The sequence below is a fragment of the Stegostoma tigrinum genome, chromosome 2 (genome assembly GCF_030684315.1).
Source record: "Stegostoma tigrinum isolate sSteTig4 chromosome 2, sSteTig4.hap1, whole genome shotgun sequence".
Classification (NCBI taxonomy): domain Eukaryota; kingdom Metazoa; phylum Chordata; class Chondrichthyes; order Orectolobiformes; family Stegostomatidae; genus Stegostoma; species Stegostoma tigrinum.
Window position 1 is genome coordinate 81,336,946 of NC_081355.1, and position 243,793 is coordinate 81,580,738.

A 243,793-nucleotide genomic window follows, 5' to 3' on the forward strand; every position below is an offset into this window, starting at 1 on the left:
AACCTCCTATGTGGCACCTTGTTAAATAACTTCTAGAAATCCAAATTAGCCATATCCACTGGCTCCCCTTTGTTTAACTTGCTCATTACCTCCTCAAAGAATTCTAACTTACTTGTCAGACATGACTGCCCCTTGATGAAGCTGTGCAGACTCAGCCGCATTTTACCATGCACTTCTAAGTACTCCACAATCTTACCCTTAATAATAGATTCTAAAGTCTTATCAATGACTAATTAACCAGCTCAGAGTTTCTTGTCTTCTGCCTCCCTTCCTTCTTAAACAGGTGTGTTACATTCGCCATTTTCCAGCTCTCTGGGACCCTGCCTGACTCCCTGAAAGATCATCACTAGTGCTTCTAAGATCTCCTCAGCTGTCTCCTTTGGAATTCTGGCCTGTAGTCTGTCTGGTCTGGATGATTTATCCACCTGCAAACCTTTCAGCTTTCTCAGCACCTTCTCCTTGGTGATGGCCACAGTACGTATCACTGCTCCATGACTCTCTTGAAGTCCTATTATGCTGTTAGTGTCTTCCACTGTGAAAACCCGTGCAAAATACCTATTTAGTCCCTCAACCATTTCTTTGTTCCCAAAACTATCTCTTCAACCTCATTTGCCACTAGTCCAATATCCACCCTTGCCTATCTCTTAAATTTAAGAGCCTATAAAATCTCTTACAATCTTCTTTTATATTACTAGCTATTTTACTGTCACATTTTATCTTCTGCCTTCATTTTTTTTAGTTATCCTTTGCTAGTTTTCAAAGGCTACATTATCCTCGGGGCTTCCCATTAATTTTCCACCACATTGTATCCTTTATCTTTTGTCCTGTCCCTGACCTCCCTTGTCTGCCATGGTTACCTTATCCTCCTCTTGGTGTGCTTCTCCTTGAGATAAATTTCTCCAGTGCATCCCAAATTAACCCAGACATTCCTGCCATTGCAGCCCCACATCTTCCCTGCTCGGCTACCTTTCTAATCAACTCTAACCAGCTCCTCCATCATGTATTGTGTTACCTTTACTCAACTGTGATATCACCACATCTGACTCCAGCTTCTCTAGCTCTAAATCTGCCAGACAAATTCCATCATATTATAGTCATTGCCTCCTCAGAATTTCTTCATCCTAAAATCCCCAATCAAGTCTACCTCATTACACATCACCAAATCCTGAATTACCTGTTCCGTTGTGGGGTTTCTCACAAGCTACTCAAAAATTCCATCTCATAGACATTCCACAAATTTGTTTTTCTTGAGATCCACTATCAAACTTATTTTTCTAGACTACCTGCATATTCAAGTCCCCATGATGACTGTAATAAAGCCTTTCTTACATGTCTTTTCTGTCTCATGATTTATTTTCTTCTCCACATCCTAACTACTGCTAGGACAACTGTACATTACTTCCATCAGGGTCTTTTTTTTTTCCTTTGTAGCTCCACAACTCTGCCAACAGAGTTTCTATGCCTTCCAACTGTATATCAATTCTCACTATCAATTCAATTCTAATTTCTTACAGACAAGGCACTCTGTAATCCTGCCCATCTGCCTGCACTTTCAATGGCATGTGTATCCTTGCCAGCCTCTTGTAGCCACATCTTTGTGATACCCACATCATAGCCACCAATTTCAGCTTATTTACCTTGTTTTGTAAACTGAATGCAATTAAGTACAACACACTCAGTCCTGCATGGACTGCACCCTGCTTTTCTCATATCTGTCCCCTTATCTGCTGTCCCTGAGGTTAGATTCCTGTCCCTTTCCATTTTCTCTGTCCTATTACTTGTTCTGAAACTTTAATAACTATTGCTCAGCCTTCCCAGTTTAATTTTTCCATTATTTTCTATACAACTGAACCTCTCCCCTTATTTTAGTCACTCAGCAGAAGCTCTTTCCTTGCTCTACCTATTACATTGGTACTTATGTGGACCATGGCCATGGATGGCACAGTGGCTCACTGGATAGCACTGCTGCCTCATAGCACCAGGGACCTCAGTTTGATTCCAATCTCAGGTGATTTTCTGCATGGAGTTGGTACATTCTCCCTGCGGCTTTCCTCTCATAGTCTAAGGATGTGCAATGGGTGGATTGGCCATGCTCAATTGCCCGTGGTGTCCAAGGATGAGCAGGTCAGGAGGAAAGGGTCAGATGGGAAATACAAGAATAATGTAGGGAGTGGGATGCTCTTCAGAGGGTCATTGTGGACTTGATGGGCCAATTGTCCTACCTCCACATTATAAGGATTCTCTAATCAAGTGGCTCTTCCCCTTCCCACTCCAAGTTCCTCTACAGTCCAGATGAGATAACCTGAACACAGACACCAGTGCAGAGGGGATGAGGTACTATTTGAATGCTTTTTTTGGCTCATAGATTGTAAGATTTCTTTTCTGAATAAATTGGAGACCAGGATGATCCTGGCAATAAAAAAAATCTATTCCCCTGACCATGCTCTCCTCAAATATACCTACATTTCTCTTTTCTTCCCCCCACTGCTTGAATGGCTATGGTCAATTTGCTTACCCTCCCTACAGCTGCCACTCTCAACCACACAGGGAGCACAAATCTCAAACCCATTAGACAAGATCAAAGCCTGAGGTTCCTTTGGCATTACCTCCTGGATCATTCTCTCGGCCTTGCTTATAGTCACAGCCTTCTGTCCCTAACTACTGACCAAATTCGAGGTAGTTAATCTAACGGTTGTGACTGCTTCCTGAAACACAGCATCCAGGTAACACTTCCTCTCGCTGATGTGTTGCAGAGTTCAAAACTCAGCCTCCAGCTCAACAACTCTGATCCAGAGTTCGTCAAACAACTAACAAATGCTACAAGTGTGGTCACTATGAATCACAATGGGATTCACCAACTTCCAAATCATTAAGGTACATCGCCTGGCCCTATATCTCCATTTTAATTACTTAGTTCTTAACTTGGTTTATTTTTTAAAAATTGTAACAGTCTTTTAGTTTGTAACCTGAAAATATCTCCCCAATTTAGCTTCAATCTTAAGGTTACCTATGATAATAGATAGTCAAATTAGCTACCATCAACCAATTAACTTACGGTTTGCCTGTGATGTCACTTTTGTGTGCTTGGCCCATGATCCTGGACTCCAATTTATTCAGAAAAGAAATCTTACAACCTATGAGCCAAAAAAAGCATTCAAATAGCACCTCATCCCCTCTGCACTGAACTCCCACAATGTCTCTAATTTCCCCAAGATATATTCTTAGTCTGGCTGTGTCTCACTCTGGATGTGATCTCTCCTTCCTGTCTGTGCGAAGCTTACTAAGGAAGGAGCTGCACTCTCTTACAATATTATTGTCTTATAGCATAGAAACATACTGACAGTTGTAAATATATAGAATGTATGCATGATACAAATCTATTGTAGAGATTCCTATAATATCTCCAATGACTCTACTTAAGAGTATTGTCCATCAGTACAGTTCCAGGTTTTTGAAATATAATCCACTATCACATCTTTCAGACTGTCCTAAACCAATAAATAATTATTAAGGCTGGTTACATAATAAATGTCATTTTAGGTCACAAAGAAGCTATACATTTTACAGAATCTGTCAGGAAAGATTATATTTTTCAGATTATACAACCCATTTAATAATTCCTTGCTTGCAAGAGGAATAAAATATTGCTAAAGATGTGTGTAGCAAACTGTGTGTAAGAAACATTTTAATTCAAATTTGATCAATACAGACATATCAAACCAGAACAAAGACTTGGGTTTGAAAGATTATTTCTTTTTGAATTCAAGGTTAAAAATGTCTTCTCACTTAAAATAAGAGGTTATCAGAAGTGTGGTAATCCAATGTAATCCACAAACTACTGTATATATTTGAAGTTAGTAGAGAGTTGCATCATGCATGTGTCGCATGTCAATATGATTACAAAGTTGTATTGTTCATGAATTCAATGTTAGATACAATCGTGTCTGTCCTTTCACAGATAAAGCTAACATTAGACTGGAGTGCAGGTGGTTCATAGAAAAAAGAGCTAATAAAAAAGCTCAAAGGTTCCTCACAAGTGATTTAATTTTATTTTCAGGGGTAAGTACAAATCCTTCCTATTAACAAGACAATTCTCAGTTGTAGTTGTCTTTGTTACTGGTATAACTTATCAGAATAGCATGAAGAACTACTTATGTATCAAAATCTTTTCAACAAACATTTATTGATGTATATTTTAGATGTGTGCAGTTGTTAATCTCCAATTGAAACATTTTCATTTAATTCCATTCCTCGTACAGTACTGAGCAGCAACATAAACCCACTCAGCCATACTCACGCGGCCTCGGGGAATGTCACTTTGCTGTCTTTGGAGTCTTCCTCATCTGCGGTTACAAAGAATTAATTAATTGATGCTCTGACTAGCGTCATCTTGACAAAAACATATGATGTTCAAATGTTAAACATGGAAGGAGAGATGAAACTGTCAGAGAAAGGTTGAAAGCAGTTATTAATACGGTTTTTGATAAATATCTATGCAGGCTCACACTGTGTCTCATCTGGCTGCATATCTGAAAGTAGTTAATCTGATTGATGAAGATCCCATTTCAGATTATCTCCCCTGCTGAGTTTAATAACAGCACTTTTGCAAAATTCCCCATCACAATGCACTGAACTTCAATCAGTCATGTGTTCCAGTCACGTGGGCACTAAGCCCCTGCAGATACTCACAGCACTGTCTGTCCCACTGTGATAGCAACTGCAATTCGCACCATAAGGGTGTGTGGGAAGTCATTTCCATCTCCTTCTTATGTACTCTACAACAGCAGACTTAACCACAAAAGTGTTTTGATAAGTATTGTTCATGCCGAAATCAATCCTTGAAATTCCCAGACTCTTTTTTCAACCGTGAAAAGGATATCGTCTCCTATATAAATGTGTTTGATAAACAGGATTATTACAAAGCAGCAATTATGTCCGTGCACTGCATTGTTAAGCTTTCCAAAACTTGGAAAATAATTTCTCATTGATTCAGCACAACAATAATATCTGTCCAAATCACAGCCATCCTTATTGAATGAACATGGGGAATTCTATTCAATTACATCATGGCTGATTGCTGCCTTGACTCCAGTTGGGATGACCGTTCTTGAACTAGGAAGGAAACTTTTACTTTCTTGGGACAATGCAGTTTATGAAGTGAGGTGTGAAATATGAGATGATCAGCAGATTGACAGCATTGTTACTGAATAATCCAGATCATAGGACAAAGTTGGTCAGATGTTTTAGATGTTAGAGGGACTACCACCCCAGACAGCATTGAAAAGTAAGGTATGGATTCATATACTAGTGCACTTTTTCCAGACTGCTTTCGATGCCAGTGTATACTTCCTTTGTTAAAGGGCCCAAAACTGTTCACAGTATTCTAAGTATGATCTAAGTATAGCCTCAAAAATGTTTAGCAAGATTTTCCTACTTTAATACTCAATTTCCTTTGATGATGAAAACTTGCACCTTATCTCTGTCTTTAATGGGCTCTCCTTGTTCTGAAATATGCGATCAGACCCTAGACTCTCCCACAAGGGGAAGCAATCTTTCAGCGTCTACTCTGTCTCACTCCTTAACAATCATATATGTTTCTATAAAGTCACCTCTCATTGTTAAGAATTCCAATGAGAACAAGCCCAACCTACTTAGCATCTCTTCACGAGAAAGATCCTTGCAAACTGAGAATCAACCTAATGTACTTTCTCCAGACAGCCTCTGATGCCAGTAAATGCTTCCTTGGATAAATGGACCAAAACTCTTCACAATATTCCAGGTGCATTCTAACTGTAGCCTCGTAAAGCTTAACATCTGTCATAGGCAAAATGTTAAAATCTATTTTAATACCCAATTCCCCTTGAAATCAAAGCAAAAATTCAATTTGCCTTTGTTCTTACCTGCTGAACCTGCATGCTAACATCTTGTATTTCATGCACAAGGATCCGAAATCCCTTTTTACATCAGATTTCTGCAACATTTTTCCATTTAATTAAACTTCAGTTTTCTATTCTTTTTGCCAAATTACATAATCTCACATTTTTTTCACATCATATTCTATTTGCCATTTTTTTTTGTCTATATCTCACTATAGACTCATTGTATAATCCTCATAACTTGCCATCCAACCTATTTTGTGTCTTTCATAATTTTGGTGATGGTATATTAAACTGCCTCATCTGAATTGTTAACAAACACATAACTAATTGTGAGCTCCAACACTGATCCCTGTGGCACGCTTCTAGTTACAGGTTGCCAAGTTGAAAATGACCGCTTATCCCAACACTCTATCTTCTAATAGTTAGCCAACCGTCTATGTTAGTATACTACCTCCAACATATAGCCACTTATTTTATTAAGCAGCCTTACATGTGGCATCAAATGTTTTTTGAAAATTAAAATATATTACATCTCCTTTTTTATCTACATTTTTTGCTACCACCTCAAAAGAATTCTAATGAATTTGTCAGGAATGCTTTCCCCTTCAAGAAGCCATATTGACCCATTTGATTATTTTATACGTTTCTAAATGCTCTATAACATCCTCTAAAATAGACTATAACATTTTCCCAATGACAGATGTTAAGCTATTTTTTTTCTCTCTCCCTTTTGTATGCATTTGTTACATTGGCAATTATCCAATTCTCCAGGGTTTCTCCAAAATCAAAGATCCTTATAATGTTACTACTTTGTTAAAAATCCTAGGATGCAATCCAAACGGTACATGGGTCTAATTGGCCTTTAGCCCCATTAGTTTTCCCATTACATTTCCTCTCGCTCCCCCACCCCAATTTAACCACTTTAACCCTTGATTATTTTGTATTTCTAGAGCACTGTAAGTGTCTGCAACAATGAACACTGGTGCACCATTTATCAACAGCCTAAAAGCTAATGAGCTGGCACAGTGGCACTGTGGTTAGCACTGCTGCCTCACAGTGCCAGGAGACCTGGGTTTAGTTACACCATCAGGCGATTGTCCATGTGGAGCTTGTACATTCTTCCTGCGTCTGCATGGATTTCTACCAGGTGGCCTGGTTTCCTCCCACAGTCCAAAGATATGCAAGTTAGGTGGATTGTCCATGCTAAATTGCCCATAGTATTCAGGGATGTACAGGTTAGGTGCATTAGCCATGGGAAATGTAGAGTTACAGGGAAAGGGTAAGGAGATGGGTCTGGGTGGGAAGCTTTTTGGAGGTCAGTGTGGACCTGTTGGGCTGAATGGCCTGTTTCCACACTGTAGGGATTCTGTAATTTATAGTCAACCCTTCTGCCATTTCCTGATTCCTCAATATTATTTTCCTAGTTTTATTTTTGAAGTGATCTCTGTTCATTTTGACTACTCTTTCTTTTCACAGTATCATAAAATACTGTACCATTTGTCTTTTCCGAATACTCAATAGTTCATCTCAGTTTATTTTTGTTTTCTTTATTTAGTCAACACCATACCTGTTTCACTCTGCACTGCCACCAAGGAGTTCCAAGGTAAATCAAATTCAGTAGCTGACCAAATTATGCAAAATATTGGAGTGAGAATCTTTCATCTTCGACATGTTTTTCTTCTTCAAACTGTGATGCCAGAATACCACTATCCACCTTTAATGTTGGTGCAAACTAATGACTTTCCACCGATGCTAAAGTTGATGGATGTAAGAAACAAGAAAAACACACTGTTAATGGAAACATCTCAGACAACAATCCACCTTCTGGTGAATGCAACAAATTGGTCAGTTTTATCTAGCATTTAACACTCATTCGCAGGATGAGGGCATCGCTGGCTAGGCAGCATTTATTGCCTGTCCCTAATTGCCGTTGAGAATGTGATGGTAAACTGCCTTTTTGAAGGGCTACAGTTCATGCATTGGAGGTAGATTTACCATGCATTTGGGAAGGGATTTCCAGAATTTTGATCCAGCAACACTGAAGGAATGGTGATAAGTTTCCAAGTCAGGATGGTGAGAGGTTTGGAGAGGAACTTGTAGGTGATGGTTTTCCTATCTATCTGCTGCCCTTAGCCTTCTAAATGTAAGTTGGCAGGGATGTATAAAGTGCTGCCTAAGATGATATGGTGAATTTCTGCAGTGCGTCTTGTAAATGGTGAATACTGCTGCTACTGATCTTCACTAGTAGAGGGAGTGAATGTTTGTGGACATGGAGACAATCAAGCAAGCTGCTTTATCTTGAACAGTGTCAAGATTCTTGAGTGTTATTAGAGCTGCACCCATCCATGCAAGTGGGAAGTATTCATAACACAGCTGATTTGTGCCTTATGGGTGACAAACAGGCTTTGGGGAGTTATTCACCCCAACATTCCAAGCCTCTGACCATCCCTTGTAGCTGCAGTGTAATAAAATGTGAGGCTGGATGAACACAGCAGGCCAAGCAGCATCTCAGGAGCACAAAAGCTGACATTTCGGGCCTAGACCCTTCATCAGACCCTGAGATGCTGCTTGGCCTGCTGTGTTCATCCAGCCTCACATTTTATTATCTTGGATTCTCCAGCATCTGCAGTTCCCATTATCTCTGATACCCTTGTAGCTGCAGTGTTCACTCGGCTAGTCTAGTTCAATTTCTAATCAAAGGTACTTCCCCGCCACCACCCAGAATGTTAATAGTGGAGAATTCAGTGATTGTAATACCACTGAATGTCAAGGTGTTATGGTTAGATTTTTTACTGTTGGATATGGGCATTGCCTGGAACTTATATGATGTAACTGCTACTTGTGACTTGTCAACCCGAACCTGAATATAGTCTAAGTCTCACTGCATTTGGACATGGCTGGTTTTAGCATCTGAGGAGTTATGAGTGATACTGAGCACTGTGCACTTGTTGGAGAACATCCTCGTTTCTGATCTTGTGATTTAGAGGAAGGCCATTGTTAAAGCAAATAAAGATATTTGGGCCTTAGATACCAGCCTACAAGCAACCTGTGTTAAGCACCAAAGCTGCTGGGTAACAGGGAGAAGGGCTTGACAGCCAATGAGCTGTATTTCATACGATCCCAATTTGTACTCAGTCATGTGTAAAATGATCTAAAAGGTAAACTATTGCACAATGGCTAAACTGCTTTGGATCTTCCACCTGTGCCTCATACAAACATTTGTTGGAAGGATCATGTGAAACCTAAATGATAAATGTTGACAGCCTCACAAATTCATTTCAAGTAAAACTACAACATTGTATGAAATTCAGACCCTAAATTTGAGTTACAAATTAAGCAAAAGCAAATATCAACGCTTCTTTAATACTTAATAACTTAATGATACGGACATTATATGATGGAATATCAGCACTTGTATAAGCTATTTGGTCAGGAACAAAGAAAAGGTCAAAAGGAAAAAGGCCAGTCAAGAACATCGAGAAAGACAGAAGCAGCACAGAGTGCCTTAGTTTTTTATAATTCATTCATGGGATGTGAGTGTCGCTGGCAGGCCGGCATTTATTGCCTGTCCCTAGTTGCCCTTGAGAAGGTAGTGGTGAGTGGCCTTCTTGAACCACTGCAGTTCACCACAGTGCCGTTAGGGAGGGAATTCCAGGATTTGGAACAAGTGACAGTAAAGGAGTGGCAATATACTTCCACATCAGGATAATGAATGGTTTGGAGGGGAACTTGTTCCCATATGTCTACTGATGATGTCCTTCTAGATGGAAGTGGTCATGGTTTGGAAAGTGCTGTCTGAGGATCTTTGGTGAACTTCTGCAATGCATCTTGTAGATAGTACACAGAGCTGCTATTGAGCATTGGTGATGGAGGGAGTGGATGCTTGTGGATGTGATGTCAATCAAGCTGGCTGCTTTGTCCTGGATGGTATCAAGCTTCTTGAATGTTGTTGAGGCTGCACTTAACCAGGTAAGTGGGGAGTATTCCATCACACTCCTGACTTGTGTGTTGTAATGGTGGACAGGCTTTGAGGAGTCAGTGGATGAGTTTCTTACTCCAGCATTTCTAGCTTCGGGCATGCTCTCATAGCCACTGTGTTAATCTGGTGAGTCCAGTTGAGTTTCTGGTCAATGATTTGCCCCAGGTTGTTGATAATGGGGGATTCAGTGATGGTAACATCATTGAATGTCAAGGGATGGTGGTTAGATTGTCTCTTATTGTCAATATTCATAGCCAGGCATTTGTGTGGCACGAATGTCACTTGCTACTTGTCAGCCCAAGCCTGGATGTTGTCCAGATCTTGTTGTATTTGAACATGGACTACTTCAGTATCTGAGGAATCACAAATGGTGCTGAACATTGTGCAATCATTCGTGAACATCTCCATTTCTGACCCTATGATAGAGAGAAGGTCATTAATGAAGCAGCTGAAGATGGTTGGGCCTAGGGCACTATCCTGAGGAACTCCTGCAGAGATGTCCTTGAGCTGAGATGACTGACCTTCAACAACCATAACCATCTTCCTATGTGTCAGGCCAGGAGCTAAGTGGCCCTGGCGGAACTCAAACTGGGCGTCACTGAGCAGGTTATTGCTGAGCAGGTGCTGCTTGATAGCACTGTGGATGACACCTTCCATCACTTTACTGGTGATTGAGAGTAGACTGATAGGTTAGTAATTGGTCGGGTTGGTATTGGTCAGGTTGGATTGGTCCTACTTTTTCATGTACAGGACATGCCTGGGCAATTTTCCACATTGCTGGGTAGATGCCAGTGTTGTAAATGTACTGGAACAGCTTGTACAGGGGAACAGCAAGTTCTGGAGCACAAGTCTTCAGTAATATTGCCAGAATGTTATCAGCGCCCCTAGTCTTTGCAGTATCCAGTGCCTCCAGCTATTTCTTGATATCACATGGAGTGAATCGAATTGGCTGAAGACTAGTGTCTGTAATGCTGGGGACCACGGAGGAGGCCGAGACAGATCATCTGCTCAGCACTTTTGGCTGAAGATTGCTGCGAATGCTTCAGCCCTATCTTTTGCACTGATGTGCTGGGCTCTTCCATCATTGAGAATGGAGATAGTTGTGGAGCCTCCTCCTTCAGTGAGTTGTTTAATTATCCACCGCCATTCACAACTCGATACAGAACATAGAACATAGAACATAGAACAATATAGCACAGAACAGGCCCTTCGGCCCTCAATGTTGCGCCAACCTGTGAACTAATCTAAGCCCCTCCCCCTACACTATCCCATCATTATCCATATGCTTATCCAAGGACTGTTTAAATGCCCATAATGTGACTGAGTTAACTACATTGGCAGGCAGGGCACTCCACGCCCTTACCACTCTCTGAGTAAAGAACCTGCCTCTGACATCTGTCTTTAAGCTATCACCCCTCAATTTGTAGCTATGCCCCCTTGTACAAGCTGACATCATCAGCCTCGGAAAAAGACTCCCACTGGCCACCCGATATAATCCTCTGATCATCTTGTGTGTCTCTATTAAATCCCCTCTTCGCCTCCTTCTCTCCAATGAGAACAGACCCAAGTCCCTCAGTCTTTCTTCATAGGGCCTGCGCTCCAAACCAGGCAACATCCTGGCAAATTTCCTCTGTACCTTTTCCAATGCTTCCACAACCTTCCTGTAATGGGGCGACCAGAACTGCACGCAATATTCCGAGCGAGGCCGCACTAGCGTTTTGTACAGTTGCATCATGACATCACAGCTTCGGAACTCAATCCCTCTACCAATAAAACCTAACACACCGTAAGCCTTCTTAACAGCACTATCAAACTGGTGGCAACTTTCAGGGATCTATGGACACCAAGATCCCTCTGCACATCTACAAGAATCTACCAAGAATCTTTCCATTGACCCGGTATTCTGCCTTCCTTTTATTCCTTCCAAAGTGAATCACCTCACATTTTTCTGCATTGAGCTCCATTTGTCAACTTTCGGCCCAATTCTGCAGTTTATCCAAGTCTCTCTGTAACCTGCAACATTCTTCTAAACTGTCCACCACTCCACCGACTTTAGTATCATCTGCAAACTTACTAACCCATCCACCAATGCCTGCGTCCAAGTGATTTATAAAAATGACAAACAGCAGTGGTCCCAAAACAGATCCTTGAGGCACACCACTAGTAACCAGACTCCAGGCTGAATATTTTCCATTAACCACCACTCATTGCCTTCTCACAGAAAGCCAGTTCCTAATCCAAACTGCTAAATCTCCCTCAATCCCGTACCTCTGTATTTTTTCCAATAGCCTACCCTGTGGAACCTTATCAAAGGCTTTACTGAAGTCCATGTACACCACGTCAACTGCCCTACCTTCATCCACATGCTTGGTCACCTTCTCAAAAAACTCAATGAGGTTTGCGAGACACAACCTACCCTTGACGAATCCATGCTGACTATCTCCAATCAAATTGTTGCTTGCTAGACGATTATAAATCCTATTTCTTATAATCCTTTCCAAAATTTTTCCTGCAACAGACGTAAGGCTCACAGGTCTATAATTACCTGGGTCATTCCTACTGCCCTTCTTGAACAAGGGCACAACATTTGCAATCCTCCAGTCCTCTGGTACTAAACCTGTAGAAAATAAGGACTCAAAGATCGAGGCTAAAGGCTCCACCACCTCCTCCCTAGCTTCCCAGACAATCCTCAGAAAAATCCCTTCTGACCCAGGGAATTTATCTACTTTCACACCTTCTAGAATTGAAAACACCTCCTCCTTACTAACCTTAATCTTTTCAATTCTAGTAGCCCGTAACTCAGTCATCTCCTCTACAATATTCTCCTGTTCCTCAGTGAAAACAGATGAGAAATAATCATTTAGCACCTCTCCAATCTCCACAGGGTCCACACACAACTTCCCACATCTGTCTTTGACTGGCCCTATTCCTACCCTAGTCATCCTCTTATTCCTCACATACCTATAGAAAGCTTTAGAGTTCTCCTTTATTCTACTTGCCAGGACTGCAGAGCTTAGATCTGATCCGTTGTGTGTGAGATCGCTTGGCCCTGTCTATCACTTGCTGTTTATACTGTTTGGCGTGCAAGTAGTCCTGTTTGGTGGCTTCACCAGTTTGATACCTCATCTTCACGTATGCCTGGTGCTGCAAAAACTGATGGTGCTGGAAAAGCTCAGAAGGTCCGGCAGCATCTATGAAGAAAAACCAGAGATAACATTTCAGGTTCGGTGACCCTTCCTCAGAATTGTTCTGATCTGCTGAGCTTTTCCAACAGCTTCTGTTTTTGTACCTGACTTACAGAATCTGCAGCTCTTTCAGTTTTTATGCTGGAGAGCTGCTCCTGGCATGCCTCCTGCACTCTTCATTGAACCAGCTTTGATCCCCTGGCTTGTTAGTAATGGTTGAGTGGGGTTTACGCTGGGCCATGAGGTTACAGATTGTGCTGGAGTACAATTCTGCTGCTGTTGATGGCCCACAGTGCCTCATGGATGCCCAGTCTTGAGTTGTTAGATCTGTGTGAAGTCTGTCCCATTTAGCACGGTGATAGTGCCACACCACACGATGGAGATTATTCTCAATGTGAAGGCAGGGCTCCTTCAAGGCTGTGCAGTAGTTGCTTTTAGCTATACTGTCATGGACAGATGATTCTGCAGCTGGCAGATTAGGAAGGATGAGTTCAAGTATGTTTTTTTCCTTTTGTTGGTTCCCAAACCCAGCCTAGCAACTTTGTCCTTTAGAACCTGACCACCTTGATCTGTAGTACTGCTGCCAAGCCAGTCTTGATGGTTGACATTGAACTTCCCCTACCCAGAGTACATTTTGTGCCCTTGCCATCCTCATTGCTTCCCTTGAATGCTGTTCAACATGGATGAGTACTGATTCATCAGCTGAAAGAGGATGATACATGATATTCAGAAGGAGGTCTCCTTGCTCATGTTTAACCTGAAGCCAAGAGACTTCTTGGGGCCCAGAGTCAATATTGAGGACTCCCAGAGCAACCCCCTCTTGACTGTATACCACTGTGCTGCCACATTTGCCAGGTCTGTCCTGCTAGTGGGACAGGATATACACAGGGACGGTCACGGTATTTTATGGGGCATTGTTTGTAAAGTATGATTCCGTGACCATGACTATATCAGGCTGTTGCTTGACTGGTCTATGAGTCAGCACTCCCAATTTTGGCACTAGCCCCCAGATGTTAGGAAGGGGGACCTGGAGGGTCAAGGGGCTGTTTCTGTCTTGGGCTTTTCCAGTGCCTAGAGACCAATGCCGGGTGATCTGTCCAGTTTTATTTCTTTGAGACTTCGTAGCAATTGGCACAACTGAATGGCTTGCTAAGCCATTTCAGAGTAAACCACAATGCTGCAGGTCTGGAGTCCCATGTCAGATGGCAGATTTCCTTCCCTGGAGGCCATTAGTGAACCAGATAGGTATTCCCCCTACAATGGCTAATGATTTCATGGTCATCAGTAGATTTTAATTCCAGAATTTTTTAAGAGTCAGATTCAAGTTCAACCATCTGCTATGGCTGGATTCGAACCTGGGTTCCCAGAATATTAGTGGAGTTTCTGGATTAATAGTCTAGCAGTAATACCAATAGGCTATCGCCTACCTAATTAAAAGTTGATGAACTTCATCATGCTAATTCATATAGAAACCTAGTATGATTTTAAGGCTATATAGAGATTTTGATGGTATTTCCCAAACAGAATATGCCTTATAATGTCTTTCCGAAATTTTTTTATCATGCAATTAATTATGTTCCACAAGTAATAAAAAAAGGCTACTCTGCACACAGTATCATCGCAAAAACAACAGCAAGATAACCAATCAGTTTGATGGTTTGTTTGAGAAAGAAATGTTGTCTGGTACACTGGAAGACCCCAATGTTTTTCTTTGCATAAATTACATGATGCATGCACTTAATTTTCCTGTATTGATTCCTGCTCATTCCGAACTGAATGTCAGGATCCTCGATTCTTATCACCCTCAAACCTGCACTCCGATTGACTTTAGATAAAACATGGCATTCATCATCGATGATATCTGGCTGAAATTTACTGGAGGTAGGCTGCGTCATTTTTGGCAGGTTTCATGAAGGACATCTCTCTGAGACATCTAGTGAGTTTTCTCACACTGTTGCCACAAACTCACCTCATTAACCATACCCATATTGAGCCCCACCCATCCTATTCTCCCAATCGCCGTAGCAGCAGTACTCGTTGTTCTCTAGATATCTCAAGATGTCTGACATGAGTATGATCATTAGGGCCCAGCTGTGCACCTGGTTAATCATTGGCAGTCTAGAGTAGCCCTTTGCTGTATACGTATACTGATCAGTGCACATGGATGGCACAACTGACACTTCATTACAGATGCAAGTGCACAATCATACATCTACTGCTATTTAAGGACCACATCAGCCAGCTTACTCATCCTTAGTCACATCCCATCTCACAATCCTTTCCCAATGCCCAGCTTCCAATGGGACATTCAAACACAGGACAGTCTTCAAACGGCACAAACCATTCAAATATATTCAGCAACAGCAAAAACAAACATAAAGGCAAACAGAATCTGCCCTTGCCTGTTGGAGCAGAAATGGAGTACCTGCATTCAGGTACTGACAAATTTCTAAGCAATGAGTAATCACTACACCAGGTTCACATCCGTTTGAACCAGGATTCAATTCAATCCTGTCTGACTTGTAGCACCCAATACTGCTGTACTGTATCATGCAGTAAGTAATGTTCCCCTGCTCAATGTCCCCATCTTCCTCCTGGGAAGACTGCCCTATAAATTGACACCAGATCCCATGAGGTCTCATGCCTTCAGGTCAATGATGGGCAAGAAAGGTTCCTGATGCGTAATATGCACACAACACCCACCACTATCACTTCAGTTGATGAATCGGTCCTCCCCATATTGAAAACCACTTGGAGGAAGCTCAAAGATTGTCAAGAGTAATGAATGTAGGCTAGGTTGACTACTTCAATGTGCATCACTAAGAGAAGCTCAGCAGCCCCTCTTCTGACTGAGCTGGTCAAGTTCTAAAGGACACAGCTGCTAGACTGGGTCTGCCACAGGCAGTGAGAGAGCTGTCAAAAGGGAAAAACATGCTTAACCATATCCTCACTGATCTGCCTACAGCAGATGCATCTGCCCATGAAATTATCTATAAAAGAGACCATTCCACAGGCACGGTGAAGTTAAAATCCTGTCTTCAAATTGAGAATACCTTGCATAGTATCATGTAACATAATCTCCATGCTTAATGGGCTGAACTTCGGACAGATCTAGCAACTCAAGACTGAACATCCATCAGGCACTGTGGGCTGAATTGTATTCTGCAACCTCATAACCTGGCAAACTCCCCACTCAATCATTACTATTAAGCCAGGGGATCAATGCTGGTTCAACAGAGTGCAGGAGGGCGTGCCAGGAACAGCACTAAACATGACTAAAAATGGAGTCTCAACCTGGCGAAGCCACCAAATGGGATTACTTTGTGCCAAACAGCATAGGGAGTAAGTGATAGAGTTAAGCAATTCCACAATCAACTAAGCTCTGTAGTCCTTTCACATCCATACATAGATAGTGGTAGGCATTTAAACTATTCACTGGAGGATGAGGCTCCATAATTAGCCCCATCCTCAATAATGGCAAAGCCCAGCACATCAGTGCAAAATATAAGGCTGAAGCATTCACAACAATCTTCAACCAGATGTGCCAAGTCAATGATTCACCTCATCCATATCCGATTACGCAGCATCACAAATACCAATTTCCATCCGATTGAATTCATTCCATTTTCAAGAACTGATTGGTTTCTCTGGATACTGCAAAATTTATGAGCCCTGGCAAGCTTCCTGCTATAGTTTAAAGACATGTGCTCCTGAACTTGCTGCACAAGAGCAAAGATGTTGTAACTGCAACACTGACATCTACTCAACAATGTGGAAGATTGCCCAGGTATGCCCTAGGCATAAATAGAAGGAAAAATCCAACCTGGTCTATAACTATGCCATTATTCTGCCCTCGATCATCAGTAAAGTGAGGAAGGGCATTATCAGTAGTGCTATTAAGCAGAACCTGTCAGCAATAACCTGCTCAGTGATGCTCCTTTTGGGTTGTGCCAGGGCACTCAGCTCCTGATCTCATCACACGTTTAGTAGGATATTTAATAGGTGTGTACAGTGCAATAGGATTTTGGTGTGTGTGCATTGCTTTAAGAAGTTGATGTAGATGAACAAGGAAAACTCTGAAATGTGCATTGCCATGCCATCCATACTACTTTTGTTGTGATACTTTAGCTGCCCATGCTGCAGTTTTGAAAATGTGGGAGGTGGCAGTCAGTTTTAGTGCCAACTGACTCCTGGCATCACAGTTTTCATTGCCAGACTTGTGTGGCATTGTCCAAAAAGTTGCCTTGCAGCCTTACTGACGCCTGACACTTTCCTTCTCTCACATGCTTTGCATTATTGCCCAGTGAGCATCAGTGGCAACTGTATTGCGATGCTGCTGCCAAAATAGAATAAGAATGTGGTTTTGAGATGTGATGAAGAGATTTGAGCAGAAATAGCATGAGAAAACATTTGCTGCAGACTGTCAGTCTCCCAGGCTTGTGCTTGAACATAGAGGTTTGCGGAGGACTTTCAAATAATTACTTCATTATTCAACTCAAGTTTTCCAGACATTCAGTACCTGACATTCATTTTACACGTAAATGATGTCAGTACCTATTTCTGTTTACAGAAAATAAAGGCAGGATGTTTGTATGTAACTCCCTCTGCTGGTAACAGAGTACTTTCTCGTTCAACTGCAACATAACTAGCATTGAGGAATACTGTGTCAGACACTAACAAACATATTTCTTTGCCAAACCTCCCTTAGGTTTTGAAATGAATTGACAAAAGATCATTCTATTAGTGCAATGCATTTATGTTATGAATCCTCTGCTCACATTTAGAGCCAAGCTTCTCCCAGACAACAGGGCTCAGATGGAACATTACTCAACTGAACTGAGATAATGAGCAAGCAGAGATTGAAACAATAGAATTTGCTAAAAATGCATTTTTCTAAACAAAAGAAACATAAGCTTTGATGGTTGTTGCAGAGATAGATCTTGTTTTCTTCAAAGACATGTATGGGGCAAGGGCTAATAAAATTACAGTATTGCCCAAGATGGAATATGTGAGACATTGCGGTATTATCACATCGGCTACCATGTGGCACTGGGTAAGAAGCGGGTCAGTTGGCTGGACAGCTTTTTTGAATTGCAGGGTGATGCCCACAGTTGGGTTCAATTCCTGCACTGGCTGAGATTACAATGAACAATTCTCCTTCTCAAACTTTCCCCTTGCCTGAGGAATGGTGACCATCAGGTTAAACCACCACTAATCTTCTGTCTCTGATGAGGGAGCAGCCATGTGGTCTGGTAAGACTATGGCGACTTTGCTGAGTAAGAACAGTTTGAAATTGTTGATGGCCACTAATCCTCCTTTATCTTTGCTTAATCATGAGGGTGTCTCATGATTAGTTTAGAGGATAAAGCACCATGGAATTCTACAGAAGAGCCCTCATTCTGAGGTAACAAGAGGATTTATTGAATAATAGCAATAAATACAATTGAATTTGGTCAGGTACAGTTATTGGGACGTTAGGGAGCTGATACAGCTATATGTGCTCCATCTGAATATTAGGATAGAAGTCCTTGTCTTCACCCACATACCGTATGTGACGATTGTGGAGCGGTAGGGACCAATACAGCATCAACATTATGTGATGGGAAATGTAAGCACAGGGGCTGAAGATTATAAAGCAGGCTTTCTTTATAGCATGAACACCAGGTCTTCTCTGAAATTAAGGCTTAAACAAGAAAACCTGTACTTACATTAGATTGAGCCCACAGTTCATATCATTGTCAAGGAATCCTTTGTGGGTCTTGTCTGCCTCTTCTTCCCTCGCTGAGAGATCTCTGCCTGACAAAGACTCCCTCTACTCCAGAGAGGAGCTATGCAATCCCTGTTCAGAAACACCCCACGGTGTCAATGCTTGCTGCTCAAATTCATGCGACATTTTTCCCTGCATGAGGCTTGCCACCCTGGCAAAAGCACATAGCGCTCTGTACTATTAGTACTATTAAGTTGTTGCATGATCTATTGTCCTATAATGGCTAGAATAAGAACTTACATATTTGGAGCGGAAGTTGGCTCCACTCATAATAGTCATTGGCATAAATTATAAAAAGCACAGACTATGAGGTGTTCCAGTCCTCACATTCTACCAATCAGAAATAAAAAAGCCAAAGTGTGGATCCAACCCCTATATCATCTATGGTAGTCCATGGGAGGCCAGCTGCTCATTCTACTCATCTAACCAAGTCTACCTCTCTCCCTGCCCCCCCCCCACTCCTACCGTCTAAAGGAGAGCCTGTAGAGCCTCTTCCTTCCACTTTTTACATTACTACCTAGCTTCCTCTCACAGTATCATTTCTTTCCTCTGATCAATCTTTCAGTCACTCTCTGACAATCTTCATGCTCTGCGCAGTCACCTGACCTGCCTTTAATCTTTTGTCCAATTAAATGCTTTGTCTTAACATTGATACATTCCTTAACTTTTTACTAACCACAGATGATGGAGCCTCCACTCGACATGTGCCTCTATAGTTGGAATATACACATTCTGAGTCAGAAAAGTGAAAGGTCAACAGTAAAAGGCATGGAGACAAAGTTAGCTGAATGACAGGAAACAGGGAGTAGTTGTCATTGCAGTCTGGAGGAAGGTATGCAATGAGATTTCCCATGCTCAGTACTAAGATCACTGCTTTCATTTTGTAAATGTTAATGATTTAGATGTGAGTGTAGAGGGCTTAACTTCAAAATTCATATAAGGTACAAACCTTACAAGTACTGCAAACTGAGAGGAGGATTGAGATGGACTTCAGTGCGTAATAAGCAGGCTGGAGGAATGAATGAAACACTATGGGGGAAATTTAATGCAGCGAATTGTGAAACAATGTATTTTGGTGGAAAGAATGAGAAGAAGCAAAGGTGGAGTAAAAGGCACAATTCAAACAGGTCTGAAGAAACAGAGCCACTGGGGCATTATATTATTTGATAAACAATAAACTAAATTTTTAAAAAGTTATCTTGTCACAACATATAAAAGGATCTTCTTTTCTCTCCATCTTCGGTCCGCCCACCCCACCCCTCTCTCCCTATTTATTCCAGAACTCTCTCCCCATCCCCCTCTCTGATGAACGGTCTAGGCCCAAAATGTCAGCTTTTGTGCTCCTGAGATGCTGCTTGGCCTGCTGTGTTCATCCAGCTCCACACTTTGCTATCTTGGATTCTCCAGCATCTGCAGTTCCCATTACCACTGTCAAAATTTGGTTTTGGGAGGGAATGATGCGTTCCATTCCTTGCAGTGCTTATGGATTGCTGATTGTCTCCATTGTGCCAACAGACATTGTTTGCTCCCTTTCCAGGGCTGGCAGGCATGGGCATATCCACAAAAGAAAGGTAGGTTCTTAAATCCAACAATAAATATCCAACTGCACCACAGCCCTCTGCCTGGACCTGTTATCGACAGTTTTGGCCAGATAGAAAGGACACACAAAGTGATCCACTGATTTGCCTAACCCCGCAATGGGGACTTATGTGAACACAACTTATAGAAGAGGGTAGGACAGGAAGCGAACATGGTTAACAATGTATAAAAGATGTTCATCTTGATAAATAGAAGCTTAGAGTACAAAGCCAAGGAAGTTAAGATGAACCATTATACAACTCTGCTTTGACTTCTGCATTGTGTCCAAGTCAGGGCGTTCCAAACCAACAAGAATACAAAGACTTTACACATGTTGGAGGAAGGATTTAGGAGAATGATTCCAATTGTGTAGAATTCAGTTAACCTTGATTATCCGGGGTGGGATTAGACAGCCAAGGCTGACAAAGGAAGTCAGGAAATATATCAAAGAAAAAGAGACAGCCTATAAAGTGGCCAAGAGCACTGGGAAATCAGAAGATTGGGAAGGCTACAAAAACAAACAGAGGATAGCAAAGAGAGCAATAAGGATGGAGAGGATCATATATGAAGGTAGGCTAGCTAGTAATATTAGAAATGATAGTAAAAGCTTCTTTCAATACAGAAGAAACAAACGAGAGGCAAAAGTAGATATTGGGCCATTCCAAATTGATGCTGGAAGGCTAGTGATGGGAGATAAGGAAATAGCTGAAGAACTTAATAAGTACTTTGCGTCAATCTTCACAGTGGAAGACATGAGTAGTATGCCAACAATTAGGGAGAGTCAGGGGCAGAGTTGCGTATGTCTGACAGAAGGCAGAGAGTTGGGATAAAAGGCTCTTTTTCAGAATGTCTACTGGTGACGAATGGTGTCCCACAGGGTTCAGTGTTGGGGTCACAGCTGTTCACCTTGTGTATTAATGATCTTGATGAAGGGACTGGCGGCATTCTGGCGAAGTTTGCCGATGATGCGAAGATAGGTGGACAGGCAGGTAGTACTGAGGAGGTGGAGAAGCTGCAGAAGGATTTAGACAGTTTAGGAGACTGGTCCAGGAAATGGCTAATGAAATCAATGTGAGTAAATGTGAGGTTTTGCACTTTGGAAAAAAGAATACAGGCATGCACTATTTTCTAAATGGTGAGAAAACTCGTAAAGCAGAAGTACAAAGGGATCTGGGAGTGTTGGTCTGGGATTCTCTAAAGGTTAACTTGCAGGTAGAGCCCATGATTAAGAAAGCGAATGTAATGTTGCTGTTTATCTCAAGGGGATTGGAATATAAAAGCAGCAATGTGCTTCTGAGGCTTTATAAAGCTCTAGTTAGGCCCCATTTAGAATACTGTGTCCAATTTTGGGTCCCACACTTCAGGAAGGTCATACTAGCCCTAGAGTGTGTCCAGTGGAGATTCACACGGATGATCCCTGGAATGGTAGATTTAACGTATGATGAATGGCTAAGGATCCTGGGATTGTACTCATTAGAGTTTAGAAGGTTAAGGGGAGATCTAATAGAAACTTACAAGATAATTTATGGCTTAGAAGGGGTAGACGCTAGGCAGTTGTTTCCGTTAGGTGGGGAGACTCAGACCCGTGGGCACAGCCTTAGAATTAGAGGGGGTAAATTTAAAACGAAAATGAGACAACATTTCTTCATCCAGAGAGTGGTGGCCCTGTGGAATTCATTGCCACGGAGCGCAGTGGAGGCTGGGACGTTAGATGTCTTCAAGGCAGGGATCGACAAATTCTTGATCTCACAAGGAATCAAGGGCTACGGGGAAAGTGCAGGGAAGTGGAGTTAAAATGCCCATCAGCCATGATTTAAATGGCGGAGTGAACTTGATGGGACTTACTGCCACTCCTATGTCTTATGGTCTTATGGTCTTAATAGTGAAGCTGCAGTTATTCTTCTTAACAAAGGGAAAGATGAGAAGAGAACTGACAGAACAATTGAAATTCATGAAGGGTTGAAACAGAGAAAAACGTTTCCCAATGGCTGAAAGGTCAAGAACCAGAGGGTACAGATTTAAGATGACTAGCTAAAGGACCAATGCCAAGTTGGAGAAAACTTTTTTTTTAATGCAATGAGGCCAGAAATTAGAAAAATGCCTCAGAAGGTGTAGAGCCAGATATAATTAACACTTTCAAAATGGAATTGGATAAAAATGTGGAAATAACAGATTTGTGGGAATGCAGAGCAAGTGTGAGGCCATGGACCAGATGAGTTGTTCTTGCAGAAAGCCAGAATTAAAGTAGCTCGCTGAATGGCTTCCTTATGTACTGTGACTATTTGATGATTTTATGCTTCCAGCACAAATTAATGGGGTCTCTTTGGTGATATGATAGCAGATAATTTTAAAATAATAGATGTGAGAAATTTTGCACACATCTTCTAAATGTACACTTTTTTCCATAAAAAAGTTTATTTTAATGTTTGTTCAAAGGTATCTTTCTCACCTATATTTTGTTGAACTGAGGCACAAGGACATTTCAACTGCAACGCACAGTAACGTTGTCATAATTATCTTTCAAACTTGCATGGAATAATGCATGGTGCCTGCTGATAAGTATGATAAGTAGCTATTTGTGAAAATGTCAAGTGGCATGCTGGTAGTCACTCTTTGAACTGATGTAGAATTAATTCTAATAGCTTATAGTTAGTAATTTCGATAACACTTGACAAAAGAACCTTTTAAACAGATATCTTAAACTTTTCGTAATCTGGTCCTCTGATACAAGCTCTCACACATGCCTGACATATTGCTCCCACTTTCCATGATTTAATTCCTTTTAGCTCAGTAAAATATCACTTCCCCAAGAGCTTCTGGACTTCTATTTTTCTTCTATTGTTAATGAGAAAATCAATCTTTCATAGAGCTTTGCTGACTTCTCCTCACTCAAGTTCTGTGTTGCTTTTTCTGAATGCTTTTTTTTGGTATCTGTATTTGTGCAGTCACCTTCGCCCTCACCCTTCAGCAGTTGTATTTATAGCTCTCCTTTATGTCTGGTTACATGGCTTCTATTTTAACTTTCTTCCTATTGGTACTGCTTCCAGGTCATGGGTTACCAAGTCACATAGAAAATATTTCTTTCTAACCAAGAAAATTATAATTTACTTCTTCATAACAGATGTGAAATCTTAAAATTACTTTCCAAATTTGGTTACAAACAATTACAGGTTCCAAAGGTACATTAAATAAACTATACCTTTGCCTTACTCCAATACTTCCAGGTCAAAGATTGTCAGATTATATGAAGATGATATAATAATTTACGTGTCAATGTATAGTGATTATTTGCTACTACAGCTGAAAAGGTTGGTCGGATTAGTATTATGATTTTCAACAATTTTAGTCTGTTGAATTTCCCTGTAACTCATAGCCTAACAGCATTGCTAATGACAATCTCCTTGCTATTTTTGTTTAATTTGTGGAAGTGTTATTGATCATGAAGCAATAAGTTTATCTAAGCTGAAATCTGATGGTTTCTCTCAAGGTACACATCAACTCCGTGTTGGGATTAGGTTTTTTATATAAATGTTTTATATGTATTGTACCATAGTTTACAGTTATTGAAACTGCCAATAATGAATTTAACAGCTAGATACAATCATAATTTCTCAGCTTATCTGGCCCATATTCCATATCATATTTTACCATAAATTGCCTAATTTAAGAATGATGTTACCCTGAGTGCTTTAATATTGATATATTTATTTATTCCAGTAGACATGAATAGCAAAAATTGAAGATCTTTTTAATATCTTGCTTTGTATTCTCTTTATTTTCCTTAAGGTTTAAAATCTGTCTCTCATGTTAGCCGTTAGAACTGTGCAGTGCAGTGCAACGAGTGCCGTCTGTCTTAATTTAAATACACTTAATCACAGTGGTCAAAGCAAAACTGACCAATGTTAGCCATTTTAGTTGGCACCAACCTTCATAGAGATTAATGTTTCTTTATCTGGCACAGTTAGTTCTCACTTTGACCAATACATCTGTCAAGAATCCAGATCTCAAGTTAAATGATGAATATTAATACTCTCCAAAGAGAATCTGAATTGCACAAAAGAACATTAAAATATTTGATATATTTTCATGGCTAAAACTCTTAGTTTCAAATTACTTTTGTGACAACAAATATTGATGTCACAAAAGGGAGGTCACTCAATATACCTTTTAGACATTAGCAGCACCAAGGCATGTTGAGTAAGTGCAAAGGCAGCAATTTCCTCTTTGTGCGTGAACAATAGAGCTCTGGGGGAAAAAGCAGGTGCTTGTATTATTATTGAATTACTTGGCTTTTACATTCTGCATGGCTTTAGCAAGACTTTAAGGCATTGATCAGCAGGGAATCAACCCAAATGTTGAAAAGTGGCATGGTACAGCATTTACTGCAAAGAGCAAGCTTTTGTGCTGCTCATGTAATCCTAGTTCTTACAGATTTTCATTGTTTAAAAAAGTGACTCTTCAACCTGCAACAAAATGTAATTAATTTTACTTTAATGTCTATGCTGTTGTGGTTCATAGCATTATTCTTCTATTATTAACTACCACAGTAGCAGTGGAATTGACAGCCAGAGAGACCTCATCATTCGGTGAAGAGAATCTGAACCACAATTCATTTTTGATAAAGCCTGAAAAAAAGTCCACCAGATTAAAATGGTGGAGATATTGCTCTGCAACCCACTGAAGGTTCAGGACAAAGTAAGAGTTCTGATCTTCATATTCTGTTTACTTTATGAATGAATCAAAATAGTGATTCAATTCAGCTTGTATTAAGTACTTGGTCATTTTGTATCAAAAGCAAAACATAAAGTTCATAATTAAAGAATAGAGCTAAATTGTGAGATAACAAGGTGTGAAGCTGGATGAACACAGCAGGCCAAGCAGCATCTTAGGAGCAGGAAAGCTGACGTTTTGGGCCTTGACCCTTCATCAGAAATGGGGGAGGGGAAGATGTTACTGAAATAAATAGGTACGGGTGGAAGCGGATTGAAGAAGGATAGAGCAAAAGATAGGTGGAGAGGAGACAGACAAGTTACAGAGGTGGGGTTGGAGCCAGTAAAGGTGAGTGTAGATGCGGAGTTAGGGAGGAGATAGGTCAGTCCAGGGAGGACAGACATGTCAAGGGGGCGGGATGAGGTTAGTAGGTAGGAAATGAGGGTGCGGCTTGAGGTGGGGGGAGGGGATAGGTGAGAGGAAGAACAGGCTAGGGAGGTGGGGACGAACTGGTTTTGGGATGCAGTGGGGGGAAGGGAGATTTTGAAGCTTGTGAAATCTACATTGATACCATTAGGCTGCAGGGTTCCCAAGCGGAATATGAGGTGCTGCTCCTGCAACCTTCGGGTGGCATCACTGTGGCACTGCAGGAGGCGCAGGATGGACATGTCATCTGAGGAATGGGAGGGGGAGTTGAAATGGTTCGCAACTGGGAGGTGCAGCTGTTTATTGCGAACCAAGAGTAGGTGTTCTGCAAAGCGGTCCCCAAACCTCCTGTTGGTTTCCCCAATGTAGAGGAAGCCACAACAGCTACAGCGGATGCAGTATACCACATTGTCAAATGTGCAAGTGAACCTCTGCTTGATGTGGAAAGTCATCTTGGGTCCTGGGTTGGGGGTGAGGGAGGAGGTGTGGGGGCAGGTGTAGCACTTCCTGCAGTTGCAGGGAAAGGTCTCAGGTGTGGTGGGGCTGGAGGGGAGTATAGAGCGGACAAGGGAGTCATGGAGAGAGTGGTTCTTCTGGAAAGCAGATTAGGGTGGAGAGGGAAAAATGTCTTTGGTGGTGGGGTCAGATTGCAGATGGCAGAAGTGTTGGAGGATGATGCGTTGGATCCAGAAGTTGGTGGGGTGGTACATGAGGATGAGGGGATTCTCTTTTGGTTGTTATTGTGGGGATGGGGTGTGAGGGAAGAGTTGCGGGAAATGCTGGAGATATGATTGAGGACCTTCTCGACCACTGCGGGGGGGATGTTGCAGCCCTTGAAAAACGAGGACATCTGAGACGTATGGGAGTGGAAAGCCTCATCCTGGGAGCAGATGCGGCAGAGGCAAAGGAATTAGGAATAGGGGATGGCATTTTTGCAGGAAGGTGGATGGGAGGCGATGTATTCTAGGTAGCTGTGGGAGTTGATGGGTTTGAAATGGATATCGGTTGCTGTGGGAGTCGGAGGGTTTGAAATGTATTTAATTTCATACAACTTTTGAAAGAACAAATACAATATCTCAAGTAAATGAAAAATGCAATTGTTTCATAAATTATGACATTAAAAAGAATTAGCATGCATTATTAATTGCATTCTCTGTGCCTCTTTCCTGAAGAAACATTATTCAACAGTTTGTACATAACGCAGATGATTCATAAAAATCATTCCACAATACAGCATAAAGTATCATTTTGATGATACTGTGGGTTCAAAACGTGTATTTTGTCCTTGTTTTGGGGTTCAAGCAGAAATGCCAAGTGGTTTGCTCAAAGCCAAATGAGTAAATGGCTTGTGAGGCTTTGGTGCTTTTTTATAAAATTGGAACAATGCAAGCATGCCTTAATGAAGCTCCCACAGAATCAGGATTTATAGTTCTAGCTTTCTGCAGTAGCTGGGTGTTTGAAGCTGGATGTGAAAGCTCTTATTCCTCTCTCTGTTCCAGCCAAAAGCTAGGGTTCTCTTCTTGCTGCTCGAATTGCATGTGAGACATCTGTTTTATTGAATTTGCCTTTGCCAAGGGTGTGTTACTGGGATGTTACTACATCAGAACAGTTGAGTAGTGGAAATGAATGTATCTATTATTTTGTTAAGCATTTCCATAAAGTTACAATTAAGACAATTTTATTCTTTTCTTTTTATTTTGTCTGTGTTTTAACTGTAGCATCAAAACAAAGTATGTTTTGCTTGCTGTCAAGTAGTTTGACTTCTCAAATTGTATCCGGAGCACAACACTTTATACTTACCTTTAAAATAAGAAAAGGTTAGGGTCTAGATATCTTCTTAATGTATTTTGAGGGGATTTGGCCTGGTCAGTAATACTGATGCACCATATACCATACATGGCAGTGACTTATGCATCAGTTCTGCTATAATGCGCAACACTAAAATACATTAATAGTATGGAAAACGCAAGAGGAAAAACCGTGACAGAATCAGGCAGTCAGCATGGATTTACAAACAGGAAATTATGTTTGACAAATCTACTGGAAATGGTCGCAGAGGTAATGGGTAGAGTTGTTAAGAGGGAGCCAATGCATGTAGTTTACTTGAGCTTACAGAAGATCTTCAATGAGGGGCTACACATGACATTAAAATGGAGTATTAAACCATTGGATTGGGCGTAGTGTACTGATATGGATAGAGAACTGGTTCACACAGGAAACTCTGTGCAAGAATAAATGGGTCATTTTCTGAGTGGCATACAGTGACAATGGGATCAGTGATATCAGTTCTTGGATCCCACCTCTTCAAAATATGTTTCACTGATTTGGATGAAGGAACTAAAAGTATTATCTCCTACTTTGCAGACCATAAGATCAGAAGGTGTAGGAGCAGCATTAGGTCATTTAGCCTGTTGAGCCTGCTCTGCAATTTGATTATGGCTGATATATTTCTCAACTCCATTCTCCTCCCTTCTCCTCATAACAGTTGATGCCCTTACCGGTCAAGAACTTATCAATCTGTGTCTTAAATGTACTCAATGATTTGGACAAATAATTCCACTAGGAGGAGAGACTACGATAAGAGGGCATGGCCTCAGTGAAAGGATGACCCGTTAGAACTGAGATGAGGAGGAATTTCTTCAGCCAGAGGGTGGTTAATCTGTGGAACTCATTGCTGAAGTAATTCCTCCTCATTTCATTGGAAACATCTTCTCTATGTCCATTATATCCAGGCCTCTTAGTATTCCTGGTTATAGACAAAAAAAAACTGCAAATGCCAGAATCCAAGGTAAACAAACGGGAGACAGGAAGAACACAGCAAGCCAGGCTGCTTCTGGAGGAAAGGAAAAGTCAACATTTCGGGTATTACCGTTCTTCAGGACTGGATGTGGTGGCAGGTAAGCAATCCTGCCATTACAGTCACGTCTCCTTCCTCACTGCCTGTTTACACAGTTAGTTTATCCCTCATGGACTCTAAAAAACGTTCTGACCATCACATACTCACTCATCCGTTCCACCCTTCCCACTGACTCTACGCAATAACCTCCCTCCCTACATCCACCTATCTCCATCCTGCCTACCTTCTCCCCAGCCCTCACCCCACCCTCCTTCTATTTACTTCTGGGATCCCTCCTCATCCCCAGCCCTGACGAGGGGTTTCAGCCCGAAATGTTGATTTTCCTGTTCTTCAGATGCTGCCTGACCTGCTGTGCTGTGCTTTTCCAGCTTCTCTCCTATACTCAAAGGACAAAGCAATGAAGGCAAGTATGCCAAGCAACTTTTTAACCATTCTATCCATATGTGACGCAAACTTCAAGGAATTATGTACGTGCACCCCTATATCCCTCTGTTCTACAACCCTACCAAGGCCTTAGTATTAATTGTATACACCCTACCCTTGTTTGTTGTACCAAAATACAATAGCTCGCATTCAACCAGATTGAACTCCATCTGCTATTTTTCAGCCAATTGACCCATTTGATCAAGATCCTTTTGTAATCTGAGAAAACCTTCTTCATTGTCACCTCCATCTGGTGTCATCTACAAACTTACTTACAATGACTACTATATTTTCATCCAAATCATTTATATAAATGACAATAAGAAAGGACCCAGAACTGATCCTGGCAGAACACCACTGGTCACAGGCCTCCAGTACGAAAAAACAACCCCACCATTATTATTCTCTGTCTCCTGCTGTTAAGCCAATTAGGTATCCAATTGGCAAATGCACGCTGAATCCCATGTGACCTAACTTTACTATTAGTCTACTATGTAGAACCTTGTCAAAGACTTTACTAAAATCCAAATAAACAATGTCTACTCTTCTACCCTCATCAAACTTTTGGTAACTTTCTCAAAAAACTCAATCAAATTTGTGAGACTCTATTTTCCTCACACAAACCAAATTGATTATCCGTCATCAATTTTTACCTCTCTAAGTATTCATAAATCCTATCTTTTATAATCACTTCCAATTATTTGCCCACAACCAAAGTCAGATTCATAGGCCTATAGTTCCCTGGTTTCCCCTTACAATCTTTGCTAAATTCCTTTCTTCCAGTGCAGACCTATAAAGTCCATGTAGCAATCAGAGAACAGAGAAACAGATAGTGCAATAGTAGGAAAGCCATCATTCAATTTTATACATGTGAACATCAGCGGAGAGATTGGCACTGCTTACTGTCAAAAGAGTAGGCAAGAGACGTCTACTGAATGTGCAAGTCTACTGAATACAAATATACTGGAAAGAGTATATAGCATCCCTAAAATCTGGCCATCAAATCCACACTGACCCTCTAAAGACCACTCCACTCTACTCTAACCCTGTAACACTGCATTTCCAATAGCTAATCCACCTAACCTGCACTTTTTTGGACTGTAGGAAGAAACTGGAGTGCACGGAGGAAACCCACACTGACATCGGGGGAATGTGCAAATTCCACACAGACAATTGCCTAAGCATGGAATTGAACACGGGTCTATGGCACCTTCATACAGCAGTGCTAACAACTGGGTCACTGGGTCACCATGCCACCCCAAGTTTGGGATGATAAGATGGCCCAGATAGCAGCCGGCCAAAGAGAAAACTCACATCTGAACTCTGATACAGAAAAGACACCAGCAATAAGAACTCTGATGCCAATTCACACTGGCCTTTAAAAGGCCCTTCCAACAAACTTAGAACAGTGTCATAGTCCATGGATTCCAGCTTGAACTTGCACTAAGGTAGCAACCATCATATTGTTATGAAGATACTTTATAGTTTTTATTTTATGATTTTTATTATTTTATTTTACATGTTAATGCATTGTGGAAACTTGATTTTGATTTGATTTGATTGATTTATTGTCATGTGTACTGAAGTACTGTGAAAAGATTTGTTTACGAACAGTACAGACAGATCACAGTAAGCAAAGGAGGTACAGATCAAAAAGAATTAGAGGCACACAGATTACATTGCAGGTTACATTATTTAATGCTAGAGTTCATTCAATATTCTGATAACGGCTGGAAAGAAGTTATTCCTGAACCTGCGTGTGCATGTGTTCAGGCTTCTGTATCTACTGCCTGACAGAAGAATTTGCAAGACATCATTACCGAAGTGCAGTGAGTCTTTGATGATATTGGCAACTTTTTCTGCTGCAGCAAGCTTTATAAATACAGTCTATGGAAGGAAAGTTGGCTTCCATGATGGTCTGGGCTATGCACACCACTTTCTGTAGTTTCTTCTGGTCCTGGGCAGAGCAGTTGCCAGGCCAGGCCATTGTGCACCCGGTGCATCTATAGAAGTTGTTGAGGGGCCTTATGGACATGCCAAATTTCCTAAGCCGCCTGAAGCAGAGGCATTGTTGTGCCTTCCTGAGCTTTGCATTTACATGGAAGCCCAGGACAGGTCATTGGTTATTTCCCTCTGAGGAACTTGATGCTCTTCACATTCTCAGCCTCAGTTCCATTGATGTACAAAGAACAAAGGACAAAGAAAATTACAGCACAGGAACAGGCCCTTCAGCCCTCCAAGCCTGTGCTGCTCCAGATCCTCTATCTAAACCTGTCGCCTATTTTCCAAGGAGCTGTATCCCTCCGCTCCCTGCTTATTCATGAATCTGTCTAGATACTTCTTAAACGAAGCTATTGTGCCCGCCTCTACCACCTCCGCTGGCAATGCCTTCCAGGCATCCACCACCCTCTGCGTAAAGAACTGTCCACACATATCTCCCTTAAACTTTTCCCATCTCACCTTGAAATCGTGACCCCTATAATTCAGTCCCCCACTCTGGGGAAAAAGCTTCTTGCTATCCACCCTGTCTATAACCTTCATGATTTTGTAGACCTCAATCAGGACCCCTTCAACCACTGTCTTTCTAACGTAAATAATGCTAATCTCCTCAATCTTTCTTCATAGCTCACACCCTCCATACCAGACAACATCCTGGTGAACCTCCTCTGCATCCTCAACAAAGCATCCACATCCCTTTGGTAATGTGGCGACCAGAACTATATACAGTATTCCAAAGGCAGTTGAACCAAAGTTCAATACAACTGTAACATGGCCTGCCAACTCTTGTAAACAATACCCCGTCAGATGAATGAAAGAATGCCATATGCCACTCTGTCCACCTGCGTTGCCACCTTCACGGCGCAATGGACCTGAACACCCAGATCTCTCTGTACATCAGTTTTCCCCAGGGCTTTTCCACTTCCCATATAGTTCTCAAGACGGCGCCACCTTGACTTGAAATGAGATTACAGGGTTCAGGAACCAACACGGTCACCATTACACCATGGCAACCAGAGCATGCAGATGGGAGTGTGTCTTCCTCCTTTCTTTCTGAAGTCAATGATTAGTTCTTTAGTTTTGCCAACATTGAGTGACAGGCTGTCTCGATTGCACCACGTCACAAAGCCCACTATCTCCTTCTGTATTTTGACTCATCATTGTTGGATATCTGTCCCACTACTGTGGTGTTGTCAGCAAAATTGTATTTGGCGTTCGTTCAGAATTTGGCAACACAGTTGTAGATGTACAGGGGGTACAGTAGGGGACTGAGGACGCATCCTTGAGGGCTCCAGTGTTGAGTGTTATTGTGGAGGAGGAGGTGCAGTGACCTGTCCTCACTGATTGCGGCTGGTGGGCCAGAAAGCTGACAATCCAGTTGCAGAGGACAGAGCTGAGACCACAATCACAAAGTTTTGAGAGGGGATAATAATGTTGAAGGCAGAGCTGTAGTCAACAAGCAGGAGTGTGGCGTAGGAGGTTTTGTTGTCCAGGTGTTACAGGGATCAGTCCAGGGCTAGGGATATGGCATCCTCTGCGTATCTGTTATGTCGGTAGGCAAATTGTATGGGATCGAGGCAGGTTGGGAGACTGGAGTTGATGTGGGCCATAAACAGCCGTTCAAAGCACTACATGATTATTGAAGTCAGGGGCTTTATTTATTTAACGCTTTGTTAAATGTTTGGAGTTCTTTAAAGGAAGTTATTGAAAAGTGACTGTAGACATGGGAGTTATTTTATGAGAGATTACATAACCGGTAATAAATGCTTTCATTGTGTAGATCTGCACTGGTGCTGTTTAGAACAGTGACTGGCTTAAAGAGAGTGTTCTGACATCTACAGCTTGTAGGGGGCCATGAAGCATGAGAAAGAGCATTCCAGCTGTCCATCTGTCCCATTTCTAAAAAAGAAACCATCTGGTTGAATTCAGACTGAAATCTCTTTGCACTTATATAAGAGTGTTTGGAGAAAAATCTCAGCAGTGTATCTCCTGAGCAAGATGAATCTGCAAGACTCCAGAGACATCCAAGTGACTTGACCTATGAGCCAGAACATCTGAGTGACAGACTTCAGAACATCCTTAACCTTCTCCTTTTGAATAAGGCTATGGTTAAAGTGCATTTCAGAAAACCATTCCCTGCAGTGAATGTTTTTCCCCTTTTCCTGGGGATAATGTTTTCATTTTACATTGTGACCCATGGAATGGTAGGGGGGGTGGGGGGGAGCTGGGGCATTGACAGTGAACTCCTCCAGTCTTGGTTGTAGCTAGAAGAACTCACAGCCCTGAGGATCATCCTGCAATGCATAAGGCTATTGGTTAGCTCAGTTGGCTGCATAGCTGGTTTAAAATGCAGAGTAAATGCCAACAGAGTGGGCTCAGTTCTTACACTAACTAAAGAGCTCTCATTTTCAACCTTCCGTCTGCCTGGGATGTGGTGATCCTCACGTTAAACCACCACTAGTCATTTCCCTTTAATGAGAGGGCAGCCCTAGAGTGCGGGAGGATTATAAGAACTTTACCATATCTTTATTTGGTTAGGTCCACTCTTTCTACCATGATTTTATGGCAAACTGTAAGGAGATTAATTTCAGGCAAACAGAGACATCAATTTCCATCTCTTTGAATTATGGAAAATAAGTGCAGTAAAAAAACAATTACAAGACTGCACATAATTATTTGTGATAGTTATATATTTACTCCATAGACTGGGCAACAGAGGTTGATGAATAAGAATTAATATATTTTTGTATTTATTGTTGTGTATTATAAGCACAAAAAACAACAATCTGATTACAGTATAACATCCTATTGGAACATAAAATAGCCGTAATAATATTCTGCAAATCAGCAGAGTTACAGGTCTCTTTTCCTCGACAATTTCCTTGAAACTCAACTATGAAAAACATCATATCTGAATAAGATTTCATTCTTCTACTTTTCTTAAACCTCAGAGCTGTGAGTTCCTTCACAAATGTCACTGTTCAAGTAGGATCATGCTGTGTTAGAATGAAATGACAATTCATGGCTGAAAGTGTTATGAGAGTTTTAAACCCCTTTGCTGATAACAGTGTTTGAAAATAACTACACCACTTCAACCATATTCACCTTAAATTAATCTTTATCCTGACAGATTTTTCATGAAATTGTCATTCTTTTCAATAAGATACTGAGCGTGATTTTCAACTTCATTGATCATTGAAAACTGGCCCAGCGGGCAAATGAGATTTATTCTCCAACATCCCATACCCTTCCTGTTGCTTTCACCTTTAACCTGCTACTCTGAGCAGGTGGAAAGGATGTCTGCCTGGAACAAGTATGCTCCGTCTATAAATATATGAACCACCCTGATAGTATCAAAAGCCATTCCAGATTTATATGGTGTCCTGAGCAGCTTTTCCATTGTATAGAAGAGAAACTGGAGCCAGACAGACCTCAGATGGACAGCTTTATTTATTTTTGTTTCCTTGTGAGTTTTGGCAGCGTAAGACTGACCTCCAGGTCCTGTGAGGATAGACATCACCTGGCCTCTCCTACTTTCCTCTAGAAACAAGCATCCCGTAATTTATCTGAACACCAGTGACTATTTCTTTTTCTTTAAGATTAGATTAGATTAGATTCCCTACAGTGTGGAAACAGGCCTTTTGGCCCAACAAGTCCACACTGCCCCTTGGAGCATCCCACCCTGACCCATCCCTGTATAACCCACACACCCCTGAACACTACGGGCAATTTAGCATGGCCAATCCACCTAGCCTGCACATCTTTTGACTGTGGGAGGAAACTGGAGCACCTGGAGGAAACCCACACAGACACGGGGAGAATGTGCAAACTCCGCACAGACAGTTGCCCGAGGCTGGAATCGAACCCGGGTCCCTGATGCTGTGAGGCTGCAGTGCTAATCACTGAGTCACCATACTGCCCCAAATAATAATATAAAACAAATAGCTGCGGAAGCTGGAGATCTGAAACAAAAACGAAAATTGCTGGTGAAACTCAGCAGGCCTGACAGCCTCTATGGGAAGAAAGTAAAGTAAACATTACATGTCTAGTGCCTCTTCATCAGTTCTGTGATCATTATCATGTTTTAACAGAAAGACGCACCTCTCATGCAAAACAAAATGGGATTTATTGCAAGATGGCTATACAAAGTGCAGCATTTTCTAGCATGTGCCACAACGCATTCTCTTTGGACATGGAAGATTGGTGCATCTTTGACTTGACAACTGTTAGCTTTGATTCTGATCTTTTGCAAATCAGTTATCTGCTGGAGAATCTTGTCTATTGTTACATCTTTCTAAACATCCCCTGTAAGACACTATTACTGTGTCTCCAATGCCCACTGGAGACTCACGGCTTGTCTTCATCCAGTCGGGAGACATCACGTACAGACAAGCATTTGGACAATTCCAAGCATGAGCTTTTATTTACAACCTTAAGAAGGAACGCAAACAAAACTGATAGAACCTGCGGTTCACCACCATGATGCAAAACAAATGTCAGCATGGTTGCCAATGACTATTTTACATTACACAACTGCTTGCTGCACCCAGCTTTCGGGTTTCAATCGGGTCCTGTTTAGCTTGTAGCGCCCAATGCAGCTAAGCTCTGTTGTGCACAAGGACAGCTTCCTCATCCCCATTGTCCTCATCCTCCTCCTCAAACGACTGCTCCCATTTCACCAGTTTCCCTGCACCCAGCACATCAGTTCATGACCTGCTCTAACTGTGTAGAGTACAGTACGCCGAGATGATGCAGCTTTCTCTTTATGGGCTATATTGGGAGATCCCATAAAACCAAATAGCGAAACTATTCTTCAGGAGCTCAGGACCGCAGCCCTGGTCAAAGCATGGGCAGCACTGTATCTATGCTCTGTTTCAGTCAGGGAATTGTGTAATGGTGCCAAAGGACATGATTGTAGTTGGTAGCTATTGTTCCCAGTAACGACCTTCAGAAAGCACTTCACCCCTCCAACACACCAAGTTCAACAGCGTGCTCCAGGATGTAGGAGCCATAGTAACTACCAGAGCAGCTGCCACAATCCTCCAGGAAGTGGTAACAGTATTGGCACCTTTTCCTACACCTGAATTCTGGGATGTTATGATATGGTCCTCTCAGTGTCATGTGTGTGCAGTCAATGGCACCCTACAGCATGAGGAAACTCGTGTTGTTCCTGAATCCTACTACCCGGGCTGCAGCACTGATGCACTCATGGGGGATCAAAATGAACTGGCGTGACCCTGTACAGACAACGTCATGCACTGAACTGATACGCTGTGGGTGCATGACTGAGAGATCACACACAGGTCATCCATCACTCCCCAGTAGGAGCCAACCATATAGAAATTCAAATGGCTCTCACCTTCACACACTGAGAGAAAACGCTCCTACTCCCCCAGCTCCTGCAGCCCTTAGCCCCTGTTAGTTTTGTGCTCATGAGATGCTGCTTGGCCTGCTGTGTTCATTCAGTTTCACACTTTATTATCTTTTCAGCAAAATTCCATCAGAATGCACTCAGCCTTGCTTATCCCCAGCAAATGAAGTCATGGCAAAAGATGAGGATGACCTGCGGACCACAGACAAAATAGGGTCCTACAGCTGCAGCCTCTGCCTGGGCTGGTTTGTTGGCATCCTCCACAGTGGACACTTGCTGAACCTGGGCTTGGTGTGGGCCCTGGTCCTCCAACATCCACTTCATATTTTTCAGAAGACCGCCACAATCAGCAAGATCCCATCAGTACTGGGACAGGGCCCCCAGTGAAAATGAATTGTGAAAGTAAGGAGTGAAATTTGCTGCACACTGACCTCTTCAAATCCCAGACCCATGTCAACCAATCAACGTTTCATTGTCTGCAAAGAATGCAATCATTAGATTTACATAACAGATGATGAAGTAATGGTGTGTGACTCCCGTAGCTTCCTTGGAAGTTGCATTGCCACTTCTATGTGAGTGCAGAAGAGGGGGAGATGATGGCTTCGTGGTATTATATCTAGGCTGTTAATCTAGCTACCTAGGTAATGGCCAGGGGAACCCTGGTTCAAATTCACCCATGGAAGATGGTGGAGTTTAAATTAAATAACCATCTGGAAGTCTAACAATAACCATGAATCGGTTGTCAAGGAAAATTCCATCTGGTTCACTGATGTTCTTTAGGGAAGGAAATGGCCATCCTTGCCTATATGTGATTCCAGACTCACAGCAATATGATAGACTCTTAACTGTCCTCTGGGCAATAAAAGCTGGCCCAGCCAGTGATGAATTAAAATATACTTACAAACAATTGATTATAGATCGGAAAAGATTTTATTAAAAATTAAGATGACAAGGTGACCAAGCATGTGGGTGAGGGTAGGGCAGTTGACCTGGTGTACATGGGCTTCAGTAAAGCCTTTGATAAGGTTCCACGTAGTGGGCTATTGGACAAAATATGGAGGGATGGGATTGAGGGAGATTTAGCAGTTTGGATTAGAAACTGGCTTTCTGTAAGAAGGCAATGAGTGGTGGTTGATGGAAAATATTCAGCCTGGAGCTACTAGTGGTGTGCCTCAAGGATCTGTTTTGGGACCACTGCTGTTTGTCATTTTTATAAATCACTTGGACGCAGGCATAGGTGGATGGGTTAGTAGGTTTGCAGATGTCACTAAAGTCGGTGGAGTGGTGGACAGTTTGGAAGAATGTTGCAGGTTGCAGGGAGACTTGGATAAACTGCAGAATTGGGCTGAAAGGTGGCAAATGAAGTTCAATGCGGATAAATGTGAGGTGATTCACTTTGGGAAGAATAATAGGAAGACAGAATACTGGGTCAATGGAAAGATTCTTGGTGGTGTGGATGTGCAGAGGGATCTTGGTGGCCATGTACATAGATCCCTGAAAGTTGCCACCCAGGTTGATAGTGCTGTTAAAAAGGCTTACGGTGTGTTCGGTTTTATTGGTAGAGGAATTGAGTTCCGGAGCCATGATGTCATGCTGCAACTGTACAAAACGATAGTGCGGCCTCACTTGGAATATTGCAAGCAGTTCTGGTTGCCCCATTATAAGAAGGATGTAGAAGCATTGGAAAAGGTGCAGAGGAGATTTACAAGGATGTTGCCTGGTCTGGAGCGAAGGCCTTATAAACAAAGGCTGAGGAACTTGGGTCTGTTCTCATTGGAGAGAAGGAGGCGAAGAGGGGATTTAATAGAGACATACAAGATGATCAGAGGATTAGATAGGGTGGCCAGTGAGAGTCTTTTTCCGAGGATGATGACGTCAGCTTGTTCAAGGAGGCACAGCTACAAATTGAGGGGTGATAGATTTAATTGACAGGATGCAGAGATGGGCTGAGAGGTGGCAGATGGAGTTCAACCTGGATAAATGCGAGGTGATGCATTTTGGAAGGTTGAATTTGAAAGCTGAGTACAGGATTAAGGATAGGATTCTTGGCAGCGTGGAGGAACAGAGGGATCTTGGTGTGCAGATACATAGATCCCTTAAAATGGCCACCCAAGTGGACAGGGTTGTTAAGAAAGCATATGGTGTTTTGGCTTCCGTTAACAGGGGGATTGAGTTTAAGAGTCGTGAGATCTTGTTGCAGCTCTATAAAACTTTGGTTAGACCGCACTTGGAATACTGCGTCCAGTTCTGGCCGCCCTATTATAGGAAAGATGTGGATGCTTTGGAGAGGGTTCAGAGGAGGTTTACCAGGATGCTGCCTGGACTGGAGGGCTTATCTTATGAAGAGAGGTTGATTGAGCTCGGTCTCTTTTCATTGGAGAAAAGGAGGAGGAGAGGGGACCTAATTGAGGTATACAGGATAATGAGAGGCATAGATAGAGTTGATAGCCAGAGACTATTTCCCAGGGCAGAAATGGCTAGCACGAGGGGTCATAGTTTTAAGCTGGTTGGTGGAAAGTATAGAGGGGATGTCAGAGGCAGGTTCTTTACGCAGAGAGTTGTGAGAGCATGGAATGCGTTGCCAGCAGCAGTTGTGGAAGCAAGGTCATTGGGGTCATTTAAGAGACTGCTGGACATGTATATGGTCACAGAAATTTGAGGGTGCATACATGAGGATCAATGGTCGGCACAACATTGTGGGCTGAAGGGCCTGTTCTGTGCTGTACTGTTCTATGTTCTATGTTCTATGATCTATGTTCTATTTAAGACAGATGTCAGAGGCAAGTTCTTTACTCAGCGAGTGGTAAGGGCGTGGAACGTCCTGCCTGCCAATGTAGTTAACTCAGCCACATTAGCTGCATTTAAACAGCCCTTGGATAAGCATATGGACAATGACGGGATAGTGTAGGGGGAGGGGCTTAGGTTACTTTGCAGGTCGGCGCAACATTGAGGGCCGAAGGGCCTGTTCTGTGCAATATTGTTCTATGTTCTATGTTTTAAGATAACCTTTCGCTCTTCTAGGAAAATCATCTGAGTCCAAAGCTATTCTAAGGGATGCAGGGTCTCAAACTCTCCAAGAGATAGATTTAATTTTCCTCCAGAAAGTTCAAGGAAGTTCAATTGTTTGTAAATGTGATAGTTGAAGACTGTATCACACTGTTAAAAAGTCCAGTTGGAGTGTGACTTATTACTGAACACTGGTGATATTTGGGGAAGTTAAGAACTATCTGTGATTGGAGTTTGTTTACTTCTGGGGAACGGTAGTGAGAAATGTCTTGCACTAAATTTTGCAAAACATTTAACTTTGTGATAACTCAGAATTGCAGTGAATGGTGATGCTAATTACCCTGATCCACCATGCCTGTTGTGACTGTCCAGTTGGTGAGATTGGACATACCTAAGGACAGCGACTTGGACTCAATTGTTCTCATGGAATCATAATTCACAGACAATGTTAGGCTGTTCCTTGACCAGACATACCCAAACAACAATCAGCTGTTATCTCCATGACAGACCATAACTCGAAGACACAATATGGCCAATCCTATGAATATAAAGGATTCCATACACATAACAAATAAAACTAATGTATTATACAAAATGCCACGCAAGGACTGTGAGAAACATAATAGAAGCTAAACTGGAAGAAATTTGACAGTAAGGATACATGAACACCAACTAGCTACCAAGAGAGACTACCAATTCCCACTGGTCTCAACACACACAGACAAACAAGGACATGAATTCAACTGGGACAACACATCCCTAATAGCACAAGCCAAACAGAGACATGTCAGGGAATATCCTGGAGGCCTGGCATTCCAACCAGATCTCCATCAACAAACACATTGAACTGCACCTGATATACAAACAACTGAAAAATGGAGCCGGAAGTCATGCCAACCATTCCAGCAAACCGCAGCAAATAAATAACAAGCAGGACGGAGCACCAATCCTTCACCAGCAGCGCACTGACAATGTTACCTAGCAGGGTGACACAACATCTGCAATCAAACATACTGGCTCAGCGAGCAAGTCTACAACTTAGTCAGTGACAGCTCTCCCAATTTTGGCACAAGCCCTTATATGTTACTAAAAAGGACTTTGCAATGTCGACAGGGGTCTGTGTGTCATTGTCGCTTCTGGTTGATTCTGGGTAGTCCATTCAGTTTCACTCCTTTAATTATAGTTTGTACCTGTTAAATACAACTGAATGGCTTTCTATGTCATTTCTGAGAGCTTACTAGAATCAATCGTATTGCTGTGGATCTGGAGTCACATATAAGTGAAGATGTTGGATTTTCATTCCCTTCAGACATTATTGAACTGGATAGATATACAAAATCACTAATAGATGAGCTTTTTGTTTCGAAAAAGACGCTTTTATTAATTAAATTCAAATTCCACTATCTGCCATGTTGGGACTGTGAATATATATCCCCAGGGCATTATGCTGGGACCTTGGAATGCTAGTCCAGGAGCACATTGATATGTAATTACTCCCAGGAAGATCTAGAAATGAAGATTTCAGAGTCTTTGTAATAAAAGTGTACTCACTTAAACTTAATGGAGCACATAATGAACAAGAGCCCTAATAAAGTGACAACCCAGCTGCGAGCAACCTGATTAAGATTGGGAATGACAGACAGCAACACTTTTTTGAGATGTATAAGTAGAGAAATGAATAAAAAGATGCTGATTCACTAAGTGTTTCCTGAGCCACTAAAAGGCATTCTTTTTTACCGATTTGCTTACAATTGAACTTACAGATATTTTTTACAGAGAATCTCAGCACTTTGTGCAAATTGCAAATTAGAGAAAATGCATGTTAGCAGAATAGCAACAGTTTTGTGATTTAATATCCGATTGTGTGCCTTATCTATAAGACACCAAGTAATCTTCAGCTGCTTTGAAATACAATGTAGTTATCACAGTCTTTTCTTGGATAAGCTCTTAAAATAAATAATTATTTGAATGCTGTTATTTAATTTACATTTTTCCATGGAGGACCCATCGTTTTCTATGGTACGATTAGAGAATATAACATACGTTGAGTTCATTTTATTCTGTTCATTCAGCCCTGCAGAAGGAATGCAAATTAAAATTAAATACATTGAAATATACATAATAGTTCCAATTTTTGCACTGTACTACCATTTCTAACAGTTAAGATAGGTTACTGTCCATCTTCCAATCCAAAAACTTTCTTTAGATTCAATCTTAAATTGAAAATACTCTGACTTTTCCACCCTTCACTGGATTATAAACTTGAAAATTGACATTCCATTTCTGTTAACCTTTGGCAGTGCTTGGGGAAATTTTCTGTCCTTCACGAGGAGCTCATCTAATTACTAATCTATAATCCTTTTAATATGCTACGCTTGCCTGATTGATCCGTTGCCAGTTGACACAAGATTGCTAGTAGCTACATTAACCTTTTCAGGGCTATGGTCTCAGTTTCAAATGATTTTTGCTGACTGCTTAGCAAGTTTGTTTTTTTTTTAAATTCTCTCTACTACTAAAGGTAGAAATAAGTAATATGCTATTAGTTCCACAGGGGTCAGCTTCATTCATTATCCACTCCAAGATCCTATGATTTAACGGCAATGAAGATGTGTAGACTATGGAAAATTGGGAAGCATCACAGCCAAACTGGTGATTATAACACTACCTTATATAATCGCAGAAATAAAACAGGGCAGTACTAATTAGTGACTAGGTACTCTGTTCAATTTCTTCTCACCAGCTCCGATATCTAGTATAATAATACCATAAGTAATCATCAATTTTACTCCAGCCATGAGGAATTGATTTCTAAATTCACAAACACAAAGTGACAATGGAAGGTGTATACTCCACAATAAAATTATGTGATTATATCATCAATGATCCAATCTTCACCAGAAGTTACTTTCTTATACGGTGATTAAAGATTACACCACAACTTTTGTGTTATATGTTAAGCTTCTAGGACACATAGGAATTTCTGGATAAAAATTGCTAATCCCTGATACAATTATAGTAATATAGCCATTGACCAGTCAGAGTTATTCATCTTTATCAACTAGTTTACAACAGCCCTGTCATGACAGGAGGAAAAGTCCGATGACGGAGAACTTTGAAAATCATAGATCCACTGACAACATTTTCATCCCAAGTGCGTCACACATACCACTGAAATGATTCAAAATTGATAGAATCGAGCTAAATTAAGAGCAGAATATAATTTGATAACATGACATAGATTGCTATAATTGGTTGAGTTGCGGTGTAATTACATATTGATGTAAAGTGCTCTCGGGTGTTCAGGGATCATGAAATGTGCTTCTTAAATACAAGTCTTTATTTTAGTAATAATGACATCACCAAAAATAAATGTTGGAGGAACAGTTCCAAAATTAATTTTTAACTGCAAAATAGGAATGTTTAGAATTGTCTGTAAAGGGAAAGGTTTTTCTTGTGTAAAGGCCTCAGGACCTTGAAGCAAGTTTGTGATGATGTCACAGAGGTGCACATTACTGAGCATATATACCACATTGTGCATCGAGTTAAAACACTCTCCTTCAGACTAAACCAGGCTAAACATAAATAGGCCAACCAGTATCAGGGGAGCAGGAAAGCTGACGTTTCATGTCCAGACCCTTCTTCAGAAATGGGGGAGGGGAAGGGGATTCCGAAATAAATAGGAAGAGAGGGGGAGGCAGATAGACGATGGATAAAGAAGAAGATAGGTGGAGAGGAGACAGACAGGTCAAAGAGGTGGGGTTGGAGCCAGTAAAGGTGAGTGTGGCTGGGGAGTTAGGGAGGGGATAGGTCGGTCCAGGGAAAATGGACAGGTCAAGGAGGCAGCATGAGGCTGGTAGGTAGGAGCTGGGGGTGGAGGTTGATGTGGGAGGAGTGGATAGGTGAGAGGACAGGTTAGGGAGGTGGAGCCGAGCTTGGCTGATTTTGGGATGCGGTTGGGGTAGAGGGGATTTTGAAGATTGTGAAGTTCACATTGATACCATTGGGCTGCAGGGTCCACCTTGCCGCCTCCTTGATCATGACCCCACCCTCAACCATCAAAGCATCATATCCCAAACCATCCACAAACTTATCACTTCAGCTGGCCTCCCAACCACAGCCTCCAACCTCATCGTTCCCCAACCCCGCACCACCCGATTCGATCTCCTTCCCAAAATCCACAAACCTGATTGCCCATTGTTTCCAACTGCTCCTGCCCCACCGAAGTCATGACCACTTATTTTGACTCCATTTTCTCCCCCTTGGTCCAGGAACTCCCCACCTACATTCGTGACACCACCCACGCCCTCTACGTCCTCCAGAACTTCCGATTCCCTGGTCCCCAACACCTCATCTTTACTATGGAGTCCAGTTCCTAAAACTTGCATTCCCCATGCAGATGGCCTAAAGGCCCTCTGCCTCTTTCTGTCCAACAGGCCCAACCAGTCCCCCTCCACTGACACCTTCATCCACTTAACCAAATTCGTCATTAGCCTTAACAACTTCTCCTTCAATTCCTCCCACTTCCTACAGACAAAGGGGGTAGCCATGGGTACGCGCATGGGCCCAAGGAACGCCTGCCTCTTTGTAGGATATGTGGGACAATCCGTCTTCCGAAGCTACACTAGCCCTAACTCCTACCTCTTCCTCTGTTGCATCGATGACCGTATCAGCGCTGCCTTGTGCTCCCATGAGGAGCTCATACAGTTCATTCACTTCACCAACACCTTCTACCAAAACCTTAAGTTCACCTGGACTGTCTCCAACACCTCTATCTCCCTCCTGGACCTCTCCGTTTCCATTTCTGGCAACCACCTGGAAACCAATATCCGTTTCAAGCCTACCAACTCCGACAGCTACCTAAAATGCACCTCCTCTCACCCACCTACGTGCAAAAAGGCTATCGCCTATTCCCAATTCCTTTGCCTCTGCTGCATCTGCTCCCGAGATGTCCTTGTTTTTCAAGGACCACAACTTTCCCTCCACAGTGGTCGAAAACCCCCTTGACCGTATCTTTCGCATTTCCTGCAACTCATCCCTCACACCCTGTCCCCACAATAACAACCAATACAAAATCCTCTCGTTCTCACGTACCACCCGACCAATGTCCGGATCCAACGCATCATCCTCCGACACTTCAACCATCTGCAATCCGATCCCACCACCAAAGACATTTTTCCCTCCTCACCCTTATCTCTGGAGGGACCACTTGCTCCATGGCTCCCTTGTCCTCTCCACACTCCCCACCAGCCCCAGCACACCCGGCACTTTTCCCCGCAACCACAGGAAGTGCTACACCTGCCCCTACACCTCCCCCCTCACCCCCATCCCAGGCCCTAAAAAGACATTCCACATCAAGCAGATGTTCACCTGCACATCTGCTAATGTGGTATACTGCATCAGCTATTCCCATTGTGGCTTCCTCTGCATCGGGGAAACCAAGATTTGGGGACCACTTTGCAGAACACCTACGCTCAGTTCGCCACAAACAACTGCACCTCCCAATCGCAAACCATTTCAACTACCCCGCCTACTCCTTGGATGACATGTCCATTCTGGGCCTCCTGCAGTGCCACAATGATGCCACTGGAAGGTTGCAGGAACAGCATCTCATATTTCGCTTGGGAACGCTGCAGCCCAATGGTATCAATGTGCACTTCACAAGCTTCAACATCTCCCTTCCCCTGACCATATCCCAAAACCAGCCAAACTTGGTCCCGCCTCCCTAACCTGTCCTCCCACCTACCCATTCCTCTCACCTCAACCACCACCTCCATCTCCTAACTACTAGCCTCATCCCGCCTCCTTGACCTGTCCATCCTCCCTGGACCAACATATCCCCTCCCTAACTCCCCACCTACACTCATCTTTACTGACTCCAACTCCACCTCTTTGACCTGCCTGTCTCCTCTCCACCTATATTCTCCTTTATCTATCTTCTATTCGCCTCCCCCTCTCTCCCTATTTATTTCAGAACCCCCTTCCTCTTCCCCATTTCTGGTGAAGGATCTAGACATGAAACATCAGCCTTCCTGCTCCTCTGATGCTGCTTGGCCTGCTGTGTTCATTAAGCTCTACACCTTGTTATCTTAGATTCTCCAGCATCGGCAGTTCCTACTCTCTCTAAACACAAATAGGTTGCAAATCTTAGCAGCACATAGTCTTGAACGCACAAATAAGATAGATTAGTCCTGAACTAATATAACTTTAAGATTAGAGTCTAGTATAACTATGAATACCGTCTGTAGCAGTATTCAATATTGAGATATAATAAATAACGTTACTTCAAAGTCCAAGCCTGAATCTAAGTTTTTGACCTTTCCTTTTCCTTGACCAGTCTGTCTTGAACTCAAAATCATAGTATGACATTACTACATGATGAAAGCGTTCATATGAAACACATCCCTAAAACCGAACAAAATAAATAACCTCCATTATAAGCTGTACTCAAAAATCCCAATTTTTCTGAATTTTTTCATTACATTTTCACTTGGAAATTAGAAATAATCTCAAATGATGAAAATGATTTAATTTAATTATTAACACAAATTCACAAATAAGTACTGAGGAGAGTTTTGGTTTGTAATTTCGAATTTAGAAACCATCCATGGAAAGCTTGTAAGATGCACATCAATCTAATCAGAATAAACTTTGAACAGAAAGGTCAGCAACTTCATTTCAGTAGATGATCAGATGCTTAGTCAAGCTGTAATCTGATAAAATCTCCACCATAAGTAAGATTCAAAACTCATTTTAAATATTTTTACAGCGAATATGCTTACAGTGAAGAAAAATAATAGAGCTAAAGTCCGGATGGTGTACATGACAGTGGTTCAAAGTAATCAAGTAGAAGGAAGTGTAAAACGTTAGGTAGAACCAAAATTGAATATTCTGCAGATTATAGAAGAAAGGAGACAGGTTAACCACACCAGTTTTTAGATACCAGAAAAGTATCAGCTAAAAGTAGCCAAGTGTGCAATGTATCTTGATGACTGACTCCACAAAAGGTCATGGAGCTAAGGTCAGAGAGATTGGATAATTACAGAATCATTTTCCAGCCTATTAAATTTGATGGAAATGAAGTTATGAACAAATGGTTCACAATTCCTTAACATGGTATTTCTATGTTGCTTCTCGTCAAGAGTACTCAGCCCTACAATCTCTCCTCTGATTTCAACACAACAGAAATATCCATGATAATAAAATGTGAGGCTGGATGAACACAGCAGGCCAAGCAGCATCTCAGGAGCACAAAAGCTGACGTTTCAGGCCTGGACCCTTCATCAGAGAGGGGGATGGGGAGAGGGAACTGGAATAAATAGGGAGAGAGGGGGAGGCGGACCGAAGATGGAGAGTAAAGAAGATAGGTGGAGAGGAGAGTATAGGTGGGGAGGTAGGGAGGGGATAGGTCAGTCCAGGGAAGACGGACAGGTCAAGGAGGTGGGATGAGGTTAGTAGGTAGCTGGGGGTGCGGCTTGGGGTGGGAGGAAGGGATGGGTGGGAGGAAGAACCGGTTAGTGAGGCAGAGACAGGTTGGTCTGGTTTTGGGATGCGGTGGGTGGGGAGGAAGAGCTGGGCTGGTTGTGTGGTGCAGTGGGGGGAGGGGACGAACTGGGCTGGTTTAAGGATGCAGTAGGGGAAGGGGAGATTTTGAAACTGGTGAGGTCCACATTGATATCATTAGGCTGTAGGGTTCCCAAGCGGAATATGAGTTGCTGTTCCTGCAACCTTCGGGTGGCATCATTGTGGCAGTGCAGGAGGCCCATGATGGACATGTCATCTAGAGAATGGGAGGGGGAGTGGAAATGGTTTGCGACTGGGAGGTGCAGTTGTTTGTTGCGAACTGAGCGGAGGTGTTCTGCAAAGACCGCTTTGTAGAACACCTCCGCTCAGTTCGCAACAAACAACTGCACCTCCCAGTCGCAAACCATTTCCGCTCCCCCTCCCATTCTTTAGATGACATGTCCATCATGGGCCTCCTGCAGTGCCACAATGATGCCACCCGAAGGTTGCAGGAACAGCAACTCATATTCCGCCTGGGAACCCTGCAGCCTAATGGTATCAATGTGGACTTCACCAGTTTCAAAATCTCCCCTTCCCCTACTGCATCCCTAAACCAGCCCAGTTCGTCCACTCCCCCGACTGCACCACACAACCAGCCCAGCTCTTCCCCCCCCACCCACTGTATCCCAAAACCAGTCCAACCTGTCTCTGCCTCCCTAACCGGTTCTTCCTCTCACCCATCCCTTCCTCCCACCCCAAGCCGCACCCCCATCTACCTACTAACCTCATCCCACCTCCTTGACCTGTCCATCTTCCCTGGACTGACCTATCCCCTCCCTACCTCCCCACTTATACTCTCTCCACCTATCTTCTTTCCTCTCCATCTTCGGTCCGCCTCCCCCTCTCTCCCTATTTATTCCAGTTCCCTCTCCCCATTCCCCTCTCTGATGAAGGGTCCAGGCCCGAAACGTCAGCTTTTGTGCTCCTGAGATGCTGCTTGGCCTGCTGTGTTCATCCAGCCTCACATTTTATTATCTTGGAATTCTCCAGCATCTGCAGTTCCCATTATCTCAGAAATATCCATGAGTCAGGGGGAATAGGGTACAGATTGGAAAAGTTGTAGAACAGAATTCATGCGGCTTGAAGGAACAAGAGAAGTAAATCTTTTAAAAAAATGTCTGTAATGATCTTCAAAATATATAAAGATCCAATAAAGGGTTTGATGTCAAGAGAAATAATGAATACAAGAACTGAGAAATGGCAGGAATGTGGGAATTTTTTTTATTCCAGGAAGGGAAATTGGAATTTTCAGTTGAAACTCAGGCAATAATATATTGTATTTTTTTTAATGCAGGACTATTATTTTTCAAAAAAAAGTCTTTGTAAGGTAAACATACTTTAATAATGGTATAGTTCAAGAAGATTAAAGTGTCATTCAAGATGGCAGTAGCGTGGCAGTGCTGCATTTGAGCTCCTGGCCCCAGGGCTCGTCTGTTTCACTTGTTTCTTTGTTTCCTATTTTCTTTTTACTTCTGCTCTTCTTCCTTTGTTTTGTTTTTCACTTTAAAAGCCTTTGTGAGCATTTTCAGCAGGGCAAGAGAAGGGCCGGCTTCCTGACCATGTGCAGCAGCTGTGGCAACAGAGGCGGCTCCTCCTGGTGATCAAAGGTAGCAACAACAGTTTGGATGGCATGGGCAGTGATGAGACTCATGGAGGAGGAGAGCAAGCCCACGCAGAGGAGAGTGTGTCCTGAGGCGATGTTGACGAAGTAGGCCCAGTGGCAAAAGGTGGCACTGAGAATTGGCGACTTCATTGTTGATTGGGTCCAGCACTGGTGGCAGTCAAGCAGTGACAGGAGGGCACCATGGCAACATCAACCGTGGCAATAGGCTCAAATGTTGATGAAAGATAATAAAATGTGAGGCTGGATGAACACAGCAGGCCCAGCAGCATCTCAGGAGCACAAAAGCTGACGTTTCGGGCCTAGACCCTTCATCACAGAGGGGGATGGGGTGAGGGTTCTGGAATAAATAGGGAGAGGGGGGAAGTGGACCGAAGATGGAGAGAAAAGAAGATAAGTGGAGAGGTGAGTATAGGTGGGGAGGTAGGGAGGGGATAGGTCAGTCCAGGGAAGACGGACAGGTCAAGGAGGTGGGATGAGGTTAGTAGGTAGGAGATGGAGGTGCGGCTTGAGGTGGGAGGAAGGGATGGGTGAGAGGAAGAACAGGTTAGGGAGGCAGAGACAGGTTGGACTGGTTTTGGGATGCAGTGGGTGGAGGGGAAGAGCTGGGCTGGTTGTGTGGTGCAGTCGGGAGAGGGGACGAACTGGGCTGGTTTTGGGATGCGGTGGGGGAAGGGGAGATTTTGAAGCTGGTGAAGTCCACATTGATACCATTGGGCTGCAGGGTTCCCAAGCGGAATATGAGTTGCTGTTCCTGCAACCTTCGGGTGGCATTATTGTGGCACTGCAGGAGGCCCATGATGGACATGTCATCTAAAGAATGGGAGGGGGAGTGGAAATGGTTTGCGACTGGGAGGTGCAGTTGTTTGTTGCGAACCGAGCGGAGGTGTTCTGCAAAGCTTTTGTGCTCCTGAGATGCTGCTGGGCCTGCTGTGTTCATCCAGCCTCACATTTTATTCTCTTGGATTCTCCAGCATCTGCAGTTCCCATTATCACTATCTCAAATGTTGATGTGCCCAGCATGGACAGTGGCAACACTGAATCAGCCCAATGGCGCAAAATTGCACCTGAGGAACGGTGACTTCTACACTAGTTGTTCTGCTGGGGAGGTGGTGTTTCTGAGCTGGTTCAAAATTTGAATGTAGATGGGCTTCTCTTTAAGATATAGCTTTTCATTTTCTCTTATTCCTCAATTATTAGAATGGCACTGGATTATCATGACAAATGAAAGCTTTTCACTGTATTTTGCTATATTTCACTGTGAAATACATGTGACAATGAAATTATTCATTCATTCATTTGTGGACAATTTTAGAAATAGGTACATGTAATTATGAACAATGTGGAGATATTCAACTGCTTGGACACTTTGCGGAATGAAATGCATTGATTATTGAGGCCCTTAATTGTTGGAATACACACCACCCTGTAGCAGGTTATATAACAATCGTAGGTGGGTTTCACTTCTGTTTCAGACTCCTGGGGATTCAGAGAAGGAAAAGCAGCAATAAGGTTCAGGAGTTTCACTCCATCCTAGTTAAAATGTGTGACTCTGATAATGTGAATTCCTGGATATATTTACCAACTTGCAAATACTGAAAAACTGAGCTGTGGCCACTGTCTAAAAACTTTGAACCAGCTTAACTTCTCATCAAATTGAAACTTTTAAACAAAAGCCTCCTATTGCTAAACAATTATCAGAAACTTGATTTTGTCAGCAAGAAGCTCAGTAGAATGCAAGGAGCCATCAACCATTAACCATTGTTTTACAGACCATTGGTCAATAGATCTGTTATTCCATATTTCTCTTTCATAAAATAAGAGTTTTTTGAGTTGTAGCTATCCTCTGTCTGTGTTACACTGTGTTTATTTAGGATTAAAAGGGGATGTAGTTAGTGGTTAGTACTGCTGTCTGACTGTGCCGCAGACCCAGGTTTGATTCCAGCCTTGGATGACTGTCTTTGCAGAGATTGCACATTCTCCCCGTGTCTGCATGGGTTTCCTGCTACAGTCCCAGAAAAATGACTTCAGAAAAATGTGCAGTTTAGGTGGATTAAATGGTAAGTGTGGAGTTACATGGATTGGGTGTGAAGGTGGGTCTGGGTGGGATGCTGTTCAGAGGGTCAGTGCAGAAGCTACAGTCAGAAATATGGCCTCTTTTTGCACCATAAGGATTCAATTATTCTAATTCAGAAAAACAGATATCAACCAGTTTTTCCATGTGTTAATAATAAGCTTTATGTTGTAAAGAACAAATCATTTTGAATTTAGTGAAGGAGCTCAGATTGTATTCTAGGGGAAAAGTTGGTAATTTTGTTGCTTGAATTTATACATTTATGCTACTTGTGTGGACTTCGACCCAACGTAGTAAGAATGACAATTCCATGAAATTCAAGATGAGGTCATTATGATTAATGAATATCTTCAACATTACTAAATATTCAACTGCCATAGGCCTTTTTTGAGATATGTTGATAGCCATAGATCCAGTGTACCCCACCATCCACCTCTGCCTAAAAATATGTGTGGTACTCACGTAGACTCATATATTGACTGACACATTCCCATTCAATTGACAAGTCTGTTTCAGATTGGGAACATGTTGTGACAAATGTTAATATCACTGGCCCTGAATGAGATTCTGCTCTTGACCCACCAGAGACAACTGTTGCAAGGTAGATTCGGTGTGCCGTCTGACACAGGTACTTATGAAGATTGTTAAATGACTGAGAAACCCCAAACAATCAAGTCAATCCCAAACCAAAGGGAGCAAACAAATCAATTGTTTTTGATGGGTTACATCATGGAAGAGTGAATTTGCAGTTGCCCTTTGAAAACAGCAAAATGCAATTTCTTAATGCAGAACATGAAATCGAAACAGATTATAGGAGGATGTTCATCTAATATTTTGTGCAGCTGATCCCTGGAGAAAATGCATATCATTAATGAGCTTTTTGAAGTGGGAAAACATTTGATCTAGCCAAATGTCATGCAGTAAGTGTGGAAAGGAAGCAAAAATTCTCTATCAACCAGATAATTGTCAAACACAAATTATATAATTCTAGGGAAAAGCGCTGTCAAATCAGGTCAACTGTGAGTATGGTCAAATTATCTCATTACAAGATATTGTTCAGAAAAGGTCAAAACACATTGTACTTACAGGAAGTAAAATCACTTACATTTGCGTTAATTGGGCAAAGATAGACCTCTGCAAAACATTGTGGTCTGTGTGATCATCCACACCCTTGAGGAATAGCTGATAATATTTAGGCATGAATGCTTATATTACAATTTTATTTCTCATTTTAGCTACAATTTCTGAACCAAAGTAATAAGTAATATCCTAAAGACAAGCACAGCCATGCCTATCTTAAAACCAAGTAACTACAACCTGGTATGATATAATCCAGATAGGTGAATAATAATTCTCTTTTCACACCTGAAAATAGTTTAACAGAGCTTGAATCTTTACATGATATTGTTATTTTTCTCATTCACTACGTAAAATTACATGAGGAGATAAGTTACACAGATTTCAAGTTAAGGATAAGAAGAATTAGTTTTATTGCAAATTCACTCAAGCAAAGTTTAAAACATATTTAATTAAAGGTTAAAGTGGTCATAAATCCTGGGACAGCCACACACACGGTAGCATGCAAAACATAAACAAGCTGCGGGATAGAAGTAGAAAAAGTTATGGCCTTTAAGTAAAAGTTCAAGATGACAGCAGAGTCGGATGCTCACTAGAGCTTGTCCATTCTGACAGCTTTTCTTTCTTCTTTCTTCATTTGTTGCCTTATTTTCGTTTCTTTTAGTGGAGATGATGGTGATGGCAATGTCAATGGCTTGGGGGGGAAAGGCTTTAACAGTTGGCCAGCACCGCCCCAGCCACTGCCATCGCTGTCACCTCCAATAGAAGCAACAGCTTTGCAGTTTCATCGAAGTCCCAAGCAGTACCAGAGCTGGACTTTGCATTAAGGCAGTTAATTCAGCAACATAGTGCAGCAGCAGCTGGGGCCCAGTGCAAGCCCAAGAGCAGAAGCAGCGAGGCAGCAGCCGGCAGTGAAGGATGGCAGTAGCAGCAGTCAGGCCATGGTGGCAGCTGCAGAGAAGTGGGCGGTTGAGGCCAAAACCTTGCAAGCAGCGGCACAGCGATGAAGGTCAGCAGCAGCAGCACAGACAGGTCTCAGCCTGGCACAGGTAAAAGGATGCCCAGCAAAGGGGAGAGTGATCCTTCTTGGGGAAAGTCCAGCTTGGTGTATCTGTTGGCCAAAGGCTTAAGGAAGGATTGTAATGGCGACTTTTTAGTTTTATTCTTCTATTTTCCTATTTCAATACTTAGAAGATTGTAGTGCTGAAATTTTTAACTTACTCCTTTATTTTTCTACTTCTGCAACAAAGTTTTTGTACCTAGATACTCTGTACCTAAGATGACACTGTCTGTGGTGACGTTGTGCTCTTTTCACTGCGCTTTTGTAACCCTGCACTTCATTATACATGTCAATAAAATCTAAACCTATACTTAAAACATATTATACATTCCAATGTTCCTTTACTGGTCTTGAAGGCCTTTGATGTTCTTGTCAAAGTAAGCTGATTTTTTATTGCTCTTTTGTGGGATGCGGGCATTGTTGGCTGGCCAGCATTTCTTACCCATCTCTGGTTGCCCTTGAGAAGGTGGTGGTAAGATGTCTTTTTGAACCGCTGCTATCCTCCTGCTGTGGGTTGACCCACAACACTATTAGGGAGGGAATTCCAAGTTTTTGCCACAGCGACAGTGAAGGAACGGCGATATATTTCCAAGTCAGGATGGTGAGTAACTTGGAAATGATGGTGGTCCCATATATATGCTGCCCTTGTCTTTCTAGATGGAAATGGTCTTTAGTTTGAAAGGTGCGGAATGAGGATCTTTGGTGAATTTCTGCAGTACATCTTGTAGATAATATACATTGCTGCTACTGAGCGTTGGAGGTGGAGGGAATGGATGCTTGTGGATACAGTGCCAAAGAAGCAGGCTGCTTTGCCCTGGATGGTGTGAAGCTTCTTGAGTGTTGTTGGGGCTGCACTCATCCAGGCACGTGGGGAGTGTTCCATCAAACTCCTGACTTGCGCCTTGTAGATGGTGGACAGGCTTTGAGGAGTCTAGAGGTGAATTACTCACTGTAGTATTCCCAGCTTCTGACATGCTCTTGTAGCCACTGTGTTAATGTGTTGAGTCCAGTTGAGTTTCTGATCGGTAGTAACGCCCAAGATGTTGAGAGCAAAGGATTCAGTGATGGTAACACCATTGAATGTCAAGGGTTGGTAGTTAGATTATCTCTTATTGGCGATGGTCTTAGTTCGGCATTTGTGTGGCGTAAATGCCACTTGCCACTTGTCAGCTCAAACCTGGATATTGCCTAAATCTTGTTGCATGTGAACATGGACTGCTCCAGTCCTCTGGATTGTTCCTCTGGAGACAACCTCTTTTAAGCTACAGTCCATCCAATGGTATTGTATTCTTGTGCTCTTTTCCTTCATACTTTTTACACAACTAGCACTCTTACAGGATTCATAAATGGAGTGGGCTCTGAAATAACTTCACAAAGGCCTGTATCCCATCACCACGTCACCCTTTATTTACACGTGGTCTGTGACACTGGTCCAGCTGGCTCAGAGCCTGCTCCTAGAGAGAGCGGAACTGTGACACTCCTGCTTACATCTGTCCACCAGGATGGCCTTATTGGATCAATCCTAATTATTGAACTCATATTTTATGAGGTCCACCTGGTTGACCTCATTCTGGTCACGGCAGCGTCAATCTCTTTAAAAATCACAAACTAGTTTATTTAACGGGAAAACTAATAACTGCAGTTACAAAGCAATTTGTGTACAGATCCTTCAACTTGCGTTCTGTTGCATGGCACCCTCATGGCTGCTGGTCATGTGGTATCATTTTGGCTGGCTGTCAGCCTGTTGAATTAGGAACAGTGTCTTCCCAAGGCAGTGAAAGCATCACTTTGTTTTCACTGTATGTAAATAAAATGGATCTTGGAATAGAAAAGACAATTTAAAAATTTCCCAATAATACTAAACTGGGAGGAATAGAAAACACAGAGGATTGTACAAAATGCCTACAATATGAGGCAGAAAGGCTAAAAGAGCAAAATGACGAATGGCTATAGTAATCAATACAGAAAAATAAGCTGACATGGTCGGGAAGAAAAGATCACATTTGAAGCCTGACATGACCAAAGTGAGTGTATATTTCAGGGATTTGGAAGCAGCATGGGAATAGAACTGGTAAATCTGTCTTTACTTTCTCCTTTTAAAAATTTAAGATTCGGTAAAAGGTAGATAAGATAGCTGACTTGTATAAGGGGCTGAGGGACAGTTATCAATTAATCACCTGATGCCTGAATAGGTCTTTAATAGGCAATGATTACTATTGACTGTCATGACAGATCACCTCTCCTTTATTTAAGAGAGGGCCTGTGGAAGAGCAAGAGAGATCGCACCCAGAGTGAGGCACACCCAAGTGAATATTATGTTCTGAGGAAGGGTCACCAAACTCGAAACGTTAACTCTGACTTTTCTTAACAGGTGCCGCCAGGCCTGCTCAGCTTTTCCAGTACCTTCTGACAATCTTCGGGGCCAGCACAATGCAAAGAGTGACATCGCAGGAAAACTGCTCCGTGGAGACATGCACTGGGAATCAGATTCTCGAAGTGGAGCTTGTAAGGGAGGAGCTCGCATGGAGCGACGACTGATAAAGATAAAAAAAATTCCAAACAGGGAGAAACAATCATGATGACATCACAGGGAAGCAGTGAAGCAATTGGCTGCTTAGGAGTTAGCTTTATGGATGGAGAGATGAGTACCAGAAGGAAGACAAAGTGTAAAGTGCTTAGTTTTGTGGTTTGTAGCTTCTTAGGAAAAGAGGAAGAGCAAACGAGAAACCTGCTTTAGCGCATAATGGGTAAGGTTGAGTGATTGGTTGTGAGTTTATTGGTGCAGTTGGTAAGGTTCACAGTGGCAGGAGAATTCAGCCCTTTGAAATGCTCTTCCTTTAATATGTGGGAACCTGGGGACTCTGCCACCGCCTGTGGTGGCCTCATATGCAGGAGTTGAGTTCAGCTGCAGCTCCTGATTGGCCGCATGGAGCTCCTGGAGCTGCCAATGGACCCGCTATAGAGCATCCATGAGACTGAGGATGGTGTGCATAGCACAGTTAGCAAGCTGGTCATGCCACCAGTAAGAGCTACATGGGTAGGAAGCAGATATACTGTGTAGAACAATGCCAGGGGAGATGGCCTCTCGGGGGAAAATAGCAACAGCTAAGTTTGTGACACCATGTTTGGATCTGCTGCACAGGACAGGAGGAAACAGACTAGGAGAGCTTCTGGGATAATGGGGGACTTGATTGTGTGTGGAAATGACAGTAAGTTCTGTGGCGTCAAACGAGATCCTCAGATAGTGTTACCTTCCTGGACCTAGGGTCAGGGATGTCTCAGAGCAGCTGCAGTGTATCCTGAAGGGGAAAGGTGAACAGCCAATTTACATGGCAGTACCAATAGAACATAGAACATAGAACAGTACAGCACAGAGCAGGCCCTTCAGCCCACAATGTTGTGCCGACCATTGATCCTCATGTATGCACCCTCTAATTTCTGTGACCATATGCATGTCCAGCAGTCTCTTAAATGACCCCAATGACCTTGCTTCCACAACTGCTGCTGGCAACGCATTCCATGCTCTCACAACTCTCTGTGTAAAGAACCTGCCTCTGACATCCCCTCTATACTTTCCACCAACCAGCTTAAAACTATGACCCCTCGTGCTAGCCATTTCTGCCCTGGGAAATAGTCTCTGGTTATCAACTCTATCTATGCCTCTCATTATCTTGTATACCTCAATTAGGTCCCCTCTCCTCCTCCTTTTCTCCAATGAAAAGCGACCGAGCTCAGTCAACCTCTCTTCATAAGATAAGCCCTCCAGTCCAGGCAGCATCCTGGTAAACCTCCTCTGAACCCTCTCCAAAGCATCCACATCTTTCCAATAATACGGCGACCAGAACTGGATGCAGTATTCCAAGTGCGGTCTAACCAAAGTTTTATAGAGCTGCAACAAGATCTCACGACTCTTAAACTCAATCCCCCTGTTAATGAAAGCCAAAACACCATATGCTTTCTTAACAACCCTGTCCACTTGGGTGGCCATTTTAAGGGATCTATGTATCTGCACACCAAGATCCCTCTGTTCCTCCACACTGCCAAGAATCCTATCCTTAATCCTGTACTCAGCTTTCAAATTCGACCTTCCAAAATGCATCACCTCGCATTTATCCAGGTTGAACTCCATCTGCCACCTCTCAGCCCATCTCTGCATCCTGTCAATGTCCCTCTGCAGCCTACAACAGCCCTCTATATTGTCAACGACACCTCCGACCTTTGTGTCGTCTGCAAACTTGCTGACCCATCCTTCAATCCCCTCATCCAAGCCATTAATAAAAATTACAAACAGTAGAGGCCCAAGGACAGAGCCCTGTGGAACACCACTCACCACTGACTTCCAGGCAGAATATTTTCCTTTTACTACCACTCGCTGTCTTCTGTTGGTCAGCCAATTCTGTATCCAAGCAGCTAAGTTCCCCTGTATCCCATTCCTCCTGACCTTCTGAATGAGCCTACCATGGGGAACCTTATCAAATGCCCTGCTGAAGTTCATATTCACCACATCCACAGCTCGAGCCTCATCAACTTTTCTAGTCACATCCTCAAAAAACTCGATAAGGTTTGTGAGGCATGACCTACCCCTCACAAAGCCATGTTGACTGTATTTGATCAAGCCATGCTCTTCCAGATGGTCATAAATCCTATCCCTCAGAATCCTTTCAACACCTTGCAGACGACAGACGTGAGACTTACTGGTCTGTAATTGCCGGGGATTTCCCTATTTCCTTTCTTGAAGAGAGGAATTACATTTGCCTCTCTCCAGTCCTCAGGTACGACTCCAGTGGAGAGCGAGGATGCAAAGATCTTCGCAAGTGGTGAAGCAATTTCATTTCTCGCTTCCCAAAGCAGCCGAGGACAAGTCTGATCCGGGCCTGGCGACTTGTCAATCTTAATGTTTGACAAAATTTTCAGCACACCAGCTTCCTCTATGTCTATCCATTCCAGCATGCACACCTGCTCTTCAAAGGTTTCATTCACTACAAAGTTCGTTTCTTTCGTAAAGACAGAAGCAAAAAACTCATTAAGGGCTTCCCCCACCTCCTCGGACTCCACACACAAGTTCCCTATGCTATCCCTGATTGGCCCTACTCTTTCTTTGACCATTCTCTTATTCCTCACATAAGTGTAAAATGCCTTTGTGTTTTCCCTGATTCCTTCTGCCAAGCCTTTCTCGTGCCCCCTCCTGGCTCTCCTCAGACCATTTTTGAGCTCCTTCCTTGCCTGCGTGTAATCGTCTCTAGCTGAACTTGACCCTAGCTTCCTCCACCTTATGTAAGCTACCTTCTTCCTTTTCACAAGAAGCTCCACCGCTCTCGTCATCCAAGGTTCCTTTATCTTACCCCTTCTTGCCTGTCTCAATGATATGGATTTTAAAAAAAGAAAGATCCTGAGAGGCATAGATAGAATTGATAGCCAGAGACTATTTCCCAGGGCAGAAATGGCTAGCACGAGGGGTCATAGTTTTAAGCTGGTTGGTGGAAAGTATAGAGGGGATGTCAGAGGCAGGTTCTTTACGCAGAGAGTTGTGAGAGCATGGAATGCGTTGCCAGCAGCAGTTGTGGAAGCAAGGTCATTGGGGTCATTTAAGAGACTGCTGGACATGCATATGGTCACAGAAATTTGAGGGTGCATACATGAGGATCAATGGTCGGCACAACATTGTGGGCTGAAGGGCCTGTTCTGTGCTGTACTGTTCTATGTTCTATGTTCTATGTTCTAAGAATTTAGAGGCTTAGGTAGTAGACTAAAAAGGAAACATACTAAGGTTGTAATCACTGTATTACTTTCAGCGCTGTGTGCTACTGAGTATAGGAATATGAATATAAGTCTAATGAACATGTGGCTAAAGGGATGGTATAGAAGGGACAGCTTCTGGGATGGGGTAACTATACAAGATGGACAGGCTGCACCTGACCAACAACGGGTCTAATATCCTTGCTAGTGGAATAAAAGCTGAAAGAACTGTGGATGCTATAATTCAGGAGCAGAAACGGAACTTGCTAGAAAATTTCAGTAGGTCTGGCAGCATCTTTGAAGGGGAATTAGAGCTCTCAGGAACGGCCACCATACCCGAAATGTTGACTCTGATTTTCCTTCACAGATTCTGCCAGACCCGCTGAGGTTTCCAGCAACTTCTGTATTTTTATCCTTGCTAGTGGGTTTTCTCGTGCTGTTGGAGAAGTTTTATACTAATTTGGCAGTGGCTGGGGCACAGAGTAGACATTAATTCAGGACCACGGTCCAATCAGATACAGAAGGAATATGACGACACTCCAACAGGCACAGAAGGCATGGATGCGGGAAGATTGGAAAGTTAAATTGTGTCTATTTTAAAACAAAGAGTCTCACTGGTGAGGCAGATGAACTTGGAGCGTTGATCAGCACTTGGGAATAATACGTTGTTGCAATTACTCAGACATACGGAAGGACAGGACTTGCAGCTCAGCATTCCAGGGTATAGAAGTTTCATGTGTGATGGGTTCAGGGGCATGTAAGAGAGGCAGGGGGCATTGTGTCATTGATTAAAGAGACCATCACTGCAGTAATGAGGAAGGATGTTTTAGCAGGCTGTTCACATGAGGCCAGAGTAGAAGTTAAATCTTAGATATGTTAAAAAAAAGCAATCACTTTGCTGGGATCATACTACAAACCTCCCAAAGGTTGGAGATAGAGGAACAAATATGTAGGCAACTCACAGGTAAGGGGAGAATGATTATATTATTAGGGGATTTTAACTTTGTTAACATTAACTGCGATCACCTTAGTGTGAAAGGTTGAGACGGGGTGAAATTTCTAAAGTGCATTCGGGAAATCTTTCTGTGACAGTAAGTAGATTGTCATAGTATTGGTCAGGCACTGCATTGACCTAATTCTTGGGAATTAAGCCTGTTCAGTGATTGAGGTTTCAGTGGACAAACATTTTGAGGAAAATGATTATAACACTGTTTCTTACAGAAAGGGATAAGGGCAGAGCAGGAGTTAAGCTCCTAACTTAGGGGAATACTAATTGTAATATCATTGGGCAGGAACTGGCAAACATAGACTGGGAACAGCTACTTGTAAATGAATCTACATTTGGAAACAAGGTGTATTTTAAAAGTAGTATAGTGAGAATTCAGGACCAGCACCTTTCTCTAAGTTGAAGGGCAAATACAGCAAGTCCAGAGAACCCTGAATATCAAGGGACTTTGAGATGTTGATAAAGAAAAAGGAAACAAGCAAATATTAGGTGCAGATCATTGAGAACAGGGAAAGCCTTTCAGGAGAACAGTGTGATGGGGGAGGTGTTTAAAGAAGAAACTAGGAGGTCAGAGGTGCAGTTGGGAAGATGGAGAATCTCAAACATAGACTGGGAACAGCTACTTGTAAATGAATCTACATTTGGAAACAAGGTGTATTTTAAAAGTAGTATAGTGAGAATTCAGGACCAGCACCTTTCTCTAAGTTGAAGGGCAAATACAGCAAGTCCAGAGAACCCTGAATATCAAGGGACTTTGAGATGTTGATAAAGAAAAAGGAAACAAGCAAATATTAGGTGCAGATCATTGAGAACAGGGAAAGCCTTTCAGGAGAACAGTGTGATGGGGGAGGTGTTTAAAGAAGAAACTAGGAGGTCAGAGGTGCAGTTGGGAAGATGGAGAATCTCAAACATAGACTGGGAACAGCTACTTGTAAATGAATCTACATTTGGAAACAAGATGTATTTTAAAAGTAGTATAGTGAGAATTCAGGACCAGCACCTTTCTCTAAGTTGAAGGGCAAATACAGCAAGTCCAGAGAACCCTGAATATCAAGGGACTTTGAGATGTTGATAAAGAAAAAGGAAACAAGCAAATATTAGGTGCAGATCATTGAGAACAGGGAAAGCCTTTCAGGAGAACAGTGTGATGGGGGAGGTGTTTAAAGAAGAAACTAGGAGGTCAGAGGTGCAGTTGGGAAGATGGAGAATCTCAAAGCTTTTTGTAAGTACATTTAAGAGCAAGGCGATAACCACAGGACAAAGGTATGGCCTATTAGAGATAGCTGATTGGAGAGGTCCAATAAGGGAAGGATTCACACAATGAATGAACAAAAACAGAAGTCGCTGGGGAAGCTCAACAGGTCTGACAGCATCTCTGAAGAAAAACCAGAGGTAAGGTTTCAGGTTTGGGTCCTCACAACCACGAAGGTTCACCGGACCGGAAACGTTAACTTTGCTTTTTCTTCACAGATGCTGTCAGACCTGCTGAGCTTTTTCAGCAACTTTCATTTTTGTTCCTGATTTAAAGCATCTGCAGTTCTTTTGGTTGATATGTAATGAATAGTTGATCCCAAGGGAGTACTGAGGAACATAGTGACCTTTGTGTACAAGTCATTGATCCCTGAAGGTGTCAGTAAAGTAGACAGGGTAGTGAAGGCATACAGGGTGATTTCTTTCATTAGCTGAGGTGTACAAGCAAGTCTCGTTTGCAACTTTATTAAACACTAATTAGGCCACAGATGGAATACTGTGTGTAGTTCTGGTCACTACACTATCAGAAGGATGTGATTGCACTGGAGAGGTGCAGAAATGATTCACCAGAATGTTGTAAGGAATGGAAATTCTTATGAAGAGAGACTGAATAGGCTGAGTTTGTCTTTCCTGGACAAGAGGCAGCTAAGTGGAGGATCTGATCGAGGCACAGATAGGGTAGTTTGTGAGGATCTTTTTTCCCCTGGCTGATGTGTCCAAGAACAGAGAGCATAAGTTTAAAGTGTGGAGAGAGTGGTTTAAAAGAAATATGAAAAAACCTTTTCACCCGGAGGCTGGTAGAAATATGGGATATGCTGCTTGAGAGAAGGGAGAAAACAGGCATACTCTCAACATTTAAGAAGCATCTGCTTGAACACTTAAAATGCCAGGGCATAGGCAATGGACCAAGAGTAAGTATCATTTGGTGTTGGTCAGTACTGACGTGACAGGCCTGTTTCTATGCTGTTTGACTCTATGACTCCATGGCTAAGTGTGAGACAATGTATTTTGGTCGAAGAGACGTGGAAAGGCAATGAAGACTTAATGACATAATTGTAAGTAGAGTGCAGGAACAGAGGGACCTAGGGCTGATATGCATTGATCTTGTAAGTAGCAGGACAGTGAGAGAAAGAGTGGCAGAGTGCATGTGACATTGAATTTCATAAATAGGGGAGATACATCCAACATTTGGAAGTTATGACGACTCTAAATGTTTTAATGGCTCCAACTGGAGCATTGCATCCAATTCTGGTCATCATGCTGTAGGAATGATACAAATATAGAAAAATAGGAACAGGAGTATGGCAGTCAGCCTTTCATACATGTTGCCCCATTCAATAAGATCATGGCTGATCATCCAACTCAATGTTCTATTTCTGGTTTTCCCCCACCCTTTGATCACTTTAGTCCTACAAAATATATCTAACTCCTCCTTGAAACTTTTCCATGCTTTTGGCCCCAACCATTTTCCATGACAGAGTTCAATAGTTTGACCATTCTGGATGATGAAATTGCTCCTCATTTCAGTCCTAAATTGCCTACTCCATATGCTTAGACTGTGTGACTCCTAGTTCTGGACTTCCCCAGTCATGAAGAACATCCTTCCTGCATTTGTCCTGTCTATTCCTTTGGGAGTTTTATATATTTCTATGAATGTACCCCCTCATTCTTCCAAACACCAGTGAATACAGTCCTAACTAATTCAGTCTCCCATCATATATCAGTCCTACTATCCCAGAAGTCAGTCTGGTAAACCTTTGTTACACTCCCTCCGTAGCCAGAATATCCTTCCTCAGGTAAGAAGAAACTATGTAAATACTCCAGATTTATTCTCACCAAAGCCCTGTACACTTGCAGCAAGAGACATTGTTGCTTCTGTACTTAAATCTTCACACTACAAAGGATAACAAACCATTTACCACCTTCACCGCCTGAGGCGCCTAAATGTTTACCTTCAGTGGCTGGTGTACAAGGACATCCAAACTCGTTTCACTTCCTCCTCTCCCAATTCACAGCCATTTAGATAATAATCCAACGACCAAAGCAGATAATCTCATTTATCCATGTTATACTTCAGCTTCCATGCATTTGCCTGCTCACTCAACTTACCCAAATCACACTGAAGCATCTCTGCATCCTCCTCACAGTTGACCCTCCCACCCAGCTTTGTTGCGATGGTCCTTTTTTGGATGCAGAAGAGATTTGATTAGATTAGATTAGATTCCCTACAGTGTGGAAACAGGCCCTTCGGCCCAAAAAGTCAGAACACTGCCCCTTGAAGCATGCCACCCAGACCCATCCCCCTATAACCATACGGACAATTTAGCATGGCCGATCCACCTAGCCTGCACATGTTTTGAACTGTGGGAGGAAACCGGAGCACCCAGAGGAAACCCACGCAGACACGGGAGAATGAGCAAACTCTACACAGACAGTTGCCGAGGCTGGAATCGAACCCGGGTCTCTGGCGCTGTGAGGCTGCAGTGCTAATGGACTAAGCCACCATGCCACCCCAAGCTACTGTGCTGCCCCGATTCGTGATGACAATTCCAGCATAGGGGTGATCTATACAGGAGGAAGAGTTTAGCTACACTGATGTCTGAATGGCTGGAGTTGTATATCCTCAAAGCAAAGCAGATTGAGAGAAGATTTGATAGGGATGGACAAGATTGTGACAGGCTTAGATAATATATACATGGAAAATCCCTTCCAATTAATTGACTATACAAAGCCTAAGGGACATAGATTTAAAAGTTTGGGAAGAGACATACAGGAATGTAAAGAAGTCTTTTATTTCTGCTGAAAAAAGGCAAGTTGCTAAAGATTTCCATCTTACACTCATCCAGACAAACATAAGAATGATAAATTCTGAGCAATCATAACAGTTAATGCTGTATGAGAATCTTCTGATTCCCTACAGGAGGGTTTGTAGGCTGGGAGTCTGCGAAATTCTGTGCATGACTTCAATGGCACCTACCCACCTCTGCCCAAACTGGTTGTGATTTAGCTCCTAAGGGTGACCTGCTTGTCTTCACCACAATCAAAGCCATTCATGGCCAATTAAGTAAAACTCCAGCATGACTTGTTGCCCAAGCTGCAGCTTATCAGCTCTCATGAGGAGATCAGGAACACGGATGGGTGTGGGAGCTTGGCATCTTCCTGGAGACTCTAGCAGAAAAGGATTAACAGGTAACTCCCTCACAGGCTCTAATATCTGACTGAGGGTCTTCCCATGACCTGCTGCCTCAACCCGAGGTTCCCCTCACCTTATCCAAACTTTATATGCCATCTCCCACCCCTCAGGCCTTCTTAGCCTGACCATGCCAAGAACTCCTCCATATTTCACATGTATCTAGTATCTGGCTGCTCTTCACAAATACTCAATGCAATCCCAGTGGTGGTTATTTCTCCTGTTTAAGCCAGAGAGCAGCCAACCCATTAAGTAGCCAGAAGCTTTTGTAACAGGATGCCCTCCCTAGATTGGGGGAAAGTGGTACACCTCAGGCCCATTGACAATCCTCTGGGGCAGTAAGTGGTTATAATTCTGACGATGTGGCAAGAAATACATCACATGTTAAATTATGTGTTTAGAATATTATTTTCTCAATCACAGGATTCTTCAAAGTAATTTTAAGCCTACAGAGTACTTTTGAAGTGTGGACACTATTCCACATACCCCACACCTCTGAATGTAGGAAGTATGGTAATTTACTGCAATGTTACAATGATCCACTAATCTGTTTTATTTTTCACTGTTGTTAAATGGGGCATAAAATAACCAGTATACTGGGACACCTCTTCAGCCAGTCCTCGAAATAGCCCATGGAATCTTTAAAGTAAAGATGTCAATACAAAGCATGTGAGACAGAGGAGAGATGATAGCTGACATAACCAGATCAAGAGATGGCTTAAAAAAGTAATACAGAAATAAATTTGTGACACTTGTAACATTGCATCATCTTTATGATATTTGAATAAGAATGTAAAAGCAAAATAAAATTAGAATCACACAGCAGCATGACACTGACAGATCAGCTCCATAAGGTTAGAATATAAAATTTGGATGATTTTCAACAACAGATGTTTGAGATGGATTCTAAGAATTCACTGGATAGAACATGTGATCAAAAAGGAGAGAAAAGAACTGTGCAACATCTGGCTAACAGTTTTATCTCAAAGGAAAGACTCTGATGCCTCAATAAGAATTAACAACACTTTGTGACTGAGAAAAAATAAGGTCGAATAGATCTTGTCAAAATTCAGTTCATAGAAGGAATCCAACAGTTTGAAATTTGCAACTATGCAGTGTTTCATTATTCAAAGCAGTTGAAATGGCAGAAAGTTGGACAATGTGCAGGATTCAGATAACAAAGTCAAAGAAATGACTGAAGGCTCAGGGATACATTGTTTTTTAATCAATAGGCTTTTGTAATTGAGCCTGTTTAGTTCGGATATCTCAACACCAGGTTAAATGTCAACAGTAGAAGTTAGTTCAAAAGACTCAAGTTATTTTTCCAAAATTAGGAGCTGGTCTCATTGAAATAACTAAAGTGATCTACTTTTTTTGAATATTTTTGTTTTAAGGTAAACATCCTCTTATGTGAGTATCATAGAACATAGAACATAGAACATTACAGCACAGTACAGGCCCTTCGGCCCTCGATGCTGTGCCGACCTATCATACCAATCTCAAACCCATCTAACCTACACTATTCCATGTACGTCCATATGCTTGTCCAATGACGACTTAAATGTACCTAAATTTGGCGAATCTACTACCATTGCAGGCAAAGCGTTCCATTCCCTTACTACTCTCTGAGCAAAGAAACTCTGAGTAAAGAAAGTAAAGAAACATTATCCTCCTTACCTTGGGAGGAACAGTGTCAGGAGCTTGTTGCTAGCAAAATAACAAGAAAGACAGACAACCATATATCCCATATACACTTATTATTTGACTTTTTGCTAAGATATTCCATTTTAAGATAACTTGTTGTAAAACATACATTTAATAGCAAATTATCCTTTGCATCACAAAGTTGTGAGTAATTTCTATTTTACTTTGCTACACCAGTTTTATCTTTTCATTGTTGAACCTATGCATCCCTGAGGAATAAAAATGATTCACAATTGTATCAATTTTGCATTTGTTCTGATGTTACCAACTCTTACCTCAATTTAAGAGTCAGTCAAAGAAAGCGTGCACTGGTCCCTGCACAAAGCTCAATTTGGCCAGAAATCCCAGGAGCAAGCTCCATTGAATCTTCTCACAGGAATCCGAACCATTATTTTGAGAAACACACAGACACAAGGAAAGCTGTCCAGGAAATTTGGAATGGAGCGTGCAAAACCTGAGAAAGCACCAGCTCTTAAATAACTGAAGTTTGAGATTTCCAAAAAGGGCATCCAGCTGATGTAGAATTTTCATATTGGAGCTGCACAATGAAGTAGTTTTACTGCTTCCTGTTTAATGGTTGCTAATGTTTATAAGGATGCTACCGAGATAAGGTGTCATCCAAATATGAACGGAGTTCAAACTCATATTTTCATATGGTGCATTTAAAGTGGCTGATGTGCAGATTGATAACATGTACAATGTTGTGCACTAAAAGGGACTTTAGCATCAAGTGAAGTCTACAAATCCTGTTCAGTCAATGTTTCCATTCCACAAGAAAATTAAATCATTTTTCTCTGTCATCTTTATCATTTGCTTCATGCACACACAATGGCTTTAGAAAGCACCCAAAGCCTGCCTGATATGGAATAGCTGGCTAGCAAAAACACAGTGGAAGAGATTAACACAATTATTGGTTCGCTTGACATGTTAAACGTTCCAGATGCTGATGCTGTATTGCTTAAACTTCTCAAATGCCAGAAGCCAGCATGTCTGCAGCATCTGCATGAACTTCTCTGTCTCTGCTGGAGAGAGGAAGCAGCACACCTGAATACGCATGTAATGGAGTCTGTAGCTGTACAACATCAAGACTGGCTGCAGCAATCAACAAGGCATCTATCTGCTGCGTATTGTGGCAAATCTGTCATACTTCGGTTCTTAACAAAACCCACCTACCAATATCAGTGTGCTTTCGGAATTGGAAGATCCACAGTTGACAATCTGCTTTGTCCAGCAGTTCAAGAGAAAGGCTATAACAAAAAGAGACCACAAGGTCCTTCATCAATGTCACTAAGGCATCCAACCATGTGAACATACTTGGTCTGTTTAAGCTGCTGGAAAGAAAGTGACTTGCCCTACAATACTGCTCAATGTCACCTACCATTTCCATGACAACAGCATGGGGAAGATCGCCTGAGATGGAGCAAAATCAGAACCAGGAGAGTAGCCTTTTAGGGTTGCATTTTCAAGCCTACCCTGATAATATATTCTTCTCTTTCTTGTTATCATTTAGCCTCCAATCATCTACAGAGGCTGTCTACTTACATGATTCTGATCAGACACAGAGGGTAAATTGTCCACAGCAAAGATTTAAAAACACTTTTAGCACACTCACTCCAATAAAAATATAGCTTGCTCATTTATCAGATTCAAATAAGGAAGAAATTACTCCTTGAGTGAAAGAAATGCAATTTTACTACTTCCTGGTCCCAAGAACGACAATAAAATGTGATATTAAACATACAGACACAAACACAGGTATGAAGTTTAAAAACCAGATTAACCAAGTACAAAAGGTTAAAAAAAAGGAAGATAAAAGAATGTGCAGCTCTGAAATTTTCAGATTGCCATTGATTGTCAGGTTTTAACCTAAGACTAGTTTTGCTTTAATTGATGTCTTGTATCCTCAGCAGCAATGAAAATTGCAGATACCTTTGAGTTCTCGGTAAATAGATAGTTCTCTCTAATTTACCTTATCATAGTTCTGTCCCACCAGAGAGATTGTTTTAAAAACAGAGAGAGAGAGAAAAAGAGAGAGACAGAGAGAGAGAGAGAGAAAGAGAGAGAGAGAAAACAAACATTATGCAGGGTCAAATCCATTTCCATCACTTGTCTGATGCTTTGTCAATATGGCTGCTTGAAAAAACCGTGCTTATTTGCATTTCCCATACCCAGGCTTATAGCTTTTCAAGCTGGGTAATTTACAAGTGACCTTTTAATTTCCTATGTGTAAAACTTATCCTTAAATGAGAATATCAAACTGGAGATGCAGATATGAATTTCACTGTCTTTTGAAAATGTTAATTTTGACTCAGACTGTCTTCATTTAGCGCTCATTGGTTTCATAAACCTAAAGTGTTTGTAGTGTTCTACACCGTTGAAGAGGATTCTTAAGCAATTAAAGGCAGTTTAACATTCTATAGACACTCTGAAATATTTAAACCTTCCACATAATGGAAGGTTCAAAAGGAGCTTCATCAAGATTCAAGTCTATGTGGTAGCTATCATGAGGAACAGTACTACACGTCATTCAGTTGTCATAGCCTCAGAAATGCCTTCAGAGTTACTTACCATTACTCACTTACCATTCCATAAGATGCAAGTACGCTATCTCATTCTGCTTTTTCCCTAAATATCCCAAAGGGTCTGTTTCCACACTGTAGGGAATCTAATCTAATCTAATAATCATGTAGAACAGGCTACTTGTAGATAATTTAAAGTGAGGGCATAAAGATACATGGAATACCATAAAGATATCACAGGTACATTAACAAGGATAATGAGACGTCTATTCAACAACAAAAATGAAGGAGTGCAAAAGCAATAAGGTCTGCATGTCCTTTGCAATAATCAGGGACTGCTTGACAGATGGGAAACCATATCTTAAACAATGAAACAAAGACCAAGCTCAGTGATCATGGAAGTGGGAGGTTACCAGTTTCTCTGATGCATTGCTTTTTCCTGCTTTCTTGCATTGCCCTTCTACTTAATGTCCAGATTATCTGCCTAGGCTCTATTCAACCGCCATTTTATCAAAGGCATCATCCTTCGGCTCTACCTACAAATGGCACAATGCCACAATGTTACAGGACCCTTGTCTAGGTTATACTGCAACTGGAGTCCAGACGTCAAGATATCATCTTCCTTGTGATCTGTTTCACTATTGACCAATGGAAATAAGGGCAGCATTGTGTCTTCGTTCTACATCAGTCTGAGGGATTCATAAAGGTATTGTGAATGAGCTATGCTTGGATGGACTTTCCTGTATGGGCCAAGGAACTTGGAAAAAAATCTCTAATAATAACAGTCATAACAGCATCCAGGCTATCTGGTGCAGGCCTCCAAAATTTGACAGCAATGATCATAAATTATCTGAACATTTAGGGAATGGAAGCCCTTTCTGCTCACAAACACTGCTGGTTGCCAACAGAGCACTCTCAAAGCATTGTGGGTGCAATCCATTTGATGTATTGGTCTTGTTGGGCTTGATGAGGATATTCTAATCATGGTCTATTTCTCTATTGCTCTTTTATTAACATCAGAGAAATAGGCATTATTCTTAGTCTGAATTTTTGGCAGCAATTTTGAGTAATTATAGATCCGTTGGCATTCCTCCAAACAGGGCAGTTTCCAACTTGTAAACTCTGTCTGAGATCTGTGAATTTCTCTTCATCCTTCTTTTTCCTTTTTGTGTCCTTGTGACTCTGATGACCTATCAGTCTCCCACTGTTTCTATTAAGCTTATTTACGTAACAGTTATTGTCCCCACTTGATCCTCAAAACCATATTCTGGAGATTGTTATTCTCTTGTTGGCCATACACCTTTCCTTAGTAGAGGGTGAGAGTAACTGTGACCTCTTTCAAGCTCCCATTTGAGGGATTCTAGTCCCAACCCATTCACTGTGAGGTCCCACCCTACCTGCAATTACCCCAATCCCAATGATTATTTCTTCAGTGACCCAGTACAATGAAACCCATGCTTAGCCTTGATCTGCTTGATTTTCCCAGTACAGCAGCAGACATAATAGGATGTATGGCTTCTTACTGTGTCATAACATTTCTATGGTTTTATGATCCTGATCAATTCCCTCTCTATCATTGATCAAACTTCCATGAAAAACCATGACCTGCTTCTCCACAGATTGACTAGATAGGACACAGTACAGCATATCCTCTAGATTGATATTTCAAAAGCATCCACACTGAACTACCTGTAATGCCCAGATTGTTTGCACTTGTCCTGTTGAGTTGGTTATGCCTCAGTCTCTGGACTGCAGAAACAAGGATCCCCAGAATCTTGTAGGACCAGATGCCTGACTGACCGTGTCTAATTCACTGGACCTTAATCAGACAAGCCCATTGACAAACTGTGGTGTATCCTCCTGCCTGACCCTTCAGCCACTTAGATCTTTTCCTCTTTGACTTTAACACAATTTACTTGAAACGCATGTAGTGTGTCTGTAACGTAAGCTGCTGACACATGCTGCAACTCTGACATTAATAAGTGCTGTACAGTGAAATGTAGAATCCCTCCCTAAACTTATGCTTCAGTCCTCCCACCACCATAAGCTGTTGCCTCTCTGCACAAGCTGAACCACAGAGCATGGCAGCCTGCAACTCAGCACTGAAAACCTTGCACCTAATATTACCCACAGACACTGAATATCTCAAATAAGGACTAAAGTCGCTGAGCATTAAAAAGAAAACTCAGACCCATAAAATGTCTGATTCCACATCAGCACAAAAGCATCTTGTCTACAGTTTCTTGGCTATCCCTAAGCTCAAAGTAAGCTGACAGAATCCTGCAACTGTGAGGTGTCTCTCAGCTCTGAAGTTTGAGCCAGGTACATTTTTGATACCAGATTTTGCCAATTAAGGATCAAGGAAGACAGCAGCCTTAGACAATGTTAGGCTTTTCAGAAGAAGCAGATGTGTAAAGAAAAGGTGAATGGTTGACGCAGGCCTTCTGTGAGGCAACGGGAGGAGAGAAGTCACCAGGTCCCAACTCTGTTTTACCTGTTGGGTTTTTGTACTTTCTAGCTTGTCACTGGAGGAGAGGAAAGTAAGTAAAAACATTGTTAAAAGGATGTTTTGGGAATTTGTTGAGATACATCAAAATAAGCTACTCAGTAATCAAGGGCAAGATTCTGAACTCACCATTTAAGGCTTGATGGGAAAATCGGGCAAGTTTTGCAAAATGTCATGAATCTGATTTTTCCATTCCTATCCTATTGAATTTCATCTATTACCATTACTCTTAGTACATCTGGAAGGGAAAAAATTCACTCTATATTACATTAGGTGAGGATGGCTATTTCTTCATTATTACAGTGCTGAGTCTCACAGATAGATTAGAATAGTGACCAAGTTTCACTTCTCCATGACCACTGAACCAAACTGTAGAGTCCTGCTGCTCTCCAAACTATGATCAGTTAACTGCCTGGTGCAGAATTCAAGCATTGGGCCTTCATCCATGGAGATCAGCTACATACAGAATGGGATAGTTATAATGTTACACTGCCAGAGGTGCCTTGCAGATGGGACAGTAAACATAAGACATCATTTACACTCTGAGGTAGACAGAGAAGATCTAAGAGATGAATTTTACACTTCCTACTGATGGATTTGAAGGCAGAGATGCATAGACGCCATTCGTTAACTTTCCTGCCACCTACCCACTGCATGAATAACACTATAAGGTGAACTTGAGAAAATGAACATTATCTATTCATTTGTTATTTACTTTTTCTCTTCGCCTTTTAACTTATGTTGCAACATTACTGAAGCCAAAGACCTTACAACTCTGTAACAGTGCCCAGCCCACATGCTTAGTTTACACACCCACACAAGATGGGCACAGTGGGTTCCAGGCTCCAAAATATTTAAAATCAGCGAGAGATCAGATTCTTTTCATTTTTCTTTTGCTGCACATTGATATGTAATAATCTTGTTGTTTAAGAGTATGAACCTCTAAAATAATGTGTCAACGGCATATATATATCAAGAATGATTCCTACATGCTTGGAGGATGTCTGATAGCTTGACTGTGCTTAGAATGTGCTGCTTTCACTTCCCAAGAGGCACAGAGACAAAGTGTGAACCATCTATTACAATTAACTATCACATTTTGCATTTACTTTCTCTTGTTGCAAAATGCTTGGCTTAAATAGTTACGCATTACTTGTTCATGAAAAATTGCCTTAAATAAACATACATGCTAAGTAGCAACTTGTAAACTCTTCACTACTCATTTGAGTACATGTGACAATGAAGCTAATTGATAAAACCCTTCTCAGAAATCAGTTCTATACCAAAATTATAGCCATAGATACAAGTAACTTTACTGCAGGTACAGGCAATACAACATATGGCTTTCTTTACAGATAGGGATGCAGTATTGATAATTAAATAAAAGGTTTGTAATGAAACTGTCACTACACTAATAATGTCATGAATCATTCTTAGTGATGTGTTTCAGGAAAACTGACTAGTAATGACTGTCATTTTGTGGCTATATTCTGCTTTCGAATTACTGCAAGAACTGGCTGATTCAACTCAGCAGAAACACTGACATTAACAAATATTAACTGCTGTGAGTCTGTAGGCAAGATAAAATAATGTTCAGACTGCAGACGTAGAATCTTTTCAAAAGAACATATTATATGAGGAACATCGCCATTATGTTTGACCACATTAGGAAATGCAAAATATGTTCCTGTTCCTATTCCCTGGCATATGTTACACTTGGCTGGGATTGCAAAACCTGGTCAAACCTCAACTGCCTGCCCACAGAGGAAAGAGACCTTATGGTAATGTAGTTGACATGGGAAGTTAGAAAACAATATGACTAAAACTGTTTGGAAAAAAATCAAATTTTCTTTGAACAGAAGGGACAATATCATCCCCCCTGTTGAAAATTTGATTCAAACTCTTTTTGCCTTGTTACTTTCTGCCTTTTTTGCAAAAACACAAGAATATATGATTTTGGATTTCATAGTAACGACAAAATATGTAGCCCATAATAATGTGCCTACATAATTCTTCACGTATGAATCAAACAGTTAACACACAACAGACGATACATATATGAAAACATTTGTCTCTGAAGTGTTCACAAAGGTTTCAAAAATTGCTCGGTGATCATGGAGAGAGAAAAGATTTGCGTGGTGGAGAACTGTGATAAAATATTATTGTGAAATAGTGGCCAAAGACTATGATACAAGTGCAATTAATATAATGGTGGCCCAGAATTTGTTGGAGTGGAGGATCTGCCAGTGTACATTGGTAATTAATCCTTTGTTCCTCACCCTGCACTGTGACACTTCTTTGAACTACGGGGGTGTGCATAAACTAAGAATGGCACAGCGAAGACAATGGAGTATCTGGGACCTTTGTGATTGCTGGAAAAAACAGTGTATATCCTCGTGAAATTTAACAATTGATAAAGAAATGGATGACCATCTAGAGGAGTGAATGGATTAGAATCCATTCAGCTCCAAAAATAGAAAAAATGAGAGGTAAGGAAAAAAAACGGAATAAGAGAACACAAAAACATACAGAAAATCTTTGAATAATTTGCATCAATTTTATGCACATTAAAATGAAATTATTTTGAGTAAATTCTTCTTTTAGATTTAGAATTAGAATTAGTTTTATTATCACATGTAATCACATGTCAGTTGCAACTTACGGCATCATCTTAGGTACATAGGTACCTAGTATTATTTCTAAGTAAAAATTCTTGTGAAAAAAAAGTAAAATAATGGAATAAAAAGCCTTCCATTACAAACTTTCATGCTATCTTCGGTAAAAAGAAAAGTGCAAAATCATAGGAATAAATTAGAAAAATAAAGAAATAAACAGTTCAGAGTAACAGCCCTTCCAACCCAGTTCGTGCCAGCCCTCGCCTCCAGACCACACAGGGTCTTACCTTCAGTCCATGCTGAAGCCATGAGTCTTCACTGAGGCTGGGACTCCACAAGGATTTCACTCGAGACTGAAGGTTGGGAGGTAAGAAGAAAGAAGGAAAAATAGAACTGAAAAGGGAGGGAAGAAGAAATGGGCTGGGCAGAGCAGACGAGTTCCAGCTGAGGAGCCTTATTCTGCCACCATCTTGGAGTCTTTTCCTGTGCTGTATGGGTTGGTTGCCTTTTCAGGAAACTATAATTCTTTATTAAAAAAGTTACTTTTGCTGTTAAATATCATCACTACCATTCAAGGTTGAATTTATACAAATGCAGCTACTCCATGAAACTCATAGAGAGGTTAAAACTGAGATGTCATTTTGTAAGGCTAACATCAGATCAGCACAGTTCACTTAAAGACAATGAACAAGCAGCCTCAGAGACAGTACGTGTGCAGACACCCACAGCCTTAGTTGGCCCAGATAGCAGCTCAGTGTGCAGGTGGCAGAATTAACTTAAAGCAGAAGATAAAACAAAGATCTAAAATATTGCTATAAAAAGCTACAGCATTGCTCATGAATGGAAGTAATAAATATATTCACCTTTCTATCCTCCTGTATTTCTTTCTATTAATGTTTCTTTCTGTCAGCTAGTGATTACTTTACAACTCATCTGACAACCAAAATCTTGTTCACCAGCTACAACACACGAGTGAGCCATGCAACAGAATGCTCATCATTTGCCTGCTGGATTGGTATTCATTCTACCACCTTAAGCATTTATTCTCTTCACAACCAGAGCATAAAGCAGGACAAGGAAAATGTACTGCAGCAAGTTGTCAAGCCTCTTTTGGCAGAACCCCAAACACATTGCCCCCACCATTTAGAATGGCCAGGGCTGCAGACCACAATCTCCAACATTCCTCCGCAAGATGCAAACTATCTAACTTGGGACAGCACTGCTGTCCCTCCACTACCACTGGTTTCAAAAGCTAGAACTCTCTTCCTAACAGCACCGTGAACATATCACATGGGCTGCCCTGATTTAAGAAAGCAGCTTACCATCCCCTTCCAAAGGCCAATATGGAATAGACAATAAATAGACATGAAAGAATTGCAGCCTTACAGCACCAGGGACCCGGTTTCGATTCCAGCCTCGGGCGACTGTCTGTGTGAAGTTTGCACATTCGCCCCATGTCTACGTGGGTTTCCCCCGGGTGCTCCAGTTTCCTCCTATAGTCCAATGATGTGCAGACTAGGTGGATCGGCCATGCTAAATTGCCCATAATGCTCAGGGGTGTGTGGGTTATAATTTTCAAAGAGTTGTTAAGGTAAGGCACAATGTTTGCCTAATTGGATGTGTTATTGATCTAAGCTACATGGAGAACTTATTGCTTTTCATTACAAGGTCTTGGCCAAAATAATACCAACAAGAAATATCCTAAAATACAAAGGAAAGATGGGAAATTGTGGAGCCATCATGATGATACATTGATTTCCAGATCCTGGTGGAAATGCCTGCTCTGTCATGCCTCTGGAGTGACCCAGTCCCTAAAATTGTTGCTTAAGCACACACCAATCCTCTCCATTATGTCATTTGCAGTAACATTGGCAGTAACATGGTTTTCATTGTATGCCCATGTCCCTGAATAGTTAGGGTGGAGGAGGAGTTTAAACACAGCTTCAGTGGGAATTGCAGATTGCCTCAGGATGAAGGCATTGTAGCTGCTTCCGATTTAGCAGGTATTTACTGACATAATAGTTTGGATATTCTGGTACACCCATTTCACTTTTATGGAACAGTAGTCTTTACAATTACTAAACACCTCTCTCGTTACACATATTTGCAGTAATTGACTGTCTGGGAAATCCATATGTCTATTCATCCTGCTTCTCTCTACCTAGAGAGAAAATTATGAACTTGTCTATCTACAATGGTAGAGTTTTCATCACCTCCCAGAAATGGTGATATTTGGCATATCCTGTGATCTTGCCCAGACCAGTCCTGATGTGTAGAAACTGATGGACAGGATGACATTGCCAGCCAGAGGTAAAGATGCTCTCAGTCTGCTATGTGACTTCTTTGAAGAAAGTTGCTATGACCACCTCTTCATTGAATCTCCGGTTAAGGCAAAAATGTTATTCACTCCATGTTAAGCTTGAAGAAATTTCAATTGACCAACAGTTTCGGATGCCTAGGGAGTGAACAGCATTGACTGTTGGAGGTTTTGGTACTGGAGTGCAAGACTGGCACAAAGATTCCTTAATGAAATCCTAAATTCATTTTTATCATCATTTATTTTACACTATTGCTTATTGACTACAGTAGTTAAATAGCAATGATATTTTTCACAGGGGCAAATCCTGAAAGGCTGCAATATCCTCGATTGAGTCTATTGCATAATCCAGTTACTTCAGTGGAGATAATAAAATGTGAGGCTGGATGAACACAGCAGGCCAAGCAGCATCTCAGGAGCACAAAAGCTGACGTTTCGGGCCTAGACCCTTCATCAGAGAGGGGTCAGATGAAGGGTCTAGGCCCGAAACATCAGCTTTTGTGCTCCTGAGATGCTGCTTGGCCTGCTGTGTTCATCCAGCCTCACATTTTATTATCTTGGAATCTCCAGCATCTGCAGTTCCCATTATCTCTGATACTTCAGTGGAGACTTGCATCTCTTTTAAAGCAGGCATTAACACACCAAACATAATGCTGCAAAAGATCAGTCAGTTTCATTTTATTCCATTAGCATCCACGGCAATCTTATATGCTCGCTTTGGAGACAGAATAAAGAAGGAAGTCTGGTATCAAGAATTGAGATGTTACAGCCTCCTTCTAAAGAGCAAACCAGTCAGCAAGCAATAAGCTTAAAGACCAGAACAAGCTGACCCTGGCACTGCCATTTGCTCACAGCAAGTTGGTTGTTGGAATTTATGGGTGCTGCATTTGCTTAGCCTCTGATGCCTACATGAACAAGACATAGACCAACAAAAGCTGAGCTAGAAACCATGACATTGCTTAGCCTTTCTCTTGGTGTTGCATCTCACTTTGAAATATTTTATACAAATATTTGAAGGCCAAGCTTCTTTTGAACAATTTGAGTAAAAACAAATGCAGATTTGCCATCACATGCATTATAACTCGTCATAAAAACACAGGAACTGACTTTATTAAAAATTTAATATTTTTGGGGGTTGAAAGTTCACCTTTGCCTGCCTCCAACAGTCAGCCTCAACTCGTGTACCTTCACTACGGTCTGCTTCCACCACAGTCTGCCTCCTCTCTGGCAACATATGCTGGACCTTAACCTCTTGCTATGTGAAAAGACTTCCCCCCATGTAATTAATGCTTTGTATGCCAAATTAAATCCATGCCCTATGGCAATCAATTCTTTCACAAGTGAGAAGGGTGTCTCCTTATCTACTCAGTCCAGATGCCACATGATTTTGATTACCCTTAACAGAGCTCCTCTCATACATAGAGATAATGGGAACTGCAGATGCTGAATAATCCAAGATAACAAAGTGTGGAGCTGGATGAACACAGCAGGCCAAGCAGCATCTCAGGAGCACAAAAGCTGATGTTTCGGGCCTAGACCCTGTCTGATGAAGGGTCTAGGCCCGAAACGTCAGCTTTTGTGCTCCTGAGATGCTGCTTGGCCTGCTGTGTTCATCCAGCTCCACACTTTGTTATCCTCTCGTACATATATTCCTCAAGGAAAACAGTCCTAACTTCTCCAATTTATCTTCAAAACTGAAGTTCCTGATCCCTGGGTCAATTATTGTGATTTTTTTTCTGCACTGTCTCCAATTCCTTCACGTCATTACTGAAGTGCAAGATCAAGCCTGTGTTTTATACAAGTTCAGCATAACCTCCATAACTCTTATAATCTATGACACATGAAGAAAGATTAGGACACTGTATGCTTTATTAGCTGCTCTCTCAATATGCCACGTTCGATGACTTCTAAACATAAACAACAAAGGACCCAAAATGCCGTTACAGTTTTAGTCTTTATTTTTATATTGTCTCTCCATGTACTTTCTACCGAAATTAATCGTTTCAAATTTCTCAACATTGAATTTCATCTGCCACTTGTCCACTAACTTGTCACTGCCCTTTTGATTTCCTGTACTATTCTCTTAACAGTTTACAATGCTTCCAAATTTCATACTGCCTGTAAACTTTGAAACTATGTGTTGTACACCACAGCCTGAATCATTGATATACATCAGGAAATGCAATGGCCTCAACACTGACCCCTGGGAAACTCTGCTACAGACCTCCCTACAGACTGAAAGCATCCACCTTCACATTCTCTGTTTCCTGTCACTCCTCTTTTGTTTTTACTATGGTCTGAGTATCATCTTCATCCTTTTCAAAGACAGCTGCAGACTATTCATTTAAAACCCCAGCTATGCCTTCTGCCTCCACAAGTAAATTGACTTTAAATCCTTAATTAGCCCTACTACTCCTTTTACATCTGTTTTACTGTCTAGATTCCTACTGAAGACTTTGGAATTCCCTTTCATATTGGCTTCCAGCCTCTGTTCAATCGCATTTCTTTATTTTTCTTTTTTACCTTTCCTCTGAGCCTTCTATATTTAGCATCATACTCAGTTTTTTTTAAATCTGTCATAAGCACATTATTTTCTTCTTTATTTTAATTTACATCTCTATATCATCCATGGAGCTCTGATTTTGTTTGCATCCTCTAACTCTTTTGAAAGAATAAACTTTACAACATTTGAAATGCCTCTGAGTCGATGGGAGGCCTGTTCAGCTGTCACGTTTTTCCTGCCAATCTTTTATACCAATTTATTCAGGCCACATGTGTTCTCATCCCAAGGAAAGTTGGATTTCTCCAAGTTTTTGTTTGTTTCTCTAGATTGTTCTTTTCCATTATCCATCTGAAACTTGTAACAGAATGACAACTGTACACTAACTCTTGCCTGACTGATTCTTGACATACGAGGCCCGCCTCATTCTCAAGAACCTAGACTGGAAAAATTGTTGCCAAAAATTGTCCTGAACATATGCTGGAACACCATATTTTTCCCTGCCATTAATAATGCTACTATGCCAGTCTAAATTTGGATCATTAAAGTCTCCCATTATAACCACACTACAGTTTTTGCGCCCCTCTTGTAATTGCCTTGTGAATTTATCCCTCTAAATTCTTTCCACTAGTTTCTGGCCTAAAAACTATGCAATGACACTGCATCTTACTTTGTCCCTAACCTCTTGTCAAATAGATTCAGTCCTGATGCATCTCGGATGTCTTTCATCTCTCTCCAGCTCTGTAATTCTTTAATTAATGCTGTCACTCTTCTTCCTTTTCTGCCTTGCCAGTTTTTCCAAATACTTTCCATCCAGAATGATCTAACAACCAGTTTTGTGAGTTTGGTTTCTGTATACCCTTAACGTTGCATTTTCAAGCTGCAATCTGAAACTGACTAATGTTATTTATTATGCTCCATGTATTTACCTTCATGTAGTATAACCCAAATTTGGATTTTGGTATTTTCTCCCTGATCCTGATGCCACCTATCAAGTTACTATTACTTATTCTGGTGATATGTATCTCTGATAGTATACTGTGCACTTTCATATTTCTCTCCAATATTAATTTTTGATTACAACAACACTGATAACATATTTAAATCCTCTTCAGTTGAACTAGCAAAATGCTCCATAAAGAACTCAACCCTAACACCATTTAGGTGCACACTGTATGAATTGTGCTAGTCCCATCTTCCCCAGGGATTGTGCCACTGTCACAATCTAAACACTTCCCTCATGCAATGATTCTCCAGTCACACATTCATCTAACTCACCCTCTCATCCCTATCATCACTCATACACAATCCTCAAGCAAATCCAAACTTACTACTGTTGGTCCAAAATTGGAGGTCAAGCTGTTACATTTTTGTTTATTAATTCAAGGACGTGGATGTCAAGGATGAACTATCACTTATCGACCAACCCTGGTTGCCCTTTAAGAAAATGCTGGTGAACTGACATCTTAAACTGTTGCAATCCATGTGCTATAGAAAGAGACACAATTAGTTAGGGACAGAGTTCCAGAATTTTGATCCAATGGCACCAAAGAAATGGCAATATATTTCCAAATCAGAATGTTGAGTGGCTTGATTGATTAGTTCTGTAAGTTAGTTGGTTGATTTGCAATGCAGGGTGACGCCAACTGTCTGGGCTCAGTTCCTGACACCATGACGGACTCATCTTCTCAACCTCTCCCCTTGCAAGCAGCTGTGTTTGTCTCTCTCTCTCCAATGAAGAGCAGCCCTATGATCTAGTAGGGCCATGGTGACTGTACTTTTACTTCTACCCATTGTTTAGACTAGACCAGCTCTCGTGTGCTATCCTCAAAATTCACTCACTTTCTACCTTCCTAAGCTCACACTCAATATGTTATTCTCAACAGGCAAGTGAGAAAGTCAATTTTGTAGAAATCGGTTTATACTGAGTATTCATGGAATGTAATCATCCCTGCCCTGGGCTTGTGTTGACCATTTGTTGTCTATGCCTGACTGCCTGGGAGAAGGTGGTGATGAGCTGCTTTCTTGCATGCCCAACAGTGCTGTAAATCATCAGAATTTCATGTATAACAAAATATGCAAGAGAGATTCATGACTAAGTATTTGTTTAAGTGCACAGGAAGAATTAAATCCTACTTCATGTGTGTTAAAATGCAGCTGTTTAGCGCAGAAATGCAGAAAATAGCAGTATGGCATAATTAGTGTTTCAATTAATGTTTCAATCATTGTGTTCTAAACCATTACGCCTATGTTATAATAATTACACTAAAAATAGGATTATTAACACAATAGCCACAATAACTTAAACAGTTTCCATGCACCAACATTACCACAGATTGGAGCTTCTAGTCATTGTTACTAAGCTTTATGATGTTGACTTTTTAATTTAATTATGTGGTTTGCATGATTGATTTGTTCATTTGTGAGGATAAATCTGTGATTTAAGATTGCAATTAAAGAACAATCGGGTAGATCTTGTGTCTTGTGCAAATGTCAGCTGGGTAATAGCGAGTCAGTGGCCCATTTTACATCTGTACTATTTTTTATTACTTCTGACTTCAATGAAAATAAAAATTGTGAGGCAAGTAAAAATTGGGAGGGATATAAACTAGGTTGCTACTCAGCTATCAGATGTTTTACACTGCAGCACAAAGTCAAGACTTACCACATTGTTTCTAAACTAACTAATATAGTTCTCATGTTTGATATCTTTAATGCAGCATACCATTCAACATTACAATTGTGAATTCAAAAGTGACGCAAAGTTTGAACTAAAATCTGATACTTATTGTTGATGTTTATCATACTGCAAAAAACAATTGTTGCCCAATGTACTGAAAATAATTGTTTTAAAATCAATCATAGAAAGAAATGTCAACTGTTATCAGTCCAATGTCAGCTAAGTTGTAAAGAATAACAATTTACAAAAAAATGTACAACAACCTAATTATAAGATTTTTCCAAAATTTAGGTTTTAATTCTTCTCAACCATTCAAGGAGTAAAGGACAGAACATTTCAGGAAAAGGTTTTCTTTGTTTAATTGTGGTAAATCATTTTTAAAATTTCAATGGATTACATGCAGATGTCACTATTTAATGGTTAGCATATGACATGAAAAGAAATAGAGAATTACAAGTCCTCTTCAGGCTGTAATGTGAAATGTTGCCCCAGTCACAAAAAATTTGGAATCAAATTTGAAACAGGTCAAATCCAGTGTTCAATTGTTGATTAATGATTGATAATACTTTATTGATATTGCTTTGCTAACAAATAGTTTATTTTAACCTGGTGAAGTTTAAAGGAAAATGAGAGTGATTTGACAATATAGTTTCTTGCACATTGGCACATCAAAAAAATGAAAGAGCAATGACCATAGAACATTTAAGAATAATCTCCTCAGAAAGCATTCTTTAAAACTAACAGTATAATAAATAGTACATCTACAAATGTTAGACCAGATCTGCTGCTATTCGTCAGTCTGAAATCTGTTCTTTCACAATTAACCTTTTCTTCCATTGAAGGTATCAATCTAGTTGGGTACAACGTCCGATTAGGTTTGAAATATTAGTGATTTAAATGTTGCCAGCAGCAGCCAATACTTAGATAACATTCATGTCCTAAATTAAACAAAGGAGCAATAGAGACCTTCAGGCACCTACTGCATCATTTGATGCAATTCGATTGCTTGTAGTTACTCCTGCCAGTGGATCTGCTGTAACAGTACACCACAGTCATTTGTATTGTGCCATCCTCACATGGCGATTGTAGCTTGTCTGTAACGGCTTGGTGACATCCGTCATTGAACTGCAATAGGACCTGCCATCTTTTTGCTCCCCTCCAATTTTCCCTGAAAAAAGTAACCTCTGTATCTTTTCAGCTTTGATCAATTGGCCAAAATGTTGACTTTACTTTCCTGAAAGTCACTTTTCAGAGTTCTTCATGCTGCTGCAATTTCAGCTAGCTTTACTGAAATAGTATTGAGTAAAGTATTCATTTAAATGTGTACTCTTGTCAATGATATTGTGAAAGACAGTGGCCTGCGAGGGTTAATGTGGAGGCTTTAGAATTGTCCACCAACTGAATGACATAAATTACTGTCTCTGAGTGGACTTATTAGTTTCATCTGAGTGTATTCATTGCTAGTCTGTAGTCTAATCTCCATAGTTAACAACCATATAACTCAGGTTAGCCTTGTATCTCTTTGTACATACTCACGTTTTCCATCTTTATGACATAGTTCCTCTATCATATCATACAACCTTTTGTCATTTTACTGAGTAATAAACCACTCTTGCTATTCAAGTATGTGCCTCTTCTGCTGAAGATTTATAAGCTGTTAATCTTTTTCACCACTTAATACTAATAAGCCCTGTAGACCTGAATTACAAGAGAGTGGCGGCAATTGTTTTCAAACCAGATCCTCAAAGAACCAAGTGCCAACAGCAGGCAAATCTTACAATATATAAAACTGACCATCACTCCATATACCATTTGTTCTGTCGTCAGTAAGGTTTAACATCTAAACTCATGTTATACCTATCTTTACAGATGTTTTCATTTCTGTATCTAACTTTGGATTGTCATCTGACTGTTGTGATATCTAAGATTCCAAGTGCCCACATTAGCAATGAAACTTTAAACACCAAAAAAGAATAAATGTGTTAAATCTCCATGGATGATAGGTATTTTTGGATTTCTAAGTTAACCTCGACCTCACCTCTCCCTTTCTCTTCCACCTCTACATCCCTCTGACTCCAGACCTGCTCACTGTGTCACTAGCGGTAAGGGCTCTACCCTCATGATGATCAGGTTGCAAAGGATATAGTTGACTGTCATGAATCATGATACTTATTTTGACAAATCTGCTTGGCTTCCAAACCCAGAACTAAATGCAATATTTCAAAAGATGTCTGACCAAAGACCCATACAACTGAAGTATAACTTAAATTCCACTCTTTTGTATTCTAGCTTATTTGAAATAAACACCAACATTGTATTAGCTTTATTATTTTTTGTTATTACTTATCCAAAAGTTTTAGTGATTCAGGCACAAAGGCACATAAGTATCATTGCACTCTAAAGATCCAAGTTTGTCACCATTCAGAAACTTCACCAGATTGTCTTTCTTGAATCTTCTTGGCGTTTCCATATCATAGTTCACGAGCCTATTGTAGTTGATGTATTTGTGGGATAATTTACTGTTCTTTTTAAATTTCGGAAGAGGTTTTCTCCATGCTTTCTTCCCTTGCTTTTACATTTCTCCTCCTTCGTTCCGAAGGCATGTGCTCACCTTGATTTTGTATAAATGCACATACACTATCTAAAGGCAATTCTTAAAAATTAAATAAAATACTTTTATTTAACTTTTTTGTCTTCACCTATATATTTTGCTTTTTTTATCGTTTTTAAGAGTTTGTCAGATTTTTATCATTTTTTATTTCAATTCATTTCAGAGATTTTGCTGCTGCTGTGCATGCTCTTTGCGAGCAACCGCAGCCCACTTCTTCCTCAACATTTAGGAATTTAATTCTCCTTACTCTGTTTCTTCCCTCCCAGTCCCAAACAATAAATAAGTAAATAAAATCTACTAGAATGTTATTTTACTTTTCTTTTTTACTTATCTCCCTGATTTCTCCTCTGTCATTTCCTTTCCACAAGTGGATATTTTGCATTAAAACTCCGCAAATGTTGAAATCCTGTGTTTATTGTAAATTCTTGGAAATATAGGCATCAGGCTTGATGTTTGGTCCACAAGTTGCTGAAGCTCACTGGCCCACACTCATTCTGACAACTAAGTGGCCTTCCTCATTATGAGGCTCCAGGCTCATTCACATTGGGAGGACAAACTGTAAGGTGTCAAATGGACATCTGACAAGATTAGAGCCTAAATTTGGATGGAGCAGGAAGATGACAAACGGGGATTTGTTAACATAAAGGGTGGAGTCACAGGACAGAAAAAATCCAATTTATTTTTGTAGTCACTACAAAGACATACAAAAGTAATTTGACATTTGTCTATAGTGACCCTATTCAAATTTTTTTGGGTGGAATTTTGAGACTAAATGTGGAGGCAGGCCTAAACAACAGGAGGTGATTCCACTCAAGGCCAGGGTCAGGTTTTCGCATGTGATTATGTTCTTCTAAGATTATTGCATATTCATGCATGGGTAAAGCGTCAAGACTTAAGGGTATCAGAGATAATGGGAACTGCAGATGCTGGAGAATCCAAGATAATAAAATGTGAGGCTGGATGAACACAGCAGGCCAAGCAGCATCTCAGGAGCACAAAAGCTGACGGTTCGGGCCTAGACACTTCATCAGAGAGGGGATAGGGAGAGGGAACTGGAATAATTAGGGAGAGAGGGCGAGGCGGACCGAAGATGGAGAGAAAAGAAGATAGGTGGAGAGGAGAGTATAGGTGGGGAGGTAGGGAGGGGATAGGTCAGTCCAGGGAAGACGGACAGGTCAAGGAGGTGGGATGAGGTTAGTAGGTAGATGGGGGTGCGGCTTGGGGTGGGAGGAAGGGATGGGTGAGAGGAAGAACAGGTTAGGGAGGCAGAGACAGGTTGGACTGGTTTTGGGATGCAGTGGGTGGAGGGGAAGAGCTGGGCCGGTTGTGTGGTGCAGTGGGGGGAGGGGACGAACTGGGCTGGTTTAGGGATGCGGTGGGGGAAGGGGAGATTTTGAAACTGGTGAAGTCCACATTGATACCATTAGGCTGCAGGGTTCCCAGGCGGAATATGAGTTGCTGTTCCTGCAACCTTCGGGTGGCATCATTGTGGCAGTGCAGGAGGCCCATGATGGACATGTCATCTAAAGAATGGGAGGGGAAGTGGAAATGGTTTGCGGCTGGGAGGTGCAGTTGTTTATTGCGAACTGAGCGGAGGTGTTCTGCAAAGCAGTCCCCAAGCCTCCGCTTGGTTTCCCCAATGTGGAGGAAGCTACACCGGGTACAGTGGATGCAGTATACCACATTGGCAGATGTGCAGGTGAACATCTGCTTAATGTGGAATGTCATCTTGGGGCCTGGGATAAGGGTGAGGGAGGAGGTGTGGGGGCAAGTGTAGCATTTCCTGCGGTTGCAGGGGAAGGTGCCGGATGTGGTGGAGTTGGAGGGCAGTGTGGAGCGAACAAGGGAGTCACGGAGAGAGTGGTCTCTCCAGAAAGCAGACAGGGGTGGGGATGGAAAAATGTCTTGGGTGGTGGGGTCAGATTGTAGATGGCGGAAGTGTCGGAGGATGATGCGTTGTATCTGGAGGTTGGTGGGGTGGTGTGTGAGAACGAGGGGGATCCTCTTGGGGCGGTTGTGGCGGGGGCGGGGTGTGAGGGATGTGTTGCGGGAAATGCGGGAGACGCGGTCAAGGGCGTTCTCGATCACTGTGGGGGGAAAGTTGCGGTCCTTGAAGAACTTGGACATCTGGGATGTGCGGGAGTGGAATGTCTTATCGTGGGAGCAGATGCGGCGGAGGCGGAGGAATTGGGAATAGGGGATGGAATTTTTGCAGGAGGGTGGGTGGGAGGAAGTGTATTCTAGGTAGCTGTGGGAGTCGGTGGGCTTGAAATGGACATCAGTTACAAGCTGGTTGCCTGAGATGGAGACTGAGAGGTCCAGGAAGGTGAGGGATGTGCTGGAGATGGCCCAGGTGAACTGAAGGTTGGGGTGGAAGGTGTTGGTGAAGTGGATGAACTGTTCGAGCTCCTCTGGGGAGCAAGAGGCGGCGCCGATACAGTCATCAATGTACCGGAGGAAGAGGTGGGGTTTGGGGCCTGTGTAGGTGCGGAAGAGGGACTATTCCATGTAACCTACAAAGAGGCAGGCATAGCTGGGACCCATGCGGGTGCCCATGGCCACCCCCTTAGTCTGTAGGAAGTGGGAGTAGTCAAAAGAGAAGTTGTTGAGGGTGAGGACGAATTTGGCTAGGCGGATGAGGGTGTCGGTGGAGGGGGACTGGTCGGGCCTGCGGGACAGGAAGAAGTGGAGGGCCTTGAGGCCATCTGCAAGCGGAATGCAGGTGTATAGGGACTGGACGTCCATGGTGAAGATGAGGTGTTGGGGGCCAGGGAATTGGAAGTCCTGGAGGAGGTGGAGGGCGTGGGTGGTGTCACGGACGTAGTTAGGGAGTTCCTGGACCAAAGGGGAGAAAATGGAGTCCAGATAGGTGGAGATGAGTTTGGTGGGGCAGGAGCAGGCTGAGACGATGGGTCGACCAGGGCAGGCAGGTTTGTGGATTTTGGGAAGGAGATAGAAACGGGCCATGCGGGGTTGGGGAACAATGAGTTTGGAGGCTGTGGGTGGGAGGTCCCCTGAGGTGATGAGGTCATGAATGGTGTTGGAGTTGATGGTTTGGTGCTCGGGTGTGGGGTCATGATCGAGGGAGCGGTAGGAGGTGGTGTCGAAGAGTTGGCGTCTGGCCTCGGCAATGTAGAGGTCAGTGCGCCATACCACCACTGCACCACCCTTGTCTGCGGGTTTGATGGTGAGGTTGGGGTTGGAGCAGAGGGAGCGGAGGGCTGCCCGTTCTGCAGGGGAGAGGTTGGAGTGGGTGAGAGGGGTGGAGAGGTTGAGGCGGTTAATGTCTCGACGGCAGTCGGAGATGAAGAGGTCGAGGGAGGGTAGGAGGCCTGGGGGTGGTGTCCAGGAGGAGGACTTGTGTTGGAAGCGGGTGAAGGGGTCAGTGGAGGGAGGGTTAGGCTCCCGGTTGAAGAAGTAGGCATGGAGACGAAGACGGCGGAAAAACTGCTCTATGTCCAATCGTGACTGGTATTCGTTGAAGTGTGGTTGTAGGATGACAAAGGTGAGCCCCTTACTAAGGACTGACCGTTCGTCCTCAGTCAGTGGGAGGTCTGCGGGGATGGTGAAGATGCGGCAGGGTTCAGTGTGGCTGTCTTCTCTGGGGTTGCTGGCTGTGGAGGCTGTGGGCGGAGCGATGAGGTCGTCAGCCGTGGGCGGGGTTCCGTCGGCGTCGGCCGTGGGCGTGGTTCCGTCGGCAGTTGGAGTATCGGGGTGGGCGGCAGCAGCTGCGGTGAGGGTGGTGTGTGAGGTGTTGTACTTAAAGGTAGCTGGGCAGTGAGTTCTGTCCTTGACAGGAATGTTTCTGGCTCCAACTTCCAACTCCCACTTTTCAAAGGCACTCGGACAACATTTCACTCTCTGCAACCCAGTAGCATCACTCAAACTCTCCACCACCACCCCATTCTAGAAATTAGTCAAAAAGTGACACGACACTTTAATAATTACTCCATAGAAATTCTCAGGAAGGGTGTCCAGGGGAGAAAATAAGTTATTTTCCCTAGCAGTGGCAACAGGAGTCCATCCTAACAGAGAAAGGCAATCTGGATAGAGGAGGCTGCAGTGTTCGGTGCTTAAGGGCAGCTCAAGAGAACTTGGCTCCAGCGTTGCAAGAGGATAAATGACCTGTTGCTCCCCACCAGGGCATAGACCCTTGTCTACTCAAAACTTCCTTTTACTATGAGCTTTTTTTGTACAGACTGGCACATACAAGACTGGGTGCCAGACATCTCCATCAGACATTTCATGTACAATCTACATCTGTCTCTTCATTGCAGTGATCAATCTAGTACCACTACGTACTTTCACTCATCTGCCGGATTCATACTTAAAACATAAAAAGACCTAAAACACTCAACTGTTCACACGGCATTAGTTCATTGATATCTCTCATTAAAATTTATACTTTGTTCCATTCACAGATTTCAAAAATTTACCAATATCAGCCTTATTAATAATTATCAATCATTTCACTTTAAGATGTTCCCCTAATTCCTTACTGTCAAGAGGACAATTAATTTGAATGAGTCCTCAAATATTGCTTTAAAGCACATCTTTTCCAAACTTCTGAGTTAATGAAAGTTTGCTGTGATTTTGGGACTTCATTCTTATTAGCCAAATTAGACCTTTCAACATCATTCCAATTCTTCCACACACATGTCCCTCATGTATTATCAAGTGGAGCAGTGCAAAGAGCACTCAAGCTGACATTCTTCGCTGTCATCTGGAGGAACATAATCTCTGGAAAGTGGGAAGTTAGGCTCAATGTTTGGGTTTCAGGTGTCAATCAGCATAGTTTAGCATCCCTACAACTGCGTAATTGAGGAAAGTCTCTTGCAAGCTGAGATTTGAGTCATAACAGCACAGTCATATATGCAATTCTGCATAACTTCATTCTGAAGCAATGGCCAAGAGCTGAAATAGGTGGTTATTGGTGTCAGGAGAACAAAGCAACTTATATTTAATAGAAAATCAAGTATTTTAACATATTAGTGAGGGAAGGCAAGCATTACCTTAAGATTAGAAATACGTCTATGCCAAAACTGGCTCATAGTTCTCATTGCCCACATGAGATAATGTAAAGTCACATTCAGTACTCTTAGGTTTGTCATCACTCTACTGCCTTCCTTCCTCAGCATCCTCATTATCAGCATTGACTCCCTCAAAATCTCCACCTGACTTCTTCCTCATCTGACAAGACAGATGGCTATTCCATCTCCCCGTCTTTGTTCTCACTCCACCACTGAGCTCGCTTTTGCAGGAAATAGCAAACAATTACTATTCTGGAGACCCAGGCTTCTAGGCACTGGAGTGTCTTTATTTTCCTGAGAAGTCCAGGCAACTGAAGCGTAGTTTCAAGGGAACTAAGTTTTTCAAATTATAAAGGGGCTGGTTAGAGTAGATAAGGAGAAACAGCTCTCATTTATAAAGCGAGGGCATGAATTTAAATCAATTTGCAAAGGCAGCAAATGTCATGTGAGAAAAAACATTTTCATAACCATCATCTCCAACACCATTCATGACCTCATCACCTCAGGGGACCTCCCACCCACAGCCTCCAACCTCATTGTTCCCCAACCCCGCACGGCCCGTTTCTATCTCCTTCCCAAAATCCACAAACCTGCCTGCCCTGGTCGACCCATCGTCTCAGCCTGCTCCTGCCCCACCGAACTCATCTCCACCTATCTGGACTCCATTTTCTCCCCTTTGGTCCAGGAACTCCCCACCTATGTCCATGACACCACCCACGCCCTCCACCTCCTCCAGGACTTCCAATTCCCTGGCCCCCAACACCTCATATTCACCATGGACGTCCAGTCCCTGTCCACCTGCATTCCGCATGGAGATGGCCTCAAGGCCCTCCGCTTCTTCCTGTCCCGCAGGCCCGACCAGGCCCCCTCCACCGACACTCTCATCCGCCTAGCGGAACTCGTCCTCACACTCAACAACTTCTCTTTTGACTCCTCCCACTTCCTACAGACTAAGGGGGTGGCCATGGGCACCCGCATGGGCCCCAGCTATGCCTGCCTCTTTGTAGGTTACGTGGAACAGTCCATCTTCCGCACCTACACAGGCCCCAAACCCCACCTCTTCCTCCGGTACATTGATGACTGTATCGGCGCCGCCTCTTGCTCCCCAGAGGAGCTCGAACAGTTCATCCACTTCACCAACACCTTCCACCCCAACCTTCAGTTCACCTGGGCCATCTCCAGCACATCCCTCACCTTCCTGGACCTCTCAGTCTCCATCTCAGGCAACCAGCTTGTAACTGATGTCCATTTCAAGCCCACCGACTCCCACAGCTACCTAGAATACACCTCCTCCCACCCACCCTCCTGCAAAAATTCTATCCCCTATTCCCAATTCCTCCGCCTCCGCCGCATCTGCTCCCACGATAAGACATTCCACTCCCGCACATCCCAGATGTCCAAGTTCTTTAAGGACCGCAACTTCCCCCCCACGGTGATTGAGAACGCCCTTGACCGCGTCTCCCGCATTTCCCGCGACACATCCCTCACACCCCGCCCCCGCCACAACCGCCCCAAGAGGATCCCCCTCGTTCTCACACACCACCCTACCAACCTCCGGATACAACGCATTATCCTCCGACACTTCCGCCATTTACAATCCAACCCCACCACCCAAGACATTTTTCCATCCCCACCCCTGTCTGCTTTCCGGAGAGACCACTCTCTCCGTGACTCCCTTGTTCGCTCCACACTGCCCTCCAACCCCACCACACCCGGCACCTTCCCCTGCAACCGCAGGAAATGCTACACTTGTCCCCACACCTCCTCCCTCACCCCCATCCCAGGCCCCAAGACGACATTCCACATTAAGCAGAGGTTCACCTGCACATCTGCCAATGTGGTATACTGCATCCACTGTACCCGGTGCGGCTTTCTCTACATTGGGGAAACCAAGCGGAGGCTTGGGGACCGCTTTGCAGAACACCTCCGCTCAGTTCGCAACAAACAACTGCACCTCCCAGTCGCAAACCATTTCCACTCCCCCTCCCATTCTCTTGATGACATGTCCATCATGGGCCTCCTGCACTGCCACAATGATGCCACCCGAAGGTTGCAGGAACAGCAACTCATATTCCGCCTGGGAACCCTGCAGCCATATGGTATCAATGTGGACTTCACCAGTTTCAAAATCTCCCCTTCCCCCACTGCATCCCTAAACCAGCCCAGTTCATCCCCTCCCCCCACTGCACCACACAACCAGCCCAGCTCTTCCCCCCCACCCACTGCATCCCAAAACCAGTCCAACCTGTCTCTGCCTCCCTAACCGGTTCTTCCTCTCACCCATCCCTTCCTCCCACCCCAAGCCGCACCCCCAGCTACCTACTAACCTCATCCCACCTCCTTGACCTGTCCGTCTTCCCTGGACTGACCTATCCCCTCCCTACCTCCCCACCTACACCCTCTCCACCTATCTTCTTTACTCTCCATCTTCGGTCCGCCTCCCCCTCTCTCCCTATTTATTCCAGTTCCCTCCCCTCATCCCCCTCTCTGATGAAGTGTCTAGGCCCGAAACGTCAGCTTTTGTGCTCCTGAGATGCTGCTTGGCCTGCTGTGTTCATCCAGCCTCACATTTTACTATTTTCATATGCCAATTGGTTTGAGTTTGGTGTTCACTGCCTGGAAATGTATGGAGGCAAGTTCAAGTGATGCATTCAAGAGGGCATTGGACAGTTCCACTGTTATTTCAATAACAATATGTATGTAGAAAAAGCAGGGGAACGGGTCTAAGTCATGAAGCTCATTTGGCCAGTAGGAGCAAGTATGATGGGCTGAATGTCCTCCTTCTAAACCATTTCAATTCTGTGATTCTGTGATTCAACTATCATTATTTCAACGATGGCTGTAGTGGATGCATGAGCAGCATTATAACTCTGTTTGCCATCAGCCTGAGGGTTCTGTACTGGGGCCATTGCTCAATGTGACTTTCTGTGGGTACCTCTTCACAGAACCAGTGTTTCGACCTTCTGTGGCAGAGAATTCTACAGCTCATTTTCTCTGGGTGAAGAAATTTCTCCCCATCTTAGTCTCAAATGGCCACCCAATGTCCTTAAACTGTGACTCCTGCTTTTCCACTCTGGGGTCATCAGGAACACCCTTCCTGTATTTATCCTGTCCAGCCCGATAGAGATTTTATAGCTTTCTATGAGATCCCCTCCTCACTCTTCTAAAACTCAGGGAATCTAGTCCTAACAAATTCAGTCTCTCTTCATATATCAATCCTGCAAACCCAGGAACCTGCCTAGAAAAGCTTTGTCACACTCTCTCCATAGCCAGAACATCCTTCCTCAGGTAAGGTGAGTAAACCTGCACACAGCAGTCCAGAAATGAGCTCACTATGGCCCTATACAATTGCAGCAAGACACCTCTGCCCCTGAAATAAAAAAGCAATCTCCACAAGATTGACAGTACACTTATGGGACAGTAATTGACTGAGATAGATCTATCCTGCTAGGTCTATCCTACCTTTATGCCTTCCCATAATTTTCCACACTGTTAGGTTGATCTAGTGTCATTATTATGCGACGACGTGGCTAGTTCTGCAGACCATGTCTTTCGCACTGTAGCCAAATGTTATCAGGAAAAATAGCCTTCACAATATCCATTGCCTCATGCTGTGTCTGATATCTTGTCGATGAATCAAGTTAATTGAAGTTTGTGATGCTGGGCACTTCCAGAGAAGACTGAGATGGAACAAAGAGGGTATTCTCCTGAAGATGCTTGCAAATGCTTTGACCTTACCTTTTGCACTGAAATGTTGAGTCCCCATTATTGAGGATAGAAATATTGAGGGAGCCTCATCGTCCCATTCATTGTTCAATTGTCCACCACCATTCATGAGAGGATGTGGCAGGGCTGCTGAGCTTGGATCAGATTCATTGTTTGCAGGATCCCTTAACTGTGTCTGCCACTTGCTACTTCCAATACTTGGCATGCAAGGAGTTCTGCTTTGAAGCTTCACCAGATTGATATATCTCTTTCAGGTATGCCATGCCACTCGTGACATACTATCCTGCCGTCTTCATTTAACTAGGGTTGATCTGTTGGTTTGATGGTAATGTAGAGTGGAGTTTCTTCTGGGCCATGAGGTTACAGATTGTGCAGGAGTCTTCTGTTAACGACCAATAGTGTCTCATGGGTGATTTGAATCACTTAGTCTTTTCAAAGTGTGTCCCATTTTGTATGGTGCTGACACCATGCAATACAATGGAAGTTATCCAGCCTAAGAAGATGGGACTTTATTTCAACAAGGTGTGTGTCATAGTCATTCCTAATAACAAAGTCATGGACCGATGCATCTGCAACACTTAGATTAGTAAATATGAAGCCACATAGGTTTCTGCTTCGTTATGAATCACTCACAGCTTGCTGCAGACTTAGAGTAGCAGCAATGCCCTCCGGGACTTGGCCAATTGGATCAGTAGATGTTCTGCCAAGCCACTCTCAAAGATAGGCAATAAAACTCCCACCCAGCATAAATTCTGTGCCTTTACCATCCTCAACACTTTTTCCAATTCGTGTTCAACATGAAGGAAGACCGATTCATCAGCTGAGGTGAAAGTGAGGCAATAGTTGGTAATTAGCTGGAGGTTCCCTTCCTCATGTTTGTCTTGATGTCACGGGGTCTAAAGTCAATGTTGAGGATGTTCAAGACAGCCCTGTTCTAATTGTGAACCACTGTGGCACTTCCTGATGTAGTGGGTCTGTCTTGCTTGTGAGACAGGACATACCCAGAGATGGTGGTGGTAGTTTTTGAGACATTGCCTGGGGGTATGATTCAGTGTAAATGATTGTGTGTGCTTGCCTGATTGGCCTGTGGAGCAGCACTCTCAAATTTGGCACAAACTCTTTAATGTTAATAAGGAGGAATTTTCAGGGACCCCAGAGTTAGGTTGGCCATTTTCATTTCCAGTGCCCAGATTGATGCTGGGTAAGCCATCTTATTTCATTGCTATTTGACTTAGTAGTGGCGTGCCAAGCCATTTCAGATCACACTTAAGAGTTAACTACATTGCTGTGATTCTGACGTCGCATGTCTAAAAGACCAGGTCTGCATGGATGTTGACAAGGTCCCTCATAGCAGGCTGATACAAAAGGTAAAGTCAGGTGGGATCTACTGTGAGCTTGTAAGATGGATACAGAATTTGCTTGGTTATGGAGGACAGAGAGTAATGATGGAAGGCTATTTTTCTGACCAGTGGTGTTCAGCAGGGACTCATATTGCTTACAATATACAAATAGTTTGGAGGAGAATTTAACTGGTATGATTAGTAAGTTTGCAGATGACATAAACAATGGGGGAGCTGTGAATAGTGATTGGAGAGGATTGTTTGAGACAATTGCGAGAGGATTCAGCAAGGTATGGATAGACTGGAGATTTAGGCAGTGAAATGGCAGATAGAGTTTAATCCAGACAAATGCGAGGTAATGCGTTTTGGGAGATTTTGAAAGGAAGTGTAGAGAACCCTTAGAGGCATTAACATACAGAGGGATCCAGGTCTACACTTCCCTGAAAATGGCAACACAAGTAGATAAGGTAGTTAGGAAGTCATATGGCAAGCTTGCCTTCATCACTTCTCATCAGTGCACAGGTGCTAGTACTGGCACAGGGCACCCAATCTTTTGAAGCCCTTCTTGCAGGCTGGCCAGTGGGAAGAAGGGCTTCTTACCCGTGTGAAAGGACTCACATCCTTCCAGCAGCAGGTACTAAAAGGAATTACCAATAGCCTAGGCTGGACCAGCAGCTCACAACTGTAGCTGTACCTACACCACGCAAAGTTTTAGAATTTTATTCTATGTTTTTGCCTCAAAGTTATAGCCTTGGCCTTGGCCATTTTTTTTCAAATCACTTCCAAATTGTAAACAAAAAATAAAACTTCAAATCGCAAATAACCTACTAAATAGGATATAAAGTATTTTGTTTTATCTGTCAAGGATAACTATAATTACAGATGCAGGGCACTAGATTACAGGGGATCTTCATAAAACTAGTTACAGCCTCACTGCTGACGCTGTAGTACATCATCAGTCTCACACGATTTGCACCTTCCCCAGCCGTACTGTTCAATCACAGCATCACTGCGAGCTCTGTACCCTGCCTGCCTCACACTGAATCAAATTACAGCTTGCAGAGAGCTTCAATCACCCTCCAACAGACCATATTGTACATTCTGGGCAAAGTGTCGGGTGTGCCTTACTCTCAAAGGAGACCAGACAAATATCTGGCGCAACACCCTTGTGCTGCACATAGATGCCGCCTTTGTTATAATGTGTTACATTAATACACTGACAAATCTTTATGTGCACTGGCAAACATACCAGTCAGAAGCAATTTATCAACGAATATGTTGATAACAGCATTGAAATTTATGCATCCACCAGACACGAGAGCTGTGCTAAGGAGATAAGACAAATGTGGAGATTAAAGAAAGTTTCCAGCTACCATGTGACTTGTCACAGACATGCTTTACTGCGTGGCTTTGTCTGCATGCTGCCAATTGATAGGTTTTCTGTTCAGTTGTGGAAATTATTCTGTTCCCAAGCTTGATCTCTGAAAATTTTGGAACATAACGATTTCCAACTCAACGCACATAAACTAGCTAGTCAAGTCACGCAAAGTCTCATGAAAATCTTCAAGGGTTGGGAGATTGTGGAGAGGAGAGTGAAAATAGTTAGAAATATCATACATTAGAGCGTGCACATCATCAACATTGAAAACAAATGTAACAGAGTGAATAGGAAGTTGGCTGAACAATGTTATTAATGCAGTACTTCAAATGTAAAAAAGAAACTGTAAGAATATCATAGATATTTAATCAGACACGAGTGAATGTCAAGCTGAAAAGGAAATATGAGGAGATATGACCTAAATTTGTGTCAGGAAAATGAATTCTAAAGCACATTTTAAAAGAAGAAGGATTGGGGGAGTTTAGCAAAGATTAGCAAAGAAACTGCTTATCCTAACATGGTCATCAATGATGAGACAAAGATTTGCAAATTATAACAAATTTAGATAAGGTAGACAAAGAAAACCTTGTCCCGATAGTTGATTGTCCAAGCACCAGGAGACACAGATTAGAGGTTTTGGGCGAGGGATGCAGGTGGAATGTATGGAAATTCTTTCTAACATGGCAAGTGGTATAGCCTGGAGCCCATTGCCCATGAGGGCAATGGAATCAACAGTGATTATTTATGTAAGTCATGGCAGTTTCTTGCCGTAAGAAGTCATGGTGTACTGATATCAATGAGTTATTTTGCAAGGAAAGTTCACAATTTCTCAAATTTCACATGAGCAGGAACCATGTGATAACCATGCAATACACAGTTATCACCTCCCATTCTTTAATTATATCGGGTTTATATGTAATTTCTCATAGATAACATAAATTTGGTCTCTACATATGTTATCAGGTAGTTCCTCTCTCTTATCATTAAGATAGGTCAATATGGCTACAAAATAATCTGTAACTTTATGATGTCTCCACATGGCTAGAGGGAGAGTGCTAAAACTTTCAGGCCCTCAGTGGCAAAATGGTAGTGTCTTTACCCCTGCTCTGGGACACCCAAGATTAAGTCCCACATGTTCCAGAGGTGCATCTCTGAACAAGTTAATTAGAAAAATAGATTAAGTTAAAAAAAAGACAGTATGAGTGCTGGTCACACACTCATGGTCAGGGCCAATTTTGTGAATGATTGTATTATTAAGTGTTAACTTCCTCCATATATAAGTACCCCTGCTATACAGTAATATACATGGTTGAAAAGCAGGACTATAGAAGAGATATATGGCCTCCTGCTCATTGTTCACAATCATCTTCCTGGAGGTTCTGGTTGTTATCATCCAACCATTTGCCATAAAATATCCAGTGTCCAAACAGCAATGAAGTGGTTAGTTCATGCCATTGTGACAAGTCATATAGCTCTAACAAATTACAGTGAGTTCGACCAGCTTTGGCACTAATACCCAACTGGGTGTGCTATGTTTCACATAGTCCTATTAGCAATCTTCATAACCATTTTGGTCAAACACCAATTTGCTAAATCTCTATGTGCTAATACATACAGCAGATCATTTAATAACTTCCCAAGTTAGTTGCCCAAACTTAACAAACTTACTTTATAGGGTCTCAATGTCCACAGAATTTAGCACATCTATTCCTGCTTTCATTAAGACAGCAAACATTTATTTCATGTTACATTTTGCTTACACTTCCCTTTCTTTCCTGAGGTTCTCTTGTTCCACTCTTCTGCACTATCCAAGTCTTAGCTTGGTCTTCTTTCACCTACACTAACTGTCCTAACACATAATTTCACCTTCTGATTTGAACACTGGGATACATATCCCATATTATTGCTGAAGGTGAAGTAACTGTATGTTAGCTGATGGGCCTTCTATCCAGCCCACCATAATTCCCCCAGGAGTCCACGTCCTTTCATCTCTGCAACATTCTGACATAACAGCCAATCACAATTTTATTTTATTTTCACTTATACTAATTTCGTTATTTTAAAGTCAGTTTCTCTATGAGGTTATGTGTCATTTAAACTATGTTTTAATACACATCCAGACTACAATAACTATTTTGTCAAGTAAGTGTACATGTCTGAGCCCCTCCTTCAGTGTGTTTTCACCATGCATTTCTTCATCTTTGTTACTTCAGATGTAACGACCACTTATGCACACATACATCTGGATTCCACGATCATGTCATACATCCTTGACTTTCAACTGATCTTACAAAAGATCAAAAGTCGCTGTAGGGTGCGTGTGCATCCTCCTCACCTGGTTCCTTGTTCCAGGTAGTGGCCAAATCAACTAATTCAGTTAAAAACTGAAAGAACTGCGGATGCTGTAAACCAGGAACAAAAACAGAAATTGTTGGAAAAGCTCAGCAGGTCTGGTGGCATCTGTGAAGGAAAAGAACCAGAGTTAATGTTTCAGGCCCAGTTCTGAGGAAGGGTCACCAGACCTGAAACGTTAACTCTGACATTTTCTTCACAGATGCCTGACAGACCTGCTGAGCTTTTCCAGCAACTTCTGTTTGTGTTGCAGCTAATCCAGCTCTCTTTTAAAAAACACTCACAGGCAAGGGTACACATGTCTCCAAGGAAACAAAAACTGTTAATTATTAAATTCTATCCCCACTTTGATTTCGTTGGACATATTCCATTTGTTCAGATTGCTTTATTTTGTTTAGATTTATTGTCACATGTACAGAGTTCAAGAGTGCAGTGAAAAATGTACAAAGTCACCATTCCAGGCAGCGCCTTAAATACAGAGGTACTTAGGTACAAAATCTTTGGTACAGAAATAGAAAAATAACAAACTAAGTTAAAAAAGTTCAGCACAACAGTTTCTTCTTAGTATAAAAGTAGAAAAAATAAAGAAATAAGTTAAAAAGCCAAACCCTTCCTAAGCCATGAGACTGCAGACGCTCCAAGCCGGACTTTGACTTGCCCTCTCCCAAGTTGGCTAAGCCCTGCTGGGGATCACCAGCCATTTCACCGCCGACTGACGCTGCTGACATCAGTAGGCAAAGCAGACTTCGTGGCCAGTCGCATGGCTTTGACCCCTACTGACACTTCACTGCTGACCACTGCCATTCCTCACCACCAAATACCAAGGTGAGTCATTCCCATTTCCAGTTGATGTTTTGTCACTATTCCCCTGTCACTATTCTATTAATCCAATTGGCCCCCATGAAATCTGATTCAGGAGTTCTGGATAAAAACCTTACTGTCCAGAGTAAACAAAAAAGCCTGCTTTCACAAATACTTTAAAAGAGACAAGCAAACATTATTACCGTGTAGTGACAAGCATTACTAAATTTAACTTGTTTGCTTTTTCTTCCAAAACAGTATGCACAATTTTCTCAAATGTAACTCACCAGATAATATTTGACTTTTCTTTTTTTAAAATTATTCCAGATTCCAAATTGACAACAACAGACTCAAAGGTTTCTTTCATGTACAACCCCTGCAGTGTTGCTGAGCTAACAAGTTTCATCAGTGGTCAAATAATTTTTTCCAAAACAATCTATCCCATTTTTTCACAAATTCAAACCCGCCAGACATTTTCCATTGTTTCTTGTTTTAAACTGAAATTTAAAGATTTAAATTTAACTGCTCTTTAAAAATTCAATTGAATTTCCCATTGCGCACTTGAACTAGCAACTTGTATCAAGTAATTTTATCACTCCCAATTTCAGAAACAATTAGATCCTTACTAGTTTTAAAGAATGCCCTTATTGGAGATCCACACAATTGTCGTCAGTTCAATGTTCTCCAGTTTTCGAAGATTTTGTCTTTGTAGGACTTTCAGTTTCTTTATTATCCTCTTGAAACCTGTTCAAACAGTAAAAAAAAATCCACTGTGGCTCTAGAAGAAGCCCGGCAGGTTAATGATACCCACAAATGCATCTCACCACAGAGAAAGTTTGTGAGAAGATTTAAAACTGTCCACAGGAAGAGTTAACTCTGCTGGTCTCAGAAGGGGCAATGTCCAATTCACCATGTGACATCATGTTGTACTTTCATATATTCATTTCAAAAACTGTCAAAACATCTTTTGATGATCTCAAGCCAGCAGTTTAAATCTCTTTTGTCTTAAAAAAATTTCTGGTACTTTCTTTAAAGTTCACCTTCAAAAAAATACTAATATTAAAAAAAAATCTCATTCCAGTTTCAGGGTGTCTTCCAAAAAGATTTATCAATGCTTTGAGATCAAGCCAAACAATTTTTTTCACAGCATATTTTCTACAGCACATTAAAAACAACTTCTTTACATTTTCCAATGCAATAACATTTCAAAGTTTTGAATCTATGACAACTCTGTTTTATTACTAAATTCAGTCAAATGTAAGGAATGTTGTCATTGTAACTGCCATGGGAACTCTCTGTGAATACAATCCAATTTTCACAGACAGCTTCTACAACTACACTGGGGAAAGGCACTTGTTGAACTCTCCTTTAACTGTGCATCATAGTGCTATTCCTTGGCTCATCCTTTCCAGCTCCTTGGAAACATTACACAACAGCTTTGCCTCACTACACAGAGATGGAACAATGGGAAACACCATCAACCGCATTTTCAAAATTACACGCCTTGTCTTACAAGATAATAACCCCAGCTGCTATCCATGGATTTCTGTCTGGTGGGTTTTTCATTTTTGCTACATTAAAGGAGAAGTCCATCTCCTCATCAGTCCCAACATCCCTATCTAGCTTGTACAGCTGCAACGCTGGAAGTCTGCAGACAATTTGACAAATTCAAAGTTGTTGGGGAAATGTCGTATGTGCCATAATCTGAAAAACAAAACTGCATCAATACATCCCACTTCAAGCAGAATGCTTTAATGAGTCCAAGTATCTCTGTTCAATGAAAATTATACATATATTGAATATATAAATTCTCCTAGCTGATGTAGACATTTTATTGATGATCTGAAAGGCCGTCTGGAGGCTTTTAGACATAATTGCATCAACACTCCCATCTTCCTACTGGATAGAGTTAAGAGTAATATGTTATGTTCTCTTTCTGAAGAAAGGAGAAGACTACTTCCTTTGTTAGAATCTACCTTCATCAAACTTTTTGACATCAGTTTTCTCAGATTTGGCAGAGGGAATTGTCTTTCCAAAATGCTAACTTTTTCCTATTTTTACAAATCACCAATTCACACCAACAAATATTAAAGATGAGCAATTTTTATTATCCAGAATTAAAGATTCATATATGTTGCAATAATATTTGGAAATTCACTTTGGCCAGAAAATGAAGTTCCAAACACAATTCAATCACAAGTTTTGCAATTTACCATTTAACCAGGACTCCTAAACTAAACACAACACATATAATAAAGTGTTTTAAAGAAAGAGGAAATTAGTTATGCAATTTAACTCATTTTGCTTTCTTCAATCGTTTTCATACAATTGTAACCAATTCTAAGACGTAATTTTTTTTTAACCAAGAGATGAAAGACCCCTCTGAAGAAGGGTCCAGACCCGAAACGTCAGCTTTCCCGCTCCCCTGATGCTGCCTGGCCTGCTATGCTCATCCAGCTCTACACCTTGTTATCTCAGATTCTCCAGCATCGGCAGTTCCTACTATCTCTGAGTGATGTTTTTGACCAAGTCTTTAAGAGATTAATTCCACATAAATACTGTGTCGCAAGGTTTTGTTTTTACACAGCCACTGATTGTTCTTAAAGGAACATCAACTTAAAGGCTCCCCAGATCTTCAACTCAAGGGATGAAAACTCAAAAACTGTACAAGACAGCATTTTGGCAACCAACTAACAAAAACACAAATGAACCAGATCACTAAGGGTTAACAGTTAGTTCAGAGACTGTGGACACTTGAAAAACTCACATCCAGATGGAAAACATTTATTACCTTGATCAAACACAAATCCTGGTTTCTCTCTCTCTATCCCCAACAACTTGTGAACATTTTCTTCCTTTACTCATAGCCAGAGTGAGATGTCTATATAGTTTTATGTCTAATGATTTACATTCCTGAACCAGCAGATGTAGCACTCTGTCATGACATTACTTTTGTTGTATCATTTCCTGTATGATTACTTTTTATTCAACTATCGGTCACATTAGCCTGGTTTTGCCTGGTCAAGTCCTGCCCATGAACTGGCCACTCTCAAAGGTCCATCTCTCAGGATTTGTAGCTGCCATGCCAAGCAAACTCCCAATAGCCCAACACAATTTATCCACTATTTACCACCCTTAGATATAGCATAGACCCATGGAATGACTAAATGAGTTCACTGGCAGTTTCAAAAGCTTCATTGCAGACAGCTGTATGTCTCTCTCTGTCTCTCTCCTCCTCTCTCTCTCTCTCTCTCAATCAGCTGAAAAGAATAAAGAGCATACTTTTAGTGGAGTCACCTTCCACCTTTCACCTGTTGGTTATGCTGGACAATGGCCAACTTATGCTGCCTCTGTCTGCTTCTGTTCTTGTACTGCAATCAGAGGTGTTCTGCAAAGTAGTAAGCCATAGCTGAGACTTCCTGGCCCATGGATAATGGGCTCGGGAGGCTGGAGGATGAAAAAGTGGCTGGGGAAGGTGTTGGGAGGGGAGAGCATTAACTTCCTAAAGCTGGTAGCATTGAGAACCTCAGCAGTCCAACTCCACCAGGCACCCAAGGGAGGCAATTAAGGGGAGATTCCTGTCTCCCTGGGCATTTTTTTCTCAGTGGGTTCCTGGTGTAGGAGGCAAGGGTATTGTTTCTCTCCATCATGGATATTCCAGGACCGATTTAGAGATGGTAGACGTAACCATGTATGCAGCTAATTGGTCACTGAAGCATTACAAGTCCACACCTCACTACTACTTCTCAATGCAACCAGTAAGAACAAGGGTAGCACAGCTAGTGACATCCAAACACCCTGAATGAATCAAAGATAAGTCAAAGTCATGAGGGGTTGCATTCCCTGGTTCTGAATTTCCCAGGAATGCCAACCTGCTTTTAGAGGTCACTCAATCATTGAGTTGCCCCCATCCTAGCATTGAAGCAAGGACCCGATATGAGTGGTTGGTATTCCTGAGCTCCCGGTCATGCGACAGAAAGAGCTAGGATAATGTTAAAAAGGAAATTAGCAAACAAAAGGGAAGGAATAAAAAGATAATGCCAAGTAAATCTAGGAAAATTCAAAGATATGTCACAAATACAAAGGCTATTCAAGCCCAGAATTGTAACCATGTATGGAGACACAGGATATGGCTATTGTTTGGATTAAATGTTTCACAGGCTATTAAAAGAATCATGGAAGGAAATAATAGAGAGATTTTAAGCATCATTCTTCAAATCTTTCAGGTTGTAGACAATGCTGAAGCATTGGAGGACTGCCATTGTGCATTTAAATAAACAGAAAGGGACTAATTAAATGACTATAGGCCAGTTGAGGTAACCTAAGTGCTGGAGAAATAGCAGATGGAGCTCTGAAGAGAGGGTGATTCATTATTAACAAAAAAAGTCAGCACAAATTTTTTAAGCGCTTACAAAAACAGAAGTTGCTGAAAAATCTCAGCAGGCCTGGCAGCACCAGTGAGTTAATGTTACGGTTCCGGTGACCCTACCTCAGAAATGGATGCTGCCAGACCTGCTGAGCTTTTCCAGCAACTTCTGTTTTTGTTCCTGATTTACAACATCCGCAGTTCTTTCAGTATTTTTCTTAAGTGCTTCTTGTACTTGAGTTGTTTTTTGAAGGAGGATTGATGAGGGTAAAGGATTTGATCATTCAAAAATGTATAGAGCAGACCTTTTCCCAGGGGAGTATCACAGACACAACAAGCTGACATGATTAGAATCGAGCAAAAATCCCCTTCATCTAAAAGACTGGTCAAGACCCTGAACTTTTCTAATATCCAAAATACTGGGCAAAATCCTGGACTGAGGCTGCAGCAAACACACAATAGAGCCAGCAGGATAGAGATTTCTGTCTGGGACTATTGTTCAGCCTGGAATTCCAATTTACACATCCTCTCTAAAAGAGCAATCAACTGACACTGACAGACTTTACCTGAGACAGATTTTACACTTCGCTCTACCCAGCACAGTCAGTGCGGAGCCTGCAGAGATACCAGGCAAACAACATTAATCAAAATCCATTCACAGAGATGCCAGACATTCAAAGTCAATCAAAATCCATTCACACATATCCTTAACGATCGGAAAACTTTTTGACTTCAAAAGGAACACCAGAAACACAATGGAACACACAATGGAGTGAAGATAAGGGGCCGACAATCAGCATAGTCACAGGCCCCAATCTCACCTGATGGAGAAAATTCTGAGAGCAATCCAAGAACATTCCAAGAGCTTCCAAGCAAGAGCTACCAGACTTGGGCCTGTTATGAACCAGAAGAATCAACAGCAACCAACCACTACCAGCAGATCCAAGAACCAACAAACTCTGCAAACCTACTGACTCAATTGACACTACAAGGCCTCAGATACAGCCTGAGGTGAAAACTGGGCCCACAAAAGCAGCAGAAGCTAAAGAAAACCAGGTACTTACCCAATAGATTCAATGCGCAACTTACCATATCAGCAGACTGAACCCAAACTGAAAAAACTACGCAGCACGAAATCTTCATCCAGCCTCTGGGCATGGCAAGCAGGAACAGCCAGGTGTATTTCAAAACTGTGTTTTCCTCAATGGTGAAGTGAAAGTCCTGACACCACAAAGTTCTGATTTGCTAGCAGAGAGGGAAAGGCAGGTCGTGACAAGTAGGTAGCCTGATTAAAGAATTTATTATTAAACCTATTGGTTTTATGTTCCAGTAGAGTTTAATCTGGCTAATAGTGTATTTAATAGCATTACTGTCCTCTGTATAGCTGATTGTGGCAATTTCCCTATTTATTGCATTTACTTTTTTTTTGTTTATACTTAGCTTTTTTATCTCAATAAATGCAAAGGTTCTCTTACCCTGAAACACCTGTCTCCTGCCTTCTTCATTTCACATTCCCTAAATAAGCCCAGTCTCTAGAACCAGGGATCGGGTGTGATTCAAACTACTTAAAAAATCAGAACATTACCGATGCAATCAAGAACCCTACACATATTTGCTGGGAGGGTGCATGTAAAAATAGTCATGTGCCAAACCTCACTGCCTTCTAACCTAGCTCCGTGTATTTTATTTTGTTTATGTTATTCACTCATAGGATGCGGGCATCACCAGTTGAATGAGCCTTGAGAAGATGATGGTCAGCTGTCTTCTCAAACTAGTTCTTGTGCTGTAGGTAGACCCACAAAGTCATTAGGGAGGAAATTCCAAGATTTGACACAGCGACAGTGAAGGAATGTCAATATATGTCTAAATCAGGATGCTAAGTTGTTTTGAGGAAAACCTGAAGGTAGTGGTGTTGCCCTGTATCTGCTGCCTTTTTCCTTCTAGATGAAAGTGGCCATGGGTTCGGAAGATGCTCTCTATGGAGCTTCAGTGAATTTCTGCTGTGCATTTTGTAGATAGTGCACACTGCTCTTATTGAGCATCGATGGTGAAGTGATTGAATGTTTGTGGCTATGGTTCCAATCAAGCAGGCTGCTTTGTATTGGATGATGTCAAGCTTCTTGAATGTTGTTGGAGCTGTATGCATCCAGGGAAGTGGGGAGTATTCCATCAAGACTTGTGCCTTGTAACTGATGGGCTTTTGGGAGTTAGGAGCATGAGGGAAAACTCCCCATCTCCCAGGATGAGTGCAGCTCCAGCTTTGACACCATACATGACAAATCAGCCCACTTAATTCACTCCCTCCACCACCAATACACAGTAGCAGCACTATGCACCATCAACAAAATCCCCTGCAGGAATTCTCCTAGGTTCCTTAGACTGTATTCCCTAAACTCGCCAACATTACCATCTCAAAGGTCAAGGGTAGCAGATACATAGGAATCCCACCGCCTTCAGGTTCCCCTCTAAGCTGCTTAGCACCCTAACTTGGAAATATATTGCCAATCTTTCACTACCACTGTATAAAAATCCTAGAACTCCCTGCCTAACTGCATTGTGGTTGTGCCTTCAGCAAGCACACTACAGCAGTCCAAGAAGGCACATATCAGATTCACATGGACAACTACAGATAGGAATACATACTAGCTCAGATAATGAAGTCCATATGCTTTGAATGCATAAAAGGTTACAATGACAATGCACCTGCATACCGTTAGGAGACCTGTAATGTATATGTCGAGACTGCACAAAGTGGAACTGATTAGATTTGACATGCTGGTTTGTTAGTGAAAGAAAATTTTCCATACAGTCATGTGAATTGGAATCTTACATAACATGTCTTTCAAATAATAGCACGTGCTATCTTTTATGAAAGATGGGACGTTGGGGAAATACAATTGTATTTAATGTACTTGCCACAATCATGAGACTACTACCTCTGCCGTGGGAATAATTAGGTACACATCTCTGAGTGAGCAACTTGTATTCATCATGGGGATCCCCACAGGATGTTGCTCGTCCTCTTTTCTGACTCCCTCCTCCAGGCTCGAAGGTTGACACCCCCTCCTCACTCCCCAGGTTACCTCATTTGATCCTGACCAAAAGCAGTGAGTTCACCTTAGCCTGGCTTCCTTCATGGGACTGCTACTGAAGTCTGGCACTGGTGGGGCAACACAGCTATCAGCAAATCATTCTGGCTAGTCACCCTTGAGAGTAGTATTTCCCTAACCCTGACGGGGTGGATATCCCACAATTACCGTGTTAAGGTTGACCCAAGCATATTATGGCTGCTGTCAAGCCTTTCTTTAAAGTCAGTGGTTTTAATCCTACATGACACATCAATCAAGAACGGGGTTAAATTAAATCCAAAATCCGCTCCATGGCAAGATGCGCAGGGTCATGGCTGACGAATAATTATGTGACAGGAAACCTGTTTCCAATAGATTTCCACAGGTTTCAGATCTAGAATGTATGTTTTTCATGGTATTACAGTGATTTAAACCTGAACATGGGGGTCATTATTTAGAAGTTCAGAAATCATAGAAAAATTAGCCATTTGTTTGAAACTGAGGTAGAAAACTCCAGACTGCAGGAAATGGCCAATAGACTGGTTAGATGGGCAGAAATGTGCAAATGGAATTCAGTCTGAGAAATGTGAGCTATTATTTGCATAGGGAGGACAAAACATTAAGTGAATGCACATTAAATGGTAGCGTTTTGAGGAGTATGGTGGGGAATAGAGGGACATTTGAGCGCGTGTCCAAAGACTGCTAAAGGTAACAAGAAGATAGATAAGGTAGTTAAGAACAAATAAGGCATACATTTCCCTACTAACTGTGGCACTGAATGTAAGAGCAGGAGGATTGTGCTAGAGTGGTATAACACTAGTTAGACATAGCTAAGGTAGAGCACCTGTCTTGTTTTTCATTCACTGGGTGTGAACATTGCTGCCTAGGCCAATATTTATTATCCATCCCTAACTGCTTTTCAGGAGGCTGTGGTCAGCTGTCTTTCTGAACCTTTGCAGTTTCTAGATACATACAATAATTCAGAAAGGCACATGAGTCCAACCAAATGGCATCACCATTGTAGCACAAGAAGCGTTGTTAAATTTGAACATTTCATACTGAATCTGAACTCCCCAAAAATTGGTGGGTTGGGGTTTAAATGCAAAAAATCAGAACAGGAACTAAAGCCCGTTCTGAATCCTCTTATTCCAACTTTATGGAGGGGGGAAAAGGGTAGGCAACCAATCTCCTCACAGGGTATGGGTCATTTGTTCAAATTTTTTGGTGAGGCTGTAAGCTTTAATTTAATCGTTATTCAATTTTTAACTTCAAGTGTTTGGGTTACCCATATTAGAAAACATAACAGGTTAAAGGATGAAAGGATGTCTGAATTTCATGAGTTAAGTGCTGTTAAAACATTGTGTGGGAGTTGGAAGGAGAACAGCGATTCTTCCAGCTAACAAGCTGCCAGTCAAAAGCCTCTCCTCCACTTCCCTCTATATATGCTGTCTGCTTCCTACTCCGAACCACCATTGAGACCATACTGGAATGACCCCTGACCCTTATGACTGTGGGATGCCCAGAAAATTGAGAGGCCCTCAATTGCATTCAGGTCTGTAGGAACTGTCATCTGAACCTCCCTCTCCATAAGAGTGCATTCATCTGTTCTGTGAATCTGGAGGGCTCCCTGACTGTCAACCTGTGGGCTGGAATCCCACAAAGAGAAAAAAAAACAGCCTTTCAGTTAACTTTTAGAAGGCATTCAATGAGGCCCTTCTTCTGGGTTTCTCAATTTCACAGTTGTGCCCTGCACGAATGTCATCTCAATTCCATCAGAGATCATGGGAACTGCAGATGCTGGAGAATCCGAGATAACAAAGTGTGCAGCTGGATGAACACAACAGGGCAAGCAGCACCTTCGGAGCACAAAAGCTGACGTTCGGGCCTAAACCCTTTCTAGGTCCAAAACGTCAGTTTTTGTGCCCCTAAGGTGCTGCTTGGCCTGCTGTGTTCATCCAGCTCCACTCTTTGTCATCTTGATTCCAGGCATGCTTACAGTGAACCCTGAGAATGATTCCTGTTAGCTTTCACTTAGAAATTTCCCATCAGAGCTTTTTGTGGATGATTGTAGGAAATATTGGCAATAAAGCAAAGCTGGCTATTTTTAGATGCTTATATCATATCACAACGGAAAGTTGTGCCATGCTCCTGCTGGTTTCTAGGACAGACAGGTTTTCAGTCAGCAAGGGGATCAGCTATCATAGGGAAGCAGAAGGAAAGTGTAGCGGAGAATTATCAGATTAACCATGATCCCATTAAGTGGCAGAAACACTTTGTGTTGAATGGCCTACTTCTGCTGTTATTTTCAATCACAATGTACAGGTGAAATAGCAAATTTTTTTTTGAAATTTCTTTACTGAATATGGATACTTAAACTGGCTGGATTCAGCTTTGGTAGCAGTTGAATATATTTGTCAAACACCAATGTAGCTGCAGCTAACATTGTGCCATATGCAATCATCAATGCAATCATCAATAAGCACATATGGAAGATGATGAATCAACAGTGATGCTACACATTGGTTCTGAGTGGAAATTTGTATTTGTTTAGGAGTCTGTCTTAGTCTCAAAATCCATCCATATTAAAGATCCTGGACCAAAAGTACCTACATATATATTCATCAAATAAAGAAGTGAAGCTTGAAGGAGATTTTCAAGAATAATTGATGTGCCATAATTCAAGGGTATGCACATTTTGAAACTGAAATCTTTTTGTATTTTATTCCTATTTACATATCATATCTTCCAGAAATAAAATACTTTAATACAGCAATGAGTAATATGGTATATGTATACCTCTTAAACTGTTCCTTCACCAGTTACATTAATTATAATAATTCTTTTTGTACATGAGTTTGTTGTAAGCTATAACGGCTACACAAATAAAAGGTTATTTTTCATTTCATTTGTTCTTAAAACCATAAACAAGCAAGAGAGACAGTTACAAGTTAATGGTCATAGGTAGCTCAAATAACACTGAATAAACTATATACAGTACAAACCATTCATACAAATGAAGACTAAGATATAGAATTCATTACAATACCATAATTACAGTAACCGTTTTCTCAGATGCCAATCAGGTCACCCTCAGCCAGAGGGGAAATATGGAGTGTCACTGTGGTAATTGTAATCTGGACACACTTTCTGCACTAGTTTATAATCTGTACTGTAAAATGAAATATAAATACATATAACTTTAAAGGGTTTGGAGCACAGCCATGACACATGGCTTTGCGTCTGCTCCTGGTAACAGGTTTTTGATGGATCATAGTTGCAAAGCGTAGTCTTCTTCGCCTTGTCCACTTTCTCATATTCAATACGGCAGTTAAATGTCTTTGAATCTTTGGCATCAATCACCGTCTGTTGAGCCAAGTCAAATTCCACAATTTTTGTAGGGGGTACCAGGCTGACGGAAACATTCCCCTGGCCAGTTGAATTGTGACGGAAATAGACACTAAAGGTACCATTTCCATGGTCCACTATTTTGCCTGTGATGAGTAGATTTAGCTTGACAGTTTTAATGTTGGAATGAAAGTCCCCCCAGCCAAACATTTTTTTAAACTTGCCCGTTTTGACTATAGGTCGCCTCTTAATTCGAGGGCGGGGGTCCTTCTGATCTGATGCATTTCGTAACCAATCCCATATGTCCTGGTCAGAGTAAGGTACTGGAGTTTCATAATGCAGGTCCACAGCAGTAGCATTCTCTTTGCCAGATAATGTCTGTGAAAGCAGACGGCTGATAGAGAGGTCTTTGCTGGCTTCTGTCCATATGTGTTTTTGCGAATTCTTAGAGCTGTCAGTTTTTAGAAGTTCTGATTTCTGAGGATTATTTCCATGAATGCAAATAACCTGTAAATATGAAAAATAAGGAATGAATTTTTGCTCAACAAGCAGAGTTATATGTGCTCATTTACTGTGTGGATAACATCACCTTACAATAGTAATGCTTCAAACAAAACATTCACTTATAAGGAGCTTGTATTCACTTATATTTCAAATGTAATACTCTGAAGTACACAGACCACTGCAAAGACACATGCATCAGACATTCACATATTGTATGAATATCAAAACAATAAGATGAAAGAGCTCTGATGGTTAAAGGACTTGGGGAAATCTCCAACATCATTAAGTTGTACCTGAGCATCTTAACATGTACATAAAGTGTTGAAACAGTCACATAAAACTGATCATCCCATCCAAAGCATGGTGACATGATGATAAATCAGAACTCCAAGACATGTTGAGATTTTAATTCCAATGTATGGTGTTCAAAGAGGACTGCTACAACCAAAATCTGACTGTATGTGTAAATCCAGCGAATGCCTGGCAAAGAACTGTTTGAATGTATGGATTGGCTCACCTGTACAGAGTCAGGGAAAATTTCAAACAGAAGAGATAATGAGAAGCTGACTATCCATTACCGTCTCAGCAGGAAGCCATCCCCTGCAGACAGGTTTGTGCTTTCCCATCCAGAGATTTACAGAAATTCAGACCCCAGGCACCAAATTCTCCCACAAGAGGAAACACGGTCTCAACTTCCAGGCAGTTAAGTCTCCTCAGGATCTTATATGTTTTGCTTACGTCACCTCTAATTCTTCGCAGCACCTGAAAATACAGACCTAGCCTGTTGTGCCTTTCATCATAAAGTAATCTGCTCATTCCAGGAATTAGTCTAGGAAACCTTCTCCAAACTGTTTCCAATGCATTAACATCCTTCCTTAAATAAAGTGAGCAGTTCTGTACATAGTACTCCAAAACTGGTTTCTCGATGTTCTGCTACTGAGCTAATACTTTGTAATTTTTTTTATTACTTTTACTTTTTTGGACTCACTTCTTATTCTTAATCTGTCAGTACATATTTCTGAAGAAGGGTCCAGACCCAAAACGTCAGCTTTCCTGCTCCTCTGATGCTGCCTGGCCTGCTGTGTTCATCCAGCTCTATGCTGTGTTACCTTCTGTCACTATGTATATTGCATTTTTTATTTTTTCCAACTGGTAAACTCATTGTCTTTTTTTAACTCAAGGATGCCTTGTTAAATTGGCTCCTATTTAAAAATATGACTTCATTTGGTCTGGGAGAAAGGTATCCACAAAGTTAAGAATAATTTGTAAATGAGCCTTGCTACAAGCAACTTAGGGGGCAGGTGAATAACCAAGTTCATCCCTCCTCACTTAGGCTCTTTGGGTATTCCATCTGGAGTTACAACAAACAGAACAACCTCATGTGGGAATACATCCAATCAAACTGGGAGTTTGTCTCCGCAATTTGAACCCAAAGAAGAAACAGAAGGATTAGAGGGGGTAAATTCTTACTTTGAGATCAATCTTTTTTATTGAAATTACAGAAAGCTTTCTTGAATTTGCAAAGCTGCGGTATAGAAATATCCACGTCTGATGCCTGCACATTCTTCGAACAGTTAAATGATTCAGAGAGCATCTTGGGATTAGCATTTTGCCCAAAAGTCAGACAACTTAAAATTTTAGAAAAGGTGGCCAAACGTTTATAGGTGGAAATTGAGGAAGTTTGATAAAGCAGAGATAGAAACTTTGATTATTCTTTCAAGCCATTAGAACGTTAAAGTGGTCAATTCAACACTCATCTTTATTATTGCAAAGTACATTTTTCAGGAAGTTCAGGATGTTTATGTCCTCTTGGCTGGGGAAAGTTCCACCAGTTATGAGACAGTAGAAATGGCCATTTTAAGACCTTTAAGATATTTGGCCATTATAAGACATTTTGATGACCTCTTACAGCTTTGGTCCAACATAGAGAAACAAACTAAATTCCAGAGGTGGGGCAAGAGTGACTGCCCTTGACATTTGGCTGAATGTGGCATCAAGGAGCCCTATTAAAACTGAAGTCAGTGGAATGAAGGGGCAGACTCTCTGGGTTGAAGTCAGACCTGGCACAAAAGCAAAATGTTGTGTATTTTGGAGGTCAGTTATCTCAACATCAAGACATCTCTGCAGGAGTCTTAGGGTAGTGTCCTGGGCTCAGCCTTCTTCAGCTGCTTCATCAATGACCTTCCCTCCATTATCAGGTCAGCAATGACGACCTTTTCTCATGATTGCATAATGTTCAGCACCCAATTGCAACTCCTAAAAATGCTGAAACAGTTATGTCCAAATGCAACAATACAGGACAATATCCAGTTTTGGGCTGACAAGGGTAAATAACATTTGCACCACACAAGTAGCAGGCAACAAGCATCAACATCTAGACAGAATCTAATGATTGCCCTTTGATGTTCAATAGCATTACAATCACTGAATTCTCTGTTGTCAACCTCCTGGGGCTTACCATTGACCAGAACGGAACTGAACTGGGCGTATAAATACTGTCACTACAAAAACAGGACAGGGGCAAGGCAGCAAGTAACGTGTCTTCAGATTCCCAGAAGCCTACCCATCATCTACAAGGCACAAGTCAGGTAAATGGTGGAACAGTCCCCACTTGGCTACATGAGTACTGCTCTAACAATCCTCAAGTAGCTTGATACATCCAGGGCAATGCAGCACGCTTGTATGGACCACATCTGCAAACATTTCCTCCCCCTACACTGATGCTCAGTAGCAGCAATGTGTACTATGTACAAGATGTACTGCAGAAATTCACCAAGGCGCCTCAGACAGTACCTTCCAAACCCCTGGCCACTTCAAAGGACAAGAGCAGCAGTGGTGCTATGTTACAGAATATGGACTGCAGCAGTTCAAGAACACAGCTCAACACCACCTTCTCGAGGGAAACTATCTTCTCATCATCCTGACTTAGAAATATATTGCCACTGTCTCTGTGTCAATATCCTAGCATAACCTCCCTAAGATCATTTAAGGTCAATCTACAGCATGTGAACTTCAGCAGTTTAAGAAGGCAGCTCCCCATACCCTTCTGAAGGCAACTAGGCCCAAATGTTGGCCCAGCCAGTGATGCCCATGTTCCGTGAGTGAATAAAAAGAAACAAGGGCTTTGCAGGTTGGGACAGCATTTGTTTGGCAATATATTTCTAAGTCAGGATGGTGAATGGCTTGGAAGGGAAGTTGCAGGTGGTGGCATTCCCATGCATCTGCTGCCCTTGTCATTGAATGTTGTAGGTAATACACACTGCTATTACTGTGCATCGGTCGTGGGGGGTGTGGATATTTATTGATACAGTGCCAATCAAACAGGATGCTTCATCCTGGATGGTGTTAACTATCTTGAGTGTTGTTGGAGATACATCCATCCAGACAATTTGACTTCTCTTGTGGACATTGTGTTTATGTGGTGAGACCCACTGAGTTTCTGGTCAATTGTAACTTCCCAAGGATGTTGATAATGGGGGATTCAGTGACAGTAACAGCATCTAATTTTAAATGATGGTGGGTAGATTGACTCTTATTGGAAATGGTCATTGTCTGGCATTTGTGTGGTGTGAATGTTACTTACCCCTTGTCGACTCAACACTGCATATTGTCCAGAGCTTATTGAATTTGACAATGGACTGCTTCAGTATCTGAGGAGCAGTGAATGGTGCTGAACATTGTGCAACCATTAATGAAAATCCCCACTTCTGGCCTTAAGATGGAGGGAAGGTCATTGATGAAGCAGCTGAAGATGGTTGGGCCTAGAATACTACCCTGAGGAACTCCTGCAGAGATATCCTGAACTTGTGATGACTGAACACCAACAAGCACAACCAGCTTCCTATATGCCAAATATTTGTTTGTGTCTGATACCAACTAATTTAGGTTTTGCTAAAGCTTCTTGATGCCATACTCAGTCGAATGCAGTCCTAATGTCAAAGGCTGTCACTCTCACTTCACCTCTGGAATTCAACACTTTTGTCCATGTTTGAATCAAAGTTGTAATGAGGTTAGGAGCTGAGTGCCCCTGGCAGAATCCAATCTGCACCACTGTGCAGGTTATTGCTGAAAAGATGTAGTTTGATGGCATTGTGGATGACACCTTCCATCACTTTTCTGGTGATCAAAAGTAGACTGATGAAGCGGTAATTGGCCAGTTTGCATTTGTCCTGCCTAATGTGTACAGGACATTCCTGGGCAATTTTCCACATTGTTGGGTGGATACAAGCGTTGTAACTGTACTGGAAGAAGTACAGGGGAGTGGCAAAGTTCTGGAGCACAAGTCTTCAGTACTGTTGTCGGAATACTGTCAGGGCCAATGCTTTTGCAGTATCCAGTGTCTCCAGCCATTTCTTGACATCACGTGGAATGAATTGAATTGGGTGAAGACTGGTAGCTGTAATGTTGGGGACCACTGGAGGAGGCCGAGATGCATAATCTACTTGGCACTTCTGGCTGAAGATTGCTGCAAATGTCTTATCTTTTGTACATGTGCTGGGCTCTTCTATCATTGAGGATCGGGATATTTGTGAAGCCTTGTCCTCCAGTGAGTTGTGTAATTGCCCACCTTCATGCTGTATGGCAGACTAGTAGTCCTGTTTGGTGGCTTCACCAGATTTATACCTCATCTTCAGGTATGCCTGATGCTGCTCCTGGGATGCCCTCCTGCATTCTCCATTGAACCAGGATTGATCCCCTGTCTTGATGTCAATGAGGGATATGCCAAGCCATGAGGTTGCAGACTGTGTGGATTACAATTCTGCTGCTGTTGGCTCCCTACAACACCTCATGGATGCCCAGTCTTGAGTTGCTAGATCTATGTGAAGTCTGTCCCATTTAGCAAATTGATACTTCCACACAACACAATCGAGGGCATTTTCAATGCTGAAGGTGGGACTTCGTCTCCACGAGGATCGTGCAGTCATCACTGTTACCGAATCTGTCATGGGCAGATGCTCCTGCAGCTGGCAGGTTAGTAAGGATGGGGTAAAATACGTCTTTCCCTTTTGTTGGTTCCCTCACCACCTGCCGCACACCCAGTCTAGCAGCTATGTCCTTTAGGACACGACCAGCTCGATCAGTAGTGCTGCTGCTGAGCCACTCTTTGTGGTGATGTTGAAATCCCTCACCCACCTAGAATACATTTTGTACCCTTTACACCATCAGTGCTTCCAAGTGCTTTCAACATGGAGGAGTACCGATTCACTAGCCGAGGGAGCATGGTCCTTGTCCATGAATTATTAAAAAAAATTGGATGCCATTTAGTGCCAATAGAGTACGATCAAAACTTCTGTACCCTCAGTAAAAGGCATTCTCAGACCTTAGTTCACCCAGTTACCAGCATGCTCCTCCAATCACTACCATGCACCACTTCAACACTTTCAGCTCCTACTGCAAACTATTCCTCTCTTCACTAATACTACCTTCACTTCCTCACAGCTGTAACATTTCTTACACAAGTCACACTGTTCTATGCTGAGTGAGTCACAACAACTCATACACCCACACTTGCACGCTTCCTTCTTGCTCAATGGCAAACTTTCACACAATAGCAAGGAGCTGCCTGCATCTGGAAGAGAGCCACAATTCCCTCCATGTACTGTCACTACTGGGAGAGCAGGTAACAGATATTGTGGGTAGGGGAAGCATGAGGAGAGTAGCATCTGGCAAGGCTGGACAACAAAATTCCCCTTCTCACTTGATGCATAACAAATTGCTGCTGCTTTCGGAAGCCACTCATCTGTTTCTATTTACTCAGACCAATAAATGCTACAGCTTGTCCCTTTCTTTCATTTCATGTCCAGAAGCTCTACACATCCCTCAGGGAGAAGAAGAAGAAGAGGGCGGCCAAGATTTTCTTGTTTTCTGTTCAAGCAAACATGACTGAAGGCGAGTGGTTGGATTATTCATATGCCAGTATCTTCACAGACAGTTGATATTTCAACTGCATACCAAATGTTTGCAAAAAAGATGGTAAGTTATTATGATAAACTAACGATTGCATAAAGATTGATGTATTATTAGTGTCTGACACTCGATGGCAAATGAGCATTTTATAAATATTGTGCCATAAAGTTGTCACAAAACATTTAGAGCCATTTTAATGCTTAATATATTTATTTTATTAGTTTTGTACACTTTGATTTGTTGGATTCCTGAAAATGGGATACTGAAATCTAAATAGAGAATCAGTTGCAGATTTGAAGATTTAGCGATTTCATCAGTAACAACATCCTGAGCATTGAAAGAGGAACATAACATAGAAACATAGAAGATAGGAGCAGGAGGAGGCCTTTCAGCCCTTTGCGCCTGCCCCGACTTTCTTCATGATCATGGCTGGTTGTCCAACTCAACGGACTAATCCCACTTTCTCACCATAACCCTCGATCCCATTCGGCCCAAGTACTATACATAGTCACCTCTTGAATACATTCAATGTTTTGGCGTCAACTATTTCCTGTGGTAATCAATTCCACAGGCTCGCCACTCTTTACGTGAAGAAATGTCTCATCATCTCTGTCCTAAATCATCAACCCGGAATTCTCATACTTGATCCCCGGTTCTGGACACACCCACCATCGGGAACATCCTCCCTGCAACTACCCTCAGTCATGTTAGAAGCCCTTTCAAAACTGCATGACGTTAAACAAAAGAAACTACTGTGGAGCCAATCCTCAAAAATAATCAGAAGAGAAGGCAGCTACTGGGAAGGCAGTTTTATAAAGCTGCTAAGATGATAAGGAAAAAGGAAGAAGATGACAATGCTGCAGAGCAAAGAATTTACCTGAGCATTCAAAACAATATTATTCAAAAAAACATGTTAAATAGGTAGCTGTGGGTTATTTTAGGAGAACAATATGTGGAAGAGGGCTGGTTTTTATTTTAAGTACTCTGTTCATAACATTTTAATATTTAATTTCAGTTTATGATTAGTCAATCTGATCGTCATGTTGTTAATTAATGACTGAATATTAAAGGATAACTAGTGTTTTTTAGGATATTGACCATAAGGACACTGTGGGATTCTGTTTTGATAACTAAATTGCCCTCAAATTACATGATATGCAAAAAAAACCTCAAACTTGTTTGAAGCTCTCTCCCTTATTTTGTTGAGGTTAAAACAGGTTAAATGCCCACTAAATAGCAGGGATAGGAATTCAAGTTGAGCATTAATATCTTAGTGCATAATTCCAGATCTTAGAATTTCTAAAATCGGGACAGCCACATATTGTAGCAAAAATTAGAACTGGATGGATTTTTGCTTTTATAATTAATAAATGCATGTGCAGATGCATGTTATCCCTTTGTGATTACTGCAGATTCAAATTAACTTTCAGAGGTCAGAAACACAATGCTATTTAGACTTTAACCTGCTGTGGCATAATAGAATAACAAAAGACATTGGAAAAATTGATTTTACACACTTCAAAATCCAACAGTCACAGTGTGTTGATACACAACGTGAACCTTCTGTCCAGCAACTAAAGACTTTTCATCTCAACATGAGACAGAGAGATAGCTGCCTTTTTGAGGTCTTTGGAAGTATTCCAGAACTCTAAAATGTTAGTCAAATAGTCTTAGCAAGTGGAAGATCATGAGAAAATACTTCCAAAGTTGAGATGAGTACTTCCTTGTAACATTATATTAGCTTTAGTGATTATTCTAATATCTTAAAAAGGAAAGTCAACAATAAAAATAAACAAATATGAAAATAACAAATATTTAAAGAATTCCGTGAAGCTACCGAATATTTATAAAATGTGCAAATAGAAGCAGTTTCTAGAAATCATAATACAATAAGTGGAGTTGATCAGCAAAAGAGTTTCAAAGAGGACAGTAAACTATTTGCAAATCAGTTAAATCCACAAAATTCTACTGCATTGTATCGTATCCATTGTTGTAATGTTAACTATGCATGTTTAAATTTTTTAGACTAATTAAAATAAATGCAAGGAGTGATCAAATTTGTAAGTTTAAATTACTTACATCAATCAAAATAATATTTTCTCAATTTTTTTTAAAGAATGATGTTAAGCAAAAAAATCGTGTCCACAATAGTTCAGGCTTGGGATTCACTTGCATGAATGTCTAACACCTCAATGCTTGCTTTTCAAGATTTTCTCTTCTGATATGAACTGTTTTGGCACTATAATTTTTCATCTTTTAGGAATATTTGATTCTACATGGAACATTTTTTCTTTGACGAGAATAAATCTCAGTGTGGGCAGTATTATTCTAAGTATCATATGGAAAAGGGTGAATATTTCTTAACCAAAACTGTTTTCTAAAAGTATGGCAGATTTTATGACCAGCAGGGAGGTACTTTTAACATATTTTCACTGGGCTCATAATCGAGAAACTCAGGTATTGCATCAGGTACTTGTGTTCAAATTCAAGCACAGGAGATGATGGAATTTTAATTTTAAAAGTCAGGAATTACAATTCTAAATGAAACTCGTTTAGCTCACTCATGTACTTTTTGGAATCTGTCAGCCTTATCCGGCCGACATGTAACTACACACACAGCAATGTAATTGACTCTTAACTGCCCTTTCAAATATCCTAGCAAGCCAATGAATTTTATCAAACCACTAAAATGTCCCCAAAAACGAATGAAACTAGAGAGGCCACCTGGCATCTAGTCAATGGAAACATCAATGGCAAACACAGTCAACACTACAAAGTCTCCTTACTAACATTTGGCAGCTACAGCCAAATTCTGAGAGCTACTTCAAAGACTAGAGAAGTAACAGTCTGACCAAGCCACGCTCACGGAGTTGTACCGTATAGACAATGTCGCAGATTCTACTATTCCCAACCTAGCTATGTCCTGTCCAACAGCAGGACAGATCCAGCAGATGTAGCAAGTGGTATACTATCAAGAGGGAGTTACCCTGGAATTTTCATGGAATTAAAATCAAACATAGGCAAGGAAACTGCCTGCTGATTACCACTTTCCCCCACCTGTCCATTCAGCTAAGAAACAATCCTCCTCTTCCAACATGTGGAAGAAGCAGGGAGGGTGGCAAGGGCTCAGAACATACTCTGGATGGGAGACTTCAATATGCATCACCAAGTGGCTCAATAGCACCACTATTAACCAAGCTGGTCAGGTGCTAAAGGATGCAGCTGCCATATTGGGTTTGCAACAGGTAGTGAAGGAACCAAAAACGGGGAAAAGTATGGCTGACCATATACTCACCAAGTTACATGCTGCAGGAGCACCTGTCCATCACAGTTTCAGTAGGAATGATCAGCAGAATATCCTTGTGAAAGTCAAATATCATCTTAATGTTGAGGACACCCTGCGCTATGTAGCACTATCACAATGCTAAATGGGATAGAACAGCTTTTAAACAGATCCAGCAGCTTAAAACTGGGTTTTAATGTGGGTCTTCAGTAGCAGCAGAATTGTGCTTAAACAAAATCTGAAACTATAAGACACAATATATTTCCCAACATTAGCATTGCCATCAAATCAAGGATCAACCCTGGTTCAATGCAGATGCAGGAGGTCAGGTAACAAGTGAAAGACAGATCTAAATTCTGCAATTGTGCTACGTCCAGTCGTGAATGGTGGTGGACAATTAAATAAGTCACTGGAAAAGGAGGCTTCACAAATATTCCCATCCTCAATGATGGGGAGTCTAGCACAACAGTACAGAATGTAAGGGCAATCTGCATAGCAATATGCAGCCAGAAATGCCAAGTGGATGATCTATTTCAGCCTCCTCTGAAGGTCCCCAGGATCACAATTACTCAATATCAAGAAATGACTCAAAGCATTGAAATAGCAAGGGCTATGTTCCCTGACACTGCTCCGCAATAGTACTAAAGATTTGTGCTTTTGAACTTATCACACCCCTAGCCAAATAATTTCAATACAGCTGCAACACTGGCAAACATCTGGCAAGGTGGAAAACTTCCCAGATATGTGTTGTGCTCAGAAAGCAAAATTGAACTCAGCCAATCTCCACCAAAAATCAGTCTACTCTTGATCATGAGTAAAGTGATGTACAATTTCCCTTCATTACCAATGAACAGTATGAGCATTGTGCATCATCAGATGCACTTCAGAAATTTGCCAACGATCCTTAGACAGCACTTTCCAAACCTATGATCACTATCACCTAGAAGGGTAGCATGTACACATCACAACCTACATGTTCTATGATGTAAACTGTGAGATTTATGTGTATAATTATTAATATTATGTTTTGGAAGTTTGGGTTTCTGGTTTTTGTGTTAGTAAACAGTTTGATCAGACTTGGGTCTGATGTCAACCATTAACTTGTTAACATTCCTGTCGCCTTGGTGATTTTATTAAAAAACAACTTTTGAAGCCTGGCTTTGGAATGAATAATTTGTGTACGAATAATGAAATTCTGTTTAATTAGCTTGTTTTAAGACCCAGCATTGTAAGTTATCTAACCTCAAGTTTTGTTCGAGATTACTATAACTTACGTATTTTTTAAAAAGATTATGGGAAGTATCTACGGCTGAGAGAGGAATACTTTCAGTTTCACTTTTACCTTTGAGGAGAGAAATCCTATAAAGTTCTTGAAATAGAGTGGCTTTGCATAAGACTGTTCCTGGGAAGGGAAAGATATATATTGGTTTAGATCACTTTAGAATGAGGAATCAGCATTAGTCGCAGGCCAGACATGTTGGGATAAAACCCTGAAGAGATTAGTTGTAGCTGATTCCACTGAAGCTCAGATGCATGAAAACTCCAACAAGAAGATATCTGTAGTTCTGTTCTAAAAGCAGAAGTCAAAAGAGACTTAAACCTACAAATATGTTCAATACAGGGATGCCAGAGTGAGTATAATATGAGTGGTGTTTTGGGTATTGTTCAAATGCTGTCTTTTTTCTCTCATCAATTAATAGAGAAGTGTTTTGTGTTCTGTCAGATTATACTTTGCATGTTCAAATGTCTTTGAATTTGTATTATTAATGAAGAATTTGCATTATTCTATTTTAACTTAATTTCTTTTGGAATAAATGTCTGTATTACTGTTAAAGCAAAATCTGCAGCATTATTTGTTTGTGTTCCAGTGAGGCACTACTTCGTTAAAACCAAAACAAATCAAAATATGATCTATCATACAAATTGCTCTCTGGGGCCTGTCTCTTCCATGAATAACAACAGTCAGGATCAAAACAAATTGGGGCCCTTGGTAAGATATTTGATTTCAATGGGTTTAGGAGGGATCTGTATCTTCCTGGCTAAGGTAATCATTATGGAGTACTTCTGGTGGATAATGCAGTCATATTGCAGTAACATTTATAGCTCTGAAATTGAAGATGCCTTCAGAGTATGCTGAGAGAATTCTAGAACTAGAAGATATGACAGCAGATTATTTAAAATCCTTGATTAAACTGAAACTGGACAATTTAGCAGACACATTAAAGGTAGAAGTAAAAGAAGGATCTCATAAAACTTTGGTTGATAATACAACATGCAGAGCTGAGAGAAAGGAAACCTGCTGACACAGCAGGAATTAGCTAAAATGCTGTTTGGAATGAAAGAAATTGGACTCAGAGAAAGAAAATGAAAAGACTTGAATTAGAAAAAATGAGGAAAACAAAACCAGAATAGAAAGGGATGAAAAAGGAAAATAGGTAATAAATAAGAAAGAAAAAATACAGTGAAAATAGAATTTGAAACAAATGTACAGACTGTTTTGGACTTTTGCATTATATTGAAGCAAGTTTCTTTCTTCATGTTTGCAATTTTCTTTGCAAGTTTGTTCTGAGCTTCGGCACTGCCGTTGCACCCTTAACAAAGTCATTGAAAATAGGCATAAAACCCAAATGGGTCCAAAACTATCAGGTGACATTTTAAAATTTGAAAGCTGTGCTAATGACAGTACCAGGTTCAGATGTGCCACATTATGCAAAGCTATTCAAATTGGCTGTCGGTGCCAGTGATATCAATGCAAGATGAAAAGACAGGGATTAAATGGCCTTTCAGTTATTTTTGTTAAAACTGACTGCACATCAACAAAAATATCCAGCTGTTGAGGAGGCACTGAGTCTTGTACTGGCTCCTACACTACTTTAAAAGATACATCATCAATAATATGGACCAAACTGTTATTTCTGCATGTCATAATCTTGATTTTGTGAGAAAATCATTCATGTGTCTGGAAAAGAAAATGTCATTGCAAATGCTTCATCGAAGGTGTTCATCACAGAGACTGCGTGATATGCAAAAGTGGCTTTTGGTTGGGCTTTTGAGTTGCAACTGACAGTTATGAAAGCATCAAAACAGCATGATACTCTCTGCAAAGAATCAATGGTCTAAGTGAACACGGTAAGCAACTATAACTGGACATAACTGAGAGCTATCAACTAGAAAACATATGGCAACCCAGCAATGACCATTCCCAGGTACATTAACATAGTTAAAAGCAGTCACCTGCCTTATCAGCACTAGGTTTCTGGGGTCCTGAAGGGTGGATATCCTGTCTCCAAGAACTGCTGGCCAATCAGATGTTGGCAGTTCATCAGTGCTAGCAGTGCCATCTGGAGCTGTGGCCATCACCAGTACTGCAGTAGGTGCTCAGCGGCAGAACGACCATGGAGTCCCAGAGCCCAAGTTGGTGGAGCAGCCTCATTGGAGCCATTCAGGAAGGCCCCAGTAAAGTCTGATAGGGGAAGCAAGGTTGGCGTAAAAGTCAGGGAGAATCCTCCCAGGACCCAACCCTTGCTACCCACAAGTGCATACGTTAGGTTTGAAAGCTGCTGGCAGACTCACTGGGGAAGACCTGGCTGGCTTGCTCCCATGGCATTGCCCATTAGCCAATCCCTAATGGTAGCAAGCTGATGCCCTTTATTGTCTGGTGATGAATTTAGTGAATACCTAGTGGGATATTACAATCCATTCCATGTGTTTGGTTGCCAAATCCTTCAATAAGATGAAGATCAAAGCTTCTGGAGGAGCAGGATAACTTTGGCAAACACTTGCTAATTTCTGTCTTTTAAATCTGCACATGTGGGCAACAGAAGTTGTAGTTTAATTTACCCCTTCATGATAAGGAGAACTCTGATTGCCTCGATGTTCTTTCTAAATCTGTGTCATCATATTAACAGTTCAAAATCTAATTTAGAATGTATTATTACATTATCACACTGCAGGGATAATAAAGGATACCTAAATATGTTGCAGTACTGTCACAATACGTGCTGTAACATCTATTGTTTAGGACCCAAAAGGGCATACTAATATGTATGATCCCCATGGTGCATTTGTACCAGCCTGCTGGTGTTTGCTTTGTTCAGGAAGGAGCAGAGATACCTACAGCTGCTGATGAAGAGTGTTACTGTCACAAATAAAAGGTGATCTTGCTTCTCGAGCAAACTAGTGCAGCAAAAAGTTCACTTCATAAAATTTTAAGTTCATAAATGCCCAGCTGGCATTCTTTCAAATTCTACTGATTGCAATGAACTCCTGGAACTACCAGCACTTCGCAATCAGCAGAACCTAGCTAACTAAACATCATTAACCAGTACAAATGTGTAGAGTTCTGTCTTGTGACACATCATTGCACTGTAAGTGAGCAAACAGTTACTCTCTTCATTGCTGATTCTGTTAAACAGGGTGGGGTGTGGGAGGTTGAATCAAACTATGTAGCCAAAATAAAGCCCTCACAACAGGATTTATTGGAATACTGTCAAAGGAAGTGTAAAGATATGAAACTCTGCTTTGTTTTGCAGCCAAATAAAATGGTATTAACACTGCTGTTATTTAGATGTATTCTCACATCAGATGAACACACCTGATAATGTATATGCAGGTCATTGATTGCCCTTGTGGGATGAATGAATGATTACCACCTGTATTTAATGTTGGCATTTACAATGCATTGGACTACATTGGTTGTGATCTTTCAAAAGTCACTGGAGTCTGGGAAAGTCCCAGATGATTGGAAAATTGCTGTTGTAACTCCCTTGTTTAAGAAAGGATCAAGGCAAAAGATGGAAAATTATAGGCCGATTAGCCTAACCTCAGTAGTTGGTAAAATTCTAGAATCCATTGTCAAGGATGAGATTTCTAAATTCCTGGAAGTGCAGGGTCAAATTAGAACAAGTCAGCATGGATTTAGTAAAGGGAGATCGTGTCTGACGAAACTGTTAGAATTCTCTGAAGATGTAACAAGTATGTTAGATCAGGGAAACCCAGTAGATGTTATCTATCTAGACTTCCAAAAGGCCTTTGATAAGGTGCCTCACGGGAGGCTGCTGAGCAAGCTGAGGGCCCATGGTGTTCGAGGTGAGCTACTGGCTTGGATTGAGGATTGGCTGTCTGACAGAAGGCTGAGAGTTGGGATAAAAGGCTCTTTTTCAGAATGGCAACTGGTGACGAGTGGTGTCCCGCAGGGTTCAGTGTTGGGGCCACAGCTGTTCACCTTGTGTGTTAACGATCTGGATGAAGGGACTGGGGGCCTTCTGGCGAAGTTTGCCAATGATACAAAGATAGGTGGACAGGCAGGTTGTACTGAGGAGGTGGGGAAGCTGCAGAAAGATTTAGACAGTTTAGGAGAGTGGTCCAGGAAATGGCTGATGAAATTCAACATGAGCAAATATGAGGTTTTGCACTTTTGCAAAAAAAATACAGGCATGGACTATTTTCTAAACGGTGAGAAAATTCATAAAGCAGAAGTACAAAGGGATCTAGGACTGTTGGTCCAAGATTCTCTAAAAGTTAACTTGCAGGTAGAGCCCACGATTAAGAAAGCGAATGTAATGTTGTTGTTTATCTCAAGAGGGTTGGAATATAAAAGCAGTGATGTGCTTCTGAGACTTTATAAAGTTCTAGTTAGGCCGCATTTGGAATACTGTGTCCAGTTTTGGGTCCCACACCTCAGGAAGGACATACTGGCCTTGGAGTGTGTCCAGCGGAGATTCACACAGATGATTCCTGGAATGGTAGGTTTATCATATAATGGACGGCAAAGGATCCTGAGATTTTATTCATTAGAGTTTAGAAGGTTGAGGGAGATCTAATAGAAACTTACAAGATAATGTACGGCTTAGAAAGGGTGGACGCTGGGAAGTTGTTTCCGTTAGACGGGGAGACTAGGACCAGTGGGTATAGCCTTAGAATTAGAGGGGGTAAATTTAAAACGGAAATGAGGATACATTTCTTCAGCCAGAGAGTGGTGGGCTTGTGGAATTCGTTGCCACGGAGTGCAGTGGAGGCCGGGACGTTAGATGCCTTCAAGGCAGAGATCGACAAATTCTTGATCTCACACGGAATCAAGGGCTACAGGGAGAGTGCAGGGAAGTGGAGTTGAAATGCCCATCAGCCATGATTTAAATGGCAGAGTGGACTCAATGGCCGAATGGCCTTACTTCCACTCCTATGTCTTATGGTCTTATAAAATAATGCAACAATTTAGCGGTTCTTTACCACTTATTTTCTTTGTTTCTATGTTGACAAACCACCCAAGCAATCCAACATATGAAGACTGTAAAGACAAGATGAGGAAATATTTGCTCTCATGGTCCTTTGCTAAAGGCTATGGTTCAGAAGCTCAAAAATCCCAAAGAAATGTCTGCTGCTTGTTTCACTGCCACCTTGCTTAAAGTGAAGGGCACAGGGGAATCTTTTATTCATGTATATATAGAGTACAAAATTGTGATCGATATTTCTAGCATACCAATGTATTAAGCATTTGTTTGTTTAATCATTCAGAGTACCTTTACTCCATTGGCATTATTTATGAGCTATTGATTATTGTACAGTATTTGAACACCACACATTATCAAATTTCAATTGTGCCTTGCAAAAATAATTGGACATCTGTCTATGTTTAGCAGGACAGAAGAGAAAATATTGAGCTTTAGAAAGTCGGGAAATTCCTAAAGAGGGAACTTAAAATAATCCCTAAATCAATGAATTCACTCTTACTATCAGCTAAGGCTACATTTGTTCTGAGGTGACCTATGATTCTAATAATCATCCTGAGCTGCATTGGAAGCAGAGGGGAGCTACAGAAAGATCCGTTGGGATTCTAGTCACTCAGAAATCTAGTTGTCATTCCATATTAGACATGGGTGATGAGCCATGGTCAGTCCTGGATCTGTTCACTGAAAGTCAGTAGCCTGCAGAGGAGGGGGAGGAGGATGAGGCAGTTCTGAATGGGACAGGTGGTTTCTGGGGCTATAACTGTGGTGGGCAATTTGGAAAACTCAATTGTTGGGTTTGGAGGCTGCATATTTCGATACAGAGAATACAATAATTGTGAAAAGTGGCAACTTGACATAAAAAGTTGAGGAATAATGGAGCACAAAACAGCACAAATTACTGCAAGTGGTAAAGGGTTGGAGTCATTGATGGTCACTACTATCCTGACTTGAATGGGGTTGTGAGGTGGGTTGGTGGGTGCGTGGTACAGTGTATCACTGTAGTGTTCCCTGGGGCTTGGGGATAAATATCGATTGTGACATTGGTCTTTATCAATTTATTATAAGCATCTCTGCAAAAGTAATCACAGGCAATCTTAAAAAAGAATCACTTTCAGGTCACAATTCACAAAGACAATCCAAGATCTCATCGGCTACACAAGTGCACAGAGTTGATTTCCTCTCAGTTTTAACTGTAAGTACTCACCAAAATGTTCCTGTATGCAATCTGCCTTTCTTGGGTGATATAAGACAGGGAGAGAGAGGTGGGGTTTGCAGGATTTCTGCCTAGCCAATTTACAATCCCATACGGTATTTGCACAATATAGCTTCTGTTGCCATGTAGAAATAGGGTGTACTATGTCAAATGTCCATTTATAGGCATTTATTGGCTATTTATAAGATGCTCCTTGTTAGATTCCTCCCTATCTCACTGTATTGAGGACCAAGTAAAACTGTCATATATACGATGTCAATGCCGATTGCTCACACCACTAAGGAGCTGTTTTGTATGACATTCCCTACTCAGTTCACCGGAATTATCCACAACGTGTCCAGTCACAGCTAGAGTTATCATTGCTGTGGCTGGTGCAAAATGAATGTGCAGTTAATTGAGGAGGAACAGATGCACAGCAAGCCCAGGACTGACAACGACCTCCAGCCGCTGCCAAACAGCATCAGCATGGAGAAGATGCTACAGAAGGACCCCATAGGATTTGCAGAGGTGCTGGAGTCCCAGCATCTATCATTCTCAGTGCCATTTCCTTCAAATGAGCAATGTGCCTTAAGGATACCTCGGGACATCGTCACAGAACTATGCCAACTTATGTGTTGTCTGTTGAAGCAGGATTTGCAATTAACAGGACTGGGTGGCCATCCTATCCCAATGATTATCAAGGTGACATCTGAACTACATTTCTATGCAATTGGTTGCTTCCAAGGATCCACTAGGGACCTGTATGGGATCTCTTAATCCTCAAACCACAAGTTGATCATTTCTGTTTGAAAGATGCAGTTTGTGCCAGATCACACCACTTCAGCTTGTTTCCCTGTGACAAAGTCAGTGCTACTGCCAAGGCCATAGAGTTTGCCAACACAGCTGACTCCTCCCAGGTGTAGGGTGCTATTGACTGTTCACATGTTGCATTGAAAGCACCACATTATAATGTGACTGACTTCATCAATAGCAAGGTTTTCCATTCAATCAATGTACATATCATCAGTGATCAATGGTATAACATTGTAGAAGTCTGTACCATATACTCTGGAAGGTGTAATGATGCTTACTTCCTTGATAGTTCTTGTGTTCCTGGTTTATTTCAAGGGCCATATGCCTTCAGTTGGAAATTGGGAGTTTAAAACTGAATTATTTCATTATTCCACATTTGTAATATTCCCTGTGTAGTCGCTAAATCTCTAGCATATAAAAACAAAGGAACGGCCACATCAATCACCAAGAAATAATGTTCCGTTAAACTGATGTCAAAGGTTTATTGTGCTCAAACTAACTTATTATCAATACAGTGTTTGGGAGAATAAGTTGTTTTAATCTTGTAAGGAATGAAATCTTCAAACAGAGGTAAGGAAGGGACCACGATCATCTTGAGTGACTGTCTGTAGTTATTCACCAAAAGGGTTTAGAGAAGCACACACAGCATAGATTACCAAAATAAACTATGCCATCAGGGAGAGGTAGTGAAGGAAAAAAAGAGAGGGAGGTCCACAGAAATAAATCATCACATTTGTTGGATGGAGACACGTTGTTGAGGGAAAAACAAAGGTCATTAACATCAATGACTACTATCAAAAACCAAAAACTGTCAGGAATAACCGTCCCACCACTATAAACTATATAGGTCCACCACCTCTGCTTTTCCATTCTGTGGGGTAGTTTTGGGATCAGTGAAGCTTTTCTCATTTGTCATTGGTCATGTATTCCCTTCCTTTGACTGATTAAATACAACATGATATCGAAACCAGTGCTTCTTAATGAATTCAATAGACTATCTGAAAATTGCTTACAGATGGTGTATTTTATATAACTTAATCACGAACCCGCAAAATCTAACACTTACAAGGATGGCTGCAGGGAGACTCAGGCTAACCTCTGTGACCATAGATGATGATTCCATTATGCAGCCCGAACCTGAGGGTGTGCATAAATTCAATGCTGGCCATTCTTTGACCAGGACCATCAAGGAACAGATGATAGACATCCCGAAAATGTGGTTCCAACGTTGGAAGGGAGTGGGTGGGTTGGGGAGGGGTGAATCTTGCAGTAGACTCCAAACATCCACAAGTCATTATCCAAAAGTAGCAGGCAGGTATTAAATTGAATAAAATAAAGAACTGTAGATGCTTGAAATCTGGAACAAAAACAGATGTTCTGACGAAGTATCACTGGGCCGTTACATTAACTCGATTTCTCTATCCACAGATGCTACCAGACCTGCTAAACTTCTCCAGCAATTTCTGTCCTTGTACTGAACTGACTCGGCTGAACAGGTTATAGAAAAGAAGTGTTACCAGATAGAATTACTAGAAAAGGAAGAGGAAGTTTGTTGCTGCAGAAGTTGTTAAACAAAATATATTAAGTCTGAGATGACAAGGTGTAGAGCTGGATGAACACAGCAGACCAAGCAGCATCAGAGGAGCAGGAAAGCTAATGTTTTAGGTTTTTTCTAATTAAGGGTCTAGACCCAAAACGTCAGCCTGCCTGCTCCTCTGATGCTGCTTGGCCTGCTGCATTCATCCAGCTCTATACCTTGTTATCTCAGATTCTCCAGCATCGGCAGTTCCTACTATCATGGTTTTAAGTCTGTTCTTCAGAAGAATCATAAAAAAATTGCTGTGTCCATTTTTGGTTGGCAAGTGGCAACTCATCTTTTCAGTTGTTTCTTCATGACAAGGAAGGCATGATTATCTGAAAAGCTGACAAATCAACAGGTGGATGTTTGCATATTGTTTTATGTCAGTGCAATGGAATGGACAGGAGAGTGGTTCATGTGGCATCAGTCCAGTGACAGAAATAAACTGTGTGATTAATCATTGACACCCCAGGCAACGATGTGAACAGCTAGTGCTGCACTGAGGCTACCATCTTCATCGTCCTCCATCAGAGTCATCCATAGACCACAGATTCTCAATGGCTTGACTGTCATGAAGCTCCAATTCCTCGCTATTGGGCAATGCTGTTCAGACTGCAGCATACCACAATCTATGGAGACAAAAGCTGGCAAAATGAACACCTCCAGGCCTGCCCTAGTACCAGAGTGCACCTTCAGCATGCTGATCACTTCTTCAGTGACTCACCTGGTACTCACATGGTATTTGTGGCATTGTTTTTGTGTGTTGTTGATAACATCTAATTGTAAGGTCATGTCAGATCACTATCAACTGCTGTTCATGATGACAGCTGCTGTCACCATTTAGAAGCCTACTGGTCTGTTTGATCTAGTGTGGTGGAGGTAAGCCACTTCCTGGTCGAACTGGGAGAGTCTCTTGTAGTCAATAAAATAAGCGACTAGCTATAGTGTATATTGTTATGACACACATTGTCACAGAGACTTTGAAGAAGACCAAATGTTAGATCTCATTCCTCTGTGAACCTGAACCTTTCTGCCCACAAGACCACATGATATCAGCATAACATGTCAGAACATCACCAAACTGCAAATTCCCACCAAGCCTCTCACCATTGAGACTTGGAAATAACACTGTTCCTTCAGTATAACCGGGCGAAAATTCTGGATTTCCATCCCCAACAGCATGGTGAATGTACCTACACCAAATGTACTGCAGCAGTTCAAGAGGGCAGCTCATAACCACCTTCTCAAGGCCATGTAGCAATGGAAAAGAAAAGCTGACCCAGCCAGTGACATATCTGTCCCATGTAAAAATCCTTTCAGATCCATATGCAACAGGGTTCCTCTTAGGTATCACAGCCAGTCAGCCATTCTTCAAGTCTGCCATTAGGTTCAAAGATAGATTAGGGAACTTGGACTTCAGAAATAGAATGGAGTCACCATGATTGTTGAAGTTTGCATAATCATGGCCCTCACAAAGAATCTGTCAGTCACCTTCATTAGCACAGTGGATCAGTGGTTAGACACTGCTGCCTCACAGTGTCAGGTGCTCGGGTTTGAATCCAGCCTCAGGCCCCTGGCTGTGTGGAGTTTGCACGTTCTCCTGGTATCTGTGTGGGTTTCTTCCGGGTGTTCCAGAGTCTTCCCACAGTCCAAAGATGTACAGGCTGGGTCGATTGGCCATGCTACATCGACCATAGTGTTCAGAGATGTGTAGATTAGGTGGGTAATAGGGAGATGGGTCTGGGTGGGATGTTGAGGGCCAGTGTGGACTTGTTGGGCTGAAGGGCTTGTTCCCAGACTGTAGGTTCTACGAACTTCTGTGTGTTTGAGTGTTACTGACAAGAGGCAAACATATTGAGGGCAGTGGTCACGTTCGGAGCCACAGGTAATGCACAACCAGCAGGCTGCTATTGAGTGGCAGATGTCCACCACCATCTGATATGGGGCATGTTAAGGTACTTTCCTTAGGGGAGGGGTGTTCAAAGCTAGGGGGCATTTTTAAGGTGAAAAAAGAAAGATTTAAAAAGGTGCCTGAGGGGCAACATTTTTACACAGAGCATTGTTCATACATGGAATACACCGTCTACGCAGGCACATTTACAACATTTAAAAGACATTTGGACAAGTACATGAATAGGAAAGGTTCAGACAGATATGAGCTAAATGCAAGCAAGAGGGGCTAGTTTAGTTTGGGAAACTCGGTCAGCATGGATGTGATGGGCCGAAAGGTCTGTTTCCATACTGCGATTCTATGACTCTATGACTCTATATACACATTTCATCCAAGTGATCAAGGAAATTAAACCTGTGTTTTATCTCATACACGGATAGCGCCTCCTCCTCCTCACTCAGCACTTCTTGCTGCTCCCTCTCTGCTGACCACCAGCTGCTGCCACTCAACTTCAGTTCTCTTCCCTACTAGCCTGCAGGTCTTTTCACAGCAGGTTATTGCTGCTACTAATGCTCACCCTCCTCTTTGCCAGACATTATAAAACCAACCATCCTGATGTGGAGACCTTAAAATACCTTTAAAATAGCTCTGCACCACAAGTACTCTTTCCCAGAAGGACATGGGACTACTGCTGTAGGGGTTCAGTAATTATTGAGGCCATTAAGCCTGATATTTTACTAATTCCATGAATGACCTTTCAGAAATCCAGCCTTGGTTTCAAGGGCAAACTTCAAGAAGCTAGGGAAAGCCATGTGTGTGAAGCAAAGTTTAAATGAAAAGCAAAGTTTAAAATGTGCCAAAAGTTTATATATAAGCAATTTTATACCTTTACCCACTTTTAGTATGTGCAGACTTTGAAACAGACCCGAGTCAAACCCAGAAGTTAGCCAACAGGAGCTGGCTTCAAGGTGCATTGACACTTCGACCAATTTTAACAATCCCCTGAACTTAAATCTTGATACCCTTTATGAGTAAAATTGCTCCTATGATAATGAAAAAAAAACAAATTTGTAGCTGTTTTCATCAAAAATATCAGTACAGCGTACGAGTTTTGTTAAATACAATACAATCATAAAAGAAAATAATTATATGAATTGACAAGAATCATAAATTGGACACATGTATATAAGAGTATGAATGTTAATCTTTAGTTTCAGGATCTCAACTGTTTTGTGCAATATCCAGATTTTTCTTTATTCCTTTCATTTACAAATCTGTGACATGCTATTTTTGAAACAATGACCTCAGTTGGGGAAATGAGGAACAATCTCTACCTTCAACATATCTAAGAAAAAAATGTGCTGAAACAAAACATATGGCAAGGACAGGGTTGTGAATAAAACTATTTTCATTCTAATTTTCAAATAGAACTCGTGGACCTTCAGTATTATTGTCCACTGTTGGGCATCTGAATAATGAAGTGACGCTGCTGCTATTTTTGCGCAAGTGAATATGGCCGTTTATAATGTAGCAACACATTGTCCTAAAGATATATGACTCTGCAATTCTGCACTACTAGCAGGAAGCAACTTTCATGCTGAGAGACTGTATTGAAAATTCAGAATTACAATGCTATAGGTCTATGTCTTGCTCATATTTCCTACGTTTATAGGTTATCTTCTGGAACTACATGACCACTCCTGAATTCAAAACAGCATGTGCTAAACAGGTTATCATTGGCCCTCTGGTCTCTACAAAGTTGAAATACCTTCCAAAGATGCACGAGTCTAACAGGTAAAGAATGGACTCTTACGGAGGCATTAAAAAGCTGTTGATGCTTCTGAACATAACAAGCCAAGAATTAAGAGGGCATATTGTAAGATTTGTGTGAATTGGACTGGTTTACAACCAATAATGATTAAAGGTACTTGAGATGTTACCTTCACTAACCATTACAAAGAGAGGCAGTGATTGCAGGATTGAAAAAATATGCTCTGAGTACAAAGTCAAAAACAAACCAGATAAATAATATATGAAAATTGTCCTCATATCATGACAGAAATTATTGGAATGTTGTAATTTCAATCTTACTAAGAGCCTGGTCTTCCCAGTCATGAAAGATAGTGAAGATAAATTAATGTAAACTAAGCAGGTTACCTTCAAATTCAGCATTCTGTGTCATCGATATTTCAGCTCAGCACCTCTAAAATTAAAAGAGGTTGCATTTCTAAAGCAACGACTGAAATTTGAATTGTTACAAATGTCTATCTAACTTGTCATCTACTTACGTTTGGAACTCCATCGGAATCTTAATCCACATTCCATTGTAACAGAGAAAAGGTAAAGCATAGGTACCATAAATACTCACTCAAGAAGCTCCACAAACTACTGGCAAATATTTACTGTGAAGCTCAATTTAGCTGCTGCATGATCACTCGTTGACAGTGATTACCACAAACAGATTGTCATAAACAGAAGGTGAAGGCTTTCATTTGTTTTATCTTGCTTATGAACAGTGTTAAAGAGAAAGGTTATTTCAACATATTCCTTAACCATTCAACTAGTGGTGAGCCTAACCTGATGGTTGTTACACATACTGCAAGGGGAGCGGTTGAGAAGGGAGAATCCTTCATGGTGACCCCCGCCAATATGGAAATTAACTTCAAATTGCTGGCATAACCCTTCATCACAATGTAACTGTCCAGCCGACTGAACTAAATGACCACCCATTAACATCTAAGTCATAACTACAGGAAATCAAAGATTTCTAATATGACATCCCACCCTCAACTTCTCTAACATTGCAGTTTAAGGCAGCATCGATTAGGAAATAAATGCTGAACACTAACAAACCCATTCTCTTTGAAATCTGAATTATGCTGAGCTGAATTCAATGAGCAGCATTTGAATGGCTTAAGACCTAAATCCTTTGAAGGTATTGGAAGTATGCCAGCTGGAAAATACCATAAAAGCTGATAAATTCCAGACAGGAAAAACTGCATGGAACAGTGACAACAAAGCAAACAGCAGTGAGATCCTGCAGAAGGGAGACTGTGATGCCAGACCTTGTGTTATTTTCAGCATAATTACGTTGGTTGGTGGAGTATCAACATTACGATTAGCATTTTCAAATGTAGGTGAATAATACTAGGAAATGTACAAAAAAAACAAATTTATCCCTTTGCTTTTTTTAAGTAGAATATTCTTCAAATTCTGAGGGGATTGAATAAGCAGATAAATTAACGTTACACAATATTGGACTTGGGGACAGCATCATTTAAACCGTTTCACTTTCCCCAGCATGTGTGCTTTCGAAGCACCACGTTGTACAGAGGTTGCAACTCCCACCCAGACCTCAACCCTTTACCCCATGTGGAACAGTGATTTATTTACACCCTTTTAAATAAAAGTTAAATATTTTGTTTATAATACAGTCTCCATCACATTGTGGAGGCCAAATGCCTGAGTCTCAGAGAGCGCCTGTGTTCAGTTAACAAGCATGACCCCAACACTTGAATTTTCTGACTGACTCCAGGTCTGATCATTCAGAAAGGCAGTACCTTTATTGGCTGTCTGCTCCAAAATCTCTTCAGGGTCCCATCATGGCCACTTCCCAATATAGAATTCAGCTTCAGCTTATTAACTTTGAGGGTCTCCATGTCGGGTAGCACCTTTTGGGACAGTATTTCCCGGGCCGTTCGGTGTGGATTATGGGAGAATGGGATTGGTAGAAACGACATGAACGTGAGACATCAATCAAAATAGCAATACAGTATTTTTGAACAAGAGTCCACTCTATGTATTGTGAGTTTATTAGCATCAAAATGAAAATTAAGTCTATTTATTGCCTCTGGTTCAACCTAATTTGATGCTCTCCAACTTATGTAACTCATGCCAGCATGAAACATAAATTGTGACAAAGGAGACTATCAAGTGAGCAACAATGATGGCCAATATTCAATCTTGAATATGTATTGTTTTCTTTTGCCAATTATTTCTAAGCTTGTTGGCTGAAATACTGCATAGAAACAGAAAGCATTGCATTAATTGGATATGCTATGATTTGTGTGACACATAACGGTGTTCCTACACACATCACTAGTTATCACAAGAATTATGAATCTGAGTACTCAAATGACTAAATAGATCATTGAGCTTACATATTCGTAATGTACTAGCTACTCACTACATGTGTCATGAATAATCCAATGAAGCAACAGAGGAACATCTGAGCATCAACTGACACCAAGATCATTCACAGCAGACATTGTTGATGCCACTGAGTAATATGATAGTCAGAATCACCTTACAAAGAACTGAGCTCATCACTGTTACAGCACCAGGAATTCAGTGATTTCTTCAGGGTGCATTTAAACTGATAATCATGGTTTTGCATGTGCAGCAACTCAAAATTGGGAGCATAATTCATTGCACAGTTTTCAGGAAATAGTTGGAATGTGTATGCAATACGCATTAACAGGAACAGAGCATAGTGATGCAACTTGCTGCTTCCCAGTGTCTTGAAGCTTGTAGGTTAAAAAGCTGAGGGGATTAGTAACCTCTGCTGCCACTGGGAGAAAATTGCGGATGGTGACCTGTCCCTGCAGGTCCGCATTAAGCAGGTGGTACACCTCAGTCACAGATTCCCTGAGCTGCCATGGGCACTCAACCTTCATGATGTTCAGGAGCTAATTCAATTACAAATGATTCATTGTATGAGTCTCATGTGTCTCTCATGCATCAAGCATTTAATGCTCATCTGCTCCACCACAATATGACTGGCAATTTATGTTAACTCATGTTTAAATAAAGCAATGTAACAGTTTCCCTTAAAGATAAGGTAAAGAACTTCCTTAAAACAAGGATTAACTTGAATTGTTTTTAAAATTAAAAACCTCTCCTAGCATGGTCCACTGACACAATACGGTAACACAAGAGAAATCGGCATCATCGCACTTCCTGTTAAACCCAATTATAACATGTACATTTATCTCTTTTTAAAAAAACATGGTACAATAATAACAACCACCACATTTTAAAGAAATGTCTCAGAGTCCAGCTTCTTCCATAAATTGATTATGTAGTGGCACCTGTGGTCTAAGTTCATAATCTAAACAAGAGACAAAAACTCACCTTACACTCAAGAAAGATAATGGATGGAATTTTAAGGCCCTGAACATCATGGGCTTTTGAGAACTATTGTGTGAGAAGTTGGATGAGATTTTTCTTGCTGTCCAGAGCAGCAAGTCACATTTTTCAAAAGAATTTTTGACGTTAAGAGGAGGAATTCATTAACCCAATCTCACTTCATTCATATCCAGGTGCCAATTCTATGAACTTCCACATTGAAACCAGATGTCAAGAATTGTCAAAGTGAAAGTCAGAGCACGTACCTGGTTACTTTTCTCATCATTTACACCTCTAGACCAAAAAAATGGACACCCATCACCAACGTCTCAGAACACTTACTACATTCATCCCATGGCCACAGACCTTGACATCCAACATGTTCCAGCTGTCTGCACCATGATGGCATATCTCCTGTCCACCTACAGATGTTTCTGTGTGCTGGCCCTTCTAGAACTCACTCATCATGCACCTATTTCAATGCTCACTGCATCCCTGCCTTGCCCTGTCCTGCCTTTTAGCACAGACTCAAAGCCAAACAGCTTGTTGTCAGTAGTCACCAGCACCGTCCCCTCTAGCTTCCCATTAATGGCAATGCATGGAACATCAGACAGACTGCGGACATACATATCCAGGAACAAACACAAAGTTGCTGGAAAAGCTCAGCAGGTCTGGCAGCATCTGTGAAGAAAAAATCAGAGTTAACATTTCGGATCCAGCGACCCTTCCTCAGAACACTAGAGGGAACATTGGTAACCTTTCCGAGGGGGTCGGCATATTGCTGTGCAGCACCACCCTATGGTGTTACACCTGTGCCATATTCCAGCAGCTGATCTTGCAGACGCCCTGCATGTGCATCAACAAAATGATCATGCCTTAAAATCAAAGATTTGTCCTGATGTGCAGCAGTTGTTAAATAACTGCTCCAGTGCCAGGAACACTGGTCTATTCCAGGATAGCCAGGCAGTGGCAAGTTCTTCTGGCTACAGCAAGTGGTAGAATTCAGCCATCACAAACCGAAAGGGTGCCATAAGCACAAAGTATGTAGTTAATGAGGCAGGTTTGGGACTCTCGTGTGAGAAAACTAACTCAGCCTTGCAAAGAGAAACTCTCCATAAAACTTGGCAAAATGACAGTTAGCCAAAATCTCATAAGATTCAGTCCAAAAAACAATTCACCCTGATCAATAAAATACAACGGTATAATTCTGGTACACATTTTCAAACAGAAAATGTTATTTTCATGGGTATACACAGCTCCCATCATCTAGTGTAAAATAAAACTTACACCTTAAATATTCCTAATGCACCCTTTTTGATTATACGCTTGAATAACATAATACAGTAGCTAGATTTATACTATTAAGGGACTGCAACCAAATACACAGATGTGAAAAAAACTAGATATAACTGAATTAACTCCTTCAATTCCATGTGAAGTGGTCAATGAGAAAAAAAATGAAAGTTTCTCCATATATGCATAACTGTAGTTACAAGTATTGACCACAGTTGTTATATAGATAATTTTATGCTGTTAGTATTTGGATTGATCAACTGTCAGATTGATGTTTGTGAGAATCTAATTTAGAAACATTAAAGGCCTAATACTATGTCTATGTTTGAACAAAGATATCATGTTTTACACTTGATAAAGCAGAAGTTGCTGAAAAAGCTCAGCACGCCTGGCAGCATCTGTGGAGAGAAATCAGAGTTAATGTTTCACTTCAAGTGGGTCGAATGGACCCGAAATGGTAATGCTGATTTCTCTCCACAGATACCGGTGGACTTGCTAAACTTCTCCAGCAATTTCTCTTTTTGTTTCTGAATTCCAGCATCTGCAGTGCTTTTGGTTTTTATGCTTGACAGTCAATTTAATTTTAAACATTGTTTTGTAAACTCACTTCTTCAAAACATAAAAATATCATGCTTTTGACGATATAATATTCACATTTCCAAGTGCTGGAACATAAAGATATTCTTTCAACAAAGGCCATCCTCCAATAAGTTGTAGCAATTTAAAGAATGTAATCATTCTCCTCACTCACTACTGCATCTCACATTTAAATCTTTCTCCAGTTCCCAAAATTGTTAATCGATATGTGTTCCCTGAATGAATCTGTCTTTATCAAACACATAAACTTGAAAACTTATGCCATTAAGTTCAGCTTTAATGACACTGCATATACCAGAGTTACCATAGGATCCCTTTAGGCTCAGTGCTTGCTATATATTGGATGCCGTGAGAAGCACATGGAAAGATCACTAACATCTAACTCCTTGCATGATACCAATAAGAAGATGACATGTTTGTTGCATTTGAATCCACAGCTGCTTCAAAGAATTTCTTTTCCACTTCAATGAACTCCAGCCTGCACTACAATTTCCCATCAAAATGGAGCAATCAAACAAACTCTTCCTTGATGCATTACTTGAAAAGTTGGAAAATGGGTTCTTAACTACATGCTACAGAAAGCCTATGTTTTTTTGTCAATACACATTTAGGGATTCCCGCAGTCCCAAGCACTATATGTTCATGCATAGGGCCCCATTCATCTTCCCAACTTGTAACCTTGATGCTGAGATACAATACATTAAACTATCCTGTTTGATCATTCAAATCATCACACATTGTACTTCGCAGAAACTCATGGAAGGGATTACTTTCGGCCCCGAGCTGTGTCCCGTGCATCTTAAGTGACCCTGGATGGGCAAAATATCACAAAAATTTGAACAGGTGAACTTAGCTTTCTCATGATGTTGCTATGCAATTATAAATCTACTACTAAATGTAGCTAGATAAGTCTGCAAAAACTGCTCACTGTTCCTGGATCATCCTGGAACATTAAGATAACTCCACATTTCTTACTACTTCGACTCCTTCCCTGTCTCTCCCACAATTTAAAGTATAATTCTACATCTCTATTTGGACTGTTCATGACATTTCTGAGGAAACAATCAAAGGCAATATTGATATGTGGTATTCGATGTAACTATTTCAGTCCATAATGAATAGTGAGCAGTTGATACCCTACTCTAGATCCTTGCAGATATTATTTGTCATATCACGCCAATCAGTACACCAGACCATTATCTCCTTACATCCAATTTATTTATTTATTGTCATATGTATTGTGTCATAAAATACAGTGAGAAGTGTTGCATAGTGTCACCACTCTCAGACACCCCACCTTGAAACACACAAAAATAAACCAAAACATAGAACGTAAAGGCAGGAAAGTAAAATATAAGATTAATCTTATTTTAATCTTTACAGTCCTTGTCATTGAATGGTCTGCCATGGGCCGTAGCACTGGTGATCAGGCATGAGTTTGCTTCACCACATCGCCATGGCTAGAATGGAAGTTGCCACACTTTGGCGCCGTCTTGCATCCACCAACACACTCACCACAATGAGTCCTTGTTAGATCCCGCTAATGCAGATGCCACCGATGTTGCGGTTATCACACTGGCCCAAAATCCACCACTGCCATGTGTCCATTTTGGGCCACCTCTCCATGCAGCTGCTGCTGATGCAGCCAGGTCTAGTACTGGGCCCAACCTTGCCTCTGCCACTGCCCCCATGAAACTGCGCCGGACACAGACACTGCAGGGAACTCAAACTCACCTCTGCTGCAACACCCCTGAGTCAGCACTAGGGCCGCCTTGTCAATGTAGCAGCTACCAGGAACCCAAACTTCATCTCTGACTTTGCTCCCTCTATACTGCCCTGGGCCCACTCGCAGCTGCTGATGTCATCACCATGACTGAGCTCTTCAACAAGAAGTGAGCAAAATAAAAGAGAAAAAGATTGAGAAAAGAGAGAAAAGAAATGGAAATAAAAGTGAATGGAACAGACAAGTTCCTGCCTCAGAAGCCTTTGTCCTCCACCATCTTTGCTAACGATGGAAATAATTTGCTTTCAATATCATGAGCTTCAACATTGAGACAATTATTCATGCTGCCTATATGTCCAGTAAATAACATTAACTGACATTACCACTATAGTTGTTATTTCTTCAAAATAACTCAGCTAGTTTTGTCAAGCTTACCTTCCCTTTTACAAATCCATGATAGTGCTCTCTGTCTGCCTCTTTCTCTTTGTCTATCTCTCTCTCTCTGTCTCCTGATAACTGTTCAAACACTCCATACTTATTTACAGATTGACTATTTCCTGGGTTAGGCTAACTGTGCAATTATTTCTATATTTCCTTCTTTCAGTTTCCTTAAGAGACAATGCTCCATTTTACACTCTAAAGAAGCAATTTGCAAATTAAGCGAACTTTGGAAGATTGCATTTAGAGCATTAGCAATGTTCTCACACAGTTCTTTAAAATCCTGGAGTGGAAACCATCTGGTCCTGGTGTTCAGTCATTCTTTAATGTTATTCCTTCCATCATTATTAATGCTTTGTTGAATTTAATGTTTGGCAAAATCCCATCTCTGCTTCAGCCTTCATTCTCTTGGGATATCCAACATGTTATTCTGTTATAACTACTGATGCAAATTAACTATTTAATAATCACCATTTTGTTCGGCAGTATCATCGGCGACAGTTTGAGAGACAAATGCTGTTCCTAATCACACATATTTTCCTAACAGAAATGATAAAAACAATTTGTTGTAACTTTTATATTTGCAGATTATCTTTTATACTCCTTTTTATATTTCTTACTACCTGCATTGTCACATTTTGTTGGTTTTTCATATTTCTCCCATTCACCAGAACCTGAGCTTTGTTTGTGCATTTTTGTATGCTTTTTCATCATTTTCAATTTAAATCCTTTTGCCTACTTCAGACGAGTTAAAATTTATCCTTATGGACTTCTTTTCTGTCAGTGCTTTGATGCCTTAAACAGTTGTCTCACTCTAAGCCACAATAATTATAACATACACGCTATTGAGAAATACTCTAACATTAATGACAGCCAGACCTTCCCATTACTCTCCAAACCCTATAACATTACTAAGTCTCCTCACCTCACTCAACCCCACCCTCCTCACCTCAGCACCCCTTTAGGTCACCCATGATGTGTAGGTGGTAGTGTTAGACTGGATTAGAAAAGGTCAAAAATCACTTGATACCAGGTTATAGTCCAACTGGTCTATTTGAAAACACTGGCTTTCCTAGCATTGCTCCCTCATCAAGGGTAGGAAGTGAGGCATCAAGACTCAGAATTTATAAACAAAAGATCAAAAAACCGTACAACTGATGCAAATATATTGAATAAACCTAAAATGGCGGCTGACTTCCATCCATTAAATCTTTAATCAGTTGAAAAGGACATGTACTTTTCGATTGATTAAAATGCAAATCCCAAGTCACTGCCCTGAGATAACTAAAAGTTTTATCAGTGTGTATAAGAGGTGACTTCTCAGGTCAGACAATGCATTTTAGATGTGAGCCCTTGTTGAGAATTTGTGTATTAACTTGGAGTCAGACGGGTTTTTATTTCCAAAGCAGGAATTTATAAAATACCCCATTGACTGACTGTGTCTGCAAATTGTGTGCTTTTTGAACAAAATAGAATGTATCTGCAAATACAAAGCTACAGACGCATATTCAGCCCATAGATTTATGCTTGTGCGTGTGTCTGTGTGTGTGTTTGAGAGGATGTGTGTGTGAGTGTGAGGGAATACGTGTGTGAGACAGTGAGAGAGTGTGTGTGTGTGTTTGCGTGAGAAAGTGTGCGTGCATGTGAGTGAGTGTGTATAGTGTTGTATAGACTGATAAAACCTTTAGTTATCTCAGGGCAGTGATTTGAAAGAAATTTGGGAATTTGCGTATTAATCCTTTCTAACTGACTAAAGATTTAACAGCCATCTTAGGTTTGTTCAACAACGCATCAGTTCCAAGGCATTTTGATCTTTTGCTTATAAATTCTGTGTCCAATATCACCTCTCTCACTGACACCTGAAGAAGGAGTGAGACTCCAAAGTTTGTTTTTCTAATAAACCTGTTGGACTGTAACCTGGTGTCATGCGGCTTTTCACCAAGTCACCCAGGTCATCCATGTGAGCCCTAAGTTCTCCAGTAATTTTCTATGTCATCCAATCTGCCTCTATGACCTTCCCTGTATTACTCCACAGAACGCCAAAGCCATCTTTATGCTTTTATGCGTTATGAACAGTCCTCAGAATCCATGCAATGTCAGTCCTTGAGGAGGTTAATGAATTTTTTACCATCTAATAAAAGCCTTAAATCATTGCTACTAAGAGGAAAAAGTATCTTCTGGCACATTAAAAAATGCATGTAATATTTATAATTCTATTAGCTTGTATAATGAGATGGTAAGATAATAGGAACTGTACCGGACCAGCAATCTGGCTAATGCTCCTGAGACCACAAGCTCAAATCCTGCCACAGTACATGTGTTCTGTAAAGCTCCTGAGTATTCATAGTAATTACACTCAGAAAGTTAGCATAAACTGTACTTATTGATGTCATGCACTAAGCTACCTTATTACGTAAAGCAAGTGCCTCTTCTTTTTTGACTCACTAGTGATCTATCCTCTACCAGTGACAATTACACAGGCTCCAGACACTGTATCAAGAAAGGCAAACTAATGGCAGTGAACCACTCAAAACAAAATACCACATGTTGACTGTGGTAACATCTGAAAACAATTTGAGTACAGTTTAAATATTAAGTAGTTTAGGATGGCATGGGACACGTCTTTATTTTCTAAAGCATCAGATACAAGAGCAAGAAGCTTATGCTGAAACTGTATAAAATGCTGGTTAGGTCTCAACTGGAGTACCACATGCATTTCTGGTTACTGCATTAATCAGAAGTACGTGATTACACACAAGAAGGTGCAGAGGAGATTTAAAAGGATGCTGTCTCCAGAAAGGCTGGAGTTTCTTAGTTAGACTGAAAGAGTAAAGGTTGTGACATTTCTGATAGAGTTGGATAGGATTGTGAGGGGTAAAGACACAGTTAATGGGAAGGTAATTTTTACTTTAGTAGTCAAGTCATGATTATTAGGGTCAATAACCATGGGGTACAGATTTAAAATAGGAGGTATAACCCTAAGCAAAGAGTTAAGGAGAAAAATTTTTAACTCAGAGGGTAGTAGGATTCTGGAATTCACTGCCTGAACATGTAGTTGTGTTAGAAACTTTCATAACATTGGAGCAGTATTTACATATTTGCTTGCATAGCCATAGCATTCATGACTACATCGCAAAAGCAGGAAAGTAGTAACTTTTTTTTGATTGGTAAAGACATGTTGGGCTAAATCGCCTCCTTCTGTGGTATAAACATTTAAGTCTACAAAGGTGACGAAGTGTGGAGCTGGATGAACACAGCAGGTCAAGCAGCATCGCAGGAGCACAAAAGCTGACATTTCATCTAGGCCCGAAACGTCAGCTTTTGTGCTCCTGAGATGCTGCTTGGCCTGCTGTGTTCATCTAGCTCTACACTTTGTTATCTTGGATTTTCCAGCATCTGCAGTCCCCATTATCTCTATGTCTACAAAGGGACTTCTTTGGAATTCCCTCCCACAGACAGCAAAGGAGGCTAAGTCATTGAACATATTCAATGTTATAGAGATTTTTGATTGACAGGACAGTTGTGGGTTATAGGGGAACAGATAAGATGGTGGTATTAAGACCACAATCAGATCAATTGTGATCACATTATCTGATTGAATGGCAAAGCAGGACCAATGAGCAAAATGGCTTAGTCCTCCTATTTCTTATGTTCTTATGATCAACAAACTAGAAATTATATCAAAAGCAAAATCTGCCCTTACAACTTCATGAAACTCTCATTAATTAATAGGTGAATGGGGCACCTACTGTTTTGAAACCCATCAATTGTTAGAACTCAAGATTCAGACATTTTTTGAGGCATATACATTTAAATCACAGCAAAAAAGATGACAACACAGGATGATGGGATATTCTGATATACGTTATTGCATTATGATGCTTTCTCTATTTGAAAAGCACAGTAATGTATGTGAACAAAAACACAACATTGCTCAATGTAAGGGTCAAGTTATCTTTAAAGAATACATCCTTATAATGGAACATTGCAATAAAAACAAACCTGAATTACAGTCCAGTGACATTTGAAGTTGTGTAAATGTTTTACACTTACATTTCAGAATGCTTCAGGCTTCGCAGCAGATTTCTAACTTTCTTCATGAGCTTTCAAACATGTTTTTTTTCAGTAGTCTTCCAAAACGCCGTACTCTCAAATGAAAATGGGATGCAGGAAGAAATTCAATTCTTAACTATTTTTAAAATAAGGAACCTTTCCTCGCTGAGGTGGGTGTGCAATTTGCACATTATTCATTTCTGATCCATGAAAAGGTCAAAGGAAAATTGCTCAGAACATTGAGGGGATACACATTCCATTTTGCGATTCACATTTCATGTGGCCTGAGAGCAATTTTATTGTCTAATATAATGCTCAAATTACTCTGTTAAAGATACATCTATCCATGAAGATTACAGGAGGGCATGCCAAGATCAGCACCAAGTGTATATGAAAATGAGCTGTCAAGCTGCAATACAGGATGACACATGCTAAACTGCAGAGACAGGATGAAATAGACAGAACAAAATGAATCTGCAATCAACGAATTAGATCAAATCTCTGCATTCCTGCCAGTTCAAGGTGGTGGGCAATTGAAAACAGATAGTGGAAGATGGATGTCCCATTAACAATTTATTTTCAATGATGGCTGATCAAGTAAGTGCAAAAGAGTGAAACATATGTAACCATCTTCAGCCAGAGGTGGATGATCCACCTCTGCCTTTTCCTGAGGTCCTGTCATCACAGATGCCAATTTTCAGACAACTCAATTCACTCCTTGTGATAGTGAGAATAGCTGTGCAACATGGATTAAAACAAAAGGTCTGACAACATTCTAGCTGTAGTACTAAGGAAGAGTGCTATAGACTTAACCAGATTCTAGACCATAAGACCATAAGACATAGGAGTGGAAGTAAGGCCTTTCAGCCCATCGAGTCCATTCCGCCATTTAATCATGGCAGATGGGCATTTCAACTCCACTTACCCGCACTCTCCCCGTAGCCATTAATTCCTTGCAAGATCAAGACTTTATCAATCTCTGCCTTGAAGACATTTAACGTTCCGGCCTCCAATGTGCTCCGTGGCAATGAATTCCACGGGGCCACCACACTCTGGCTGAAGAAATGTCTCCTCATTTCCGTTCTAAATTGGCCCCCTCTAATTCTAAGGCTGTACCCACAGGTCCTAGTCTCCCCGCCAGTGAAAACAATTTCCCAGCGTCCACCCTTTCTAAGCCATACATTATCTTGTAAGTTTCTATTAGTTCTCCCCTCAACCTTCTAAAAGGATCCTGAACCATATTGTGCCAATGCACCTGTACGACAATGCAGAAAGTTCATACACAGGAACAAAAAAAAGTTGCTGGAAAAGCTCAGCAGGTCTGGAAGCACCTGTGAAAGAGAAAATCGAGTTAACGTTTCAGGTCTGGTGACTCTTCCTCAGAACGTTCATATCCTGTTCATAAAATGGACAAATCCAGTCTAATTAATTACAGTTCCATCTATCAGCTGTCAGTCAAAGTGAAGAAACATATTGTTGATAATGTTATCAAGAGGCACCTATTCACCAATAGCCTACCCCCCACTGCAGATCTTGGGTTCCATCATGACCATTTGGCTGTAGAAATCTCTGTAACCTTGGTCCAAATATGAACAAACAGCTGAATTCTAGAGGTGAATTGAGAGTGATTTCCCTTGACATTCAAGGCACCATTTGACTAAGAGTGATATCAAGGATGTCTAGTAAAACTGATAACAATTCAACTCATGCAGAATAACTCTCCATTGTTAAAATCATATGCAGCACAAAAATGATTGTGGTTATTGGACATCAATAATCTCAGTCCCTGGACAACACTGAGGGAATTGATCAGGGCAATGTCCTTGACTCAAACATCTTCAGCTGCTTTATCACTGACCTTCCAATAACTGTAAGGACATAAGTTGGCATGTTCTCTAGTGTTTGCACTGTTTGATTTGCGAGTCAGATGCTAAGCTAATCATTGTACGCATCTAGCAAGATTTGTTCAACATTCAATGTTTTTTGGCATGTAACATCCAATCTGTACAAGTGCCAGGCAATGACCATCTACAGGAGAAGAATCTAGCCATCTCCCTTTGACAGGAAATTACATGAACATAATTTAGTCACCAACCATCAACATCCAGGTGGTGAACAAAAACTAAACACATCAGCCAGATAAATACTGTAGCTACAAAGAAGCTGGTCCATCATCTATAAGCCACAAATTAGTAGCATGATGCAATATTGTACTCTTGTCTAGATGAGTGCAACTCAAGACCATTCAGAATAATGCAGTCTTTATAACTGGTATCCTTGTATATTCACTACTTTGTATATTCACACTCTACACTGTTGGTACACCATTGCAGCAGTGTACACCATCTGCAAGATGCACTTCAGCAACTTGTCAAGGCTTCTTCATGAGCATCTTCTATTCCCACAGCCTCCAGATCCCAGATGAATACTTACAGCAGGCGCACAGGAATACAATCACCTGTAACCCCTCTTCCAAGTCACACACTACCCTGATATAGAAATATACCTCTATTCCTTCATCAGCACTATATAAAAATCCTGGAACTTCCCTGCTCACAGAAGTGCATGTGCACTTAGACCACACAGTCTTCAGCATTTGAAGAAGACAGTTCACTATTATTTTCTTGAGGGCAATTAAAGGTAAGCAACAACACTGGTCTTATCAGTGGCCCCCAAATCCCATGAACAAACAGACATACTGAAACAATTAACAAATTAAACCAGCATATGCTTGTAGAAAGTACTTTGATTTAAATATGTAAAATATTATGTTTTTATCTAAGGAGACTGAAGAAACCTGCTTTCAGCTGCTTTAGCTGACTTAGATCTGCAAACTTCCACACACCAATGCATATTTTCATGCTTAAATGCTGCTTCAAATCAAATGATTTTCTTTTTCCATTGTGTCTCTGGATCTGACCTAACTCCAGCATTATGCCAGTTCTCCGGATTTCTTTTCAAGCCCCTTCATAAGACACAGATAAACTGTTTAAACTTTGACTTGAACTGAAATAACTCCACAGAGGCCAGTATCCCATCACCAAATTACCCTTTACTTACACATGACCAGTCCTTGACTATAGTACTGCCTAATTCAGAGTCAGGTACCAGAGTGACCATATCTCCGCCAGTCACCCTTTCTATATGTCAGCCAGAGTTCCCTTATTGGACCAGATTAACAGCTCTAATCAGGAAACTCATATTCTATGAAGTCCACCTCGCTGACCTCATTACAATCGCTACATCCCGCTCTGAGTCCATGGGCATAGACCGACCCTTTTGCTTAGAAAGCGTTCTGGGGCGTTTTAGCACTGGGTCAGATTTTTCCAACTTAGCATCTGACACGGGCGGCATGTAATGCACAGGGGCTCACTTCTTGTGCCAAGAACACTTTGGAAGAATTTTACTCTCTTCTTCAAGCAGCAAAGGCATCAAAGCAGCTACTTCCATCATGTCCATCACTGATTCTGAGGACTCAACAACGTTTGACAGACAGGGTGAGTTCATGGGTTTCAGCGGCATTTCCAACTGTCCTGAGGGATGGGGCATGTTTTGTTCCCACAGTGTTTGACACTTTGCAGCTTTCATATGGTCCACATGATTATTTAGGACAATTGCACCACCCTAAACTTTAAATGTCACTGGTCCTGTCCTTGTGTCAACGATGCTTCTTACATATGCGGGGCCATTTCTATGATTTTTACACCAAACTCCAGCCCTATACCAAAATGTCTCTATCATTGGGTGGAGTCTTGGGTCCAGCATTAGAATTCCCGATGCCATTTCACTCTTCACCCTAGATCCAGGAAGATCAGACTTAACCTGATGCGGAATCTCCTACACATTTGAAATTCTGCCAGCAGTATTCCTGCAGTTGCATGTGGGTGGCCCTATAATCAGAGAAGCACGATGACAACATGGTATCTAATGAGGCTGTAGGCTGTTTCTTCAATGCAGCCTTCAAAATTTGGACTGTTGTTTCTGCCAGGCCATTGGATGATGGGTGGTATAGCACCATTAATATCAGTCAAATCCTATTTGACATTGAGAAATAACCAAATTCCCTGTTGGTAAATGATGGTCCGTTATCTATAACCAACACTTCCAGGGCTCTGTGTTGCAAATAATGTGTGTAGTTTTTCTATTGCCAGCCCAGTATTTGACGAATGGGCCTAATGCAAGTCTGGCCACTTTGAGTGGGCACCTACAATAACTAAGAACATTGAACACATGAAAGACCTGCATAGTCAATGTGTAACCAAGTCCAAGGTTTACCCAGCATTTCCACAGGTGAGCAAGAGTGTCTGCCAGTAATTTATATCCTTGTTGGCACTCTTGGCACTGCCCTACCAACATGGCTATGGCTATATCTAAGCCTAGCCACCAGACGTACCCTCTCACCAACATCTTCCATTTGGAGACCTCTGGATGACCCTGGTGGAGTTTAGCCAGTATTTGATGACAACCTTTGTTTGGAACAATTGTTCTTGCTGTCCACAACAGTGTGCTGTCCTCTATAGTGAGCTGGCCTCCTTGGTCCCAAAAAGTATCACCATAGCCCTTTGCTGCTCTTCTGGCTTGTGTTTTACATGTTTTACTTCATCTCAATTATTGAGCAATGCCCAGGTAACAACCTATGTTGGCCTTATTTTAAACCCTGAGAGGCAACTTGTTTCCTGGTTTAGGCTTGGAAGCACCTGAGGTATTGGCTTTCTTTAGATCATCCAATCATAACCAACTATTTCTCTCCTTCCCATTTTTACCACTTTTCCCAACAGGAATTAGTGAGGTATTATCTCAAAACCTTCGACTTGATCTCACTCCGAGACATGAGACATTTCTTAGTGTTTACTGTCACAAAAAAATGTTATGTTAGTTTGGGAGCAAATACTCAGTTTATTATTCAAGAATGAATCCGTTGTTATCATAACGGGCTTTATTATACTAATTGATTGTGTCTTTAATTCATAGTAAATGACATGCAAATGATATAACCTTGTTCCCAGGCATCCATATCTGAAAAGCTCTTTGATATCAGAGAACCACGCAGGTGTTGTTCCACACTCCTGACCCACTACACCACTTCATTGCTCCTGACCTGAAAGAAGGGAAGGAATCAGAAAACACGAAACTATAGGCCTGTCAGCTTGATGTCTATCGTGGAGAAGGTATTAGAACTGATCATTAAACAGATTGTAGCTCAGCACTTAGAAAAGCGGAAGCAGGAGCGGGCTTTTTTATGTAATGGCACAGGCATCCCGGTGATTGGATGCAGTGGCAGCATCAGCAGCAATGATACAGCTCCTTACAGCATTCAGTGGCAGTGACATCAGCAGCAACAGCAAATCTCCTCCAGGCGATTGGAGGTGGCAGCAGCATCGTCAGTGGCAACAAGAACTCAGGTCCTCCTGGTGATCAATGTGAGACTTACAGGTTGACCTAGACTCCAGGCCATTGCTAGGCCCAGGTGCCGGCATCAGTGGCTAAGAGTTCCAAACACCTTTATGGACTTTAGACGTTAAGATATGTATGTTTTCTTACCTTTTGGCTTTATGTTTTTATTTTTTCTATTTTTTAAATTCTAGCTTTATTACCAAGATGGCGCCAGATCGTGGTGACTTTGCAAACTTTTCATTGTACACTTAAGGAAGGATGGGACATATTTGAGATGGTTCAGCAAAGGTTTACTCAAATGATACCTAGAGTGGAATAAGTCGGACAGGCCGCGCTTGTTTCCAGTGGAGTTTAGAAGACTGAGGGGTGATCTGATTGAAGTGTACAAGATCCTGAATGGTTTTGCCAAGGTGGATACGGAAAGGATGTTTCCTCTTGTGGGTCATTCTAGAACAAGGGGGCACTGTTTTAAAATTACGGATCACACTTTCTGAATTGAAAAGAGGAGATTTTTGCTTTTTCTGAATGTTGTGCAACTTTGGAACTGTCCACCTCAGAAAGCAGTAGAAATGAGGCCATTGGATACTTTTAAACATTCACATGGATAGATTTTTGTTAAGCAGGAGAATCAAGAGTTATCAGATGAGATTAGAATGTGGTATTTGAATCACAAACAGATCAGTCTGATCTTAGTGAATGGCACAGAAGGCTTAAGGAAACTAATACTTCTACTTCTGTTCCTATTTCATGTGGTCATATGTTGACGTGTTCTTAGAGAATAATCTCAAACTAAAGGATACCTGGTTCTGCTATTATATAAGAATACAACTTTGACCTATGCTTGCATAATACAATGTTTTCATGTTTAGCTGTGGCTACAGCTTATAAAGTTTTCACTTCTTGGCTATGAGCTACAAGCATTGCTTATAATACAAATAGATTTTAGGCCAAATGTTTAACCTGCCTAGATTTCTTCTTGTCCAGAGACAAGATTAAGTTTCCTTTTGTTTACATTTGCTTCAGGAATGCTAGTGTAAATGGACTCTGTTTAAGCATTCTAGCACTACACTATTAGTTCCTTTCAAAACCCAAAAGCTTCATTCAAATCAGAGATAATGGGAACTGCAGATGCTGGAGAATTCCAAGATAATAAAATGTGAGGCTGGATGAACACAGCAGGCCAAGCAGCATCTCAGGAGCACAAAAGCTGACGTTTCGGGCCTGGACACTTCATCAGAGAGGGGGATGGGGAGAGGGAACTGGAATAAATAGGGAGAGAGGGGGAGGCAGACCGAAGATGGAGAGTAAAGAAGATAGGTGGAGAGCAGAGTATAGGTGGGGAGGTAGGGAGGGGATAGGTCAGTCCAGGGAAGACAGACAGGTCAAGGAGGTGGGATGAGGTTAGTAGGTAGATGGGGGTGCGGCTTGGGGTGGGAGGAAGGGATGGGTGGGAGGAAGAACCAGTTAGGGAGGCAGAGACAGGTTGGACTGGTATTGGGATGCAGTGGGTGGGGGGGAAGAGCTGGGCTGGTTGTGTGGTGCAGTGGGGGGAGGGGACGAACTGGGCTGGTTTAGGGATGCAGTAGGGGAAGGGGAGATTTTGAAACTGGTGAAGTCCACATTGATACCATTAGGCTGCAGGGTTCCCAGGCGGAATATGAGTTGCTGTTCCTGCAACCTTCGGGTGGCATCATTGTGGCACTGCAGGAGGCCCATGATGGACATGTCATCTAGAGAATGGGAGGGGGAGTGGAAATGGTTTGCGACTGGGAGGTGCAGTTGTTTGTTGCGAACTGAGCAGAGGTGTTCTGCAAAGCGGTCTCCAAGCCTCCGCTTGGTTTCCCCAATGTAGAGGAAGCCACACCGGGTACAGTGGATGCAGTATACCACATTGGCAGATGAGCAGGTGAACCTCTGCTTAATGTGGAATGTCATCTTGGGGCCTGGGATAGGGGTGAGGGAGGAGGTGTGGGGGCAAGTGTAGCATTTCCTGCGGTTGCAGGGGAAGGTGCCGGGTGTGGTGGGGTTGGAGGGCAGTGTGGAGCGAACAAGGGAGTCACGGAGAGAGTGGTCTCTCCGCAAAGCAGACAGGGGTGGGGATGGAAAAATGTCTTGGGTGGTGGGGTCGGATTGTAATTGGCGAAAGTGTCGGAGGATGATGCGTTGTATCCGGAGGTTGGTAGGGAGGTGTGTGAGAACGAGCGGGATCCTCTTAGGGCGGTTGTGGCGGGGGCGGGGTGTGAGGGATGTGTTGCGGGAAATGCAGGAGACGCAGGAACAGCAGAGGGTGGACCTCCAGGGACAGTCAAGCTGCCTGCTCCAGAAGAGGCACCATTAGGGTGAACAGTGCTTGGAAACCTGATCAACGAAGAGGGATGCACAGATAGATAGCGATAGAACTAAATATCACAATGCCACATGGCATATAACAATCAGAAATAATAATTGATATACGAATATCTTTACAATAGTCAATTTTTACCATTTAACCATGTCAGTCTAATTTATCTCTTCCATCTTTCACAAGCCCAGTAAGCATACCATAAACTGCAACAAGATGATGTTGCTGATTCTGAGGAACCAGCATCACAGAATACAGAAGTATTATAGTGCTGAAGGAGGCCGTTCAGCCCATCATGACTGGTTCTTCAGATAAGCATTATTACCTCGCCCCAATCGCCTTATTCTCCAAGCCCTGCACGATTATTCTATCCAAATAATCATCCAATGAATATTCTAATTGAATCTACCTCCACCACACTTCCATGCAGAGTGTCCCAGGCCCTACATACTCATTGAGTGAGAGTCACAAAAAAAATAATCATTCCATGACATGCACAGTCTCTAGTCATTTGCAGGAATTCCACATGGAGATGTAGCTAGGTTGTCACATGATGTGGGTCAGGAACAGGTATTGGAGTCTGAACCAGTGGAGGAAAGTTCCCAAGCTATATTATACAAGATACCAAGCTCTGCTCAGATGAGCATGGATATTCATGAAGAGGACTATTGTCAAACAACCGTCTCAGTCAGCCTCTACATATGGCCTTGTCTCTTGATAACTCAGTCTGTCCCTATGTTAGTGCATGTGAGCTAGTCATTGATGGAGCTATCTGGGTTTTAAAACCCTGAGCTTGGATATCTTCATTGTCAGGGATGACCAATGAGCAGATGTGTCTCTAGCTATGCTAAAGCCATAGGGGGAGCAGCAGGGTAACATAATCAAAAAGGGAAAGAATTTACGAGAGGTTTTACTTGGGTGATTATAAAAGTGCTACACTATCACAAATTGCAAATTAATTACAGTTAATTACAAATTAATTTCAAGTTCTATTGCAAAAGGACATAATTTTGAGGAGAATGGTATCACCCGTGTGGTAGATGAGGAAAGAGTGTGAATGGCATGAGGAGTTTCTGACATTGGGAGTGACTTGCTTGGGAGACATGGAATGATGAGGACGAGGTGTGGCTGTTGTGTTGTAACAACATCATGTTAGACATGTACAATAACCTTCCAATCGTCACATACCAGCTGAACACTGATGAATTAGAATTCCTCCTGACTGATAAGTGGTCCAGACTGGTCTGAGGATGCTTTCATTACCTCATGTGTTCAGTTAATGGGAGAAGCCACTGCAACAAACACCAGACTCCGAGTTCTGACAGCTCTTATCAGTAACAAAGTGGGCATAAATGATAGCCATGGCCAACAAGGAATCAGTCACCAGGTATAAAAGCAGTTTGGGAAATCCTGCAGATTTCACCAGCAGATCATTGAAGGAGTTTCAGGTGAAAACAACACTAAATGCTGGACAAATTCAGTCAGTCTGTCAGCATCCATGGAGAAAGAAACAGAGGTAATGTTGAGTCTGGAATGACACTTCTCAAAATAAATTTGGAGCTGCCATGACCTTACCAGTCATTGGCAATGCCTGTCCGTTTGGTTTAAGTAACGAATTCTTGTTCCAGGTGGGTACACATTTCAGCATTAACTTTCCATGAAATTTAGTCCTCCTGAAGACACTAGTGCTGAATCATGCCAAGAAAGCTGATCCTTGGCCAACATGCCCTCTGAATATGCCCCCTGCTGGAGATGTCACCTCCATGAACTGGATTTCCCCACCTTTTGCCTTTTGGAACAGCATATGGTTTAAAGAGAAAGCAACAATTACAGCTGTTGTTAGTGTTGCTGCACCTCTGGTTGAGCTGCATAATCTGGTCCCTTCCTGCAGTGAAGGCTGACAGCTGGGAAGTTCAGATCAAAGTGAGTGAAGTGCAGGATAGGTGAATTTATTTGCAAAAAGTTGGGAAATTACTTGTGCAGCATCATAAGCACTGTCTCAAAAGAAACTGAACAAGCAGCTGTGCAATTTCCAGCTTCATTCTTTGGAAGTTTTCCAGCCTACCAATTTCACTGAAATGAATCCTCCCTGTGCTCTCTCCTTCTGAACCCTGGCAGATTTCACAAAGCTCAGGAACTCCATTCACTGGATTTTAAAATCAGAATGCTAGATTAAAATCAGGATTAATTGTCGCTTAACATTACAGACCTGACATCTCCACAGGGTTTCTCAGACATCTCCAAATGTTCAATGATCAAACCTGGAAGTGACCAAAATCATTGAGTTTTTGACCCACCAGCATAGTTTTGAGATTTAAGATATCCAACCATAGCTGAACCTATACCATCACCCCTTCAGCCCTCCCAGTTACAATTCTGTCCATAATCTGATCACTGTTTAAAATTTACGTATTTTTAAGCATCACTTTTTCCTTGGTGCAGATTATACACATCGTGTTGAAAATCTGTTTAGAAGAGTAATTATTTGCATTGTATTTTGTGAATTTCAAGTAGATATTTGAAATGTACAACTAGCAATACCATCACACAGAAAGATTCATTATGTTCCAGTGATGAGGTGCCATTATTTATCTTAATGTTAGATATCCGGCAGCTTCAACACACAAGATAAATTTCAAATTCAACTGTAATTCACTATATTCATATATTATTACATTTTTGTGCTTTGGAAAGAAGATTTAGAAAAACAATGGATGGCTGCAAATAAAAGCTTTAGGAATGAATAAAATATGATTGAAAGGTTAACATGCTGAGAAACACTTGCCTTATTTTTGGTTTTCCATTAGCATTCAGAGAGTCAGGTGCCATTATTACATCTGAATAATTTGGCAAGATATATCAACTTTATATCTGCCATCAGCTGTGACCTACCTTCTTAGCAGCCTTGATATAATCTCTTTAAGTGCTACAAATCTGCAATACTGTCATGGCGTATGCAAGAAAAATGATTTCAACAATGTAGGTCTGTTTTCAGCTCTGATTAATATTGATGCATGTTTTATTAAAATGGCAATTCTGAATTATTCAGCACCTTAATGAAATACCTGAAAAGTTGCAAATGTTGGTAAATCAGAATTCATGCACTGATCGGGGCACTCTCCAGTACAATTTTCGATCTTCATCATATCTCTGTTTCCTGCCACAGTTAAATTGCTCTAAATTTAAAACAAGAATAAAAATTTGGGCCAGGCTACATTGAAATCAACATTTCAAGGTAATTCATCTGTAATCAGCCAAAATGACAAAAGGTTGAGGAACAGAAGCTGCTGGAAAATCTCAGCAGGTTTGGCAGCATTTGCGGAGGAAAAAATGGATTTAACATTTTGAGCCTGATATGCAAACTCAAACTTCTGAAGAAGGGGTCATTTGCCTCGAAAGATTAAATCTGTTCCTCTCCCCACAGATGCTGCCAAACTTGTTAGGTTTCCCTGGCACTTTCTATTTGAATTTCAGACCTCTACCATCCACAGGGGCAATACAGGTACCCCCTTCACTGGATTTTAAAGCTAACAGCTGATGAACTGGTTCAAATATAGACCATTGTCTTTTGAGAGTGAATCACCATTAGCAATATATCACATCAATGGAGACAAGATAACATATGGCATATTCAAGGAGAAGAGAAGAACAGCAGGCATGCAGAGGTAATGTCCCTACCTCTGACATACAAGGCCCTGGTTAAAATCCTACCTGTTTCAGACGTGTATGATACCATCTCTGAACAGGTTAATTAGAAAATATGTAAACATCACTCAGAAAACTATAGACTCATATCTCTCAGTAGTCATTTGAAAATTGTTTAAATGTATCACCCATTGTCAAGAGACATTCTGAAGCTCTACAAGATTTTGATGATATTGTTAACATTTAGGCTACTGTACTGTTTAAATTACATTTTCTGATTTTATCTTAACTATCTTTTTAAACAGGTTCATTCAAATTCTAGTGGTATGAGCAAGCTAGGCTAGTTACTTGGAAGACTTGGCTTAACTGACCAAGAGGTGTCAATGGGTTTGGGTTAAGCAATAGCATCAGTTTCAATTATGCTATATGCAATCCAACATTGGTTTGTCAGCTTCAAAGAAATAAGTAAAATGTTCGGACTGAGTATGACACCCCAAGAACCATGCATTCTTAAAAGGTTTGTATCTATCTGAACGACATATCTATATTTTTAAAGGGCACCCTCCCATTCTGCAATAAATATTTGTTCTGAATTGCTTGGTGTGCCTGGGAATATTAGGTGAGTGGTTCACAACAGTTGGCATTGTTGGTAAGAATATGTAACATTGTACAAACAATGTCTCTACATCTAAAAAAACACTGTTGTTTGTACTGACATTGAAATGGTAGTTCCCACTGCCTAGAGACAGAGATGGATAGTTGGTTAGCCCACATGACTCAATATATAGAGTTGGAATAAGGCCGGCTAACCCTCATTTAAGCCAATGGAAAGAGTGAATCTGAATCATTTCCAAATGAGGAAAAGCCTTGTAATTAGGGATAATATTTGAAGCTGCGGTTTGAATCATCCCATATTTTGGTTAGCTTTTCTTTCTCATTGAACTTCCAGGAGGGTGTCTCTGATGAGATCTTGCAAGTTTTCTCATGATACCAGTCCAAACCCTCCTCATTAACTATCTACCATGTCCCTACGGCATCAGTCGTACAATGCTAGCCCAATTCTCCCACTCAACATACAGGAAGTACTTACCACTACTGGATATCCCAGAATCCTTGGTGCCAGCACTACTTTTGACCCACAGCAGAGCATCCACTCAAGCATTCACAGTCCAGAGTTGCTCTTCAGCATCACTGCAGTGACACATCAGCCACAAACCAATGCCTCCCATACATGTAAGTGACACAGCTGAGACTCCCTTGCTCATACAATTGACATTCCTATACCCATCACAGTTTAAGCACCAGGCCACCAAGCTTAACTTTCCTCATCCATGTTCCTTCTTAGAACGCTCTACGTCTCTGCTATTCTATACCCACTGATATCATAGCTCAGCATCTAACCATTGTTTAATGTGGGACCAAGAACATACAGGGAAAATGTCAAATGGTTCAAAACATTCACCTTTATTCGCCAACACCAAAAGCAAAAATAATTCAAACAAACAATCAGAAGCTGCATTTGCCTTCTCAGAAGAGAAACAAACTGCTTGCATGTGAAACATCAACAGTTTTTCAGTCACTGCACCTAACTCTGGAACTGGGTGTCACTTAAGACCTGTCTGGCTTGCAGCACCCATTGCTGTGCTTTGTCAGACATAAAGCAATGTTTCTCCTGCTCGATGCCCTTATCTTCCTCCTCGGAAGACTGATGCTGCTCTTTCAACTGGTCAGCCCTGATCATATTCCCTCATTGCCCACTGTATTTGGGCAAAACATAGCACATTAGGATTATAGAGTACTCTCTGTCTGAAGTGTACTGCAAAGCCCTCCCAGTGCAATCCAAGCAGCTGAACTGCACCTTCAAGCCTATCAAATGCTCCGCCATGGTATTAATGGAAGATTGAGCTACATTGTACCTAAGTTCTGCCTCTGTCAAGAAACTGTGTGACGGAGTCAATAGCCCTGGGCACCAAGGAGAGACCTTGTCTCCCGGTAACCATCCTTGTAAGGCAGAAACAGAAATTGCTGGAAAAGAAATTCAGCAGGTCTAGCAGCATCTGGGGAGAGAAAGCAGAGTTAACATTTCAGGTCCAGTGACCTTTCTTCAGAATTGAGTTCTACTGTGTCAGGAACACAAGCAGCAAAACTTGGAAATGTTAACAGTCAGCATTCACATCACTCATAAAGCATGGCTTAATGTTCTCCTCTTTGCAGTGAGACATGGAGCTCTCCAATAACGATATAGGAATTGGTCCAACTTGGAACTTTGACATTGGACTTTATTGCAAGGACAGCACCTCCAGACATGAAGAAACAGTTGGAAGTTGTAACTACTGCATGAGGAGTTACCACTTCTCTTCCCAGCCCCATTACCATCCTTTCAGTGCATGGATGGCTGAGGCGAGAGCCTCAAGACATTTGAGAAATATTCAGATGGGCATTTCAAACGTCATATCTTGTGAGGTTGTCAAATTAGAATAGAGGATATTTGACAATCAGCATGGACATGATGGGCTGAAGGGCCTCTTTCCATGCTGTAAAAACTCTGACTCCATGAAAAGCATCCTTACATATGAGAGCATATTGCAGCATTCTTACAGTTCAAAGTGAGAGGGAATCAGTTCCATGTCCTTGTGTAGTCTACAACAGTTTGCAGTACCTTTGTGTTTTGTGGCTTACATGTGATGCTTTTATATTCACCTGTTATTATTTCTGCCTCACAAAAATATTTGTCTTCATTCTGCAATGTGAGTAGCATTTGCACTCCATGCTGTTGTACACTGCGTGCATTTCAGATGCATGATGATATGCGTGCAAATGATTTTGGCCTGTACTCTGCAAGTGCATGATTGATGCAATTTACCCTTGAAGGGCCTCCCATCGCACTCAAGTGAAATCTACGTTTTGGCCCAAAGCAAATGCACTCAATCTACCTAATCTGGGTGTGATTGCATCCATTTTTCATTCATAGCTTACATTAATGAATCATGAGATTGTGGAAGACAATGGAGCTTGCATTGGGCACTATAACCCCTAGGCTTAGCCTAGTCATCAGGACAACCCCTCTCCCCTAACTCCCCAATTTCCATTTAGCACTCCCTGGACAGCCCATCTTTAATGACTCCATGTGTTCTCAGCCAGCACCTAAAGTTACAACTATAAATCTCATTCTTACCCTCTGAGCACATCCCCCAAGTTTAATCCTACTTACCATCATGATGTATAATCCCCTGTTGAGGCCACAGTGGTGATGACTGCTGATAACTCCCCACCATTATATCCACAACATCCCATGTCCTCCTATGCACTATTTACTTACATTGAATTTCTATTCACCATGCTTGTTCCTTCAGCACCCCAGATTGTTGCCTCCAATCCCCAATGTTGATGCACCTCACTTCCCTCTAACAACAATTTCCCCTGATATTACCCTCCGTCTTGATGTCCATTGAAAGGTCCCCCAGGGCATTTCTTTCTTTATATCACCCCCACTTTGTTTGTACATCACTTTATGTCTATGGTCTCTCATTCCTTTCTCAGTTAATGAGCCAGAACAGCTTCACCCTGTCTACTCTATTCAGTTCAATGGCGTTTTTAAAAACCACTATCAAATCTTCTTCTTGGCCTTCTTTTCTTCAAGGAGAGTAGTCCCAACTTTTCCAATCTATTCTTATAGATGAAGTTTCTCATTCCTAAAATAATTGCTTCTGCATTCTCTCCAATGCTTTCATATCTTTCCTATAATGTGGAGTCGACAACTGTACACAATATTCCAGTTGAGGTGTAACAAATATAATATACAAGTTCAACATCACCTCATTACTCTTGTACACTATGTCCCATTAATAAAACAGAGAACACTGTATGCTTTATTAACTGCTCCCTCAACCTGCCACCATCAATGATCAATGCATCAATACTCACAGATACTCTGCTCCTGTAATTTCCACCCACTTTAAAACAGTACCACTCCCCTGCCTCCATTTTATACTGTCTTTCTATGTTTTTCTGACCAAAATACATCACCTCACACTTCTCCTATCCACCCACTCCACCAACTTGTGAATGTCCTTTTGGAGTTTCACACTGTCCTCCTCAAAGGGTACAATTCTTCCAAGTTTAGTGTCATCTGCTAAATTTGAAATTGTGCCCTGCACACCAAGGACCAGATTTATCAATACATATCAGGAACAACAAGGATCCCAATACCAATACCTGGGGAATTCCATTGTAACTCTTCCCTGGGCAGAAAAATCTGCCTTGACCATTATTTTGTTTCCTATTACTCTGTCAATTTTGTCTCTCTGTTGCTACTGTCCCTATTATGCCATGATGAATAACTTTCTTCACAAGTTTGCTGCATTACACTGTACGAAATATTTTCTGAATATCTTTGTATACTATATTAACAATGTTATCCTCATTGGCCCTGTCTGATACCTCCTCAGTAAACTCCAGCAAGTTACTTAAACATGATTTTCCCTTGCTGAGTCCTTCTGATCACCACACCTTTTTCCATGTGACTACTAACTTTATTACAGATAATTGTTTCTAGAAGTATTCCCACCACCAAAGTTAAAATGACTGGTCTGTCATTACTGGGATTACCCTTACAACCTTTCTTGTACAGGTTTTAATATCTGCAATTCTTCAGTCTTCTGGCACCTCCCCCAAGTCCAAGGAAGACTGAACGTTTATGACTGGCGTCCCCACAATTTCCACACGCATTTCTTCAAATCCCTTACATTGCCTTTGGTGCTTGTTATCTTTAAGTAGGAACAATCTATCCAAAACTTCTTCCTTATTGTATTTAAACCATTCTAGTGACAGAGTGTCCTCCAGCATCACCATGGTCTGGGCAGCGTCTTCCTGTTTTGTAAAGGCAGATGTAAAATATTCATTTAATACTTCAGCTATGCCCCCTACTTCCATACGTTAGACACCATTTTTGTCTCTGATCAAGCCTACTCATTTTGAAACCACTCCCTTACTGTTTATATGCTTATAGAAGACTATTGAATTCCTCTATTCTTCTCTTACTTGCTTTTCCACCTCCCACTTGAATCTTCACTACTCCTGTTGGTTCTCAATTGTATTTTCTGCCTTATACCTGTCATAAGCAGACTTTTTCTTCCTAATATTAATTTTAACTGTTTACGCCCTTGTCAGTCCAGAGAATCTGGATTCTTTTGTCCCATTTTATCCAATAGAGGAATGTATCTTAATAGGTACCTAAGCCATCTGCTCTTTGAAGGTGGCCCATTTTTTCGTTACTGTTTCTCCCAACAATCTTTTATTCCAATCAATCCTGCTCAGCTCTCTTCTTGCCCAGGCCATCTTGATTCTTCTGTTAAAATGATCACTGTCCACTAAATAATCCCTCACTGACACATATCCAATTGGCCTATCTCATGCCCAATGACCAGGTTCAACTAAACATCCTTCTGTGCTGCTGCATGAAACTTTTCCAAACACAATCTAAGCATACTTGTCTCTCACTGGCCCTTACACCACCAGTATCCCAATCTACATTTGGGAATTATTGAATAATTACCATTGCAACTATTCTAATAACATTAACACTTCTCTGCAATTTCCCTGCAGATTTGTTCCTCAACATCGCTTCCACTAGCTGGTGGTTTGTAGACTACATTGAGCAATTATTTGCACTCTTTTTATTCTATAGCCAAAGTCAACTGGACTCTGTTCTTGAAGCCTTTGAGATACCTTCCTTCTCCAGAACTGCAATGCACCCCTTCCTCCATTCCTTTACAATTTTTCCTAAACAACTTATACTCAGGAATATTTAACACCCAGTCTTGCTCTTCCTTAAGCCAATCTCTGTCAGAACAAAACATCAGATTTCTGTATCTGTAATGCTTTATGCTTACTATCTCCCAATCCATTTATCTTCCTGCACTGTAACTTCATTTCAGATTTCTTTTCTTTTACTACTTCTACTCTGGTTTCACCTATTAACTTAGTATTCTCTATGCCAGTGCCAGCTGTGTCTCTGTATTCTGTGAAAACTGGGTCTTCTCTTCCACCATTGTTTCTTGGATCCGGCCCCAAGTTAATTAAAATCCCTCCCAATGGCACTAGCAAAACGTTTTCCCAGCCACCATCAGTTCTGAGGAAGCGTCACTGGACCCAAAACGTTAACTCTGTTTTCTCCTCCACAGGTGCTGCCAGATCTGCTGAGCTTTTCCAGCAACTTTGTTTTTCTTCTCAATTTCACTTATGTTCAATTTAATCCATCTGACTTAGACAGGTTCCATCTTCCCCAGAGCCTGTCTTAGTTTCCCAGAAACCTAAAGCCCTTCCTCCTGCACCATCTTTCCAAATACACATTCCTGTGTGCTCTACTTGTGCTCCTCTTGCTGCACTTGTTTGCACATTGCACAGGGTGTAATCTAGAGATCACTATATTTGTGGTCCTGTTTGCTAACTTTCTACCTAGGTCCCTAAAGTCTAATTGCAGGGCAACATCCTCATTCTAAACTAAGTCATCGGTTTCAACATGGACCACAGTTTTTGGTTGTTCACCTGATCCCCAACAAATGTCCTGTAGATGCTCTGTGACATCCTTGGCCCTGGCACCAGGGAGGCAATATACCTTACTGGAGTTACATTGATGGGCACAAAAACACCTGTCTGTTCCCCTAATGAACGCACTCACTATCTTATTGCTCCTCTTTTCTTCTTCCTCCCCTCTTGTACGGTCAGACTGCTCCTGGAGCCAGATGCTTAGCTCTGACTGCACTCCCCTGAAGAATTAGCACCCTCATCAGCTTCCAACACGAAAAACTAAATGGATCTATATAGATATTTACAGCCATTTTAGTTATTTAAATTAGGATTCCAATTGTTGGACGAAATATCCTGATTAATGAGGATTATGTTTTGTGATGAATACAATTTTGGCTCTACTATTAAAAGCTACCACACTTAAATATGCCAAGTGGCATCTTAATGCAAAATTATTTCTTTTAATTTCACTCAAAGACGCTGCCCAATTTTACCAGTTTACAATGACAATACAATTGACAATATGAAAATGAAATTGAGTAGAACTTGATAAAGGAGAAACACTTCCAACAAGTAACATTGGACAACACAAGAGGTCGTTCTCAAGGTGTGAGAAATCAAGGTTCTTGGAGAACAACAGACAGAGAAGGATCTTAAATTTTTTTTTTGCCTTGCAGAACAATGGCCCATTTTAAATTAACATTGCAGCTATTTTACTTTGGTTGCAATGAAGACAGATTGTGAAAGCTATGTTGTGCAGAACCCCCAGGAGAACGCAGACACATCACCAGAGAGGCTTTTCAATAAAATGGAAAAAAAAGGAGGAAGATCTTCAGGAATCAACTGCTGTTCCTGCTGAAAGAATCCACACAATCTGCAAGTGCCAGAAACAGGAAACCTTCTCTCTGTCCCTTGCAAATCCTGCTGATCCATTGAGTCTACTTACAAAAGCAAGTGCTAGGAATCGACCACAGAAATCATTACAACTGCTGAATCTGACTTCAAGTTTCAACCACTTTAGTTCAGGTGAAGAAACTTTGAGAAGTTGCAAACCTGCAAATATCTCGGGAGTTAATGTCACGTTAACTTTTAAAAGTATCATTTTTCCTTACTTACTCTTAATCATGGAAAATATCAGTTTTACTTAAACAACTACAGCAGTAATATAATAATCATTATTTTGCTTAAAATTTAACATTTTATTACTGATTACTTTTTCTTTGAAATAGTCAGACTAAAGTGGGGCTACAAACAAGCTCATACAAAGCTTGAATTCATGGACGACTCGAAGTACACATGTGTTCTAAGGTCATGGCATAAAATTGTGGAAAAATATCCCCATTCCCCCATCCCACCAGCATCTAGCGACTTCAGGAGACGGTGGTCATGCCTGCAATGTGAGTGTATGTATGTCAGTTCTGAATTGGACATCATCTGTTCCAGACATAAAAGACAATTGGTAAGCAGCAGTCCCTTCTGCGGCTGTTGGAGTGGAATAGAGTTGACTCAAGATTAACTGATGTCTTTTCTTTGTTGTCTACTTTCTTCATGGTCTTCCTGACAGTTTATTGTTGTCAGTGGTCCAGTCAGTAGCAGAGACAGCCCACAGATTCACCGTGATCTTGGTCAACCCAAGTCCCACAGATAGGCATCTGCATTGCCATCTCAAACATATGACACATGAGCTAACAAGACCCCAACATGGCTTGCTGAAACTGAATCAACAAATTATTATATAAAGAAATTAGATAACCCAATCAATAAAGCAGAACGCTAAAGATATGAGAGCAATGAGATGAGACAAGGGGATTCATTGAAGGAAAATATCAATACCATTGTCATGTGATGTATGAGGTACTAGTTTGCTGCGAGCTTCTGTAATTCCATGATTGATTTGTAGTTGCTCATTTTTAGCAACGACCAATCAGATTCTGACAGAACCACACAAATAAGCCATTTTAAGTCTTCATAGAATTGTACATCATGGAAACAGACCTTTCAGTCCAAATCGTCTATGCTGACCAGATATTCTAAACTGATGTAGTCCCATTTGCCAGCATTTGGCCCATATCTCTCTATACCCTTCCTATTTATGTACCATCCAGATATCTTTTAAATGTGGCAATTCTACACACCTCCACCACTTCCTCTGGAAGCTCGTCCCATGAACACACCACTGTTTGCATGAAAACATTATCCCCCAGGTCCCTTTAAAATCTTTTTCCCCTCATCTTAAACCTATGCCCTTTAGCTATGGGCTCATGTGCCTTGGGAAAAAGACTTTGGCTTACTCTTATTCTTAGATTTGACCCCTTGTTCTGGACTTGCAACATTGGGGACATTCTTCTCATATCTATCCTGTCCAATCCCATCAGGATTCTAAGTGTTTCTATGAGATCACTCCTCATTCATTTAAATTCCAGCAAATACAAGCCCAGCTGATCCAGTCTTTCCTCATATATGTCAGTCCTGCCATCCAGGGAAGTAGTCTGCTGAACCTTTGTTGGACTCGCTCAATAGCAAGACTGTCCTTTCTCAGACTAACAGACTGAAATTGCATACAGTATTCAAGGTGTTCTTACCAAAGCCCTGTATAACTGCAGCAAGATACCCTTACTCTGATAGTCAAATCTCACAAGGAAGGCCAGCATGCCATTAGCTTTCCTCACAGCCTGCTACATCTACATGACAACCTTCAGCAACTGCTCTACCATGACAGCCAGGTCTCTTTGCACCTCGTCTTTTCATAAACTGCCACCATACAGATAATAGAAGCAAAAGAACATACAGATTCCATACTGTGTGAAATCACCTTAATATAATTAAGTATTTTCCATTAAGTATAATATGAAAAGGCCGCATATTTACTTCATGGAATGCCGGTATGTATTATTTTGTTCTGAACAAAACTAACAAAGAGGAATACAATATGGATTGCAAATTTTTGATGCGCAGTGTCATGGCTGCGTAATTACCTGTTTTGTAAAGAAGATAATCTGTTTGTAAAAATAGACACAGAATCATGTAAAACCACTCCCAGAAGTCATATGTTTGCTCTTGTTGAATCACTTCAACTAAAAATGCAGACAGACCATCAATCACAGAGGAAAACATACAGAATTTGATTAACCTTTGGGCAACAAGTGGGTCCTTTGAAAGGAGAGAAAATTCAAAGAATTCTCTGAGAATTCTATAAAATTTCTGAGAAAACACAAAACTAGAGGAACAGCTCTGAGAAATCCAGCATAACTGGTGTTGCCTTGTGAAACAATGATCCATCAAAGGTAACATAGCAGAAATTTTCCTTTGCTTGTGATCAGACGGACTGTGAGACAAAATTTTGTTAGAACTCCAGGAAGAACTCATCCAGAAAGACTCATCAGAGACAGAGGGACATCAACAGTGAGCCAGACAAAACGTAACAGCAACTCATATTCCGCTTGGGAACCCTGCAGCCCAATGGTATCAATGTGGACTTCAACTTCAAAATCTCCCCTTCCCCCACCGCATCTCAAAACCAGCCCAGTTCGTCCCCTTCCCCCACTGCATCACACAACCAGCCCAGCCTGTCTCTGCCTCCCTAACCTGTTCTTCCTCTCACCCATCCCTTCTTTCCACCTCAAGCCACACCTCCATTTCCTACCTACTAACCTCATCCCACCTCCTTGACCTGTCCGTCTTCCCTGGACTGACCTATCCCCTCCCTACCTCCCCACCTATACTCTCCTCTCTACCTATCTTCTTTTCTCGCCATCTTCAGTCCAGCTCCCCCTCTCTCCCTGTTTATTCCAGTTTCCTCTCCGCATCCCCCTCTCTGATGAAGGGTCTAGGACCAAAACGTCAGCTTTTGTGCTCCTAAGATGCTGCTTGACCTGCTGTGTTCATCCAGCTTCACACTTTATTAGAACATAGAACATAGAACATAGAACAGTACAGCACAGAACAGGCCCTTCAGCCCACAATGTTGTGCCGACCATTGATCCTCATGTATGCACCCTCAAATTTCTGTGACTATATACATGTCCAGCAGTCTCTTAAATGACCCCAATGACCTTGCTTCCACAACTGCTGCTGGCAAAGCATTCCATGCTCTCACAACTCTCTGTGTAAAGAACCTGCCTCTGACATCCCCTCTATACTTTCCACCAACCAGCTTAAAACTATGACCCCTCGTGCTAGCCATTTCTGCCCTGGGAAATAGTCTCTGGCTATCAACTCTATCTATGCCTCTCATTATCTTGTATACCTCAATTAGGTCCCCTCTCCTCCTCCTTTTCTCCAATGAAAAGAGACCGAGCTCAGTCAACCTCTCTTCATAAGATAAGCCCTCCAGTCCAGGCAGCATCCTGGTAAACCTCCTCTGAACCCTCTCCAAAGCATCCACATCTTTCCTATAATAGGGCGCCCAGAACTGGACGCAGTATTCCAAGTGCGGTCTAACCAAAGTTTTATAGAGCTGCAACAAGATCTCACGACTCTTAAACTCAATCCCCCTGTTAATGAAAGCCAAAACACCATATGCTTTCTTAACAACCCTGTCCACTTGGGTGGCCATTTTAAGGGATCTATGTATCTGCACACCAAGATCCCTCTGTTCCTCCACGCTGCCAAGAATCCTATCCTTAATCCTGTACTCAGCTTTCAAATTCGACCTTCCAAAATGCATCACCTCGCATTTATCCAGGTTGAACTCCATCTGCCACCTCTCAGCCCATCTCTGCATCCTGTCAATGTCCCGCTGCAGCCTACAACAGCCCTCTACACTGTCAACGACACTTCCGACCTTTGTGTCGTCTGCAAACTTGCTGACCCATCCTTCAATTCCCTCGTCCAAGTCATTAATAAAAATTACAAACAGTAGAGGCCCAAGGACAGAGTCCTGTGGAACTCCACTCACCACTGACTTCCAGGCAGAATATTTTCCTTCTACTACCACTCGCTGTCTTCTGTTGGCCAGCCAATTATCTTGGATTCTCCAGCATCTGCAGTTCCCATTAACTCTGGTTAGGGGCTATTGTGCTGAACCAGGCTATAAAGTGCCACTGTTTACATTGCCAAAAATGCAGTAAAAAATGCGCTCTCTCCTAGGATGTGCTCTGCTGAATCCCCCTTTGGATAAAACCTCCAATAGTTCATCGACACAGTCCATTGCAGCTGTTGAATTATAACATTAAGCTTTCAACCTCTTCAACTTGGAAAGAGAAATCGTCAAGAAAGCCACAAGCTTGCAATGATAACAAAAACTAAAAAGAGAGCTATATGAATGAAATAAATTCATAGTTCACAAGCCAAAAGGCAGACACAATTCTTCAGGTTGTGACAGCAAGAACAATGCATGAAGCTCCATTAGAGACGTCAAAGAAAATCAACATGCTAAAAGTGAAGACAATGAAAGCAGATAATAACTTTGATAATTTGGAAAACCTAACCAGATGAAGCATCTCCATTCAACGTTGTGGGGGGGATTGGTTTTCGAAAATCTTCAACATTGGAAATTAAACTGAACAAAGGCATGGATTGCTGCCAAGGAGAATCCGCAAGAGCAGCTAGTCATGTGAAAATGTGCTCCCAGCTTCATTTGTTAGAAGCACATAGCGGGTAAATGTGGGTGCACTCCCGGTGATTTGGCATTCAATTTAAACTCATCTCGCACAAAGCTCTCCTCTAAGCATGGAATCATAAAATCAGCTCTCACATTTTATCATCATCAGGAAAGACAAACTGTAGATTCTGTGGGAAGCCCCCAGGGCACCTGTATGCAGACATGTTTTAAGCCATTATTCAGCCAAAAAATAGCAAGTGGAGAAGTTGGCCATGCTGTGATGTAGGGCACACCAGCTGCCAATGCAGCACAAAGCTTCCCATTCAGAAAAAGCACACAAAAAGTATTGAGATGGTTAAACACAATCTAATTACCTTATTGACAGACTATAATAAGGATTCATATCATTTTAGGCCAGGCATTGATTCTTTGCTGAGGGAATTAAACAGAAAAATGCTGACTCAAATAATGAAATAACCCAAACCAGCTGCAGTAATTATGAACAGAATGAAGTAACAGCAGATGGGCAGTATTGTTGATAACTAGCCTTACATGAAATTTATAAATCTTTGTGCAAACCAGGAGCTTGTGTCTATGCATTTATGTAAAGCTAAAGCAATAAAGTTATGTGGAGCATTAAAGGAGGAAACCAGCTCATATGGAAGAAACAAGCTGGAATTCTCCAGAAAACTTCCTGTCCCTGCTGGAGACTGTATTATTGAAAGATTTTGATCTGATTTATTAGATACTCAATTCCTTAAATATATTTTGTAACTCTGTGTGACCAGAAAACAGAGGATTCCCTAAATTGCTTTTGATATTTTTCTTCATAGTTTCATCAGAGCTTGATATAAATTCTGCACAGCTTAACCAGTGGCCAACATTCACTCATTGGCAAAACTCTATTCTCTGCACATGAAAGTCATGTGTTAATGATCCACTTAATGTTGCGCATGTAATGTTTTTAAATTAAGTCATTGAAATCTGGGTATCACTGGCTGGGCCAGCATTTATTGCCCATTCATGGTTGCCCTTGAAAAGGTTGAGATGACCTGCCTTTTTGAACTGCTACAGTCTATGTGCTGTAGGTTGCTCATGCTGGTATCACATTTTCCTAGTCAATTGCCTGTAGTGAAAGACACAGCTTGTCTAATTGTAAAAGAGTTCTTTGGTTCTTCGGATCGAGTCAAAGTCCAATATTTTATTTATTTACTGTAAATACTCAAGTAAAAGTCAATCTCATGTAAAAGTTGACCCCCTATTTTTCGCCAAAAAATCTTGACTTTTTCATATTTCTTGTGTAAAAGTTGACCCAAGTTCTTCACCGATAATAGATCAATATCGGTGAGTCAAGATATTATCCTGTACATAAATGTTACAATGAGGAAATGATTGGTGAGACTGAATGAGAGTCAAATGTCTGATAACATTTGATCAGAAATAAATACTTAAAATGTTAGTTTGAAGAACTAAAACAACAATAGACGAAAGAAAACAGAGAGAAATAGAAGCATTTGGTGTGAATGTTTAAGATGCATCAGGTCAGAGCCAGGAATTAGTGGAATACAGTCATAAACTAGTTGAGGTTTCAAAATGTTTTCATCATTTTGTGTAAAGATGCCCTCCAGAAAAAAAACAAAAAATGTACAGCAATATTTAGACTGAAACTTACCGAAGTTGCAGAGAAGACAAATAACTGTGCAGCAGCAAAAGGACTTTGAGTTTTAGAGAAACTTGTAAAAGCTTACAGAAAGATATCAAACCAACTTCAGACAATGCCAAATGAAAGTGTGCCAACAGAAGTAAGCCTAGCAAGTGGTCACAATTAGAGAAAAAAATTGTTGTAATTTGTGGTGTTTTTTCTTTTTTATTCATTTAGAGATCAGTTGGGCTTCTGCTAATGATATAGTATTTTGGACTGCAGCATGAATTTCAATGCTTCAGATTAGTATCCATGTAATAGTCGACTACATAAATTTAACCTGAAAAAGTAGTCTAAAAATTCATCTTGTATACGAGTAAACATTAGATTCCCTACAGCGTGGAAACAGGCCCTTCGGCCCAGCAAGTCCACACCGCCCCTTGAAGCATCCCACCCAGACCCATCCTCCTATAACCTACACACCCCTGAACACTATGGGCAATTTAGCATGGCCAATCCACGTAGCCTGCACATCTTTGGACTGTGGGAGGAAACCAGGCCACCCGGAGGAAACCCACGCAGACACGGGGAGAATGTGCAAACTCCACACAGACAGTTGCCCGAGGTGGGAATCAAACCTATGTCCCTGGCACTGTGAGGCTGCAGTGCTAACCACTGAGCCACAGTGCTACCAAAGTTGAGTAGCTAGAGCAATTTAATAGACCTTCACTGGAGGAAAGGGTGCCTGTGCAGGAAGGTGGTCTCATAGAGAAAAGGATCAGACAAAGAAAAATAATTCATCCATCAGATATAAAATAGGCTTAATTACATGCAAATACTGTATTTTGACCCAGCAACAATAAAGAAATAGCATTATAGTTAGGATAGTTTATAGCTTGGAGGCGAGCTTGTGGATGGTGCTGTCCCTATTTGTACGCTGCACTTGTCCTTCTGGATGGTAAAGGCCGCAGGTTTGGAAGGTGATATCTAAGGAGTCTTGGTGTGTCGCTGTACTGAATTTTATAGATGTTACACACTGCTGCTACTGCATATTCATGGGTGAAGAGAGTGAATGTTGAACACATCAGACAGGCTGCTGTGTCCTGGGTGATGTTGAGCTTGTTCAGCGTTATTGGAATTGAACTCATCCAACCAAGTGAAGACTATTCTATTCCATTCTGACTTGTGCCTTGTGGATGTTGGACAGGCTCTGAACAGTCATGAGATTAATCACTTGCCACAGAATTCCCAAACTCTTATCTGCCGTTGTAGCCACATATTTATAAGTCTGGTGCAGTTCTGTTTTGATCAGTGGAATCTCCAGATGTTGATAGTGGAGATTCAGCAATAATAAATGCCATGGGCTGTTGGTTGGATTCTCTCTTTTGAGATGAGGATTGCCTTTCACTTCTGTGATGCAAATATTAATTACGACTTACCAGCCCATGTCTGAATGATGGCCAGGTCCTCCTCCACTTGGACAGGGACTTCCTCAGTATCCCAAACTCTGATTATACGATGGAGGGATGTCATCGATAAAGTAACTGAAGATGATCAGACTCAGGACATCTCTTGAGGAACTCTTTACGTTGCAAACTAAACAACTTCCCTCATTGAGGGTCTCTCTGAGGTCTTAACTCCTATCCAGTTCCACATTTTTTAACCTCAAATTTGCTGCTGATTTATATTGGATTCCAATAATGCCAGGATTTAATCCAGTGACAGCCAGAATGCTAACACATTGTAACAAAACCTCGGCTTCCTGGGAAAATGAGGTGCTCTGCAGCTGAGACAAATAATTAAGGGCAGGAGTTCATTCAAGTCAATTAATATGGCAGAAATATATCAAAAGTCTACTGCAAGAAGCAGTCTTCATTAATTTTCAACATAGTTCCTAATCTAAAAGTGCAAAAGTAGGAAATAGAAGGCCTTCGATAATGAAATGTGAGGCTGGATGAACACAGCAGGCCAAGCAGCATCTCAGGAGCACAGAAGCTGACGTTTCGGGCCTAGGCCCTTCATCAGAGGGTCATGCTCTCTGATGAAGGGTCTAGGCCCGAAACATCAGCTTCTGTGCTCTTGAGATGCTGCTTGGCCTGCTGTGTTCATCCAGCCTCACATTTTATTATCTTGGATTCTCCAGCATCTGCAGTTCCCATTATCACTAATAGAAGGCCATAACCTGCTTGTAATTCCATCAAATTCTAGATCACTCCTGTAGTTCCGGCAAAGCAAGAATCTTTTCTCCAGTTCATACAGCAGCTCTTCCTTAAACTCTGGTGAGGCCAGATGACAGAAATTTGCTACATTGTTACTTTATATGCAACTGTACAGAACCAAACTGCTTTTGTGACTATATATACACAAAGAGATATTTTTATGAATAAAGTATAATTTTGAAATTAAAAATGTATATAAATGACTACAGTTGCGATGCTATTTTTGTTTTTTTTTCATGTTTACCACATACAATTGAGATGACAATTGCTCAATACAGATTCCAAATAGCTATAAGTGCTGCCTATGAAAGCAAGAACATTAGCATTCTGATTGACACTCCAAATGCTCAGCTGTGGGAATAAATTGACAATACTATCGAAGTAAAATTTGGCTTTTGTCTTTCCCCTGATTTTGTCATTTGTGCCTATTTCAACTGCTGGTTTCAGTAGTTTGTTCAATAATGGAAGTGTAGTTTGGTAGCAGCATGACATTAGTCATTGAACTGAATTATTTTCTCTACTTTCAGCAGGTATCTTTCGCTACTTACAGATTGTTTTGTGAATGTCTATACTGGATCTGTTCAATTTCTTTATTATCCCTTTGGCAATTTCTCTGCTACCTCAGCCTTTTTATTTGACATGGAATAGTGTGCGATAACACATGGTATTCTATTTTCCAATCCTTTATGAAGTAGCTAAATTCTCTACTCAGAGCTAAGGGCTATTGTCACTCATCACAACGACCAGAATGCTGCACCAACTGAAGTGTGCTTTCAGGCTTTTTACAGTCTAACTGGTAATCATTGGCACCTGCTGGTCTCACTCCCTGTAGTCAGAACAGTAGTTGACAGTGAGAAGATAATCAGTTCCTGTGAAAATGATGAGGACTACTTCAAGCTTCATCCATGGACTGTTTGAAATGCAATGCACCATAAGCAGCTCTTTATCATGCCTAACTTGATATTCAGTACGAAATATGGCTCTTGCGTTATAGTCCTTAATCTCATTGCTTTTGCATTCTCTTGCACTTCTCTTGCCTTCCTCAGAACAGACTTAATTCCTTGATGGCTGTGTACTTACCCTTCAGCATCTCTTTTCTCATTTTCTCAGGGACAATGACTCTGAAAGATTCCACGCTCCACATTCTCTACTTTCCTCATAGGTACTGCCCCTCTCAGCAGCATGACAACATGTGCTTCCTTTGCTGCTATGTCATGTCCAAATAAATCTACAAACAAATTAATATCATTTGCAAAGACTTTGGAGCAGATGGAAGCAATTTGAGAAAGATGATTGGAAATGGCTTGTAGTCAGATCCCACTGTTGAATTGCCTCTCTCAAACAAGTTTGATTAAAATGCTCTCAAGCAAAGACACATGGCTATGGTGTTGTTCAATTTGCACTAATGCCCTGAATGCAAATACCACTTGTTCTTTCTAAATAAGAGTTATTCCAAGCTCTGTCTGGTTGGCAGCACAGTGAAATGACACTTCATCATTAACACATCAGTACCTCAGCACTGGTAGTGTCATCACAAGTTGTTTCATTCAAGTGAAAGTTGCTGTTTCCCAATAACAATGCATGTCTTTAGCAGTGAGCTTGTATAGAGGTTCACAATCTAATAACAAATCAGGCAAGAACTTTGTTAAATAATTCAAAATCAAACAAAGCTTTGCACTGCTTTCACATCTATTGGTCATTGCATTTCTGCTACAGTTCTCATCTGGGCAAAGAGCCCCTACTGTCAGAACATGATTAATGTTCTTGACTTCAGGCATCTTCAATAGTATAACATAAAAGTAAGAACAACTGATGCAGGAGATTTGAAACAAAAGCAGTAATTGCTGGAGAAACTCAGCAGTGCCTGTGGGAAGAAGGCAGAGTTAATTTTGAGCCCAGTGACTCTTCATCAAAACTGTGATGATGTTCTGATGACAAATCACCAGACTCAAAATGTTAACTCTGCTTTATTCCTACAGATGCTGCCAGGCCTGCTGAGCTTCTCCAGCGATTTCTGTTTTTGCTTCAGATCTTTACTTGTTTAGCTTCAAGTTCATTTGGTGTGCTCCTTCTCACAGTCACACTGCCACACTCGGCCGACAATTCTTCCGCTGTGTTTCTACATCCATAGACTAGCAGATCATGGAAAATAGTTTCCACTCTGTGTAGCTTACTGATTATCTGTGCTGTCTGCATTGATATTCTTTTACAGTCATGGAAAAGCCAAACAGCATGAGCCAACCATCTGCATCTCTTGAATGGCATCCAGAACATAATAAGAAAACTGATGCTTTCTTCCAGCTTCACTTGCCAGCAATCATCCTTTATATCAAAGGTATTAAAGATCCTTGCCTTGGAAAATTTTAACATTTCTTCAATCATTGGCATGGGAGAGTGAGATCTCTTCAAAGTTTTACTGAGTTCCTTTGGAAGTATCAATACCCTCAGTTATGCTGATTTTCCACTGACACCTGCTATTATAGACTTTAAGAGTTGTGACCTCCATGATTACTCCCTTGCCCTCTAGCTCTTCCATCTTGACTTTCCGGTTGGAGTTGAGGGAAACTGATCTCTCCTGAGCAGGTGATCTGTTGCACCCATATTCATTTTTAATAATATTCACCAGGAAGATTTTCAAGACGTGTCTGGATATGTTCGACAGCCAATAACTGCAAAATGCCACAATTCTCTTCTGGCACATTTAGGATTTCTTATCTAAGCTTTAGAATTGCTTTTACTGGATTTAGCAATATGTCTGTCATCTGGTCCACCAGATCTTCATTTTTCCTATCAGATTTGACTGCCTGCTTTGTTTGGCCTCTTGGCACAACTACGATGCTAGTACTACCTGCACCTTGCCTTTGAGGGCTCCTTCTTTGGGTCACACTTTTGTGATTTCACACAGATCCATGTAGATCATGATGGTGCACAAAGCACCAAAATCTCTGTGACTGTTCATATTCACTTCCTACCCTCCTTCTTCAGTCATTGTTCTGACAGTCACAAATCATTTATCATATTAGTCCAGATGCGAGCAATGTGTTTTATGATGGAAATACTTTGTCAGAATCATTGGCTGACATCTCTCCAGTAGCCAGATTTTATAGATTTGCTTTGCTTCTTTCTTGCTAAAGCCCAACATTATTCAATTTCTTACAATTAAAACACTGCTTTTCCCACATAGGATATGCCTCATTTCCATTTGCGTGATGGCATGCATAATGTTCGCATCCTGCTCTCTGGTCTTGGTCTTTCTAACTGCTGTTCTCATATACTTCTGCTTTTTTCCAAATTTGTTGTTATTATTTAATCTAGACTGCGAGCATGTGAACATATGAATTAGGAGCAGAAGTAAACAATTCAGCTTCTGGAGCCTGCACAGACATTCAACAAAATTATGGCTGATCTGTTTGTGTCACACAATATTCTGAGAAGGAAACAATTCTCATCATCTATGTCCTGAAAGAGTTATCCCTAATTTTAAATGTGTCCCCTAGCTGTAGACTGACCCACACGAAGAAACATCCTTTCCATGCCCACCTTATCAAGATCATTCAGGTTCTCGTATACTTCTAATTTCTGAGGAAAGCAAGTTTAGTTTGCCCAAACTATCCTCAAACAACAGAGCTAGTAACAATCAACTACACCTTCCAGTCATGAACCATTTCAACTCTCCCCCCAACTCCTCGGACAAAACGTCCATCCTGGACCTCCTGCATTGCCACAATGATGCCACCCGAAAGATGCAAAAACCGCATCTCATATTTCGCTTGGAAACCCTGTAGCCCATGGATATCAATGTGGACTTCACAAGCTTCAAAGTCTCCCCTCCCCCGACCACATCCCAAAACCAGCCCAGCTAGTCCCTACCTCCCTAACCATTCATCCCACCTCAAGCCCCATCCCCATCTCCTACCCACTAACCTCATCCCGCCCCCTTGACCTGTCCGTCCTCCCTGGACTGACCTATCCCTTCCCCAACCCCCCACCTACATTCACCTTCACTGGCTCTACCCCCGCCTCTTTGACCTGTCTGTCTCCTCTCACCCTATCTTCTCCTTTATCCATCTTCTATCCAGCTCCCCTGTCTCCCTATTTATTTCAGAATCCCCTTCCCCTACCCCATTTCTGAAGAAGGATCCCGACCCAAAATGTCAAACCTGCCTGCTCCTCTGATGCTGCTTGGTCTGCTATGTTCATCCAGCTTCACACCATATCCTCAAACGACAAGCTGCTTTTTCCAGCTACCAGTCTAGTTAACCTCCTTCAGTAACTTAATACCTTCCTTAAATAGGGAGGCCAAAATACCGCACACCACACACAACCGTCAGATGTGGTCTCACCAAGGCCCTTTATAGCTGAAGCATAACATTGTTATATTTATGTTCAATTCCTCTCATAATAAAAGTTAGCAATGCAAAAATGTTTTTGATTATGTGCTGCATGCTAACAGTGTGTGACTCATGCAACAAAGTACCTAAGTATCTCTGCACTTCATAACTCTGTACTCATTCTCCATTTAAGTAAATACTCAGTTTTTCTCATTCTTCCTACTAAAGTGAAAATCTTCACACTTTCCCATATTATGCTCAATATGCCAGATTTTTGCCCACTTACTCAAACTACCTATATCCATGTGCAAATTCATTATGTCTTCTTCACAATCTACATTCCTACTTAGCTATAAGTTACCGTGACTTGAGTTCCCTTATCTGAGTCATTGACATAAATTGTAAAATGTCAAGGTCACATTAAACAATATCATGTTTAATAAAATCTTTTTGCTAGTTGATCCCAAATGTGTTGCTCTAAGAAATTATTTCAAAACCATTCAATGAATTCTTCATTCAAGCTGTTATTGCCAATCTGATTTCTCCAGTTTATGTGAAGATTAAACTCACCTATGATTATTGCCATCTCTTTACCACAAATAATGAATAATACTTGTTGTATACTTTCTCCCACATTGTGGTTACTATTAGGTAACATGTAGACAACATCACTTCTCTCCCTTAGTATTCCTCAAAACTCCACCAAAACTGATTCTATATCTTGATCATCTAAACCAAATTCATCTCTAACTATTGTACAAATGTCATCTTTGATTAATAGTGCTACCACTCCATTTTTACTTAGCTTCCTATTTTTCTTGAATATCACATACCCCTTAATATTCAGGATCTGTCATCCTAAAGCCATGTCTCTCTAATAGTTATCAGATGGCATTCCTTTACTTCAACACCCACTGTCAATTTATTTATTGCTATAATTTATATGTCCATGCAAATAGGGAACATTTAGTGTTGTATATTTGTTATCTTGGTACCATCTAGCCTTGACTATTGGTGTGTTTCTAGGACTTTTTCCTTCAGGTACAAATTATCCTGGTAACTTTCCTCCCTCTTGATGCATCAAGGTGTCTGTAGCTTGGCCTCCAGCTCATGAGCTCTGAATTGAAGCTGCTCTAACTTCAAACACTTACTGAAAATGCATTACCCTGAATCAAAACGGTATCGAGAAGCTCCCACAGTCTTGACACATTACCTGAAATACAATCCCCAATGAGTTTTAAATATTTTATTAACTCTTTTATTTTGCCTTTTATATATTTTATTAACATTATCACCAGGTTCTATGCTTTGTTAAAATTTAAATATAGAAATGACTTCATCACTTACCAGAGACTCACAAAAAGTAAACTCCTTTTTCCTTTGGTAGAGCAAAAATCAATTTAATCAATCCTAATACATGTAGCCTGCATGCCTGCCTTAGGAGTCCTCACCTTGCCTGCTCCTCTGAGTGATGCTTAATTCCTACCTTAAGGCTCTTGTCTTGCCTGATCCTCTCCAGTCTATCAGCATAAAGCGTTTGTTCTCACATTAATCTGCTTCATTTAATGATTTATAATCTCAGAGCTATAGCACATGTTGGTAGCTTTCTTAAGATTAAGTTTCTTCTCTCTCAGCAGACATCTTCTCATGGCAGAATCGCTTATGCCTAAAACAATCCTATCTCTGATAGTACCATTAAATAGTCCAGACTCTCAGGATACAGATAGATGAATTATTATGGTCACAGCTGATTAGTAGTCTCCATTTACCCGAGAGTTCTAATGGTTAAAGTAGTACCATTCACTACTAATATTAATATGAAGATAAAAGTCTGTTTCAAAGCCTGTAAAATCTCTCTGTCTCAATTTTTTGCTCCTTATTAAGAGCTAGCTTAGAACACACTTGTAGCATTCGTTCCCAGCACAGGTAACAGATTTGTACCTATTTATGTTCAGGTTTTTATATTCATTCTATTTCTTTTTCATAGTTTTATCACTTAGCATGGAAAAAAATTCTGTTCTGACTCATATCTCCTTTCAGTTCCACAGCAGTTACAAAAAGTACATCAATTCACCCAGTCATTCAAAATTATAGTGTTGTTTTTCCTGAAAAAAAATCTTCTGTCTTGGTCAGAGATAATGGGAATTGCAGATCCTGGAGAATCCAAGATAACTAAGTGTGGGGCTAGATGAAAACAGCAGGCCAAGCAGCATCTTAGGAGCAGAAGGGTCTAGGCCCGAAACGTCAGCTTTTGTGCTCATAAGATGCTGCTTGGCCTGCTGTGTTCATCCAGCCTCACACTTTGTTACCTTCTGTCCTGGTGATTATTTTACTAACTGGCCCCCTTTTAGCTCTGAAAATCCATACACTTTCAAACACACTATTCTGACACCATGGAAGATATTTTCCTATTTTCAGTTAAAGTATTTCATCAAGTGAAATTCTTGTAGCCCAGTCGACCATAATTTAGAATGATGTCTCACAGGCAATCTCTGCTCTTTGTTTCATTAACTATGCAACCAGGCTCTTGGGCGTCATTTTTGTAGAATTCTGCGGCAGGAGACATGGAAGTGCTCCCACTGCAGGTATCTTTCATATTCACACCATGGGCACCATATTTGAAACCCAGCCACAGAGCAGCTGAGGTGCTGCAAGTCAAGAACTGACCTCACACTGTGGCACTCGGTCACTATCACTGAAAACTTAGGCCAGGAAGACAGAGTTATGCCGGAGTTTATGGCAGGAACCTCGAGACGCTGGTGCTTGGGGTAGTGCAGAGAAGGGCCATCCTTTCTCTGCCACACCATTGAAGGAGGCCAGATCACCAGTCGTAGCCAGTCTGGACACAGATAGCAGTGCAGGTCAATGCTGTGTCCTATGTGAAACATAGTACACAGAAGTGTAGGAAGAACATCAATGATTTTCTGCGATCTGCAAGATAAGCACTTCCATTTTCCCTCTTCTACCTCACACTCACAGGGCAACCACTCACTCTAAATCTACCATTCCACACTCATTTTACCAAGACTCATTGAGTACAATTCTCATTATTTGATGCATCACGTCCACCTAACAGTTCTTCTCCACCAGATCCTCCCAAATGACTAACCCTTCCTGCCCTCAGTGCTTCCTACTCACTCACTGGGCACAGCTCGTTCCCACTCCTGCATCATCATTAACTGCTTTTCCATCCACTTCCTTCGTGCTCAATCCTTCCCTTTGTCTCATTCAGGAAAATGTTGGACCACATCCAGGCAGCGCAGGACAAGACCAGCAGAGTGAGTGGTGAACATCAGGCTCCTCAATCCTTTTGAAGAGAAAGTACTGAAATGGCGAGACCAGAACACAACAGCTCATCTAGGAATGGAGAGTCCTCAATGGCTATTCAACCCAGGAAGCTTCATTGTTCTTTGCTGCAATGATCGCTCATCAACACCATTGCTGATTTTTCATTAACACATATTTTTTATCCCACTTAAACAACAATTCCCTCTCTTCTCTTATGCAGGCACGAGAGGCACTAAACAAATCTCAGCTGAAAAAGGCCAACTGCCAGAGACCCTCAACTCCAGCTTCACATCTGAGGAGGATGCTAACCTGTTCGCAGAAAAATAAGCAGCAAGATAATCACCTGCATGCTCCACTAACTCAGAGATTTTCACCTTGATGGGTTCTCTATCAAGAACTGAGGAGTACAATCTGGTTAGCATTGCACTGACATGTCACTACGGCTGGTTGAGAAAGATCAAAGGTCTAGCAAAAGCAGTACAATGTGGGAAAATGTGAAATTATCTATTTTAACGATTTTTTTTTAAAAAAGCATATAATCCAAATGGTGAGAGGTTGCAGAGCTCTGAGATGCAGAGAGACCTGGGTATCCTAGCGCATGAATCACAGAAAAGGTTAGAATGGAGGTACTGTAAGTAGTCAGGAAAGCTAATACTGCGCTTATTGTGAGCATAATTTAATGCAAAATCAGGGAGGTTTTACTTCAGTTATACATGGCATTAAAGCACTTGTGTACAGTACTTACTGAAGACTGTTAATGCATTGGAAGCAGTTCAGGGATCATTCACTAAACTAATACCTGGAATGAGCGAATTGCCTTATGCGGGAAGGCTAGACAGGTTAGGCCTGTATTATCCGGAGTTCATAAGAGTTCAAGGGAACTTAATTAAACATATAAGATCCTGACGGTGCTTGAAAGTGGATGCTGCAGAAAAGATGATCCTATGATTTCAGTCATCGATAATTTAGTCAAAATAAGCAGACAGACATAGGAATAGCAAGTACAGAAGTACTCAGCGCACTGGACTAAAGAATGAAGAAGTCCACCAACATTCTTAGCATGCTGTTTCCAGCATGGAGAAGCTAGAGATTGCCATGGAGACCCAGGTATAACACACTCAGTGTTTGCTGATATATGAATTCTGTCTCTCTAGACAAAGGTGCTCAGCATCAATTGAAAGGCAGGAGGGAGTTAAGGAATCTTGACATCACTCATCTCACGTGACCTTTTCTCGACCTGACCATATATACACAGAGCTGAATCTCTGGCTCACACTTATATCCAATAAGCAACTTGTCTTGTTAAATTATTATACCTCAATATTGTATTCAGCCTCAAACCTATAATTTCTCTATTATTGGTTGTAACTGTATTGGAAATCTTTATAATTTCAAGAAGTAAAAACCTACATTGTTTTAAAAAATACCATTAGCAATGGGATAAAGATTCCAAGTTGTACTTACAAATGGATAACATATTACTCTTGTTGGAAAACCCATAATCTTCCTTTGTTCACCTAACTTAAATTCAGCATTAAAAAAAGTGCTGGAGAAACTCAGCAGGTCTGGCAGCATCTGTGGGGAGAGAAACAGAGTTAATATTTTGAGTCTAGTATGGCTCTTCTTTGGAACATCTTGGAAGTCTTTCAACAAAGAGTCATGCTGAGCTCAAAATGGTAACTCTGTCTTTCTTTCTCCATAGGTGCTGTCAGAACTTTCGTGTTTTCCAGCATTTTCTGTTCATTTCAGTTTTACAGCATCCACAGTGTTTTGCTTTGATTTTAAGTTCAGGAATAATTCAACTTTACACATTGGAGAACATTTCATTAAATGGCAAGCATTTGCAGAGCGAGGTTGCAGAGTATAATTTTAAACACTTGTATAAAGAATAACCTCATTGGACATTAATACTTTAGCAAGACCAATTGCTTATCAGAGAGTTGTGAGAGCAAGTACTTCAGCTCTGTGCAAATCCTGCCAGTCATAAAAAGGTCTTGTGAGATGAAAAATGCTTATACTTGTGTTAGAAGGTAAACTGAACACTCACAATGCAATTCACAGTAATACTAAACTGATGCTTGTGAGATTCCTATGAAAACTGAAACAATCGACATTAGATTGAATCAAATTGCTGGTAGACCAATTCATTGGAGGATTTGTAGGAGGTGTGATATGGGGATGATAGTGAGCATGTTTGATCCACATTATTCATACTCCTGTAATTTGATGAATAGTTTTCTGACATGAAGGCTGCAGCTGATATACTGTAATACCCAATATCATATATCCAAGAATTTATTTTATAAACCTGTCATAGATTAAAGAGAAAAAGGACAGTTCTCTTGCAAATATTTGTATTTTTATAACATTGGGTTATGTTATATATGTTACATGTTACAGTCATTCCCCATCCAGAACATTAATTTCATTTTCAGCCCATATTTCACCAAGGAGGTACCTGTGTTATGCATGTAAAGATAGGAGAATTTCTCCAATCATTCCAACACTTAAATCAGCAATTCAATACAATGTATTATTTTAAATTCAGTTAGAAACCTTTTCAAGCTAGTAAACAGCTTGATTCTTTCAGCATTTGAGAATTTTATCTATTAATAAAAGTAATTAAACTAATTCATAACCAAAGCATAAAATAGCTGGTGCAAAATGAGAGATGTTATAATTAGCCCATCAGAGAGGGCTTGAAAATAGGATTAAAGGTTCAGCTCTCATATTTCAATCAGTCTACTGTGGCCAAAAGCCTCCAAGTCTCCAATGAAATTAATTCAGATAGATGAAGGTAACAAAGACAAATAAAACAGCCATCAATAATGATCACAAGGTTTGACATCAAAATAGAATATTTGAAGACTTAACATGGACATGAGTACAATGGACCAGGTCACTCTCTTTTGTGCTCTAAATTCTGTGGTTTTACTCTGGTACGTTTATTAACGTTCACACAACATTGCCTTCTCAACGTTGCTAATAGCAAAGAAGTTCATTAATTTACTATAGCTAGTTCTATATCCATACTGACTTATTTCATGCCTCAAGATGTGAATATAAAGGGACTTGCATTTGATATTTGGGGAGGGATTAGGAAGTTATTTGGAATACAGACAGGGACAGTCTGTATTGCATGGATGAGACTCACTCTAGGATTTGATCCTCCTCCTAGTGTCAGGTTAGATAGTGGAGCTATGCTGACTGGGCTCAACCAAGGATGCAACACTTATGTTTTTCGCTTATTGATGTGTGTGATAAAGAGAGATAGTAAGGTACAGTTAAAATTATGTTGAAATATTTGTATCATATTTTAAGACACAAATTTCATAAATGATTGGCTATATACTCAATTCAATTTACACTTGATTGACTGCATGTCCATCTCAGCTTAGACCTGATTTTCTTACTTTTTATTTAATTCAATATAAAATGAATAAAAATGACTCATAAATTAGTCACAAATATGCAATTCAGAGCAAGAACCATTTTAACATTACACTAAAACCTTCAATTTCCTGTCTCCAATAATTGTCCCGCCAACAATATTTCAAATTTATTCATTCAAATTCACTAATCAATAATCTCTCTTCCTGAATTGTGCTCTTTCAAAATGCAATTAACAACACAGGAACTGGAGTAAATCATTCAACCTTCAGACAAGTTCCACCATTCAAATAAATCATGACTGCTTTACTCCTCAATTCCAATTATCTGTCTTCGATCCATTTCCCTTGATAACTTTACCTGTCCAAAATCTAAAAGTCTGAGCCTTGAAAGTTTAAAGTGGTCCAGAACCCACAACCTTTTGTCAGCATGAGTTCTACATTACCATGAACATTTGTGTGAAAGATTGCTTATTGATTTCACTCTCAAAAGGCCAAACTTGAATATTAAGATTATGCCCTCTTGTTCTAGGTTCCCCAACTAAAAGAAATAATTTCTCTGTGTTTACCTTATTGAATTAGTTGTCATTTTAAATGCCTTAATTAATTCAAAAAAATTGCAAACTATGACTAATGTACACGACATTATCAATTTAAAGTATACTGAACAAGCACATAGAAAGCAACATCTCTCAGTATCTTCACTAAAAAATGACAGAGTGAATCAAAGCAACCACAGGCAGGAGAGAATTATCCAAATCAAATATTATGAGGTCAAGAGGACAAAATAGAATTTCAGCAATATTGAAATGTAAATGTGAAGATTAATTGAAGCGGGAACTGTCCCAGTAAGACTCTCTAATCATTTTTGAGGTTTTATCTGATCATGTTTGTCAATATAAAGTAACACATTTGAGTCAACGAAGTCGAATAATATCAGGCAAACTAATCAGCAGAAAGCACATAGCCGTGGGTGCTTAATTACTATTAGTACAGAAAGCTATAAATACAGAAAAACTCAGAATTTCTTTTTTTGTCATTTCAGTGTATATTAATTCAATTCCGTTCTATTGCTGCATTAAAATTCCGATGAATTTGTTCCTCCTGCTATCACCAGACCTAATAGCTTAAATAATAACTTGTTTCCCAAATTTCTGCCAATTGTCTCCTCAACCTTCTGAAGGTACTGACCCATACGGGGTACTGTTTCATGTACACCATTAACTCTCCAATATCTCATTCGAGTTACAAATCTTTAGATAGGAGATACAGAATCTGGTGCTACAAAATGGCTTGGGGACAGATGTTTACCTTACATAACACCCATTATCAGTTTCTCATAGTGATCAATGTATTGGGGCAGTTATACAGACTGTTTCTTTCCATCTCACCAGTCAGAATTAGAGTGCCCTAGTTAATGAAGTACAGGGCAAGGATCAAAAATGAAATCTGTACACCTCTGTAGCATTCACGAATACACATACCCACATAGTGAAGTTAAAGCTAACAATGCATGAATCTAATTTTCAAGCACAACATAAATTAGGGGTAAAGCAATAAATTGATAATATTAAGCATGCTTTTATCATTTTAAACAGGATGTTGCATATTAAGAAATTCAATAAATATGTGCTTAAAGCTATTTTGTTTTGTTTTTAAGCATTTCCCATTCTTCTATCTACCTTTCCCTAATATTCAGATGTGTGCATAACAACGAAATGTAACACTATAAACTGAGCCTGTGGCAAATTTTAACCATACAGAGGAACTCTGTGGCATGTCGGGACCTGAATAAACTGTCAAGGTCAGCAAAGGAAAATATTGGCAAGAATCTATAATGGGGAGTGCCAAATCCTTCTAAAGAAATTGCATTAAATGACAATAAACATAGCACAGAAGGTAATCCTACTGCGCTCACTGGGCAGAAGCTGCAAACTTTTCATACAGAGACAAATGCCAACAGTACAGAGAATAATATCAACTTCTTAAATGTCATACAAAACAAATACCAGCTCTTTATCCAGAGCTCACTCAGTTCTTAAGGAGTAATTTCTCTGCTGACAATACAACATGAGATTGTTTCCTGAAGTCAAAATTATGAAATGAAAGCTCTACGTTTTTCAAATATTATGTGGACACAGATGAATCTGAAGATCCCCTCATGCTTTCCTGATCCATGAAACAAATTAATAGTTATTTGGACTAGAAAATGGACGAGCCAAACCACCAATAATGATGCCAGTTGCTCTGATGAGCCACCAAAGTTCTATATGAATGCGAAGGTAATGACAATACCTGTGGAGGTCAGAAATATGGAACTCTCTAGATGACAGAGCAACACCTACAATCTATAAAAGCCATGTTATAGGCTGTGGTTCAATTTGTTGAATGCCGTTCTGGACGTGAGAGTGATTTTCCAGCAGTGGTGTGACTAAGATTAGAAATTTGGCTGAACATCTCTCAGAGTGAATGGGCAATGATAAAAGGCCTGATGTCAAAGCAAATCATTTTTACCCTATCGCACAAATAATTCAATTACCATTCTCCTCTAAGATCTGCTCCCTTACAATTGGTACAATGATGCAATGTTGAAAAGTTTTAGTCAGATACACAAAGTGGTAGATTTAAATCTTCATGTCACATCCCATCAAGTTATCTACATTTATCATTATTCTGAACACCTTTCCTGTTGGTTGATCTCCATGGTAATGAATGTTTGTAAATCAGAACTTTGATGTTCCGCTTGGGACTGAGCTGGCATGAGGGAACTCAGTGAATGTGCCTCTGCTGCAAGGTTCACACAGGTTCAGATTTGATTTGGTCTGGGTGTGAATAGGTTGAACTGTGGACCCCTCCAGCCTCCATCCCCACTCAACCATAGCTACATATCTGCTCTAGCAGAGCTGAAGTCTCCATAACCTCTCATCAAAGATGGTACTGATGTAAATAGGATAGAGGAGCAGAGAGCTCTGAGCACCCGAATTTATTCCTTACTGAAAACTCCAACACAAATTAATAGAGCTATAAAGGGCACAAAATACAGGAATTTCTCTCACTAATAGTATAGAATCTATAACAGGGGCTAATATTAAATTTACTTGGAACATTGGTTAGACTATACGTAGAATACGCAGTGCTGTTCTGATTTCCATAACACAAAGAGGAATATTGAAACACTGGAAAATGTATATGAGCAGTTTTCAAAATGTTACCAGAATTTAAACATACAGCTATTAGGAAATATTAAAAGGTGGTACTCTATGAAAAAGAGAAGATTAAGAGGAAGTAAGACAGAGGCGTTAATGATTATTGAGTGACTTGAAAAGGTCCATATGGAGAATTTTGATTTAAATAATTTTGTGTTCACTGTATTTGAATTTTTGTAGGGAACAAGTAACATAAACATATATTCCGGCAAATCAAATAAAAGCTAGGAGGAATTTTAGTTTAAACAGAGTGGTGTGAAAATGAAATGTACTGCCATATGGAATGGTTAAAGAAATATAATTGATGCATTTAAAGGACAGTTTGATACTTACATGAAGGAGGTCAAAGTAAGAGAAGGACACAAGAATGGGGGATTTGGGTGCAAGAAAAGGTAATTAAAGTGAGAGGTGTCTCCTGTGCAATAACAAAATACTGACACAGACCATTGGTTTGAACAGCATATTTCTGCACTGCAGATGTCTTGTAATTCTATGTAAAAAGCAGAAGATCTAAAAATGCATAGTATATGTTATAAATTATATTCAAGCAGAGGAATAACAACATGAGTTACTTAAATACTAATAAAATATATAACAATTAAATTTGAGGTATAAGGCATTTAGAACCAATGAGGACAAATTAAATACAGATAAAATTTACATGAGTATATGTAGCAGCTCAGTGACTACGTATTAATATTGCATACTCTCTTTTATCGAAGAAGCCATCATTCAATAGAATATACAGAGTGGCAATAGAGACAAACGTGAGCTGGAGACGTCTGTCACAGGAAATAGAATGATTATTCTAATTGACTGTGAAACATTGTAAAATGATGTTTCCACCACAGTGTGCATGTGCAATGTCATTTGTTTTGATTGTATCATGTGTACAAATACCTAGCGATATTGTGATCATGTGGAAATGTTCCTGAGAAGAGTGGGCTAACATGTTATGACAGAACAGCACAGAAATGTTGTGCCTGCTCTTTAATTAGTGAGAGAGAAACAAATATTGGAATGTTGGCAGACCAAGCACAACCTGACATATTCAAGCAGTCATTGTTGCCAATGCTTTTTGCAATCCAGGCTCAGACGTTGTCATATACTGTTGAGGAGCCACTGTAGCATGCATCAGAGAAAATTCTGGAACTACTGATAAACAGCAGTGAGGAAGAAATTTTGAAAAGTATATTTGCAGTGGAAGCCAAGCATATTTCCTGGCAATCATGTCATAGAAAGGGTTGGAAGGGAGCTGGTTTCTGCAAATTTTTGAAAAGGTGAGTCTGCAACAGTTGAACAGCACTGTCAGCTTACTTTGCTTCTTGCATTTCAATTACTTTAGCTGGTTTACACAACTGGCTTTTACACAGAATGTTTTGCAGAATGCAACAAGAAAAACAATTTATTTTAATAAAACACCTTTGACTTAATGAAATATTCCAAGGTGCTTCACAGAAGCATTATAAAATGTAGAATGACATTGAACAACAAAATAAAATATTCAGTGAGATGATCAAAATCTTGGTCAAAGCGATAGGTTTTAAGTAATGTCTAAAAGGAGACAGAGGCAGACACACAAAGTGGTACAGGAAGGGAATTCCAGAGCTTGAGGTCTTTACAGCTTAAGACCTGGCCACGAATGGTACAGGAATTAAAACTGGAATTTTACAAGGAGTCAGAATTAGAGGAGCACAAATATCTCAAAAGGTCAGAGGCTGGAGGAAATTACAGAGATAGGGAGGGGAATAGGAATTTGAAAATAAGTTTGAAGATTTTAAAGTCTAGATGTTGCTTGCCCACAGCCATGTAGATCAGCGAGTACAGGGATTAAAAGGGGAACAGGAGTTGCTGTGAGTTAAGATGCTGGCTCTACTGATTTAGAAGATTTCAACTTTACAGATGCCGGAATGTTGAAGAAAAGCCAGGAGTACTTTGGATAATAAAGTCTAGAGAAGATAAAAGCATGAAAGAGAGTTTTAGCAGCAGACGGGGGCAACATTGAAAAATAGTGGATGTAGGCAGTCTTGGAGATAGCTTGACAATAAGGTTGGAAATATAGACTAGGCAGGGAAAGAATACTTCTCACCTGGTCTATCAAATGTATCAGTAAACAATGACTACAATTTTCTGACCCTAACACATTTTCTCATTCCACGATCAGCCATTCACTCCAGCATGTGATCAGATTCCTCTGCAATGCACCCCCAACCGAGACACAATCTCCTCCCAAACAAGCCAACTTTTCCACACTCATCCTTCACTCTTCTGAGCTCCCTGCTGTGAAATCTGATCTCTTTATCCCCATACCATCCAATCTACCTAATCGCGCATCCTTGTTCGCCTCTAAGTACCAGCTTCCCTACCACCCCACCACTTAATTTCTATCTTCCTCTCCCTCCCTCCAGTACACAGTTGCATTATTTTTTCCAGAGGCTGACCTCTCAAATCATGTTCGCTGTGATCAAAAGATAGACAGAAAAAATGTTAATTATATCTAGCTATTCAATTCAGCAGACTTGAAAAAACACTACTCCTCTGAGATCTCCCCAATGGTAAAAATGCCCCATCCACCTTCTGCCGCCTTCCTGTAAATATCGAAGGCATAGTCAGGTGAAGGACATATTAATTTAGACACTTTCCAGACACTGGAAGTAAACGTCATGCTCGAATCAGAACGCACAGTTACTGCATGTATGGATAAATCAGCTTCTTAATGATGGATACGGTGTGTCATCAATGTCTAAAAATAGTAAGGGTCAGTACCAAGAATCTGTTTCATTAACATACTAAACTTGTCAATTACAAAATAATTAGCATATCAAATCAATAAGATTGCAATTCAATTATTGGACCATAACATAGCGGAACAGAATTAGGACATTTGGCCTATCGAGTCTGCTCTGCCATTTGATAATGTCTGAAATGTTTCTCAACTTCACTCTCCTGCCTTCTCCCCATAACCTTTGATCCCCTTACTAATCAAGAATCTAACTACCTCTGTCTTAAAAAACACTCAGTTACACGGCCTCTACAGCCTTCAGCAGCAATGAGTTCCACAGATCTTCAGAATCCACAGATACTCAGAATTTTCAAAATCTTAGTCGTCTACGTAAAATAAATGAAAGGGAATCCAATCATCTGAAATCTATTGTAGTGGACATATTTCTGAAGCATCTTAAAATCCGTTAGTCAATCTAGATATTTATTGTCCTTCAGGCAATATTAAAATGATATTCCAAGTTCTCCAAGAAATTATATCATGACCAGTATTTGTTGTGAGAAATGTTTACAAGTATGCTTTATAATTTATTGTATGGAAGAATATTCACTCTGTGTTCACATAACACTGCAACAGTTGGAACAATAATTAAAGTAGATGTACAAGACAATAAAAAAAACATTGTGGGTGTTTATGGTCTGGAGTACAGCCTAAAAACACACTCTTCAAACCTTACGTAAAGAAAGAATATTTTAAGAGAGTTAGTCCTGAACCAGTCCTATCAAGCTCAGGGTAGAAAAAAAGTCAGATACTTTTCAGGAACAAGAAAAATAAAAAAAACTTTTCATATGATTTTTAAGATCAGGATCAATAAACCCAATTTCTTATCAATCATGATTTGGGATGCACATTCTGAAGCAAATGTTGTAGTAGATCAATATTATTTAATGTGGCACAAAGTAGGTCCTATAGAAATATGTATAGGAATGAATTCCAACATTTAATGCATAATATTGCTCTAATAAATTAAAAAGTTGTAAGCATCAATCATCATTGATTTGTGCATGAACTAAAAGTAAACTGACTAAAGTGATGGAAGGATCACTGAGGAACATACACAAAATACATTGCAAATGTGAATTGAGCCATTTGACTTTCCCAAACAAGCAATTAGAGATTGTTTCCCCCAGATTTAGTGCAAGTATACTTTCTGTCTCAATTGACCATCAATACATCAGATTGCCCACTTTCTTTAGAAGAATAGAAAGCAGAATTTTATTTGAATGCATAGAAACTGCAGATTACCACAGTAGAATGGGACCTATGAGCCTTATACATGAATCACAAAGTGTAGGCATTGAGATACAATGTGTAATTAGGAAGGCAAACAGAACATTAGCCTTAATGCAAAGGAGAAGGCATTGAAAATGTGAGGGAGCCTTTGTAACAACTGTACAAGATATTAGGCATACATATTATCTGAAATTTTTAATGCAAGCTTTTTTATGATCAGATGAGGTGAAGTGAAATGGGTATTCTCTTTTATCATTCCTCATTTGGCCACAGGAGTTACTTTTAAAAAGAATGTGCGAGACAATTCAGTGAACCTTTAACTGTTTACATGCTGTAACCATAAAATGTACAAACAGGCAAGTTTTCTTGAGGTTTTTGGAAAGAAGGCAGCATTTATTTTACTTAACCATCTAAGAAAAATAATAAAAATTCTTCAACTTCCATGCACACCCAATTCACACACACAATTTGTTATTTATTCATTCACAGGATTTGGGCTTTACCGGCTGGGCTAACATTTATGCAGTATCTCTAATTTTATTCTTGAAGTTAGTTGCCTTCAGGAACCACTGAGATGCATAATGAAGTATGGCTGAGAACCCAGACATCCATTATTCTGTTGAAATACCTGAGCCCCTGCTTGACTGACAGCTCTGGTTACCTGATCTCTAATTTTGCAATGTTTATTTATACAAGGTTAAGAGCTTACAATTGCCTACAGTTTCAGCTTTTCAAACTTTAAAGGATCTAGATGATTGACATTTTCATTTGTCTGTGGTGAAAGAAAGGTTTCTTTGTAAACCCGCTGAGACTTTTTCAATGGATGATTGTTTTTTGCTTTGAAGTACATTTTACACTGCCCACTGTCATTCTTGGATTCTTTGCTTGTATATTGAGTATAATTGGTAAATCCGCATGGAAATTCCATAGACTGGCATGGAGTGGTCATTTGGCTTTGGGAGCATGAGGAGCAATGGAAAGCAGACAGGAGAGAATATCATTGCACGGAGGTACGGGTGCCATAGAAGTTATTTTAGGGGACATGAAATGGCATGAAAGGGGCATGGGGTGTGCACAAGGAATGAGGCCTGGACAGCATTGCTGTTTTTATTTTAATTGGGATGAAATCCCACGGCACGAAAAGATAATGTTAAGCATCACCCAGCAAACCGTGCCTTGCCAACAAATTCTCCAAAATCAGTTTCTTGACTCCTGTTTGAGCCTTTTTCATCCTGGAATGACACTTCTATCTTTTCTGAAACTTTCTCCTGTAACAGGCAGGTTGAGCCAGCAATTTTTCCAACTCCTACTACCAACCTTGAGGATCGATACCAGGCCATGGAATCTGGCCTTTGTGTTCCGTGTAAATGTAAAGGTATGAATCCCACAGAAGGTTTTAATTTAAAATGTCCGCACAAGGGTTGCACGTCCTTTCTGGGCTTATAGAACTTAGAAGTTTCCGGAAACTTGACATAATTCTGAATCCATGCAAAAATCATAGAGGTTACCTAAAGCAATCACTTTAAAAATTCATTTTTTGAGTGTTTTAAAATGTAATCAGTGATTTTCAGCTTGTAAATATATTATTTTCTTTAAAAGCAGAGCTTTGTAACATTTTGGTTTCCCTATTTAATATAGCATTGGCCTCACTTCAAAGAGTTTTCACCCGGCTAACTCGTGGGAAGAAGGGATTGTCCTATGGAGATTGAGAAGCTTGGGTCTATGCATTTTCTGAAGAAGGGTCCTGCCCTGAAACGTCAACTTTCCTTCTCCTCTGATGCTCGCTGGCCTGCTGTGTTCCTCGAGCTCCACACTGTGTTGTCTCTGACTCCAGCATCCGCAGTTCTTGCTATCTTTGGGTTCATGCATGTTGGGCTTTAGAAGAATGAGATGTGATCTTATTGAAAGTCATGGGGGAGTGTTTTTCCATTGGCAAGGTGTCCCACCCCACCATTAGCAGAGAATGCATCTCCAACACTCACAGCAGCCCCTTAACAAATTAATTGGTGAAGACCAGACTTATATCTCTCAAATAAAATAAAACAAGGAACTGTGGATGCTGGAGATCTTAAACAAGCAAACACAGAAATTACTAGAGAAACTCAGCAGGTCTGGCAGCATCTGTGGAGAGAAAACAGAATTAGCATTTCAAGTCCAGTGACACTTGCTCAAAACTAGTTTGAGTTATCTTCTAATCAACCTATTCGGAGATGTGATTACATACCTGTGGAGCAGGCAAAGCTTGAATGCAGGTCGCCGGTCACAGAGGTAAGGACACTACCACTTCCCCATAAGACCCTGAACTGATTTAAACTGGCATCAAGACAGGTCATTGAACTTGAAGTGGACAGATGAGAGAAGAGTAAGTTAAAGGGTGACAGGAAGGCCACCCAAGGTAGTCAGCAGCTTCTGCTTATGGTTTCACTCTCCTTCACAGACTGCCCTGATAAGATTCCCCAAAGTGCAAATCCCAAACTGCCAGTGATTTGATGAAACTTGAGGAAAGTCACATGTTTTTGAATGAGGTTCAATGGGTGTTTGGCAATATACACAAGTAATATTAATTCATAAACTCCTACAGTGGCTTTAATCTGTTGAATGTTAAATTTCTCCATCATGATAAAAAAACCCTCTTATAAAATATTTTTGATTATGTTTGTAATAGCTTAGCTTCTATATTCATGCACCATTTACTTCTGAAATTTAATATAAAACTAAAGGAATCCTATGTTTTTACCTGCTTGGTTGCTTGCTTTACTTGCAATACTTTGGCTGTTTGCTCTGCATTCAGGCTTCACTGCTGCTGAGCACCTGGCCGTTTATTTGATGTCCTTCTACCAAAAAACAGGAACTCTGCATCACGGAGATTGCTGGATTTTTATAGGCAGCTTTACTCAAGATTGCTGCTGAATGCGAAATCCATTCCAAGTTTATTACAGCCACAACATCTTCTTCATCATTCTCTAATGGTTAATCATCTACTTCAACTCCATGCGCCAGCCTAATTCCTATGACCTTTGATTCCTACAGTATCCAAAATTGATTTCTTACTTTTATACATGATGGGCTGAATGGCCTCCTTCAGTGCCATTACAGGTTGGTGGCTCAGTGGTCCAACATTGGCACATTCACTGTTATCTGTTGTAGATAAATTCAAAAGATTCACAATCCTTTGAACCGAAAAAAAAATCTACTTGATCCTAAATGGTTATTTTCTTTCCCCCCTGAGACTGTGGTTACAAGTTTTGGACTTCTCAGTCAAGGAAAACATTCTCAGCGACTTCACCAAAATGTCTCTTCAGAATTTAAAATCTCAATGCAATCAAATTCTTCTCGACTCTAGGCCATGATTTCCCAAAGCTGTTCCCATTGTGATTCCTTTTTGAGGTATGAAAACCGTTATGGTCCCTTGGTGAAAACTGAGTGGTGAAGTGACTTCAGAATACCACTCTGGGAAACTCTGAATTCGGAAATATAAATCTAAACTACTTAATCTCTCAATTTAGGAAAATTCCCTCATCTAGTATTCAGGCTTGTGAAAGATTGCTGTTGTTCTCATTCTAAAGCAAATATATCTTTCTTTGAAATGGAGACCAAAATCGTACAGCAAGGTTCGACACAATTGAAGCAAGATGAATTTGTTCTGTAGGCATTGGCCTTTCTAATAAAGACGAACCATACTTGACTGTACCTGCAGAATAACTGTCAGTGGTTTATGTACAATAAACGAGGTCACTCTGAAGACAAAAATTTAGTGCCTCTCACCATTTAAAAACACTGGTAAGGCTATCAGCATTCACCATTTTTAAAGTGCAAATTGGACAGCAACCTCTAGCAATCATACATATGGAGTTAAATGCATAAAGTCCGGAAATTGCTATGAGTTGTTACGATGCTTCAGAATCTGTGCACTAATGGCATTTAGTTGAAGTGCTTCCTTATACAACATTGATAGAAAAGTTAGGGTTTGCTCATGCAATGTACATTTAGTACATTTTTAATAATGTGATAAATCATAATTGCTGCCACACAACTTCTTTGGCACTGAAAAATATTTTTAACAAATATGCTATCTCAATAGATTCAACTATTGTTTGGCATTCTAAAAAAATTACTTTACATTTTCATTTTCTCTTCTATTTCTCCCTTAATTCAATCTTTCTTTCTTTCTCTTTATTTTGCTTAGTGTCTCTATTTTGATTATCAATCCCTTTTTCCAAAAGACAATTTCTGGTTCAATTTCTACACTGTTCATTACTGATTGCTCAATTTCACTAGCAAAAGAGGAATACAGTTGTTTACTTGATTCACCTGTGACCGAGATGTTATGAAAGCACTACAATTTTATGACAGTCAGCTGGCAGGTTTTTTTTTATTTGTTCATGGGACATGAATTACTGGCACAGCTATCATTTATTACCTGTTCCTAATTGTCCATCAGAAGGTAAACCTCATTGTTGAATCCATGCAGTCCAAATGATACATGTACACCCACTGCATTCTTAGGCATACAGTTCCAGGATTTTTACCCAATGACAGTGAAAGGATGACAATATTGTTCCAAATCAGGATGGTGTGTGCTTTGGAGAGAAATTTATAGGTGATGGTGTTTCCAGGTACTTGTTAACCTCGTTGTTCTGGGTAGTAGATTTCAGGGGTTTGAAGGTACAATCAAAGGAGCCTTGATGAATCTGGTGGCGTGCATCTTGTAGAGATACACATGGTTCAATCAGTGATGGAGAGAGTGATTGTTTTTACATTGGTAGATGAGATGCTGATCAAGCAGGTTGTTTCATCTTGGATAGTGTCAACCTTCTTACATTTTGTTGGTGCTGCCATTATCCATGCAAGTGGAGAGTATTCCATTCCACTTCTGCCTTGTGCTTTTAAGTTAGTGGATAGGTTTTGTGAATCAGGAGAAAAATTACCACAGAATCACTAACCCCTGGCCTGATCTTAGAGCCAGAGAATTTATGCAGCTGGTCCAGCTTCTATTCAATTGCAATCCCCTGCAGGATAAGTGGAAATGTTTAGATTCTCTCTTGTTAGAGATCGCTATGGTGTGTTACAAATTTTACTTACTACTTCTGAGCCCACGTTGCCCAGATTTTGATGAATGTGTACACAAACTTTTCATCAGCTAAGGAGCTGTGTATGAGACTGAGCATTTTCAATCGTCAGTGAACATGTCCATTTCTGACTTCATAGTGGGGGGAGGGTCATTGAAGAAATAATGGTAGATGGTTTTACTCTGAGGATGTCTGCCAAACATTCATAATGAAGTAATAATAGCTCTTGATAAATGTCAACATAAAATGCTTGAAATACATGACCAGATGGTAATGTTTATTTCAAACCTACACCAGATGGACATTGACAATTTATGCCTGATTTCTATTTAATATTTGAAGATTAGGGGATTTTAAAAATCTTCAGATTATCACAGTTAACCAGACCTTACCCACCCTTCAAGAACATTTACAACTACTCTATCAATCTGTGACTACTATTCCATCATTAAAACTCTTGAAAGAGCTAGTATGAGATCCATTTGGACCCAACACTAAATTCAAACCACCAGTTGAATTTCCCAGTAGTATGAATTGCATCTAATTCCCTTTCCCTCCCAGCAAAACTGGAAACTTTTGTACATGAGTATGGGACTTCTGCATCCGGTCCCACCTACCCAGCATTTTTAAAAGTCTGCAATATCTTTCCAACTGCCAGAAAATCTGGCCAGACATGTCTGGGCAAATTTCAATGCCACTGGTGGATGCCAGTGTGTAGTGGAACAGCTTGGTTAAGGGCTCAAATGCTCTAGTGCACAAGTCTTCAGTACCAAAGCTGGGATGTTGGCATAATCCAGAAGCTTTGTTGTATTCAGCAATTCTGATGAACAGGACATATTGATTAACAGACAAGTGTAACTGTAACAATAGGTTACACCACTCATTCAGTCACCAACCACAAAACCTGACTCTACTGTTCTCTAAGGACCTGCACAAAATTAGGCATATTATATTCTGCCCTCCCATTACGCTATACATTATATCCTGAGTCAAAGTGCATTTACATGGATATTTGTTTAATTAAACGTTTCTGATGAATTGCTTTCAAATTGTAATGTCTCTAGAATTACTTGACAGTAATGACAAAAGCTTATAAAAAATTGATCAGACAATTTTCTCTAATAGCTTAAAATTCTACCTTCAGCAAATAGCACATCATTTTTAAAAACTACATATCAGCATATTTGAGTGCTGTACAATGAGTGTGCAGCTCCAGCCTGTGTAGTTCCAACAGGAAACAAATGAGTTTAAGGGTGACCTACACCAAGCCACTTTCTACAAGACAGTATAGCATAGGAAATTGCAATAGCATGTTTCCTGTCAACATTCTGAATTGGAAAAAAGGAACAGTACACAAAGTCGCCATGAAAAGGAATGGGGAATAATATCGGACCTCTTCCGCCACAAAAGTGCTTTCTATATTTGAGCAATGACCAATTATCAAGCATCTGATCATTGTTTGTCCATTTTAAGCTTCCCATTGGGATTAGGCACAAAGGTTGTCATTAACTACCAGAGTTAAGCTTACATATATTAAAGTTTTAGAACCTGTAATATTACTTAAGTCAATTGTGTAATGGTAACACCTGAGATAAACTTTTGACAATTATCCATTTACGTAATTTTTTATCTTTTATGTGCAAATTGCGTTAACTCACCCAGGCTCTGTGTTGGCAAACTGCTGGGTTTCCCCCCAACACCCTCTCCTCTAAAACCCCCTTCTTGACCGATTGTTATAGGCCAGACAATTGAAGTCTGATGGGAGACAGTGACCATTAATTGCAGTGATGGTAGATGGGTCAGCCTACGTTCATCTGTCCCAATATAATTGTGATCAGTTTCTGGATGGCAGCTAGACAGTGGAAAGGACAGTGGCAGAATTTTATGAGCTCCCTCTGCTTGCAAACCTGTTGGTGGGGATACAATTCTGTCCAGGAGTAGATTTCAAACTTTGGAATTTATTCTATGAAGCCTCATAGTTGTTTGAGATGATTTTGTTCATTTTAATGGTGTATACAAGGTAACAGGTACTAAATTACAGGACAGATTAAGCAACGCATGGGTGAGATCTAAAAACATTGCACGTTGTGTAACAATTTCAGGTTACATACAATGGAATCTCTGTAAGAGATAATTGAACAGGAAATAGTTATAATTTGGATATGGGAAGCAGATGTTTGGATTAAATATTTATTTGCAAAGGATGGACATGGGAGAATGGGCAAAAGAGCAATGGAATAGTCCAATCTAGACGTGACAAACTCATGAGTAATGATTTCAGCGGGAAATGAATGAAGCTAGGGATGCCACAGAGGGGAAAGTCAATAATCTTGTTCTGGAGACGATATGAGGTTGAATGTTAAAAAAATTATAGAGACCTACTCTGTCAGGAAGTCCGAAGAGCATAAAGAGCTGAGAACATACAATTCTGCAGGGTCAATGTCCTCAGATTCTGACGACTAACGATACATGATTAGGAAAAAGCATTACAAAATATGGAAAATTCCTCACTCTTTTGACCATCAAACTTTTGCAATTCCAGCACAGAACCTGCAGGCCTGCAAGACATTTGGACTCCAGTATTACAAGTTCCTTGTGATACAGTTTGGAAATGTAAATTTCATCTTAATATTCCTCTTCCAAGGTGAAAATGTGTAAACGTAGAGTTTCTATTATAATTCATCTGAAATCAATCAAACCAGTGTAAAAGATTACAGAATTTTATATGCATGACATGAAGGATGGTGGAGTTGTGGACAGCATGGAGGGTTGTTGTAGGTTGCAAAGGGACATTGACAGGATGCAGAGCTGGGCAAGAAGTGGCAGATGGAATTCAACCCAGAAAACTGTGAAATGATTCATTTTGGAAGAGCGAATTTGAATGCAGAATTCAGGGTTAATGGCAGGATTCTCGACAGTGTGAAGGAACAAAGGGATCTTGGGCTCCATGCCCTCCATAGATCCCTCAAAGTTGCTACCCAAGTTGATAAGGTTCTAAAGAAGGCGTATAGTGTGTTCACTTTCATTGGCAGGGGAATTGAGTTTAAGAGCCATGAGGTTATGCTGCAGCTTTGTAAAAATCTGGTTAGACCACACTTTGAATATTGTGTTCAGTTCTGGTCACCTCATTATAGGAAAGATGTAGAAGCTTTACAGAGGGTGCAGAGGAGATTTACCAGGATGCTGCCTGGACTGGAGGACAGGCCTTGTGAGGAAAGGTTTAGGGAGCTAGGGCTTTCTTCATTGGAGCAAAGAAGGATGAGAAGTGATTCGATAGAAGTGTACAAGATGACGAGAGGCATAGATAGAGTGGATAGTCAGAGACTTTTCCCAGGAAATGACTATTACAAGGGGGCATAATTTTAAGGTGATTGCAGGAGGGTATTGGGGAGATGTCAGAGGTAGGTTCCTCATACAGAGAGTGGTGAGCGTGTGGAATGTGCTGCCGGCAGTGGTAGTGGATTCAGATACTTTAGAGACTTTTAAGTGACACTTGGATAGGCACGTGGAGGATAGTAAAATGTAGGATATGCAGGGTAGATTTATCTTAGTAGGATAATAGGTCAGCACAATATTGTGGGCCGAAGGGCCTGTACTGTGCTGTACTGTTCTATGTTCTATGTTCTATGTTCATTCAGCTTCCAGTCTTTCCAATATCTTCAACACTGCTTGAAAAATATTTCACAGAAAGCCAGCCCCACATTCTCAACTGGTCATGCTGCCCCAAACTGAAATAATGAACAGGTTGATTATGGCCATTCTGTTAACTGTGACCATTCTTGGAAATTTTTTAAATTTTATGCAGCTGCACAAATGCATTTTAAAAGGTTGTAATTTTTTAGGTTCGTTTACTAAAATATTGACCAGCACACACAAATGAAATTAAAAATGATTCATTACAATTAAGTGAAGTTATTTGCAGTGACTTAAAACCAGATAGCACATGGTATTAGCAAATTTAGCATATTGCCAATGGACATACCAGAGGGTTTAAACAGTGGCCAGTGAGACAGGAAAACATAACTGCGAACTTGGAACAATAACCAGCGATGAAATTCATAGTTTCAAAACTTGTTACTGTTAGGCATTCCCAAATTGAAAAGAGAAACATAAATATGAAACTGAGATACGAAACTAACCCCCCGCCCTGCCTTAGTTTCTAAGGAAATTCAGACAGAAACTGAGTTTGGAAACCAAAGCTTTTGGGAAGATTGAACCTGATTGGAATCATATATGAAAAGAGAGAAGTCTCTCATAGCTCAGTTGACGTTCATGAGACCTATGGTGCAGTACAAACGAAAGTAGGAAAAGACCAGATGCAGAAAGTGAAAACCAGCAAAAACACAGTTGCTGAAGTTGTTTGCTACAATGTTTAAGCTGCAGCATCTATTGATATGAGGAGGTTTTCCAGATGTAAGCCAGTTTTGCTGAATTGATTATTTATACGTTATTAAGAATCTTACAAATTTGCAATTTATATCCCCAGATGTTGAGTAACAATTGGATTGTTTTCTGTTGTTGTTGACTGGGAATTAGGCTAGTTCCTAGTTTAGTGTAGTTTATAATTGACCACAAATTGCCTGTAATTCATATTTTAGCTACACAGAACATAGAACAGTACAGCACAGAACAGGCCCTTCAGCCCACGATGTTGTGCCGACCATTGATCCTCATGTATGCACCCTCAAATTTCTGTGACCATATGCATGTCCAGCAGTCTCTTAAATGTCCCCAATGACCTTGCTTCCACAACTGCTGCTGGCAACGCATTCCATGCTCTCACAACTCTCTGTGTAAAGAACCCGCCTCTGACATCCCCTCTATACTTTCCTCCAACAGGCTTAAAACTATGACCCCTCGTGTTAGCCATTTCTGCCCTGGGAAATAGTCTCTGGCTATCAACTCTATCTATGCCTCTCATTATCTTGTATACCTCAATTAGGTCCCTCTCCTCCTCCTTTTCTCCAATGAAAAAAGTCCAAGCTCAGTCAACCTCTCTTCATAAGATAAGCCCTCCAGTCCAGGCAGCATCCTGGTAAACCTCCTCTGAACCCTCTCCAAAGCATCCACATCTTTCCTATAATAGGGCGACCAGAACTGGACGCAGTATTCCAAGTGCGGTCTAACCAAAGTTTTATAGAGCTGCAACAAGATCTCACGAATCTTAAACTCAATCCCCCTGCTAATGAAAGCCAAAACACCATATGCTTTCTTAACAACCCTGTCCACTTGGGTGGCCATTTTAAGGGATCTATGTATCTGCACACCAAGATCCCTCTGTTCCTCCACACTGCCAAGAATCCTATCCTTAATCCTGTACTCAGCTTTCAAATTCGACCTTCCAAAATGCATCACCTCGCATTTATCCAGGTTGAACTCCATCTGCCACCTCTCAGCCCATCCCTGCATCCTGTCAATGTCCCGTTGCAGCCTACAACAGCCCTCTATACTGTCGACGACACCTCCAACCTTTGTGTCGTCTGCAAACTTGCTGACCCATCCTTCAATCCCCTCATCCAAGTCATTAATAAAAATTACAAACAGTAGAGGCCCAAGGACAGAGCCCTGTGGAACACCACTCACCATTGACTTCCAGGCAGAATATTTTCCTTCTACTACCACTCGCTGTCTTCTGTTGGCCAGCCAATTCTGTATCCAGACAGCTAAGTTCCCCTGTATCCCATTCCTCCTGACCTTCTGAACGAGCCTACCATGGGGGACCTTATCAAATGCCTTGCTGAAGTCCATATACACCACATCCACAGCTCGACCCTCATCAACTTTTCTAGTCACATCCTCAAAGAACTCGATAAGGTTTGTGAGGCATGACCTGCCCCTCACAAAGCCGTGTTGACTGCATTTAATCAAGCCATGCCCTTCCAGATGGTCTTAAATCCTATCCCTCAGAATCCTTTCTAACACCTTGCAGACGACTGACGTGAGACTTACTGGTCTGTAATTGCCGGGGATTTCCCTATTTCCTTTCTTGAAGAGAGGAATTACATTTGCCTCTCTCAACATGTTACAACATCAGAAGTTGTGGAAAGTCAGCATCAGTGAAGAGAAAATCAGAGTCAATGTTTCAGTTCGGGTGACCCTTCCTCAGAACTGATGGTAGCTAAGAAAATGTTGATTTATATGCAGAAGGTAGGGTGGGGGGAGAGGGAAAGGAGTAAACAGTAGGTGGAGATAGAGCCCAAAAAGAAGGAAGACCAGTTGGACAAATGAGTAGACAATGATCTGGCTAGGCTAACAATAGTAGTGTATTACAGCAGACTATGTGATAACATAGTCTAATATGTGGGGTAGGGAGCTAGGGCATGAGAGAATTATTGAACTCGACATTGAGTCTGGAGGCTGCAGGGTGTCATTCTTCCAGTTCGTACTGAGTTTCGCTGGAACACTCCAGCACGTCTGTGGCAGAGATATCTGTCAGGGAATACAATGGTGTGTTAAAATGCTGTGGCACTGGAATCTCAGCGTCCCTTTTGGGGGCAGAATGTCAATATTTAGTGAAGCGGTCGTTCAGACTATGCTTCGTAACCCTGGTATAGAGGAGACCACATTGCGAGCAGCAAATGCAGTAGACTAGATTATGAGAAGTGCAGATAAACTGCTGCTTCATCTACAATGTATGTTTGGGCCCTTGGATACTGGGGACAGAGGACGTAAATAGGCAGGTGTTACACTTTCAGCAGTTGCAGCAGAAGGTACCGAAGGGCTGTGGGGGTGTGTTGGGCGTGAAGGAAGAGTAGAGCAGAGCATCTCAGAAGGAATGGTCCCTGCAGAAGGCAGACAAGAGAGGGGAGGGGAATATGTGTCCAGTGGTGGCATCTCACTGAAGGTGGCAGAAATGGTGGCTAGTGGCCTTCTAGATGCGGATGCTGGTGGGATGGCAGGGGAACGCTATCGCTGTTGCGGGAGGGAAGAGAAGGGGTAAGGACAGAAGTGCAGGAGATGGTTCAGGCCCAGATGAGAGACCTGTCGGCCAAAGTGATGGGGAATCCTCAGTTGAGGAAGAAGGTGGACGTTTCAGAGGCTCCCTTTTTGAAGTTGGTCTTGTTGGAACATATGCGATGGAGATAGAGGAACTGAAAGAATGGAATGGAGTCTTTATTGAAAGCAGGCAGCGAGGATATATAGTCCAGGTAGCTGTTGGAGTTGGCAGATTTTTAGTGGATATTAGTGGCCAGTCTATGATCCAGCTCCACACTTTGTTATGATCAGATTTTAGTTATGTTGGTTCTGGGAGTTTGATTATTACAAGCACATCCAATACAGCATTTAGTTTTTGGTTTGTTTTACTCTTGTACAGTTAAAATTCTTCTTTTAAAATTCTTCTTGCCACTTCATTCTTTCCATTTGGGTTTTGGGTTTTTTTTAAGAAGAAGGTGTTAATCTCTCCCTTACATTGTAATAGAACTGATCAATATTTTCAATAATTAGTGCATCTCAAACACCACATATTTCTTTACAGAGAAATATCCACATGCATTTTACTTTTGCAAACAAAAGGTCAGACTGTAAAATAGGTTTCCAATTCACTATTAAACAAGAGTCTACATCATAAATCTTGGACATAATTGTCATTAATTTTGTTGTGAAGAATAGATATATTTAGTCTTTCTAATGGCCTTTTTGACAGAAGTTATTCACTTGTAGTTGACTAAAGGGGCTTTGTTGTTTCTGAGTTATGAATTAATGTCATACAAATTACAAGTCTGCATGGTGCAATCACTTCTTATCCCCAAATACTAATGCTTTTATTTTTAATATGAGCAGGAAAAATCACTCTCTCATGACAGATATAGTATAAAGACACTTTTGCCTACTTGTTTCGACACAACTTGAATTCTTGGCTCAGAGACAGTAGGAACTACAGATGCTGGAGAATCTGAGATAATAAGGTACAGAGCTGGATGAACACAGCAGGCCAAGCAGCATCAGAAGAGCAGGAAGGCTGATGTTTTGGGCCTGGACCGTTCTTCAGACCCTTTCTGAAGAAGGATCCAGACCCGAAATGTCAGCTTTACTGCTCCTCTGATGCTGCTTGGCCTGCTGTGTTCATCCAGCTCTACACTTTGTTATCGTGAATCCTTGGTTTCATTTTTATCAGTCTTCCTAGGCAGGATTTTTTGGAGGCCAGTGGGGGTGAAAATGGAAGTAGACAGGGACATAGTTCATGAAAAGCTGCTAGCTGGTATGCCAGTTTGTTGGTATCTTCCCACTTCTCAGCCATTTATACGAATGTTGGAATGGTTACCCACTTACAATCCGATGGGTAGTTTATTAAGGTAATTAAAAAGCAATTTACTGCCATCTATTACAAGGTAGGCTATAATTTTCCATCTAGCCTACAGGCCCCTCATAGCATTAGACACACAGCAGTTGCCTGGAAGTTGTTGGCAGATTAGGGATGGCTGGTGGCAGCAGTTCTCCAGGAAGACCTGATGGACCCCTTTGCCGCAGACCACCCTGTGAAGGGTATGCTCCACCACAATTGCTGTCCACCAGCTGACTCCATTTTGAAACAAATTTCTCAACTTTTCAAATATTTAAATTTTTTTAACAACTTTTATCAGGGCTGTGAAGACACCTCAAGATAGAGGTCCCTGCGATCTCCCTTGCTATCTTATTGGGTAGGCAACAGCTGATTCTCAGCTGGAAGCCTCCTGCTAGCCCTCCAGGTTTGAGCCTCTATCCACCATCCATCATTGGACAGTGATTGTGCTCTCTGGTCACTAAATGGCCGGAGATAACAAGGTGTAGAGCTGGATGAACACAGCAGGACAAGTAGCATCAGAGGAGCAGGAAGGCTGCATTTCGGGCCTAGACCCTTCTTCAGAAGAAGGGTCTTTTCTAAAGAAGGGTCTAGGTCTGAAATGCCAGCCTTCCTGCTCCTCTGATGCTGCTTGGCCTGCTGTGTTCAGCCAGTTCTACGCCTTGTTTTCTCAGATTCTCCAGCATCTGCAGTTCCTACTGTCACTAAATGGCCAGTTTGGGTAAAACTAATGTTGGATCATGTTCCCACATAGTGTGAGGTTAGAATACACATTTGATCCTTACCTCTGGGTCTTGACATCAAGCAGAGAAACCTGCCCCTTCTGTTTACATTTTCCAGTACAGATTTCTTTCTCTTCATTTAAAAGTAGTTTTGTGCCTGGAAAATTTTTACTTAATTTACAAGATCTGGCTATCAAATTCTAGAAATCACTTGAGAGGTTTCTTGAAGTTTCATTCATCAGCTAAATTTTCCATTTAACTGGAAATTGCACTTAGCTAAAATAAGAGAAAAAAATAAAAATCACCAAAATTTTACTTTGAAATAATGTAATTAACCATTGAATGATATTTTATGTCTAACTGTTCACCACCTCTTTCAATCTTACCTTTCCTTCTGTTTAGTGTACTTCTTCATTTAACGTTCAACTTTGATAAGCTACAATCACGTCCAGCTATACATTACAAAGGCCAAATTGTCAATACAGCAAGTGGTTCAGCAGGAACAGAAGAGACGAGTGTGTGGCAAGAGATGTAAGATTGAATTGTTTTAGAGGGCTTTGTATTTAAATTTCTAATTGAGTACAAGTATGATTACTAGTGGGGATTAATAGTTAAAACAGAAACAAAAATGTCACGGTGATTTGGTGTTGGACAATAAAATGTTCACTTGTCTGAATTCTGGATATAAAGAAAGAAAAAAAGTAAGACTGAAGTGACCACATTTGATGATGGGAAAAAGCAGAAAAAGAAGTAAGACTGAGATGTGTACTTGTGGCACAGTGGTAATGCTCCTACCTCTAAGCCAGGAGGCAAGGATTCAAATCCCACCTGTTCCAGAGATGCATCACAATAAATCTTAACAGGTTGCTTAAAAACATTCATAAGACTGAGCTACTTAAAAAAAAATAAGAATGAGTAGGGTTGCCTCTTGTGGTGCATTGGTAGTGCTTCCAACTCTGAGCCAGCAGCTTCTGAAAAGTCCCACCTGCTCCAGAGGTATGTAATAACATCTTTGACAGGTTAGTTAGATAAAATATAAATTTAGTTTTCTTGGCATTAGCTCAAACATAAAAAAGGAACACTTGAGTTGCTAATAAACTCTATCCACAGAGGAAGGTGACATGGTTTCTGTCTCACTGAATGATTTGGATCTGATTTGACATTGGTAACAGGAGATGGTTACTGAAAGGTGAAGATTGGAAACTAATCAGTTTTGTCATGCAGAAATTGTAATTTAAGCTTTTCTTTCTCAGAAAACTGTCTGGAATTAAGTGCAATGTATCAGAATACAATTTCTCATTGGTGTTCTGTGAAGCTGAACCTTATACCTATGGAAAAATGAAGCAAATATACACTCACAAGTCACTCTCTTACCAAAGGGAAAACAAGATATGGTCTGGTACAAGAAACAAATTAGAGATTCAAGAGTTGGAAACTGAGGAAAAGTCAGATGTCTATTCACACTCATAGACAACATTTATAGGAAGGTAATTTGTTAAATGTACATTAAGCATGGTGTGATATTAATAAATTTAGAAAGCCAGAAGATAATTCTGTAGAAGAATATATAATGGAATTTGAGAAATTAAATTCAAGATTGTAAAACCTCCTTTTAGAGATTCCCAACACAATGTTTGCCTATCATTTGTTGGATTGTGTCAATGTGATGAACACGGATAGACTCATAGCATTAACAGCTGTTAGATTGTCAGAAAGAAAGGTATTTTGGAACAGCTGTCAGCAGACCTAATAAAAATATGGACAACCACTCACTCACAAAGGATTTAATGGCTCAAATAAGTCATTCAGCAGTAATGTAAAGAATTCAAGGTTTCAATGGTAGTGGCAAGATGAAACCACCCAGATAGGAGTCAAAAGTGTCAACACAAAAAGATAATCAGATCAAAAAGGACCGAGGATGAAGTTACCTCTGGCACTTACAATGGATCACAGGAATTGGGAACCAATAATAGAAGAATGAACACCAAGAAGACCCAGGGTGTGGCAACACATATTTTAGGTACAAAATTCCACAATGCGAAGGTCCAGAAGAAGAAAATGCAGAAAATGATTAGGCAGAGAAAATTGTTTGAATGACAAGAAGCTTCAGCCCAGTAATGAAAGCTTCAGTTACAGGCTTGCTCAATTCTGCTGTGTTAGCCAGTGAAAGCATATTCACAGTGTGTGGAATGGAAAACATTACCCAGATTCCTTAAATGATAAGGACCATCAGATTTTGAGATAATAATGTACTAAAATCATGAGAAAGAATGGGAATTCCTTGTAAGTGAGCTGTGGTGAACCACAGAGGGGTAGTGTCAAGAGAAACACCCTTTTATATTGAATAGGCCATCTATGAAAAAGACTCAAATGAAACTAAACATAGAATACAACAATGCAATTGTTTCTAGGGAAAGTCAATCCAATTACAGTATATAGCATCCAGGCATAATTGTTTCACATTAACAAGATTAATCATCTCTAATCAAAATGTTAAGGAGATGTTATCTGCATCAGAAAATAAGAGTTTAAAGGAAGAAAGGCTAGCTAGCTTAGAAGTACATTGGCAGATGGTCCACAAGTTAAAAATAATTTGAAGCCAGGAGTAAGGGACAATGTGGACAATAAACCTATATAGAAATCAGTGATAAATACGACTATGTGTAAAAACTATAGGACACCATCACAGAATACTCTGTTATGAAACTGACCAAACCACCTCCAAATATATTAAGAAGAAAGTCTAGACCCTGACTTTTGCTTATTTTAATGATAAGTGTAAGGCATTGTATTCCAGATGCAATTCACTTGCTCAAACAATTGACTTTTAAAAAAACGGTTTTTACAGTACAGTTAGAACACAGACAAAATAAAAATAAAAGATTGGCTTAACTGTAGCTGTCAAAATGCTTAACAAAATAGTATTTATATTAACTGCTACTAATTAACTATTCCAATTCATAACATCTCATAAACACACCCTTGGAAAGGGCAAATTTAGTAAAACAGATTATTTTGTATGTGATTCTAACAGCAGGAAGAGAACACCAGCATTTAGCTGTGACGAAGACAGGAATAAGACCTTCCACATCTAGCTTCAAGGCTCCAGCAACTGCAGAAAACTGAAATTAAAAATCTTGATTCTGTGGGACTTGACCTCATCCATTCAGGCTGCTTCTATTGTTCATTTGTTTTTTCTTTAAAACCCCCGGGACGTCACAAGCTATTTTCTCCTTTGGCTTTGGATAGACTGCTCGGCATCTCTGTTTCAAATTTGCTTCATAAAATAAACCAGGACAAAATACACCTCCTGAAGCAAAGTATCATCACACCTCCCCCCATAAAAAAATCATTATACAAAGATGGCTTCATTTTATGAAGTCTTTCATCTTACACTATTAGCACCCTACATTACATACCTATTACAGTGACTCTAACCAAGCTAGCATTCACTACTAAGGTTCACTTCAGTCCTTTCCCTTTCCTGCCATTGAACGCCTCTGTCTTCCTTCATCAAAGTTGTGACAAAGCATTGGCAATTATCTTCTCTCTTCCCGCCATATGTATAATTTATAAACTGCATGGCTGAAATAATAAGCTCCATCTAAATCGTCTTGATTTTTGTTCCATAATTTTCTCTAAAACTTTTAAGGGGTTATGATCAGTATATATAATTGTCTCGGACACATTACTGGCAATATGAGTATTGAAATATTGCAATGCCAAACCAAGCCCAAGGTCTCCTTCTCACTTATGGAATATTTCTGTTCATGTTTGTTCAATTTTCTTGAAAAATACCCAACAGGTCTTTTCATCTCCTCAACGTCTTCTTACAAGAGTACAGCACTGCCACGCACATCACTCGCATTGATAGCCACCTTGAATGCCTTCGCATAATTGGGTGTGGCTAACACTGTGGCAATGGTTAGTAAAGTTTTCAAGCTGTCAAATGCCATCTGACATTCTTCCATCCACTGAAAGTGTTTGCATTTCTTCAACACGCCAATCTCTAGAACAACCAAATTGCTAAAATTCAGTACAAACTTCTGACAAAAACCACACAGTCCAAGGAATCATAGTACTTCCTTCCTCATCACTGACATAGGAAACTCCCCAGTAAACTCTGTTTCCACATCCCATGGGGCCATTTGCCCATGTCCAATGACAAGGCCCAGGAACCTGAGTTAGGCATTTGCAAATTCACTGTTAGCCAGGTTTATCACCATGCCTACCTCCCGAAGTCAACCAAGCAATTCAGATTAGATGCACCAAATGTTCCTTCCCATGTGTGGCAAAAAGTCATCAGATTGTTGGTGTACATGATACAATTGGATAATCCAGAAATTACTTTACTGGTTAGCCTCTGATATGTGACTACAGCATTTTTCATACTAAATGGCATGACTTTAAATGGGTACCATCCATTTGGCATCATGAAACCTAAAATTGTCTTCATTCTTTCAAATAGATATGTGATGGTATTCTCTGAGTTAGTCCAACTTTGAAACATAATTGTTTGTCCCACATTCTCAATATAGTCTTCCAAGTGTGAAATGGGATATGAATCAGATTTTGTAACTGCATTGACTTTGCCATAGTCCACACATAATATTCGGGTGTCATCTGGTTTTGGCACCATTATTCTGGATGAGCTCCATTTGCTGCAAGTCACTTCTTTGAGCATAGATTCAATCTCTTTCTGAACCTGTTCCAACTTTAGAGGATTAAGTCTATAAAAATGTTGCTTATTTGGAACAGCATTTCCAATATCTACGTCATGCTTTTTCCCACATATCTCCCCATGTGATCGTAATATCTTTCTGGTAATTTCCATTGTCTTCTGGAAGGTAACTGAATAATTTATCCCAAACTTCAAGAACTTCTTCATTGTTCAAATCAATTAAAGGAAGATCCAATTCAGAATCATCTAAACTTGGTTCTTCACTCTGTGTTGTAGCCTGGAACACATTTTCCTTTCGTGTTCCTTTCCTTTAAAAATATCTTTTAAGCATATTCACATGACACACTCTGAGATCTCTTCCTATCTGGTGTTCTTATCAAATTATTCACCTCACTCCATTTCCTTTTGATTTGATAAGGCCTACTTAACCTTGCTTTGAAATGTTCACCTACCACTGAGAGTAACACTAATACCTTATCTCCATTAACAATTCTTTTTATTTCTTGCCTGCTTCTTTTTTCATCATGTGCTGTGCTACTTTCAACTACTGTCTAGCCAACTCACCCATTTTATTTAATCTTACCTTAAAATGTGACACATAGTCGAAGTATGTGGTGTATGACATCTGACTCACCAATTTCTCCTTAATTCATTTCGTGGTCCTCTTACTCATGCCCAAAAACTAGTTAGAATGGGCTGAATTTATTTAATTGATTAGGCTCATTCCTCACTGCCAAAAGTACAAATGGAATTCCTTTATCTTAATCCTGTGGATAGTTTTGACCTCAATATCATCTTTAAAGTTTGATGCCACTGTTTTATTGCTCCCAGGGAATTAGTTGGCACTGAGTGTATTTGAATTGTTTTATTCCTAAGCTATCCATAAGTTCCTTGAATAATTTTGATGTAAAACTTGACCCTTTATCAAATTGTATTTCTGTGGGTAGTCATTATCTAGTTAAAAAAGAAGAGTAACTTATCTATAATACTTTCAGCTGTGATATTGCAAAATGGAACAGCCTCTGGAAATCTAGCAGACACATCTGTTATGGTCAACAAATACTGTTTCCCACTTTGTTGTTTCAATTAAGACTCTTGTGAAAGGTTCCTCAATGTGGGAATAGGTATTAAGGGTGCTGGTTTTATCACTGACTGAGGTTTTCCTATGACTTGTCTGGGAAATGTCAATCCCATCTTTATGCTGCCCAGGCCAATAAAAATATTTTTGTATCTTGGCTTGAGTTTTCTCCTACTGATAATTCACAAGCTACCCATAACACCTCCTTTCTGTAACCCATTAGTAATATAATTTGATGAACTTCCACCCATTTCTCATCCATCTGAATATGTGATTGTCTCCATTTCCTCATCAAATTTCGTTTTTAAGATATTATCATCCTGGGATACAATCAGATTCTTCTTTGATTTGACTGCTTTGGTTTTTGGTTTTTTCCTCTTTTCCATTGTAATTCAGCTAATTTGTCTCAACTACAAAAATCGACTTTGTCCTCCACTTGTTCTTGGTTCTACTCAGCCATTTCAGCAAGTATACTTTCTGATAATTGAACTTGAATTTCTTTATTTTCACTCCTTGATTTCTCCCCCTGTTTCAACCTGTGGCTTTGTGACCTTGAAACCACATTTTCTAGAAAAATCCCGGGATAAACGTCCTGTAACACCACAGTTGCCTGATTTTCCACTGGTTTTTCAACCACAGTAGGTATCATTCCCACTCGTGATCCAGTTATATCATAGCAAGGATAACCTATATTTCTGAAACCAAGAATTTCTCTTATCACTCCCATCACAACTTCATCACTTTTCAATTGACTCTCCAACCTCACTTTATATAATGGAACACTATTCTTCTCAACATGAATCCATATATTACCACTTTCTCTGACAATAACCGTTCTGAATTACATACCCCTCATTTCTCAGCATCAAAGGTTGACTTACTCCTGTATCTTTTAAAATTTTAATTCCTTCAGTAGTCCTCCTGGCATACATGAGTAAACCTTACCCACGCAAGGAAACTCTTTAAATTCTCTGGCACTTTCTTGCCAACCAACCCCTGACATTCTGTTCAACTTTTTAGCTTCCACTGTGATTTCCTTTGCCATTTCAACAAACCTCAATGGCCTATCTTACCTTCCCTCTTGCATCTTCCCATTTTTTTTTTCTAAATCACTAATACCAGAACTTCATGGGAGCTATTTTATGACAGTGAAAGCACCTGAGCTTTTTTACTTCTCTATCCCCTTCACGGGTTTCCTGATTACCCTGTGGCATAAGAGATTTCCCTTTTCCCCAATTTCTGTCTCTCACAGACTGAAATTGATGTTGGAAGCCAAACTTTGATTTATGAACCAATTCACAATCATCTGCTATTCCCACTGCTAATCATGCAGTCATAACCCTGTGCTCTTCCACATGAATTGTCACTATTTCAGGAAGTGAGTTTTTGAACTCTTCCAAAATAATCATCTCTCTAAGAGCATCATATGTTTAATCTGTTTTCAATGCCCTTATCTACCTATCAAAGACATTTTGTTTGATTTTTTCAAACTCTATGCACATTTGACCGGGTTGCCTCCTTAGATTCCTAAAACATTGTCTATGGACTTCTGGCCCTATCTTCTATGCAACTAAGATGGCTTTTTTTCACTTCATCACATTCTCCAGATACCTCCTCTGATAGTGCTGCAAATACCTCACTAGATCTACCTACCAACCTTGCTTGGATCAACAATACTCACATGATCACCAGCCATTTCATTTGTTTAGTCATTTTCTCAAATGAAATGAAAAAGGCCTCTACACCTTCTTATCAAACTTAGGCAATGCTTATTTAAACAGATACCCACTGGACTTTGACTATAATAGTTTGCTGTCCATCACTGTCCTCATTACTAATCCTACCTTTCACCTTTACCTCTACCATTTTAAGTAGATGTTGAGTTTTTAGTTCCAACTCTGAAGTTCAAGAACTCTCTCTTTCTCCCTTTCTCCTGCTAGGGCATCCTTTCGTTTTGCTTTTTCTTCTGCTTTTAATCTTAATTGAAATTGTTTCATTTCCCAATCTCTTTATTTTTATTCTGCCAGATTCTTCTTTGTTTTACTTTTTATCCTGCCAGGACTGTTCTTTTTTATTCTTGTTCCCTTGCCATTGCCTTGAATTCAAGCTGCTTCATTTGCAATTGAATTTTAGCTATCGCCAGTGATCCCAATTGTGTTCCTGGCAGTTGTAAATGAAGAGCTATTGCTGCAATTATTTCCCAATTCCTCACAGGCTCAGGCAACTCCAACCTAACTTGTTTGCCAATCCTGAAAGCTTTACCACGTCACTTTCTGTAAAATATGACGTCTTCCACCCTAGAAACTCTTAGCCACTGAAAGAGCCATTATTACACAAATCACACACGCCATTTTGAAACCAGCCAAATGCAACACCTGAAATAAAAAGTACCAACATTCACTCACTGCCTGTCAGTCCAATAATCCTGAATCCAATCTGAAACAAGAGATTTTGATCCTGACAAGGGCCCCCAATTTGTATGGACCAGACCAAAGCCACTCGAAATATATATTACAAAGTTAGCCTCGACCCTATTTGTTTTCTTATTTTAAAGGTAAGTGTAAGGTGTTGCCTTCCAGATGCAATTCGATCAGTAAAACTATTGATTTTAAGCAAAATGCTCAAATTTTACACAGCAGTGAAAATATAAATGAAATAAAAATAAAAGAAAAAATGGCTTAATTGTAATTCTATCAAAATGCGTAGCAAAATAATGCATTAATATTAACTGCTCCTAATTAACTGTTCCAACATAGTAACATCCCATAAACACACCCTTGACAAAGGCAAATTCAGCAAAATAAATTGTCTCACATACAATTATAGCAGCAGGAAGAGAATCCCTGCTGTTAGCTGTAGCAGAAAGAGGAATAAAAGCTTCCACATCCAGCTCCAAGATCCTAACAACTGCAGAATGCTAAAACTAAAAATCATGATTCTAGTGGAGCTTAGTCCCACCTATTCAGACTGCTTCTATTGATCCAACTTGAAAGAAAAACAAGGCATCACAAGCTGTTTACTGTATTGGATTTGAGCAAACTGCTTATCACCTCTGTCTCAACCTTTCTACATGAAAAAAAGGACAAAATATACCTCTAATGCTATAAGACCATTCAATTGTGAATCTCCCCTTCACAAGAGACTTTACCAAAATTGTAGCAATGCATTTGACTGTGGGATAAGGGAAAAATAACATTTCACATTATACTTCATTGATACAGCATCTAGATTTCATCAGTCTACAACAGAATATAGCAAAGTGGAATAGTGGACAAGATCGTAGACAGGGATTAGATTGGGGGACATTGGCTAAATCCCTAATTGACAATGGGGATCTTTATTATTGATGAGTTTAGTAATACATGTGAAAATATGTATGTTGTGGTAATGAACAATGCAGTGAAAACTTTCTTTAGCTATGAAGTTTATGAAAGAAATCAAATGTTAATGGATGAGGTGCTTCATCAAATCTTAGTGGACCAATAAAGTTATAAACTAACAACTGTCTTGACATGGACAGTCCATGTAAAGAACTCACAATCAACGTTTGATACAATTCATATCGACTGACTTGATGGAAAAACTAATTTCACAGCACAGCAATCAAACCATGAGGGTGCCGTTCTCAGGGCTAAATGACACTTACCACAAAACTACAAAAGCTAGACAAACAATGAAATGTGGTGAGGCATGATGCACTTCACGTCCATGTGGACATATTTTGACAAATGAAGGGCTGACCAAATACAGACAAACTAATACAAAGATGCAGGACAAGGCTGCTTGTCCCAGATGACTGTAACAAAAGATTGGCACCACCCTAACATATATGTCAGAATACGCCATGAACGGAGGAATTTCACCATTATCAGCAGAAGGGCAATGGGGATAATCTAAGAAATAATTTTTGACCCATTTGCTTTTGAATTTTTTTCTTGGATTACTATTTAAATGAGGAAGGAAAACAACAATTACATTTCTGACTATTAAGAGACTATTAGTTAGGAGGAAGTAAGTTCACAATTAGAACTGTTTACCTTAGAAAATTCTGGTGCATTATTCTGATAATCTTCACTATAACTGCTGCAGAGATGTGGCATTGTACCACTTTATTCTGAAAGATATTCAGACAGAAATGGTGAAGAGCAATTTCAGACTCTGACCACCTGACACATTCAGAAAACAAGGTATCTGGAACTGTTTTCACAGTGTAGGATACCTTTGGTTGTGTAATAAAGGTAAGGAAAGAGGTAGAAAGAGGCAAGAGGCTCTTAGGTGAAGTGGGCAACTGACCACTCGCTATTACCCTTAATAAAGATATTGCTTTTGTACTTGTTTTATGTCAGCTTTTACCAAAGGCAAATAAACTGTGCAGGAAATTTTTGCATACATTTCCATTCTCAATATTGGTATAGAAACACACCTAAGGTTTCTGCACAAGTGTGATCCATCAAATTGTGAGGCAATGTATTGGGACATCACAGCCTCCTTATCAAAGTTTGTATGTTGCAAACTACTATGAACAATGTCATGGAACATCTATTAATACTCAAGCCAAAATTGGAATTGCTGACTGAAGAAAAAAAACATGCAAATTGTGAGCAGTAGATTTTTTTTCTAGTAAATGTCCCTAGCAAAAACAAGTATGATAACTTGTCAACACAGAGTAGATACTATGTGCATGTGTGAATGGTTCTTTCGAGTGAAAATAACTTTTTATAAATCATTGGCTTTGGGTCCATCTGACTTATCCGATTTCAATGCCTTTGTAATGTTACCATGGCCATATATACTGACTCATATTACCATATAACATTTGACATGTAACTTCCTCCAAATTTCACTGAAACACTGCACATACACAGATACATATAAATTATATTACCTAGTGCTTTCATTTACATGGTGTTGTATGAAGTATCCAAGAAAATGGTAATATCTAACACATGTTGCCAGCAATGATAGCTGTGTACTAGAATGCTAGGTATACTGTGCAGGGGTTCAAACTCTCTGGTAAGAGGTATTCGGTAGATTCCACTAAAAAAAGTATCAACATTCATCTACAATGTTCCACATCACAACATATAAATCTACTTTTTAAATAATCTACATATTTTGACTTTCTTATTTAACAAAGAAATCACAACCTTTTTTTTACTACCCTGTATCTCTATTCTGCATGCGAGATGGAGCAAATACAGCTGACACAATAAATGACCAATTGGTTTCCAGTCTTCACAAATATTGTTTCAAACCAGTTGCAATGAATTACACAATGGTAATGCTGGCAAGTTCAATCCATGTTTCTATTCCTGGGATGATGCACTTAACCAACGTTAGTGCTATCTCATAAATGTACCTCTTAGATTAATAGTTCAGCTATAGGCAATCAAGCCTACATACCCTAATTATTTCCATTGTATTTAACTTCATATATTCCAATTCAAAATATGATGTTTAGAAAAAATGTTACAAATACAGCATACATGATTAATGCATGCTCATTCTGGAACAAGAAATTCAAAGCTTTGCTATCATGAACTCACTTGAGGAATATTCGCCAAGACATCTACTTACATTAAATAGAGTCACAGAATCCTTTTATGTCCAGGCAGTCAGGATTTACCTTAATACCTTATCAAAGGATGATACCTCTGAGAAATCATCCATCAGTACCATACTCGAGTGTCAGTTTAGATTATGATCTTAAGTATTTAATGTGATATTGAATTCACATCCGTTTGACCGAGAGATGAAAATGCTACTAAACATCCAAGCTGACACATATGAGGCTCATGTTTGTGATTCTGCATAGTGGATTTACAATCTGAAATGTATCACCATACAAAATGCAAAATCCCTCCAAACAGGAAAGAGAAATATTAAAAAGCTTAGGCTACTATCATAAACTTTGCAGTATCTAGTTACCAAGCGACATTGATGAAAGCCAGGCAGAAAATGTCCTATTCATTCTCTGTTGGAGATAAAAAGAAGATTTCTGGAGAGAAAAGTACATGAAAAATGCACTATTTTCTGTTTTAGGAAATCAATGTGTTTGCGTCATGAAATTTGTATTTTAAGATGATGAATTGTAATTGTGGAATGTATATTAGTTTCTGCCAAGTTTCAATTCATATTTCAATATCCATGGAGAGAGAAATAATTTAGCTAAGGTCTACAGAACAATGGTAATCACTCTCATGGTACATAGACCAGTTGTACTTTGAAAAACAGGTTCCATGCAAAAATTGAAGCAACATGCTCGTAATGGATATCTTTGCAAATTGTTTGAATTGCCCATTTCATTTAAATAGGAAAAGTGGATTATTTATCTTTCCTGGTAAGACAAAGCTGCTTTTAACTTGACAAACTGTAGTAAGACAATAAGAAATAAGAACAGGAGGAGGTGATGTTGGTGGAAACAACATTCTGCTCGGCCATTGGTAAAATACTTTTTTCATAATATCACTATTATCAACTAATGTCAATAATGAAAGTTTCGGCATGTTTTACAATGGAACAAAAGACCTTGAGCTGATTAAAGCACAAGGCTGTGTTTCATTTTTAATCACCTACCCATCTCCCAGCTCCACTTTCAAGTACGTGTTAGTATTCATTATGTAAAATAGCTCATCCATCTACCAGCATCACCCAGAAGCATCTTGATGCCTTGATGCATACCTACATTACAGACCAATTTAATTAAAACTAGGTTCTTAATCCCCAAATAATTTTGCTTTGATGCAGGCAATAGCTTTCCAGCACTAATCGTTCTGCTACAGGTACAGACCAGCAAGGTCCCAGCATTTGTTCCTGTCTGTACTGACCTCAGCTGAAGTATTAATAAAGATTGGCTTCAATGCCTTGTGTCATAGGTATTCCATTTCTGATTATTAGCATCTTTAGATAGATATTAGATGTATAAAAATGAACATGCAATCTGGTGCATTGATGCTTTTTATATGGACAATGCAACCCGTTTAATCAGGTCACCGCTTGGATACTATCACCTACAGTAAATTAACCAATTACACATTCTCTCCTACCCATAGTTCTGCCTATCAGATTTCAAAACATTATATATTATGAAGCAGAGATTTCTTTCATGTAATTTACATTTCCACTTAGCCGCCATCATTTGTTTTTCCCACGTAGCCACCACAAGCTTTAATGTCAAACATGACACATACATAGCACAAGGTCATGCAAAACATCAGTATAGGCCAATCGTATGGAAACAAAAATATTAAAATCGTGAAAATAAAAGGCTAAGTTGCCTTGCTCTCCCTATAATCGAGTTTAAAATATCGTGAGGCATGAATTCAGTAACTTTATTCTGCATGCTTTGGACAAATAGACGAAAGTGCACAGCAAAAGCATATGAGAGGATGTATGTCCAACTATTTTCTCCAGATGAAAACTAAACACCCACTGTACAAGGGTGTAAAAATATTCTCCAAGTTTAGCCTAAAATTCACCAATCAGAGCACTGGATAACCTTGTGGGATCACATCAAGAGACTGTAATATCAGAGTCAAAATACAAACAGGATATTATCAAAAAGAAAATTTGTATTCAGTTGTTTAATAACACATATTGAAATTCACCGTTGATGCTGCATAAACAGAGGACATCAACAATTGAAAGTCTATAAAAAAGGAATGCACTTCATTGTCAGAATAGTTCACTTCAATCTATGTTGCCCTGAGTTATGCTGGAAACACTCAGTTACTTGTTTTCCAGAAAATATTGCTCCCTAACTGTTACTTTCTACTTCATAAGTTTTAATTTTGCTTTGTAGCTATACAAATAATAATTTATCATATTCTGAGAATCAACAATATTGACCTATGACTATTTCGCAAAAGCCTTGCAGTCATACATTAATGTAATTCTAATTACTTTTAGATTTTATCACACACTTTAATTTTATTGTAATCATAGCATGTATCATTTAAAAAATCATGGATAACAAGGAGAAAATGTTTGTTTACCGTTTGAGACTCAAGTGATGTATATAAACCAGATAGCCAGTGATGAAAATGTAGATTGTAAGATTGTCAAAGTAACAGCTCACTTCTGCAATACTTCCTTCTTCTCTCCATCACTACTTCATTTAAAACATGTCGTCACCAAATACCATGTATAACTAAATGTTTCTTGAATTACAGGTTTTCTTTTTATAAACATAGCTAAGTTGTAGACATACTATCATATTTGCACCAATTCCGGTACAAACCAGGTGTACATGGTAATCGCTATGCAAATCTACAAAAGCCCAGGCATGTGCTCTCAAAGAGACACCGAGTCATACAGCATGGAAACAGACCCTTTGATCCATCCAGTCTATGCCAACCATAATCCCAAATTACGCTAGCCCTACCTGCCTGTGCTTGAACCATATGCCTCCAAACATTTCTTATTCATGTACTTATCTAAATTCCTTTTAAATATTGTAGCCATACCTGCATCCAACATATCCTCTGGAAGTTCATTCCATTTATGAATCACTCTTTGTGTAAAAAAACCCCCTGATGTCTTTTTTTAAATCTTTCTCCTCTCAGTTTTAAAATATGCCCACTAGTCTTGAAATCCCCCTCTCTGGGGAAAAGACTCATGACAATCACCTCATCTATACCCCTCATGATTTTATAAATCTCCATAAGATTACATTTCAACCTCCTATGCTGCGATGAAAAATGTCCCAGCCTATCAAACCTCTCACTATAGCTCAAACCCTCCTTTCCTAGCAACATCATGGTAAATCTCTTCTGAACCCTCTCTACTTAATAATATTCTTCCTTTAAAAGGGTGACAAGAACTGGACACAGTATTCCAGAAAAGGCCTTCCCAACATCCTGTACAACCTCAACATAACATCCCAACTCTTATACTCAAAAGTCTGAGTCATGAAGGCAAGCAAATCAAATGCTTAGCCACCCTATCAACATGGACTGCAAACTTAAAAGAATTATGTACCTGAACCCCTAGGTCTCTCTGTTCTATAACATTACCCAGGGCCCTACTTTTAACTGTACAAGTCCGACTCTTGTTTGTTTTTTCTCTTTTTATAGACTTGCTCCCTGGTGTAGAACATATGGATCATAGTATAGAACTGGGAAACAAAGTTACAGTCAATACAAAGTTTTAAAAGTTCACAAAAAGTATAAAACTTTGCATTGTCTGTAACTTTTACTGCTACTCTAAGGAGTTAGACGTAGGGTACCCTGCTTCATCTTTTGTTCCAGGGCAAGAATGACAGGCCTTCTACGCTGCATGATTTACAGGAAAATGAAGCCGAGCAGCAAACCTTGATGTCTGAAACTGCTGTTGAATAAATGCAATTGGAATGTCCGAGTCAATCATGGCAATTAACAGCCAAAAGATCCTGAATTGACGTTTATCATAATTATGAGGTCTATAAGGTTATTTTTTCTAACTGTGTCATTACATTAAGGTAAAATGATGAGGTCTGGGTCATGTAATCTGTTCTGAAACCTACTTGACAGTACATAGAACATAGAATATTACTGCGCAGCACAGGCCCTTTGGCCCTCGATGTTGCGCTGACCTGTGAAACACCGAGTCTTATTTAAAAATAAGGGGTAGGCCATTTAGAACAGAGTTGAGGAGAAACTTCTTCACCCAGTGAGTGGTGGATATATGGAATGTTCTGCCCCAGAAGGCAGTGGAGGCCAAGTCTCTGGATAGTTTCAAGAAAGAGATAGATAGAGCTCTCAAAGATAGTAGAATCAAGGGTTTTGGGGATAAGACAGGAACAGGATACTGATTGTGGATGATCAGCCGTGATCATAATAATTGGTGGTGCTGGCTCGAAGGGCCGAATGGCCTACTCCTGCACCTATTGTCTATTGCCTAAACCAATCTGAAGCCCACCTAACCTACACTATTCCATTATCATCCATATGTTTATCCCATGACCATTTAAATGCCCTTAAAGTTGACGAGTCTACTACTGTTGCAGGCAGGGCATTCCATGCCCTTACTACTCTCTGAGTAAAGAACCTACCTCTGACTTCTGTCCTATATCTATCACCCCTCAGTTTAAAACTATGTCCCCTCGTGATAGCCATCACCATCCGAAGAAAAAGGTTCTCACTGTCCACCCTATCTAATCCTCTGATCATCTTGTACGTTTTGTATTAAGTCACCTCTTAACCTTCTTCTCTCTAACGAAAACAGCCTCAAGTCCCTCAGCCTTTCTTCATAAAACCTTCCCTCCATACCAGGCAACATCCTGGTAATTCTCCTCAGCACCCTTTCCAATGCTTCCACACCCTTCCTATCACGCAGCGACCAGAACTGTACACAGTACTCCAAGTGTGGCCACAACAGAGTTTTGTACAGCTGTAACATGACCTCATGGCTCCGAAACTCAATCCCTCTACCAATAAAACCTAACACACCATGCACCTTCCTGACAACTCTATCAACCTGGGTGGCAACTTTCAGGGATCTATATGGTTTGATTGTTATAGATTAAAGGGCTCCATGTAGTTTAACTGAGAGGAAGATGCTTGCTCTTGGAGATAATGGCAGCAGCCTGTATGCTAACAACTGATGAACAATTTCCAAAGGCACAAAAAAAGTTTGGAATGTTGGGTTGTAAACAGCCACACTTAAAACCATCTATTTACTTCCAAGACAAAGGAAGGTTGTAACCTCAGAGTTATTTAATGAGCATTTTTACCTGGATACATGGCTCAAATGATTTGTGTTGCTATGAGCATGGGTTTCAAGATAGAAAGGGCATACCAGGGCATATCAGGGGGCTTTCTTTGCTAAAATATCACTGAATGTCATGTAAAATTTGGTCTACTTGGGCCTAGGAAAGAGAAAGTAACCAGACATTGAACATCTCTTGTGATTCACTGTGCTAGCATGTGGATGGAAGTTCATGCTTTGATGGGAAGACCAATATTGCAAGCAGTTACAATGAAGTTTGCACAAGAGGGCAGATCTCCAGTGGAAGTTTCCAAACTAACTTCCATGGAATATATGTATTCTACTAATCACCACAATCCTTCTCCACACTGCACAGTGAAAGGATTGTTGAATAATAAGTTTTCAAGCTAAGAAAGGAAAAGAAACTTCACCAGCAAAAATAATTTTTTGAGGCTGATTTGGGAGAATTGTTTGTCAACTTAAAGAGGAATGTAATTTATCTCTGCAAACCATGTGCATTACCTTCTGGGCTGTAAAGAATGTCATTTTATTCTCCATCTTGCTGTCCAACTTACATCTGCCCCTGACCTCCTCTGCAATCCCAGTGAGGCTCAACGTAAGCTTCAAGAACAGACCTCAACTTGCAATTGGATACTTGACAGCCATCAAGATTCAACATTGAACTGAACCATTTTCAGCCAATAAACTCCATCAAAATGTTGTTTCATTTTCTTTGCTCATTTAATGTTTCTTTTTATTCTTTCAGCCAGCAGTACCCTTGCTCCAAAGACATCTTTTGATTCATTGATTATTTTCTTGCTGCTTCTCCATTCTACTTGGCCCTAGAGGTCTTGCTTTCCTGTCATACAGTTTTTTTTTCTGTCTTCCACTTTAACACAAGGCTTTCCTTTGTCCTTATTCCACACACCTCAAGCTCTGCTGATGTGTTACAAGTCAAAAATGTTATTTGTGTCTTTTTCTACACAGTTGCTGCCCAAACTGCTGAGTCTTTTCTCAACTTTTTCTATCTCTGTCACATATTTGCAATACCTGCAGTATTCTGATTTTCTACTAGTGTTTAGTCAGTACTGGTTTAAATCTTTCATTACAGTAAACACCTCAAACATTAAAATCCTATCCTATCACCCTTTCAGCCATCAACTGAAAGTTCTGGCTTAGTAGCACTCATAGAATTCTACCACATTAATGTCCTGGGAATATTAAAGGGAACTTAAAAGTACTCAAAAAATGTAAACCTTTTTGCTCTGGACTCCCCCAACTGCCTCTGCTTTGCCTGTCTTGATGCCAAAGGACAGTCACTGAGGTTGAGACAAGAAACAAGAAATTCCATATTAGCAGCCTCGTGTGTATGGTCCTGATGAGGTTGTTTGGATGGCGCACAAATACAAAATGATTTCAGTTTCTTTCTTGATTTTCATGCCAAGAGAAATGGGCATTATGCAACAGCAGAGGCAGATAAATCTACCCCTAAAAGTGCGCTACAGCCACGTACAGCTGAATTATCCCCAGGCATTTAACATGTCATGAATAAAACTGAAATATTGGGAATGCTGGAAAACTGAAAAATGCTGAAGAAACGCAGCAGATCTGACAGCTTAGGTAGGGAGGAATACAGAGTTAACATTTTGAGTTCCATTGTGGATCCGAAGTGTTGGCTCCATTACTCTGCCAGGCCTGCCGAGTTTCTCCAGGACGTTCTGTTTTATATCAGGTAGTGGGAACTCCCCATTAATGGCTCTGCGTTAAAAATAAGATTTCAGTTTGCTTCAGATTTCTCAGCGGGCATTCAGATGCAACTTCCGGCTGAGCAACACTGAGGTGAATGTGAGGCGTTTCTGTTCTCTCCGACAGCAGTGACTTCGTTTCAAAAGTAATTAATTGGCTGTGAAGTGTTTGGAATGCTCAGAGATAGCGAAAGAAACAACCGAAATGCATTAGGTGGCATAAAGATACCATTGATCGAGCAACAAACGGGTCTGTAATTAGGTGCCACCTCCTCAAATAGACTATTTGGCCTTTTGACAGCGAATTGCAGAAGTTCATAGTGACAACGGTGCGAGCTATTTGACAGTCCAATTAATTTGAGGCATTCCTTTATGTGCATGCTTGAAAGCATTTACACTGCAAACCATTTTAACATAAATTGCATAAAAGCCCCGCCTCACCCCCACTATTCAAATAAGTCCCCCACTCACCCACCTCTTCGTTGAGCTGGGATAGGATGAAGGAATGAGTGTGACCAAAGTTGGATCTGAGCACACAGAAGAGAGCAGCGTCCTAACTAGGCAGCAAAAAACCGTCACTTTGCGTTGCAAATGCGATCCCACACACAGCATGCGAGTGGGCAAGCCATTGAAATCCCAGGAATCTTCGTGATCTGTCGTTGGCTTGAGCGGGGTAGAAGAGTTATGAATTCAACATGTTTAAATGATCTGTTCATAAATGTTGCACGTTACCGATCTGAACAAGATTATCTCTGAGTAACAATCGTTTCTCTTCTATACAATCTCATATAAAAATATTAATCCGAATACTGATGGCAATAAAGCGTATAGCTCTCGACATGTATGACTCAAAGGTTTCATCGTATAAAATCAAACAGCAAAAACTGTATAACCAGGGGAGGGAGTTTATTTGTGTGGACTAGCATCTATTTCGCTGTGTGATGTTGAATGTAGCTTAATAACAACATATTGCAAGAGAAGCCTCTATATTAATTTCACAATCAACTCAATGATAATAACGGTTCATTGATGGGAAGCGCCATGAATCACAGCCTTGTCTGTCAATAACCACGCATTCAATGACAGGTACGCGTCAACTGCGAGCTCCCTGGAGGTGCGGTATGTCAATAGAAGACTAGTGTTCATAGGATTGTAGTAAATTACCTTGGATCGCCTCTTATTTTCAAATAGAGAAGACCACAAGAGTAGCATGGAGTCTAGCAGTGTGTATGATCACTTCGCTTGAGTGCTGATCCTTTTGAAAGTATTGCATTTGGAAGGTTATCTATCCGTCAGTTTGCCACTGACCCGCTCTTTGGAATTGACTAAGAGGCTTCTCAGGGAGCCTTTCTATGGGGGGATGTTATTCCTAGATTAGACTGAGACAAGCCAATTTTATGGTCCTGTCAGAAGAATAAAGAACGCACGAAGAAACGGTATCGCCTTTGGTATGTTCACAATAAAATGTGTTTTTGTGCAGATTGTGGATTTCAAACATCATCTGGCCTGTTCCTGCTCTGTCCCTATTTCTGTTCTTGTAAATTAAATACTCAGACATTTTATTATCCACTGCATAGACTTAATTATTGCATTGTAGATTTATGGAACTATAAATCGCAAGAGCTAATTAACAGCTCGTAGGAAAGAGATAGATGCGGCGTTTACGAATCCATGTAGGTCCGACACATTAGTGCCGTAGAAGCCCAAACCCTGCAAATGTGGTGAAACTTATTGTGAAATCATGGGGGTAAATTGTTAATGTTTCAGTTAAAAACCTCATTATAGCAAAGTAGCAGTCGTTAGCCAACTGTTCTGGGATAAGCAGTTACATTACTGCGTACCTGGAAAAAACACGCCAAAGAGCAAATTTGCCTACTGATACCAATTAGAAACAGCCTCTAAATGGTTTACTTCCAATTACCCTTTGTGTCGTGTAGATAACAAAATGGCGAACAAGAGTGCAATTATGAAAATATATTGTGCAACCGTCGATGCAAAAATTGTTCAAATATTTATATGGTAATGATAATATTCTCGGATGCACCAATTTGCGATAGTTCATACGACAAAGCTCCCTAACAGTTCAAATACAAAAGAAATGAATGTATTGCTCCTTATAACCTAAGAAGCGTCTTCTTTCTATCGCACAATCCATGCACTACCCATTTAGCGTATTTCATAAGCCAGGCAAATGATTCTGATGTTAGTGGTAGACTCTGACGCCTCAACTCTGAAGAGTAAGGTCCGAAGTTTCTCATACAAATTGGCAATCCTTTAACTTTCCGTGAATAGGCAGGATAGGAATAAATTTCGAGTTAATATGCTCACTGTCTTGAAGGAGTTGAAGAAATGACTTGTGTGATCTTAGACGTTATACGTGGAGATGATCTAAATAAAACTGATACAATAAGTGTACAGCCTCCTTGCTCGAGCTTCTTGGACAGGTTTAAACGTCTCCCGCCGCTATCACAAGACGTTTAATTGTCTCCAACAGTTATTGAAAATCAGTTGACTTACAGATTTTTCATTGGCGGCATTACTTTGGCTTTTGCTCATTTTCAGAAATATGCTCATAATGGTTTGCAAAGGCAATATGAACATCGACAGAAGCTGGATAAGTGGATCAATGTTAGATGGCCCGATCAATCTCGAACCTGTACATAATCAGTATTTTGCTTTAGAGTGCAGCTTTACGATGCTGTCTCGCGGAAAGAGTATTTTAAAATGATATAAAACCCTCTTATTTTTGCAGTCTAAAATTGTCATTCTTTGTTTCTCCTGACTGCATTTACTTTATGTTCACTATTAATGGCCAGAACCATGCAGGACTGGGGATATATTAACGTTTCGGAATTATTCCTACCTCCTAAATCCATTCCCACACCTTAATGATACCTAGTAGTTTAGTTAGTTTACTCCGGCCTGAAACGATAGACAAGTTTCTGACTTCTGCGCGGGTTCATCTCTCACGAGGTGAGTACTGATAACACAGGTATCCGCTCTCCTGGAGCCAGGCCTTTTGCAAGATGGCGGGACTTGCAAAGTAGCCTCAAATACAGAATGACTCCAGACCAGCTTAATTTAACAGTGAAGACTGCATAATTGGAGAAATCGACTAGACAGCTAATGTTCGAATAAACGCAACACTCTTTGTTGCAATTATGTCTTTTCAGATTGTATGGGTGACTCCGCAAAATATTCTCAGAACAATAAAGTGATGGAAATAGGAAACTCACACAAAAACTAAAAACTCCAACTGCAACTCAGTCTTACCTCCGCCTCGTATTAATCACTAAGTCAAGGTGCTGGTCGCCTCAATTCTAGGACCGAGTGATTCTTTTAACATTATTATCATGTAATGTCATCCCTTTTTTATTGGAATGGGTCATCGCAGCCTGGTGCAAGCCTATTAATGCGTGACTTCAGAAATGCCAAGTTCGGAAGATATTGCGTAAAAATCCTCCCACGTGACCTATACTGCGCTTCTGTGGGCTCAATATTCTTTATAGTCGAAATTACATCGAAATGGTTTCACCAGTTATAGGATACTTCAAATAATCCACATATCACAAACGACTGAAGACAATTAGCATGGAAATAGCAAACAACGTTAATACCCTAACTTGACTTTCCTTCATAGTTGTAAAATCTTCTTCAGTGTATTTTAATAATGACACATGTATTCACACGTATAAAATAGATTGCACGAGCCAGCTTGTTCAGAATAATAGGAGTTACACTTTTGTCACACTAAACATGGTGGAATGGATGGCATCAATTATAAGAACCCTTCTTTGATATTCTAAGCAAAAATTCAAGATTATTCATTTAAGCATTAATCCTAAAGTTAATAAATTTCAAAGCAGATTCCAGCATCTGCTGTAATTTGCTCCATGTTCTGTCTCCATGGATGCTGTCTGATCTACTGTCACCTCCATCATTTGTTGTTTTAATTATCAAATTCCTTCATGGCTCACACCCCCATCTACATCATGTTTCCCACTCTTAATTTTTGAGATCTCTATGCCCCTCCAATCACTGCCTTGTGTGCATCCTCTGGTTTCATTTTGCCTCCCTTGGTGGCAGACATTTTAGCTGCATTAGCCTTCAACTGTACAGTTCCATCCTTAAACCTCTGCTTTTCCTTCTCCCTTTTAAGATGGTCGTCGAAACTTACTTCTTCAACCAAACATTTGGTCATCTCACCTCAACATTTTTTTCTGGCTAAGTATCAATTTTAATTTGACCAAGCTCCTACAAAGCATCTTGAAGAGTTGGCTGCACGGAAGGTTTCATATAAATACAAGTTGCTTTTAAACAGTAGTCAATTTCCAAACATCTCCCACTTTTGCATATCTGCTCCTCGGATGCTGTCCAACCTGCTCTACTTTTCCAGCTCCACATTTATTGACTCTGGCTTCCAACACCTACAGTCCTTACTGTCTCCAAAACATCAGGATCTGCTCTGGGTCTGAAATTTAATGATTTGTACTAAGCTGCATTGTCATCAGCTGGTCTGTTATAACAATAGTTATTAGCACATAGTTATTAGAATATGCTGAGACTTCTGACATTAAATGACAGGAAAATGCACAAATGTGACTTTTTATGACCTTAACATCAATACCATGCCTTGATTTTCTATCCAGCCAATATTCCTCTTTGACAGTAAAAAGACTTGTGTTCAGTGAAATGTATGTGTAGCCAAAGTGTGAGAAAACTTCAATATAATTCCGCGAGTGCAAGTTAAACTCACAAATGTTAACAAACTCCTCCAATTAGCTTAAAAGCACATTTGAGTGAAATGGGGTGGGGTGGCAGAGGGGTGGAATTCTATAGCAAATGCTAATATTGAATGAAATAAATGTAATGTGAGATGATTTAGTAAAGTGACTGGCATTTGTGATGGTGGAAAAATTGCCAGGCTCAGATTAAATATTTTCCAGGTTGCTGAACGAAGGATCTGACCATATTTTCTGTCCTCTCCACCTATTTTCTCCTCTGTCCATCTTTGACCTGCCTCCCCTCTCTCCCTATTTATTTCAGAACACTCTCCCCATCCCCCTTTTCTGATGTAGCGCTAGGCCTGAAACATCAGCTTTTGTGCTCCTGAGATGCTGCATGGCCTGCTGTGTACATCCAGCTCCACACTTTGTTATCTTGGATTCTCCAGCATCTGCAGTTCTCATTATCTCTTTTCCATCCACTCTGGTTAAAGGCATGGTACTGAAGGACTGAAGGTCTGCTAATTTCACATAGTCATCAGCTTAACTTTAGAGGCATGCAAATTATTGGAACATATTGTGAGGCACCATATTTTACAAATAGGTGAATTAATCAATGACATTTTATATGAATTTGTGACAAGAGGTTTATGTTAAACTAGCATTTTCTTTGAGAAGCTAATAAACTCAATCAGTAAGGGGAGTATGTCTGAAAAATATCCACATGGATTTTCACAAGGCTATTAACAAGATCCCACATGGCATGGTGGCCAGAAAAGCAAAAGCCCTTGGAGTCCAAAAAAAATTGGAAGCTGGATACAAAATTGTCTCAGTGATGTAAGCAAATTATTATGGTTGATTAGCATTTTTATGGCTGGGAAATATCTTCCAATATGGTGACTTGGGGCACAATATGACATTTATTGCTGTTCATGGTGTATACCAATGATTTAGGCTAAATTTCAGGGGGCATGATTATTAAATGTTGAGCTGATGCAAATGTTTGCTAAGTGGCTAATAGAGGAATGCTGTAGACTGCAGGAAGATATCAAATGTCTGGTCAACTGGGTAAAAAGTGACAAATGGAACTGAGTCTGGAGAAGTGTAAATTAATTGCTTTGTGAAAGACAAATAAGTCCAGGGAATACACATATAAATAAATGAATTGAGATCTTGCAGAGTACATATACAGATCCTTGCAGATAGCCGGTGAATAATGTGATCAAGTAATCGAATGGAATAAAAACTGAAAGAACTACTAATGCTGTAAACCAGGAAGAGAAAACAAGTTGCTGAAAAAGCTCAGCAGGTCTGGCAGCATATGAAGAAAATAATCAGTGTTAATGTTTCGGGTCTGGTGACCCTTCTGCAGAACTGTTCTGAGGAAGGGTCACTGGACCCAAACATTAACTCTGATTTTTTTTTTCTTCTCAGATGCTGCCAGACCTCCTGAGCTTTTCCAGCAACTTCTGTTTTTATATTTATGGAATATTTGCCTTTATTGACTGAGGCTTGGATTATAAAGCCCAGCAGATAATAGTCATTCTTTTTTTTTGCAATGAAGAAAGATGAATGGCCATTTAATTAGTGTGGAGACAATTATGAGAGACCCAGAAATGCAGAATAGAAAGGATTTATTTCCATTAGCAGAGAAGAAAATCAGCAGGAGACACTTTTTTAAAAATAAATTGTAAAAAGACTAAAAGGGATTTGAGTTTTTTTTCGTTCATTCATAAGCAGGTGAGGAAAGTCTGATTGAGGCAGAATTCTGTCACTGCATTTAAACAACAGAATCTATAGGCTTATTCCTAAGAGCTGGGAGATAGAGTTATACAATAGCAAAACAGACCCTTTGGCCCAACTCATTCATGCCAACCAAGTTTCCCAAATTAAATTAGTCCCATTTGCCTGCATTTGGTTCATGCCCCTCTAAAAGATTCCTATTTTTCTGCCTATTCAAATCACTTTTAAATGTTGTAACTGCACCTACTTCTATCACTTCCTCTTGTAATTCAATGCATGTACAAACCAATCTCTGTGTGAAAATGTTGCCACCTCAGCTGTCTTTTAAATCTTTTTCTCTCTCACCATAAAAACATATCCACTGGTTTTGACCTCCCCCTTCTTGGGGAAACAGACCTTTGCTATTCATTTTATCTATGTCCCTCATGATTTTATCAACTTCTTATTAAGTTACCCCTCAACTTCATATGTTCCAGTGAATCAAGTACCAGCCAATCCATCCTAACCTCATAACTCAAGCCCTACAGTCCCAGCAACATCCTGGTAAATCTTTTCTAAACCCTCTCCAATTTAATAATATCCTTCCTATACCAGGACAACCAGAACTTTGTGTGGTCATCATAGGGTCCGTGCCTCAAATCTTTCTTTTCTTCATGTTGCTAACAGCCAGCTTGGGCCTTGTTGTCAACATGATGCCAGGATCACAAATGCATTGTAATGAATGAATGATTTACTGTCACATATATCTAGGAAGACACCACAAAACGTGTTCTGTCGCCAAAATTCAGTGCCATGTTTGAGGTACAAAATAAAAAGAAAGTAATTAAATAGAGTTCATTTTCATTGGCCATGGTCCCAAACACATCTCCAGGACTTATGCAAGGTCTTTGCAGAGTCCTCACTCCAAGCCTACTACAGCCAGGAGTCCTTGCTCAGCCATCAGCTGAGCAAATAGGATCCGGGAAGACACGTAAAAAAAAGTCTTCTCCTCCTCATCTTTTCAGTTGCCATTAGTGACCCAAAATGGTAAAACACCCACATGTCATATTTTGGTAGCCTGTTGCACCCACTGGGGGTCAGTCAGCTCAGTTGGCTGGTTGGTTGGTTTGCAATGTCGAGTGATATCAGCAGCATGGTTTCAATTCCTGCACAATCTGAGGTTACATGGAAGTCTCAGCTTCCGAAGCTGCCACCTCATACCTCACTATATGCAAGATGACCCTCAGATTAAGCCACCAACTGTCTCGCTCGGTTAAGAGAATAGTATAATGGCAATACCCTTATAACCACTAATAGATCTGGAAATATTCTCCATCGATCGTCGTCCGTTCCTTTATCTAACTGTTCTTGTCTCTCACTGAGCTCTATCCTCACCTATTGCTGACTCTTTACACCCTCCCTAACCCTATCTTCTGCATATAAACTGACATTTTCCCAGCTACCATCATGTCTGAGGAATGGTCACGCTAACCGAAACGTTAACTCCGGTTTCTCTCCGCAGATGCTGCCAGACCTGCTGACCTTTTCCAGCAATTTCTGTTTATGAACAAATCTCCCTTGTATTCTACAAACAGACGCTCACAATTTCCCGAGACTTCTTAAAGGCGTGCACCTGAGAAAACAAAACAAAACAATACTGCAGCTAGTATTAATTCGGTTAATAATTCTGTCAAGATTTGAAAGCTGCAGGCCGTACCGTGTGACCGTCCTATACTGCGCAATGTGGAACAATTTATTGTAACAAGATTGTGCCACTAAAGGTGAACAGCACAAATTGAAGGCTGAATCGGTTTTTTTTGCAAGTATTTGATTCTGGCAAAACCCCTTTTATGATAATTTAATTGATGTTACAGGCAACAGCAGTGAAACAGCTTGTCAGAAGAAGATTGCGATGAGAGCAGGGAGTGCAGACCACATGCACCTTTATATTAGAAGATTACAACACCCAACTGGTTTTAGAATGCTAGTCAGCCTTCGCCCTCTCATTAATATTGCAGCTTTCCTAGGTTAGTCATTTCAACCTAGCTCGTGCTTCTTATCTAAAAGTAACTTCCTGTTTAAGAGTCAAGTAAACATCCCGCAGAGCATTGAAGGAACGTGATACTTAATCCATCACGATTTCCGTCCCATCTTATGAGCAGACAAGAGGAAGACCGGTTTCTATTCTTGTAGCCGAATAATAATGGTTTAGACAGGCCCTGGTGGGGCATTGGAACAAACTCAAAAGGTCAACAGAATCCTTTTAAAATTAGGTCAAAAATCGTTATTGGGATTTTGGTGCGCCAAAACCTGGGTGCCGATTTATAGCTGGAGACATTCGGGAGGATTGGCCAAAGAGGTTGCTTTGAATGGGAATTTGAAAAGAGTAGAGAAAGGTAGAGCTGCGAGGAGCTTTCGGTAGAGGATTCCATTTATGAAGACCCGGGCAAGCGAAGGCTTGTGAATGGTGGGCTATGGAAAAGAATATGGATATCAGATTTATCAAGTTCGTGTCCACAGATTCTAAAGCAAAACGATTGTTTATTTAGGATATAACAAGGCATAGAAGTGGATGAATACAGCAGGCCAAGCAGCATCAGAGGAGCAGGAAAGCTTTTTTTTCTGAAGAAGGGTCCAGACGTCAGCTTTTCTGCTCCTCTGATGCTGCTTGGCCTGCTGTGTTCCTCCAGCTCTACACCTTGTTATATCAGATTCTCCAGCATCAGCAGTTGCTACTATCTCCGTAACTTGTTTATTTAGGAAGAGCTTTCCGATCATGACCTGAGCATTTCTCAAAATGCTCCACAATCAGCGGCTTAGTTTCGACGAGAAATTGTTCTTGTTTGTAATTATCCTTATGTAAGAATTATATAGTTTTAATTGTGTCATTTGAAAGTTGTAGGTAGTTTGAAATGGTGTTAAGTAACGTCTTTCCTATTCGCGTCGTAAGATAGCGGATACAACAGAGAAGTGATAGTGGGATGGAACATATCCAGAAAGAATCAGATCGGAAAATGTACTTTGTTAGAACGACGTCGAGTATTATGAAATGTTGCAGTAACACACAGTACGCGGTTCACCCATCAATGTTCTTTTTTTACTCAAAGGAAAATTAACTTTGAATCTTCAGAACCAATAATTTACCGCCACCGTCCCTACAATTACTAGGCCACTATTCCCAAGAAAACCCGCTAACGGTCACTGTCCATAGCGCAATTTCCATCTCCTATTCGTAAATCTGGAGGAAACGTAGACAGCAAGTGTGATGTTAACAGCAAAATTGCACGATGAGAGAAAACTGATTCCTTGTTAAAACGAATCGTGCAACTTACAGAACATTGTGTCGTGTAACTTATAAACTTGTTCGCTTCGGCCGACGCTGGTTAGGTCTGATTTCGGCGTTTAGGCGCAGCCGCTGATTTTGTTTTGCAGCATGGAGATGGACGAAGCGACTCCACAATCCAATGCTTTCGAATACTCATCACAGTCCACTGCGGAGTGATTGTACAGTACTGGCAATACTGAAGTGTTAGCAGCATCCACAGTGGGGAAGAAATCCTTGTGCACATCTTAACAAATGAAATGTTTGCCTAAAGCAATTTCGGTAATTGATTAGGTCAAATCGTTTATAATGTGCGAAAATATTTCAAAGTGCAAATTGCCATCGGCTTGAAAGGCTGTTCTCACGGCTGTTGTATTTCTACAGGGAAATGCAATGTTTTATATTCTTGTCTGTTCATTTTAACAAGCATGTGGCCGAGTTTGTGCCATTATTCCCATTTCTCTGGTGCATCCAGGTCCAGACTGCCATCTGGAGCTGAAGTGGGATGCGCGTTATCATTGTTATACATGCAGCAACTTTCCAAAACATGACGCTCCACCATGAAATGGGTTCAAAAATAATGTCTGATCTGGGAATTTGTTTGCTTTGTTACATCGGTGTGTCTGCATGTTGCCTTTTTGTACTCTGCCGGATTGCCTTGGGCTTTACAAATATGTTCCTGATGGCAGGGCCCGATATGAGCCTATCTCTCACTCTCATTACTTCCTCTGCCTCTGAGTCCCGATAATCGAAATTAAAATACTTGAAGACTTTATCTGTATGTCAAAGCCAATTCGGAGTTGTTTTGTTTGTTACGACGTTGGGCTTATGCTTTTGTTTCCCGGTATAATATAACCTCTCAGTGAAACAAGTGAAAACCATTGTCAGCTGAAATAAGTATAGGCAGATCGCGAAAAAAACGCACAAAGAACACCGTTAACAACATGTACGGACACAGCTCACTTCAAGCAAGTCTGTTCAAATTCAGATTATTTCTTACCCCTCAGAGTGAAATACGCGGAAAACACTATATTGCCGTATTTGTGTTTACACAAAGGGACGTAGCCAGATTAAACTGAAAGGGTGAATATGCGATGTTGTATTATACACAATTCAACAGTTTTAAAAATCAAGATGTTGTGGTTTAACTGACGGCGACCGATTCTGTTTTTTTTAATCACTGCCTTTTTCGTGCGTATTTTTCGGCCTAGATAGTAACATGAGGTTGTGTCTCTACTGACACAATGGTCCCTCTTTCTCACTAACCTCCCTTAGTCCTGGGCTATCAGCTGCTCAGGGGAAAATGTCACACTATATGTAAAGACGACTGCATCTCTGAAAGATGTAATAAATCAGAGAAATTACAAAACGACCATTTCCCTCAATCGTAATTCCAGAAGCGACATCTATCATTTTGTCTCTTCCTGGAAAGGCGCTGTAATTAATATCCATTAAGTAAGCAAGTAACACAAATGCTACAGTGAGGACCCAATCTAATATTTCATTTAAATCAGCGTTAAGTAAGTGAAGCTTTTACATGGCTGAAACTTGTTTGTTCCAACTATCGAACACCTGGCTGTCTTTCTGCATGGTAACTCAAATTCACGGTGCACTTTGTTTATATGTGAATGTGTGATAGCAACTTGCGATGATAAAATGGACCGGAAATCGTGCTAGATTTGGTATCTACTAAATATCATGCTCCGTTGTTTCTCGGGCAGAATATCACTGCTTCAAGCTACAGATGGAGTGATGTGTTTTAACAGAGTCTGATGGCAAATCTTTAATTAACAAAAAGCAAAAGTGGAATTGAGTATAGATCTTATCAACGCTTGAATTATCCACAGCCCGTTTTACTGCTCTACATTGTCATCTAGCACCTAGCAAATAGCTAAATTCTAAAATGCAAACTAACAACCGATTTTTTTCCCTGAATGTTGCGTTTATTGTGTTACCAGCAAAAGACTCCTGACAAATCTCTTAAAAATATTCATTCCGTAACATTATATTAATTTGGATTCGTGTGGTCTATTTATTATTTGGTTCTGTTTTCTTTTCTACAACTCCTTTATTTTTTGCTAATTAACTTCGAAGAGGTTTTCATTTTTTTTCTTCAAACCGTTTATCTGTCTTCAGTCTAATTGTATCAGATATCCATGAAGTGGTTTGTGACAGAGCAAGTAGAAGAAATCGCTAATAATATTCATCTTGGGAGCACTTTCATTAAATGTAATGCATTCGACTTTCAAGTTACATTGAATGACACCCTGACAACACAGCACTTTGCAGCTAACGGAAAGCCATGGCGTTTACTTCACTTCAGTGTCACTTTGGTAAAATCCAACTCATCGACAAGACAGTGTCCGATTTGTAAAATTTCTTCAACTGTGCGCGCAGAACACCTTGGAGACTGTTTCAGTTTAGCTTACACAAGACTCAGTGTTAGCGGCCAGAATAAGCTAATAATATACATTGGAATGCTCTGCTTTCTGCATGCCAATTGCTGCCACAGCCGGAGTTGGGAATGCCAAGACCATTTTGTTTGGAAAGACTCGACAGCGACTTCGGTAAAACAGAATGGCTTCCAATATTCCGGCTCGCGTTCACCAGAAACGAAACCGTCTCCGTAACTGTGAAACGCGCAAATTAACCCCAGAAAAATGCCGAGTTTAGCACATTGTAATGAACGCCAGAGGTTTGGATTTCTTGGTTGCACGTGAACCAATCCCCTATGTTTGAGCAAGGGTGTCTACCCCGGAAATCCAAACGATGCTGTTTCAGAAGGAAAGTTGTACACAATTTTTTTTGTAGCAACTTAAGTCGTTCCGTTAACGCCATTTCTGTTCTAAGGCAACCACAAATATGTAACTCCTGCAACGCAGCCACGCGCACTTACAGCCGATATTTCAGCTATCTTACAACAAATGTGCAGAAATCCGTCGGAGTGAAGGCACTCCATAACTTGTTATATATTGGCCATCAATCATCAAACCAAGCTACCTGAATTTCAAGAGAAGTAAAGACACCTCACTATTGTTAGTGTGAATATCCCCTACCTATTAAATAAGCCAGTGAAAGGAATGCAGATACGATTGTAAACATTGGAGGACAACGAGCAGTAATGCGCGCACATACTCCCTCCCACATATGTACAGTCCTCGTCCGAGTAAGACACCGCGAATATATTTATACTAAAGTCGTCAATATATTATATAGGTTTCTCCATTATTAATAACACTACTTTAGGATATTTTTCCAGTTAAGGTTGAAGTTCAGATTTGGTTCATCCGTCAAATAGTTTTGCAGCTCCTGAGCCCGAGAAACATTGCACAGCGCCAACCACTGGTCAAACGATCACGAATTGCTTGTTAGCCCGGGTTCACTGTCAAAACCAAATGAAAAGGCCATGGACCAAGCCATTCCACCTTCCGAAAAATACGTACCCGTGGAGGAAACGGTTTCAATATCCAAGTAATGAAAAACTTGCTAGTTTCAGAATCTCTCAACGATACGAATTAATAAGATAATATTGTATAATATTGACGTTATGTTCATTCTAAATATTCAATTACCTCACTAAATCAACAGTGACATATCCAATCGACTACCGATGCAACTGTTTATAAAAGTCTAAAGGACATTAATCGAAGTAAACGTCTTACCCACCCTACGATCTCCGTCCTTAAGTAATCTCAACGATGGCTATTGGTCACTTTGAAAAGGCGGTTTGCAGTTATGTGTATGTATTTTGACAATAATCCCGTCAGGAAACGCTTCAGTGATTTGTCATAAATGTAAGCGAATACATGCTTATTATAGGAATGTGATATTAATGCTTGGTGACGAAGCCATCAAAATTAGTGAAAATTTGGAAAATATCCGCCAAGGCAGCTTTGGCATTTACCCTAGTGTACTTAAATGGGGTTCACAGCAACAAACACAAAGCCAACAGCGTTAATACATGCGTGATATATGAAAAATGTGGGCAATGATACGAAATAAAAATATTTCACTTGTCCGTTTTAGCATAACTATTGGTACTCAGGCCTTGCCCTGATCTGCACAAAACCGAAAAATACTTTCGGATAGAAACGGCTTGCTATTTTTTGTGCATTCCCTCAATTATTTTATCAATATATGCTATGTCTTCCCTCTCTTGCGGTGCGAAGGAAATCCTTTGCACACCCAGCATCCCAGCTTGACTCTTTCTGAAGGAATGGCTCTGAGCGTCTGTCCATTCCGCCAGCTCGGCGTATGCCATATGTTTGAGTCATCTCCCAGCTGATTGTCTTCATCTCTTTATAAAACAGCTGCCCATGGTTTCATGATTTCATTCTCTTGCCCAAAGGCTTCGATCTATCCGGTGTTTGGCTTGGGTCCAGGAATTGTATTTTTCAAAGCCTGCAAATAGCTTATAAAACGGATTTCTCGTCATGGGATTCAGGGCAGATCGAAGTTGAGTTCGGAGACCAAAGAGCTGGAGTGGGGGCGGATGGGGAGGGGGATTGTTGGCGTAGGTCAGATCTGCTTTCTTGGAAAAAGAAACAACTTGTCCTTTTCAGAATAATGGCTCTCCAATTTCCATTTTCTTCTATTGTCAAGAATTGTGTTTTCTCTTAGTACACGATACGAGCTATAGATTCATATCTCTCTATTGCTGTTCTCCTGAATCTGACATTGTACAGATTTTAATCCAATAAAGGTAAAGGGACTGTGAAAAGTTGGCTTTACATTCTCTATCTACAGGTAACACTCCTTCAGTCACAGTACAGGAATATTATGCGGACATTGTCAAGTGGCGTCTTTAAGTTTACAATAGTTAAAACTTGAAGGATAAAACATTATTTCTCAGATACTCCTGTTTCTCAATAAACATCAGTGTGCCTAAATGCAGCAGTAATTTGCCTTGGAGAGTAAAATAAGCTCAGCTCTATTCAATAGACATGTTCTAATGCATTATCTACTGCATACAACCAGGTTATCGTATCTGCTGTCCTCTTGTAACATTCATCCAAGATTAGCCAATTATGGACTGGCTCTGGGATCCATGTGTTGAAAGATTTGCCATTTATTTTCGTCTATTGTTGTTCAGTAAATAGAGACCTATAATATTCCAACTCCCTTTCTTCATTTAAACATTGAATTGCTTTATTGGGGTATTTCACAACATTATATAAGCTTATTAGACGTTAAAACTACCATGTCTATACAATACTGTACACGTACTTAGCTTGTAATTCATTGGAAACTTAATTTCACTGGAGTAAACTCAATAAAAATTAGACTGACAAATTTTTTACTTGAGCAAATTTGCACCAAGAAAGTATTACAACAAATGAAATCTGTAACCAGGCGTTAATTCAAACAATATCACTTGTAGATTGGAAGATCCCAATTCATAATTTCGAGGAAATAACTGCAGGTGACTGAAAATTGTACCACATCAAAACAAGCATTGCGGCAATAGAAGGAAGCGTGGACTGCAACCCCAACATATGCGTGGGATTTAAGGTGTTAGGAAGTAACCACAGCTATTTGCCAATAAAGAATTTATTTTTTTCCTAAGAGTTGTTTTAAACGGCAGTAGGTGACTTTAGTAAATTTGATGTTTAATTTTTCACCGTTGATAACAAGAGGAAGAAAAGGCCTCATGCTGCATTCCACAAGTTAACCATCAAGTGCTTTATTTTTAATGTTTTCTAATCAATCAAACTTAGCTAACTAAATCTAGCAATAAAGTATAAGACGCGCAACTGCAGTGTGAAACATACGTATCCGACGGAGATAATGTTCGGTTATTTCTTCTGAGCTTTACATTGGTCCTTTTCTGCTTATTTCATTAAATACACTTTCCTTAATCACTGTATCTCTTTATCAGTTTTTATCGCCTCTTTTCTATATCGGTTATTGTGTCATTTTCCTGTGGTTTTTCCCATGTTATTTTATTTTTCTACTCGTTTCAACTATTTAAGGAACATCTCAGTTAAATTTAATCCGCAGTCCTACCTGAACAATCGTTATCGAGGCACTGAAAATAACTCGAGACTACAAGTGACTCAGAGTTATCAACACAAATTTCAACCTCAATATCTCACAGCACCACATGCCGACTAAGGTAGATGAAGAATTATAAAGGACATGTATGTACCCATTGTGCTGACAGAGGCACTTGGTCCCCGGTAATAAAAGAGATGCATTGCTCACACGAAATTGTGCAGTTAAGGGTGTTCTTGAAAAACACATTCCGTGATCTACAGCACTCTCTGTCGGCTCTGAGTTGTAACTACAACCAGGGCTATCTTATCTCCATTATATTAAGCTACTCCACAGAGACTACTAGTATGTGTCTATGACTTGGGCATTCTTCGTTAAGACAAGTTTGGTAATTTTTAACCGTAAATGACCTTAAAAGAACCGCAAATACCTTGCATCACAAAATTTTCAAAAAGTATTGTTGCTATCATGATTGTTTTTGCGACGACGTCAGGCATCTCCTGGTGCCTACTGTATTGAGCAAAAGTAAATATCATGTGTTTTAGAGGTGAAACTGAAGGGACAGAACACACACTAATGTTAACATAGAAGAAACCAACAATTACTTTCGCTTATCGATCCTACATGTTGTTCCCCGATCTGCAGCATGTGTAATTCTGAGTGGGGTTTCTTTATTTCAGGTTTGCTGGCAGTTATACATTTGCCAATTAATGCACTGTCAATATTCTCTCTGAGTCTCCAGTCAGATCATACTTTATCACGTTGCAATCAAAATTCGCTAAATTGGAATGCATTTATTGTAATGCCTAGGTACTGCAATAAGAACTTCACAAGCTTCCCGTAATGTACAATCCTATTCCGCCACCGATTGGTATACATCGGGATATTTAGTGTAAATACTAAGACTACTGGATTTGAAACTGTTCAAATCAACCACATACAGGGAAAGGTTATCAGAAACACTCCGTGATTGATTCTTCCAGGTCCGGATAAAAACCTTCATATAGGCGTAGAGCCCATTGCCCGCTTTAGCTTTTTGCTTTAAATATTGCATTTAAAAGCGTCCGTAAACTTACCAAATAAAGACTGCTCTGAAGGAGAAGGACAGCGTACCAATAAACAGCCTGCATTCTCCCCTTTTAAACTTCCTCTGCTTTCCGCTTGCTTCTTAGCATAGATCCACCTTGTATTCGCCTGAGCAAAGAGGGATCTTTCACGAGCCTGTACATCTAAACAAAAATGAAATTATGGACCCCATGACCACTAAACAAGGTTACTTCAGTTAAAAAAAATACGATTAAATGCGAATTAATCCAGCAAAACAGTGAAGCAATCTCATAATTCAGTGCCTGCCAAGTTTCAATTCAGGGACGATTAAATCTGATCATTGGTGATCAGTCCCTCTGCCGCCGCCTCAACTCGGTTCCAAACGCCAATCGAGCCCGGGCTGGCAGCACTCGAGCACGTCACCGCCCGTGACATCGGCAGCGGGCTGCCTATCAGAGGCTTGCAGCACCCACCCACCCACCGCCACCCAACCCCCAACACACACACACACACACACAAACACCGACCACCACCACCACCAGCCAGTCCCTATCTTCATCTCAAACCCCAGCCCCAGGGACGGCGAAGGACGCCAGCCCCAGGCACAGAACCCAGTCACAGTCACGGACCCCACTCACAGTCAGACCCCACTCACAGTCAGACCCTAATCACAGTCACAGACCCCACTCACAGTCAGACCCCACTCACAATCAGACCCCACTCAGACACCAATCAGAGTCAGACCCCAGTCACAGTCACAGACCCCACTCACAGTCACGGACCCCACTCACAGTCAGACCCCACTCACAATCAGACCCCACTCACAGTCAGACCCTAATCACAGTCACAGACCCCACTCACAGTCACAGACCCCACTCACAGTCACGGACCCCACTCACAGTCACAGACCCCACTCACAATCAGACCCCACTCAGACACCAATCAGAGTCAGACCCCAGTCACAGTCACAGACCCCACTCACAGTCAGACCCCAGTCACAGTCACAGACCCCACTCACAGTCAGACCCCACTCACAGTCAGACCCTAATCACAGTCACAGACCCCACTCACAGTCACAGACCCCACTCACAGTCAGACCCCACTCACAGTCAGACCCTAATCACAGTCACAGACCCCACTCACAGTCACAGACCCCACTCACAGTCACAGGCCCCACTCACAGTCAGACCCCACTCACAGTCAGACCCTAATCACAGTCACAGACCCCACTCACAGTCAGACCCCACTCACAGTCAGACCCTAATCACAGTCACAGACCCCACTCACAGTCACAGACCCCACTCACAGTCAGACCCCACTCACAGTCAGATCCCAGTCACAGACACCAATCACAGTCAGACCCCAGTCACAGTCACAGACCCCACTCACAGTCAGACCCTAATCACAGTCACAGACCCCACTCACAGTCAGACCTGTCACAAACCCCATTCACAGTTACAGACCCCAATCACAAACCCCAGCCCCAGGCACACACCCCAGCCCGGGTCACAGTCAAAAACCCCCAGCTCCAATCACAATCTCAGACCTCAATCTCGGTCACAGACCCCCATCCCAGTAAAGGAACTCAGGCCCAGTCGCAGCAACGGACCCCAGCCCCAGGTCTAGTCCCAGGCCCCGCCCCAACCACAGGCCCCAGTCCAGGTCGGCGACACCCACATACTTTGGCCTCAGGCACAGCTATACACCCCAGTCTCAGAGAGAGCCCCCAGCATCTTCCCCCAGCCCCAACCCACACTCGCCCTAAGCGCCTCCCGCCCCCGCACCCCACTTGCCAAAACAGGGTGGGTCAGCCCCGACCGACCCGCGGTGTGGGGAGAGGGGGCGCTGTAAGAGACCGAAAAACTAAGAGCAGATATACAACGTTACATGCCCCTCCATTAGGCGAGCTTTTAAACTACTGTTTACTTTTCAAACGTGAGGCAGCGAGCTAAACGCTTGCCTTGAGGTATGCAATACCCCTCAGTTCACTGAGGCAGTATAAACCATCGCTACTAGAAGCAGGTGCCTGTAAAGTATGGCTGGTTGAAGAAAGTGAGTCGACACTGGACAGTGTTGCTCACAGCATCTATTCGGTTCCAGCACACGAATTAATTTCTTATAAAGTCACAATCTGGTTAGTGATAACAATGGCAGAGATTCATAGAAGAACAAGGGTCCCATCCTTCCCCAATTCTGCAGCTATTGATTGTAATTGTTCGATTGGGTAGGATTTTATCTGTTGCTTTGCAATGTTGACATATTTTCTACTGCTAATCACAGTGTTATTATTTCTGCTGACTGAACAGGATTATTTTCATCTCATCAAGACCTTACAAACTGCATTGCCTTTGTTCCAATGTTTATGTATTTCACATAGATATTTGAACTACTCCGTGACATTATTTTGAACTATCGTGAATACATTTTGCATTTTTTTCCCGCTATGATTATTATTTTGTTTAGATATCATTAGACGAACATCAGATTTTAAGCCTGCTTATTATTTTTACTGTCCTGACTTTGAAATACCACTCACATTGTTTACACAATCAACCTCCCTTTGAATTAATGTCATCGTTATTAATAAGGTATAATTAGTGAAGTCATGTCAGATGGATAATAATACCTCACTGCTCCACTCGAACTGTGGTAATGATGGGAGGTGTAGCCAATCCCTTTCGGTACATTGGGCTGCATGTATTACCTGCTTATTGTTCCGTCTCAGCACTAGGTGCGGAGAGCTATTCTGGTTTCCTTTAAGGAAGAAACATGATTACGCTCCCATTTAAGCCTTTGAGCATTCGGTGTGCAGGCGGAGGGAGAGCTTCCAAGCAAACCGCTGTGTTGCACACCTTTCCAAGGTCCATGGCTCGGGAATCTCATCATTAAGGGATTGTGTGTCACCCCCCAGCACATTCCACCTATTTCCCCCACCACCCCCACTCCACCTATCCACACACATAGCCCTCACACACACACACACACACACACACATAGAGGGAGAGGGGTTAATTTTGTTATGGCTCACGCACCAGGAACCTCCGATTGCCCCGATTGCACAGCGGAACTCCCGGGAGCGCCAGAGTCCCTGTGCAGGGAAGGTTCACAGTTGCAAAACTCAAAGCATGAACAGCAGCAAGGAGGCAGGTTTGATTGAGTTAACTAAACAGGAAAGCGTTAGGTCTGAATTCGTTGCCTTGTTCAGATTCCTTTCGCATTAAATGAGGGTCATACTGTGAATGAGAGGCATGACGCAAGCACAAGACAAGCCCTTCACTGATATGCCTGTACATTTGGGAGCGAGCTGGGGGAGGGGGGCTCCCAGTCAGGATCCGTCTTCCTTTAGATCCCCGTGCAGCCAAACGACTCCCTCAAGAGGAGAACTTCCAAAGCAGACCGGCAAATATTATAAAGAACTGGTGGAAGCAGTCGACACAAAACAGGCAGTTCACTTGAAGTTCTGTTTAGGAAGTTAGAAATCGTCAGAGGAATATTTACCCAGGAAATATTTCCGACTTTTTCAGGGAGGCTGAATCAGGGGACAATAGGGACTAACAGTAAGGGGCAGGACAGGGAAACGATTCACAAAGCCACAATCTTGTGCCCGTTTCTGTGTTGACCCGGACTCTGCTACAAATTTGCTAAATAGACCTGAAAGTGCCCATGAGTCCTTTTACTCTGATAGGAGCTTGAGGGGTTACGAGGCTGGAATCATTCCAGGGCGCCTATCTCTGAGATGCCTGAAGATACATATGACAGCAGTTTGGGACCCGTTTCTTTCTCAAATGATACGTTTAAATATATTGGCACCAAGCGATTCCCCAGGCGATCTCTGAAAACAAAAATCCTGTCACTTTCTGCCATCGCGAAGCTTCCTGGCGAAGTAAGGTTTGGAAAGAGAGTGAGAAACATATCAAATCACAGGAAGCGCCTTGCGAGCCTCGAGAGATCAGTAATAATGGAGAAGGTGATGGGAAAAGGATTCCGTCACTTTTATCACATGTATAACACGAATCGTCAACTTCTACCCTTCGCGTCTACAAACCACGTCCCAGCAGAAGCAGTGCCTATTATTCATGGTAGCCGAATTCGTGTTAGATCCAATTTCATCCCGCCACAAGTAAAACAATATCATTTCATTGATATAATTGCATATTAGTCAACACATAGGTGGCTGGTCTCAATGTTCCTGGGCTATGTACACTGCAATAGCTGCTGAACGGACTATGTTCCTGCTGCATGTAACTCCTGCCTCAAGATATCTTCGCTTGTTTCCCATCGACCTCCGTAATCTGAAGGACAAGCCGGAGGGGCAGATTGGCCTCCTTGGTCCACCTTCCTATGTATTGCTGCTCACTTACACTCATAAACATGACACGTTCATGGCTCAGGCTCACCTCCTTGCTAATTGTGACCCGAACCTGTGACTTCCAGAATTTCGCATTATTTCAGTGATTTCGTCCAACTGTGCTCCTCTTTAGGCTGAGGCTGCCAAATGCATCCCAGTCCCAATCTGTTCTAGTCACAGACGGCAAATATGTACCTGTCCGACATCATCTGCACCACACAAACACATTTTAGGACAAGTTTACACACACACGTCACTGTACTTTGTAAAGCTGACCGAATTAATATTTGTGCCAATTAACATAAAATGGCCATTCTTGAAATACAGGAATCCCAGTTGAGGCAACCTAGCAGCTAGCGTTTTGCTGATTTGTCACAGTCGGCATCGGCGACTGCTCGCACTTTAGAGTTCATTAACCATTTCAGCAGTCTCAAGCCGTGCGTTTCATTGGCAAGTTATTAACAGTCTTACAGCGCCTCCGTGTGGCTATAGAATGTAAAACAATCAGAACAGAAGGGCAGCTGTGAATTGTCTTAAAACGTATATAGGAACGTAAGAATAGTAGATAAAAAAGGTCGCAAAAGGCAGCAGCAGCAACATCCAAAATTATCTAATAAAAAAATTAAAAGGGAGGAATGCTGCTAAAAGTTTTACTCTTACATTTGTCATGACAAACATCAGAATGTCCAATTTCAAATGATCACAACGTAAACGACAGGAGAACAGCCTGATGATTGGCTGGCAATTCAAACCTTATTGCTCAAAATGCTGACTCACTTATTTCCTCTTGCCACAAGGACCCCTTCTCTACAGATAAAAGGAACCTGTTTAGCCCTTTCGCCTTTTTTCAAATTGCTTACAAGCTTAGGCAGCCTACAATTCCCAATTGTTGTTTCCATAGCTTTGCCTTGGCCAATCAGAGTTGATTTGCCAACCTGCTTTTCCTCATTTCCAATATTATGACAGTTCCTTCAATTCCAAAATTGACTGCAAAACACATGGTGAAATTTGCTACAGAAATATAAATTATTCATTTCTTAAATAATATGTAAACGGGAATTGCTGTTCATGTATCATTTGTATTTCATGCTTCACTGTTATTTTTAGTTTCACACTTTCATAGATAATGACAATTTGCATGCATATGTTTTTACTTCATACTGCACCCTACGTATATGATCTGTACAAATATTGGAGACAGTATGAAGAGAAATTTGAACTTCCAGTTATTAGCTGAAATGGTGTTCAAGTTTTCACATGTTAAAATAACCTTTATTGTATCAACAATTAAAAACAAAACATTATTAGATTCAAAGATAATGGGAACTGCAGACGCTGGAGAATTCCAAGATAATAAAATGTGAGGCTGGATGAACACAGCAGGCCAAGCAGCATCTCAGGAGCACAAAAGCTGACGTTTCGGGCCTAGACCCTTCGTCTATTTTAGCTAGATGAACCTTCCAGTCTTACTCCCAGTCTTCTTTCACAATCCTAACTTTCAAACCAGGCACATTCCTTGTGGTAAATGATTAAGTCATCAATTTGTCTGCCTAATATGCAGACTTGGCCAACATCTGTTTTATGTTCTCCCCCTC

At 40.8% G+C, this 243,793-nt stretch overlaps 1 protein-coding gene across 7 annotated transcripts; it reads right to left on the reverse strand.

The window, feature by feature from the left end:
• Window positions 1–107,956: 107,956 nt before the first annotated feature.
• Window positions 107,957–242,990, reverse strand: LOC125466294 (neurexophilin-1). Of its 7 annotated transcripts, none has more exons than XM_048560653.2 (4): window positions 242,976–242,990; window positions 237,880–238,032; window positions 133,569–133,679; window positions 107,957–109,119 (listed from the first exon to the last, which is right to left on the reverse strand). In XM_048560653.2, the coding sequence occupies exons 2-4, from the start codon at window positions 237,931–237,933 to the stop codon at window positions 108,358–108,360; spliced, it is 927 nt and encodes a 308-aa protein (XP_048416610.1). In that variant the 5' UTR covers window positions 237,934–238,032; window positions 242,976–242,990; the 3' UTR covers window positions 107,957–108,357. The 7 variants fall into 7 exon arrangements, with proteins under 7 accessions (XP_048416610.1, XP_048416583.1, XP_048416573.1 ...); XM_048560626.1 differs by lacking the exon at window positions 242,976–242,990 and adding an exon at window positions 242,248–242,349; XM_048560616.2 differs by lacking the exon at window positions 242,976–242,990 and adding an exon at window positions 240,883–241,074.
• Between the last annotated feature and the right edge of the window lie 803 nt (window positions 242,991–243,793).

What these genes read in the sequence shown, in the direction of transcription:
- LOC125466294 (XM_048560653.2), bottom strand. Translation starts at nt 237,933, where the DNA reads ATGCAGGCTGTTTATTGGTACGCTGTCCTTCTCCTTCAGAGCAGTCTT. An exon ending in TTCAGAGCAGTCTTTATTTG is followed by an intron (nt 133,680 to 237,879) that starts GTAAGTTTACGG and finishes CTGTCCCAAAAG; the next exon opens with GTGCTACCCGACATGGAGAC. An exon ending in GGAGCAGACAGCCAATAAAG is followed by an intron (nt 109,120 to 133,568) that starts GTACTGCCTTTC and finishes TCATATTTACAG; the next exon opens with GTTATTTGCATTCATGGAAA.